A 252,058-nucleotide genomic window follows, 5' to 3' on the forward strand; every position below is an offset into this window, starting at 1 on the left:
CATATACCGAAACAAACTTGCAAGAATTTTCCTTTCCATTGGGCTCTCAAAACAGTTTACACAATTAGTGTTTAATTTACAAAGGATTCCAGCTTTCAAGAACATTTTGAACTAACTTTGAAATGTTTATATGAAAAAACTGACATATTTATATCTAAACTTACTATATATTATTCAGGCTGCCAGAATCAGTTTCTCTGCTTTCCTTCACATAGCACTCCAACACATAAAGCTAACAGGATGAAAGATTTTGCTTATCTGTTGAATGCATAGAAGTTCCTTACTTGCCTATACCTACTATTCTCACTATCCATCTGCTGCAGCATATTGGGTCAGACTTTGCTGGCGGGTCATCTCAGGGCACGCCACGTTAGTTACACTTGTTCATGCACGTTTAAGTTTTAAAGTTTTTTGCCCATAAAGTTGCTGAAGTGTGAGCTGATAATGGCGTGGCCAGGATAGCAGGGCGCCTGGGACCTTAGTGAACAACAGGACAAACAGTGTATTTCCTTAACCAATGAGATTTAAGGATTGAGAAATAAACAGAGGGAGGAGTGAGAAGGAGGGTGAATTAGAGTGGGTGAATTCAATGTCACATCAGGTGCAGAAAAAGAAATAAAGAGAGAAAAAGATAGACTGGATTTAGAGAGAGAGAAAAAAAACACAGAAAGGAAAAATTAGAAAAAACATTTTTAAGTTTAAAATTTGACATTTTTAAAATCTCATAAAACAATTCACAACCTGAAGGATGAGACTCCACACTTAGAGTTGTTCACTTTCTGGGCCACAGAGGTTGATTGGCAGGCATTAACAATTATCACATCGTTAGAAGGGTATTTACGCTGTTAATTGCTAGACTTAACTTTCCGTGGCACGTTTAATGGGCAATTAATGTGCAAATGCAGCAACTTCATGAAAATCACGGGGAGGTTAAGCACGAGATGTCGTTTTCACGAAACTAACGGCGGAGTGACACAAATCGGCCAGTAACTTGTACTCAGCAACTTCATGGCATATTTCTTCCTCACTATAAGTTGCTGGCCGATTTGTGCATTAATAATGGCGTGCATTGTTTAGACGCCGTTATTATTTCAGCAAAATCTGGCCCTTTGTTTTTACACTTTAAAAGTCAAATTTAAGAAGCCTAATAGATATTTTGTTTCATTCTTAGTATGTACATAATGTTACCTACATAAAAATGGTCATTGCACTTAAATAATAAGTAATTTGTTGTGTAAACTGCTTTGAGAAGTTTCAATGCAGAAGGTGCACTTTAATGCAATCATTTTTATTTTTTATTCTGAACTATTTCCTATGTGGAAAAAAGAAAAAAGAACTTTGATTTTTAAAGTGCCTTTCATGACCTCAGGACATCCCAAAGCGCTTTACAGCCGATGAAGCGTTTTTGACAGTAAGATTCCACAAACAGCAATGAGATAATGACCAGATAATCTTTGTTTTTAATACTGTTAGGCGAGTGATAAATATTGGCCAGGAAGAACTCCCCTGCTCTTCTTCGAATAGTGCCTTGGGATCTTTTACGTCCACCTGTGAGGGCAGACAGTGCCTCAGTGTAACGTCCCATCCGAAAGACAAGACTTATTACAATGCAGCAGAGGCTCCCTCAGTACTGCACTGAAGTGTCAGCCTGGATTATGTGCTCAGGTTTCTGGAGTGGGATTTGAACCCACAACCTTTTGGCTTAGAGGTGAGAGTGCTACCTGTGAGCCAAGTTCTTGAAATTTTGTAGGAGATACTGGAAACTGCCATAGTGCTTTTGTAGAAATGCTTGTACAATGTCCAAAGATACTTATGCGGTTTAAAGGGTTAACATTTTATATTACAAAATGAAATATATAAATTGAACGTTATCCATTTGTTGGGCTATTGATCTTGTGCAGTAAGCACATCTATTGGTTCAACACGGAACAGCACAGCTGTTGAAGGAAATTGCGTAAAAATTAAAAATGCATAATGATATCCAGTCATTTTATATAAATGATTTGTAAAATATAATTTGATATAAAAATGAAAATATAAGGTAGTGTATAGTAGAAATTTACTTTGTAATTTTAGAAATTTTTGTGGAATATTCACCCATTTTCTTTAAGATGTTTCAGTTAGTATATTGTAGATGAGATAGTCAGCAGATATGGCCAAAATTTCATTGTAGCACCAATGGGTATGAATAAAATATTTAGCTGTTTTTATTTACCAGAGTTAGTGATTGAAACAGACCATTTAAGAATAGGTGGTTGAAGAAAAGGGGAATAAAGGGATATGGAATCAGGGCAGGAATCTGGTATTAGGACTATTGCTCATGTGGAGGATAAATACCAACACTAACTGGTTGGACCAAACAGCCTGTAGTTTTTATATAATTCTACACATAAAATAATAAGCTGATAGTAAGTCTTCATTAATAACTAATTTTTTTTTGATGTGGAGATGCCGGTGATGGACTGGGGTTGACAAATGTAAAGAATCTTACAACACCAGGTTATTGTCCAACAATTTTATTTGAAAATCACAAGCTTTCGGAGGCTTTCTCCTTCGTCAGGTGAATATAATTTTAATTTTTTAATTTTTTAACTTTTAATTTTTTTTAACCTTTTTTACATTTTTAAAATATTTTGAAGAAAAATGTATAATCTCCGATCTTAAAATAGGTCTCTTTCCAACTCAAGAATATTGAACTGGCTAATAAGAATATAACAGAAGGTTTGTATGAATGTAAGATAAATATATATGCTGATCTGACCTGAAGTAATTTGAGAAGAGGCTGACAGAATGCTATCAAACCTATAAGTACAATACCCCCAATTTAAACAAGATTAATTATCGTTCTTTTGTTAACATTAAAGATGTAGGATGTGCAGTCTGTGTTGTTTCAATTGTTCAAGCTGCTTCATTTGAAAACCATCTTCTAATTCAAAAATATGGAGATGTAAAACATTTCAGATTGTTTAGAGTTTAAAATATGATGATATAAAGCTTTTAAAGTATTACTTTAACATGGTTTATATTTACATGAAGATGCCAAAATGCGACTAGTTTGTCACCTAATTTTCCTGGCCTGATGCCGAAATCACAATATTTCGCAATGTGTTAGAGAACAGAGTTAGAATGATTTCAAATGATAGTCTTCAAAAATGAAGAGTTACAAAGTGACAAAACCGAAAAACTAGGGCCAGGATTAACTGCCAGAAAAGAGATGTTCTTGCATTCATGAAAGGCATTTACCTGATTAGGGGCATAACAATTGCTAACCATGCATTTAACTTCAGGCTACAGCAGTTTTATCTGCTGCGTATAATTTTCTTTATAGTTCTTTCTTTGAATTTATAGGCCCTGAAATTCCTCGGGTATTCCGCCAATCTCACAATGCAACTCTGGCGAGAGATTGACAAGAATCCACAGGAAAAGGACGGAGACCCAGTTGCGCCAGGTCTCTGCCGTTTCACGAAGTTTCCTGATGGCTTTGTGAGGGGCCGGGGTAGAGCGAGGGGCAGACACACCAAAAGGTGGAAGGTCCTGCTCTTGAGAGCAGGTGGCCGGTACACCAAGTGATTAGATGCGCACCGACCACCACAAAAGAGTGCATTTATATAGTGCCTTTCATGACTTCAGGATGTCCCAAAGCACTTTGCAGCCGATGAAGTACTTTTGAAGTGTAGTCACTGTTGCAATGTAGGAAACATGGCTGCTAATTTGCACACAGCAAGGACCAATAAACAGCAACGTGATAATTACCAGATAATGTTTTAGTCGTGTTGGTTGAGGCATAAATATTGGCAAGGACACTGGGGAGAACTCCCTTGCACTTCTTCGAAATAGTGTCATGGGATCTTTTACATCCCCGAGAGGGCAGATGGGGCTTCGGTTTAACGTCTCATCTGAAAGATAGCACTTCTGACAGTGCTGCACTCCCTCGGTACTGCACTGAAGTGTCAGCCTAGATTTTGTGCTCAAGTCTCTGGAGTGTGACTTGAACCCACAGCCTCAGAGATGAGAGTACTAACATTGAGCCACGGCTGACAAAGGCAGATAGGACCATGGCTGGGGAGGAGGTGGGCCTGGGTAATCCCTCCCATGGGCAGGCAGGTGCTGGAGTTTCCAGCAGTAATGGGCAGGCGGGTGTCAGAAATCTATGCAAATGAGATGCCCTTCTGCTGACCATGCAAACTCCGGCAAGGACAGTGCTGGAGGGCACCATTTTGTGTAAACACCGGGATTGCAACCCAAGGAATTTTGGGGCCATATTTTTGGTGGATTTTTTTGTCAGAACATTGCAGGTTCAAATATTATCTAGACTGACACTTCAGTGTAGTACTGTGGGAGTACTGCATTGTCAAAGGTGCCATATTCTAATGAGACATTAAATGGATGTACCATCTAACTGCTCAGCTGGATGTAAAAGATCCCATGGCACTATTCGAAAAGGAACAGGTCAACATTCCTCCTTCAGCAAACACCACCAAAAACAAGCCATTATCTGGTCATTCAGGCATTTGCTGTTTGTAGGACCTTGCTGCGTGCAAATTGGTTGCCGTGTCTGCCTACATAACAACAGTGACTGCACTTCAAAATGAATCCATTGATTGTAAAGCTCTTTGGGATGTCCTGAAGATGTGATACAGCATGTTATATTTTCAGGTTACTTTTTTTCTTACTCTAGATATTTTTCGCTTCTGTGTTTCCCACTACTGTTGTAGGTGAGTTCTTTATGCTCCAGAGAGTGTTTTCACTTGCTCCAGATAATCTAGAGAACATTCAGAGCATGCGCAGGTGAACAGAGAACCCTTTCCATATTATTTTCAATCTCTTTTTCTATCCCGTGCCTTCACAAGATCCTCCTTGACTTTGGAAGACAGCAGAATAACATTACACTAGACTTTGACTAAGGCTTCAACTGCTGAACAAATCTAGGCAGAGGAGATAGAGAGAAACTGTTCCCATTGACGGAAGGGTCAAGGTCCAGAGGACATAGATTTAAGGTGATTGTCAAAAGAACCAAAGGTGACATGAGGAAAAACTTTTTTACACAGCGAGTGGTTAGGATCTGGAATGCACTGCCCGAGGGGGTGGTGGAGGCAGATTCAATCATGGCTTTCAAAAGGGAACTGGATAAGTACTTGAAAGAAAAAAATTTGCAGGGCTACGGAAAAAGGGCAGGGGAGTGGGACTAGCTGGACTGCTCTTGCATAGAGCCGGCATGGACTCGTTGGGCTGTATGGCCTCCTTCCATGCTGTAACCTTTCTATGATTCTATGATTTATTAAGCAGGAAAAGAACAAGCGAATAGTAACAGTAACACAACTTATATTTTTACAGTAGTTGTTAAGCTTAGCCAGCTCCATACACATAGTAAAAAATAACATAGTTCACAACTTCTGTGCTAAACCATGATATAGGCAATATCCTTTTAAGGCTTTTCTTTTCTTTTTCTTACCTCTATGGAAGCTCGCTGGTCTAACTAATTGGAATCGATTTTAACTGTGGTGTAAAAGGGGCAGTAGTAGCCTGAAAATGGTATTGGGTTACTGACTGCCCCGTTTACACTGCATCCCGGCTGCCACCAATTCGATAGGGGCCTTTAAATGGGCCACCAGAATGTCTGCCTATTTCAAAGTGGGAGGTCACTTTTAAAATGCAAATCGGGGTCCAATGAGGTACATAGGAGGCAGATAGCAATTTTGCGCACTCCTCCCATTTCTACTCATGTTAAGTGGTCTAACCAGCGGTGCTTAAAGAGACTGTTGGAGGACGCTCAAAAAATGGCCCAAAACAATTTTCAACTTTTATTGTTGTGGGGCCAGGAGGAGTCTCATGCCCCACAAAACTACTCTGGCTTGCTTTTGGTCAGTACATGGCCTCTCTGGCCATCCTCCCCTCCTCCTATTCAGGACTGGTTTGGTGAGTGCAGCTCGCCGGATCCATGCAAATGAGGCCCAGGTCTCAAAATGGCTCAGCCTCGTGACAGCAACAACGGGTAGGCAGTGCCCCTTTGTCTTCAAAGTCTGTAGTTTTTTCTTTTTGTCTCTGTAGTCCTTTTTATAACTTGGTTCCTGTAACATATCTTTCTATCCTTTTCTCTTTATTTCTGTATTTCTCTTTCTTCCACCTAGCTCAGGCATGTGCAAGTAGTTTCTTTCACTGGTGGCACAACCATGGGCAAAGAGTTTGGATGGGGGGGGCGGGCTTCAGGGGAATTGTGTTTTGCAGCTAGGAGGGAAGAATGGGACATAACTCATGCAGTGAAGTTTGAGGGTAAACGTCCCCTTCATCCCATCCATTGGTTGCGCCAATACACTTGTGAAAGTTCTCTATTAAGGCAATGAAGCTTACTGTTTTTCTTCCTTCTTTCTCCAACCTATTTTCTCTCTTCTTCTGGTGAAGATATTGAATCTTTGCTGGAGTACAGTTTCACAAGTGACTTTTGGTGCCTCGCTCAAATGATCATTCTTCACAGTGACTGTCAGCAGGCTATTCGATCTGGGGAAAGGTGGGACCATCACAGTTCAATTCTATCCTCATCCAATGACGACACATAAGCACTTCCAGATGGCATAGCTGCATAGGAATCAAGAGCAGGAACTCTGCCAAATTTTCCCCTCCTAACTGAGAGGCCCTGAGGCCAACTGTAGAGCGCTCACTGCTGTCCCAGCTAAGTTTGGCTCTATCAGCAAAGATTGGGGACTAAACCTCAATCTTCCTGCTCTTTATGACTCTGCCACTCACTATCATAACTAGCTGAACCTCAACAAAGGACTCCTGAGTTGATAGTTTTAATACAGGTTTTCACTACTGCTGGAAAAGTCTACCTCAATTGCATTTCTCTCTTTCTCTGGCTGCAGTGAGAGAAAACATTAAAATTGCCACGAGTTACCAACATCGTAAAAATAGGCAGAACACTGGAGATTGCAATCTCATTCATGATAGTCCCAAATGTAGTGGTATTGGTAAAACTGATGAAACTGCCAGTCATCTAGACTGGAGAAATTATTCTGTAATTTATCAACGAGTGCAGGGGATGTGAAAATGAATGAAATGATTTATTTAAGCCCAAGTCCCAAACCCAGCTATAATTCTATTAGTCTTTCTGTCAGTTGTTGGCAACAGAGATTCCATAACAGTTTTACCACCACAGACATCATCAACCAAACTCATAATCCTCCCACCGTTTGAATGAAATGATCACATTTGGCCAGATTTTGCTGCGAGCGGCAATCGAATGGTACCTGCCATTCATTAGACTTGCACTTGGCCATAGACTTTCTATGAGCTTTTGCACGGCAACTTCCTGTAAATTAGACAACCAAAAAGCACGGCGCCCTCTACAGGGCGTTAAGGACCTGTGTGAACAGGGCAAGCAGCTGTGTATCTCCTTAACCAATCAGATTGAAGCATGGTTAAATAGCCAGGTAGAGACTGAACCAGGAAGTGTAAGTTAGAATGGTGAATTCAATATCAAATCAAGTACAGAAAGAGAAATAAAGAAAGGGTAAGAAACATTGAATTAAGAGGCAGAGATAAAAGGGACAGAAAGAAAAAGTAAAAAAATAAAGATTTCTTTTTCTTTTTAAATGTCCAACAACAATTAAAATCTGAAGAAATAAAACTCCACGTTTGTTAAAGTTAATTTTCAGTGCCAGACGGGTTGTTTGGCAGTCATTAAGACTTACCATGCCATTAAAAGGATAAATGTAAGGAATCTTACAACACCAGGTTATAGTCCAACTGTTTTGAAAGGGTACTTACATCAGAATGGACAAGCCATTTGTGGCGAGATTAGTCTGTATCTACGATATCAGGCCATTTTCGCGGAGCATACGGAGGAGGCTCGCATCTGGTACAGCAACTTCCAGATTTCCACGTTTAACAGCGCATATGCGGTCACCGGAAGTTACTATCTGATTTGCACATGAATAACTGTGGGCGCTGTTAGCCTCACCGTTACTTTTAGAGAAAAATCCGGCCCAATATCTTTACTAAATATTTGCCTTCATACTGTCTTATTTGTTCAGCTACTTTACTCCTTTATTTTTTCGTCCTATTTTCTTGATGCATACCTAAACACTTCCCTCTTTGCTCATTACCATGTCTTCTGTCTACCCTATTTGTCAGCCTGTGTGTGTCATTGTTGCCTCCTCTGTCTCCTTTAACCCTTTAAGTACTTCATTATTCAGTCTATTTCACATTTTGCACTGTAGCCTTTCCTGCCACTCCTATAATCACTCTGTGCTCTGCTTCATATCCCTGTTCACTTTTCTGTTGATTATGTTGACTGTTTCATAAGTTTGACTGGAGGACTGTTAAGCAGGCGCTAACTTCAATGGCCAAACAGGGATCGTGAAACTTGTCTATAGCTTTTTTTTTAATGGAGCACAGTTTGTTTATTCTAGCTACTTATGAAATCAAACTCATGCTGCCTTGTTTACACTGCAGTCACAGCACAACATCTCAGATAAGGAGAGAACTGAACCATAAACTACTCAGTGACATTAGCCTCATGAAATTTCCATATAAGGATGAGCACTGATGAAACTTTCCATGTTGAATGGATTTGCGTTTATCCAAATTTGTCAAGTGCAGATTATTCTGGACTTTGGATGACACATGCTGGTTGGTTCAAGTAAATGCAGCCTCTGCTTTATTAAGTACAGATGCGTTTTTTGGTTTTCTCATAGTTTTTGATGACTGTATATACCGTTCTAAAATTGTAAGATTATTTTCTCCCTTTTTTTGGTTAAGTCTCACTGAGCACACACCACTTGTGGACAAGAGGATGGGCAGGAAACTGCTAATGCCATTCTTTGGCAACTCGCCAAGAATGCAATCCAGCAATGATTTGCCCTATATTCACCCTCCACTGTAAGGAAACATCTGGGGCTCAATTTTAAAACCGAGCGGGGAAGGGGATGGGCGGGGGTCAAACTGAGGTTGGAAAACCCATTAGTACGGTTTTCCCAGATGTCGTTACGATTTTGACGTAAGAACGTCTTTTTTTTGTCAGTTTCCCATCTGACTGATCGGCCTGAGTGACAGGCTGGTTGGGGGTTGGTGGGAGGATCGGGGTCGGGGGTGGGGGGGGGGGAGGATCGGAGTGGAGGGGGAGGATCGGGGTTGGGGGTCCGCGATGGGGGGGTTGTCTGCAATCGGGGGGAGGGGGTCCGCAATCGAGAGGGGGGTCCATGATTGGGAGTAGGGTGTCTGCGATTGTTGGGGGTTGGTGTAGGTAGGCTTGCTTGGCCTGAGGGAAGCAATCCTGCTTCTCCTGGCCCACAAGCTGTGCCTTTCTAGGCACCTAACTGTCAGCCTCGGGCCTTCTCACCTCCTTTCATGAGGTGTAAAACAGAAGGCCCGGGAATCCCGGGGCTGAGATCAGGAAGTCCAGAAAAATGAAAGCCTGAAGCCTTCTTGAAAGGTTTTAAGGCCCAACCCGCCTCCTCTTCCCACCCCGGTGAAAACCGGAATTGGGCGGGTTGGAGGCGGGTCTGAAATAGTGGCAATTTTCAATGCCCCCTGGCCCCCAACCCACCCGTTTTTCACTTTGAAAATTGAGTCGCTGGACTCTGTTCAGGTCTTGCTGCACAAAATAGCTGAAGGCAGACTGAACTTATCTTCCTTCACTTCATGAAGCTGTGACCCAGCGCACAAACTTTAAAAACTTGCAGATTAGTGTTAATGTAAAGATATGCAATAGAAAGATAGTGAAGGCACTTAATGACACGTTTAGACTGATTTTGGGATTTGGTGATCTGAAGCACATTTGAATTTGTTCCTGATCATCTAAAGCAATGTTCATAGATTGCCAGAATACTTAAGATTAAGTGATGAAATCACATGTCATGGTGTTATCATATCATATGTAGCCGACTAGTAATAAAACTAGCAAAACCTTGAATAATTTACAACATAATCCACATAATAATGTCTAACTGGCAGAATCGAGAATAAAGTGACATGTCTCTGACTCACACCATGTAGATATGAGCCAAGCAGTGTCCATTTTTCGGGTGTTAAACAGCCTTCAAAGCCTTCCATATGGCTGGGAGAAAGCGCACGCTCATTACAAGCCAGAAGTGCGCCGCCCACCATATTGGTAAAGGCCAAAAGATCAGCGTGTAGTGCTCAGGCCTGAAGCAGGCGTTAGTCCCTTTGCATATAAAAATAAGGCACTTAACACCCGTCTGAGGCCTGCGCTGCAAGATTAGTTTGATCTGACATTGGAAAACCAGGTCTACATGCGGCCTAACAGGTGCCCTTGAAGAGATCGCTGCAGGCCGCAACCAGCAAGGTAAAGTTTTAAAAAATACTTACCTGAACGTGGGCCTCCGCCAGCCACCACTATCCCTCCACCTACCATCACCGCTACCCCTCCCTCAACTCCCCGATCGGCACCATTATCCCCCCCGCTGATCGGCGCCTCTACCCGCCACCCCCCCCCCAACCCCGATTCGGTCTTCCTCACTTATCCGAGGAACGCTGCAACACCAGCATCAGCTCAATCTTCAAACAGGCCTTACCTGTTGCTCTTGGCAGCTTGCTGCCTCGATGTAAATGAAGCCCAAGGCCCAATCTCAGGGGCACCTCAGGCCTCACCATTTAGGCACAGGGATTGTTCCTTGCACCCCCTGCATGCCCAATAATGAGCGTCCAAATTTCTAGGTCATTGTGTACTAAATGTCGTCACTTCAGACTTAGGCACTTCTGTTCCTTACCAAAAAAGGGGATAAAACCAGCCTTCACATTTAATGGGTAGCAGACATAAACTAAAAATAGTCTCCAGATTTTTGCATGCTATGAAACTGAAACTATAACTGATTACTATTTTTAAAGTAATGTATATAGTATTTCATATGTATTAACATCTCTTTTAGTAACATCTACATCTACCTCTCCACCGCCTCCAAGCAGGGAATAATTGGACAGGGGCACGTAGATGTAATTCAGTCCCCAATTTAAAGTAATACATTTGTTTTTATATAATACTTCGATTTTGAGTTTCTCTGCAGTACAGGCTAAGGAGCTGGAAGGCAGAGTTGCAAATACAGCCTTCTTACTAATAAAACCAATGACAAGCCCTATATAAATCACAATCTAGCTTTGATATATAATAAAACAATGTGGCATGAAGTAGGTTCTGTAGTGGTATAAAATAGACTTTATGTAGATATTAAAAGGAACTGTTTTGCTGTTCTGTATCGCTTTGATGAGAAGCAGGTTTTGACAGAAGTGTAAGACTATGTGAGCTCCAATGTTATCATAAGCATACCAGTCTCCATTTTTTTCGTCGTGCCTGTTTCATTCCCTTAGATCTATTGTCAGAACATATATCATTGCTGCCCTCTAGTGAACTGCCAAACAACAACAGAATAGAGCATAACCTAACCCCTGTGAAATATACAAGGAGCATTTTTTAAAACCAGCAAATCTCATTCTTGTACACTGTTCCTTTTAACATTACCCATCACAAACAATGGGCTGGAACTTGCTGAAAAAATAACGGCATCTGAACGACACACACCGTTATTAATGTGCAAATCAACTAGCAAATTCAGGGGGTTAAGAGATACACCGTGAGGTGTGAATCTCCACAACGTGCTTCACACAAACAGCAACTCGCACTTAGCCTCCCCGTTATTTTTAAGAACTGCTGGATTTACACATTAATTGTCCATTACTCTCGCCACAGAAAGTTAAGCCTACTAATTAATAACGTAAGTGCCCGTTTAACTGCTAATCAATCTCTCTGGCCCAGAAGGTGAACAATTTAAACTGTTGAATCTCATTCCTTCAAGTAGTGAATTATTGTTGGAGATTTTAAAAATGTCAAATTTTTAATTTTTTTTCTTACTTTTCCTTTCTGTCTCTTTCTTCTCTTCATCCAATTTTTCATTCCCTCTCTTTATTTCTTTACCTTTACCTAATTTGACTCTAATTCACCCACTTTAATTCACACTCCTCAGTTGTTCCTCTTTTTTATTTCTCAATCCTTAAAAATCTCATTGGTTAAGGAGATAGACTGTTGGTCCCGGCATTCACTAAGATCCCAGATGCCCTGTTGCTCTCACCGCGTCATTATCGACTCATATTTCCAGCATGTTACGGTGCAAAAAATTTTTAAGCTGAAGGGTGCAGGAAAAAGTCTAACTAACGACATACGCCGTGAGATGCCCCACTCCAGGAAGTACTGGCCCAATAATTTTGATTGTTTTCAACCCCCTTCCCTTGCCCCTTCCACCCTCACCTCTAAAACTAGGTTTGAAAAACTTATGCATTTTTTTGTCTCCAAGATTGAGACCATCCATGCAGCTGTTTCAGCCACTGCCGCCCTCTCCCTGTCACCTGCTACCCCAGCCCCTTCATTAATCATGGCCCCAACCCCTTATCACCCTGTAGTTTCTTCCCATTTCCATCACTGCCATCTCCAAGGTTATTTCTTCCATGAGATCCACCTATTACTCCGTTGATTCCCTCTCCTCACAACTCTTGACCACGCAACTATATTTCCTTGCCCCCACATCTCTCCTACATCTCTCTGTGTAAATCCCTTCAGTCTGGATCCTGTCCCTCCCACAACAAGAAGGATTGGGTCAAAGTCACCAACGATAGTTTTTGTGTCTATGACCATGGTGAATTATCTCTCCTTGACCTCTCCGCAATGTTTAGCACAATTGATAACATCATCTTTCTCCACCACTTCTCCACTGGTGGTCCACCTCCATGGAAGTTCCCTTGTGTGGATCCACTCCTACCTGTCCAGATGCAGCCAGTGCATCTCCAGCAATGGCTTCTCTTCTCACTCCCACACAGTCACCTGAGAAATACATCAAGGTCCCATCCTTAGCCTCTCCCTTTCCTTACTGACATGTTGCTCCTCAGAGACATTCTCCATACATGTGGGGTTGGTTTCCAGATGTATGCTGACAATACTTGGCTCTACACACTTGTCTGACTCCAAAACTACCCTTGTGCTGTTAGACTGCCTGCTTGACATCAAGTACTAGATGATCAAGAATTTCTTTCAAATAAACACTGACTGAAGCCATTTTATTTGAACCCCATTAAAAAAAAATCATACCCTTGCCACTGATTCCATCTCCCTCAGTGACTGTTTGCTGAGGCTGTATTAGATAATGCACAATCTCAGTGTCCTACCTGGCTCACAGGTGAGCTTCAAACCCTATATCATAGCTACTATGAAGACTGTTTACTTCTATCTCCACAACATTGTCCACTTCTGCCCCCAACTCACCCCCAACTGCAGCTAAAACCCTTATCCATGCCTTTATCACCAGTGTTGATTTCTCAAGTATCCTGTTAGTTGGCCTCTCAAGCCCCATAAATTCCAAATCATCTAAAATTCTGTTTCTCTCTTCCTGTCCCGCACAAAGTCCTGTTTGCTCATCACCCCAATTCTAGCCAACCTATGTTGGCTCCCTGCCCCGCAAACACAATGGGCCTTAATTTGCTGTGGCAGGACATCTAATGGCCTCTGCCGTTAGTTAGACTGGCCCTTGCACGTTTAGGTTTTAAAATTTTTTGCGTGCCAAGTTGCTGAAAATGCGAGCTGATAACATCACAGCAAGGGAAACAGGGCATCTGAGACCTGAGTGAACAGGGCAAGCAACTGTGTATCTCCTTAACCAATCAGATTGAAGGATTGAGAAATAAACAGCGCAAGGACTGAGAAGGAAGTGTAAATTAGAGTGGGTGAATTCAATGTCAAATCAGGTTCAGAAAGAGAAATAGAGAGAGGGAACGAAAGATTGGACTAAGAGAGAGAGAATAAAAAGACAGAAAGGAATAGTAAAAAAACATTAAAAAAATCTCTAACAATTAAAACCTAAGGAATGAGACTCCACATTTGTAATAGTTAATTTTCAGTGCCAGAGAGGTTGATTGGCAGTAATTAACACTTAGCACATCGTTAAAAGGGTACTGACTGAAATGGACAAGACTTAACTTTCTGTGGCGAGTTTAGTTCATATCTACCGTGCAAATTTAGGAACTTTACACTGTTCAATGCATTCAATGGTGAGGCAGACACTGAGATAACGTTTTCGCGAAGCTAATGGCGGAGTGGTGCATCTCGGACAGCAACTTTTGGATTTCCGCGTTTAACTGTGCATCTGCCCTCGCCTGAAGTTGCTGTAGCATTTGCGCATAAATAACGGTGAGGCTAATGGCGCTCACCGTTATTTTGACAGCAAATTCTGGCCCATTCATTTCAAAATCATCATCCTCATTTACAAATCCCTCCATCTCTTCGCCCCACTCTATGACTTTCTCCATGCATATGTCCTGTCCCAAGCCTTTTGATCCTCCAACCCTAGTTTCCTTTGCATTCTCCTCCCTCCATTCCACTATCGGTAGCAATGCTTTCAGCTATCTTGGCCCTCCTCTCTGAAATTCTTTCCCTAATCTCCTCCGCCTCACTTCCACTCTGCTCACCTTTAAACACCTTCTCAACAGCTATAGCTACAGCAAAAACTGTAATAAAGTAGCATGAATTATGAATCTATAATTTAATTTTATTCAAATGCTAGGGCACTCAAGCCAAGTGCATTGTCCTTCTTTGGACACCATTTGAAATGAATAGAAATATAACAAATTCTGCTAAAAAGAAATTTGAATGTTGTAATATATTTTTTAAGTTTAGTATAAATGTTATTATTCCACACATTAAGATGGCAGATAATATATACTATAATATTAACTAATCTAAAATTGGGTTAGATCCTAGCCATTGACCTCTGGGATCTGATCCCTAGTAGGCAAAGGCCCAAAGAACAAAACTGTTTCTAATTCAAGAATAATTGGCAATTTTGCTCTGAGAGGCCGCAGGATGCCTAGTATAGGAAACTAAAAAATGTGCAGTGGGTTGCTTTTCTGAGTTTTGGATTGAACCATGTTGTTGGGGCAGAGTGAAGGGAGTTTATTCTTCAGCTCGATGTCCTACACCTGATCTGGGAGTGCTTGATGCTGTCACCGGGTGCCTGAAATTGGCATTCCACAGCACTAACATCCATCACATGGATGATCACAAAAACTGTTATTTCAAAAAATGTGCAATCCCTTTGATACAATGAATGAAACCTTTTTATTTTTCCACAGGGAACAAGGCAAGTGACAACTTGCAAAAGCCCAACTTGCAATGAAGATGAATGATGAAGTGCTTCCCTGAGGAAGTGTAGGAGGGAAATCAGAGGTTTTGTTACATATTGATGTTGAGTACTGATTATGAGCCATTCACAGCATTGTATTGGTGAGACCAGTAACTGCTCGCACCATGACTAGGTTATTTAATGCCATAGGAGGGAACGAGTTGGAGAGAAAATACCTCAATGTGATTGAAAGTCTATCAAGCTGCCTTTATGGATTTAGTTCTTGAAGCAAGGACAGATTGTTACTCCCATTCATATTGTAAATAAATTCAGGTCAATCTTTTTTTTTTGTTCAAGCAGTTGAGTCTCCAGAAACTGGGGGAAGTTATGGAATCCCCTTTGGCTTTCCTGGTGCATAGACACAGAATAAAAACAGCCAACATGTTCTGAATATTTTGGTATTAAAATAATGTATTCACCCAACTGGAGCTGAAAGTATCAATTTCAGATAAAGTCATGTATTTGTTTCTTTTGTATTGCTCTCTTTAATTTTGTTATGAAAAAAAGTTTTAAAGAGTATGAGGCCAAGCTGGCTCTGTCACATGGCATTATTCAATTGTTGCAGGTGATTTGCTTGATCCAAGTAACTGGACAGTTGCCCTTCTTTCCTCACAAAGCTATATGCATCCTCCCAGCACAGAGAACAATCTGCTTGAAAAGGATGGTTCTTTTGGTCTAGGATAGAAAAAGCTGTTGGACTTGGTTGAAGTATTCAAAAAGGAAATGACAATGTTGGTATGGTAATGTACTGGTTATGTTACTAGATTAGTAATCTAGAGGCCTGGACTAATAATCCAGAGGGCGTGAGTTCAAATCCCACAGTTTGGCAGTTTGAGAGTTTGAATGCAGTTTTTTTTAAAAATCTGGAAATAAAAAGCTGGTATCAGTAAAAGTGTCCATGAAGCTGTCAGATTGGCATAAAAAAACTGGTTCACTGATGATCTTTAGGGATGCCTGCTGTCCTTACCCCCATTGTGGTTGACCCTCAGCTGTCCTCTGAAATGACCTAGCAAGCCTCTCAGTAGTATCAAACTACTACCACCGTCTCAGGGTTTGGTAGTAAATGACAGCCTTGCCTGCGAAACCCACAGCCTGAGAACGAATAATGGTACAGGGAAGTTGGTACAGGAAATTATATTGGTATCCTGCTTAGTTGTATGGGAATAACAACCTTAGATGGCCTACTTTCAAAACAGTAGCTGGTACAGCAGCAGCTCTGTTTTGAGGACTCACTTGCCTTGTTGACATGACAGCAGAAGGTGGTGTAAGCAGCGTATGGACAGATTTCACACAAGTGATTGAGTGGAGCAACAAATTGTCTGCACCATAGAATGTTACAGCACACAAACAGGCCATTCGACTCACCAACTCTATTCGGACGTTTTTCTCCACATGAGCCATCTAGTCTAACCCTACTCTCCTGCTCATTCCCAAACCCGTTAATATTTCTCTTTACCAAGCCACTCGATAATTCCCTTTTAAAAGTGTTTCTGGACTCTGCTTTAACAAAAATTTGTAACAGAGAAATCCATATTCTAATCACCCTCAGTGCAAAGATTTTTTTTCTAGCCTCTAATTCTTTTTGTGATGATTTAAATTAATGTCCTCTTGTTACTGTCTCGCTGGCTAGTGGAAAAAATCCATCATCATTTACATTATCACTGTCTCCTAATCTTGAAGATCTCTTTCAGGCCACCCCTTAACCTTCTCAGTTCTAGCGAAAAAAAAGCACTAACTTCTCAAGTCTCTCTTCATAACAATAGCTCCTCACATCTGGTAATACTCTAGTGAATCTATGCTCCATGTTTTCCATTGATTTTATACCTTTTCTATAATGGATTGCCCAAAACTGTACACCATACTCAAACTACATCCTAACTAAGGTCTTGCACAAGTTCAACATTACCTCCTTACTTTTGCATTCTATGCCTCCAGATATAAAACCAATAATTCATGTTGCCTTTTCTACACCCTTATCAACTTTCACTGCTGCCTGTAATAACCTGTGTATCTGCACACCAAGATCTCTCTGCTCCTATACTCAATTTTAAATCTTGCTATTTAATGTATATTTCTTTTTCCTGTTCTTACTTCCAAAATGCATTACTTCAAAATTTTGTACACTGAACAGCATCTGACAACTTTGCTTTCCAAACCTCTCCTTTTTATGGCATGCCTATGTTCGTTATATTTGTCCTGGCTATCTTTTTTATTAGCTGCCTTGTAAGTGCTGAAAGCTTCTCTGTTTAGTTTGAAATTTGATCCGATCTCCCTATTCATCCATGGAACGTCAGCCTTTGATATAATTTCTTTTATGGAGAATCAAGAATCCTCAGTCCATTAGTGTTTTTTACCAACGTTGTGCCATTTTTATTCATGTAAACTTCTTTATTAAAATTAGTGAAGACAGGGATGTTGCAATCCCAAATCACTTGCAGCACATTTAAAAAAATTATCTCTAGTATTATCAAACCATTGAGATAATGGGGTCGATTTTCGGATGTCCAAGCGGGTGCGTTCGTGGCGGGGGGGGGGCTCCGAAATTTGGAGATTCCCAGGGCGGGTCCGGAGCCCGGCTCCAACCCGCTCACTTCCGGGTTCCCCAATGACGCGCTTAGATGCGCGCGAAGCCCCCAAATGCGGGTCACCCACCGGCAATTAAAACCGGCGGGATCCCACTTAAAGCAATTAATTACATAGTTCAGGTCGTTTGCAGACCTGATTGGGAAGATATTTTAGGAGGGGTGGGATTTTCACCTCAACTGAGTGTGTTTCCCATACTGGGGGAAACACTCCCAGTTAAAACAGGCGTGTTGCAGCCACCAGCCTGTGGCAGCTGCAAAGGTCCATTTGATAGGTGGGGAGGGGGAGACCCTCACTCATTGCAGGATTGTCACTTTGGACAAAGTTTGGCCTGCACCACCTTCCTCCTAACACTAAAATTCACAAACTTGGAACCTCAACTCCGGTGTGCAGACACATTTACTGACCTTGCGGACCCCCTCAAACGTACATCTTCTGGATGGGGGCCGCCATAGCTGCAGTCATGACCTCATTGGAGGACGAACAGCATCACCAGCCTCGCCGGCCACGCCGTCCACCTCTGACAAGTGGAGCTCCACAACACAGTGCTGTGACACATCCACCTGCACAGCAGGAGGGAGGGCAACTGCAAAGAGAGATGCGTTGCAGAAGGCACTATTCTCGCCACAGGGTCTGCAGACCACGGTTCAGCTTCCTGGACCTCTCTGAGGAGCAGTGCACACGGAGGCTCAGAGTCACTCGACATGTGGACATGGACATCTGCAGCATCCTTGATGCTGAGCTGCTCCCGGCTGGCCCTAGCACCATCTTCTTACCTGTCGCTGTCAAAGTCACCACCGCCCTCAAAAGCTTCTCCTCCGGATCCTTCCAGTGTACCACCGGGGATATCGCTGGCGTCTCTCAGTCGTCTGCACAAAAGAGCCCTGCAAATACACCTGCACCCACTCTGCAGTGACCCAATGGGTGGCATCAGGTGTGTGCCTTCATTGTGATCCTCAGGAAAGGGAATTATTGCACAAACCAGACAAGGTTTGCAAAGATGTGGCAGTAGTGGTGATAACAAATTTTAATGTGCTTGGCAAAACAAACAAAACTAAATCAAAAACATGATATTCTGTCATACACCCTTGTGCATCACCTTTGCGCTCACAAAACCTTAGCCTTACGTTTACGGGAACCCCTACGTGGTGCTACCCTTGCGGCTTCAGCAGAGGTAGTGGCAGGTTGCTATTGTCCATGCCGTGACCGATGAGATGCTTTGCGCGGACGCCCTCTGGGTTTCGGTGCCTGTGAGGGCCCTCCAAAGACTGCTCCACCTGTACCTGTGCGGGGGCAGACTCGGCCACCTGTAGAGGAGGCAGCATTGCGGGTATTGGTTGAGAGGGGGGCAACGGGTGAAACATGGAAGCGCTTTGAGTGGCGTCCCCACTTCCATGTTCCCTTTCACCATCATCCCTCTCTTGGCCCAGGCCCACATCACTCCTTCCACCCTGCTGGGCGACAATTTGGAGGACTTGTGTGAAGCCTTGGAAGGCCAGTTGTAATGTATCTGTCAGCCTGTTTAAGGCGGCAGAACGTTGCTCACTCTGAATCCAATCGGCCGTTGTCAGGGTCTGAATGGACTCATTGTTGAGCCATGCTTGAAGTTCGATGGAGGCTAGCCTTTCCTCCATCGCAGACATTCCCGCACCTACCTGCGACATTATCTCAGGGTTGCCTTCACGTCCCTGTGACAGTATTCCACTCATGCAGGAGTTGGACTCCTCCATTCTCTGCGCGATTGTGGAGAGTGCGCGTGGCAACTGTTTCAGTACCTCGGCAATGTGCTGCTGGCCCTCGATGACACTCCTTTTCATGGCTGGCCCCCAGGGTTCAGCATCTGGGTCCAGCTGAGCAGAGCCTGGAGAAGAGTGCTCCCGCTGACGCGGACTCTCCACGGCTGCCCCTGCCACCAGGGTCTGCTTGTGCTCACATGCGCGTGGTGACTCACCATGTGCAAGCCCAACTAACTGAGGACGGGGACCCACCGAGGTGTGTGTATGTGCACTGGTGGATGGCTGGCTCAGATGTGACCATGCACCCTCAGAGGCCGGCGGGTCCTCTGAGGAATTGCCCTCCGCAGTCACAACGGTCGCGGATGGCCCTGCAAGAGAACAGAAAGCAATATTAAGCATGTGGACAGATGTTGAGGTGCTGCAGATGCCAAGTGCTGTTAAGATCATTCGCTATCATTAGTGCTGAGTGTTAGATTTCTGTCGCCAGCCATTTGTCCACCACGGACAGGCACCCTAGCGTGCGGCTTAGTTCCACTGCCTGCTGCTCCGCGTCCCTTAGGACCACCTGGTGTGGCGGGCCCTTCCGGTCCTTGCCCTCTCCCGGGCATTCTGGCATCTCTTCTCCTATCAAGGCAAAACACAGAGAGGCGTGATTGAGTGATGGTTGCATGGTGACCCGCTGCATGCACTGGTGTGGGTGGGGGTGACCGTGAGGGAGATGCATGGGAGGGTGCGTTTGAGACACAGCCATGAGATTGTATGAGGATTGGGTTGCGTGGTAGTGTTCGAATGGGAATTGGGGCGGTGAGTAAGTGCAGGCAAGGTGAGGGTGATGGTTGAGTGGATGTGAGGAGTGATGCGAGAGTGTTGTGGTGGCTGTGCAGAAGGAGTTGTGTGGTGGTGGAGGTGATATGGAAGACAGATTGTGGGAGAATGTGTAAGTATACTCACTTTGGCTGACCTGGTTAGGTCATTAAAGCGCTTCCTGCACTAGACCCAAGTTCGGCAGACATTGCTACTGCTGCTGACCTCCTCGCTCACCTCGAGCCAGGCCTTCTTGGTGGCAGAGGGAGGCCACCTCCTCCCATCAGATGGGAGAAATGTTTCCCTTCTACTCCTCACCCCATCGAGCAGCACCTGGAGTGGGGCATCTGAGAACCTTGGAGCAGCCTTGCCTCTGGGCTGCTCCATGCTGCCAATTTGGTTCTTTGCTGCAGGAGGAGCATTGGAGGACTGCCCCTTTAAATAGGGCTCCTCCTGCTAACAGCCTGTGATGCGGGTGCGCAGTGCGCCCGCTGCGCAGGTCTGGAACGGGAAACCCAGAAGCATGCGTATGTACCTTCAATTAGGCTGCGATCGCGTGCGGAGCACCCCAATTTCACTGGGCACGTTACCCATGCGCCCAGTCAACCCCCCGCTGCCAAAATCGCCTCCCTCCTAATATCGGGCCCAATATTACAGAGGAAGAGGTTTGCAGTAATTTTTTTAGTAATTGATAATATTAGCTCCAGATATGTCAGCACTATAAAGAGGTTACAGAGCCTACAAATCAGAGCTGCAGTGTTTCACAAGTGTGCCTACCTCGTGCAAGTACAGCATTTCAACTTATTTAGTATTATTTTTAACACAAGGTGGTGCTCTCACCTGATTTTTGTCTTTGTTTTATTAGAAACAATTCCTGTATTGAATTACACTGAATTGCACATTGTGAAGATCTTTGAACTATTTGCAATTATCAGTCTATAAAATAGGTTGGGTTTTATATACTCAGTATAAAATTTAGTTCAGAGCAAAAATAATTTGGACTGATATTATTTATTTTTCTATATAAGAAATTATTCCTAATGCATCGTTTTTATAATATTTATTCAATAAATTAACAGCAACAACTTGTATTCATATAACATCTTTAATGTAGAAAATGTCCCGTTTCATTTCACAGAGGTATAAGGAAAAACAGCCAAAGAAGGAAAAAGGGATGACCAAAGTGCTTGGTCAGAGGAGGGTTTTAAGGAGGGTCGATAGGGAGGGTCGATAAGGAGGCGAGGGGGAGGTGAAGGGGTTTAAGGAGGGAATTGTAGAGCTCAGGGCCTAAGTGGCTGAAAGTACACCCACCAACAGTAGAGCAAAAGGAGGGGGTGATGTACAATAGGTGGGACTCAGAGAAACGGAAAGTTCAGGGGGAAGAAAATATAGGACTGGAGGGGGCTATGAAGGGATTTAAACCAAGGGTGAAAATTTAAAATTTGACTTGTGGGGGAATGGGAGGCCAACATAGGTCAGTGGGAACAGGCAAAATGGGCAAGCAGGGATTGGTGCAGGATAGAATACAAGCAGCAGAGTTTTAGATGAGCTGAAGTTTACAAAGGATGGAAGATGGGATGCTGGCTAGGAGAGCATTGAAATAATCGAATCAGGAGGTGACAAAGGCATGAATGAGGTTTTCAATGGCAGATAGACTGAGATTTTATGAAGGTGGAAATAGGCGGTCTTTGTGATATCGAAAATATAGGGTCCGAAACTCAGCTTGTGGTTGAGGTTGCAAACTGTCTGGTTCAGCCTGCAACAGTGGCTTGGAAGGAGGATGGAGTTGGTGACAAGGATATGGAGTTTGTAGCAGAGGCCAAAGATGATAGCTTCAGACTTCCCAACATTTAGCTGGAGGAAATTGCGGCTCATCCAAGGATGGACGCTGGACAAGCACCCTGACAGCACAAAGGTCGTGAAGCTGTCAGGAAAGGCAGTGGAGGTAGAACTAGGTGTCATCAGCATACAAGTGTCCATATCTGCTGATGATATCGTTAAAGGGCGTCATATAGATGAGGATGAGGAGGATGGATCCTTGGGGGACCCCGAGGTGTTGGTGCAGGGGTGGAAAAGGAAGCCATTACTAAAGAAGCTCTAGCTACCAATGAATATGTAAGAGTAGAATCAAACAAAGGCAGTCCCACCAAGCTGGACAATGCAGGAAACGTGTTGGAGGAAGATGGTGTGATTGACCGCTTTGAAGGTTGCAGTGGGGTCAAGGAGGATAAGGAGGGATAACGCACCATGGTCGCAGTCACAGACAATACTGTTCTTGACTTTGGTCAGTATCAGTAATACAATATCTGGGTGTCATTTTTGTTCTTATCTTGTTATTTTCTTACTATTTGAGTGTCTACCAGACTAAATACCTTTCATGGTCAAAAGGACAGGCAACAACCTTGTTTCTGAATCTTACTGCACAACCAGCCATTAGAAAGTGTGCGAACTGGTTTGAGTTAACTCCACTCTCTGTTAAATTTTCATTCTCAAGAACACCTTATCTGTATTTGTCACATTTTCAGCTGAAATTGGGAACTCATCACATGGGAAAGTGTGTTGTGTTAATGCTCCATTTGGCCACTGGGGCCATGCAACTATCATTTTGGTTTAGAATCAAACAATTTAAATACCAAATATAAGAAACCATTAAATTTCACATAGTGGGAAAGCTCAATGGTTTTCGGGATAGAATACAAAAGATCCAACCCACAGAATCACGATGTGGAGATGCCGGAGATGGACTGGGGTGGACAAATGTAAGGAATCTTACAACACCAGGTTACAGTCCAACAGTTTTATTTGAAAATCACACGCTTTTGGAGCTTACCTCCTTCGTCAGATGAGTGAGTGAAGGGTTTTAAAATCTCATAGCATATATTAGCCTGGGAGATGATCACAGCAATCAAAGGTGTCGTTGGTGTTCAGACAGGTTAGCCATGGAAAACATTACATCCCAGTATACTGAATACACAATGGGTCAGATTACAAAGCCAGAGAGAGAAAGAGACCGGAAAGGCCGAGAGAGAGAGAGAGAGAATGTCCAGTTGTATTAAAAACAGATAACTTTTTTTTCCCGCTGGTGGGGTTACGTGTAGCGTGACATGAACCCAAGATCCTGGTTGAGGCCATCCTCATGGGTGCGGAACTTGGCTATCAATTTCTGCTCAACGGTTTTGCGTTGTCGTGTGTCTCGAAGGCCGCCTTGGAGAACGCAGTCTGCATGGAGACAGTGTCTGCATGACCATGTAGACACTGCGACATCGGATGAACGGACACCGCACAACAATCGCCAGACAGGAGGGTTCCCTCCCAGTCGGGGAACACTTTAGCAGTCAAGGACATTCAGCCACCGATTTTCGGATAAGCGTTCTCCAAGGCGGCCTTCGAGACACACGACAACGCAAAATCGTTGAGCAGAAATTGATAGCCAAGTTCCGCACCCATGAGGACAGCCTCAACCGGGATTTGGGTTCATGTCATGCTACACGTAACCCCACCAGCGGAAAAAAAAGTTATCTGTTTTTAATACAACTGGACATTCTCTCTCTCTCTCTCTCTCTGCCTTTCGGGTCTCTTTCTCTCTCTGGCTTTGTAATCTGACCCATTGTGTATTCAGTATACTGGGATGTAATGTTTTCCATGGCTAACCTGTCTGAACACCAACGACACCTTTGATTGCTGTGATCGTCTCCCAGGCTAATATATGCTATGAGATTTTAGAACCCTTCACTCACTCACCTGACGAAGGAGGTAAGCTCCGAAAGCTTGTGATTTTCAAATAAAACTGTTGGACTATAACCTGGTGTTATAAGATTCCTTACACAGAATCACAGCTGCTCATGCCAACCTTACCCACGATGGACATTCAAACACACCTTTCTTAAATGGGCAAGTTTCACTAGTTCTAAGCTGGAATCTTAATGCAATGTTGCATGGTAACAAATTGGCTAGGGTAGGGTGATAAGCTTTGGTACTTCTTGTTGCCTGGTCACCATGGAGAAGACCGATTTTGATAACCATTCCACCCTCCCAGCTATAAGATGAGGCATGGCAGCAGAAGACAACAATGGCAATCACAAGATTAATCAAAAAATACATTTTCAAAAAGCTGAGGAGGAAAAAAAAAATTGGATAAGGCCTATTATTGGGCGTGGGTAGCATGATCTGCTATTAACCCATGCCCAATGGTCCCTGCGCAGACAGGACGAGAACTTTGTCCGGCCTCAGTATTCACCTTCAAGCAGCGTTGAAATCTAGGCCTTACACGTCGATTCAAGTAAATACGCACTTTCCACCAGCAGGGGGAGCCACAATCTCTTAAAGGGAGAGTGTCTCTTAAAATCTATTAAAGGTAGCCTGTACCTGTTATTTGCTAAAAAATAACAGTCTGCTGTCTGCACCCTGAACGGAGATCAGACATCGCACACATAAAATGCAGATGCAGGTGTTGTCCCTATGTTTACAAACTGATGAGTTATGTTAAAACACTGAATAAAGGTTGTGCACAACTAAATCCCACATCCTCCAATCTGCATGCCAGATCTCACCAATCTGCCGATCTGAGTTGGTACCAGGCCTGCGAGAGTGTGTGCACCAACGTCCTCTGCTGATGCACCAGAGGCCTTGGTGCAAGAGGTGGGCAGAAGGAGCGGGGTGGGGGCAAGAGGCCCTCCAGACATATGCCCAAAAAGCAGTGGGAGGCAGCGGGGAACAAAGTCAATGCCAAGTGCACAGCACCATAAACATGGATGCAGTGCAGGAAGAAGTTCAATGACATGAGTGGTCAAGGTGAGTGAGGTCAACTGTCAAGTGGCATCTCCTACCATCTGCACTATTAGCCGCATCCACTGCTCCACCCACTACACCCACCATCACCCACATACCAACAAATTCTTTCCATCAGTACTCAACTCTTCCAATCAGATGCTTCCTCTCACCCTTACACATTACCACTGTTGCAGGCCGCCCACCCACAACTCACAAGCCACACACACTGGCAGCTATTCAACCACGACAGGCACATCACCCTGACACACGTCCCGCTTTCTTGCAGGAGAAGATGGCGCATATCAGGAGGCAGCAAGTGGCAGTGGCGTTTAGCCCCTCGAGCCAGTTCCACCATTTAATGAAATCACAAGCTTTCGGAGGCTTCCTCCTTCGTCAGGTGTTGATAACCTGGTGTTGTAAGACTCCTTACATTTGTCCACCCCAGTCCATCACTGGCATCTCCACATCACCATTTAATGAGATCATGGTTAATCTGTGACCTAACTCCATATACCTGCCTTAGCCCCTTCTCCCTTAATACCCTTGGTTCACAGAAATCTATCAATCTCAGATTTAGAATTCACAAGCTAGCATCAGCTGCTGTTTGCAGACGAGCGTTCCAAACTTCTCCACCCTTTGTATGTTGAAGCATTTCCTAACTTCACTCCTGCACGTCCTGGCTCTAAATGTTAGGCTATGTCCCCTAGTCCTAGTATTCAAGTCTAGGAGACGTCCAAAAACAGTTACAAATGCATCAGCAGCCAGAAGCAATAATCCAGCCACTAACCTGTAAATCCTGCATGGTCCCTTTAAACAGCACTGGTGGGGGGTCTTCCAAGCACTCTAAGACATGTTCAGGTGGTTGTGAGTAAGACTGTGCGTTGAGTTGAGTTAAGTCCCAAAATGGTGCCTATCACTTTAAATCAGCGTTGCACACTGATTGTATCCATTTTCTCCTTACTTTACATGCTGCCGGCATTCGGTATTTGCAGATGCGCTAATACCTATACCAAGATGGCGTCCGACGAACGTCACACTGGAACCATGCGTGCGCAGCCAAGACGCCATCTTGGCACTTCAGGAGGCCGCGTGAACACCAGCAGTAGCAAGAGGACTACACGGCCCAATTTCTCGCTCAGAATGTTTTCACTTCATATACTTCATTAAGATGCTGTAACCATAATGTAAATAAGTATAGTTATTGTACCTTTCTATATGTTACTGCAAACATGTACACCTACAGAGTAATATGCTTGAAAAGACAATCATTTTTGATAGATTACTTGTAAGTAATTGTTACAATAAAGCTTTAATAAGACATGATGCAAGTTAAAAGCTAACTTCTTTTGCATGTGATTATGCATGAAAATACCCATCTTCCACCCTATTGAGTAGCAATTTTACTATCCCTTAACATCTTATTAATTTATTCTTAAGGGACCCGCAAACAGCAAGAGGTCATAATTTGAGCTAATAAAAAAAAGTTTTTTTTATGCCTATTTTTACTTTAATGTCATTTGTGCATTAAAAAGATATCTGATACCTTTAATGAAATAGAAATAGAAAGCTTTTTTAAATAACTTTTGACATGCTATAATCATGATATAGGATTGAGCTGAGAGTGCACCCAATGTTATTTTTATTATACATACCATAAACTGAAAACAAACGTGACCTTAGTCCCTAATATGGAGTTTTTTTTAGTAGGACTCAGCTTGTGTAAAATCTACATTTATGCTTTATATTTGCGATGATTATATTTTCTGCAAATTGTCCTCTTCGTTTTCCCTTTTATGGCCACTAAAAATTGTCAGTTCAGCTCATCTGATAGCACTTACCCCTGAGTCAGAAGGATGTGGATTCAAGCCCCAATCCAGGATTTAAATGTATAATCTAGACTGACACTCCAGTGCAGTATGGAGTGCTGCATTATTACAGGTGAGTATTATTGTTTAGGCTTTCTCCAACCCCCTTTGCTTGTGCGACATAACGGCAGTTTTCATAAACTGATGATGTCTCCTACAAACTGAAACCTGTACTTTTTATTCTATGTGCACCAAATTAGCATAGCCTAGGTCTAACAATTACCTTGATCATGTAAATTACTTACTAGAGAACATGTCTCTTGTCAATTTGGAAGGCAGAAAATGTTCAAAACACCAGACAACTTTGTCCAGGCTAAACCACTGCCTGAATGTATTTACAAATAAAGTGATTCACAGAAGCAAAAACATACGCAAAACATTATACAGCACAATCAGTAATTGACACTGCATACAACTGTGCTGGCATGTTTAAAAGAGCCTGTTGTTTGCCAGTATTGGCTCGATATTGGAGGCAAAAATGTCTTCTGATGAAGGTGAACACCAGCAGTAGCAAGAGAACAGGAAGTACAAGACAAAGAACAGAAACTATTACTTACAGTTCATATTGCAGTTTTTCATATTGTTATGAGTTACTAGATGTACTGAATTACTTGTGGTTATGTGCTCTCTACTTGTCTCCAAAGTAAGATTTTAATTTTACATTACAGCAAACAGATCTAAAGTTTAGCTGGCTCCACTCAACTGAGTTCCTGTATGTTTTCCTGACTGGCTGATGTGTTTGTTGTTTGCTGGTTAGAAAGTGCCAGGTAGTTTGTTAATGTATGAAGCAACTCTTGCTCTCTCAAGAATGTTAGTTCTATTCATTGCTTGCATCTTAATTGCATTACTATAATGTAAATTGTAGTGTCTGTGATTCTTGGTCACTTCAATAATAATTGTAAACAATTTTACAACACCAAGTTATAGTCCAGCAATTTTATTTTAAATTCACAAGCTTTCGGAGGCTTCCTCCTTCCTCAGGTAAACGTTGTCACAGTGGATTTAGCTAGGTAACTTCACTTTTTCCTGAAAATCACGATAGCATACGCTTGTGATGTTCAGCTATGTGCAATGGTGTGTATGTATTAAAACAATCTTCTCTCTCTTTTTTGGACTTAGCTGCATTTGAACCTAGGCTATAGGTTCTAGAGGTGAAACTCCCTGCACCACCCAGTCACCAACAGTTTTATTTCTAGATTGCTTATCAAGTTCAGGGTGCATTCACCACATTTCTTGTAAGGTTTTCACCTGTGTGTTACAAGTTCAGTGTAGCTTGTTAAGTAGAGCCCACTTAACTTCATATTACTTTGTTCACATTAGATTAAGATAAGGTTTGATTCTGCAATAGAATTCAGTGTCATTCAACCTATATTTATACTTATCTTCCACTTTCAGCTCTTTAAATAATTTGATACCCACATATGATTATAAGCATGAATGAAAAAAATATAACCAGCCTATAAGTAACCTTACTCATGTTCTGGTGTTGCTACATGATACAACTCACTGTAGCAACACAACTGGTTTCTGCTGGATAAGGTAATTTTATTTTCTCCTCATTTGGGCTCACTGAACTAGAACTGACAACCTTGGAAGTGCTACAGGACATTTGTTCGAAAAAAAAACTTCAATTCAAGAGCCCTTTTGACAGCTAATGATCACATAAATACTATTACTTTGTTACAAATTCAAGTCTGCCATAGATACCTTCTCAGGATCAGTGATGTCAATTAGTCCCGTTAGCAGACCCCAGAGTTGACTCACACTGCCCAATATACTTATATGATAGTGTAACCAAGGGGTGTAACAATACAACCCCTTGATCTATTAACTGTATATTGCACCATTTGTAAATGGCCTCACATGCACTCCTCCAAACTTTTCAAAAGCAGACGGAGAAAACACTTGGTAAGGTGAGGCCAGATACAAATTGTTTAGCTGCTTTACTTCATAGGCAGCAAATGGGCTTACAGGGCAACAGTTATGACCAAACTCATTTCAACCAGTACAACTTGACTTTGTATATCAATGTAAAATAATGAACACCATTACACTCAGCACATCAGTGGGTTGTCTTGCTTGGCTTAAACAAAATAACTTCTAACTGCTCTCAAGAATTCTACCCTTCTTGCAGGTTTTGTTGGACCTTACTACCCTCACAACTTTCCAATTTAAAAAAAATGACTGAATGCATGCATCTCTATCTATTGTTTTATCTCCGTATTCACATCCTGAGGGGAGCGCCTATACCAGACAAAACCCTGCCAAGCACCTGGAAGCAGGGATCTCTCAACACAATGGGTGTTTATCCATTACTGCGGCAGGCTAACAAGTTGCTTATTGGTTACAGTCTCTGGAGAAATAACTTCAATAACAAACCATTTGCATTTTAGCCACCTTTGACATCAGTACCTTTTTTAAAAACGTGTGTGAATACACTTTGCTTTAGAACACAATCTTCAGATGTTAAAATTAATTTGAAATTAATATTTGCATCTAGTTCTTTTCATTATTTGATTTGAATCACTAATTGTATAGAAAAAACAATGCAGAGGAGAGAGAGGGATCTGTGGAGATGCCCTTTGAGCTAACTGTAACTCGTAATTTAACAAAGTCATGACTTCAGCCCGCTGGTAGGATATGAATTATTTTCTACGGCTTTTCATCCTTCTACAAAAAGTAATTGCAGGGGAGAAACAGATGAACATGCAAAGTACAAATGAACAAACTCTCACCATCTCAGTTACTTGATTGAATTGGTCAGTACAGCAACCTTCAGGAGTCAGGGCACGAAACATTTCACAAGAAATTAAATTGGCATTTTAGCAGCCAATGATCACTTTGATGTAAAACAGATTATTTTATGGTCGGAGTACGACTTTTTAACTATTAAAGGTAACAAATAGTTGACTCAGATCTTGGAACAAGAATACAACCCATTTAAAATGCCTTGTTCCATCTTCATGCAGTCACAAAGTACAGAAATTACTATTTAACAGTTCCACACTTTCAACTGCGTATTCTGCAAGTAGGAAACGCACGGGCTTTTTTTTGTCTGTCACAATCATGTGAAATACACTGGAAATTTGAACGAGGACAAAAAGAGCTCCAACCACCAATTATCCTAAACTCTTGCACATCCACTGAACGGAAATAAACAGCTTTCATGATTGGTATAAACAGAAATAATCGGATGCCTGCTGTGTTCAGTCAAAAGAAAGGAACGCAGATTTTGCAGCGTAAGTATAAACCACTAAAATTTAGAAAAAATCTTGAACAAATCAGAGGACTTGGCAGGTTCACATTTTCCCAACTTTATTTTATATCGTGTTTATTGAGTGGGTTCTTTGCTGATTTGTCCAACATTTTTTTCTCTGATACAGAAATCTACAAGGTAATCTACAGTTCATTATTTTTTATTGGGGTGTTGAGTTGTCCCTATATTTTGCTGTTTTTTATTCTTTAATTTGTTGGTTGTGTCCCGGAGGCTGAACTTTCACAGCTGTAAGCAAAAGAGGTGTGTGGGGCTCGGTCGACCACAATTACCTCTGGGGGTTGTAGTTCTTCTCGGTGACCTGCAGAGGAGTTTGGGGTGGGGAGGGAGGGATCAGCAGCTGAAAGAGGACTACAATTCCCAGAGTGTCGCGCTCGTTGCTCCATTCTTCAGCGAGCGTGGTGTTGGCGGAGCGGAGTTGTCAGAAAGTGACGGACCGCCTGCAGTTTTCCTCAACTGGGGATCATGCCTCATAATCAAACAAAATTTTTCCACAGCATCTCATGATTTGGGTCCCAGGTCTGTGCTTTTACATTGAATTCGCCGTTGCTTCGTTTCAATCTATTTGGGTTTTGCTAATACTCCTGTTATCTTTGCATTTAATAATGTGAGGATTGTGCTTTCGATCTGCCATGCTTTGGGGATTATTTTGCACGGTAATGTTTTGTTGCTTCATATTTTACAGAAAAATCAATAAATAGTAAAAAGTATTCTCTCATTTTAGCCGGGCACCAGCTGCTGGGAAGTTCACCTGCTCAGTAGTCTGTGGGCAGGTAACTGCTGTTCACACTGGCTCACAAAAGCAATCATGGCTGCTCAGCCTTTCCCACAAGTCAAACCATACTGACTCCAGGCAACTCACCAATTTGCTTCTAATATCTGTTACTTGATTTATGCCAGTAAATGTATTTTAACGTTTTTATTTTATTTAACTACTTTGGAATGAGATGAGTTTTTTTCCACTTTATATGTATATGTTCCTGAATAAATGTTTAAATGTAAAGTTTTCCTATCAAACACAATATTTTAGAGTCCTTTTACTTTAGGATCCTATGTAAAATATACAATTAAATTTGTAAGTGGGAATGCCCAGGACTTTCATGTAAATAATTACTTAAAACCTCTAAATAAGAATGCCTGGAATCCCCATTTTAATTGGCAACCACTACTGAGTTTGAAAGCTCTCCCACCTTTCATCAGTTTCATTGAAGAATAGTGCTATAGGGAGGGAAATAATGAAATGATTCATCGGCAATGCTTTTTAAAAGCTCATTCAGACATTTCCGAATTCAAAATTTCATTATTTTTGTATAAATATGGATATGTTCAAAACATTTACCTAATCTAAACATTTACCTAATCTCAGTGCTTCCAAATTATTATTGAACATTTCTAGCAAATGCACATTTTCCAGTTTTCTCCAAGGCTTTCCTGTGGAAAGAGCCAAGTATGAACACACTAATAGAAGTACTGAAGCATGGAAACTAATAGATTTTGATCTAAGAATACAAATAATATTCACAACTTACTGCTGTTGCACCCTCTTTATCCCTTAGTCTTTGTTTTGGCTCTCTGTTTCTTGGATGTGTATTTTTCTGCTTCTCCCATTTTCCCTAATTCCTTCTCCTGAGTTTCTTGCCTTTGCTGCTCTACCTCTCTTTGTTTCTGTCTTTGCTTTCTTTCATTTTTCAGTCTCTTTGCTTCTCCCACTTGTAGCTCTTTTACTTTACTTAATTTTTCTCAGTCTGTTTCTGTCTGCTTGTCTCTCTCTCTTCCCTTCTCCTCTCTTTGGCCCAAAAGTTGTGTCACTCAAATATGAACATACTATCTTAAATAGGTTAATACCTCTGTTAAAATAGCAGACAAAGATATTTCACACACAAAGCTTCAGCTTTGTTGCAGTATAATGCCACAACATTTGTTTTTATGCCTCTTTTTTTCTCCTTTTGTTTTAAAAAAAATTCACTGTTGCTTTCTGATTTTCTTACTTGTATCTCACTACATTATCTCACTTCCTTCTCTCCCTCACATCCAACAGCTGCAAGGGTGAGACAGTTGAATTCATATTCACAAATGTTTTCTTTGGTCCCTGGGAGTCACATATGGGCTCTGAGGGGCCACACATTGATCCCTCAGTGTTGGGACATTTTAGCAGCTCCTCCTACCATTTGAAACAAAAATCTAAAGTCTCTGCTGAGATTTGTCCAAATAACAATTTGTGAATCTTGGATATCCTTAGTGTAGCACGTGCTAACACTGCCATGTTACAAATTTTTGTCAATTTGGATTATTGGAAGCCTTTGCTACTATGAAAAATGAGTAAACGATATGATTCCAGTAACAGCCAAGACTTTGGAAAATCATTCCTAGGGATATTGTATTTTGGATATGGTTTCCAGAGAGATGGAATGTAGCAGTGTTTAGTGAAACTAGCATTTTATTATTGTCATTTTTCATATTAATTTGGTTTATGACATTTACAATACCAAGAAAGATGATGATGTGGAGATGCCGGTGATGGACTGGGGTTGACAATTGTAAACAATTTTACAACACCAAGTTATAGTCCAGCAATTTTATTTTAAATTCACAAGCTTTCGGAGGCTTCCCCCTTCCTCAGGAGGCTTCCCCCTTCACATCGTTCACCTGAGGAAGGGGGAAGCCTCCGAAAGCTTGTGAATTTAAAATAAAATTGCTGGACTATAACTTGGTGTTGTAAAATTGTTTACAAGAAAGATGATAGAAGACATGTACCTTGATTACAAGAACTTTTGCTGACCAAGAAATTACCAATACTGTTTTTATCCGACAAGTGAACACCGTGCTGACATTATGGGTTCATTAATTTTTGCTCTAATTTAGTAGCTATGTAGCGGTAGTGCAAGGTTTTGGAACTGGGAGATAGCAAAATTTAAAGTATTATCTGCAACCACTGACTTTACCATAGAAATGAGAGGCTTCTGACTGTGGTACCATTTGGTAACCAGTAATTATAATAATTGTTGTTTTAATTAGCAGCTTGTACAGAAAAACTACTATATGTGTAACAGTACGTTATTTACCTGAAAATAAAGATCTGGAAAAAAATATCCACGGTTGCAAATGATAATTTAATTGCACCTCAGTGTAGTCAAATTAAAAACCATAATTAACTGTGTTGATCTATCTAATTTTAAAACAGATCTAACATTTAAAAATAATCATCCACAGCATAAATAGAGTAGCACATGATTGAAGGTGCATTACTCACTTTATTTTATTACTAACATAACTCATGAGCATCTATGGCATTTGTGACGAGCTATAGCCTATATTCCTTCATATTGATGACTTTTTTTGTAAAGCATAATCCATAGCATTATGCTTAACCACAGCATATTTGAAAATTAGTTATAATAACCACTAAAAATCATATACGAACTTTGGGTTGTATTTTGCTTTGTTCACTATTTTGTGTTAATAATTTTTAACGGAGAAAAGTATACACATTAGTTACACTATTGAGTGAACTATAAGCTTTTCACTACGTACAGGTAACTAGCAGTGCCCAGAGACAAAAGTCTCAGTTTACCTGTCAAAGACCATTTCCTCTCTCATCTTGTTGTGTGTGTTAATCTTTACAAAATACAAATTAATGTTGGACTTGTCAGCAACATTTCAAATGTTTCATATTTGAACATTTGATATTAGTCAGTAGACATTGATGTCAAAGGGTGTACCTTACAATGTCAGTCTGTATAACCCATGTGCTTTGTGAATAGCCCTTCTAGTATAATTTATCTTCCTTTTTAAAGTTACTTTCTGTTGATCAATATGTGTCAATCATAGGTTGAAGATTTTGTACGGTTCTTATTCAAAGACAATTCCCATGTGAATAGCTGTAGTGGTAAAACACCTGCCATTAAAAAATAAAGCCATCTTGGCCCTATCCTTCTACTTGCATTATTACGTGATGTAACCATTGTACTTTTTAATGTTCTGTGTTATGTGGATTGGACCGAACCAACAGGGTGATTTCTTCTTTGAAAATCTGCCTTCTACTTTGACAGCTATCACTCTGTCCTGTTATATGAACCTTTGATTCAGTGAACTTCTTTGTCCATCCTGATCTTCGGTCCAGTGTACTTCTTACAAAATTGGTTTGCGCACAAGCTAGTGTCATGCATGAATTCCTTAAAACTTGACAGGACCATTAACTTAGTAACCAGATCTTCTAGCTAAACTTTAACCAATTTTAGTGACTATCACTCTGATTTTTATTTTATGAGTGGTTGGTCATAGGTCATTTTCTTTTGTTTAAGATATTTAATCATAATAACTTGCCCTTTCAAGTGAACTACATCTGATAGGTCAATGGTGCATGAGACTTGTGGCTGATTCAATAACATAAAGCCTGTGGCATGGTCGCCTTGTCTAACCCTTATTACAGTTTCCAATTATATAAAAGAGATGTCCTGACTGGGGTCCCTTCCTCTGAAGTCTTCAAAACGGGAATAGTGGTAGAGGACTGGCGGACAGCCAATGTTATTCCTGTATTTAAAAAGGGAGCGAGAACATGTCCAGGGAACTATAGACCAGTTAGCTTAACGTTGGTGGTAGGAAAGATAATGGAATCTCTACTCAAAGGTGTAATAGAAAAACATCTGAAGAATGAAAATATAATGAAGAATAGTCAGCACGGATTTCTGAAGGGAAGGTCATACTTGACCAACCTTATTGAATTCTTTGAAGTAACAAAAAGAGTAGACAAGGGTAATGTAGTAGATGTAATATATTTGGATTTTTAAAAGGCCTTTGAAAAGGTACTGCATTGTAGACTCATGACTAAGGTCAAAGCATGTGGAGTACGGGGACAAGTAGCAGAATGGATAGCAAGTTGGCTATAAAACAGAAAACAGAGAGTAGAGGTTAAGGGTACCTACTCAGACTGGCAAAAGGTGGGAAGTGGTGTTCCACCGGGATTGTGCTGGGACCACTGTTGTTCACAATTTAGCTTAACAATTTGGATTCAGGAATTGGAAGTACAATTTCAAAATTTGCACCCAACACCAAATTGGGGTGTAGTTAATTCTAAGGAAGAATGTATCAAAATGCAAGAGGACATTAATAAACTTGCAGAATGGGCATTGTAAAAAATATGATTTCTAGACCAAATCATAGTCACGTATCCCATCCGGCAAAGCTTTAGGCGGTTGGCTAAAAAGCGAGGCTGTGGGCAGACCTTGTGTCTATGAGAATACAAAGGGAGCCAGCATCCCACAGGAAATGATATGCCAGACATCAGGCAAAGTGATTGGGAATATTGCAGAGACAATAAAAACTGTGAAACAGACACAATGAAGACCAATTGTCAGAAACAGATAACAAAACATCCCAAGGCATAATCAAAGACTCAGGACCTGGGCACAGACTAATCCTGTTACATTAATTGCAGAAGCTTTGTTCAGTTAATTAGGTAACCTTCATGATTGGCGTATACAGGATGAGACATCTTAAATGTCTGCATCTGAACAATCAAAATACACAGAAAGATAAGGATATGTCCTTCCTCCATAAGATAGATAGAATGGACAACAATTAACACCATAGAATGGATAAAGATATCTGGAACAATGGGCACCCTTGGGGGAGATGTCCGGGACAGATGATATCATGGAACTAATGTCATTAAGCTACCAGAAGCTACCAAAAGCAAATATGCTTCAGAAAGACATATGAACTGAGGCACTGTCCCACTACAGTTAGAAGCAGCTTCTGGGGCGATGGAGGCCCAAACATCCTACGATACCAGGCCTGATCAGCTTGAAACTTCCTAGGGACAGGTTGTACCATCCTTGTTGTTTGATATAATTGTATTAGAACATTGTTATATAATTGCTTGTTGTTTGGTATAACCGCATTAGAATGTTGTTCTTGTGTCTATAATAAAGCTTGCATGTTCGATCACACTCGGGCCCGAATGATTGTGGAAGTTGTTATTAAGAAAGACTAACAACCCTTGGTAGCATTAATAATAACATATTTCCAACAGGCGTGTAATTGGCAAATGAATTTCAATACAGATATGTGTGAGGTGGTGCATTTTGGTAGGAAGAATAAGGAGGCCACATACTGCTTAGATAATAAGAATCTAAATGGGATAGAGGAGCAAAGGGATGGAGGGGTACAAATACAACAATCATTAAAAGTAGGGACACAGGTTAATAAGACCATAAAAGACAAATCAAGCACTGGGGTTCATTTCTAGAGGGATAGAATTGAAAAGCAGAGAAGTTATGTTAAACTTGTATAGAACCTTGGTTAGACCATACTTGGGGTACTGTGCACTATTCTGGTCTCCACAATATAGAAAGGATGTAGAGGCATGGAAGAGGGTGCAAAAAAGATTCACAAGGATGATACCAGAACTTAGAGGATATCCTGATCAGGAAAGGCTGAACAGGCTGGGGTTCTTCTCTCTAGAAAAGAGAAGGCTGACTTGATAGAGGGGTGACTTGATAGAGGTCTTTAAGATAATGAAAGGGTTTGATAGGGTAGATGTAGAAAAATGTTTCCACTTGTGGGGGTGTCCAAAACTAGAAGTCATAAATATAAAATAGTCGCTAATAAATCCAATAGGGAATTCAGGATAAACTTCCTTACCCAAAGAGGAGTAAGAATGTGGAATGTGCTACCACAAGGAGTAGATGAGGTAAACAGCATAGATGCATTTAGGGGGAAGCTAGATAAGCACATGAGGGAGAAAGGAATTGAAGGGTATGCTGATAAGGTTAGATGAAGTAGGGAGTGAGGAGGCTTGTGTGGAGCATAAATGTTGCCTGGACCAATTGGGCCAAATGGCCTGTTTCTGTGCTGTAACTCGATGTAAATATTGGGAAGACCGAAGCCATTGTCTTTGGTCCCCAACACAAACTCCGTTCCCTAGCCACCGACTCTATGAAACTCCGTAACATTGCAAGTCTCAGCTCATCTGCTGCTGAAACCCTCATCCATGCTTTTGTTACCTCTAGACTCAACTATTCCAATCCACTCCTGGCTGGCCTCCATAAAGTTGAGCTCATCCAAAACTCTGCTGCTGGTCTCCTAACTCGTGCCGAGTCCCGTTCACCCATAAGCCCCGTGCTCGCTGACCTATACTGGCTCCCGGTCTGGGAACACCTCAATTTTAAAATTCTTTGTTTTCAAATTCCTCTTTGGCCTTGACCCTCCCTATCTCTGTAACCTCCTCCAGCCCTACAACCCTCCGAGATCTCTGTGCTCCTCCAATTCTTGCCCCTTGCGCAACCCCAATTTTAATCGCTCCACCATTGGCGGCCGTGCCTTCAGCTCCCTAGCCCTTAAGGTCTGGAATTCCCTCCCTAAATCTCTCCGCCTCTCTACCTCTCTTTCCTCCTTTAGGACACTCCTTAAAACCTACCTCTTTGACCAAGCTTTTGGTCACCTGCCCTAATATCTTCTTATGTGGCTCGGTGTCAAATTTTGTTTGATAATGTTGCTGTAAAATGCCTCGGGACGTAGTACCACATTAAAGGTGCTATATAAATGTAAGTTGTTGTTGTTGTTTGTAAACAAGTGAAAAAATGTGCCAAGACTTTCATAAATCTTGCAATATAAGTGGAATGCAAGGTTATTCTTAATACAGTGTTTGAAACATTTTAATAACAATGCAATATCAAAAATATTTTGTTACTCTTTATACTTGAGCTTGAATAGAATGAATCCTGTGCTTAGTCCTTAGCACAGCAGGATACACTACACCCCTGAAATCAAAGAAGTTATGTGCTCTGGCTTCATGTTTGTTTACAGTGGCTGATATATGGATTAATGCCAGAGTTAAAGTCACTTATCATTTCTGAGTGAAGAATTAGAGCCTTGCTTTGGATATTTAATCTTTTTTGAATCTAAGGAAATCAAGGGCAGGAAAGTGGAGTTGAGGTCGAAGATCAGCCATGATCTTATTGAATGGCGGAGCAGGCTCGAGGGGCCGTATGGCCTACTCCTGCATCTATTTCTTATGTTCTTATGTTCTCATGTTCTCAACAGAGGTACACATGAAGAAGCACAAGAAGCAATGGTTGGCACTCATGTTGGTGGCAGTTCTGTGTCATTATATACCCACATTCAGGTGGCTGCAGTCATCACTCAGAAAACAATAAACCAACAACAACCCCACCAAAGGGCACTGCAAGCACTAGTGCAGATACATCAGTTAGTTGCAGGTGCAGACAGTAGGATCTTCTGTATCACATGAGACTATCCAGTTAGTTCAGCAGCCACTCACTACGGCTGTTTCCTCAGCTAGATCACTTATGAACAAGGGAGATGTATAATACTTTCATTAATCAAAAAATATATATGCAACAACAAAACTCGTTGGAGACATACATCATATGTACAATGTATCACATGCATTCCATCACTAAAACAAATTATTTTCATACCTCTTGCAGTCTGTCATTCTTTTGTTGTACAAATAAGGACGCATCATTTTTTTCAAAAGTAATGCAGTTCTTAGCAAACAGAAAACAGGCAAAAAAATTAGGAATGCTGTGATTCTAAATGTACATGTCAACCCTTAGTGTTCCATTTTTTTACAGACAGTGTTCTGGGAGCCTGATCAGCATGTCAGTGTTTGCTGACAAAAGTCAACACAGCCTGGTCCCATCCTCCTTCTTTTCCCCCCCTCCCCGCCACCCAGTTGCATTCCCCCTCTTGTGTCCAGTGGCTAATGTACCAGAACAGCTTGCTATCTGCTCTCCATATTGCTGTTATTGCTAAGGGCTGGGATGCAGCATCTGCATATTGTAGGCGAGAACTTTTACAAAAACATCATTTACAATCCCGGCCATTAGCACTGTTAACAGCGTGGAGAGGAGAAGGAGATCTGTTCTGGTGAATTAGCCGTTGGACTCAAGTAGGAGCAAGTGGGGGAAAGGGGGTGGGGGATTGGATGTTAATGAGAGGGAGGAGGAAAATGATGGAAGTGGGGTGGAGGGTAGGTCGAAAGAATGGATGAAAGTTGGAGGAGAGAGAGAGAGAATGGTTGACATGAGGAAGGGTGGAGGTGAATGCAGTGAAAGGCGGGAGTGAATAATAGTGAACGGAGAGTCGATGGTAGTGGAAGAGGAAGGGAGAGGAGACTGGATGGCAGGGAGGGGCAAAGTAGGTAGCAGTGAAAGAGGCAAATACATGGCAATGAACGACAGGGAAATGGCTGCACTGGAGGAAGGAAAAAATGGATGATAATGAAGGGGAGAGGGAAGAGCGCAGAAGTTGGGAGTGGCACTTTGGGGGGTAAGAGGGGAGAAGCTGGGACTGGTGCTTTGGGGTGAAGGAGTGTGTCAGAACTAACAAAGAGGCAATAGAGCATGCTACCATCAACTCGGGGGGGGGGGGGGGGGGGCGGTAAGAGTTTACTCTGGGGAAAGAAGAGGAGTACTAGCTTAACTGGGCTGGAAGAGGAGAAGGGTTCAATCTCACTCATGAGGCCACAGGATGGCTGGAATGGGAAATGTAAAAAATGCCACATTGGTGCAATGGGTTTTTCTTTTCTGGGGTTGGGGCAGGGTAGAGGGAGCTTTACTCTGCATCTTTCTGTGTTATTCCTCATCTAGGTGCTTGATGCTGATACTGGGTGCCTGAAATTGAAAGACTTCCATTCCCCAGCACTAACATCCCTTAACTTGATGAGCACAAAAAGAAATAGAGAAAAGAAATGATAGCCACAAAAACAAGAAATTGTTTAGCACAATAGAACTGAGAGCGGCAGTAAAAGTGTACGGAAGTCTGTTACTGTGATTACAGTTCAGGCTTTCTCCCAACTCTCTTCATTTATGTTCACAGAAAATTACAGTTTCCATAGGGAGCCTCACATCACCTGTGGTCTGAAACTGACACTGCAGGCGATGATTAGGAGTCGTCTGCCACAGGATTAATTGAGATATCTTGTACTCAAAATTGCACAGGCTGTTCTTTCCAAAAGGTGGAAACCACCACACTATCAAACCGTATAGTTCAGGGTAAAATGAACAGAGTCCTTTTAAGAGTCTTTTAGCCAAGTTTTTGAAGATTGTAATGTATGCTTCCATCCATAGAGCCCCATCTCAACGTGTAAACAAACAATTGAACGAAGGGAACTGCAGAATAGGGAAAGGCAGCCACACATATTACCCAAACAGGCTTTCAGCTCCCCAGATCAAAGCAGTCCTTTAACACAAGGCATGTTTCTTTGAAGAAGACCCAGTTTCCTTCTCAACAGGCAGGTAATTAGAATATTAATTATTTCTATCACTCAAGAGGATGGGCTGTGAACAGCAGCCCTTTGCTGTCTGGAGAACTGTTTACCAAGCCAGGCCTGAAAACATGTCCTATTTGAAATTTTGGCTGACATGACAACCCTTAATGGTTGTGGCAATCACAGATGATGAGTTTTGTCTACTTACACAGTGTAAATCTGGAAATATTACCATTTCAACAACCTGATCTACTAGTCAAACAAACTTGACCCAATTAGATTCTGCTTACAAACAGTCCCGTCTCCCCTTGAAACTAACAGCTACCTCAGACAGCATTCATGCATTTGTCTCATTTTTCCCACACAAAGACAAGAGTTCCTTTCAGAAAGCAGCTAACACAGTTTCATTTTAAATTCACCATATAACATTTCATATATTTCATATAAAGAAGATATAATAGTGATTTTTATGTTTTGAAGCAAGATGGAGCTCTGCTTCCACCACAACTGCTGACTGACAGTTTTGTCCCCCATTTATGCATATTTACTTTTTGGTTATAATTAACACAGAAAGCAAAATATAGCCCTAAGGCGGTTTGTTAGCGCACACTGATTATTGAAAAAATAAATATGTAAATATTTGCTCGAAAAATATATGCAACAACCCACACAAGGTAATCTATTTAAAACAGTTAGATCAGCCTTGCTATGAATACTTGGCTAATCAGAAATTATAAGAGTATAGGTATGTAGTCAGGGAAGTTTCCAAGCAGCTAGAGCAACATATATCTTAATATAAAATGTATTTTACTTGCTTGGTTTAAATAAATTTTAGAAAACAATACATAGTGAGCAATGGTTTAACAATCAAGTGAACTCTGAATTAAAATGGAACTGGACTATGCAGTGGCACAATTCATCTCTATTTAGGTCATGAGTTGTTGCCTAGTTACAGGATACTTCAATTAAGTTTACAGGTGATTCTTTGCCTCAAATGTTAGTGCAGCATAGAACCCTTCAGATTACTGTAATAAAACTCATTCTAGATAAAGCAATTCAGCTACTGCTTTCAAATTAATATGAGTACTTACAGAATTTGTATGTACTGTATGTGTTCAGGCATATCAGATGAGGAAGTGTTGGAGAAGTGCAGAACAAGGGTTACCAAAACTGGAAACCAGAAAGGTATTCACAACAGGAAGAAATCATTCAATGATATCTTCTGTTCCTGGCTTCCCATCAGTCTATAGTTACATAGGGATTAACTATTTTTGTGGCAATTGTCATAATCACATCCAAAATATTCATAAGGTGATGTGGAGAGCTCCACTTTTTCATTATTGATGTTGGATCATGTAACGCAATCTAAAAAAAGCCTTTGAATCCTTGTTTCAAAAGAAGTGGATTTTAGAACAATATTAAAAGGAAAACATTTGAAGTGGAATCTCATTGATTTTTTCGCAGGATTAGGACAGGGCAGTTTAAAAAGACAATGAAACTATTTCATTTTTTAGAAGCTTTTAAATAATGAAATTTGCATCTGGCTTATTACACAATGCTGACATTTTTCATGAAAGTGTATTTGTAGTTAATTGCATTTCAGCAGCCAACGTGCAGTTTTCTAAAGGGGTTGTGGTTAATTGTTATCTCAACTTCGGTTATTATGGGAAAAAAGGAAAAAGCAAAATAAAGTGCATAACATTTTGCTAATGATTTCTGCACTTGAATAAAGGAAGAAGTTTCAAAAGGAAGAATCACTGATTAGCTGAACTGTATAATTTTAGTGGTTAGAAGAAAGAGAGGACTCAAGGCAATAATCAAATCATTTTTTCATGAAATTCAGGTATATTATTCAGATTTTGTGTGTGTGAACTTCAAAGTTGAACTAAACCATAATTCAAACTGTCATGAAATCTGCTGTTCCTATCTATAAAGGTAGAATATCTAGTTGTAGTTTGTAGAATTGTGTGCCTTATAGAAACAGCAAAAGGTACAATTGCCAATAATTTCTTCATGGCATAAAGAAACTTCTATTAAATGTTAATCGATGAGGAAGTTGTTTTTCAGTGGTAAATGTACAGAAAAATCAGCTGAGAGTGTAATTCCCTGCATTCTTCTAAGGCGTAAAGGGCTGAAAGGCAATTAACAAAGAAAGGGTTTGAAAGCTTGTTAATGACTGTAATGGTCGAGTTAAAGTGAAAAAGTGAGAAAGTTGTGCTGAGTTCTTCAGGGCAGAATGTTAACAAACCTTCATAACATCCCAAGAGCAGATGAGTTCGGTGCAACAGTTCAAGGGAGTTACCAACCACACTATGTATGTAGTCTGACCCTGTGCAGTTTTCAGAATTTCCCAGCATGTATCAGTAGGTTTGTCTCTAGATTTTGCAAGTGCAAGCTATATTTCCTCATTGTGCGACAGGATCCCTGTTTATTCCACATTTCTGAATGATTTGGAATCCACCTGAAGAATTTTAAACACTAAGTTCACATTGAAACTATTAACTATGCTTATGTTTTTACTTAGTCTGGATGGTCTGCTGAGGGACCACACCTGGAGTACTGAGTACAGTTTTGGTCTCCTTACCTAAGGAAGGATATACTTTAGAGGGGGTGCAATGAAGATTCACTAGATTGATTCCTGGGATGAGAGGGTTGTCCTATGAGTAAAATAGGCTTATAGTCTCTGGAGTTTAGAAGAATGAGAGGTGATCTCATTGAAACATATAAAATTCTTGTACTTTGACATTGAGAATTCATGCAGTTAAATGTCCACTGCTTGAAATGTAAACTGTTTTTATGCAGATGGTCCAGGATTGCATGATCCTTGTGAAAAAGATCTAACCGATGTGTTGATCTCGATGACTCCACAGGAAACGGACAACATTACTCATAGTGCCCAGGTATGGTTGATATTCAGGTAATTATCACTACCAATGAGTGTTTTCACTGCGGTGAGAACCCATCCTGAAACATTGACTTTTCAAAAATAGGTACATTCAGACCATCCATATATCTGTAAGAAGTGATATGGCACCATTGAGTAGAATGGGCCTATACTGTCTGGAGTTTAGAAGAACTAGAGGTGATCTCATTGAAGCATATAAGATTCTGAGAGGTCTTGACAGGATAGATGCTGAGAAGCTATTTCCCCTGGCTGGAGAGTCTATAACTAAGGGTCATAGTCTCAAGATAAGAGGTTGACCATTTAGGACTAAGATGAAGAAAACTTTCTTCATTCAGAGAGTTGTGAATCTTTGGAATTCTCTACCCCAGAGGGCTGTAGATGCTCAGTCATTGAGTATATTCAAGATTGAGATCGATAGATTTTTGGACACTAAGGGAATCAAGGGATATGGGGATAGGACAGGAAAGTGGAGTTGAGATAGAAAATCAGCCATGATCTTATTGGATGGCGGAGCAGGCTCGAGGGGCCATATGGCCTACTCATACTCCTATTTCTTATGTCCTTATGTAGAAAGGCAAGAAAGGTCTCGGCAGCTTATTAGAAAACTGGTGCTGATGAAGCCCATGTAAGCCTTGGTCTGTTTAAAAACAAGTGCATTTAGCACACTAAAAGGTTAAGGATTGTGGTGATTTATTATTTTCGTTCATCACAAGGAAGGGCTTTAAAGTTAAGTGAAAGAAATTAGTTTTGATTATAACTGTTACTGTTATTGCTGCCGGCAAAATAAAGCAGCTTATCAATTTGTGTCTAGCCTCATTTCACTAAACTGTTTTCAGTCTGTCTACTGGAAGATTGGAGAAGTACATGTGAGGACACATGTGAAAGACACACTATCTGATTCAGATTATAAGGGGGCTTTACTCTTATGTCCTTAGGCCATGTTATTATATGATTAGATATTGGGCATTTGGGGCACAAGCTTGAATGTAAGATGCTTGGACCACTTACAGCACAGTTGAACCTGAGGGAATATTTAAGGCAGACCTGAAATTTGTAACACACAATTTTGACTAGCAAAAGGTAAACACATATACAACATACACATATAATCATGATTATGCAAACAATGACGCTTCTTTGAAGTCAATAGTGAAGTCACTGAGAACATTAACTGATAGTATCAATTAGTATTGAGCTGCAATTTAACTTGCAAGGGTTTGAACTGCCTATGGATCATAACAGAGGATACTGTTATTCCATACATCAGAGACATATGAAAAGATCAAGAACATTTTGTATTGTACTAAATATGATTTCTGTCCCCTCAGGCTCCTTGTGTGCATTTTTAGCTGCCTCGGAAGGCTTCTTCAACAGATCTTCATTTGCACTCCTCAACAGCACATTGAGTATTTCATCTAACACCTCAATCAGTTTTCCAACATGAGGGAGGACAACTATTCCTTCAGACTGGAGTAACCAATGACAGCTTGAGTCTTAGTGCGGACAAAGGAGGAGTACTACACTTAATCTTTTCAGTTCAGTCCCAAAGAGATTCTGTGACACTTGGCCAAGGTCAAGCAGACAATAACTGGCAAACTGTAATTCTGCAAACATCTCAAGGATAAATTGTTTTGATGGTACTGAACTCTCCCTACAACACCATAGTTGCCAGTGACATGGTACATTTGTATTTATTTGATATTCAGCTGAGTGTCTCCAAGTTTAGTTGTTGGGAGAGGATTTCATGGGTGCATCAAGGGAGGATCTGTCCCAATGTTGACTAGATCTGCACAATGGGAGAATGTACTCTGGGGAGAGTGGCTAGTCAGTTCATTCAATGGTTGTAGTAAGTATTCAACATTATTTCTTTTTTAAATGTGTACTTATTAAAATGAGGGTTGATATTACAGCCAACTGGTCTTTTGGCATTTAGTACCTAATAACTATTAAATATTCCCAAGTTATGGATGCTAGGAGTCAAATGTCATGGAAAACTCTTCAATTGTGCCCCATTAATATAATTCAACTGCAACCTCAGAAAATCACTAATGTGACATTTCAATTGAATGCACACATTTTCATGCTCTCATAAAAAGAGAGCAAAAATTAAATTTATTTGAACTATGGCCACTTTTGTGTTGCAGACCAGTGATCGTGGAAATTTGATTGACACTGCTTATACTCGTTTTGTCTGCATGATTAATAGCTCTTAGAGACAATCTCCCATCGATCCATTCAGACCCATGTTCCAGTGGTAAAAGATCAGTCTAAGGATTTTGCTGCCTAGAGCTACTTCTTCTGGCTACTCCTCAAAATGGCACCTTCTGGAGTTAGGAAAGAAGATGAGGTAGAAGGGTCAGTTTTACTCCCTCCTCCTTCTCCTCTAATTTATGCCTGGGAACTGAGCATTCTCAAGGTGCATAGGAGACAAAAGTTGTCTCTAACATGTCTAATGGAGATCACAAGATAATTACCGATGAGGGAGGCCATTCACAGCTTATGCATCCAGAAAGACCTGACAGGACCCCCCCCACCACCTCCACCCACCCCATTGCAGCATCCAATTATTTCTTATACAATTCTATCTGTGAAGAGTCCCGTCCTCACACCACCTCGAAAGAGCAGCGCCCACACCAGGCCGCCCACCCCTCCCTGCACAAAGTAGTCCTGCAACTACACACACACCCACTGTAAAGTGACCCAATGCGTGGCATCAAGCGTCGCCATTCATGGTGAACCTCGTGAAAGGGCCCTATCACAAAAGCCAGTCAAGAATGGGCAAGACGTGGCAGCAGTGGTGACAATCATAAAATTTAATGCCACTTTAACAAAAACTAAATAAAAATCCAAAACATGACAGTCTGTCAAACAACCTTGTGCATACCCTTCGTGCGCATTAAACCTTCGCCTTTCAATTCTGACTACTTCGACATGGTGCATCCACTGTGGCTGCAGCAGAGGTAGTGGCAGGTTGCTCATGTTCATGCCCTGACTGCTTAGATGCTTTCGGCCAACGCCCTCTGGGTTTTGGAGCCCGTGAGGGCCCCTCCAAAGACTGCTCCACCTGCACCTGTGCAGGGGTAGACTCGGCCTCCTGGAGAGGAGGCAGCATTGGGGTACTGGTTGAGAGGGGGGCAACAGGTGAGAAGTGGGAGGGTTTTGAGTGGCATCCCCACTTTCATGTCCCTTTTCGCCATCATCCCTCTCCTGGACCAGACCCACATCACTCCTACAACCCTGCTGGAGAACAGTTTGGAGGACAGGTGTGAAGCCTTGGAAGCCCAGTTGTAAAGTTTCTATCTGCCTGTTTAAGGCGGCAGAATGTTGTTCACCCTAAGTCTGAACGGCCGTTGTCAGGGCCTGAATGGACTCATTTATGAGCCGTGCTTGAAGCTCAATGGAGGCTAGCCTTCTCTCCATCACAGACATTCCCACACTTACCTGCGACACTATCTCAGAGAGTTGCTCACGTCCCTGTGACAGAATCTCAGAGATTCCCTCACGTACCTGTGCCACCATTTCGCTCATGCAGGAGTTGAACTCCTCCATCCTCTGCGCTATTGTGGAGAGTGCACATGGCACCTATTCCAGTACCTCGCAAATGTGCTGCTGTCCCTCGATCATTCTCCTTTTAAAGGATGGCCCCTGGGGTTCAGCATCTGCGTCCAGCTGAGCAGAGCCTGGAGAGGAGTGTTCCCACTGACGTGGACTCTCCACAGCTGCCCCTGCCACCAGTGTCTGCTCGTGCTCACTTGTGTGTGGTGACTCACCAGGTGCCAACCCAACTAACTGAGGACTAGGACCCACCTGAGTATCTGCGCTGGTGGATGGCTTACTAAGATGTGACGGTGCACTCTCAGAGGCTGGCAGATCCTCTGAGGAATCGCCCTCTGCCATCACTGTGGTCGCTGAAGGCCCTGTAAGAGAACAGAAGGCAATATTAAGCATCATCACAGATGTGTCATGTTGCAATGAGCATACTGAGGTGTTGAAGATGGCAAGGCATGTTAACATCAATTCATATTGTGTGTGATGAATGTTAAAGTTGTGTCACCAGATGCTTGTCGGGTGCCAGTCTTGCCATCCTCGACAGACAGGCACTCGAGGGTGCGGCTCAGCTCCAGCGCCTCGTCCTCTGCGTCTGTAAGGACCAGTGTTTGTGGAGGCCCCCCACCAGTCCTTGCCCTCTCACGTGCATTTTGCGCACTCTTCTCCTAGAAGGGGGAAAGAACAGACATGTGAGTGAGTGATGGTGAAGTGGCCAACCAATGAATGCATTGCTTTGGGTGAGGCTGACCGTGAAAGAGATGCATCAGAGGGTGAGTATGAGACAGAGACATCACATTGGATGAGGATTGGAGTGAGTGGTAGTGGTGGGGTGACTAATGGGGAAGTGAGGATGTGCAAGTAAGTTGAGGATGAGTCTTAAGTGGGTGTGAAGAGTGATGTGGAGTAGTGTTGGCAGTGCAAGATGAGTTGGTGGGGGGGGTTGTTGATGTGCAACACGGAATGTAGGAGAATGAGTAAGTGTACTCACTTTGGCTGACCTAGTTAGGTCATTGAAACGCTTCCTGCACTGGATCCAGGTGCGGGATATGTTGCTGCTGCTGGTGACCTCCTCTGCCACCTTGAGTCAGGCCTTCTTGGTGGCAGAGGCAGGCCACTTCCTCCTGTCTGCCAGGTAAAACACATCCCTCCTCCTCATCTCATACAGTAGCACCTGGAGTGAGGCATCATTCAACCATGAAGCAGCCTTGCCCTTGTGCTGCTCCATTGTGGTGTGTGGGTGTTTGCTCAAGCAAAAACCTTTGGAGCAATAGCCCTTTAAATAGAGCTCCTCCAGCTGACAGCCTGTGTTGCGGGTGCGCAGTTCGCCCGCTGCGCAGCTTTGGGACAGCAAACCTGGAAGCCACGTGCCCAATCACCACCCCGCTGCCATCCCGCCTCCATTCTAATATCGGGGCCCAGATGTCTGAACGGTGGTACATGTTATGAACACGAACATTGAAATCGTATCAGATGTATGTGCAAATCTGGATTCGCAGGTGATCTCAGTACAGTGATCCATGCCAGAGTAACCCTTGACACCATGAGGGCACCTGCAACCCCAGTGAATATGGGGATCATTATGTCTGCACATGTGTGCCAGGTATGAAACTCAGATTTCTAAATCTTCCAGATGTTTACTCTGAAAAACGGTGACTGTAAACCAGAACAGTTAATTCTAAAGAATGTTGTCCTCAGTGAACCAAAGCTGAAATATGACACCTCATTCCATGCTCTGTTAGTCTACAGTTATGCAGTTTTCAGACATAATTCCGGTGTACCTAGTGTGGGAGTATTCTTTTTATCTTGTTATGAAACATTTCCTTTAAAAATTTGATTTTTAAGCTTTTGCGCCATACCTTCTCTGCTTAGATTCCCCCCTCCCCACCATCTCATACATTATTCCATGGTTGCTGAAGGGAGATTTTCCACTTTGGTGCTCCTGAGAGTGCACACCAGAGAAGTCCACACTGTCCATCAATGGATAGAAGATGATGGGCTGGAGATGTGCAATTTCTCGATATGTCCTCCTGTTACTTCTTGGGAATGCTGCAGCAGAAAATCTATTCTCAAGTGTCTGGCAACAACTGGCTCATGAGCTCTTGCCAATGTCACTCAGTTACCAGCTGCTGAGAACATGCTGGAGCAAGCCAAGTAACTCACACTTCAATTTTCACTCCCTTCATCTGAGAAAATAGTTCACTTTCACTTGACTCCTTCTAACTGGAATAGTCCAGTTCAGATTTGGAGCTCACTGCAAAGAATTACTGTCATAAATATATCATAACACTCCATGGAATAGTTTAATGGTTTACCAACATAATGCACCATTGGCAAACTACTATAAACTATTAATTCTTAAAAGGATATGAAATTCCCATTTGGCTTGAAAAAAATAAGTTTCAGATTAGTGATATTAACCTACAGCATCTTTCTCCTGTTTGTGCTTTTTGTCATATGATGCATTATTTGAAAATAGTTTGTGTATTTTAGTCTATTGAAATTTTCTATGAAGTACCACAAAAGATATTCTGAAATATTAATTAAAAACATGCAGCAATGTTCTCATTAAGTGATCAAAATTGCCTAAAACAGGCTTGAGAGCTGGAAAGCTTGATTTATGTTATGAGAACTTGATACACTCCTTGTACTTAGTTGTAGTCTTACAGGTCATCTACATTCGAGACAATGAGACTCTACCTATACAAATAATGTTTGTTCATAATGCCTCCTTTACTAACATTAATGAAAGCACCCAAATCACCTTTCTTGAAAGCTTCTTTCACAAGATGTCAAATCTCATCATATTGAATGATGTGTCTCTTTTAGGAACATAGGAACAGGAGTAGGCCATTCAGCCCCTCGTGCCTGCTCCGCCATTTGATAAGATCATGGCTGATCTGTGATCTAACTCCATATACCCGCCTTTGGCCCATATCCCTTAATACCTTTGGTTGCCAAAAAGCTATCTATCTCAGATTTAAATTTAGCAATTGAGCTAGTATCAATTGCCGTTTGCGGAAGAGAGTTCCAAACTTCTACCACCCTTTGTGTGTAGAAATGTTTTCTAATCTCGCTCCTGAAAGGTCTGGCTCTAATTTTTAGACTATGCCCCCTACTCCTAGAATCCCCAACCAGCGGAAATAGTTTCTCTCTATCCACCCTATCTGTTCCCCTTAACATCTTATAAACTTCGATCAGATCACCCCTTAACCTTCGAAACTCCAGAGAAAACAACCCCAATTTGTGTAATCTCTCCTCCTAACTTAACCCTTGAAGTCCGGGTATCATTCTAGTAAACCTACGCTGCCCTCCCTCCAAGGCCAATATGTCCTTCCGAAGGTGCGGTGCCCAGAACTGTTCACAGTATAGCTGCAGCATAACTTCTGCTCCCTCGCACTCTAGTCCTCTAGATATAAAGGCCAGCATTCCATTAGCCTTATTGATTATTTTCTGCACCTGTTCATGAAACTTCAATGATCTATGTACCTGAACCCCTAAGTCCCTTTGGACATCCACTGTTTTTAACTTTTTACCATTTAGAAAGTACCCTGTTCTATCCTTTTTTGATCCAAAGTGGATGACCTCACATTTGTCTACAATGAATTCCATTTTCCACAGTTTTGCCCATTCACCTAATCTATCAATATCTCTTTGTAATTTTATGTTTTCATCTACACTGCTTACAATGCCACCAATCTTTGTGTATTCGGCAAACTTAGATATGAGACTTTCTATGCCTTCATCTAAGTCGTTAATAAATATTGTGAATAATTGAGGCCCCAAGACACATCCCTGCGGGACTCCACTAGTCACTTCCTGCCAATGTGAGTACCTACCCATTATCCCTACTCTCTGTCGCCTTTCACTCAGCCAACTTCCTAACCAAGTCCGTACTTTTCCCTTGATTCCATGGGCTTCTATCTTAGCTAACAGTCTCTTATGTGGGACCTTATCAAATGCCTTCTGGAAGTCCATATAAATAACATCCATTGACATTACCCTGTCCATTACTTTAGTCACCTCTTCAAAAAATTCAATCAGGTTTGTCAGGCACGACCTACCTTTCACAAATCCATGCTGGCTCTCTCTGATTAACTGAAAATTCTCCAGGTGTTCAGTCACCCTATCCTTAATTATAGACTCCAGCACTTTCCCCACAACAGATGTTAGGCTAACTGGTCTATAATTCCATGGTTTCCCTCTCTCTCCTTTCTTAAAAAGCGGAGTGACGTGCAATTTTCCAGTCTAGAGGGACAGATCCTGAATCTAGAGAACTTTGAAAGATTATAGTTAGGGCATCTGCAATGTGCTCGCTTACTTCCTTTAAAACCCTGGGATGGAAACCATCTGGTCCTGGGGATTTGTCAGTCTTTAATGCTATTATTTTCTTCATTACTGTTGCTTTACTTATGTTAATTTTATCGAGTCCCTGTCCTCGATTCAATATTAGTTTTCTTGGGATTTCCGGCATGCTATCCTCTTTTTCTACTGTAAATACTGTCACAAAGTAATCGTTCAACATGTCCGCCATTTCCCCATTGTCAATGACAATATCCCCACTTTCAGTTTTTAAAGGGCCAACACTGCTCCTGACCACCCTCTTTTTCCTAATGTAACTATAAAAGTTCTTTGTATTGGTTTTGATATCCCTTGCCTTTTTGTATGCCCTTTCCTTCTGTCTTATACTGTCCTTCACCTCTTTAGTTGTCCATGGCTGTTTTTTTTGGCAAGTAGAGTTCTTGCCCCTCAGGGGTATAAACCGATTCTGTATCACGTTAAATGTTTCTTTAAACATTTCCCACTGATCATCAGTCGTTTTACCCATTAACAGATTTGCCCAGTTTACTGTGGACAGTCTCTGTCTCATCCCATTGAAGTCGGCCTTACCCAAGTCTAGAATCTTAGCAGCTGATTCACTTTTTTCCCTTTCAAACACTACATTGAACTTGATCATGTTATGATCGCTATTGGATAGATGTTCGCGTATAGTTAAGCCGTTAACTAAATCTGGTTCATTACTCATTACTAAATCTAGTACAGCTTGCCCCCTTGTTGCCTCTAGGACATACTGCTGTGGAAAACTATCCCGGACACACTCAAGAAATTCACTACCTTTCTAATAATTATATACTCCAGATTAGCAATGTTAAGAAGTATGCCAATCTGCTCTGTTCAATTATTTATTTTTCCAATGCTAAAGATTTTTTGGGCTTTGTTACTGGAATCAATATTGAAAGTATATGTATTCTAACAGATCAATTGATTCTCATTGCTACATCTCTTTGTAATGCTAATCTTGGCAGTTTAGGTATTTTACACACCTTATATTTTCCATTACCTGTAAAATGTTCTCCTGTGATGGAGTAATCATTGGAGAACAAGATTTCAATGTGGGCTCACCGCCGCGATGCTTCAATGGGTAAATACACATATGGTGTGGTGCTGAACCATACAGAACAGGAAGGTCCCACATTTGATAACTCTGTGCTACGTAAGCATACTGATTTCAGCTGGGGCAGCAGTGAGGCACTAAAATTTGCTTCAGTGTGCCTAAGCAATGGGAGCGGGGGAGGTGCTTGGGGGAACCACAGTTTCTGTTTTTGATCCTTAAACCAGTAAGCCCTGTTGAAAGTATGTATACATGGGTAAAAGGTGAATTTGAGATTGGGTTTCACTCTGATGTCCCTTCACGTCTGAATGGTTTGCTAACAGTCACTTGGATACTTGCATAATGTTTATTTTGATCTTCTTTATATGCCGCATAAGAATAATGGAATGGACTTAATTCTTAACCCAAGTTATTTTTTCCTGAATATTTTCGAAATTAATTAAGCAATATGTTCACATTTTCATGCAAAGCTATTCTCCAGATGTTTCATGCCTGAAGCTTTCCACAAGAATGCCGCTGGAATATTTGAAGCAACACTTAGACAAGGAAAGTGCCTCAAACTTCGACCAATTAACTTTATAGCCAAAAATATTTGCCAAGGTCTATTAAGGTAAGTTGATTTGCACTCTTTCTCTGGAGGTCATTTAGAATCAGCTAGGTGCCATCACTATATAGCCCAATGTTTGGTGCTCTAATCCACTAGTGCTTTTATGTCCTCCCCTGCACTGCTTACTGTGTTTTCTGACCACCGATCAAACTATCAATGATGATTATGATGAAAAAAAAATCACAATTATATAGAGCTACACAGTTGATGAAGTACTTCTGAAGTGTAGTCATTGTTGTAATGCAGGGAAACATGGCAGCAAATTTGCGCACAGCAAGGTCCCACAAACAGCATCGTGATAAATGACCAATCTGCGTTGGTGATATTGGTTGAGCGATAAATACGGCCAGGATACCAGAAGAACCCCCCCGCTCTTTGAATAGTGCCATGGGATCTTTTACGTTCATCTGAGAGGGCAGACGTCTCATCCAAAAGACAGCACCTTTGACAGTGCAGCATTCCCTCATGCCCTACATTGAAGTGTCAGCCTAGATTATGTGCTCAAGTCTTTGAAATGGGACTTGAATCCACAACCTTTTGAGTCAGAAGTGCAGTGCTACCACTGAGCCAAGGTTTAAAGTAAAGACTCGGAGCAGCAATTCTACTTGTCCTCATGTCCACAACCATTCTGAAATTCATTGTGATTGAAGCAGAGATGCTTCTTGTTTGATATTATAAAATTTCTCTGCAATATTATAGATAGGCCGATATATTGTGAATTGAAAGTGTAATTCTGTTAAATGCCTTCTGAAAGAATTGTTTTATCTTTGTACAGGGGAGGTGTGAAAATATACAAATCTGTTAGAGAGCTATGGGTTTTCATGAGGGGGATGTGACCAGCTGGTTCCCAAGGTGCGGTTGATTGCCTGCGCTTATAAATTAATTGCATTTGCAATTCTCTCATGTGCATGGTGGGCAGCTTGTGCAACATTTAGAGTGAAATATTGTGGTAAAAGTGTAATTATGAATCTTGTAGCACGCTATGTGTCATGCTTGTGTGTAAGTTTCAGATCATAACAGATATTTGTCTATGGAAACTGCACTTTATATGGATAAAGCGTGATGGGAAATAGCCCGAACTATAACAATGATGAGCAGCTATTATTAAGACTGTTGATTCCCACAAATGGTTTTAATTTTCAAACAACAAAAACAAAACATGGACAATTTATAAAACACATTTTTCTTTTCCACTTGTGGACAAGTTATTCTGCTTCCGTGGATACAGCTTCAACTGAAGTTTCTTGCCAGGAATTTCTCCAGGGCTTCCTCTGATTTGCCACCATAACTTTGGTGGAAGATTGGCAGAAACCCCGTTTACCCTGCATCCATCTGGGGTTTCCGCCAATCTTGCACCGTAGTTACGGCATTCGATCGGTAGAACCCCAAGGAAATTCCCAGCATCTTTATATTGTGTTCGTAGTCTGGCAGAAATATTTTCAACTGAAGAGAACTTATAATAACACCCAAGTGGTTCTCAACAATAGTGTTACTGACATATCCTTGTTGCCATCATCTTCTTCTTTACGATGTGGAGATGCCGGTGATGGACTGGGGTTGACAATTGTAAACAATTTTACAACACCAAGTTATAGTCCAGCAATTTTATTTTAAATTCACAAGCTTTCGGAGATTTCCTCCTTCCTCAGGCAAATGTTTGCCTGAGGAAGGAGGAAATCTCCGAAAGCTTGTGAATTTAAAATAAAATTGCTGGACTATAACTTGGTGTTGTAAAATTGTTTACTTCTTCTTTACAGCCTGCATTGAGAAGGGATATGGCTCTGTAGCTGGTATGTCTAATTGAATCCTTGTTTGGTTTTAATAGAACAGAGATTGTACTTGGTTCAGTGTTGTTGGTGAAACTTTTATGTATTTTCTTCAAGCACCTCTGAAAGTGAGGGGTCATCATAATGTTTTTAGTTTTACATGAACTCTTTACCTACCATTATGCAGCGTGTCAAGGGATATGTTGGAATAAATTGTGTCTACTCAGATTTAATTCCATCAAGAAGCAACTTAAAGGAGCATTATTTTAATGAGTTTTTTTGGTAAACTAACTTAAAAAGATTTGCAAAAAGAAAGTTTCACAGTGAAACAAATAGGGCGCGATTTTAACAGTGAAAAACGGGTGGGTTGGGGGCGGGGGGCATTCAAAATTGCAACTATTTCAGACCCGCCCCCAACCTGCCCATTTCCGGTTTTTACTGGGGCAGGACGAGGGCGGGTGACCAACCCGCTCCCAGGAAATGGGTCAGGCCTTAAAACCTTTCAAGGAGGCTACGGGCCGCCATTTTCCCAGAGTTTCCGATTTCAACGCGGGGTGCCGGGATTCCAGTGCCTTCTCTTTCACGCCTCGTGAAAGGAGGCGAGAAGGCCCGAAACTAACATGTAGGTACCTTTCTGGCACAGCCTGTGGGCCAAGAGGAGCAGGAGTGCTTCCTGCAGGCCCAACAAGCCTACCTGCAGCGACCCCCCATCGATCGCGGACCCCCAACCCCGATCGCGGACTCCCGACCCCAATCACGGGACTCCTGACCCCGATCCCCAATTGTGGACCCCAACTCTGATCCCCGATTGTGGACCCCCGACCCCAATCCCCCCCGTAACGATCGTGGACCCCCGCGATGACCCCTGATCCCGACACCCCCACCCGTGACTGACCCCCGATCCCTCCCCCCATGACTGACTACCCCGTGCCAATGTATGCCCCTGTGCCAATCTACACCCCGTGCCAACCCATACCCCCCTCTCGCCCCCCCCCTCCCCCTCCCACTGTCCCCCCACCCCCGCCATCCATACAAACAAAGACTTACCTGAACACGTCCTCTCCCTGGCTGCTCTCCCGACCGACTGAGACCAGCCTGTCAATCAGGCTGGTCAGTCGGACAGCAAGCCGACTCCTTATGTCAAAATCGTAAGGACGTCTGGGAAACCCATACTTCCAGGTTTCCCGTCAGCAATTTCCCCCTTCCCGGCTCGGGGTCAAAATCATGCCCATAATGCATCGTTTGCTTGTGATTTCATCAATGTGCTTTTCTGGCACAGGCATGATGGGCTGAATGGCCTCCTTCTGTGCTGTAACTTTCTATGATTCTGTGATCATATGAAATTCTGCTCTTCCTCCCAAAACAAAAAAAAGTATGACAAATTTTTAATCATAAAGACAGTGCTCCCTTAATTTAATCAGAAAGATTCAGTCGACAAATACAAATTACTTTGACCAGTTGTAAAGCACATTTTTTGAGTTCCCAGATTTTTAAGTTTGCTTGGAAGAGCCAAACCTTCTCAGATAATTAGGCGATGTCAAAATGCAGTAGAAACCGCTTCTGGCTGGATAACTGATGGACTACTGTGATCTCATATAAAAGCAGGTCAAAAGAACAGTCACCATATTGGCATGCAAGGAATAAATGCATCAATGTTGTAACAGTGAAATAGCACTATTACATTGTTTTAGTCATCAGTAAATGCCTCTTGCCACTTCTATCTTTCCTATCTTTTGTTTGCAGTGAAGGTTTTCCTTTTTTCAAGTTTTCTCATCACTCAGAATAGTGAGTATAACTCATGGCTGGGGTTTCTAAATTTCTAAACAGACAAGACTGCTAGAGCTTGGAGTAACCCAGACAAGGCAACTCTGAGGTAGACAAAGAATATTAGAGAATGATTATAAAGAGACTGTTGTGGAGAGAATTGGAGCAGAATGAGGATAAACAATGAAAGTTGTTTAGCTGCTTAACAGAGAAACTAATGAGAACAGGAACTAGTCAAGGGTAAAAATTCAGTGAAAAGGGCACACTAGGCCTTTATACACACCACTGCAATAAGAATATTTTATTCTTGTGGTTCTGATAGAACATTGTGTATTTGAAGAGATTTACTGCAATACATTGCTTCAACTGTTTTATTATAGGGCCTGTAAAATGTTATTGTCATGATATAAATACAATGAAAAACAAAAAAGCAGCATATAGCAACATTAAAAATAAATCAAAGTGTTGAATAAACTGCTCAAACTTCAATTTCTTACTTTATATGATCTGAAGTACTTAATTGCTTCAACTTAGTAGCACATTCCTGTCCCTCTGTTGTGCTCCAGATTTTATCTTCTGTGTCTACATGATGATTTTATTTTCACTGAATGTTAATTGTTTGATTTGCTTTTGCTGGAGATGGAGTGGCTGAATGGCTTTAGTAGGTTTCAAACTTTATGTACATAGTTGAAGATAACTATTTGCAAACTAACTGGCCATGTATAGTGACCATGTTAAAATGTTCCTTGCTTTGTTTTGATGAATAACATCTCATGATAAATGTGGTTAGTCCTGGAACAGTTTATGAGATCAAAAGAAGCTCATAACCATGGAAAATAGGAATGGTATTTACAGAGGAGTAGAGTATTTATTTCTGACAGTCAGCTGTATTTCTTGTCTAGGGAGTCTTTCCAGTCCAGTTTTTTTTTGTTTGTATTTGAATTCTTGCCAGAACTATTCACAATGGTTTCCACAAATACTGCTGATGCAGGTGAAAACAACTTAGATTTTGTAAGGTCCTGCACTGGTAACAGGGCCTAAGCAGGAGCCAGCAGATAATGAAAAATCACAGCACATGTGAGACCCCACCCTCCTGTGGTATTGCACATGGTAAGTTGGAAAAAATGCTTTGTCTCTCTTACATGTCCCTGTTGTCCTTATGTTGCTCTTTTTCCTTTCTCTGTCTCTTCTCTTCTGTGTCTCTCTTTCTAACTCCTTTTGCTTCAATGTGCCTTTTTCTTCTTTCCTCTTTGGTGGGAAGCTGTGAGTGGCGTGTCATGGTGTAGTGGGGAAAGGAGCCACTGACACCCGCAGGCCGCATTTGTTTTCATTCATTCATATTACATCCGCTTACTGTAAATCTCTCTAAATTGGCAACAAATCTCATTCTCAATTCGTTTCGCACCTCGTTCCCTGGCAGTGCATATCAGAGTTTTCCGTCCATTGATTTCATTGGATCAGGTTTGTATGTCTCCAGCCTTCTCAGTCCTGAGCCAGGGAGGATTGCCTTTCCAGTTGCAAACCCAAGTCTTTAAATTCTTTGTCTTCTAACCTTGCCCATAGTAAGCCCCTCCCTATTTCCATCAATAAACTCCTGAGGAGAAAGCTTTTGTGGTTGGCTTCTGCAGGACATCAGCTGAACTTTCAACTTTGGCAGGGGTGTAAAATGGGCAATATCGGATTAGTTGCCCCTCATACACATCACCTGACAGTGACTTCAATGGAAAGAAAGATTGGACGTGGTGTATAATGGGCAGTCGATCTGCTACCACCCGTTTTGTGACCCACCAAAGTTGAATTCCACTCCTCATATCTCATCCACAGCTTCTCTTATTTTTAGTATATGCAGTATACAATGTTATCTTTCAACTACGTCTGAGTTACTGCTTCCTAATAGAAGATTTTTCCTAACTTTCTTCAGTTGCATGACATGTCAAAGGAACAGGGGTCTTTTGCCTAAGTTTTTCTTCAGTGTCCAAATTTTCATGCATCGCTACTGGCAAAGCTGGTCTGTCTGTTGAATTCAATCTCATCAGTTATGTTGATGTCTTTCAAGTGTTTGTTATCTATCGACTTCAATAAAGTCAAAGGCAGCACAGATCTGTTCCTTTTTTCTAAGAACCTGCTGGCAATTTACAGCAGTACAAAAGCCTCTTCTACAATGCTTCTGATCAATCTACATTCCACTTGTTTGTCGAAAGTTGCTCAACTTCTTTGGCTTTAATCTTTTCCAGGTAATTTCCAGTGTTTCTTCAGTAATATGGCTAATTGATCTGATGGTATGGTAAGAGTTGTCACATTTCATTGTATCATCTAACTTAGACAAATAACTCAATCATTGATTAAATCCAAAGAGTCTTTCTTTCTTAAAAATGAATGTGCACATTCTAAATGTTCAATTTATGGTTGACTCAAATAGTTAATGAGCTCAGTATGTATTTCATCAAAGATAAGAGATTTTAAAACTTACTCATCTCTGGTGATATCTTGTTCCTCACTTTTTGTATTTTGAATCGTCCACAGTATAGTTTTGATTCAATCCTAGCTGGCTTACAGCTATAAAGTTCATTCCTGGACATTTAGTTGAGAAATGGTTTCTTCTCTACCTTTTGTTGCACCTGAGCTTACTGTATTAAATCTCTCGTGTTAGCCGTATGATTTAATGAAGTTTTATATTGTCCCTCTACTTGAATCTACGTAAGTGGTTTATGATTCTTTTGCCATTAATTCAATTTTTGGTTCTTTATCTCCCAAAAAAGGGTCCGAATTCTTACTTCATGTGTTCATATTCAAAAATTACACCTCCTAAAACTGCCTTGGAAATTGGATTACCTTGACCAATAGGAACTTTGTCCTCATTTACACCCCTCTTGTGTTCTGCGGTGATTGATGGCTGTTATGACTTGAGCTTACTCCAGATATTTTTCTTGTGACCAATAAAAAATGTCACATAGATGAGCACTTGCTCCTTATGAATTAAGATGCGACTTTATGCGTGAAGTAATCTGGAGTATCATGCACCGGCAAATAATTAACCCGTTTATTGTTGCTGGATCACATGTAGGACTTCAACTACGTATCACGTCATTTTAGAAAACATGCCAAATACTTTTGTAACAGGTTTATTCCTGTTACTGATAGACAGGAAGCAGGCAATAAAGGTTAGATATTGAAACCAATCCAACAAATCAGTAGTCTGGAACCAATTCATGAACAATTAAACAATCAGATAAGGTCCTTTGAGAACTTTGTTGCAGAGCTTGAAATGTTAACAAATGCTTTTAGTCTGATTCCTTATTGTACCAACTTTGCAGGATTTATGTAGGTGTATATTTACGGAATTTTACTTTATCTCCAAGACCCACCCCTAAACAAACCAAATTAATTAAAAGTTGTCAGTACTGAATTTTATGCTGAAGATTCCCACTTGATCTAAAAGCATTCTCAGTAGTTTGTCCTGCTGAGATTTAAGGGTCAATTTTAGGATGGCCGAGCGGGTGCGTTCATGGTGGGGGGCCTCCGAAAATTCGGGATTCCCGGGGCCAGTCCGGAGCCCGGCTCCAACCCGCCCACTTCCGGGTTCACCAATGACGCGCTTAGATGCGCGCGCAGCCCCCGCATGCGGGTCACCCACCGGCAATTAAAGCCGGCGGGATCCCACTTAAAGCAATTAATTTGATAGTTCAGGTCGTTAGCAGACCTGGTTGGGAGGATATTTTAGGAGGGGTGGGATTTTCATCTCAACTGAGTGTGTTTCCCATACTGGGGGAAACACTCCCAGTTGAAACAGACATGTTGCAGCCACCAGCCTGTGGGAGCTGGAAAGGTCCATTTGAGAGGGGGGGGGGGGGGGGGAGACCCTCACTCATTGCAGGAGGCCACTCTGTCACTTTGGATAAAGTTTGGCCTGCACCACCTTCCTCCTAACACTAAAATTCACAAACTTGGAACCTCAACCCGTGTGCAGACACATTTACCTACCTTGCGGACCCCGTCAAATGTACATCTTCTGGATGGGGGCCGCCATAGCTGCAGTCAGGACCTCCTCGGAGGACAAACAGCATCACCAGCCTCACCGTCCACCGCTGACACGTGTAGTCCACAACATAGTGCTGTGACACATCCACCTGCACAGCAGGAGGGAGGGCAACCACAGAGAGAGATGCATTGCAGAAGGCACTACCCTCGCCACAGGGTCCACAGACCAAGGCTCAGCTTCCTGGACCTCTTTGAGGAGCAGTGCACACGGAGGCTCAGAGTCACTCGACGTGTAGTTGTGGACATCTGCAGCCTCCTTCATGCCGAGCTGCTCCCGGCTGGCCCGAGCACCATTTTCTTACCTGTCGCTGTCAAAGTCACCACTGCCCTCAACAACTTCTCCTCCGCATCCTTCCAGGGTGCCACCGGGGACATCGCCGGCGTCTCTCAGTCGTCTGCACAAAAGAGCCCTGCAAATACACCTATACCCACTCTGCAATGACACAATGGGTGGCATCAGGTGTGGGTCTTCATGGTGATCCTCAGGAAAGGGAATTATTGCACAAACCAAACAAAATTTGCAAAGACGTGGCAGTAGTGGTGATAACAAATTTTAATGTGCTTAGCAAAACGAACAAAACTAAATCAAAAACATGACATTCTGTCATACACCCTTGTGCATCCCCTTTGTGCCCACAAAACCTTAGCCTTACGTTTACGGGAACCCCTACGTGGTGCTATCCCTGTGGCTTCAGCAGAGGTAGTGGCAGGTTGCGCTTGTTCATGCCCTGACCGATTAAATGCTTTGCGCGGACGCCCTCTGGGTTTCAGTGCCCGTGAGGACCTCTCTAAAGACTGCTCCACCTGCACCTGTGCAGGGGCAGACTCGGCCACCTGGAGAGGAGGCAGCATTGCGGGTACTGGTTGAGAGGGGGGCAACGGGTGAGACGTGAGCGCATTGAGTGGCGTCCCCACTTCCATGTCCCCTTTCGCCATCATCCCTCTCCTGGGCCTTTTGCCTTGATAAGAGAAGAGATGGCAGAACACAGAGAGGCGTGGTTGAGTGATGGTTGCATAGTGACCCGCTGCATGCATTGGTGTGGATGGGGGTGACTGGTGACCGCGAAGGAGATGCATGGTAAGGAGAGTTTGAGACACAGCCATGAGATTGTATGAGGATTGGTTGCATGGTAGTGTTCAAATGGGAACTGGGGTGGTGAGTAGGTGCAGGCAAGGTGAGGATGATGGTTGAGTGGATGTGAGGAGTGATGCGAGAGCGTTGTGGTGGTAGTGCAGAAAGTGTTGTGTGGTGGTGGAGGTGATGTGGAAGACGGAGTGTGGGAGAATGCGTAAATATACTCATTTTGGCTGACCTGGTTAGGTCATTAAAGCGCTTCCTGCACTGGACCCAGGTTCGGGAGATGTTACTGCTGCTGCTGACCTCCTCTGCTACCTCGAGCCAGACCTTCTTGATGGCAGAGGCAGGCCACTTCCTCCCGTCCGCTGGGAAAAACGTTTCCCTCCTCCTCCTGATTCTATCGTGCAGCACCTGGTGTGATGAGTCAGAGAACCTTGGAGCAGCCTTGCCTCTGGGCTGCTCCATGCTGCCAATTTGGTTCTTTGCTGCAGGAGAAGCATTGGAGGACTGCCCCTTTAAATAGGGCTCCTCCTGCTGACAGCCTGTGATGCGGGTGCGCAGTGCGCCCGCTGTGCAGGTCTGGAACTGGAAACCCAGAAGCACGCGTAAGTACCTTCAATTAGGCTGCAATTGCTTGCGGAGCACCCCGATTTCACTGGGCGCGTTACCCACGCGCCCAGTTGACCCCCCCGCTGCCAACCCGCCTCGCTCCTAATATCGGGCCCTTAGAATGTGAATACAATACTCACCAGAACAATCAGTCTACAGAAGATATGAATCATTTGAATAGTAAGCAGGAAGTGTTGTAAAAATAGTGCTGCTTAAAAACTTTGCAACTAAAACAGCATATTAAAGATTATGTCATGTAAGGCTAATGTTGACATTTTAAATGAATGCAAACTTCCATTTTGATTGTGGTATTTTAAACTAAATTACACATGAAAGAAGAAAAAACCATGGACAAAATATGCCACTTTTTGTCACACAATGATATAAAATACACCAATTTGACAATTGGGAGTAAAAAGAAATATTGTTAATGCTTGTTTAAATCCATATTGAGTGACCACAGTACATTTTTTTCAGGTCTCATTTGGCTAAGCACTGTATTTGGGAAAATATGCCATAATATCTCAAGCCAGAAGAGGGTGTAGGGCACCAAGAACCATTTGTTTTTTGCTTCCTAGTAGAGTAAACTGACAAAGCACATGGATGTAAGAGCGCTGCTGTTTCTAAAAGTTGTCTCCATTACTGTGCATATTAGGTTTCATCTGGGTGCCTATTATGAAATCCAACTGTTCACATGTGAATTGTATTCATTTTAAATCTGGTTGCATCATCTTGAAGTTTAATTGTGCTGAAGAAACATTTTAATTTCAGGAAATTAAATTATGTTTGTTGGACCTGGATCAGATGTATCCATTGAACAATAATCTGTTTCTCCATGATTGGCTACACTGATTTAAAGCACATTTTTTCTTGTTGATGACTATTTTTTCTGAAAATAAGCTTCTCTATCCTCATTCCAGATTTGAAACCTGAAAGAATCCAGGGCTCAGCCTCAAGAGTTCAGCATTAGCATGACTCAGTGATAAAAGCTTATTTATTGGGTTAATCTAATCAGTGTTCCACATATAGCCTAAAATTATCTAACACCACCAAGGGCAAAATAATCCTGGGACTGATACATTAACCCAATTAGTGAAAGCCCTAAGATGCATCTTTCGTGTTGGCCTATATATACACAGTAATTTAAATGAAAGACATTTTTAATATTAAAGTTTCTACAGTTTTTTAAAAAACGATTTAACTGTTAGCTTTTCCAAAACCTATTATTCAATTTCATGTCAATTTCTCACATTTAAAACTGACAAATAAGTGATTTTTGTTAACACAGGTTATCCTGGGAGGAGAAGATATTATCAGTAGGCAAAGAACTCTGAATATTACAGAGGTCTGAGGCCAAATTTAGTAGAGTAAATGTGGGGGCAACTTATATTCCACCTCATTACACTTTTCCACTACAGTCTGAAATGTGAAAATCTCAAAAATGCTAACATACAGAAAGAAATACCATTATCGATAGGTGAGGGCTGCAATTATAAACTATTGGTTCAAGGATTATGGAATTGACTGGACGTGCCCTACCTAAGCAAACTTGTGACAAGAATATTTTTAAAAATAGGAACTTTTTTTTTCATTTTGATGAGCTTTCATGTATGCCGCTGAGAAATAGTCTTTTCTCTAACTACTGATGGTATTCACTGAAGGCCATCGATTTGGATGGTGATCTAAATCAACAGCAACTAGCAAGCATATGGTGACTCTACATCTAATTACGTTCAGTTTTTTGATCCAGGATTATAGGGCTTTTCACTGTTGCTTGGTTACTCATGTTCATCAGACAGCATTTCTGAAAGGTATTAGTACAGAAGACTCCAGTTAAATACCTGACATTATAAAGGAGCTCACAGAATGGGTTGCCAGCATCTATTTAAGGCTGTAATTACTGGCGCTAAAAGTCTTGGACAAATATTACACAACCTACCTGATAAAAGGTGTAAATTCAATGTGCATATATATAGATTATCACTTGGACTGGTGTGATGCTGTTATACAAAAATTGACTGCTAAAGTGCTATGCCACATCAGTTCAGGTGAGATGCCTGAAGATTGGAGGGTAGCAAATGTTGTGCCTTTGTTTAAGAAGGGCGTCAGGGAAAAGCCTGGGAACTACAGACCAGTGAGCCTGACATCTGTAGTGGGTAAGTTGTTAGAGGGTATTCTGAGAGACAGGATCTACGGGCATTTGGAGAGGCAGGGACTGATTAGGAACAGTCAGCATGGTTTTGTGAGAGGAAAATCATGTCTCACAAATTTGATTGAGTTTTTTGAAGGGGTAACCAAGAAGATAGATGAGGGCTGTGCAGTAGACGTGGTCTACATGGACTTTAGCAAAGCCTTTGACAAGGTACCGCATGGTAGGTTGTTACATAAGGTTAGATCTCACGGGATCCAAGGTGAGGTAGCGAATTGGATACAAAATTGGATTGACGACAGAAGACAGAGGGTGGTTGTAGAGGGTTGTGTTTCAAATTGGAGGCCTGTGACCAGCGGTGTGCCTCAGGGATCGGTGCTGGGTCTGCTGTTATTTGTTATTTATATTAAAGATTTGGATGAGAATTTAGGAGGCATGGTTAGTAAGTTTGCAGATGACACCAAGATTGGGGCTGATGAATGGCAGATGGAGTTTAATTTAGATAAATGTGAGGTGATGCACTTTGGTAGATCGAATCGGGCAAGGACCTACTCTGTTAATGGTAGGGCGTTGGGGAGAGTTATAGAACAAAGAGATCTAGGAGTACAGGTTCATAGCTCCTTGAAAGTGGAGTCACAGGTGGATAGGGTGGTGAAGAAGGCATTCAGCATGCTTGGTTTCATTGGTCAGAACATTGAATACAGGAGTTGGGATGTCTTGTTGAAGTTGTACAAGACATTAGTTAGGCCACACTTGGAATACTGTGTACAGTTCTGGTCACCCTATTATAGAAAGGATATTATTAAACTAGAAAGAGTGCAGAAAATATTTACTAGGATGCTACCGGGACTTGATGGTTTGACTTATAGGGAGAGGTTGGATAGACTGAGACTTTTTTCCCTGGAGAGTAGGAGGTTTAGGGGTGATCTTATAGAAGTCTATAAAATAATGAGGGGCATAGATAAGGTAGATAGTCAAAATCTTTTCCCAAAGGTAGGGGAGTCTATAACGAGGGGGCATAGATTTAAGGTGAGAGGGGAGAGATACAAAAGGGTCCAGAGGGGCAATTTTTTCATTGAAAGGGTGGAGAGTGTTTGGAACGAGCTGCCAGAGGCAGTAGTAGAGGCAGGTAAAATTTTGTCTTTTAAAAAGCATTTGGACAGTTACATGGGTAAGATGGGTATAGAGGGATATGGGCCAAGTGCAGGCAATTGGGACTAGCTTAGTGGTATAAACTGGGCGACATGGACATGATGGGCTGAAGGGCCTGTTTCCATGTTGTAAACTTCTATGATTCTATGATTCTCCAAAGTGACCAGAATCTTCAATCTGATTGGTAAAAACTAGTTTACATCATATCATGTAGCCACATTGTGAGACCTTAAACTTATTCAAGGTGGTCATGCCTTGGCGAATCTGCTGAAGTCCCACCTCAACATTGTCACTGGAGCAGCAGATAATGGAAAAAGTTAATTGTTGTCAGTCAATCACATTCAAGACCCATCCCTCACTCTAAGTTGTGCCTCTTTAAAGCAAAGTTTCAAATAATTTTATTGTGACTGGGATCCAATTAAGCATTTAAAATGCTTTAATGAAGTAATCTGAAGGATGAGTATACCGAACTAAAAAGTTTGACCTGGCTGAGGCATCGGCCATTTCCATTTACTGATAAACAAATGTTTTTAAGTATTGTCTTCTGGTTGCCTGGTAACACACTTCAGATGACCACACTCTAGTGAGTGCACTCAAACAAGACTGCTGTCCTTTGAGTGTTATCTGATGCAACTCTGCTGAGACTTATATCATCAAAATGTTTACTAGATTGAGTGAATATAAACCTGCATTAACATGTGATATAGCAATAGCAGAATCAAAAGAAGAACATTTTGTGTCTTTTTCTGAGACATTCTAAATTCTTATTCTAAACATTCCGGGTATATTGTATGAAGCCTTTTACTAGGTAAAGTTAATACATGTGCATTAACAAGGTTACTCAAGTTCTGTAAACTTGTGCTGAGATACAGTTACATCTCCTTTCTTTTCACAGAACATTTTGGCATTTTATAACCATAATGTTCTTTGTAAGAAAAAATTACAGTACATTGCACTTTGTCATTCAGAATTCAGCAATAATTTATTAGTCAATATTAAAAATGTGACGTGGAGCAAAACCTGACAAAACACTAAAAGAAACATGATTGAAAAGGATGACTAGTCACACTGAAGTTCGTGCACCAAACGGTTAGTTCAGAAATAAGATCATTTATATTTATAAGATAGTCTATATTAGTAGCTGGGGGGGTAATTTTAGTCAATGGAAGGGAAAATCGGGCGAGGTATATAATGGGCTGGAACTTGCTCCGACCGGCGTGGCAAGGCTGTCCACACATCCTGTGGACAAAGATTACGAAAATACTTAACTCGTGGTCTCCGACATCCACTTGCTCCCTTTACAATTTTTTTTTCAGTTCAGCGCTTTGATTTCAGCGCAGATTCCTTCCTATCGATAGAGACTGTGGGAATAGAAGCCACGCCCACAGAATCTGTCAAGAGAAGTCCCGCCTACAAGCAGGCAAGTACAAATCATTCATTTAAAGTAAACTTCTGTACCTTAATTTAAATAAAAAATAAACATATCTTATAAAAAACCAAGCAAATGATTTAATTTAATGAAACTTACAGAAGTTAAAAGTAAAACATTTTTTCTAAATTAACATTTTTTTAATGATCAAAAAATATTAAAACAAGAGTAATTTGACAGTCCATATGTTTAAAATTTAATTTTTTGTTGTTTTGCAGTCATTAACAGTCACTGTGTTATTAAAAAGTAGTGTAGAGCTGGTATTTTCCAGCATACCTTTTGGTGGCGTAAAGTATCTTCGTTCCAGCTGGGCAGATGGGTAAGTTTACAAATGTTTAATGATTTTATGATTTTAGCGTACCATGTCCCTTTAATTCGGAACCGTCAAACTGCCGGAAAAACAATGGGAGCAAGTTCACGATTTTAGGGTTTTACTGCGCATGTGCACATTCGCGAACTTGCACAATCGATTTGCCAGCAGAGAGACAGAACACCATTCAGGAACGACGTCTGTGGGAGAGCAATTTCTGGGCCAATGTGCGGTCAATTCGATGTTGCCTATTTTACACCATTGCCCAAAGATAAAATTATCCCCTTTGTTTGTTGTGTGTCATGAGCAACACAACAAAGACAGGTGACAGGTAACAAATAAATTAACTAAGCATTAACTAAGGTGATGTGAGACCTATCCAAAGTGAATTCTGCAACCTCCAGACAGTACTTATTTATATTTTACTTTAAACATCACAAAAATAGCTATGAACAAAATCCTGCATTAACATTTGTGGTTCAGTGACTGTTTCACTTCACAAGTTACGAAAGCCTAGTCAAGTTGATAACTAGTTTCCTGCTTCTGCTTCACCAATTATTTTATGTATGTCCATTTCCACAGGTTAATAATTTAAACTCTTGTAATATTTTTAATTTATTGATTTCTACTTAAACTGTTCCATATAATTTATGTCAACTAATTTGTCCATAATGCAGATTGGAAGGAATGTATGTGACTAAAGGATGCAATTTTGTCATTTCATCCCAGTTTATCTCCCAAGTTACCTGTTTATCAATATTGGTGATTTAGGGAGGGAGATCAAGTCTAAAGACATACCATAACTGCAGTTAGTGTCACTCACTGGTTGACCAGGAAGTAGACATCCCTGTGGTGAAACAAGGCATCTCCTCCCCCAGGCTAGTTTCCCCACCTCATTTCAGATGATTGGGTCAAGTCAGCCCTGGAGGTGGTGATCCACCCCGATCAGACCTGCGCTGTACCCGGCGGGAAGATCTCTGATAGCCTGGCGCTACTCAGGGATACGATCGCCTACGTACAGGACAGGGGGGTGAACACCTGCCTCATCAGCCTGGGCCAGGAGAAGGCCTTTGACAGAATATCCCACACGTACATGATGGACATGCTCTCCAAAATGGGGTTTGGGGAGGGAATCCGCAATTGGATCCAACTGCTCTACACAGACATCAGCAGTGCAGTTTCAATCAACGGGTGGGAATCAGAAAGCTTTCCGATCAAATCTGGAGTCAGGCAGGGCTGTCCTCTCTCCTCCGTCTTGTTCGTGTGTTGCATTAAACCCTTTGCCGAGTCCATCAGCGGGGATGCGGGCATAAGAGGGGTGACGATCCCTGGCAGCGGAGGCACTCAGGTCAAGGCCTCCCTGTACATGGACGACGTCGCCGCCTTTTGCTCGGATCAGCTGTCGGTCCGCAGACTGATGAGCATCTGCGACCAGTTCGAACTAGCCTCAGGGGCCAGGGTAAATCGTACCAAGAGCGAGGCCATGTTCTTTGGGAACTGGACCGACCAATCCTTTGTCCCCTTCACTGTCAGGTCAGATTACCTGAAGGTGCTGGGAATCTGGTTCAGGGGGGCCGGGACGTGCACCAAGAACTGGGAGGAGCATATTGCCAAGGTGAAGCAGAAACTGGGCCTGTGGGATCGATGATCCCTCTCGATCGTGGGCAAGAACCTGGTCATCAGGTGCTCTCGGTGTTGCTGTACGTGGCGCAGGTCTGGCCCATACCTCGCTCCTGCGCCGCGACAGTCACCCGAGCCATCTTCCACTTTATCTGGAGATCAAAAATGGACCGTGTCCACAGGGACACGATGTACAAATCTCCGGAGAAAGGGGGGAAAGGCGTGCCCAACGTGGCCCTCATCCTGATGACCACCTTTGTGTGCGGCTGCATCAAGCTGTGCGTAGACCCTCGGTACACAAACACAAAGTATAACTACGTGCTGAGGTTCTATCTGTCCCCGGTGTTGAGAAGGATGGGCCTGGCCACGCTGCCACAGAACGCTCCATCCAGTTGGACCATTCTGCCCCACCTGTCCTTCATCGAAAAGTTTATGCAAAAAAACACCTTTGACCATAGGGTGATCAGCAAGTGGTCCGCACGTAACGTCCTCGAGCCCCTGCGGGAAAAGGAGATGGTGGATCCTGACGGTTGGTTCCCCGAACAGATTGTCAAAGTCATTTGGCAGAACACCTCATCGCCACAGCTTTCAAACAAGCACCAAGACCTAGCTTGGCTGGTGGTGAGAAGGGCCCTTTCAGTCAGACCCTTCATGCACTTCTGGAATGTGCCTTTGCAAAGAAGGTCTGGAGAGAGATGCAGTGGTATCTGTCCAGGTTCGTCCCGAGCAGTTCGGTAACACAGGACTCTGTGCTCTACGGGCTATTCCTGGGGACGCACACCGAGACGGACATCAACTGCTGCTGGAAGACCATCAACTCGGTGAAAGACACCTTCTGGTCTGCCCGAAACTTGCTGGTCTTCCAGTACAAGGAGCTGTCCTCAACCAAGTGTTGCAGACTGGCACATTCCAAGGTCCAGGACTACGTGCTCAGGGACGCACTGAGGATGGGTGCAGCCGCTGCAAAGGCTCTGTGGGGAAAGGCAACCGTTTAGAGCCTTATCGCCATTGTATACCGAGGGGATGCAATCAGGGAAAAAAAAACCTCGGGCAGAATGTAAAATTCAAACTGATGTACTGTACCTGTAATCAATAATCTGTATTGAGTGTAATGCAATGAGGCATCCTTGAGTGTCATGAACTGTAATTATGTACAATGAGTTCAGTGAACTGTACCTGATGTAACCTGTAAATTGTATAATCTGTATTGTGTACGTTTGGAATGTGATATAACAACTGTATTGTATGTATTGCTGCAAATTTTATGAATAAAGTATATTTTTTGAAAAAAAAAATTGTCTGAATCCAGTGAAACTTTCCCCTCTCCAGAAGCTCCAGTCTGTTGAGACCGAGATTCAAACTCTGGCCTCTTGGCTGGGAATCCAACATGTAGTGATGGAATAACAGGGCTACCTACCAGGATAATATTTTCATATTCTTGCTTTCATTAGAGCTTTAATTATTTTTCTGATCTCCCCAAAGTCTCTAGAGAATTGGGTAAAAGATTTACTAATACCAAATAGATTTGGGAGGAATTAGTTGTCCTACGAGAGCAGCTGTTAAAATGTCTTTATTTCACTCTGTATCTTCAGGTTATGCTGGTGTGAACTGTCACATCAATATAAATGAACACCAATCACAGCCCTGTCTTAACAATGGTCACTGCATCGATGGGATCAACAATTTTACTCGGAGTTGCACAGGTACAGGTAAGCTTAACTGCTTTTAAAACATGGCTATCCATAATGTTCAAATCCTGAATCAGCTTCAGTTCAACTGCTCAACAACTTTCCTTTTATTTTGAAATTCACTTTGAAAGCAATGCAGCAGCCAGCTTTCCATGCCAACAGCAGATGAAGATTTCCTCTGTGTGGTACGTATACAGAAATTGTAAGCTCATTCTCTATAAACATGTTTACGACTTCACATCTAGTGCAAACAGTAAATCCTCCCCAGTATTTGACACACAGAAAGTAAATAGATAAATCCAAGAAAAAGTGTTTTATCCCTATTGTGTCTTCACTTTGTCTGACCGAATGGATTGGCTACAGCAGGCATCTGCACTGCTTCTGCCAGTGCAGTTCTAGCTCCAGCTGGTGCTAGTTCCCTTCCTACCCAGTTAGGTGTCTGACCTTCAGTCAGTGTTGTACTCAACAACCCAACTGAGATCAGCAACTTATTATCTAAGGGAGGGAAGAAACCTGAATGCAACTCTCAGAGGTAGCTGAACCGTGAACAGATATCCCCACTTTGCACTAACCTCTAGTCTAGCATGCACAGCAATAACATGAGACAAGGTACACAGCACTAATTCCAGTTTAGGTGTACTGCATTAATTCCACTCTGGGGTATATATCACTAGCCCCAGACCAAATGCAGAGCACTAGTCTCAGTCTGGGATGTGCAGCACTAACCCCAGACCAAATGAAGTGCACTAGTCTCAGTCTTGGTTGTACAGCACTAACCCGACCAAATGCGGAGCACTAGTCCCAGTCTGGGATGTGCAGCACTAACCCCAGACCGAATGAAGTGCACTAGTCTCAGTCTTGGTTGTACAGCACTAACCCGACCAAATGCGGAGCACTAGTCCCAGTCTGGGATGTACAGCACTAACCCCAGACCAAATGAAAAGCACTAGCCTCAGTGGGGGTTGTATATCACTAATCCCAGTCTGACAAGTACATACAATACTAATCCAAGTCTATTATGTACAGTACTAAACCCAGTGTGCAGTGTATAGTAATAACCCCAGTCTGGGATACATAGTATTAATTCACTATGTTATAAGGCCACTCACCATGCTTTATTTTAAGGACCTCTGAGCATTTCCACTTGAAATTTACTGACTTTAATTCTGTGTGTGCTTGGACTAATGATTTTGTTGAACTACCATTGAATTTAAGTATTTATAACAATTACAAATTAGTTACTGGATTGCATCCACCAGTGCAATATTTACTGTTTTGTTTGACTTTTGATGTAGAGATCATGTAAAAAGCCCAAAAGAAGTAATAGCACAATGCACCTACACCCTTATATATTAGAATACCTGGATTGTGAATCAGATGATAAAGACAATGAAATAGGGTTTTTGAAAGTTTAAATTAACTCTCCAGTACATAAACTGTGCAATTTAGTTTAATGTTCTATTCAACAATTTATGTGCAATAGGTTTCGAAATGTTGGAAGTTCAAAGTGTCTCATTCTAATATTGCACATTAGTATCAAAATATGAATACGGTAAAGTTATGAGGGCAAACTGTTTCTGTCATTACAGAACTTTAACAGTTCACAGAAGTGACGTCTATACAGCATTCCTCTTGCAGTGTTATGGACAAAATTTCCAAATCTGTGATGGGTATAGTACCCATACAAGGTTATGATCATGGCTGTTTTAATTTAAGCCACATTCAACTCTTAATACACTTACAAAAATCTGGTTGTGCTGTACACAACGTACAACACCAGATGCCACTGTCATTGCTGTTAAGGTTATGAGCTCTTTCTATCCTGCCCACTTCCAGTCATTCCTGATAATTATATAATTCACAATGGCTGTCAATTCATTGTCCTAAATTTGCTGCCGTTCTGAATCAAAATGTACTGTCCGAACTGTGTGAATCAGGTTCTGCATAAGAATTCTTGCCTCCAACGGTGTTTAATTTTAAAGCATTTGTTTTATCCCTAAATTAACTAAAATTTAAGCATAAATTATTCCTTTAAGCATAAAAGATTCACAAGGGTGATACCAGAACTGAGAGGATATCCTTTTCAGGAAAGGCTGAACAGGCTGGGGCTAAGGCTGAGGGATAACCTGATAGAGGTCTTTAAGATAATGATAGGGTTTGACAAGATAGATGTAGAGAAAATGTTTCCACTTGTGCGGGAGTCCAAAATTATAGGTCATAAATATAAAATAGTTGCTAATAAATCCAATAGGGAATTGAGGAGAAACTTTTTTACCCAAAGAGTGGTAAGAATGTGGAACGTGCTACCACAAGGAATAGTTGAGGCAAATAGCACAGATGTGTTTAAGGGGAAGCTAGATAAGCACAAGGGAGAAAGGAATAAGAGAGTATCCTGATAGGGTTAGATGAAGTAGGTAGGGAGGAGGCTCGTGCAGAGCATAAACGCCATCATAGACCAGTTGGGCCAAATGGCCTGTTTCTGTGCTGTCGTTTCGATGTAACTTGATATAAAATCCTAAAAAAGGTTTTTAGAGAATTCAATTCAATACTTTACAAAATTAACTTCAGATTGTTATTTAAATGACACCAAACTGACACAGAGAAAGTGGGAAATTCTCTGGAGCTGCAGTGCTTAAGATTATTTGTAATTAGTACTTCAGGGGATCTTATTGACTGTCTTTTCTAATAAAGGCTCCAGCAAGTGCTTTACAATATTTTTGTGAAGCGATGATTAGAAAAATCCTGCAATCTAATTGAGCGAATGTGATGACTGATATTAACATCTGAATGTGTTATCTTAACAGATAATGGACAAAGAAATTTCATTCAATCATTAATATTGCTAAGAGCAATGTCACCTCGTGAGTGTTTTAAATGCATTTTAATGTTTACTTCAGTTTGATTAAAGTCTCTAAGTAGATTTTTAATGAGTTGTCTTGTCCATGCCAACTATCCACATTTTACACTGACAGTCAATATTTCAATTAACGTGATCATATTAACCCATAGTAGCCAATCAGATCGGTGGGAGTGGACTGTCAGAACAAATCAGATTTGGGTTTGGAGGCTGTCAGAAACATTGTTCTCAGTGTGCAATGTCTAAAATTGTGGTAAATATCAAAAACAGTGAAAAGAAATGATTTCATTTTTTTAAATGGAAAATTCAAAATGAAATTAATTTACATGTTTGATGCATGCATGCAATTGCAGAGCAACTTATATTGGGCTTGGCAAGTTCAAGTAGTTTTCAAAATAGATGTTAATTGTGCCTTAGATGATGTTGATAATGATATCAGCTGACTGTCACACAATGAGTTCTAGTTTAACATCATAGGGTAGAGTTTCCGCTAGATTGCGCTGGCCTTTTCAGCGCAACCCAGTCGAATCAGCTCAAAACACTGCGGAATTTCGATTTACACTGGGCTTAAATTTCAGCCAGTCCACGATCTTTTGCGCTGGCTCAAAAATCACTGCACTGAAGCCAGCCCCACCCACAAAACTGACCACGCCCCCGATCGAAATGACAAGGATTGCCGAGTTACAGCAGATTGCGCACGTCTGCGGCCGTTCGAGGAGGGTCTTAAAATTAATCTTTTTTTTAGGCACATAGGCATTAGTAGGCAGGTTTTAATTGTTTTTAAATGTTAAAAATATTTAATTTACTAAGAAACTGACTACTGTACACCAATGAAGGTAGTAAATGGTTCAGTATAGTTTTAAAGTAATTTTCAGTGATTTAAAATCAGGTGACTCACAGGTGGAGAACTGGACACTTATTAAAAATCCTTATTTTTTGTGATAAACCCATTTTCAGCTGTATTAATAAAACTGCACCAGGTTATCACTCTTAAATACATCAATTAATGTTTTTTATTGCAAAGAAAAATAAACAAACAATCACGCTTTGTTAAGCTGCTGGATTGCGCTGATCCATGGAAGATTTTACGTTTGTGATTATATTAATGCAGAAACTTGAACTGTAACCCAGCCGGCACAATTTTCAGGCGCACTTTATACCCAATTGCCGATTGTGTCCAAAGTGGAAACTCTACCCCCGTATAATTTTCGATTAAATGGCGTTTTTAACTATGGCTCAGAATTCAAAAATCAAACCTTGAAGTGATTTGAATCTGACTGGTGTCAATGACCTGATTTGGGTTTCTGTTCTTATTCTGCCCTACAGTATATTACAGTTACTGTCACAGCTCTTGCAGTGACTGTAATCTGATGCAAAGGCAAATGGGAAGGAAATCAAATGAAATTCACTTCAGACCATTGTAATCCAAACTAAGTTTGATCCCTAGAGTATTGTAAATGGGATACAACATTAAAGGGCACCAAATCTGCCTCTCCTCAGACACCTTAGACTCAAGGCATGTATGAACAATTAAAGAAGTCATATCACTCATTGGCTTTTGATAACCTAATAAATAACCAACCACCCTGATTATAAAAGCATAGCTGTAGGACATGCTGGTACAGTGTACTTAAATAGTGCTCGGAAGCACAGTTGCATCCTGAACCAATGAGGATAAAGATCTATTTGGGATTATTTCAACTGCTAGTCATTTGTTTCTCGCCTGAAAAACGGGTGACCAGCAGAGGAAAATCTGGTGGGCAGCTTGGATACCTATTTGCCCGCTTAATTCAATTTTCAGGCAGGTCTTTAAATGGACACCTAGCACTCCCGACCAAAACTGACAAGAGGCTCTTTAAATATGCAAATTGGGGTCCTATGCCGGTTGTAGGACCCCAATTGCAATTTTAAGGTACAAATGGGCAAAGCATGCATCATGCATGCTAGTCCCAGTTGTACCGAGTATTGAGTGGCCTAACCAGCCGTCCTTAAAGAGAATGCTGGAGGCCGGTCAGGAAAGGGTAAGTTTTTGGTGTTCAATGCTCCTCTTGGCCCCATGAAAATCTTCTGGCCAGTGTATTCTCATCCTCCACCCAGATTTGCAACCCCCAAACAGGCCCTAACTGCCGACCGGCCCCATGCAGAAGCCATCTGATTTACCGTCGTCCGTAACCAGCGGCCAGCAGCGGAGCGCCCGTTTGGCGCCCACAGCTCACCGGTAATATTCAAATGAGGTCCCAAACTTGAAAATGGTTCGGCCCGTCTGAAAGTGGCCTTGGGGCGGGAGCACCACCAACTTTGCACCCGTTTTGGGTCGAAGTTGAAAATCCCTCCCCCGTTCTCTCAGTTAATGATCAGCAGTTGATGGTGAAATAAAGCAGAAATTACTCTGAGTGTCACTGGTTGGCAGCCACTAGTTCACTTCTTAAATTTACAACTTCCCTGCTTTTTCTGCTCTCATTGTAAGATCCTCATTACTTCTTCTCACTGCTACACTTTCTTGCTTCCACCTCTGAGCTGGGCAGGTGAGTCAGCCTGAACCCCCAGAATTCTCTACAGATGTCAATATCATGCTGTAACTGGCTATGGGGTTCTCTCAGAGCCACTGAAAATACACAGACATCAATTCTAGATGAGCAGCCTTTTCTCATTACAATGGTAACAGATCAAGAAAATGAAAAATGCTGATGGCTAAAGAAGATTAATAAAGAAAACTGACTGTATTTTCTATTTTTCTAGGTTTTGAAGGAAAAAAATGTGGTTTTGACTTTGATGAATGCATTCACAGCAACCCTTGTCAGAATGATGCTATCCGTTATAACACATAAGGAGGCTACATATGTGACTGTGTGCCAGGGTAGGAGGGGTTTTTCTGTGAGGTAGATGTCAGTCAATGTTTGACTTATCCATGTCAAAATGGTGGCAGCTGCACAGAGGGGCCTGGCATCAATTGGTTTACCTGCCATTGCCTGTATGGGTTCACAGGCTTCACATGTGAGATTAACATTGATGATTGTGTGAACAACATTTGCAATCTGGACTGTCAAGTGTGTGAGGATCAGATTGGTGCTTATGTGTGTGTCTGCAAGCAAGGCATTGCTTGTAAGTTTTTATTCAATTTGTCTGAATTTAAGCGCATTGAGTGCATTAGGTGGTAGTAGTCAAATCACTGCTGAGAAGCTTTCGTACACAGAGCGATTGTCATTTGTGAGGCATCTCAGAAATGGCAAATGCTTATAACCGTGCCCCTATCGACAGTATTTTAAAGGGGTAGGTGCCATGTCTGTGTCAGCACTTTCATGGAAGTGGCAGGCATACAGGCTGTGGGTTCATTACATGCATTCCCAACACTGACAATCAGCGAACAGGGCTCCAGTTGTTCTGGGTGAATTTCTGTCCTGTTTCTCTGAGCTGTATTTGGTGCAAACTGTTATTTTAGTGGGAAAGTTAGTTTTATTAGAAGATACAATGCTTTATTTGGCATTTGTCAAAGTGTGTTATTAGGAGTTTCACTGGACAGTACTTGTTTGAAAGATCTGAACTATTCCATTCTGCAATTGCTGTGTGTGGCATATATAACCTGCTGCCATTCTGCCTACAATGAAATCTGCCTGCAGGGAAATCCTCAGTGAGACAACGTGAGGGACTTTCAACATTAAACCTCACACCTAGCTAGCCTGGGGGTTGATTCCCTCTGTCCACCATTTGTGGCTTTAAACACAGTGTAAAGAACACATTTACCACTTTGTTACAATTAACAAAGGGGAGGAAATCATCTCCCCTGGTGTCAGTCATTGGTCATTGCCTTTCATCTCTTGTCTACTGAATTTTTCTGCTGCAGCTTTAAAAATAAGCATATATTTCACGATCATGAAACATAAAAGCAATTTTTTGCATCGTTTCCAATGTTAACAGTTTTGTAGAATTGGAAGAATGTAAAGATTATATATGATTTTTTAAGAGTTGTCCAAAAGTTACGTGTTTTCTCAGTTTGTGGTACAATACAGACGTGGTGTTTTTTTTCAGATTACATAACACTTGCAGATATGTACTTCGAGGTATATTACTCATTGACAGGATGAGGCTACTTCTGTTGGGGAATTGGGTCGAACAGAGGTTGGGACAGAGACCCTATTGAACCCTGATTGCAATATTCTGTTAGTCTTATTTTCTTTTTGTGATGATGTGGAGATGCCGGTGATGGACTGGGGTTGACAATTGTAAACAAATTTTACAACACCAAGTTATAGTCCAGCAATTTTATTTTAAATTCACAAGCTTTCGGAGGCTTCCTCCTTCCTCAGGTGAACGTTGTTGGAAAAAATGCGTTCACCTGAGGAAGGAGGAAGCCTCCGAAAGCTTGTGAATTTAAAATAAAATTGCTGGACTATAACTTGGTGTTGTAAAATTGTTTACAAATGTACCTCCATGCATTGAGCCCAGGCATTTATTTACACCCAAACACAAAAGAGGAAATCTGTTCTCTGTCTACATAATTTCAAGTCGTAAAGGTTAAAATGGAGGCTGGTCTCTTTGCTAGATATAAAATAGAAGACATAAGACAGTCAAGTAGAAGAAATGATGCTTTAATGGTGAGGCAACATGTCTGTAATGTTAAATGAATGCGGCTTTGATAGACAAATATATAATTTCTAGCTGTGGTCAGAACTAAAAACAGTCTGAGGGAAATCCAAGACAAACACAAGTGGTTGCAGACCACTGTCACGTTGTTTACCAAGGTGTGAAAACTGTTAACATTTTGTTTGCTTGACCGCTTCAAAGAAATGGCTTCTCATCAAAGAGTTTCTACAGAACAAATATCCTTATTCTGCTAGCTACCTTTAGTTCACTTTCAAAAGTTGAGTTGCATTTTGATGAGATCAGCATGTAGTTTATCAAGGTGTGACCACTAATTTGACTGCCATTTGTCATTGTACAAAACATGAAAAGATATATTTCAATAGGGTTGTCCTTTTGATGGGCTGAATGGTCTTTTCTTGCCCTGGGCTTGCCGTTAATGCTCTTCTGCTATTACTAGTGAATGCTCCATGGTACTGCTCATGGTAAGTTGGAGGATATGCTATTTTATAAGAACAAGAGCATTATGCCATGTAACACAAATGTATATATTATACTGCTGAGGGGAAGCAGTGTGTTGTTGACCTGTGTCTATAAGGCCACAAGGTCTAATTGCTATAATGTTATGGTCAGTTAAAGACTAAATGGTCTTGTAAACATTTTAAATGGGCGGCCAGCGATTAAAAATTGGAGGGCACCTCGGCTGCTTCATTAATGCCCAAGGCCCGCCTGATGCAATTTTTAGGCAGGCCTCTAAATGGGCGAGAAGCCCGCCTGCCTGACAAAGGCGGGAGGCTCCTAAGAAATGGAAATTGGGGTCCTTCGCTGGTTGTAGGATCCTGATTTCAATTTTCAGGTATAAATGCGTATACTCCATCCATTTGTTCTTGACGTTATGCAGCCTAACTGGTGGTTCTTAAAGGGACCGCTGGTGGCCACTCAAAAAAATGGTCCAGCTGACTTTAAATTTTTATTGGTGGGGTAGGAGTAACAGGAGTGCTCCTCCTGGAGCTCCCTAACAAACTCCGGCCTGCTGTTAGTCTGTTTGAGTGCCAACCCCGGGATTGCCTCCTCCCCTCCCACGACCTGACCTGCTGGCTGATTTCCCATCCTCCCACAACTGGCGAGCTGTAGTTAGGCGCCCCACTTGACCCCTGCAGCTTGCTGGTGCATGTTAATATGGCCCGGGCCTCAAAATCGCTCAGGCCTCACATCGATGCCAGTAGGCAGGCAGCACAGCCACTCCATTGACTTTACACCCATTTGACAGTGTGATAGCTGTAGTATGACGGATGTGTCTCAAAAACCTATGCGTGTTAGCTTACACTACAAAGAAAAACATGTTTCTGCACATATTGTTAAACTAAAGCAGGTTTGTATCCCTGAAAAATTTAAAGGGCGTTTAGTAACAATAGAGATTTAAAATTGAGTCTGTGTGCCAATATGAAACTTGATTTTTAAACTGATTTTTTACAGGTGGTAAATGGGATTATATCATTTGAGTGATGTGAGAATTATAATGACCCGTGCTGCATTAATGGAATTAATAATTGAGCTGGGGCAAGCTACTGCTGTACTGAGATTGTTTAAAATTACTTCCAACTTTATTGAGACCTGAAACAGATACAGAATTATTTGAAATACAACAGATATATTTTGTTGCGCCAATTGAAAAAAACTTGGTGTATGATTTTCTAGCTGATGGCATTAGCAAGTTTTGTTCTGGAAACAATGCTACTGCCCCAAGTACAATAATCAGTGAAAAATGTGTAATACTGTTGAACATCTGGTGGCTGTTTCCTAAAGAGTAACCTTTATTCAAGCATATTAACAAAAAGTCAACTTTAACCATTTTCTGTTAATCTAATAACTATTTAGTCAATATGAGACTAAGGGAAAAAAAATCACAGCTTGAGGTAAACCCTTACATAAAATATACTAATAGCAACAGTTAAAAAGAGTCCATCAATTTCACAAATTATAAGGTACTAATTGTAAACTAGTCTATTATTTTTTTTGTCAGTTTCTTCAGCACTGTGTGTATTCATGATTTGGAGGTTTCAATTTCAGTACCAGTGGATATGTATTGGCTTCCTATGACTACTTCACAGTTCCTACAAATACTGGTAAAAACTTTCTAGCCTGTCTGCACATAAAACTCACATGCCAACCAAGATAGGTAAAACTCCCAAAGGGAGGGCAGCTTAAACAAGCAGCAGATAGAGAGGTCAGAGGAGACGGGACTGGGAATTGATGTAGGATGAAATGAATTCCAGATGTTAGCTGTGACTGACAGGGATCTAGTACTGGAGATAATTTAAATCAACATTAGCTGAGACATCAGACGGGGACAGGGTGGTCTAGATAGCTATCTTCTATCAGGAAAAACAGATAATATTCCATCCATTGAGAGTTACAGGATCAGCTGTTATGTGACATAATAAATGGCAACATAAAATGAGGCATACCTTAGAGGGGACCCACAAATGCACAGTGTATCAAGACCAATCGTTTTTCAACGTACAGACCTTCAGAGGTTTGAAACTTCTGCATGTGTGAACAAATGTTCCTAGAAACTCTAGCGATGAACAGCTTTCACTTCAGAACATCACAAGTATAGAATCAGAGAAATTGCAACTTAGAAGCAGCCCATTTTCCCCATTGTACCTGTGCCAGTAGTAGCTCTTCAACTGGAGCTGTCTACTCTAATCTAATCTCATTTCCCCGTATCCTTTCGCATTCTTCCTTTTCAAAAGCTTATCCAACTTTCTTTTAAATGATGTCTGCCTCAATAGCCACTTGTGGTAAAGCCTTCCACGTTCCAATAATCCTCTTTGTGAACCAAATTTCTTCTAACTTCCCTCTCCGTTCTTGTAGTAATCTTGAGTCAATGCTCCCTTGTTACCAATTCGCCAACCAGTAGAACTGATCTTTCACTATTTATCCTCTTAAAACTTTTCAGAATTTTGAAAACCTCTATTAGATCTCCCCCCTTAACCTTCTTTGTTGCATTGGGGAAAAAAAATTGTTCTAGCTTTTTTCATTACTATAACTGCTTATTCCTGGTATCATTCTAGTGAACATTTGCTGTACCCTTTGCACGAGTCCAGCATCCTTCCTATAATGGGATGCCCAGAACTGGATGCAATACTCCATCTGTGGCCTAACCAATTTCTTGTATAAGTTCAACATCATCTTCTTTCTTTAATATTCAATGCCCTAGATTATAAAACCCAGAATTGCATTTGCCTTTTTATGGCCTTTTCCACCTGTACTCCTATCTTTAATCATTAGCAGCAGAATCATTTTATTAATAGTTCCCATTTAAGGAACACTGCTCCTTTCTCAAAACTAAATACAAAATTGGGATTTGCAAATCAGAAGAGTGGAGTTTGATTACGGGTTCAGGCATTCCTTGGCGCATTCCTTGGCTGTTGAAGCCAAATGAACTATGATAGTGAACAGCTTAATATCAGTTCAATTCTCTGCCAAGCACCTGGTGGTAAACACCAATACATTATTTACCACAGAATGTATGTACAAGATTACAGATTGTGTAAGTACATTGTCTCTATGTACTCAAGTATTTAAACCCTGTAATCATGACAAAGAATCAACCAAAATGTTTGATTCTGTCACACTTATTTACTTAATAAACAGAGTATAACAGGGTATTGTTTCTAACCAGCCATTGACGTGAAGGAAATAACCACATTATCTCATGCTGTGTGCACATAGTAATTTAGTCTGGTAGTATGGAGTGGAAAAGTAATTGAACAGGTTAATGAGTAGTTTATGGACCTTTTAGAATGGATTCTCCTTTTCAAATTTAAAGTGTAGTCCTACAGAAAAAGAACTCTCTTGTTTTCATTTTGCTTCAGGATGTTAAAACACATGATTACCTGTCACAGAAGGACAGCAGATGATCTGCTCCAGGCTTCTGTCTGCCTATGCTGTTTTGAATTGGCTGTCAGGAGTCACAAGAACACAAGAAAGTACAAATGAGGAAGGCCATTCGGCCCATCTTAGATTAACTATCCAGAAAGGCCCAACAGGCCCTCCATCATGGCATCCAATTTTTTAAAAATTCTAAGGTTTTTACTACCACGACTGAACCTGGAAGCCTATTGTTCACTCTACCTGTGAGGAAAAACTAAGCTGTCATACTGTATCCTGTATCTGTACCATATTGGACCAACAGCTGGAATAGTTTGTCAGAAAGGTGGTTGAAGTCAACACATTGGGCTCATTTCAAACGAGAAGGCGGTATGGTTGGTAATCTAAGGGGGGACATTTCCTCTGTTACCATTTGTAGCAAAATCATAATCATCTATAAAGAACACCAAAAGCAGTGAACAGAGGAATGCATCCCTGTAAAAATATAATACTTCAGTTATGATAATTCCCTGTATCAGTCAATTAAGTAAACCTGATGTCACTACTCATTAAATCACACAGTAGGATTAGATGATTGATTTGGTCTCATCCTTCCAGAGTGCCAATACTACTGGCTTCTCATTGCAACATGCAGCTATTCTCTGAAATGAGTCCAGCGTCATAGACTCACCCACCCGTCCTGGCAATCCATTCCAGTTGTTCATCTATTATGATACAAATACGGGATGAGGCCTATAAGTGCGCCTGGCAAGGTCAATTGCCAGGGACGTGCGAAGCATTATTTTAAAAAGACAGACTGAATTCATGAGTGATGGACCACGGTCTAAGTTAATGGTTGCCTGATTATGAGAGACCAACGAGATGTCTTCAGACAGACACAATTTTTAAATTTAAATACAGGTCAGAAAATTGCTGATTTATCCCCTTGCCCGCAATATTATGATGATATTACTGCTCATTAGTCCACATTGTGCCAACAGTGAGAAAAACATAGTTGAAAAGCTGAGTTTAGTCACCAGATATCTGTTAATGAATGTTGCTTTATGGAAGAAAATTCATGCACAGTGTGTTATACTTTTGTTTCTTCTACTTCCAAGAGTCTCTAGTCAGCCCTAGTTCAAATTATATTAAGATAATGTAATTAACTTTTTCTCCGCTGAGTCTTCTGAACATAAAAGGCCGGTAGAACTATTGAACCTGTCCCCAAAGGCAATTGAAGCAATTGACAGGAATTAGTTTACAGATGCATAAATCTCTTTTTTAACTGTTCAAAAATTTAATTTGTGAGAAAAGAATGCTTCTTTAAATCTGTAAATGCTTTATCAAATCTATCATGGAGGAATTTAAAGATAGATGGAAAATATAAAAAAAGATTAGAACAGATTGAGGATTGGTTAACGGAGAAAACAGAGAGCAGGAATAAACTGGTCATTTTTGGGTTGGCAGGTTGTAACTAGTGGGGTGCCACAGGGATCGGTGCTTGGGCCTGAGCTATTTACAATCTATATTAACGACTTAGATGAAGGGATCGAGTCTAATGTATCCATATGTAATGACGATACAAAGCTTGGTGGAAAAGTAAGCTGTGAGGAGGACGCAAAGAGTCTGCAAAGGGATTATAGACAGGTGAAGTGAGTGGGCAAGAAGGTGGCAGATGGAGTATAATGTGGGGAAATGTGAGGTTATTCACTTTGGTAGGAAAAATAGAAAAACGGAATATTTTTTAAATGGTGAGAAACTATTAAATGTTGGTGTTCAGAGGGATTTGGGTGCCCTTGTACTCAAAACACAGAAAGTTAACATGCAGTTACAGCAAGCAATTAGGAAGGCAAATGGTATACTGGCTTTTATTGCAAGGGGGTACTTAGCCTGTACTTCAGGGCCTAATCTCAACAACTGTTACAGTGTATGTTGGATATAGCAGATTTACTGTGAAACAACTTTTTACACGTCTGGGTGAGATCATCATGATCTGCATGTACGTACCCCAGCACTCTGCACTTGCTACTTGGTCTTGTTTCTGAAATGAGTCTTGGTTTTTATTCCTTTAAGCTTTGCAGAAAAAACATCTTTAATTATAAATGAGATCGTTGTTCATTTTCACAGAAAGATAACATATATTTAATTGCAGTTTTGATTGAATGCACCTCAACCATTCAGGAAGAAATGCTTATCCAAAAATACAGTAACGAAAAAGAAACAACAACAGAGAACTCTTAGATCAGAAAACAAACTGATCACTCAGCTCCCTTTCTTCAATCTATGAGCCCATTTCATGCAAGCACAGTCAACATGTGACACACTGACATAACTGGACTCACTCTACTGTTTGGCCTCCCATGCTAAGCTAGTTGAATTCCCTCTTCTGTGCCAAACAGCTCCCAGTTTATTGTTGTTAAATGCCTAGACGACTGTTGGATATTGGTTCAGCTGGTAGCTTGTCATTATACTCCATTTTCCAGTGCTCATAGAATCAAAGAAAGTTTACAGCACAGGAGGCAGCAATTCTGCCCATCGAGTCTGCGCCGGCTCTATGCAAGAGCAATCCAGCTAGTCCCATTCCCCTGCCCTATCCCCATGGCCCTGCAATTTTTTTCCTTTCAAGTACTTATCCAGTTCCCTTTTGGAGGCCATGATTGAATCTGCCTCCACCACCTCTTTGGGCAGTGCATTTCAGATCCTAACCACTCACTGTGTAAAAAAGTTTTTCCTCATGTCACTTTTGGTTCTTCTGCCAATCACCTTAAATCTATGCCCTCTGGTTCTTGACACTTCCGCCAATGGGAACAGTTTCTCTCTATCTATTCTGTCTAGACCCTTCATGATTTTGAATACCTCTATCAAGTCTCCTCGCAACCTTCTCTGTTCCAAGGAGAACAACCCAGCTTCTCCAGTCTATCCATGTAACTGAAGTCCCTCATCCCTGGAATCATTCTAGTAAATCTCTTCTGCACCCTCTCTAAGGCCTTCACATCTTTCCTAAAATGCGGTGCCCAGAACTGGACACAATACTCCAGTTGTGGCCGAACCTGTGTTTTATAAAGGTTCATCATGACTTCCATTCTTTTGTACTCTATGTCTCTATTTATAAAGCCCAGGATCCCATATGCTTTTTTAACCGCTTTCCCAACCTGCTCTGCCACCTTCAACGATTTGTGAACATATACCCCCAGATCTCTCTGTTCCTGTACTCCTTTTAGAATTGTGCCCTCTCCTCGTTCTTCCTACCGAAATGTACCACTTCACATTTTCCTGCGTTAAATTTCATCTGCTACGTGTCCGCCCATGCCATCAGCCTGCCTATGTCCTCTTGAAGTCTATCACTATCCTCCTCACTGTTCACTACCCTTCCAAGTTTTGTGTCATCTGCAAATTTTGAAATTGTGCCCTGTACACCCAAGTCCAAGTCATTAATATATATCAAGAAAAGCAATGGTCCCAGCAATGACCCCTGGGGAACACCACTGTACACCTCCCTCCAGTCCGAAAAACAACCGTTCACCACTACTCTCTTAGCCAATACTGTATCCATGTTGCTACCGCCCCCTTTATTCCATGGGCCGCAATCTTGATGACAAGCCTACCATGCGGCACTTTATCAAATGCATTTTGAAAGTCTATATACACCACATCAACTGTATTGCCCTCATCTACCCTCTCTATTACCTCATCAAAAAACTCTATCGAGTTAGTTAAACACGATTTGCCTATAACAAATCCATGCTGGCTTTCCCTAATCAATCCACACTCGTCCAAGTGACTGCTAATTCTGTCCCAGATTATTGTTTCTAAAAGATTCCCCACCACCGAGGTCGAACTGACTGGCCTACAGTTGCTGGGTTTATCCTTGCACCCATTTTTGAACAAGGCAGTAACATTTGCAATTCTCCAGTTCTCTGGCGCCACCCCCATATCTAAGGACTTTTGGAAGATTATGGCCAGTATCTCCGCAATTTCCACCCTTACCTCCCTCAGCAACCTAGGATGCATCCCATCCGGACCGGGTGACTTATCTACTTTAAGTACTGCTTGCCTTTCTAGTACCTCTTCTTTATCAATTTTTAGCCCATCCAGTATCTCAACTATATCTTCGTTTACTGAGACTCTGGCAGCATTTTCTTCCTTGGTAAAGACAGATGCAAAGTATTCATTTAGTACCTTGGCCATGCCCTCTGCCTCCATGAGTAGATCTCCCTAAACAAATAAAATGTGTATATACAAGAGTGATGCTGACCTGGATGCCACAAGGTGGTAAGAAGAAGGCACTTGCCCTAGATTCCTCACACACCGAGTTCTTTATCTTTGTATGCTAGTTTATCTCCTTTGATGTCACTCATCAACACAAGAACGAATGTGCGTTTCTCTTCCCATAGCTATGTTTTCCTGGTGGCCTTCCATTCCTGAAATTTTTGTCTCCCTGTATGTTTTTCTGTTTGTTTTCCACTCTTTCTTTCTCTCATTGTTATCTATTTATCTGACTTTTATTCTTTCTCTTTTTTTATGTAAGCTTCTCCTTCCCTCTAGTTCCTCTCTCCTTGTAGGTACTTTCTCCGTATGCCTCTCACACATTTTCTCTTTCCTTCTGTATGTATTTGTATTGCTCCTTTTGAATGTTTCCTGTGCTCCTTTAGTTCTCAGCTCTGATGGATAATCTTGAGATGCAGGATTTGGACCCTCTAATAGCTGTGGGGATGATTTGATCTCTTCCTTAGTACCAAGGAAGGACCAGAGGATGTACAACGGAGAGATAGAGATAGAGATAGAGATGGTCCAGATAGTCTTCCTGGTGCTATCAAACTAGATCCAAAGCTGGAACCACAATCAACTGTGGTAAGAGAGAAACTGTCTGCTATGATTTCAGGCTTAGTGGTATTGTGGGGGTGAAGGATCAGGCTGGTAGGACCAAGTAGCTGAGGCAGGGAAAGGACTGGGGGGCTAAGGCTTAGGAAGAAGCTGGGTCCTGAGCTGAAAGGGAATGAGGGGCAAGGGCTGGGAGTAGGGCTGAGCCTGGGAGGAAAGCAATGGCCAGGCCTGGGTTGAGGGAGTGAGGGGCAGAGTCTAGGGATGGAAAGGAGTGGGGGTGCAGACTTGGCTCTGGGAGTTAAAAACTTTAAATTAACCAATAGGAGAACGATAACTAAATAAAATAAAATACATATAGGAAGAGTTGGATACTTCAGGATGTTTGATCTCCTAACGTTACTGTGGTTGCACCTACTCATTCTGATGCAGTTTTGTGCAGTCTATTTTTATGATTTTGCATTATTGACTGAGGCCATTAGGATCGGTTCTCCTGTCTTTTCTTCTCCAATCATGTGACCTGATTTCCAAGGTGTTACTTTCAGGGTCACTCATTATTTTAGTTACTTTATATGGGTGAGAAAGATACTGAGATCTGAGAGGGAGTAGGTGGTCAGGGCCTGGCACGGACTGTGAGCAGGTAATCAGAGCCTGGGAGAGAATTAAGTTTCAGGTGGTTAAGATGGAGCAGGTGGTGGGCTGTTATGCAGTAGGTGGCTGGCTGCAGGAAAAGAGGAACAGGATGGGAACGCAGAGGTTGGTCCCTGATAACCATGGGGTTAGTAGGAACCAATCAGGTATGTTTAGAATCCAAATCAAAACATGAACTGACGCTACAGTTTTGGTGATTTAAAAAATGCCCAATTAATAGTGTGAGGTTTGGAGGCATAGCCTGCTTTCCTACTTGGTAGGTTGGCACTGCTTTAGGCACATCTGGAGTCCTCTCATTGGACACGCATCTGGATATGTGCCTGTTAAGGGTCTGCAAATGATGAATAGGCAGGCAACATCTAGAAGAGGAGAAGGAGGCAGAAGAGAATGTTCATCTTTGCTGTACTTGCTCTCCTTGGCAGTGAGATGTGTAATCTATACCATCAGTTCAGGTCTGTCTATGTGCTGGAAGAGGGGAGGGCAGGTTGTTTTGTATAGTTGTAAACAATTTTACAACACCAAGTTATAGTCCAGCAATTTTATTTTAAATTCACAAGCTTTCGGAGGCTACCTCCTTCGTCAGGTGAACGATGTGAAAAAAAGCTTGTGAATTTAAAATAAAATTGCTGGACTATAACTTGGTGTTGTAAAATTGTTTACAATTGTCAACCCCAGTCCATCACCGGCATCTCCACATCATGTTTTGTATAGAGAAGAGAGTTTGAGTATTATTGTTAATCTTGAGAACTTAAAATTCTGTTTGAATTAAAGCCCATTTTCAACCTTGCAAAGAGGTAGGATTTCTGTATGTGGGACCTCTAGGCAAGCGATATGCTGCCTGTTTCAGAATAGTTGAGTCAGTAGCCTAAGAGCTGGTTGAATTCATTGATGGTGTGAAGGCGCTGGGGGGTAGGTGCTGGCAGTCATCACCCTCCTGAGCTGGAGACCTAAAGCAAAATTCTTGTTTGAATGAATCAGAAACCTTGCTTTCATTGCACTAGATGGTGCTTCATTCCACACATCTGTGACTCTAACAGATGCATTACAGATTTCTTGTCCTTAACCACAGTAAGAGTATTTTGGGTATTGTTTTAACTGTATTGTTTTAAACCATGCATCAGCAACAAACAAAAGTACAAATAGTGACTTGCTATGCATGTATTGCTCAGTTTAAAATGTCTTTTAGATTTATATTGCAAAAGGGCAATCTGACAAGCTATTTAGTTGTAATGTTTCACTGGTGTCAATTAAGAGTATTTGTGTTACAGTCAGTCAGTCATCGCTTATTTGCTTGTGTATTAATAGAAAAGTACCCGACAGTAAGGGTTGCTGACATGGAGTTTAATGCTTGATGCTAGGTGATTTATGAATAAGGATTGATCATTGTTTACTGCAGTTCTGAGGCAGTGATTGGGGAACCTAGCACTGTTCTGTATGTTGAAGTGTAGTCATGCATTTAATTCGTAGGCTGGAAAGGAACCTAGCAATTTAAAAGGGCAATAAAACACGTAATTAATTTTTAGATTAAAACCCCATTTACTCCCTGCTGTCTCTTCACACTTTGCCCTGATGGCTTCACTTCCTAATGCCATTTGCAGTTAGATTGACAAAATTCTGGCTGTGGGAACAGATTGGTAACTATTCCCAATGTCTCTCCTGTCTGACTGACAGATAGTAGCTGGCTATATGAAAAAAATACCAATTCCTGCCCTTACAAAGCTTAGTACAGTAGAAACCTTGGTTAAAGGCCATCTGCAAAACTAATTTTATTCCTTATAAAATTAATTGAGGTAAGTGGGAAGGAGTAATAGATCAAAACATAAAAGGGGGCTGTGAGAATGAGTCGACCACAGTCTTTAATAATCCCATTTTTACTGTGTTAGTAGTATGTCACCTAAAACTGTTTGTTTTTATATATTCACATCCCCCCCACCCAGTTTTATTTTGCCTTCAGCTGCCAAGATGGAGAATGAGGAGCTCTAAGCTGGGTGTCTGCCTAAATTGCTGTGAGCTGGTCAGCACAGGGTGAATGAAAGGAACAAAGATTAACTTGCTCTAAAATTTCTCCTTCAGTGGAAGAACTCACAGTCTGCTTAGCACCTCCCCAGAAGGCCCAGTCCGAGAACTGGAACTTCCTGTCCTAATATGCGGTAATGCAGCACGTCATCATAGGAAATAACTTTATGCAAAACAATTTATAACACTATCTCCTCACTTCTCCATACCCATGTGCTAACATATACTTAGCCCTTCCTGATATTTTCAATTGTTTTCCATTCCTTAACATTAATTTCCCTTTCATAAAACAAAAATTACTGATGATAGAGAGTCTTTAAGATGTTAGAGAGTAAATTAATTAATCCCGCACTCTGTGCAAAGAGTCATGCTCAAAGTGGGTAAGTCAGAGGGGGTCATTTTAACCTAACTCGCCCGGTGGGAATGGGGTGTCTTCGGGTCATTCGCCGGTTTTACACCCCGCCTGCTCCATTAACTTCAATTGAGTGTAAAAATGGGCGGGGTGTAGAACAGGTGTCCTCCCCAACCCCACCTCGTTCTCATGTGGTGGGTTAGATTAAAACTACCCCAAGAAAATCAGTGCACAGTGTTGTAGCCCTAGCTCCGACTCTCATTCCCTTTGAGCGTGGCTCCCTGCTGGAGGTGCTGAACTTACCGTTATTTCTTTACAGTCCGGAATATTCTTATATGTTACGTCATATGAGCGTCGGACATGAAAAACTAGCTCCTCCACCACATCGGGGAGACAACTACATGGAAAGTAACAAAAATATATTAAATTGCTTATTGCTTATTTTGTGCATCCCCTCTCTCTTTGCCCCAACTTTGGCGTCTGTGCCTGAGCCACCTAGGCCCCATTGTTCTGGAATTCCCTGTCTCAGCCCCTGCGCCTCTCCATCTATTTCTTCTCCTTTAAGATCCTCCTTAAAACCCATCTCTGTGACCAAGCTTTTTGGTCACCTCTCCTAAAAGCTTCTTCTTTGGCTCGGTGTTCATTTATTCTATTAGGCCACTGTGAAGCATTTTGGGATGTTTTTCTGTCTTAAAGACGTTATATAAATGCAAATCATTGTTGTTACAATCACATTGTACTCACATATGACAGGATTCGCTGTACCAGTACAAGCTAGTAATGAAAAATTGGACCTTGATAATAGTTTATGTATACCCAGAATATGTTGATTTCAAGATTGCATATATATGACTGGCAACCTTTGCACTATGAAGGATTGAAGACTGCCACTCAGATATATGCAATCTTGAAATAAATATATTCCAGGTATAAGTAAACTATTGGCAAGGTCCGCTTATCCTCGCCTTCCACAACATCACCCTCTGCATTTGGCAGATCATCTGCCATTTCCACCAACTAATAACATGATCCCACCACCAAACAAATTTTCCCCTCCAGTCCACTCTCCTCTTTCCACAGGGATCATTCCCTCCTTGATACCCTGGTTTACTCTTCCACCACCCCAACTTAGAGTTGCCTTCCTCCTGGCTCCTTCCCATACAAATGCAGGAGAAGCAACAACAATCACTCATCTCCTCCCACACCATTGTTTAGGCCCCCTAACTCTCCATACATGCAAGACAGCAATTTATGTGCAATTCCTTTAATCTAGTATATTGTATTTGCTGCTTATGGTGCAGTCTCTTCTACATTGGGGAAGCCAAATGTGGATTAGGTGACTGCTTTGCCAAACACCCCGTTCTGTCTGCAAATGTGACTCTGGCAAATCTGCTGTTGCAATGTGTGTTGTAGTGAGTTGCTGCCCCAAGAGATCTGGCAGTGTGATCACTGCTGCCGCATTCCCTGATGCACTTCTCATTGGGAATCCAACTCCTATAGAATCATAGAAGTTACAACATGGAAACAGGCCCTTCGGCCCAACATGTCCATGTCGCCCAGTTTATACCACTAAGCTAGTCCCAATTTCCTGCACTTGGCCCATATCCCTCTATACCCATCTTACCCATGTAACTGTCCAAATGCTTTTTAAAAGACAAAATTGTACCCGCCTCTACTACTGCCTCTGGCAGCTCGTTCCAGACACTCACCACCCTTTGAGTGAAAAAATTGCTCCTCTGGACCCTTTTGTATCTCTCCCCTCTCACCTTAAATCTATGCCCCCTCGTTATGTAATGGCTTTGTTTCACACCTGCAGTGGACTCTTTATCATTTGCTGCAACTCCAGAGCTAGCACTAGTGTTTGCAAAACTGTGATTTCCCATCTGCAATTCACTGCTCATAATTCACTCCTGGAGCAAAGCAACAGTGCCAGGTAGGAGCAGGGGCCAAGACCAGCAATGAATACAGCATCATCTGTGTAGAAGATCAGGGGAGGGCAGAGTGTCTGTGAATTGCAGGGGGAAGGTGGTGAAGAGAGCCTCTTAAATTGTTGGGGGGGGGGGGGTTTACAGGGGAACATTTGTTTCTAATCCCCCAACACTTCAAATTTAAAATGATTATCCTTGCCCCTCTATAACCTCCTCCAGCCTTACTTCCCCATATTATTCATTTTTCTGATTTTGGCCTCATGTGCACCCACCCTCCCTTCATTCCAACTTTGGCGACTGTGCCTTCAGCCACCTAGGTCCCACTCTCTGCAACTCTCTCCCTACACCCCACCACCTCCCCAACATTCTTTAGAGCCACTGACCAAGCTTTTGGTCACTCCTGCTAACCTCTCCCTTTTCCTTAAACCTCTATGAAACACCTTGGGATGTTTTTCTATGTTAAAGCTGCTACATAAATGTAAGTTGTTGAGCAGTGTCTCTAAGAACGGGAAGACTGGGGAAATTAAGGTCTGGTTGATCTGTTGAATATGGATAAACCCAAATGCCCTTTTTTATGTACGTTAACACGCATTTATTCTGCATTCAGACCATAGCCCATTTACACTGCCTGGCTGGAACTCCAATTCTCCTGCCAAGGAGAAAGCTCATGTGTTAAAATGTACATATTTAGAGATTGTGGGCAACAATGCCTACTAATTAATGCCAAGTAGGTTTTAAAAAAGTGTGCAGTAAATCCAAAGGATCACCTGAGTACTCATTAAACCCGAGCTGACATCCCAATCCAGGGGTGTCAAACCCCAGCATTATGAGATTATCTCCTCTAGGGAGCCTCACATTGCTATTCTCCAAATCCAGGTTGGCTCTTGACTCTGGATTTATACTACAACATTAGCATCACTGCAAAGTGGAAACCACTGAAGTTGTAGTGTAATTGCATCTTAAAAATCTGTCAATTGCAAAGTAAAATTGGGTTTTAAAATTAAACAGAATGCACCATCTCTTTCCAGTTGATCCATAGTGGCTGAATTTTACCTTATTTTTTCCTAATTCCCATAAACATTTCTTGCTGAAACAGCTTTTCCACATTAGCTTGTGCAAACTCCCTGCATCTGGTCCATGATCATGTCCTTGAATTTAGCCACTCAAAGAGCCTCTTACTGATTAGTCACTCGTTTTCATGTTTGGAAACATGACCCAGCTAACAAAGTAAGGAACGAGCCAGTTTGGGGGAGGGTGGGGGGAAAGAGAGAGGGAGACAGAGGGAGATACATCCTAATTCTCAAGAAATGAATCTTCAGATGCCTTCACCAAAAAAAAATGTAACTCTTTAGATACCGTATAATTATATAAAATGGGAAGTTTTTTTTTTAAGGTAACCTTTTCTTTCCATCCAGTTTCCTTCCTCTTCCACTGAAAGCATTCATGCCGGAGTGTGGTTTCGAAGTCACTGACAGCACTCCGTTAAACTCGCCTAAGTGGCCATTCATAAGATTTTCTAGTTGGCAGGTTTTCCTCCACCTTAACCCAGGAACACCAAATCAAATTGTAAAGCTGCTGCTGGTGCCCTAACTAAGATCAGCTAATTCAGCATAACATTGGAGGTTTAACTCGGGACCTTTCTGGTCTGTATGCTCATTACCACAGTATGAATAGTATTTAATCACTGAGCCAGCAAGGGAAATCAATCCCTCCTTTTATCTCATTTTGTTCCTCATTCTCTAATTGGCTCTTCCCGTGCTACACATCAAACGGAACAGAGATTGAGGGGGAAGAGATGACCTGCTCTGTGGCCCTCGTTAATGTTCTCCTGAAGATCTGTGCTTGGAGTTTTGTGCAGGAGGGACCCCAGCAATACGGCCTCCAATTTTCCACACTTCCTTTGATATTTTCATAGTATTGTGGGGATGTGCTACTGCTGTATTAATCTAGAGGTTATAGTAGTGCCTACAAGTATACTGTAATACTCATAATCTTCCCAATATTTTTGCTATAATTGTCAAGACAGTATTTTAACAAATAGAAACAAAATGCAATAGCCTGTATGTTATTCAAAGACCATAGGTCATTATGGTTCACATCATTTAGATGCTATGTAACTAAATGTCGTCCAATCAAATTGGAATGAAAATGCACAAGAGTACACGTTTTATTTAAACCCCCCTTTGAATTACCATGTATTTTACCTGGTTTATCCGGTTCAGTGTTATACCATATAATACATTTACCTACTGCACCATTGGACTTGCAGGAGGCTCCTTCTACCACATGAACCACTAGCAGGAGGCTCCTTGTACGTGAACCACTGGCAGGAGGCAGCTTCACCCACATCAACCATTGACAGGAGGCTGCTTGTACCACATGAACCACTGGCAGGAGGCTGCTTGTAGGTTTTAAACATCAACATTTTAAAACTGAGTAAAATTCTACATGAAAACCTCCTGAAGAGTTTCTACGGTTTTATATCTAAAATTTACCACTACAAAGTGTTATACCAGAAAGTGGAATTAATTCGGACATTACAATCTACCTCTTCAAACTAGTTTAAATTCATTGTGGCAAATGGTTTACAAAGTCAGCAATGCAGAGTAAATGAAAGGGCTCATTTCAGTCTCCTTGAGTTGGCTAGTATACGTAGCACAAAGGCCTCTTGATGTTATTGCTATCAGTTGTACCGCATTGATATTCGGGTTATTAAAATGCAATGTGGAATAAATAAGTCATAGCTGATTATTTTATAAAATAAATAGGTTGCTTTCATCAAACTTTATAAATTAGATTTTGCTATGGTCCATGTGATTTAATTTTAAATTTACATAACTTTGTGCCTACTCCTATGAAATGACCTACCTCAGCAAATCTCCTGTGGTTACTGAATGATGGAAGATGCTTCAATTCTGAATGTGCCATTCTCTCAGCTCAAGAATCTATCTGGTCCTTTGGGGAAAAATAATAATAAAAATTTAGAACAATTTGTCTTACTTGTATATGATTTCATTTAGAATAATATCTTGGGTGAATTTGGGCCGGAGTTTGTTCACTTACTGCTTCGCATTATTTTATTTTTAGGATCTCACTGAGTGGAAATTGATGAGTGTCGGAGATTTTCGAGTCTTCATAATGGGACCTGTCATAACCTTATTAATGGGTTTAGCTGCATTTGCCCAGTTGGATTCTCAGGCAGACACTATGAGGTGAATATCAATGACTGCGAGGAAAGCACCTGCCTTAACAATGGCACTTGTCTCATTGGCATCAACATGCATACTTGTCTCTGCGCTCTTGGGTTTATTGGGAACGACAGTGGCACTAATATCAATGAATGCCAGTCCGGACCATGTCAGAATGATGGCCAGTGTGTGGACGGAATAGATAGTTATGCATGTGAGTGTCCATCAGGATTCACTGGATGGGACTGTGGAATTGACATTGATGAGTGTGAATGGAACCTATGTCAGAACAACGCCTGGAATTGCAACATTCACGTGTTTCTGTACTCTTGGGTTTACAGATATGTATTGCACTTCCATTTCAGGGCCAGATTAGATTAAACAGGGCAGAGTAATGGATAAATGAGGTGGACAATGCAGCTATTCAATACCTGCCTCTACCAGACCAGAAAGTAGAGGTACTTAAATGAAAAGGGTTTCATAAACAAGCATAAGTTAAAGAGACACTCTAATTTGTAGGGAAAACTATTGACAATCCACTTGCTTGGTATCTGATAGCTTAGCAACATCAGGTTTATTCATACCCAAAATGTCATGGGTTCAAGTCTCAGCTGCTTGTCTGTCTGACAGACACAGTCCGAGTGGCCTTTATTGATGCTCCAGCCTCCAGCCATGATAGCAGAAATGCTACGTTACTCATGTCAGATGAAGATGGAGCAAGATTGGTATCAACTCTGGAGTCATTCACTCTCCAGATCATCCCATTCTCCTGGCCACAAGAACCCAGGAGAAAGGGAGAGGCTCATGTGAGGAACAAGTTAAAAAGATCCGCAAAGTTCAAGATTAATTTTTACTGTAATAAGAGCAAACATTAAACCTGATTTGGTATTCATTCCAGAGAATTCCAAAGCAGGTTATATGATTTTTTTTGGTGGGGGATGAGTTTGAATGTTTGATATAGCAGTACATGTCATTTTTTTTTGTTTATAAATTTTAAATCACAAAACGAATGCCCTCTTTGATGAAAATATAAGTTCAGTAGCAATTATTGTTGGAATGTTAACTGCAGTTGTTTTATCTCATCACTGATATAAGAGTTAAAGAATCTCAGGCCTTGTACTGGGCCTCTACTCGTAGCCTAGGGCTCTCAGGAATAGGTTTGCTTTAAGACTGCTGCATCTGTGACAAATGTCATGTCAGTCTTTTATGAATGCTGGTCACTCATTCGTCCTTATAAAGTGCAACAATGCCTAATCTGCTATACTTTGGCAGAACTGAAGCAAACCAGTAATTAAAGCAAAGCTTTGGATTTTCCATATCACCTGCTTGAATGTTATAGTGCAGGAGGTTAGCAGGTTGAACAAACTGATTACCATATCAGTTTTCGTATTCACATTATTGGTTAATTAATAATTAGTGAGGTTTGTAATCAAGTAAACTTTTTAACAAGATATCTCTAATAGATACTGTAGGCATACTTTAAAATCTACAAACAATAAACTACAATACTTTAATAACATAACAAAAGGTATGTGACCTTTTATTAAATATTAATAACCATTCTCCAGGGATGATGTCAGGGATGGGAAATTATGGGTATGAGGAGACTTGAAATACTGGGACTAATTCAACTGGAGCAGAGAAGGTTACGAGATTTAGTAGACATTTTAAAAATTATGAAAGGTTTTGATAGAACAGGGTGAATGGCAATAGGTATTTCCTCTGGCTGGGGAATCAGTGACAAGAGGACATCAACTTAAATTGTCACTAAGAGCAGCAGAGGATAGGAGAAATTTCTTTACACAGCAGGTTGTTGGAACATAAAGTGCTTTGCCACAGGAAATGGTTGAGGCAGAGGCAACCATTTGAAGGTGGGACCCACATTGAAAAAAATGGCCTGTGGTTGTTTAAAAAAGACTCCTTTTTCAGCCAGTCAAGACTGAGAAGTCTGAATATTGACATGATCATAGATGTGACACAAAAGAAAGACATGTATTAGTATAGTGCCTTATAATGCTTCTCCGAAGTGTCTCAAAGCATTTCACATACAATTACATGCTCTCTTAATGTAGGCAAGCATGGCAGATATTTTGCACACAGTAATGAAATGAATGACCAGTTAATCTGCTTTTGGGTGGTATTAGTTGAGGGAGGAATGTTGGTGAGGGCACCAAGAGAACTCCCTGCTCTTCCTCAAATGATGCATGAATCCCATCTAAACCACTGTAAGAGGCAGAGAAACGGGCCTTGGTTAATATCTCAGTTGAAGGATGGCACTTCCAGCAATGCGGCACTCTATCAGTACTGTTTTGAAGTGTCAATTTAGATTATGAGCTCAAACTCCTGATACCAGCCTCATATCACAGCTTTCTAACAGAGGTGAGATCTGAGGCAGACTGGCACATTGAAGCAGGTTTCAATGTGAGTTTCCAGTGTTTTGTCTGTGATACCAGCAGTTTAATCACATCTGGACAAGATAGATTGTCAGTGGCTAATAGTTGGAATCTTTTGTGATCATGGGGCCTATGAAATAAACTTTCCCACTGTACCAGCTAGTAAAAAATATTCTTAAGATTGTCTTTGACATGGATGGAGCTCGGGGTATGATTGCAACCAAATAAATTACTCAGCAAACAGCAGCAGTTTGATTTTTTTTAAATTAAAAAAAAATACTTCTGATCTGTACTTGCTGCTTGGGGGCTCTCATCTTCTCATTTGCCTGTGGTATTCCTAGTTTCAGGTGTTAAAATGGGTCACGTCTATTGCCACCAGTGGCAGTAATATAGGCCGCGTCTATTGCCACCACTATGGTCGCAGTACCATATTTTGCTGTTGCCACTGAAAGGATGTGGGAGGACAATACTCACCCAACCCTTTGTTTGGAATGTGTAATTTGATCCAGTCTGCTGCAGAGTACTGCGCGGCCCAACACACTCCGGACCTGAGTGCGCATGTGCATCATCGATAGCGGAAGCAGTTAGTCCCTGGCACTAGTCACAGCGGTTAAAATGCCTCATTACAGCTAGCAAGAAATCAAGATATTGAAACAGGTTCCTTACTGCCATGATTATACACTAGCTGCAGCATAGGCCATGACTACTTTTGGTGAGAGGTAGGTTCTACCATCTGGCTGACAGAGAATTCTTCTTTCTGATTTTTAAACCCTTTTTCCATACCCGTTGTCAGTTTGTGTAGTAAGTGTACTGTGTGGAATTGAAAATTGTCAATTTTCCTACAGTGGTGTGTTTACTTGCTTCAGAACTTGAGCTTCTAATTTAACTTTCTGATGATATTTTTGGTTGACTTAAAAATGAGTTAAAATTCTACACTATTTTTAACACGGAGTATTTCTTTAAACAAACGATTTGTAATATTCAATTTTTTTGTTATTTTCTCCCCCATTTGGTCCCCCCCGATCAAACAACATGCTACTTTCCAGCAGATGACCTGACCCCATTCTATAACATTGCAGCTCTATCCCTGGCTTCTGGGACATACACTGGGTCAGCCATTAGTTGACTTGCCTTCTGATTCCACCCCCTCCACCTTCTTTGTGTGAACACCTCTCACTGTTGCTCTCTTCTCCTTCTACAGCTGACTAAGATCAGGAGCTCACTGAGTGGGGTATCATGGCTGTGAATTTACTGCTTACCATCAGTTTTATCAACTCTGGCCCTTCAGTGCCAATGTAGGAGGCATGAAAAAAAAAAGATTTCTAAAACAAAAGTGACAGTGTGATCCTGGCACTCATGCTGATAGAGATCGACCTTTTCTTCAGTTTCCATTTGTACAACTAATACTAAATGAACCACAGCAGAAACGCATCAATAGAGCTGCTTTCAAACATGCTGTCAAATGCTGCTCTAACATTACAGCCTGCCTCCTCTGTTTTCTTTTAAAATTCTGATAACCCTGTGACCACATTACTGAGCTGCTACGTGCTGTGAAGAGATACGAATGGTGTTTGAGTGCACTGGAGTGGAAAGCAGAAGATGCAGGCCGGATTAGAGTGTCTAAATTATTAATTACTCAGGGGAAAAAAATTCATGTATCCTGATGTGAGAGATTGGTATCTGATGGGAAATGACTATCAATGGATGCAATGTTGTATTAATTAAACCCGTCAGCTGTTGATTTTGTTTGTTTTAAGCATATTGGGTCCTGAGCTATCCTCTATAGAAACATGGCCCCTGACTGTGAACTCTCCCCAGGTTGTGAAACTGCTGTTTGAAAAACAACAAAAAATACCCTCTGGCTTAATGGAAGTGTTCAACTTGTTTTTTTTAAAAAAAGAGTAATTTATTTCTCAGCTGTTTAAAATTATCTTTTCAAATAAGTTCGGAATATGTTAACCCGCTGCCATATCCTGACTACTTAGGCTAACTTAGAATCAACGATTTGGACCAAATGCTATTCATATTTGACAAGGAAGATTTTGACAGATAAGGAGAGATATTGCTGGTAGAACAAGTCAGATGCTACATTTGTGCACTGGAAGTCAAACTATGCCCCAACTAGTAAATTAGGTGCAAGGTAATGGGCTGTAACATAGTCTCAGGTTTTCAGTATGCTGCCAGAATACTGTTTTGTAAAACTGTTCCTCATTAAGATTTTTGCCATTGAATTAACCTTTAAAATCTAGTTTCAAAACATGACACAAATTCAGTTATCTTTTTATAATACAGAAAGTAAATTTTATCACGGTAAAATCCAGTAATTCTGGATTACTGGAATTCTGAACAACAATGGCATTGCAATTAATTGAATGTGTTGTTGCCACCCAAGTCCATGTTCCCCTCTCCCACTACTCCTGTTTAAATTGCTTAGTCTGGTTTCCATGTCACCCGTTATATTCAGGCAATCACAGTCCAAGTCACGAATGACGTAAGTGAGTACTCCTTATCCACCTCAACCTCTTTGTGGTCATCGACACCAGTCAATTATTCCATCAGCCTCCACCACTTCTATGGTTTTATACTTCCATCTCCTGCACAGTCACCTCTGGCTTGGCCCAAGGTTCCATCCTTGCTCTCCTCCTTTTCCTCATCTATGTGATGGTTTTCAGTGATATTCTATCTTAGCTTTGGGTCAGTTTCTATATGTATTCAAAAATACCCAGCTTTACTTCCCCACTATCATCCTCAAGTCCATGACTGTTGTGATGTCAGAATGCTTATCTGACATTAAGTTGTGGTTGAGCCAGAACTTTCTCCATATTAACATCCTTCCTGTTCGGTTCAACCAAATCAACCCCCTCCCGAGTGCTTGTTCAGGCTGAACCCAACAGTGCATCCTGTTTGACCCTGAGCTAAGGTTCAAATTTCATATTCTGTCCATCACCAAAACTGCCTATTTCCACCTCTGTAATCACATACCTCTGTCCTTATCTTATCCCAAGTTGCAGATACTAACAAGTGTTCTGATTTATAATTTATCCATCAATAAAACAACAACACTAAAAACAACTCTTTCCAAACCTCCAGGCCACAAAACTCAAATAGACAAACCAAATAAGAAATATGAGCACAAATAGGACTCAATCTTTGAAGGCTGAATTTGTAAGGCTCCAGGGCCATATATTGCTCTAGGGATCAGGTTGGACACCCCGTCATAACCTATCTCATCAGAGCAGGTCCAAGTGCAAAGAAGGAAAATGGTGGATCTCCATGAAGGAGAAATAACTGACTATATTGAACATGGTTCTAATAAGGTGGGAAAGACCTACATTATTTTCTTAAATTAGACATATGGGCAGAGATTTTGCACTCTGGCATGATCATTGGTGGAAGTGTGGTGGAGCAGGACTGACACTGCTGACCCAATGAAGCTTCCAAGATCAGATTCTTTGAATTTTTTTTTCAGTGGGTTCCCCTAGCTGTATAAAACACTGGTTAGGCCACAGCTGGAGTACTGTGTGCAGTTCTGGTCGCCACACTACAGGAAGGATGTGATCGCTTTGGAGAGGGTGCAGAGGAGATTCACCAGGATGTTACCAGGGCTGGAGCGCTTCAGCTATGAAGAGAGACTGGGAAGATTGGGTTTGTTTTCCTTGGAGCAGAGGAGGCTGAGGGGGGACATGATTGAGGTGTACAAAATTATGAGGGGCACAGATAGGATGGATACTAAGGAGCTTTTTCCCTTCGTTGAGGGTTCTATAACAAGGGGACATAGACTCAAGGTAAAAGGCGGGAGGTTTAGAGGGGATTTGAGAAAGAACTTTTTCACCCAGAGGGTGGTTGGAGTCTGGAACTCACTGCCTGAAAGGGTTGTGGAGGCAGGAACCCTCACAACATTCAAGAAGCATTTGGATGAGCACTTGAAATGCCATAGCATACAAGGCTACGGACCAAATGCTGGAATATGGGATTAGAGTAGACAGGGCTGATGGCCGGCGCGGACACGATGGGCCGAAGGGCCTCTATCCGTGCTGTATAACTCTATGACTCTATGACTCTAAATGTTGCTGCAAGCTTCGGACACCTGTAGCTGCTTAAAGGGCCAGGCGGCCTCAAGGAAAAAGCAGTTTCTGCTGCCTCCGATGCAGATCCAATAATAAAGTTATGGGGATCGTCACATCGATACTCCTGCTTCTGACTTGGTCATTTAAATTTTTTCTGTCATTACACCTCATTTAGCAATACTGGACACCTGATGTATACAGGCGTTCCTAATAAACAGTGTTTCCAAGGCAGTGTTTCCAAGTACTGATGGACAATAATGATGGAGGAAAATATTATGAGCACAAATATGGGCAGTGATCCTTCATAACAGGCCCCTGCCCAATTCTCCATGCTACTGGAGTATTTTATTCTATAAATACTCACCTCTAGGGTTTCTTTTTCCTTTAAGCATTACAGCAGAAGCAATCTAGTGAAACAAATAGAACTCATTTCATCATTGCCAGAATTGTTAGTTACGAATGTGTGGAACCAGTAAAAGGCCAAGTAATTATTAATAGATGGTTGAATAAAACCTAAGGCTCTGATTGGCTGGTCAACAGTGATTAAACCTGATAACAGCTATTTGCCTGAAGAATTAACTTAGGAACAGACAGAATAGAACAAAATAGTAACATTTGAAGGATCAATCCCATCTCCTGCCAACAGAAAGGGACAGAACAAAATGTTGCATTCAAAAAACAAACTCAAAATTCTTAAGTAGCAACAGAAACAATCATCAGTGTTGAGTGTCAGTAGGACAAAAATTGTTTCTGTTAAGATAACTAAAAATAAACCTGGGGGCTTGTACCACCACCCACAGTGAATGATCCAGCTTGCTTCATGATGCAATAAGGAGCCTCACAATAATTCACTGCTCCTCAGGCTTTAATTCAGTGGTTGCTGTCTACTCAAGTGTAAGACATGCTGGATCATCCACTGTAGCTTTATTAACAGCTCTTGTGATTGCCATCATAATCAGCATCTTCACCACAAAGCAGCTGAAAACTCTTACAATATCAGCTCATTTCATAAAGTTAAAGGTCACTTGTGACAAGGGTTTATGATATTTGTGCAATTTGGAGCTTTAAAAAATATCAGAACATAAAATGAAAAATAATACCCCCAACTAAACCAATTGCGAAACCCTGTTTATGAAGCTAGACCTATTTGGTTATTCAAGGATACAGGATGACCCTGTAGTGCAACATTGTATTAAAAGAGCGCTCTCAATAGTCCAGTATGTAATGTGCCCCAGTTGCAGTGCGAAGCAATAGACATCAGAAAGGTCCCAGGCTCAGTCCCTGGCCTGCAATCAGTTATCTTAGCTGGGTAGCCAGAGGAGCGCTAGAATTGGCTTCAGAGTTTCTCAGTTAGGAAAAGAAAAATCAGTCAGTGCTCCATTGGCCGCTGTAGGAAAGTAACCATATCTTTAATGGCATCTGTGGTTGAGTTGGCTGCTGGCACTCATTGTCTAGGCTCACACATCAAGAACATGGCTACTGGGGTGAGGCATTAGGGGGCTGCCAGTGTTCATGTAACCATATCCCAGAAGCAATCAGCACAGGGAGAAAAAGGGAAAAAACACGCTCGTAAAATGGGCGCAAGAATGTTGAATTTAGATCCCAAAGAAACTATACTAAATTCTGGACAAAGGGAAATAGATTATCAACTACCCTAGGGATTCACTTCTCATTGGTAACAAATGGAATGAATTTTCCAATGATCTTTTTTCTATGGCCTTGTTCTAAAAGCTATTCTTTGAGTTTTTGACTTGAACAGAGAAACCTGAGGGTGTATGTAAACAAATCTTTGAAGTTGGCAGGACAAGTTGAGAAGGCTGTTAAAAAAGCAAATGGGATCTTTGGCTTTATTAATAGAGGCATAGGGCTCTATTTTAGCACCCGCTATCGGGTGCGTTCCTGGCGGGGGGGCTCCGAAAATCGGAGAATCCCGGCGTGGTACTGGAGCCTGCCCCGAACCCGCGCACTTCCGGATTCCCCGCTGACGCGCCGGCGTGCGCGCGCAGCCCCCGCTGGTGGGAATCCCGCAGGCAATTAAAGCCAGCGGGGTTCCACTTGAAGGTATTTATGTAGGTATTTCAGGTCATTAACTGACCTGATTAAAGGATTATGTGGGATTTTAGAGCAAACTGGGACTGTTTCCCACACTGGGGGAAACACTCCCAGGTCAAATGGACGTGTTGCAGCTGTCAGCCTGTGGCAGCTGCAAAGGTCCATTTGACAGGGGGGGGGGGGGGAGACCCTCCCCCATTGCAGGAGGCCACTCTGTCACTTGGGACAAAGTTTGGCCTCCACCACCCTCCTCCTGACAGTCAAAGTCACCAACCTGCACACTTACCCCGGGGTCCGGACACATGTACCTACCTTGCGGACCCCCTCAGATGTACATCTTGTGGATGGGGGCCGCCGTAGCTGCAGTCATGGCCTCCTCGGAGGGCGAACAGCATCACCAGCCTCGCCGTCCACCTCTGACACGTGGAGCTCCACAACAGAGTGCTGTGACACATCCACCTGTACAGCAGGAGGGAGGGCGACCGCAGAGAGAGATGCGTCGCAGAGGGCACTACCCTCGCCACAGGTCCACAGACCGAGGCTCAGCTTCCTGGAACTCTCTGAGCAGCAGTGCACACGGAGGCTCAGAATCACTCGACATGTAGTCATGGACATCTGCAGCCTCTTTCATGCCGAGCTGCTCCTGGCTGGCCCGAGCACCATCTTCTTACCTGTCGCTGTCAAAGTCACCACTGCCCTCGACAACTTCTCCTCCGCATCCTTCCAGGGTGCAACCAGGAATATCACCGATGTCTCTCAGTCGTCTGCGCAAAAGAGCCCTGCAAATACACCTACACCCACTCTGCAGTGACACAATGGGTGGCATCAGTTGTGGGTCTTCATAGTGATCCTCAGGATAGGGCATTATTGCACAAACCAGACAGCATTCGCGAAGACATGGCAGTAGTGGTGCCAATATAATATGTAATGTGAGTTGGTCAGAAATTCAATATAAGTAACACCCATGACAAACCCTCACACACCCTTGTGCATCCCCTTCATGCTCACGACACGTTTGCCTTACGCTGCCTACTGCACATATGTGATGCATGCCCTGTGGCTGCAGCACAGGTAGTGGCAGGTTGAGTGAGGCTGGCCGTAAAAGAGATGCACGAGAGGGTGAGTATGAGAGAGAGCCATGAGATTGTATGAGGATTGGGTTGAGTGGTAGTGGCGGGATGAGTACTGGCAAGGTGAGTAGGTGCAGGTAAGATGAGGATGAGGTTTGAGTGGGTATGAGGGGTGACGTGACAGAGTTGTGTTGGCAGTGCTGAAGGAGATGTGGGGTGGGGGCAGTGATGTGGCAGACGGAGTGTAGGGGAAAGACTACGTGTACTCACTTTAGCTGACCTACTGAGGTCGTTGGAGCGCCTCCTGCACTGTATGCAGGTGGGCGATATGTTGGTTGCGCTGGTGACGTCCTCTGCCACCTCGAGCCAGGCCTTCCTGGTGGCGGAGGCAGGCCGCTTCCTCCCGCACGCCGGGAGGAAGATCTCTGTCCTCCCCCTCCTCCTCACCCCATGTATTGATACCTGGAGTGAGGCATCATTAAACTGGGAGCAGCCTTCCCCCTGGGCTGCTCCATGCTGTAATTTTTGCTATTTGTTGCAGCATCTCTCAGTGGAGGACTGCCCCTTTAAATAGAGCGCCTCCAGCTGACAGATCTTACTGCGCATGCGCAGCCCGCCCGACGCGCAGATCAGCAGTGGGGAACCCGGAGGAGCAGGTAAGTGGATCCAATTAGTGGATTGGATCCTACAATCGCGCGGGAAACTGACTAATTTCACCGGGCGCGTTACCCACACGCCCGATAGCCCCCCCCCCCTGCCGAGAACCCGCAGCCCTGCTAACATCGGGCCCATAGAGTACAAAAGCAAGGAAGTTATGGTAAACTTTTATAAATCACTGGTTAGGTCTCAGCTGGGGTATTGTGTTCAATTCTGGGCACCACACTTTAGGAAGGCTGTCAAGGCCTTAGAGAGGGTGCAGAAAACATTTACTAGAATGATACCAGGGATGAGGAACTTCAGTTATGTGGAGAGACAGTAGAACCTGTGATTGTTCTCCTTACAGCAGTGAAGGTTAAGAGGAGATTTGATAGAGGTGTTCAAAATCATGAACGGTTTTGATAGAGTAAATAAGGAAAAACTATTTCCAGTGGCAGAAAGAGGACACAGATTTAAGGTAATTGGCAAAAGAACCAGAAGCGACATGAGGACATTTTTTTTTACGAAGCGAGTTGTTGTGATCTGAAATGTATTGCCTGAGAGGATGATGGAAGCAGTTTCAATAGTAACTTTCAGAAGGGAATGGGATAAATACTTGAAGGGAGAAAAATTACAGGGCTATGGGGAAAGAGCAGGGCAGTGGGACTAATTGGATAGCTCTTTCAAAGAGCCGGCACAGGTCTCCTTCTGTGCTGTATTATTCTATGCAAAATACCCTTGATATCAAAATATTATTGAGTGACTGCAGGCATGTGAGGGTGAAGGGGACTGAGTCAGGTTTGAATCATTTGTGATTTGATTTTCAGTAAACCACAGAGCACTGTCATTTGAGAATGAGGGATGGTGGGTGGGACAAATTTGGAGACTGCAGAGGAGGAGGAGGACAGCAGGTGGGAAACTATTTGAGACTTTAAAGAAAATGAGGAAGGGCAAATGGAAGACTACTAGAGAATGAGCACTGGGACAAAACACTTGAGGGCTGGGAATACCCGAGGACCTACATTGCCAGCATGAGTCAGTGCCATCAGAAAAAAAGGGTTAAGCAGGAAAAAAAAGAGGAAAATTCAGAGCAGAGAATATAATAAAATGATTCACAACACTTACATATTGTTTTCATAGAACATACAAATGATTTTGTAGCTTCTGATTTGTTTGAAAGGTTCATTTCTCCTGTTAGCTTCTCTCCCTCCTCCATTCCCTATTCAGTATGACTTACAAGAAAATAAATGGGGATTTGTTCCCTCACCATTCAGTTTCTAAACCTATCCCCCATTTGAGAATCTGGTGTTGGTTTCTCTGCTGGAGGGATTGTAATTGCTTGTTGTCACAAGCATGTTAATGTATAGTTCTCATTGCTATTTCTGAAATCAGATCCCACAGATTATCCCAAATGTTTAACTTCCACTTCCACAGCGCAGAACCTCACTTTTCTTATTATTGTGTCCTGTACGTGAATGGAGTACAAGTTCAATAAAATCACCTTTTGGGAAAGACTTTAATAATATCTTTTAAAAAAAAATCATTTGTACATTCGGAACAACCAGAAGTCAATTCCTTATGATAAATGTTTTCAAGTAAACAGTTGGCCATCAGAGTACAAAATACCCAAATTTAAGCAGATTATTCAGATGTCAACTGTTTCACTAATTGGCAATTTACAGCATGATGTACTCCTGTGTTGAGTAATACTATTAGAAACTATTATTAGTACAATGTAGATTGGATCAAAGAAACCTCCTCTACAATAAGCTCATTTCCTCTGTGTGGGTGAAGAGATAACAAAAGTGCTTGTGGAAGCTGATGAAGCTCTTTTTAAAAGAACTTTATTCAAATTTGTTGTCATTCATGGCACACTTCAATAACTTCACATTCTTGTGGAGTGAGATAAAGGTTTCTTACTACTGTGGGGAGTCTGGGCAAGCCATTCACTTCTCATCAGTGTTATCAAACCTAAGCTGTTAGTCTGTGGAAGGAACCCTTTATTTCTTCACTGACAGATTTCAAGAGGCAGAATTTATCACACAACAATGCCAGGGATTGCAGAATTGCTGCATATCACTTTCATGGAATTTGTTGAAAACCAACAGGAAAGATGCAGCCATTTGGTAAAACTGAATAAAAAGGTATCTGACAAAAAGTTCCAATGCAGGATAACCCATTTCCACAAGTATCATTTATGCTCCACGTAAGTTTACTGTGGAAGATTTTGTCAGTGTAGTCTGCAAGCTACTGGTAATAATAGTCGCTAATAGTATTAGCTGTGGTTCACTTGAGCTGATTTGTTTTAATCAAGCACTATGTTTTGACCCCTGACGTATCAGCTGGGGCACGCACTCAGACATCAGCATAGAACAGACTTTGAACCTTAAGATGTTGAATGCAAGTAACCAAACTGATCTTTTGCTTCCCATCATTATAGCAGGTGACTGACATTCCAACATATTAATCCCCATGCTGTGAGTTTCTAATCCCAGTTGAGCCATTTATGGAAGATAATGAGCAATGGCAAGGCCTCCAACAAGTGATAGGTTAACCAGAGAGTGAGGCAGTCTGCACCTCCTCTAGCACATCCCAATGGTTGGTTTCAGACTCCTGTGAACGCTGACAAAAATCTGTGATGCAAAAGACAAGAGGAATTGGCCACCAGACCATTGGGGGCAGTTAGTGCCTTGGGTGACTGGACTAAAATAAAACTTCCGTAAAACATAACTTCCAACATTTCTATGACTATGTTCATTAGGATGTTAGTATGATGAATGGGGAACTTTATATTTTAGACATCCAGTATAAAAGTTAAGCACTCCCAGTTCAGGTACAGCATGATTAAACAAAACAACATAAGAAATAAAGGCAGGAGTAGGCCATACAGCCCCTCGAGCCTGCTCCAACATTCAATAAGATCATGGCTGATCTTCGACCTCAACTCCACTTTTCCATCCGATCCCCATATCCCTTGATTCCAAAACTCTATCTAACTCAGCCTTGAACATATTCAACGATTCAGCATCCACAGCCCTCTGGGATAGAGAATTCCAAAGATTCACAACCATCTGAGTGAAGAAATTCCTCCTCATCTCAGTTTTAAATGGCTGACTCCTTATCCTGAGACTATGACCCCTACTTCTAGACTCTCCAGCCAGGGGAAACAATCGCTCAGCATCTACCCTGTCAAGCCCTCTCAGAATCTTATTTTTCAATGAGATCACCTCTCATTCTTCTAAACTCCAGAGAGTATAGGCTCATTCTACTCAATCTCTCCTCATAGGACAACCCTCTCATCCCACAAATCAATCTAGTGAACCTTCATTGTATCGCCTCTAAAGCAAGTATATCCTTTCTTAGATAAGGAAACCAAAACTATACACAGTACTCAAGGTGAAGTCTCACCAAAGCCCTGTACAATTGTAATAAGACTTTCTTACTCTTGTACTCCATCCCCCTTGCAATAAAGGCCAATATGCCATTTGCCTTCCTAACTGCTTGCAAAATAGAGCTTCCCCAATGCCTGCAATAAGTGGAGGGCCCAAGAGCAAGCTGGAGGAGCCCAAAAGGTAAGTGAAAATTTCTTACAAATTACCCGTTAGATCTTCAGGAGCAGCCAGACAGCCTCGAGGCCGATTGGTAGAAACACAGATGCACTCGACTTTAACGGGATGAGATTTTAAACTGTGAGCCCCATCTGCCCTCTCAGGTGGACGTAAAAGATCCCATGGAACTTTTCGAAAAGCTGGGGAGCTCTCTCAGTGTATTAACCGACATTTATCCCTCAACCAACATCACTAAAAACAAATTATTTGGTCATTTATTTCATTGTTATTAATGGTTCTTGCTGTGTGCAAATTGGCTGCCGTGTTTCCCTATATTACAACAGTGACTGCACTTCAAAAAGTACTTTATTGGCTGTAAACCACTTTGGGATGTTCTGAGGTTGTGAAAGGCGCTATATAAATGCAAGTTCATTCTTTTCTCTCTTGTGAAATCCCCTATGAAGTTGTAAGTAATGTGAATTTATAATTGCATCATAACCAAGTGTTTGATTACCTCATTTTACTTATATCCTCACTTATTTCTTCTGCTGTGACTATACTGGAATTCAGTGCTGTAATCCTGGCTCAGTGTTTTCAGTCTCAGCAGTCAAGATTGGCCAAAGCTGCTCAGGTGTACTGGGTTCTCTCAGTAGGAATTTGTTTTTTTGTCTATGCAGATAGACAGAAATGTAATAGTTAAGAAAAAATTGGAGTGCACATCAGCTGATGGCAAGCAGACGGGGACGAGTGTGATGCATGGCATGAGGGGAGATGGTTGGTCTACTGAGCAATTCTCCATAAAGTTCACTGCTAGTTTATTCTGGCACAGACCTGATCCTGAATCAAAATCTGACCTCTGCAATGCAGTGTCGGCTTGGTATGTGAAACCATGTTCTTAAGGTCACACGTGAAATGTCAAAGACACACACAATGAGACGAGGTGAGCTGTGATTTGAATCAGACTTATTACCTTCATGTTAATTCATTACCTAAGAGTTTATTTGTCATTTTATTCCACATTCTCTAGTTATTTTCCCCTCTTTTAAATTCTCTCCTGCCTATACTATTAAATGGTTGAGAGGTTAGGCAGATAACCTAGTCCCAGGCTCTGTAACTGGCTTCAGTCATTAGTATTGTTCGTTCCAGTTAAAGTCAATCTGCTATGATCTGGCTTTAGCCAATGCAGTACCTAGATTTTCAATTGTTAAGTGATACCACTAACGATACCTGTAACTAACAAAATACTCAATAAGAAATGGATTCTTACCACGTTAGAACTTTCACAAATCAACAGGGTACTGCAAATCACCCATTGGTCAGGGCATTCAGGAATGCGAAACAATAATGGTGTGTCTCACTTAATCAGAAACAACTTACACACCCTCTCATTCCTCCCCACCCTCCCCCTGAAAAAGGGCAGTAATTTTGGAAAAAGAGAGGGTAGTTGCTTCCTCCCCACCAGAAATACCAAAGCTGCTAAAGTGCTAAATTCATTAGATGGTAATAACACACATTCACTGTAATATTGGTGTGATCCTTGAGCTAGAAACAGCTCACATACATACAAACGTAACATGACAGCGACATCACCTTACAGTTCACTTATCTTTCACCAGCCTAAGCCCTCGTAAAAATTGTACTGGTACATAAATCCTGTAGCAAGTATTACAAACACACAGCTTCACAGGGTTTATAATACAACAGTCAGCGAGATCTGGAATGGATTGAAACATTCTAAAATCTGACCTGACTGGGATTGTCTGTTTTGATCTGTATACCTCTTGTCTGAGGGTGAGAGAGCTTCATAACAGTAGCCAAAGATCAATTACGCTCCGGTATATTAAAAGATTTCCCATGACCTGAAACTGATGCTATGATTGATGATGCGGATATGGTTTACATTTTATTAGCGAGGGACTGAGCAGTACGATGGATAAGGGGTTGGTATCAGGTGTACTAACATTGTATCTTACATCCCTTCTGTCCAGAATTTACATTGCAGATCACAGACCTTGTAGGCTGTAAGTCTGTAAGTGCACAAAACAAAAGTCTCTGCTTTTCAGAAACAGAGGAGGAACTGTACAGTAGTGAACTAATGCCTTCCTTTACACCTGCCCTGGCAAATACAGGGGGGAAAAACCTGTACTGACATCTGAAGCATAGCAGGGATAGTATGGTGCTATCTGTGGTATTCCTAAAATTATTTCAAGTACCAAACACACAAAAAAATGAGTATTTGCTGAAATGAGACTCTCTCTCCTATCTGTTCCATACTTACTGATTTGTTGATGGATGTGTTTGTGTGTGCATGTGTGTAAACTGTACGATAACCTGCAGTTTCAACTTCAGAATGGCAAGGTTCAGTGAGAAGCACTCAAAAACTTTGCTATCGCAACTCATCTTGAACCTTAGTAACTCATAAAGGTACAGCCGAGATCCTAACTAATTTAATTTTAAATTCAGGAACCAGCTTGTAATTAAGTTTAACAAAAACTGAAATTCATAATTTTAAGAATTTTTAGCAAAAAAAATGAATCTGATCTTTTCGGTTGCTCTGTGTTTCACGTTCATGAGATCCTTTGAAAGTAATGTTAGATTTTAAAATGTGGTTTATTTTAGGGGAGAGAAAGAGAAAGCATTGGAATTTTGGAAGCTCAAGATATGAGCCTTGTACGAAATGGCAAAAGAGTACTAGTGAAAGAATTTGCTCTCAAAACCTGCAAACAATCCTAGCGATAGGATTGAAGCATACCACAGTCACAATGCTGCCCTTGTCTTAATGTGGTTTGTACCTGACTCCTAAACATCGCTTTGTAGCTATAGCATGTGCTACACTTGAGCAGAAACTGTCCAAAACAAATTCATTTAAAAGTTAAAATATTACTGATAATCAGTGATTCTTATTTGAGTGCTTCTGTAGGAAAGGCAAAAGTGAGAAAAATAAGAGAGAAATAGATATGCAGTTGTGAAAATACCGAATCATTTCCTATCCTATACAGAGCAGACAAGTGTTCCTGCATTTGCATTTGCAGCTGAAGATCTCCACAAAAAGTCTTCCTTATCTGGAAACCAACTTGTTCTGGCACAGCTAGAATAGTTGGATTGTGACCTGAAATGGATTTTAAAGTGGATTTTGGATTTACTATTAGTCTCAGGTGCTCGAAGAGAAAAGTTCACCAGCTAACCATTTCTAGAATTAGCTTGAATAAAAAAACTGAAAACTGTAAGTAGAAATACAGGAAAATCAAATATTCTTTTCAAATATTGTATTGAAAAAGTCAACCCTTTATATAATTGTTTAACATAATCGGCTCAACTTTACGAGATGTATTTTGATCTTAAAGGCAAATCTTTTCTTATTTGTTTATGAACACACAAGATGACACAAATGTATGTCAAGAATATCTTACATTCTTTTGTATTTTACATCATTATGACAAAAATGACTCACAGCTTTTCAGCTTTTCTCTTTACCCAAACGAAAAGACGTTTGCCTAGCACATTTTTCATGAAGGCAATGCTCCTTTAAATGGAAGCTGATCTAAAATTGTATTAAATATAATTGACTTGAGAATGTTAAAAATAAATAAAAGTTGCCTTGAAGAGGGAAGTATATACCTTCAAATGGCTTCACTTTACGAGATTGTGTATCCACAACACGTAGTCACAAGTCTAAGCTGAACTCTGTGGGAGCCAGTACACAAATGCAAGTAGTGTGTGAAGCTTGTCACCATGCTTGCTTACAGCTTTGAGCATCTAAGGGCTTTTGCACTCCTGAGATAAGACTTTCTCTTCCATGCAGCCTCTGTCAGGTTTTGCACAGCCTCAGCGGAGAGCATTCCGTGACCTGGAATGGATGCATACAGTTGGATTCTGGATCTGCAGCATCGCAGTTCAATCTCTTATCTTTATTTTTCAGTTCTCTTATCCTGTTATAAATAAAGAATGGCTGATGACATTTTCAGAAACCTGACGGGAAGGAGTAACAGAGCTGGACAGCTGAATTATCATCAACAGAAGTGCAGTTATTACTCAGCTGGGTTCAGTAACTCCTCTAAACCAGTTTCTTCTGATGATGTCATCTACCCTCACTGTTTGGACAAAAGTATATATTTCTACCAACAGTAGAAACCCACAGTAGGATGTTGAAGCCAATTCTAATTCTTTGTAATAGTTTGATGTTTAAATAGGTATCATTTCTGCTGGGATGATGTCATGCATGAATGACCCAAAGTGATAGTTCCACAGCAAACACACTTCAGTGTGATTTGTGCCATTTAGCATCACTTAATAAACATTAAAAAAAATCCCAAATATTTCATTTTTTAATGATGACACTGGGCCTATATATGAAGTTTAGAGGATAAGGCTCCCTCATTAATCATATCAACACAAGTAATTTGTCAATGAACTGCCCCCTATGGGTGCACGATAAAATGGAACACACATTGGGAGTAACTTTAACTTATGTTGCCGGGTGAAAAATGGGTGATAGCGATTCACCAGCTGGTTTTGCACCTTGCACAACTTTCTTTTCCATTGAAGGCATGTTAACAATTTATATAATCTGAATAATTGTAATATAACTTTATTAATAATACTGTAATCTGAATGAGTTTGTACCTGTTTCGTATCACAACATCAACTACAACTTGCATTTATGTAGAGCCTTTAACAAAGAAAAATGCCCCAAGGTGCTTCGCAAAGAATCAGACAAAAATGGACACCAAACTAAAGAACGAAGTATGAGGAGGATTGACCAAAAGCTTGGTCAAAAGGGACCTAAACCAGCAATAAAGTCAATCTTTTCATCTCTTCAAGGAACACTTCACTTTTTGTTATGTTTGTACTATCAGTACTGATCACCTCCCTATGGAAGAAGAGAGATTTATTAAAAGAATGGTTCTCTAATGTACAGGGAGAGATGCAAATACCGCAAACATAACTGAGATCATTTTTTATTATGTAAAAGAAATGTTGCACTTACTTCCGCAGAAATATTTTATCAATAAAACAAAGTTTGAATATCAAAAATTACAGATTGGAGATATCTAATGGCTACCACCAACATGGTTAGATCTGGGATTTTGAAACTAAGAGCCTGTTTGGATTCACATGGCCAACTTTCAGGCAGAGTATTGGATTCAGGGAATTGAACAATTGATACACGAATGGTATTTTCCTCTTTTCACGTTGGCATGGCTTTCTGAGTACGTCGCGATATTATGGAGATAATTTCTGCAGTAAGTAGCGAATGCAGCAACAGAGCTAGCAATACAACACTGTAGCCTGATTTTCCGGCCAGTGCTCACTACGAGCAAGGCGCCACATAGAGAGCCTCACTTCACAGGTTACCCCCCCCCCCGCCCCATAGTATTTGCTAAATATGCTAGCGACATCTCATGGCAGAACATTAGTATTGCACCAACTTCTATTTTTATTATATTGACAGGTTGCTGAGTTCAGATGGTTTATGTCTAGAGTTGTTTGTTTTGCACGAGCGCAACTTTTTTTCGCAAAGACCCCAAAGCTCTGCAGAGTTGGAGCGGCTGAATGTGATTCACATGAGATTATGTAGTGATGTACCTCACAATTCAATGCAAATGTACAGTTTTACTTATGTCCTTTCTACAGTGCAAAACTGAAATAACAGCTAATCATAGAACCATAGAAGATTATAGCACAAACTGAGGTAATTCAGCCCATTATGCCTGCACAGCTCTCTGCAACAGCAATCCAAAACTAATGCCACAGCCCTCTTCTCTCCCATTCCCCTCTATCTTCCTCAGTTTCAAATGTTTATCTTCACTTAAAAATGCAGTAGCCTTTGCCTCAACTATTCCCAATGGCAATGCATTCCATGCTCCAAGAACCCACTGCATAAAGAAATTTCTCCTAACCTCTGGAGAGAAGGTCATGCCTACATCAAACACATTTCCCCTCTTCACTTTTGCCTGGTGAAAGGTAGGATTCAACAAATAGTTCTTGAATTTAGTGCCAATTTAAATCAATGGTAACATTCTTGCCTCTGGCATCAAAAGTTGTGGGTTCAAGCCCAATTTCAGGATTTAAGCATGTAATCTAAGCTGACACTTCAGTGCAGTACTGAGGAAGTGCTGCATTGTCGGGAGTACTGTATTTTGGACGAGACATTAAACTGAAGCTCTGTCTGCCTATTCAGGTAGAAGTAAAAGATCCCCATGACACTATTTGAAGAAGAGCAAGGGATTTCTCTTGGCGGCCTCACCAACACTTATCCCACAACTAACAGCACCAAATCACATTGTTGTTTGTGGTACCTAGCTGTGTGCAAACTGGCTGCTGCGTTTGCCTAAATAGCAACAATGGATACACTTCAAAAAAGTAATTCATTGGCTGTGGAGTGTTTGTGACATCCTGACGATGTGAAAAGCACTATATAAATGAAAATTTTAATTTTCTTTGCTGCCAGGTTAGTGCAGGGCATGGAGTTACATAAAAGATCAGAAATAAAGTAATCTGATGCAATGATTGTTCTCCACAGATTATGATAAAATTTACTGAATTTGTAAGATCAGTACAAATGCTTTTCTTGACCATGATAGCATTTCTCTACATGGGGAATTTCACTTTATTAAGACTAATTTGACATAATTGATTAGCAGTTTATTAAATTAGCAAAAGCAAATTTAAATTTAACAGGAAAATAACTACCATTGCAGTTGAGATGGCCTCTGTGAGTAAGGGCAGAGTGTTGTGAGCACAGGGATGGTAAGCTTTCACCATCACTCAGTAGAGAGAAAAGTACATAATGTAGTGAAAATAATGACTTCTCCACTGGGGTTTAGCTCTCCTTTAACTTGTTATTGCACAACACATTAACACACCCATCACTAGGCAACACATTAACACACCCATCACTAGGCAACACATGAACACACCTGTCACTATGCAACACATTAACACACTGAAGTGAGACCACTGCCAATAATGAGTTTTCATGGGAAAACAGTTCAGAAATCTATCAGTACAAACTGCCTCCCCGGGCACAGCAACCCAACTACTAACCATTAAGGCAACAACCTCAACCAACGTGACCACTAGTAGGCAGGGCCTTCCCCCATTCCCAACTAATTCCATGACCAAACAAGTGGCCTTCACCCCTTGACCTGCACTGATCCCAGCGCATGCACAGTTATGACAAGAAACCTAGATGTATCAATGCATTCCTCGCACATGTACTGTGCAGTCAAAATGTGCAATGACGTCATAAAATATTTTTGAGAATTAAATAAGAAAAGAAATCCATCAAAATAAATAGAACTGCTTATTTTTTTAAAATAAAATCCATACATCCTGGTAATAAAAGAACATGTTGATAGTTTGAGCTGATTACAATCTTAAGCCTTGAACGACGTTTTGATTCACTTTCCTGTTATAGTATATTAAGCTATTAGCTATTTTAATAATCGGTATAATATTAAAAGATTAGCTGATACAACACTAAGCCTTAAGCCAATATCTTTCTGTAAAATATTCCTAGAAGCTTGCATTTTTGAAATGATATGAAAATCTTTCTGTAGCATAATAATCACACCTTTAGGTTATGAGTAAGCTGTTAAGTTAATTAATTTTGTAAAGAATCATGGACCAGCAGGCACATGGAAAACATGTGCTGAGAAAATGTCTTATTGCTAAAAGTTACAAGAGCACTTGTAAATTTAGCTGTTGGGCATCATTGACCCAGGCATGGTTAATCCACTCCCAGTCCAGTTCAGAACTCCAGACCATATATTACAAGGTGCTGTAACGGGTTGAGTAAAGCTTGTGGAACTGGACAGGGGCAAAGCATCATTGGTGTTCACAGAAGTGACAGAGCATGGAGTGCCTGTGATGTTCTTCTCATCAGTTCGTAGGCAGATTTCGAAGGACATGCTGGAGAGGCAGATGACCGTGGGAGCTGTTACAAACAGTTTCATACAGAATCTCTAGGCTGCCTGCTCCAGTAACCATGGAAGTAGAGAGAACTTCTTCCCACTTTCAGCTATCTGCTGTGCTGATTCTGCTGTTCCTCTTCGTTCGGGGTAGGTCAGCTGTCAGTCTTTTGTACTAAACTTTCTTCACTAACACTATGATCTAAAGTTTAGTTTTGATAATGTAACTGCTTACTGAGGGAGCCAGAAACCGACTGGCTTAACTCAATCAACATGGACTTTATTTCCAAAGCACTAAGCTGGATTGCTGGAGAGTTGTTAGTACTTTATTACTCATGTGGGCTGAATACTTTGTGCAGCACTGGTCTGTATGGGATGATATACAATACTTAAAAACTGCATTTGATCATTGAAAATGAACAATGCATTTTTTCTGATTAATTAGTTTTCAAACCAAATTACTGTCCTGTTTACCAATGACTTATATTTAGTGTTAATTGGATGTAAGCTGCTTAACTTTTGAAACTTTGAAACAAAAGTAGTACACCGTCATTTTCTTGCAGTAACCATAGTTACAACAGTTAGTGGTGCTTGGTAATTATACTACTAGAATCCACAGCACTTTTTGGAGGGGCTGCAAGTCCTTTACATTTATACTGAAAACTGCATAACAAAAGAAAATTATCCATACCTATACATACCTACTTTATGATTTCCTTCAATATTGAGGTTGAATAATGGTTATGGATCAGTCCATAAAAATGGTACACATTTGAATTGACACCTTCAGACAATCAGACTGATATGAAATACTTTTCACTTTGTGACAGAGTAGAAATTCATAATAAAGAAAAATGTGTAGCTTTAATATTTTAAAATGGAACAAACAAATAGTTGGTAAAGTCATTGTGGGTAGATGGTTCTGCCTGTGGGATAAACTTAACACATGGAGGAATTTCTAGTAAAAAGAATGTAAAAGAGTTCCGCTTTTTAAAACTTTTACTGGGCTTAAAGGTGGAATCTCATCTGTTACAATGCTTTAAGTAAGATAATCAATTATAGGGAAGCAGCCTAGCATGATGACATCAGTGCTGAGTGTAGATATTACACCAGTTTCGGTGCTTGTCCAGATGATATTGTTATTCAAACCTCTCCTGCCCTAAACAATTTCTTCACTGGCCCATTAGAATGAGTGTTCTTACAATGCTGAAATCTGGGTTTAATCATTTTAATTTGCTTAATCTCATTAGCATTTTGTAGGAAGTTAATAAATATCTTAAATAATAGGATAATCATACAATCCTGAATACATGTTGATGATGTCTGAAACCATTTTATTTAAATCTATGCATAAATTTTTAAGTGGAACAGTTTCAGAAACTGCAGATTATATTTGCAAGAATATAGCATTCTTGCTCAGCTTGAAAGGTTAGATGATGACGATTCTGAGGTTCTGAGTGGGACAGATGGTGGTGGCAGAAGAATGTCACCGTTAGAGCTGTTTCTTGCATGTGTAATCTCTGCCTGTGGTTTTAGTCAGCTTTATATGTTGGTGTCTCAAGTCCTGTAACAGTTCCACCCAGGTCAAGGCCTAGTGATATTTATAAATCACAGAATGGGATCATTGCCTTGGGTGGGGTTAGTAATCTGGCTAGTTATAGCTTAAGCCCATTGGTAAAATTTGTTCAACTTTGTTCAGTTTCAACAGCATTTAGAGTGTTCATTTTTGTGAAATTCACAAGTTGCAAGAGTTTGAATTTATTTGTCTATTGAATGGGCAGAGGCAGAGAATAGTCACTTAACAATGAAAATGCTGATAGTGTTGCATGCTTAGGTGCAAGCTACAGCCACATTTTGGCCCCTCTGAACTTGAGCTCTGGTGGTCTCTATAGCTACTTAACACAAATGTTTGTGTGCAAAAATAATACTTTTGTACTGTGGGGGGGGGGGGGGGGGGGAGGGAAATTGTTTGAAGATGCCATTGAATATTCTTAGTGGCTTCATTAGCCAAGAATGCAGTGGGGCTTTCCTATTCTTCCACATCAAAACACGTCACTGTTTTTTCAATTAACGGTTGCTATGGGAAACAGAAGAATTTATCAGCGCTGAATGCTCAAGACTTCAAACTGCTTTCAGGATAACTGTGGTGCTTTATATCTGACAGGTGATTGTTAGGTTTTAAATGCTGCTGTGTTTGGCTGGTTGTCCAAACTGATTTTCAATGTGTGTCACTGGATTCCAGCTTCTTGCACTGTACTGTCTTCAGAATTTATTAATTCCCCAGACACTGGAAGCAGCGTTGCCTACGGACCTAGCCAAGCCGTTACAACAATTCATCTGTTTGTGGAACGTTCCTTCAGAACCGCCTAGGGTTCTGGAAGCAATGTTCCAAATTTCTCAATATCATTTGCATTTAAAGTGTAACTCATTGGTGTGGAGCGAAGATGAGCTTATTTTCAAGATAATTGTCAGAGTTGTAAATGAATCCCCTTTTCATTATTTATCCAAGATAAATAATTCTGTTTCAGCTGACAATACTCAGTGCTGGTTGATTGACTTTTATACTTTTAAGTCTTTTAAAATTTGTTCCAATAATCCCTTTTTTGAATAAACCAAGAAGTGTTAAAATTACCTCATGGTTAGTAGCAAAGCAATATTCTCTCTTCTAAATATTAATTTTTCTCTGTGGGATATTATATAGGTTTACTACATTACATCTGTAACAGCATTTTGGAAGGCAGAGTCATTAATGGCCCTCAGGTACTTATTACCAACTCAAGTGAAGAGATTCTAATGAACACTACAACACCGGACTATAATAACAGCATAAAATTATCTTTTCACTGTTATCAATTTGAAATTTGCAAGCTGTGCTGCAGCATTATTTTTTTGTTATTTACAACTCTGTAATGGCTCTCGCTAGGAGCTTTTAGCACTCACTCAACACTGGCTTTGAACTTTTAAATGGTCCAGTGCCAAGGCACAGTGACATATAACACTCTCTGATTGGAAGTTGTTCAAGTTGTCTGAACAGCATTGGCAAGAGTCTTGGACCAGGTCAACTGCCTCTCCTCTGGGAATGGTCTGTGACAGAGGGGACCCAAAGATGGAGAAAATAACTGAAATTACATGAAATAATTTTATCTTATCAAATATTAGCACTGCTGTGCAAAGAAGTAGCAATGGCCAAATTTCCATTTTAATAAGTGATGAGATTCAATGCCAAAACCTCCTCACTACCCCATCTCTAAATCAAAAGTTAGTCCCTGGATTGGTGCTGTCCTAGGGCAGAAGGGGGAATGGCCCAGGCTGGAAACATATCATAAGATGTGCTCAATGGCACTATTTGATTTTTCTGCATGATGTGGCAAAGGACCCAGTATACTGCCTGGTTTTAATCTCTCTGACAGATGATCTAGCAAAAGCATCTGAACTCTGCCTGCATGGGACACCCTACATGTTAATAAGTCCTTACATCCTTACGTTGTTTAAGTATTATAAAAATCTTGTACAATTCGATGCTTTCAAACACAAAGAGTAAATATGAATCTCATTTCTCAAACAGGGCCAAAATTCATTGGGCAGTTGTCAATGAATATTAAATAGAAGAACAGATACTATGTAGAATGTGTTGAGAATAATGGAGCATTTGCAACTGTTATGTCAATTGGCAAGAGCAATAGGCATATATGAATTTTCTCATCTGTGTAGCTTCAGAGGGATGGTTCAGTACTACACAGGAATAGGAAACAGTAAGGCAGGAATAAAAGAAAGAATACGAAAAAAAACCAACATAGATTCACCATGCAAAGAGAGTCCAGGGAAATTACCCAATTTCCACTAAGTGTAATCGGTTAAGTACACTTAATTTGACACAATTTCAACCACTGGCCGTACCAATGGCCATTCACTCCTGTCATGAGGTTTTTGGGGGGTTTCCAAAACTCCTCTATGGTTAAGGATAATCTACAACTCTCCACTCAGAAGAGTCCAAGAAGGAATCCAGATACATAGCAATTTAACCTAATTAAACCAGAATGTAACATGTGTTTTTGCTTTGTAGATATTCACATTTTTATTAGCTCCCTCTATGTAAATTTATTTTTCTCTCCTTTGGTCCTAGTACTTGGACCATATGGAGTCGTACTGAGCCATTCAGAGCAGGAAGATCTCATATCTGGTCATCCTTCTGTGTGGAGTTAATTAATTTCAGTCAGGTGCGGCAGCAGGAGCTATATAATTTGCATCAATATCCCCGAGCTAAGAAGGGTTAACCCTTACTGGAGAGTGTATATGTGGTGGTTAGTTGAGGACATTAGCTGCAACGCTCCTGACTCCAGCAATCTCTCGGGCTTACACTTGAAGAATACACACTTGAGTTACCTAGGGGCTTCTGAAACTGTACCCCGCCATTAGTCACTCTTTTTAAAATAAAGTAGCCCGGTTAGGACAAGGACAATTAGTAATAATTCTTACTTAACTGAATATTGAAATAAATAAATGAATGAATAAATAACCAAATATTTATTTTCTATTCAAGCAAAATCAATATGGATATGTTATGCATTTACAATGTGATTGAGATACCTGCAATATGAAATAAGAAATTAAAGGCTGTGATGCTTCACTTCAGCATAGTGTAGAGGGACTGTGGGCAAATTTTATAGGGGGGTTTGTTTCACAATGATAAATCCAGATCAGTTTGTTTTTACTGGGTTTACAGTCTTCGAATACTGTGAAGATACACAGAATCCGATACCCTCCCTAACAGTTTTAGAACAATGTTTCTTGTACTGTATGATGGGTTGGTGCTGGAAGGTCACTCCAGGGCTGGGGACAGTGCAAAGCATGAATGTTCCGATGGTATGTTGACTTTTTTTTACAAAGAACAGCCTGTGCCACTCTTCTAATCCCAATACACTGACCAGCAAGATCAGGCCAGACCAGCAGGGAATTGCTAATGCAAGCACATTACTTTCTGTCGCCAAAACCATGTAACCTTTCAACTCTGGTTATTATTTCAATTGTTAGTAATAAAGAGCAATAAAAACAAGCATTTTGAAAAATTTAGACTTTCGATTTAAATGGTACAGTATGCAGTTTCCTAAACCAATGTTCACATTTTTAAAAACACAGGTGCATTAAAACCATCAGGGAACTGAAGATAAACTGAGTCCATCTTGTCATGGAATAAGATATATACCACCTCTAGATTTCAGGAATCAAACACATAAAGTCATGGAGTCAGACACAAACTGCCTTTAGATTTTCAGAAAGTCAGAATCACACCAGCTCTAAATTGTGACAAATTCAGACACATGGGGCTCGAATTTAGCAGGCCTGCGGGTTCCCAGCGGGTGGTCCTCCGGGAGCGTCGAAAACGCGGACGGGTAATTGTGTGCGTCCCCCACGCGATCGCGGGATAATTGGACCCATTAAGGCCTGCTTCCGGGTTCTGCGCTCCCCAGCTGCGAGCCGGCCGGCTGCGCATGCGCAGTACCGTCGACGCGATGTAGGAGCTCCAGTTAAAGGGGCAGTCTCCCAAAGCCCCTCCTGCTGCAAGCAAGAGGTCTGGGAGAATGGCTCAACCAAGGGGAAAGGCTGCGCCCCGTTTTTCAGATCTGGCACTGCAGCTGATGCTGGAGGGCGTGAGGAGGAGGAGGGAAACACTCTTCCCTGAGGATGGGCGCAAGTTCCCTGCCGCCGCAACCAGGAAGGCATGGGCAGAGGTGGCGGCGGAGGTGAGCAGCAGGGGCAACACCCCAAGGACTTGGGAGCAGTGCCGCAAGCGCTTCAATGACCTGACTAGGTCTGGCAAGGTGAGTACACCAACGCACCCTCCCACATCCCGTCCCCACCATCACGCCAAGCAGATCACAACCCCCTCCTGCACAGCCACCACTGCGCTCCATCAGCAATCATCACAGCCACTCATTCACCATCCTCGCCGTGCACGCAAGTACCCACCGTCCCTGACCCCACCCGAACACTACCACACACCCCAATCCCCATGCAATAGGATGGGCACGTGGCCCACACTTCCTCCCATCCGTTCCGCGCCACGCTCAACCCAACCACACCGATGCTCGATGCGTCTCACGATGCAAGACGCACCCACTCACACATCTGTGTTTTGCTTTCACAGGAGAAGAGGAGCAAGAACAACCGCGAAAGGGCACGCACCGGAGGTGGGCCGCCGCAAGTGGTGGAGCTCACCGACGCAGAGGTGGAGGCGCTCGACCTCGCCCGCACGCGACATTGCCTGTCGGTGGCCGATGGCGAGTGTGTCGCTGCCGAAACGGCCGGTAAGGGAAAGCTGACACTCAACACCCATGATCGCGAGTGACCGTATCATCACCTGCCATCAGGCGCACTGTCAAGTTGGTCCACATGCCTCAAAGTGCCCTCTGTTCTCTTGCAGGTGCGTCTTTGCATCAAGCGAGCATGGAGGGCGATTCCTCAGAGGACATGGCGGTCTCTGAGGGTGCATCGTCACATCAGAGCCAACCATCCACCAGCGCAGAGACACGCACCTCGGTGGGTCCCCCTCGCCAACTAGTTGGGGTAGCACTTGGTGAGTCACTGCGCACGAGTGAGCATGAGCAGACCCTGGTGGCAGGGGCAGCCGCGGAGGGTCCGCGACGGAGGGAGCACTCATCTCCAGGCTCTGCTCAGCCGGACCCAGATGCTGAACCCAGGGGGCCACCAGAGAAAAGGAGAGTCGTCGAGGGCCACCAGCTAATTGCTGAGGTGCTGGCAGAGGTGCCGCGCGCATTGTCCACAATAGCGCAGGCGATGGAGGAGTCCACCTCCTGCATGTGGGCATTGGTGGCGCAGGCACAGGAGGGTACCGGCGACACAGTGTCGCGGGTAGGTGCGGGACTGTCCGCGGTGGAGGACAGGCTGGCCTCCCTCGAGCGTCACGCACAGCTCCACTTCGAGTCCTTGCAGGCCCTCACAACGTCGGTACGGATTCAGGGTGAGCAACATTCCGACGCCACCAACAGGCTGAGGGATACACTAGGGGTGGCCTTGCAAGGCCTCACACATGCCATCCAAACTGCCGTCCAGCAGGGTGGAAGGGGTGATGTGGGCCGAGGCCAAGAGAGGGATGATGGTGACCGGGGACATGGAAGCGGGGACGCCTCTCAAGGCGTCCCCACGTCCCACCCGTCGCCCACCTCTCAACCACCACCCGCAATGGTGCCTCCTCTCCAGGTGGCCGAGTCTGCCCCTGCCCCGGTGCAGGAGGAGCAGTCTGTGGAGGTGCCCTCACGGGCACCGAAACCCAGGGGCCGTCCGCCAAAAGCATCTACCCGGTCAAGGCAAGAAGACGAGCAACCTGCCACTACCTCTGCTGGAGCCACAGGGGTAGCACCACGTAGGGGTTCCCGGAGAAGAATTCCAAAGGCCTTATAATCACAAAGGGAATACACCAGGGTGTTTATTATTTTGTACTTTGTTTCTTAAATGATGTCACATTCCACATATTAAATAGTCTATTCTCACCACTCCTGCCACCTCTCGTCCATTCTTCCGCGGCTTGTGCAGTAGTTGCGTTCCGTGGAGGCCATCATGACGGCAAACACCTGCTGCCACCCATTGGGCACACTGCTGTGGGTGCAGGATTACTGGCAGCACTCTTCAGTGGAGGGGGCTGGTATGGCCGCTCGCATGTGCAGGTGAGGAGATGCGAGCGCCTCGCAGTGTCTGACGCTAGGAGAACCGTTGACGTATGAGTGCGTCCCTGGCCCGGCGACCATCCCGGTGAGTCGCGGCTCGGCGCATGGGTCGTCCAACATCCTCGGGCGCGTCCTCCTCCTCCGCCTCCGCCTCCTCCTCCTCCTCCTCGCCCTCGCCTTCCTCAATGTGGGTGGCGGGTGTGGATGGGGCCTCCTCCAGCGGCACCCCTCTCTGTTGGGCCATGTTGTGCAGGGCACAGCAGACAACTATGATTCGTCCCACTCTGAATGGTGTGTATTGGAGCGCTCCCCCAGAACGATCAAGGCACCTGAAGCGCATCTTGAGAAGCCCTATGGTCTGCTCAATTGTAGACCTGGTAGCAGTGTGGCTGTCATTGTACCGACGCTCCGGCTCGGTGATGGGGTTCCTCAGAGGTGTCATGAGCCAAGTGTGGAGGGGATACCCCTTGTCGCCGAGGAGCCAGCCGTTGCCGGCGTTGGGTGCCTGCAGGATGGGCGGGACGGCGGACTCCCTGAGGACGAAGGCATCGTGGCAGCTGCCGGGGTATCTGGCGCACACGTGTAGGAATCTCTGGCGGTGGTCACAGATGAGCTGGGCGTTCATGGAGTGATACCCCTTCCTGTTGATGAACAGCCCTGGCTCATGCGGAGGTGCCCGTATTGCGATGTGGGTGCAGTCGATTACACCCTGCACCCGTGGGAAGCCGGCCATGGCATGGAATCCAACCGCCCTCTCCATCTGGCTGCGCTCGTCCATGGCGAAGTTGATGTAGTGGGAGGCCCTGCGGAACAACCCATCGGTGACCTGCCTTATGCACTTGTGTGCAGAGGACTGACAGACCCCGGTGATGTCCCCGGTGGCACCCTGGAAGGAACCGGATGCGAAGAAGTTGAGGGCAGTGGTGACTTTGACGGCGACAGGTAAGAAGATGCTGCTTGGTCCATCAGGGAGCAGCTCGTCGTTAAGGAGGCTGCAGATGTCGGCGACTACCTGGCGATTGACTCTGAGCCTCCGTATGCACTGCTCCTCGGAGAGGTCCATGAAGCTGAGCCTCGCTCTGTACACCCTGTGCGGAGGGTAGTGCCTCCTGCGACGCATCTCTCTCTGCGGTTGCCCTCCCTCCTGCTGTGCAGGTGGGTGTGCCGCAGCACCGTGTTGGGGGGCCCCACCTCTCCGAGGCGGACGGCGTGGACTGCGAGGCTGCTGGGGCTGGTCATCCTGTTCGTCCTCCGACGATGTCAACGCACCACCCATCTGGCAGGTGTTGGTGTGAGGGGTTGTGCAGGGTAGGTGGGTGGGTCCTCGGACTGGGGCTGCGGTTTCGTGTCGGTCTGTCCTCTGGCTTGGCGGGGGTTGGTGGAGGGCAGGGGTTGCCCTATGTGACGCGGTGGCCTCCTGCGTGGGTGAGGGCGCTCCCCCGTGGAGCGCACCTTGGCACCTGGCACAGGCTGCTGGCTGCAACACGCCTGGTTTGAAGGGTCCTGTTTCCCCCAGTGTGGGAAACTGACTGCTTTGACCGTAAAATCCCACACTTCCTCTTTTGACAGCTGCTTCAGCTCATTAACTGACCACAACGAGCAAGTTAAGTGATCTCAAGTGGAACCCCGCTGGCTTTAATTGCCTGCGGGATTCCCACCAGCGGGGCTTGCGCGCGCAGCCCCGCACGTCAGCGCGGTACCCGGAAGTGGCCGGGATTTCGTCCGAATCCGGTCACGTGATCGGAGATCGGGATTTTCGGGGCCCCCCCGCTGGAAACCCGCAGGTAACCCGACCCTAAAATCGAGCCCATAAAGTTTCAATTTTAAAATCAAATTGCGGGTGCGTTGGGGGCTGCGAAAATCAGGAAAATCCCGAGCGTGTTTGGAAGCTGGCCCCAACCCCCCGAATTCCGGGGTTGCCATAGACGCACCTGTGTGCGCGCGCACTTCACGAATCTGGAAGTCCCGCCGGCAATTAAAGGGTGCGGCTGATCTGCAGGGCCTACTGCTCCGCTTCTGTGAGGACCACTATTTGTTGTGGACCCCCTCCAGTTCTCGCTCTCTCGTGTGCATTTTGCACTCTCTTCTCTGAGAAGGGGAGAAAGTACAGACGTGTGAGTGAGTGATGGTGAAGTAGCCAGCCGATGAATGCATTGCTTTGGGTGAGGCTGACCGTAAAAGAGATGCATCAGAGGGTGAGTATGAGACAGAGCCATCACATTGGATGAGGAATGGGGTGAGTGGTAGGTGGGGTGACTCATGGGGAGGTGAGGAAGTGCTGAGGAAGTACAGGTAAGTTGTGGATGAGCCTTAAGTGGGTGTGAGGAGTGATGTGATGGAGTAGTCTTTCAGTGCAGAATAAGTTGTGGGGGGGTGGGGGGTGATGTGAAACACAGAATGTAGGAGAATCAATAATTGTACTCACTTTTGCTAACCTAGTTAAATCATTGAAGCTTCCTGCACTGGACCCAGATGCAAGAGTTGTTGCTGCTGCCGGTGACCTCCTCTGCCACCTCGAGCCAGGCCTTCTTGGTGGCAGAGGCAGGGCGCTTCCTCCCATCCGCTGGGTAAAACACTTCCCTCCTCTTCCTCACCCCGGCCCGTAGCTGCTGCAGAGAAGCATCACTGAACCGTGGAGCAGCTTTACCCCTGTGTTGCTCTATATTGTGTGTTCTTGGTGTTTGCTGCAGCAACAGCCATTGGAGTAATGGCCCTTTAAATAGAGCCGCTCCAGCTGACAGCCTGTCATGCAGGTGCGCAGTCCGCCCACTGCGCAGTTTTCAGACGGCGAACCTGGAAGCCATGTAAAAGGCCACCAATTAACTTGTGATCGCGTGGGAAACAGTAAGATTTTCGTCGTCAGGTTACCCGCATGCCCACTGACCCCCCCCACCCCCGCTGCCATCCTGCCGCCCTTTCAAAATCAAGCCCCTGCAGGCTCTAGATTACATGGGAATCAGGCACATACAGGGTCTAGATTGTCAGGGAGTCAGACACATATTGGCTTAGATTGTCAGGGAGTCAGACACATATTGGCACTAGACTGTGGAAGAGACAAGTTCATTTTCTGTAACATTTTTATTTTTAATAAAGATGGACCATTAAGCAGGAAAATAATAACCTTCATTCTACATGGTATTTGGGCTAAAAATATACTGCAGAGTTATGTTACAGGCTTGTATTTATTGTACGGCTGGTATTTTTTCAAAATTATCAGACTGATAGCTTAAGATAAAACACTATTCTGATGTAATGTGGCTAGCACCATACATGTTTTGCAGATACTGGAGAGTGAACCCAGTAGCATCCATCAGCTGTTCCTTTCCAGTTGCTTAAATCAGTAGTCATATCATTCTCTTCTACAATATTGGGCCGGAAATTGCTTTCAAAATAATGGTGAGCCTAACAGCGCTCACCATTATGAGTGGCGAAATCAAATAGCAAGTTCCGGCATTTGCACATGCGTGATCAAACGCAGAAATCCGGAACTTGCTCTTCCTGGTTCACCGGCGATGTGACAGCTTCGCCTTAAAGGGACATCGCCGGCTGCAATCAATGGACCAGCACCAACTTGCTCTCCTGCCCAGCTGGAAACTAACTAATCTCGCTACAAAACTGGTACGCTCAGTTTTTTAAGTCTAAACTAAGTTTTAACAGTGTGGTAAGTCTTAATGACTGCCAAACAACCTCTCTGGCACTAAAAATTAACTTTTAAAAATGTGGAGTCTCATTACTCCTGATTTTAATAGTTTTTGGACATTTAAAAAAAATTAAATTGAAAACATTTTTTAAAAAACTTTTTCCTTCTGTCTCTTTTATCCCAATCTTTAATTTTATCCTCTCTTTATTTCGCTTTCTTTATGTTATTTTATAAAACCTTATCGGGCATATCCAGGTTTTTAGTGTATGCTGTTTGTCTATGAACTGCACTTCCTGGTTCTCACAGCCTGGCTTGCTTGAAGCTGATTGGTTGAGGAGCCTAAGTGATCCTTTCACCAATCTCACTGCCCGGGAAAGAACACTGATGTTATTTGAACTCGCAGTTCAAGGAAGTTGCCGCCAAAAAAGAACGCGGTAACTTAGTGGGTGAATTTAAATCTAATGAGTGGCGACCACTGCTGGTTCACTGCTCAGAGCAATTTGTGGGCCAATAGGTTACAAGATCTTTTTGCATTGCTGCCCTTCAGAAGTCTTTGCAGAACAGTGGTGTACATTAGGCAACACAGAGAGATAGCAAAACAGCCTGAATGCAGTGGCTCCTCATTTAATGTTCTCTATAGAGGCATTATTGTGAGGGCGGTAATATAAGGAGGTTCTCATGGAAGTTTTCTATTACTTGATAACAAGTCATCAAAAAGTCTGTTTCTCCCAAGTCATCAAAAAGCCTTTTTTTTTAAACCCCCACCAATTCCCAAATAAGGTAGTGGATATCTAGATCCTAACTGGCGCAAGGATATTATAACATTGATCTATTCTCGCTATAGATAACACACTGCTTTCAGAGCAAGGGAGAGACTGGATACCCTGACCTGCAGGTAACTTTCCAGAACACTCTCTTGTGACAGCAGGTGTGAACAGACATCAGGAACTGGAAGGGGGCTCAGAGACACATTGGGAGGCCACGCCTGCAAGGATCTGAACACAGTGGTGGCAAATTATTCATTTGAATTTTATTAAAGTTTGGAAGGAAGTGGTAAAATAAGAATGGAGTCCATAAAATATTAGCCTAGAAATTACTGGGGTGATATTAATGGATGAACACATGCATGAAGATGTATGTATGACATTTGTCTGCCCTCTAAATTAACACCGGTTAATTAAAAAACATGTTTTAACAACTATGTTAAATTAGTGGACTGTCAAACACATTAAGCAATTGTCTGCTTTATAACTAACAGTCGATGTGAGGCTTTTGTGTTATTTCACTATAATCGTATTATAGCTTTAACTGTGAAAAGTTCTCAAATCTTACACTGGTGTGAGCCAATAAAGAGACAGGATGGTACCAGTGGTGTTGAAATGCTTTTTCAGAATATGAAAAATATTTTCAGTATCACAACTACTGTACCAAATAATCCTGTAGACTACCAATCTGCAGCAGAATTCTCCCCCTTTCATAGTCACAGGTAGAAAATTCCAACAACGAAGAATGTTGATCTGTCAAAAGTCCTTGGTGTTAAGACTTTCAGTAACTTCAATTTTGTTAAATGGAGTAATCAGGAGTTTTAGCTTTCACTGGTCTTTCCCACCATTAGGCTAAAGGTGCAGTGGAAGAATAGTCAGTCATCTTGAGACTGAAGCATTTCTGGATCTGCTATATTACAATTATGTGAGCAGTACAAAGTTTTTACCCATTAACAGGGTGAAATATACAGAGTTCTGAAGCTAACAGGACGCTGTGTTGATCTGTTCAAAATCTCACTTTCATTTGTGTTACAGATCCACTCAATGCAAGAGGCAGTCAAGAAATGGTTTACTTATGCATGATGCTTCAGTTACCAATAAGCCAAAAGTTCACTTATATATCAGTTTTGCTTTTTTAAATTTCAGCATATCTTGAAGAAAAAGAAAAATGTAATAGAAAATTACTAAGTGGACAAGAGTTAATCCTGTCAAGCGCTAAGGAATTTATTATATATCTTCTGTTCTTTATATGTTTCCTTGATTAGAATATCCACAAGCTAATGATGTAAAGTGAAATAATCCAACTATGGGCAAAGAGGGGTGGGAAAATGATAGTAGACACAAGTAGAATGAGCGGGCATACTAACTTCAACTATTACAGCGATTTGCTCTCGATATGTGCTGCTGAGAAAGGGGGGGGGGCTGCAAAGGTGTAAGCTGATGAATGTATGATAAGACATCATGGGTAACTGTATTGATAGGTTTTGTATTTGCTTTTTAGAATTCTTGAACAGTGTTTTTCTTTTTTTATGTTATAAATGTTATTTGTAGAGACATATGGTAGATTGGGTGAGAAAGCAACATGACCCCCCCGGTTGCTTTTTCTAACAATATATTTGAATGAATCACTTAGTATTCGAACCAGTCAGAAATGCACAACATATTTTTTGGGCTACAGACACTTTTAAAGTGTGACACGCTCTATATAAAACTTTTAATTATATAGTTAATACACAAGGAGAGCATGTACATGTCAGCACATTATTATTACTGCATCATCATCGTTAGTTGACAGTAGTGGTGATCCAGTACACCATGGTGCAAACATTACTTTCTCCTAAGTGTTGCAACTTGATATTATACCCCACTATCGGAATAATAGCCCATTCACACTTCTTGTGCTCTCCAGTGTCACCCTCCCTATATGGGCGCCCAGAGCTGGGGGGGGGGGGGGGGAGGGGTTAATGACCATACATGGGTTGATAAACGAATGGGTCAGTTTCCACCCCCCCCACCCCACCACCTTCACCACCCCCCCCCCCCCACCCTCACCCTGCCTTGCTTAAAAAATGTCACATCACACATTGTGCCAAGAATTATAGTTAGCAATATAGCACACTACTCAAATTGTGCCCTTAATCTCTGTGGGTAAATCGCTCTCACAGGAAGATTAAGAATCCTGGGTGTCACAGTCTGTTCTATGGTGAGAATATAAAGATGCTTTGTTTTGTCCGGGGCATAGATATTGCTGGCAAGAGGAAGACTTAAAAGAAATATTTCAAAATAAAAAGTGTAGGAGTGTAGTTGTTTATGTCCTTAATATACACAAGTGTTTAGATCATTGAATACCAATTTAATCAGAGAGGACATGCTGTGTTTTTGAATCTAGAGTACATTTTTACTAAATGTTGGTCTGATATGAGTAAAGCTGTTCCAGTCTTTGTCCATAATGGGACCTCAGTTTTGCTAAATAGAGAAAGTGGGCTGGGTATTGAAGTAGGCAGCATTGATTTGGCCGGCCATCTAATAGACTGGTGTACCACCAGCAGTGAAAATGGCTGAGGCAGATGCCATAATTGGTTTGCAACAGTTGTAAACTGATACTGCTGGCTATTGTAAAATCTCAGTCAGCAATAGATTCAGTGGTCCAGCAGATGGGGAAACTATCTGTTTCTTGGCCAAGTGGCAAATATAGACCCAATTTCCCTAGCAGGTCTAATGGGTCGTCGGTGGCATACAGGCAGAATATAATTCTGATTACTCCTGAGTTGATCTGAGGTGAAATGTCAATATACAGCCCCTGGTGGTATAGAGATGAATATGTGCCCATTTTTGCTAGCAGTATAATGAGGACATATGTCTGATCATCTATGTGAAACTGTTCAAAATACTCTTATTACAAAAATGACAGCAGGCTTCAAGATCACCGCCTTGTGGATTTGACATGAAATACTGAGAAATGAAGCAAGAGGAATTACAATGGGATGTACTGTTTAGGCAGTGCTGGACTCAGGGATTTTTAACCTGAGATTTTTACTTTAATTTTATTTGGTATTTTGGTATAATTTAGTACAGAAAATGTTAGTGAATTTCTATCTTTTAATGTACATCTCTGCTATAATCCTTATCAGAATATATACAGTAAAAGTGGTCTGTAGTGCTCTCTTTTTAAAACTGAGATTCAGGAATAATGTTTTAAATGAGAACAAATGCAAAAAGACTCAAGTCTAGGTCAGAAAAAAAGACACACTATATAGTTTGACAGTGGGTGCATACACACTAACTGTCAGCTTTGACAGCTCTGCAGCCCCATGTGTCAGCTTGTTAGTGGTCCACAAGCAAATCAAAATCAACATTTTTTTCACTGGGATAGAAGGTTGTCATTATCAACCAATTGGCTGGAAGAAAAAACTGGAGGTTTTCAGAAGCAATCAAATCAATTTGAGACTATGTCAGAGGCCATCAGAATTCTCCCCCACTGTTGGTTACATAAAAAAAGTGAGATATGGGGTAGAATTTCTGTAGGAGTTCCCCAATCTCCAGCCGTAACTTTGGCAGAAGATTGATGGAAACCCCAGAGAAACAATATTTCTCCAGGGTTTCCACTGAAGTACGGTCAGAGGTTGAGACAACCCCCTTGGAAATTACTGCCAATAAAGTTTAAAATGGGCTGATGGTTGAGAGTCACGGTTTCTGACAGTCACAGTTACAAGTGTGATTATTTCATGTTTGAAATTATATATAAATGCAGCTTTTTAAAATGTCTCATTTTTTGCAAAGGAACTTTCTAGGCCATGTCCAGCTGATATTTTAAGTGAAGGTTTATTTTCTTCAAGATTGGTTGCAGCTGGTTTTTTAAGATAAAGGGGTAGAAGTTTGTATTTGTTGCACCTGTTTTTCAGGCATGAAACAGGCACAAAGCATACCAATTTAGCAGTGGTACGGTTTGTGCCCAATCTGCCCTGGCGTCGGTTTCAAGGCTAAATTCATGGGGCCTATTTTTTAGGCCCTTTGAATATGTAACTTAGGGGCCCAACACTTATTGAGCATCCCTTTTCGAAATTTGTTGCCAATGTGGGGCAGACGGGAGGGCCCACCCGCTCAGGATTCTACAGTGGCCCCTGTGGCCACCAGCAACAGGTAGGTGGGATTTTAAAAAAAACCTTCCCGTGGAGCCAAAGAAGCAGGAGTGCTCCCCCCGACTCCATAGGAGTCGCGATCAGCTCCTCACCCCCATGGGCCTGCTCCAATCCCCCCTCCCTGGACTTGCCTGAGAGCCGCTACCGGCAAGTAGGCGGCCCGATATTGATGTCTTCCCTAGAGCAAGCTGCCTGTGGAGGTGCGACCAGCGCCGGCAGCTCACACTGAGTATGATGATGAGACCCAAGGAACAATTTCTGTCAATCCTCGGGCCTCTTGGTTCGGGCGCACGACTTGAATGGAAAAGAAAATCAGACAAGGTGAAAAGCAGGCTGCCAAATTGCTATCACCCCTTTCTCGCCCTGTAATAAAAGTTAAAATGATCCCCACTGAATGTTGGATACACCCATAACTTAAATTGTAATAAGCTCATGTCCCACTGCACTGAGTCTAAGTCCTGTCTTCAAAAGGCTTATATTCAGGTCTGTTTTTGAGCTGTCAACTTTTTTTGAGCCTGTATCAGCTTTTGCTAGTTTTCTAGGGTGGCATGTATGTGAGTCAGGAATAATACATTCTGATCCTGCCTTAAGACGAAATGGTAATAAGTATGTGGATTAGTTTGTGCAATGACATAGCATGTCTGAGCTAAGATCTTCAAAGGACTGAGCTGATTGTTTTATTCTGTTTGATTTCCTCCGATGGGGTTACACTTTCAAATATAAACTGAGTTGCTGGAACGATCAACATGTTTGATGAAAGTAACAGGTAAAGGGGAGTCATGCTGAATTCACTGGTGATTCACTGGTGTTAATGCATTAGTCACAGGCTGAGCAGTAGGATTTGGATCAGAGTTGAATAGTTCAAATGTGGCTGTTATAAAGAAAGGCTTTGTCATTGTTGATTATGCACATCACCTCATTTCAGTTTGTAAGTTTACAGTCTTGCCATCTCTGAAATGGAAACAACAGAAGACAATTGCAACAGAAGAATTAAGGTTCATAATAAACTATCACATATACCATATAATGTAGGCATAGACAAATTTGCACTCTCATTTTTAACTCCACTAAGGACTCTCATCTGCATCTAATGTTCTTCATGTGGTTAGATAGGCTGCAACCATATCCATATCTGGTGGCATGGTGCCATTTTACAGTCAGCCAAAAGGAGGCACATTTGGTACAGGGACAGTGCCCAGTATTGTTTCAAAACAATTGACAAATTCAGGTGCCCCTGAAGTGGGAAGCAAACATCTTAACTATTACATCACTGTACCTTTTAATTAAAATGTTCTATCAATAATATCAATTAATGTCCAACAAAGTTTACAAAGAGCTAACTAATTTTTTTAAACCTATGATTTTGATAAACATTAACTAGAAGACGGAATATTTTCCTCACAGGAATTTTAAGCTTGATACTTCCTCTAAGGTTATCAAATGAAGCGACTGATTTTTTGATTATGATAACTTAAAATTATCTTTTGCTCTATAGTGTGCTCTGACTAGGATCAGCTGTCATTTTCTGGTTAGAAATATGCGGGTCTTCGTTTCGACAGAACGCTGAGAGCATCTAGCTTAGAACAAGGCATTTTACCAAATGCTGGGACTTAATATTTTCTTAAAAGGGACCATGCCTCATAAAACACTTCAGATTTATAAATAGAAAACTACGCAAGATGTAGTTGCTGGCAGGATGGCCTTGTTGCACCTGCTATTACTGATTTTAAAACTATGTACACATTTCTTAACTACAAAGAAACCTGATTGCATATATCTGCATTCGGAGGCCAACATGGTAGCGTTTAGATGGGAGTTTTCAGAGCAAGTTCTGGATGTTCCAGGACAACTTGGCTGAAATCTTCCAGGGGCAATGACAACATAAGTTAAAAATGCAGCATCACCAAAAAATATACAGAGTAAAACTTTCCTATCTTTGCTGGTGTTACATTTTCTCTACAGCATGTTTTATTAATGTTTGTACAGATGCCTGGTATTTGTTAGCTTTAGGACAGCAATATTAGGCTTTTTTTGTGATTAGTGCAACAGATATAATTGTACACATTGATACAGTGCAGTAGAATTGCCATGACCTCCCGACGTAACTTCAGTAGAAGATCAGCAGGAACCCTGGAGAAACAGCATAAACAGCCGTTTACACCATTTTAGCCAAAGTTATGGCAGACAATCGGGAGAACTCCCACGAAAATTCCAGGCATAGGAGAAGCAAAAAAATGCATATATCAGGCTACTGTTAAATAAAAATAGGACTGTATCCAAAGAAAAATTGTTTTAAATTAATTCATGAAGGCACTGATGTTAAAGCCAATAACCTTAAGGCCTGGAAAGGCTGTTAGAATTTTCAAGTGTTTTATTGCAACAGTTTTAGATTAGAGAATTGTTTCATTTAAGGGTTTATTTTATGGCAGTAACATAAATGATTGCCATTCATATACAATAGGACTGTTACTGAATAATTTCCCTAAAATGTTTTGCGTTCTTGGTTAGTCATTTTAGGCACAACTTGACGGTGAGGAGGTATTAGGGTTAAGGTTGATCTGGGTACCGTTTAACTTCAATGTAATTTAATTTTGCTCTCTAATTAAGTTCAATTTCTGTGGAAACATTACATTGAAGGCAGTGATTATGATATAAAGATTTAAAACTAAATGAAAACAATCATGAATTCAGTAAGTCAGTAATTACCTCAGTAATAATGATCTACCGGAGGAGGAATTTATAAAAAATATAATTACTATACTGAAATAAAAAGACTTTGATATCATGAATGGTGGATGGATGTTTATATGATCTATTTTGCTAATTTAAACACTTTTCTAATTCTGTAATAGCCATTTTGTTGGACTGCCTATCAGTATGAAATGCTCATGTGGAACCTAAACGTGCCAAATTTCTTGATATTTCACGTGAAAGCTAACTGTAATTGAAGCACTTACAAGACTTAAGCAGAACATGAAGAGCTACAAAAAGATGGAACAATATAAACTTTTTATGGGAGTTCACAGGCTGACAAGGCATCTAATTGAAACGTCCTATAGCAATCCGCAAGTCAAGTTAAAATTAATGATTTTTAAGTGCCCCAGAAACAGCATTTCATGGTTGAAGTGGTAGAAGAGGAAAGAAGGTATGCTAGAGAGATCAATGGGCAGCAGCAACAGACTGCCTGCACCTGCCATTGTGCCACCACCCATATCTGCAGCCTTGGCATACCTACCCATACTGACTGGGGGAAATAAGCTCTGCCGACTCTGGCTCAGCATAGACCCAGATCATAGATCTGTGCGAAATGCTGTGGGGACAACCTGAACTAGAGGCGATGAAGGCCACTGCTCCCAGGCTAGCATTGGGATCATTTGCAGTATCAGCCGATGTGATGTCCACATATATATCAAGCAGGTAACGTAAGCACAGATCAGCATGGCCAGCACTTTCATTTCTTTTCCACCGAATAGCAATAGCAGCAGAACATGGCTGCTCAATCTCACTGCACTGTTGCATTTCCCAAAGTTGTCACATCACTGATGGGAGTCTTAGGGCCATCCTACAACCCACCCTATGTGTCAGTAAGTAAGCATGTATCATGCAGGTAGTGTTCCCAATGATTTTCTGTGTGAAGATGTGAGGGTGCAAAGTTGTAAGTTGCAGTTTAAATGTGTACACTGCAGGTGTATGGGAATTCATGGTAAGTAATGAAAGAGCTGGAAGGTTGGGTGATGCCATGACATGGGCCAGCAGTAATTATGGAATAATTTGACAGGTAACACTTTGTTTAATCTTCCTGGTGAATTAACCTTGACAGCTTCCTTTAGGTCCACCATTTTCTTCTACACCTGCTCCCAGGTTATGTGGATCCAATGATCCTGGCTGCCACCTCCTGCAAGGCACGCTGCACTGCTGTCCTGTGGGAGAGTGCCCCAGAATGCCAAACAAGAAAAACCTCCTTAAAAAGCAGCACCTCCACTTCACTAGCTATCAAATAGGGGTTTTGGATGCTGATTAATGCTGGTCATAGATTCAGCTTCCTGCTTTCACATTTATTCCACTTTCACAGGTTTTGCCAACCACTTCTTTTGCACCATACAGTCTTTGGAAAGGCTGCATTTATATTCCCCCTCTGAATGCAGCTACTTAGCTTTACATTTTGGCTGCAGCCCTTCAGGGACTGCTCCCATACAATCCTCCCTGCCCTTTGGCAAGCTCCCTGGGCCAGAATGTAGGAAATCCCACAAGTTGGCCAGTGCCAGGACTGAAAAATGTATCCCAATATCTGTAAAGATACCTCAGGATGCAATTCTACTGCCAATTTTGCTTCACAGCGATGCAAAAGTGATGAAGTAAGTCCAGTCAGGTCCTGATCTGACTTTGGAATGCAGTGGTGGCTTCAGTATGAAGTCAGGCAGGTTCTTGACCACTTTATAAACTTTCTGCAGAGTTTTCTTGAATTGCTTTTTGAGAAAGAGATGTTTCTTTCTACCTGTGTTCTTAATTTACAATTAGGCAATATAACAGGTCTTGCAAGCTGCCCTTCACACTCTGCAGCTATTGGTCTCAGGCGAGTACAACAGCATAACCACAACTTTAGAATTCCTCACGGTGTCTTTCCACACACATACAATGTCCTGATTCACTCGTAAGCCCTAACACACTCCTCTTCCATTCTAAGTTTGTGTAAATTAGAGTGGAGAAAATCGACAATTCAAATGCATTTTCATTTTACATGCGTCTTTTTAAAAACTACAAATGTAAAATAAGGATAGTCTTAAGAATTACTGATTATCAACTCTATATGTAAAGTATAGTAATTATAGTGGTAATTCGATGAATCTCTTGTGCTGACTATAATGCACATCAACTTGTGTAGGATATTACTCATCACATCTTGCAGCTTGCAGCCTGCTGAGATCAGCGCAGAGCACAGATACATATACACTAATATCTGTTACAATAGGACATTTTAGAATTTACTGCTGTATTTAATGATATGAACAGGATTCTTCCTTAATTGTTAAGACATCAAGGTAAAAACTGCTGAATGCCAGTCTGAGAGTTGAACTACTTGATCAGCAATATAGAAACACTATGGGGGTGATTTTAAACCCCAAGAACAGGTGGTTTGGGGATGGGTGGGAGTTGAAAATAGTTGTTTTTTGGGTCGTGACCGCAGCCCGGCTTTATTTCCAGGTTTAATGTCAACGCGTAAAAGTACAGGCTTCCCGCTGGGAATGCAAAGTCCAAAAACTTTGCGGTCGCGACCCAAAAAAATTATTTTCAACTCCCACTCGCCCCCAACCCACCCGTTCTTGGGGTTTAAAATCACCCCCCATAATTGTGTTTATCAGAATGCAAAGAAATGCATATAGTGTATGTTGCAAAATTATAATAATAGGCACATTATTTTTAAGCAAAAAGTTTGTGTCAGTTTGGCTCAATTGGTAGCACTTTTGCTTTTGAGTCAGAAGGCTGTGGGTTTAAGACCCACTCACATAATATCGCCTGATACTTCAGAGCAGTACTGAGAATGTTGCATTGTTGGAGGTGTCATCTTTCATTTGAAATGTTAAAATTGAGGTCTCTTCTGCCTATTCCAATGATTAAAGTGGATGTAAAAGTATGTGAAGAAGAGCAGAGAGTTCGCCCAGTATCCAGGACAAAATTCAACCCTCAATCAACACCAGCAGATCTGGTTAATTTAATTTGCTATTGTGGAATCTTGCTGTATGCAAATTGTTCATTAGATACATAACAACAATGGCTGCACTTCAAAAATAATTCATTGGCTATGAAGCACTTTGGGATGTGACAAGGTGCACTATAAATGCAAATTATTTCTTTCTTATATATTTAAAATTTGGAGGATTTTCAATGAGACTGTGAGAACTACCTAAATACAACTAGATTCATAAAAATCAGTAAGACTTTGCAAATGTGGGTATCTGAAAATAAAACGAGAGGAGAGATAAGGCAGCTGGATCAAATAATATTCCAGGGAAAATGACAGAAGGCGAGGACGAACCATAATGCAGATTGAGATTCTTTGGTGGAAAAGTTTTAATTAGCATTGGAATTCAAAGGAAGCAGGTACTGTGATTCAAAGAAGTTATTATAGTCCTTGAGTTATTAATAACCGGATCCTCTCTACTTCTCGTCCCTGCCTGCTGAGAACCTCAGCTAGTGCATTTGACCAGCTAGGTTTTGACAAACTGCACATTCAATGGTGAGGAGCTTTAACGTGCAGGTTGTAAATTATTAAACAGATTTGTTCACAAAAGTGTAAGGGCTGTTATGAAAAGAGTGCATTAGGAATTCAATAACCTGACTCTTTTTTCTCAACAATTTTCTCTATTCCATTCCTGAATCTTTGTTCTTAGCCAAGTGGTCAATATGTGAGACTTGACAGTAAGTGTTAGTGTCCCATTCGAACACAGTGGGTATAACCGCCAAGCCCAATCCTGTCTTACCAGATGTCCACACATGTATACAACATCCCAAAAGGGAATCTTTGGTGTACTATATAATCACAGAGGATAGCACCTAGTCATAAACAGTGAGGCAGGCAGTTTCATGAACAACACAGAATATTCTAAAACTGATTGTGACTGATAACAATTTTGCTTTTGATTTTGATATATTAACAACTCTAATTTTTGAAATACTGTATGTTGCAAACAAGATTTACCAATGCTCAGGACTCTCGTTTTTTTAATTGGAGACATTATATATACTAACCAGCACAAAATTCTGTTTGATATACCATATATCACCATCTCTCAAATGGTGACTTTTTTATTGATTATATTTATTTCCATAAGAGATCAAAAGAGATAGGAGCAGGAGTAGGCCATTCGGCCCCTTGAGCCTGCTCCACCATTCAATGAGATCATGGCTGATCTGATTTTTACCTCAACTCCACCTTCCCGCATTTTCCCCATACCCTTTGACTCCCTTGCTGATCAAAAATTTGTCTAACTCAGCCTTGAATGTATTCAATGACTCAGCCTCCACAGCTTTTTGGGGTAAAGAATTCCAAAGATTCACAACCCTCTGGGAGAAGAAATTCCTCCACATTTTCATCTTAAACTGGCGACCCTTATTCTGAGACTATGCCCCCTAGTTTTAGATTCCCCCATGAGGGGTAACATCCTTTCAGCATCTGCCCTATCGAGTCCCCTCAGAATCTTGTATGTTTCAAGACCTCCTCTCATTCTTCTAAACTCCAATGAGTATAGACCCAACCTGTTCAATCTTTCCTCATAAGACAACCCTTCCATACTCGGAATCAACCTAGTGAACCTTCTCTGAACTGCCTCCAATGCAAGTATGTCCTTCCTTAAATAAGGGCACCAGAACTGTACGCAGTACTCCAGGTGTGGTCTCACCAGCACCCTGTACAGTTGTAGCATGACTTCCCTGCTTTTATACTCCATCCCCCTAGAAATAAAGGCCAATATTCCGTTTGCCTTCCGGATTACTTGCTGCACCTGTATGTTGACTTTTTGTGTTTCATTTCAATTTGGAATTTTAAAAATTCTTAAGTAAAAAGGATGTTTGACAGTAATCTCCGACTGTCCTCTTAAACCATCTCTTCGCCCAATATTGTCCTCATGTGGTAGAGGATATCGAGGCCCTAAAGAAGGTCAAGAGGAGGGCATCTAGAATGGCACCTCCTAGGGGCTCTTAGCTATCAGGAGAGATTCAAAGAAGTCTTTTTTTTAAATTGAAGATTAGACTTTGAAGCGAAGTAATTATGGTTTTTAAAGTGATAAGAGGAACAGGCTCTGTGGATAAGTCCTTTGTGCTAAATAGGGATGGGAAAACTAGAGGTATCGGTATAAAATACAAAAGAAGAGTTAGGTTAGATGCTAGGAAATATATCTTTTGACAGAGAGTCATCAACCTCTGGAAAAGATTACCAAAACATGCTACCAAAGGGAGCTGGATGAGTTCTTCACGGTCAAGTGTAGCTATAGAGGGTAGGTGAGGGGCCGGTGTAATTATTGATATGAGCGTCCTGGAGCTTGCTTTATTGTCTTCAGAAGTCGGAGAGGAATTTACCAGAGTTTAATCCTAAATTCATTTACGGATTGCGTGACTGGGTAATCTGATTTTCCTGTGCTCTTAATTGAACAGGTTCTCTCCTACAGCTGTAGCAGCTGCGTCGTATTGAGTTACTCGTCCCAAAATTCTACGGGGTTCTGCCAGTCTCCTGCCTTAACTTCAGCAGAAGACTGGCGAAACCCCATGGGTAATAAGGAAAACCCTATTATGTCAGGACTCTGTTTTTTCTACCAGTTTCCGATATTTCTAAGGGGCGAAACTTCTGTCAGGCCAAGGGTGGAGCCTCCCTAAGCCAGGGGTTTCCATTTTTGACCATGGATGGGGACCCAGTATACCGAGAAAAGTGAGGTATCCAGCCTCCACAAGGGTGCACGTGGGCCCCACTGGCAAGCAGCCTAAAACCCGGTTGAAACAAGTGGTTAAAAATAAAAATTCCTAGATCAGCCCCTTGCTTAGTAGAACAGTTGCAGGTTTGGGGTGGGGGGTAGGTGCTGGGAACCCCCTTCCCATGGACGGGTGGTCATCCGCAGTCTCCAGGCACATGGGGCGGTTGGGTACCAAAGAAGTGCCCCAAGTGGCACCTGTATCCATATGTCCCATGCAAATGAGGTGCCCTTCTACTGACCCTACAAAACTCTGGGGGGGGGGGGGGGGGAGGTCATGTTGAGGGCACTGGTGGGTGTGATCCCAGTACAATCGCTGGGATTATAGCCCATAGAATTTCTGGGCCACTTTGTTTACTTCATTAACATTTAAAGAGGCAGCGCTTCTTGTCTTGTGTTCAATAAGTCTAATTCTTAGAATTCAGGGCACTTTATAAGGTATTTATTTGAACTATAGCTAAGGATTAGATATTCACTCATAGTTTGACAAACGTGCAAAGAGGTCAATTCAGCGGCGCTACTCCAAATAATGTCCTGGTCGCACACCAGTGGGATTATAATATATAAAAACTATTACCTCCCAAAAAAACATATTGTAACCCTTAATGACCTTCATCAAATGGCACTTACCAATTTTGGTTAACTTATTGCTGTTTTTAACACTGTACTTGAGTAAATCCATCATATGAGGAGTCTGTAACGAAACAGAATGAACTCAGGAACTATGTCACAACTTGTCCCAACTATCACTGCTATATTTAGTTTATTTAATTGGACAAGTCATAGAAACAAGACCTTATTGGGAAGGTACTGGGCCTCCTGAAATAATCCAAGAACTGAAAGAAAAACTGGGCTGTTGGCAGCTGAAGTCAATTCTATGAATTAGTTCCACCTCGAATTGGCAGAAAGCTCCTTGAAAACCTCCTACAGGAAACCATTGAGGGCTCCGTTGGGAACTACTTGATATATAAAGCAGTGATCTGAACAGTCAACATGAACATTTAACTTGGTGCTGATAGTTATAGTAGCATTGTATATTTTTTACCACTGACCACAATTTAAGTAGAATCCTCATTGATTAAAACTCAAGTTAGTTAATCATATGGGCCAAAAATTCCTGGTTGTTGAAAGGGGGAAATGTAACTTAACTTAAAGAGCAAGCTTCCCCCCCAGCACCTTTTGTAAATTATGCTGTTTAAAAAGTGCTACCATGAACTGTGACATCCTGTTAATTTTTTTTTCTTATCAAGTTTTCAGTATTTTTTGTCTAAACAATTAGTGCTGATAATCAATTGGATGAACTTGGAAGAGTTCTGACCCTTTACAATGGGTGGGAACTGAATAGAATTATTGGTACAGCTCCCTGGGTTCACCTCTGTTGCTATTTGAATGTCAGGCTCCATAATTCCTACAGTACACCTAACTATGTCATCATCGTGCCCTAATTGAAAAAAACTATTCACAACATCAATCAAAATAAACAGAAAACAAAAGATGTTGAAGTTAAGTATGGTTTCTAACTGTTTCTAATTTATGTTTTGATGATTTGTCTTCATCTAATTTCTTTTATTGTAATTGTAATCCATGAAATCTATTACTTTAATTGTAGGGTGAAAAGCTGCATTGCAACTGACTCATTGATTTGAAAAAAAATGGCGAAACAAGCATTTACACAGTTGGGGCTAAATATTGCAGTTTAACGGCAAAGTTGTTCAATTTCTGGTAGATATTTCCAAAAGTTCTAATATTCTATGTGCAGTAGATGCACATCAAAAAATGTCAGTAACAGTAGCTTCAGGATATTGAATATTGTTCTTCACATGTAGGTTTGTGAAACACACAACTTAGATTTCTACAGCACTCATTACATACAGAGATACATCTTACAAGGCCAGTGGATAGCATGTGGGTGCCAACTAGGGGAGGAAGGGAAAAGGAGGAGGAGGAAGGGTAGAAAAGGGCAAAAGTACAGTTGAAGAAAACAGTCTTAAGGAGATTTTTGAAGGCAAGGAGGGATGTAGCAAGATGGAGATGCTCAGGGAGAGAGTTCCAGAGGCTAGGGGCAAAGCCGCTGTAGGAACAACTGCCAATGGTGCAGCAGAGAAGTTGGCTGGTGAAGATGACTGCTGGGGCAGAGCTGTCAACGAGAGCCACAAAGGGCGTAACAAAGAATGCCTGATTATGCCAGAGGGAGGCAGTAACCCTGTTGAGAGGAGATGAAAGTCAGAGAATGTGGAGGAAAAGGAGTTTGATTTGGGAGTTGCAACAAGTGGAGCCAGGTAGTCAGCTAGGGAGATATCAGAGGCAGAGGAGAGGCATCTCCATCTTGCTAGGAGTAGAGAGAGGGCAGAAAGCAAGGCAATGGGGATGAAGGTGAAGAGGCAGAGAGCTTGGGCCTGGGTGGCAGACATTTTGCATGGTGCAGGGAGACGCAACAAAGATTTAGGCATTATTAGAAACATTAACACTAAACAGCAACATTAAAGGGGTGATTTTAACCCTGCTCACCTGGCGGAAACCAGGCGGGCGAGCAGTTAAAATCACTTGTGGGACTCACCTTCTGATGTCCCATACCGGGCCCACAAGCTATGATTTTAACCTGCTTTTTTAACGTGCTTTAGCACTGCACCTCTTAGCCCCATAGCCTCTATCACCAAGAAGTACAAGAACAGCAAGATCATAGGAACATCATCACTTCCAAGTTCCCCTTCAAGTCACACACTATCCTGATTTGGACACATGCCACCATTTCTTCATCAATATTGGGCCAAAATCATGGCATTCCCTAACCTATAACATCATGGGAGCACCATCAGCACAAGCACTGCAGCCGTACAAGGAGAAGGTCCACTATCACCTTCTCAGGGCAACTAGGGATGGAAAATAAATGTAGCATTACCAGCATAGTCCATATTCTGAGAACAAATATATATATAAAAATGTTCCAGCAGCAGAGGCGTCCTAAGTGGTCCGGTGGAAGAGCAGAGTACTGCAGCAGAGGAGTCCAGAAGATCAAGTGAGAGTAGAGTCCCTGTGGTAGAAACAGCATCCAGTTTAAGGGCAGTGCAACAGGGTTGGGGGTTGGGCATTGTGGTCTGAAGCTGGTAACTTTGACTTGAAAATTATGAAATACCTATTATTAGGAAGCAGTGGGCCTCAAGCAACAGGAGAAAGGAAACTGGGGTGAACGGGGACAAAGGTGGTGGTGGATTACCACCGATGGCATTGTAGAGGATAGCAGCTCAGCAGAAGCCCACATTTCATCTTGAAGAAAAAACATCCACCAAAAGTTGGATTTTAATCTCTCACAGCTTGATAATTTTTCATTTCTCTGTACAACATTTTATCTGCACCAAATTTTTATTTTTTAAAAAAAGCTGTCACTGTCAAGGATTCTTGCCTTCTCCTCTAATCTTGTGGTCAAGCAATAGGGTTTTAGCCCACAGCTCCCTCACACTCATTCTGTAGTCAGCTGGTAGAAGCCACACCTGCTTCAAGGATACAGATGTATTCCTTCCCGTTCCTCAAATACTCATTCCCCACACAGTGTCCCATCTAATGTCTCCGTTAATAACTGATTAAATTCATCGTACTTGCAACCTCAGTGTTGTCCTGTATCCTGTTCACCTGTGAACAAACTGTGTAATATTACTGCGTAGTCCATATTTCTACAGATTATTTTACAAAACAAAATATCTTACATATAGATACAAAAAAAATTGCAAGCAAACAATTTGCATTAATAATTTTAAGGTTCGCTGTTGTAATAAAACATCACAAAAAACAGCGCTACAGCCATTATTGGTCCATGATATTGCACGTAGTATGATGATTGGTCTCTCATTTCTCAGTTTTGACCTCCCATTGTTCAGCTAACTGATAAGCCATGTCAACAGTATATAATACCCAATGTTTTTGAAAAAAACGATAGATGTAGATACACCAGAATTTGTCAGAAAAAACTAATGAAACAAGAATGTTTTGTGTTGCCGTTGGTCTGCATCAGTCATTAGCCGGCCAATCTGAAGCAATATCTCCTACCGGGTGTCCAGTGCTCTAAACCTTATCGCTACATGGTGCCCTTCAGTGATACAGGTTGTTGAAAACATCACCTGGTGAGACACAGCTAGAACCACAAGCAAAAATGTAAGTGTCACACACTGTTCAGTTGACAGGAGGTGTGCTGTCTGAAAGGAGAGATGTAATTTCCTCCTCTGCAAGGTGTTTCACCACTTACCAAACAGCATGAGAACTGACAGAACTCATCACAGAGGTGCCTTCAACACACAAATGCTTCTCAATCTGCTTATCTATTTAAGTAGCTGGTACTAAGTTACATTTTCTTGTGTCAGGCCAGGACATGGTTGAGCAGTCAGCTCATACATTTGATGTAGTTATATTTCATTATTTTAAATATAAACAGAGTTATGAGAGTTTTTTTTAAAGAAGTTTATAATATCTTTACGAGTACTTCCGAATGTAAAAATAAACAAAATGGATTGTGGAGCTTCTTGAACTTTCAAAGCTGTACTGTCCCAATTCAACTACCAGCTTCAGAAATTGAAAAGCATCATGGAAATGCATTATCAGATTTATAAATTGGATCATCAATAACTAAATTACTTACAGTTAATGTTCGGAAGATGAAATAGCAGCTAAAATTCAAACAGACAGCAAAATATTAGATTAAAAAGGGTCTGAAAGTTTTTATTTAGGACACCAATAATTATTTAGGACATCAATGATGTGAGTTCACCTATTCTCAACCATAAACCTGTCAGTGAATTTAATAATTTATTAAAAGTTATTACATCCCTTGGATTGTTGATTTTAAAACACAGTGACTGAATCATGTGGTACATTTGCTGATTTTGTGGTATTAAAAGCTCAGAAGTGAAGACATCTGTTCATTATGAGAACAAGGGAGGTAATTTGCCGTAAAAATTAGTTGCATAGCAGAAAGGACTTCCTAGTCTCACTAGACTAATTGGTACAAATTCCAATTGTTTCTCTATGTTCTGCTTCAATTATGTTTTTCTCCCTGCATACAAATGAAGGGATAATGGGAGCGCTAACGGACTTGGAAATATGGGCTGATAGTACAACAGCATATTTAGTGCAGGATGCCAGATACGGAATTTCTTAGAAATAGACCTTTAGTGCAATACTGAGGGAGTGTTGCACTGTTGGAGGTGTCGTCTTTTGGATGAGGCCCCATCTGCCCTCTCAGGTGTACATGCAAGATCCCATGGCATTATTTGAAGATGACCAGAGCAGTTCCCCCATTGTCCTGTCCAACATTTATCCCTCACCCAACATCACTAACTAAACAGATTATCTGGTCAGTTATCTCATTGCTGTTTGCGAGACCTTGCTGTGCACAAATTGGCAGCTATGTTTGCCTACATTACAACAGTAGCTATATTTCAAAGTATTTCACTGACCGTGTAGCGCTTTGGGTCGTCCTGAAGATGTGAAAGATGCTGCGTAAATGCAAGTTCTTTTTCTTCCGCACTGAGATGAAATTGATGGAACCCTAGAATAAACAATCAATACAAAAAGAAATTTGCTCTAAAAGATATTAGTTGGTGAAATTTTCTTTATCTTTCTTTCCTGTTCTTCCTCTTTTTCCTGTCAATTTCTTCCCTCCCTATCTCCTCTTGTGAAGGCATCATCTCTCTGCTCGGCTACAGTTCCACAGCCACCCTCTGAAACCTCATCCTGCTAAGATATTGTTCGACAGGCATGCTTTAGTGCCTCACCCTGCTAGGGTATAGTTCCATAGCCATTCTCTGGTAACTTGCTTTTCCACAACCGCTCTCTGTACCTGGGCCTACCGGGGTATCGTTCCACAACTGTCCTCTGGTACCTTGCCCTGCTAGGGTATAGCTCTATAGCCACCCTCTGGTATCTTGTTCAAGTGGCCATTCTTCATATATGAGCCTTGGTAGGCTATTTCTTTGCAAGTAGGCACTTTCAACAGGCATCTTTGGCTAACAGATAGAAGCAATAACTCTGGCCAATTGTAATGCTCCTAAAGCCACCCCAGGTGAGATTAGTTAACCAAGTGCAGACCAGAACCAAACCTGATTCTTTCCTGGTCTGTTATCGTTCAGCTATTCACTAGCTTCAGCAGTTCAGCTATCGGGAAATCCAAGTTTAAATTCAAGCTATTTTTCTGCAGAATGGGCAGTCTCACAATCCACTCTATGTAATCAGCCAAAGGTGAAATGTATATTGGTTTTCCTATCCTTGCTGTGGAGAAGAGGCTGATCTTGGCTCAGCGCCTCTTTCTGACATTGGAAAAAACCTTCAGTACATTTAGGTTAGAACTGTCAGTAAAAAATGTCATACAAAATAGTTGCAATTAAATGAAGAGCTGAACTAGTAAGGAGAAACTTTAAATGTAACTTCGCAGTGGGAAATCCTGTGGTTTTGGAGACTCGGAAACCAAATTTTCCAAGAATCTGAACATCCTGAACTATATTTAGGCACTGCTATTTTCTACCAAAATAGTACATTGAAAACGTGCTTATCCCAGAGAGTATAGGGGTGATTTTTATCCCCAAGAACAGGTGGGTTGGGGGCAGGTGGGAGTTGAAAATAGTTGTTTTTTGGGTCGTCACCGCAACCAGGCTTTATTTCCGGGTTTAACGTCGGCGCGTAGAAGAACAGGCTTCCCACTGGGAATACAAAGTCTGAAAAATTTGCAGTAGTGACCCAAAAAAACAACTATTTTCAATTCCCACCCGCCCCCAACCCACCCGTTCTTGGGGGTTAAAATCACCCCCTATATCTTTACTTGTGATGTGAGTGAGGTGTAAGTCGTGAGCATATGGAGATCTGTGGAGACAACAGAGGTCAGATATCCTTGAAATAGCCAAGAAAATATTTATATTGCAATTTATGAGTTATATTTATGTTTTTATAGTTTCCAGACTTATTTGTCACTGATACATAAGGCTGCTCTATGCCAGCCCCTCCAGAGAAAGGCTGTGGGTCTGTCAATGGATTCATTCAGTATTGTTCCAATCCAACGTTTGATGCAGCCTTTCTTTTATTCATTGTTACATCCACTAGCAGATTAGAGTGTCAAAGTTGAATGGTTGGTTGATGCTGACTGATTAATGCAGAGACAAGAACTTAAACTAAAATTATCAAAAGAAACATACTGTTTGAGTTTTCAGATTTCCTGAGGAGATCAGTGTATAGGCAGGTTGTGCTACATTTCCTTTAACCAACTTCAATTCACATGATTTTCATCAGATTTTTGCTTCTTCACCTAAAGATCACTCTGATGTGAAGAAATTAAAATCATAAAAAGTACCATGCTAGTGTGTGGGAAATATAAAAAACTTATGAGCTAATTCCCTTTGAGTGGCCGTTGAACTAAAAGGAAGTGTCCACCTGATGAACTACTTTTAGGACCTTTCTTTGCTTGAGCTATACGCTCCGGATGGATTATATTGGGTAGATTTGATAATCCAACCACACTTGTCAAAGATGAATTCTACTGAATTAACAAGGACCAGTACATCAAACTGAGGAAATGGCATTTATACTGTGTAACTTGGTACTGGATTACAATTACCTGGATAATAAAAGGATTGGTTTCTAAATAGCACTACACTTTGTTAACTGGCCCAGTTTATCACAAATTCCTTTTTAAAGCACAATATCTGTTGAGATGAAGTCTAAAGAGTTGAGGACAGGATCCGGAACATGCTTTTGATGCTTAGCTTCAAACCTGGCCTGTGTCTTTATGCGCATATGCTCCCTGTGGGGAACTGTCTAAAAAAGGTCAGAGTTTCATCATTGTATGGTGAGGGAAGTTTGCAGAATGCCAGGTGCTTGTAAATTTCCAGTTGTGGGTTGGAAAAATAGCAAATGTGTTTTCCTATATATTTGATGTTTTGGAGTGTGACATCTGGAATATATAATATACTGTTTGATCTCTCATGGTGTTGCACATAGAGAGACGAGACCAAGTGTGGTCTTCAGGTGAAGCAGGTACAGATGGCAGAGATAACTGGACTAAGGCATGCAAATGTAATTTAATACCCCCTTTAAATTCATCCATTCTGCCCTTATTTTGATACAGTATTTATTATTTGTTGTAAAGAGGAAAACGTACAGCAGTTTGGGAAGCATAGAAATAAAGTTGGTTGGAACATAGGAATTTGTCTGCCATACAGGCTGAGGAACTAGGAGATAGAAAACTAAGGTGCTACAGCACCACAATTGGTGTGAGCATGTAGTTACAGCAAGATATGTTAACATAGCCCATTTCTATTGTAAATGTGGACAAATGAATTTATAATGGGAAAAGCTGACACAAAATTCTAACAAAAATGTAACAACAGGAAGTAAGATTTTTTAAAATAAGAAATAAGATGTTTAATTTATTATAGATATATTTTAATTCTACATAAAAATCTGCGTCCAATACCATCCATAGTGCATGGAAATTCAAAATGTCACAGGACACACTTGAAACATAGCAACCTGGAGAAAGCAAACCAATATTTTTTGAAAATATTGTATTTTCAGCTGCCATCTTGGTTTCCAAGTAAGCTGAGGTTAAGTTTCTAAGATAATAGACATATAAAAATGATATAACTCACAAGAAAATAGTTAAACTTATCCATGTGTGTTTGAAGTTTCTGCAATAACAACTTCCTGTAGAGTCCTGCTACTTTGGAAAGCTGGAGCTTGAGCTTTGGTTATTTGCTAAGTTCTGGTTTGTTCTGTTAGCTTTTCTGGCCCATATTTATCATTCAAACTTTTGTCTTTCACACGTGTGCAGCCTCTAGCCCCACAATCTGTGCATTTGCAATCACATCCTATTTTCCATTTCCCACTTTAATTGATGCAAGTCCTTGTCATTCTGTATGCCCTTGAATTCAAATTAGGCTTCACACCTACCTGAATTTTGGGGCTAAATCTTGAAAAATGTTCATTTCTAGTACTTATTAGCAATTACCTTAACTGACAATTGTGACCAGCTTTTCACAGTCGTCTGTTTCAAAACTCTGTTTCACCAGTGGTGTCCTGGTAGCTTTAATGGTAGAGCACTGAGCTGCTTTTTAAAGGGGGGGGGGGTGGGGAGAGGGGCTGTGTTTAAATCCCAGCCTCAGTTGACATTCAAGAATAGCCTTTTCTCCATGAATGGGTTTTGTCAGTTCCCAGAGGGAGACAAGTGTGTGAGGTGCTCCAGTTAACCATATAAAACACTAGCAGTGAGGTTATCCGGAACTGCTTCGATGACGGCCATGGAGAAATCCGTGGAGCACAGACCATCCAAGCTGGAGGAGTACAGGATGGAGATAGGAAGGGCTGAAAGTAATAATATAAAAGGGGAGCAAAACAAGACACCAGCACTATTCAACATTGTCAGATTAGATTCTGATGCTCCATTTCCAACTTTTCATTTCTGTCTTGGCAAGAGTGAGGACACAGTTGCTGTGTTTCTTGAATCATTAAAGACTTCAGGCAATTTCTTCCCAAGTGGCTTGGAGATTCCACTTCAGCTTCCTCTAAACAAATCCTTTAGGGGTGATTAAACAGCAAGTGGCAGAAATGACTTAAACACATGGATATGTGAAGTAGTGCCAGAAGGAAACAAGACTGGACAAGTGTGAGGTTAGCTTGTACAAACTGAATTACTGAATTGATAATGGACAACTCTCATTTAAAATTTGACTTTCAGTGTGTATAGGAACAGTTCACAGTTCTAAGTTAGATTCAATTGATAATAAAAGTAGTAATTGTGTGGTCTATTAATCTATTACATCTATTAATCCAGTACAGAAGATTCTGTGATGTGATATATAAAAGATTTTATTCTACACATCAGCAGTGGCAGAGGTATTGCAATCTCAACACTCCTAAATATTGACTGACACACTGAATATTTAAAATATTAATGAACAGAATAGGGAAAACAATTGTTTTTCTGGTGCTAGTTGGATTATGCAGGTTTGTAGCCAAAGGCAGTGCTGGAGCTAGAGCGAGAGGGAAGGGAAGGCTTACTAACCAATCTAAAGTGAGACACTGCCTCTCCTCTTCCAAAATTATTATTTACATTCTCTTGCTTGTACCTCATACACTGGGGGGGGGGGATCATATTGCTCAGAAGACCCAAGACCATTGTCAAACATTGTATAGCAACTTGAAAACCATCCAACCAATATGCCTAATGTGACAGATTTTTTTTGACCTGTTTCTTTGGGCTTCAGGCTCTAAAATGCATGGTGTAGATTTCATTTGGGCACTTGAAATAATTTCCTCAGTAACTACCTCTTTGGTTGTAGCTGCTTAGGGGTGATTTTCAAAGTGCTTCTAAGTTTCCAGTAAGGACTAGCACATTCCAGAACCAGCACTGACAGGGGTAGACTAGATTGGAAACAGCAGTTGAACCTGCACGACAATCTCCTGTACATGTACCTGTCTCATCACATTACTCCAACAAGAGGCATGGCAGCAAACTACCACCATCTTATTTATTTTTAATCTGTTTTAGCAATTGACAGCCACAACAGAGTAGTTGAGTAAAGAAGCCTGACTTAGCTGAAAGCTGACTTTCAATGGAGCCCCGCGGCAAGAATACAAAAAGGCAAAATAAAAATTTAAGCTAACTAATTAAAATACAATGAACCATTTCAGATAGTTTTTACAATTTACTATATCCAATTAAAATTTAACACTCCTCTACAGATACTCTTTTTAATGATGACACTCAGAATTTTTTAAAAACCTCTTGGCCAGCGCATGTCTGAAAGCCTGAGGAATTACAGCCAAGCTCTCGTTCAAAAGGTATGCTAATCCATTCTTTAACTAAACATAAGAGTTATGACGTAGCTCTGAACCAAGTGTAGGAAAGAGGACTATTTAAAAACAGAAAATGCTGGAAATACTCAGCAAGTCAGGCAGCATCTGTGGAGAAAGAAACAGAGTTAACATTTCAGGTCGATGGCCCTTTGTTAAAACTGGAAGAAGTTGAAGATTAAACAGTTTCTAAGCAAGTACAGAGCCAGGGAAGTTGGGCCGGGGTGGGGGGGCGGGGGTGGTAGGAAAGAACAAGAAGGAAGGTCTCTGATAGGGTGGAGGGCAGGAGTGATTAAATGACAAAAGGGATGATGGTGCAAGGCAAGGAGGGTGGTAGTGGGACAACAAAAGATGGGTTTAGAGGAGCTGTAAATGGCAACATCAGAACCATTGCCAGCACCTGCTGTCCGAAAAAATGGGAGCAGTGGTTATGATCTGAAGTTATTGAAATCAGTGTTGAGTCCAGAAGGTTGTAAAGTGCCTAATCGAAAGATGAGGTGTTGTTCCTCAAGCTTCTGTTGAGCTTCATTGGAACAGTGTAACAGGCCGAGGACAGAGAGGTGAGAGTGGGAATTAAAATGAGAGGAATTAAAATGGCAAGCGACCAGCAGGTCAGGGTCACGCTTGCGGACTGAGCGGAAGTGTTCAGCAAAGCAATCACCCAATCTGCGTTTGGTCCTCCCAATGTAGAGGAGACCATATTGTGAGCAGCGAATACAGTACACAAAATTGAAAGAAGTACAAGTGAATTTCACCTGGAATGAGTGTTTGGGGCTCTGGAGGGTTGGAAGGGAGGAGGTGAAAGGGTAGGCGTTGCATCTCCTGCGCTCACACGAGAAGGTGCCATGGGGAGGAGAGCGGGTGTTGGAAGAGTGGACCAGAGTGTTGCGGAGGGAGCAGTCCCTTCGGATTGCTGAAAGGGGAGGGGAGGGAAAGATGTGGCATCGCGCTGGAGATGGCAGAAATGGCAGAGGACGATACGTTGAATGTGGAGGCTGGTGGGGTGGAAGGTGAGGATGAAGGGGACCCTTTCGCGGTTCTGGGAATGAAGGGAAGGGGTGAGGGCAGAAGCGCAGGAAATGGGACGGACACAGTCGAGGGTCCTGTCAACTACAATGGAGGGGAATCCTCGGTTGAGGAAAAAGGATGAGATATCAGAAGCACTGGTGTGGAAGGTGGCATCGTCAGAACAGATGCGACGGAGACGGAGAAACTGGAAGAAGGGACTAGAGTCCTTAGAGGAAGCGAGGTGGGAGGAAGTGTAATCAGGGTAGCTGTGGGAGTCAGTGGGCTTGTAGTAGATATTGGTTGACAGTTTATCCCCAGAAATGGAGATAAAGAAGTTGAGGAAGGGAAGGGAAGAGTAGGAGATGGACCACATGAAGGCAAGGGAAGAGTGGAAATTGATAAAATTTTCCAGTTCAGGGCCAGAGCAGGAAACAGCACCGATACAGTCATCAATGTACTGGAAAAAAAGAGGTGAAGAAGGGGACCTGAGTAGGACTGGAACAAAGAATGTTCCACATATCCCACAAAAAGGCAAGCATAGCTAGGACCCATATGGGTTCCCACAGCGACATCTTTTATTTGGAGGAAGTGAGCGGAGTCAAAGGAGAAGTTGTTCAACGTAAGAACAAGTTCAGCCAGGCGGAAGAGGGTGGTGGTGGATGGGGACTGGTTGGGCCTACATTCAAGGAAGAAGCGGAGGGCCCGCAGGCCATCCTGGTGGGAAATGCAGGTGTAGAGGGACTGGACGTTCATGGCGAAAAGGAGATGGCTAGGGCCGAGGAACTGAAAACTGTTAAAGTGGCGGAGGGTGTCGGAAGAGTCGCGGATGTAGGTCGGAAGAGACTGGACAAGGGGAGAAAAAAAGAGTCGAGATAGGAAGAAATAAGTTCCGTGGGACAAGAACAGGCTGAAACGATGGGTCTACTGGGGCAGTCCTGTTTGTGGATCTTGAGAGGAGGTAGATACAGGCTGTGCGGGGTTGGGGGACTATGAGGTTGGAGGCCATGGGGGAAGATCTCCAGAGGAGATGAGGTCAGTGACGGTCTCAGAAACTATGGCGTGATTTTCAACGGTGGGGTCATGGTCCAGGGGGAGGTAGGAGGAGGCATTGGAAAGTTGGCATTCAGCCTCCATAAGGTAGAGATCTGTTCACCAAACAACAACAGCACCGCCCTTGTCAGCAGGTTTAATAACAATGTCAGGGTTGGACCTGAGAGAATAGAGGGAGGTAGGCTGGAGTGAGTGAGGAGTAGAGAAATTGAGACAGCCAATGTTAAGCCATCAGTTCCCAATGAAAAGATCAAGAGAGGGTAAGAGGCCAGAGGGAGGGGTCTAGGTGGAACGAGAATTCTTAAAGCAGGAGAAAGGGTCCGCTGTGCGGGGGGAGGGGGAGGGAGAAGACTCTTGGCCAAAGAAGTGGGCACGTAGGCAAAGGCAACGGAAGAAGAGCTCCATGTCATGTCGAACTCTAAAACAAAAGCAAAATACTGCGCAGGTTGGAAATCTGAACTAAAAACAGAAAATTCTGGAAATACTCAGCAAGTCAGGTTGCAGAAAGAAACAGAGTTAACGTTTCAGGTCGATGACCTTTCGTCTGAACTGTAAGAAGTTGACGATTAAACAGTTTTTAAGCAAGTACAGAGCCAGGGAAAGGAGTGGGGCGGGGTGGGGGGAGAACAAAAGGGAAGGTCTCTAATAGGGTGGAGGGCAGGAGTGATTAAATGACAAAAGGAATGATGGTGCAAGGCAAGCAGTGTGGTAATGGGACAAGTAAAGAAACGAAAGATGGGTCTAGAGAAGCTGTAAATGGCAACATCAGAACCGTTACCAGCACCTGCTGTCCAAAAAAACAGGAGCAGTGGTTATGATCTGAAGTTATTGAAATCAATGTTGAGTCCAGAAGGTTGTAAAATGCCTCATCAAAAGATGTGATGCTGTTCCTCCAGCTTCCGTTGAGCTTCATTGGAACAGTGTAAGAGGCCGAAGACAGAGGTCAGAGTGAGAATGGAAGGTGAGGACAAGGGAACCCTATCATGATTCTGGGAGGGAGGGGAAGGGGCGAGGGCAGAAGTGCAGGAAATGGGATGGACATGGTCAAGGGCCCTGTCAACTGCAGTGGAGGGGAATCCTCGGTTGAGGAAATAGGAAGACATGTCGGAAGCACTGGTGTGGTAGGTGGCATCGGCTTCAAACACTGCTTCCAGGTGAAATAATGATTTACTTGTACTTTTTCCAGTTAGTATACTGTGTTGGCTGCTCACAATGCAGTCTCCTCTACGTTGGGAAGACCAAAGCAGATTGGGTGATCGCTTTGCTGAACATCTCCACTCAGTCCACAAGCATGACTCTGACCTGCCATTTTAATTCTCTGCCCCACTCCCACTCTGACCTCTCTGTCCTCGGCCTCTTATACTGTTCCAATGAAGCACAGCGGAAGCTCGAGGAACAGCACCTCATCTTTCGATTAGGCACTTTACAACCTTTTGGACTCAACATTGATTTCAATAACTTCAGATCATAACCACTGCTCCCATTTTTTCAGACAGTAGGTGCCGGTAATGGTTTTGATGTTGCCATTTACAGCTCCTCTAGACCCATCTTTTGTTTCTCTACTTGTCCCATTACCACCTCCTTGCCTTGCAACATCATCCCTTTTGACATTTAATCACCCCTGCCCTTCACCTTATCAGAAACCTTCCCTCTTGTTCTTTCCCCCCTCCCCTTTCTTCCCCCATTCCCGAGCTCTTTTATTGCTTAAAAACTGTTTAATCTTCAACTATTTCCAGTTCTAGCGAAAGGTCATCGACCTGAAACGTTAACTCTGTTTCTTTCTTCACTGATGCTGCCTGACTTGCTGAGTATTTCCAACATTTTCTGTTTTTATTTCAGATTTCTAGCATCCGCAGTATTTTGCTTTTGAAAGAGCACAGTTTAACCTGGATCATCATCTACTGCAAACACCAATGTCACCATTTGGTTTAAGAATTTGAGTAGTAAAATATTTGAGTAGAAAAATAAACATTTTGGCCAGAGTCACAATAATTTGAATGAATCTGATCCCCAAGATAAATTAGCTTTTGTCCACGTTCCTGAAATACATTTACAGAAAGCTTAAGAAAATAGATTGGACAGGATTAGAAGTGTCATGAAATGAGTGACAAGGAGGTTTCAGACAGGTGAAGTTACAAAGGCTAAAGAGGAGGCATGTTTAAATGTCACACAACTCCAACACGACCATCTGGTTTATCAAGTCATACCTCTACACTAGTAGTTGAAGAACAAAGAAGTAGACCAGGTAGGAATGCCAACTGAATGATGTCTCACCTGGCGCAATTTTAAGTTGGGATCTCTTGCACCTTCTGTGAGGTGGGAAAGAACTTGCATTTATATAGCACCATTCACGATCTCAGGACATCCCAAAGCATTTCATAGCCAATTAAGTACTTGTGAAGTGTAGTCACTATTGTAATGTCGACAAACCCAGCAACCAATTTAGTTACAGCAAGGACCTACAATCAGCAAATGAAAAAAATGACCAGTTAATCTGTTTTAGTGGTACAGGTTGAGGGATAAATGCTGGTCTGGACACTGGAAGAACTCCCTGCTCTTCTTCGAAAAGTACCTTGGGATCTTTCATTACCTGAGATGGCAGACGAGGCCTTGGTTTAATGTCTCAACAAAAAGATTAAGTCTAGGAGCACGAAATTGGGCCGTGTAACGTCCGTTCTGTAGGAGCTACGCGGACACCTGAGCCCCGAAAATGGCGTCCGAGATGCGCGCGTACACTTCCGGCGTGACGTGCGCAGGATGCCATCTTGGTAAAGGCGTTTTCGCATGCGCATCAAATGAACACCGGCAGCATGTAGAGTAGGGAGATTATGACGTTAATCAGTGTGCAATGCTGATTTAAAGGGACTGCTGCTATTTTGGAACGCCATGCTCCTGCCAACACACTGTCTTAACCTCGCACAGCTGAACAGGTCTTAAATGGCATGGAGGGCTCCCCCACCAACACTATTTAAAGGGATCATGCAGGAGTTACAGATTAGTTGCTGGATTATTTGTTCTGGCTGCTGGTGCATTTGTAGCTGTTTTTGGAGGTTTCCTATACTTGAATAAAGTTGCAATACACTACGGGAGTGGACTGGCTAGCTGACAGGCAACAGCAGGGGTACTGGCGGAGAGGCATGTATGGGACAGGAATGCCATCATCCTGTGAGAGGACAGCAGGTTCATGTTCCAAGGAGCCACTGCCACTTGCTACCTCCTGTTATGTGCCATAATGGGGGGTGTAATGCGTGGAGCAGTGGATGCGGCTAGTGGTGCAGTTGGTAGGATATGCCACTTGACAGTTGAATTCACTCACCTTGACCAATCATTGTTCGTGGTGCTATGATCCTGGCACTGATCTTGTCTGCTACTGCCTCCCACTGCCTCGTGAGTATATGTTTGGAGGTCCTCTTGCCCTCCTTCTGTCCCCTTCTTCCACCAAGGCTTCCAGTGCATCATCCAAGAACCTTGGTGCACGCTCTCTCGCAGGCCCAGTACAAACTCAGATCAGCAGATTGGCCAGGTCTGGCGTACATATTGGGATGTAGTTTTGAGAAACCTTTATTCAATATTTTAAAATGCAACAACAGTTTTTAAACATAATGATGAGACCTGCAACTGTGTTTTACGTCTGCGATTTCTGATCTCCGCAAACTTTGAGCTGCCAAGTTGTTGCTCATTGAAAATTCCAGAGTTCCCATCATCACCATGCTTCACTATATTGCAGCACAGATTCACTTCACAACTGACTTCCACCACTTCCTGCAGCCACAATGCATCGCCCCTTTAAGAGGTGCAGGCTGCCTTTAAAGTGGTGCCAGCCACTCCCGATATCGGGGCCCCCTGCTGATGCATGCAGCCACTCAACAACTCAGTAGCGCTGGCTTCACGCAGCAATCATTGAAATCATCAGGTTACGTGCTGCCTGCATCGCAACGACTCGGCATGGGTTAATCGCGCACCGCAATCCCAGGGCCCATTTTCGGGGGTTAACCAATTTGACCCCCTAGGTCGTCTTGTAAAATAATTGCTTCCAGTTCCCCCAGTTTATTTCCCACACTCAGTGCATTCCAATATATGCATTTTAACTTTTCTTTTTAAACATTATGCTTTTTCTCACTATTTATTTTGTCTAAGCTACCCCGTATCTTTCCTTGAGTCTTTTCCCTGTTTATAAGAAGGCACCATCTAAAGTATTGCACACAATCAATGCTCTCTTTCAAACACATTTTCACTGTGCCAAAGCTGGATGGCACACTTTTCTTGCAGGTGGAAGCAGCAGCTGAGGGGCAGCTAACAGATGCTCAGGCTTCTAGCCCAAGGTGCTCCTCTGCTCTTAATGGTTCCCAGTGGGGTCAGTAGCCATGGATGCAGATGTAGCCCTGGTCTCCTAAGACCCACCCCCCAATGTTTCTTCTCTTTCCAAAAATATGGGCACTCTGGCCTGCTACATATTGAAGGCATCATGGCTACTTCCTGGATAATGGCCCTCGATGTGCTTGATGATGTTTCTGTGGCCGGATATCACCTGTACAATAATTGGGGGTATTTTTCAACTTCACTGCCTGAGTGGTAACCGAGTGAAGCAGATTGCCCGCCCGTTGTACAACCTATCTCATCTTTGTTCTATTGAAATCCATCAGGTCACCGCCCAGGAGGCGATGTTGAAAATGACCCCTATTGCAAACCCTTTGGGGGAAATTTGACTTTGGGTGATAGTGTAAAACGGATGATATCAATTCAGCCTCCCATTATACATCTCTCCCAATTTTCACTTCCAATGTCTTCAATGAAAATCAGGAGATATATATATAACAGGCCTTTTTGTCCATATAGGCTATCTGGTTGTTGTGAAGAGCCCTGATGGCCAGGGGGATTCCATCTATAATGCCCTGCACTCTTGGGAAGCATGCCAAGCGGTAAAGGTTCTCTGCCTTTTCCACTTAGTGTGTCCTTTCCTCAGGGAAAGTAATAAAGGTGTTAACCCCAGCAAACATGGCATCAGTCACCTTATTTATGCAGGAATGAACAATGTCTGGCCAATGTCTGCAATGGGATGAAATGATTCTATTGCTTAAAAGCTCAATGAGGTGGTGACTTTGACAATAATAAGAAGAGTGGTCCCAATCCTTGAGACCATCTGTAAGTCAGGCTGCAGCAGATGGCATAGCTTGGTATAGGCGATAAAGACAAATCACCTCTGACAAGCCTCGGTAGGAGTGAATGGTTTGTAAACACAGATCCTGGGATAATGGGAGAGCATACATAGTGCCTGAGGTGCCTTAGCATCTGCAGATGATGTTCTGTCGAGAAGCTTTCCTCTTCTCTAACAGTATGGGAGTTGGCATAGCCAGTCTCAACCACCCAATCTTCTTAAGTGCTACTTGTAGTGCTAAAGGAATTTGGCATTTTAAATGAAAGTATAGTACAGCAAAATGAAGTACTGTGCAAAAAAAAGGTTTCATTAAGGAATCAAGAACAACTTTGCGAAGTGTTGAATGCAGAAGCTGGAAAGTGGTCCCAATCAAAACAGCAAACTCCCTTTAAGGAGTACTGAGCAGACCTGGTCAGCTCAGCATCCATGCTTCTAGTTTTTATGGACAAGGCTAACATTTTGGGCAGAGCCTTGCACAAACATATGAATTATGGCACGGGACCTTCTTCAAATATTTTAACCATTTAGTTGAGACTTGTAAATGCCAGGAGCACAGTCTTCTCCCACCACCAAAAAATTGCCTTTTGGAAAATTATGTGCGTTAAGCAATGGCTGCATAAATCATGCACATGAACCCCACACCATCAGCAGTGCTTCCCAAAATCAGGTCTAATGTCCCATCCTCATCAGATCGACAATGAACTATCCACCCACCTGCTGACACAAGTTCAATCTCTCCACACTCACTGGCTGACAGAAATTCCTCTTTAGCTCAGCGCCACTGCATGTGCAAGCTTGCCAAATAAAATCAACTTTGGTGATTCTAGACTCCATTTGTGAAGGTTGCTGTTACATCAGGCAATGTAGCAGTGCTTTGCACTATGGTGTACTAGTTATCTTTCCTATAATTTACATTTTCAGTGTCCATGTGGTCATTACTGAATGTATGTATTTGTGTACTGGTCGCAGAATTATACAAATGATGTATTACTCCAATATTTCACATACCAAATAATAGATAAGAAAGGCCATCTGGCCCATCTTAGCTCATCCATTTAGAAAGAGTATACAGTGCCCCCTTCAACGTATCCAACTGTTTCTTAAATGATTCCAGGGTTTTTGCCTCCACCGCCCTACCTACAAGTGCATTCCATATCATAGAAAATTTACGGCACAGGAGGCCATTCGGCCCATCGTGTCCGCCCCAACCGAAAATGAGCCACCCAATGTGCATCACTCTGTGTGAAAAACTTCCTGACATCAATCCCAAATTTGCCACTTTCCAGTTTGAATCTGTGTCCCTTTATTCTACGATTATGGTTTAGTTTGTATTATGTTCTGAATTTAACTACTCTATCCCGTCTACCATTGTATGTAGCTCTATGCAGTTCCCCCTCCTTTTCAAGGTGTTCCTGCTACCATCAGGGTTTTGGAAAATATAACAGACTGTAAAAGAGGCAAAAAAAATCCTTCTTTATCTTTTGTATTTAAATAATTTTCCCATTTTCTTTCATTTCAAAATGATATATTATACCAGGCTGGTACATACATAAGGAAAATAATGCACAAGAAATCAATATGCAACATCATAACATAACTACATTGAACCCCCTTAATTTGCTGCCCCCACCTACGTAAAGGTTATCGGTCAGAAATAAAAGTAAACCAGCCTCTTGTGCCAGTGTACCATTTTGGTACAATTGCCAGGCAGACCCGTGGGAAAATACTGTGAAAATGGAGCACGAGAGGAAAGGTGTTCATTTTTTTTTAAAACACACTCCCACATAGGTTCTCAAGCACTCTGCAGAGATTTGTATTCTATCTAGGAGAATAAAGGCATTTTATTTGTGCAACATTTTCATTATCTTCTCTTATTAAAAGGTCATGACTGGTTCTTTCAGTTTTACTTAACATCATAAATGAATTGTGAAGACAGTATTTTCTGTGTGCAATGTATTCCTGGCAGTGGGATTTCCATCTCTTTTGTCATTTCCCCACTAAAATGGATTACAGTGCATTCCGACTGTATTATCTGGCAGTAATAGTGGAATAATCTTCCAAATAAAAGTGAAGCCCAAGGGGTTATTCTTAAAGTGTTAATATATTAAGCTGCGTTCAGATGCAAAGTCTAATAGCTTGGATAATAAAAGAACCCAAGAATTGACCACACAAGAGCAGAGTCTATTTTTCTCAGGAGGCCTTGCTGAACCTGCTCATCAACTGATAAACCGCGAGTGAGCGAGGGTTTACTTGAAGTTATACCACACTGGAGAGCAGAGAAGTGATAGTTCATTTTTAGTTTGGTTTGTATTGTGGAAGATACTAAGATATGCACAGCTGCTACCTCCTTTTGAATTATTTTGCTTTTTATTTCCATTTTCTACACCAAGCTAAAAACAATTTAAATCACATTTAAACCAATTCCCCAAAGTGTTCCTGTTACTCAAGCTTTCATTCATTTTCTCTCCATGCTGGGGATACATTTTGTAAAAATAGGCAGTTATACATCAGTGCACTATGAGTGAAGTGTTTGGAAGTGATGGTCTTGCACCAGTAAGGATGAGCTGTGACACAAAAGCCGTTGGAGTGAAGCCCCATCAAAGCAGTAAGTTTTTAAAGTCATTAAACTCCGGTGGCCCACTGCACTACCTCTCACATTTCATTGCCTTAACTCGTTAATTTTTTTTCAAATCACTAAAAACTGCAGGCTGTAGGAGAGCAGTGAGCAACACTCTGTGTTTGCCTTCAAGTGTGCAAACAAAAAGAAATGCTCTAGCAATACTGGAATCAGATCGCTCAGCCAAACTGGAACACCAGGTACTAGGTACACCAACACCAGCTCTTGCCAATATCGACAGCTGAAGTCGGACCTAATGGTCTGCATAACATGATGAATTGCTGCTCTCCCCAATTTCAAGCCCTTATTATTTTTTATATCGCCACAACTGAAAACATTGATTGAGAAGTAATTGTAGAAGTGGATATACTATACATCATGCATGGGATTTATTCTCCAGGGGAATCTGGGGCATGCTCCCCAGAATATTAGATTTTAGACACTTTATTTGGTGCGTTTTCCAACATCCAGGAGTAGACTTTTTATATATATTGGTCGATTTTCCATGGTATTGCTCATGGGGAATCAAGACCAAGTGTACTCTTCAGGTACAGCAGGGTTAAAGGTCAGGGGTACTGAACCTGGGTTCATGGACATCATTTAGTCCCTAATTAAAGTCGTACATTCTGTCCTTATTTGTTTATTTTCATTATAAATTCCTATGTTCACATTTATAATGGGAATTGCCCATATAAACGTATAAAGCTGTGATTACACTCTCCCGCCGGTGGCGGCATTGCAGTGCCTCCACTGGGTGGGGGGGAGAGGAGGGGGAAGGGAGCACTGTAATTATAGCACAAGTTTACATCGGCATTTCCATTAAAATAGAAAAAGTTGACAGGAACTGCACGCATTAGAATTTGTAATATAGCATATACAGATGTAAATACTTTCTGATTTGTATAGTATTTCATGAGAGGATATAGCCCACTAAACTAGACAAAGTAAATGGTTGATCATGTACGTTGTGGTAATTTATTATTAAGAAAATAATATACTTACTTGATTTACTAGGATGCTACCGGGACTTGATGGTTTGACTTATAGGGAGAGGTTGGATAGACTGAGACTTTTTTCCCTGGAGAGTAGGAGGTTTAGGGGTGATCTTATAGAAGTCTATAAAATAATGAGGGGCATAGATAAGGTAGATAGTCAAAATCTTTTCCCAAAGGTAGGGGAGTCTATAACGAGGGGGCATAGATATAAGGTGAGAGGGGAGAGATACAAAAGGGTCCAGAGGGGCAATTTTTTCACTCAAAGGGTGGTGAGTGTCTGGAACGAGCTGCCAGAGGCAGTAGTAGAGGCGGGTACAATTTTGTCTTTTAAAAAGCATTTGGACAGTTACATGGGTAAGATGGGTATAGAGGGATATGGGCCAAGTGCAGGCAATTGGGACTATCTTAGTGGTATAAACTGGGCGACATGGACATGTTGGGCCGAAGGGCCTGTTTCCATGTTGTAAACTTCTATGATTCTATTCTTTTTATTGCTATTCCACCATACTTTTTCAGCCTAGAAATTCTGTTGCTGGTATTAGTATGAAATTCCTCTGCCTGCTATTTGAACACAGTTGTTAAAACCTTTCTTAAAACAGCAGACTTAGGAGTGTCATAAGAATGCCTTGGAGATGTTCATCACTAATATCACCAACAGTAATTTCTAGCCATAAAAACTGAAAATGCTGGAAACACTCATGAGGTCAGGTAGCATCTATGGAGAGAGAAACAGTTAATGTTTCAGGTCGATGACCTTTCAACAGAACTGGTGAACGATCAACCTGAAATGTTAACTCTGTTGTATACTGATGCAGCCTGACCTGCTGTGTTTCCAGCATTTTCTGTTTTTATTTCAGATTTCCAGCATCCGCAATATTTTGTTTTAGTAATTTCTAGCCTTTGGTTTGAAAATTATAATATAAAAGCAGCTCCTCAGAAAGGTAAATTCCACAAAGATTTACAGTCTGGAAGATGGCTGCCTGTATCATCTGGACCCTGTGCGATTTGCTGTGGTGCTTTTGGAGCCAGAATCCAATGTACTTCTTAAGATATTCATAGTACACATAATGACGTGATAACGGGGATAAACAGTATAGAAGATGTGTTGATGAAGTCTAAGCAAACACGATAGGTCAATTTTAAAAACTTGCACTCCCGCCGTGGAGCTTTGCCCACCAACATGTGCATATTGCAAATTTCGGATGTGCACTTCCCATGATTTTCCTTCCATAGGGAGCACGTGCCCTAATTCCCGATATGTGCTCCTGGCCTGTGTAGCTTTGTGGTGGGATTGCAAATTTGTAACAATACCTCTTAAATGTTTAATCTTCATTCATACCATAGCCTCCAAAAATAATAAAGTGGATATACTCAGTATAGTCTTGATCACCTGCTGCCAAAAAGTGGGCATACTTTTGACTTCAAAGATATACCCCAATATAGCTTCCACTACACCCTTAGCCAACATAAATTTCCACAAAATAAGATAGATTTTCAATGGGAGCTGCAAGTAAAATTAACATTGGAAATTGATGGATTAAAGGCTATTTCATTTAATATTTTGATGCAGCTTCTGATAACGCAGTTCACACCTGGGCTGAGCGTGAAAAGATTTAAGTGGGTTTCAATGAACCATTACTAACTGGGCACTTTCATTTAGAAAAATGTATAGCATTAAACAGCTCCTATTATAAAATAAAGCAGGGTAAATGATATAAAAATGATTTAAATAAAATCACATTTATTGCATAATATAGAGCAGATAGTTCATGAGTAACTTTGGATCATGAGTACAAAACCCAGCTCCGAAAATTCTTCAGTATCACAGAAAAAAGAAATTCCATGGAAACAAAATGTCAGTGTGTCCAGGGTGCAGCTGAACAGGTTTCTGCTGATTGCTGGTTTTATCATCAACAGGGCCCTGACCTACTGACTATTCTGGACAAATAATTCTGTTCATCTGAGGCACAAAGGGATTAAGGAAAAACATGCCAGGAATCGGTTATCTTGCTTTGGACCTGATAATGATTCTGTGCCTGTTTGTTGTTCTGATAGAAGCCAGGGGACCAACAACAAGGTTTCAATACTTCTTTGGTATTCTTAGACCATTTTCTGTTTCTTTGGTGCAAACAGAATGGCACAAAATGTCAATTTGAAGCTGCACTGTAATTTTACAATTAACTACACAAGTATTTCCTCCCAATTAAGATTTGTGCTAGTTTTGAAATCCTCAAACTTAATACAAACCATTTTTCTGGTTACTAAAGGAGATTTTGAAAGTGTCATACAGTCATGCATTCTGTGCAGCTTAAAACTTGCAGCAAATATGGTTTTTTTAAACAAAAAAGCAGAGCATAAACAATTTTGCAAGCTGCAAAGTTTCAGCAAAATGAGACTCAAATCTCAAATGTATGAACACGTAGCAAATAGTTAGTTTGTGTGTGATGTCAGGAATGATCGCAAGTGAGTACGTGTTGGTGTAAAGTAGCAGGCAGCAGAGTGCAATGCAACGTAGCCACGGCACAAGGCACAGAGCAGTGGATATACAATATTTGTAAATATTTAATAATTTTCATCATATAGCTGAATCACCAAAATGCACATTCTAGTTAAATTACAACCAATTTTTATGTTGCAAGTCTTAAAAAGTGACATTGCATCTGTTGTTTCTCCCAGTGTTTGCTTTTCAAACAGTATCAGGCTGCTGCTGCAACAAAAACATTCTGAAACTTGAAGCTTATAAAACATAGCCTCCTATTGTATCTCCTTTAATTTCTCTGCTGGGACCGAACCACAGCATAAACTTCATCTTCATAGACTTAAACAGCGCTGTGGCTGTCAGGAGTTATGTTTACTGCAGCTGGACACAGCAGGCAACAGCCACTGAATACTGCGACGGCTTCCAGTGCAAGTGTCTCTATAAAATCATGATAATGGTAGAACCATAAAACTCTTAAACAACCACTGCACAATGCCCACAGCAGACAGTATTTCATGTGCAAAGTTATTAGAGAGAAAATGGCTTCCAGGCTAAATTGAACCATCACATAATGGGAGCCTGTGGGGACAATCACTTTAAATGGCTTGACTTACACACACCAGGTACCTTGTACTATAATTAACTTTGCGTTCTCAGGTGTTGCTTCCTTTATTTTGGGGGAGCATGAATAGATATTGAAATTAAAGTGATTATTTATTTCTTTAGTTCACATTAAGCCTGGAATTAATTTGAACTAAGCTTGTACGAACACTTGATCCAAATGTATTCCAGATTTGGCATTCTACTAATCACTCCCACTTAGAAAAACTCAACTGATAAATATATGGCCCGCTATGGTGTGGGCCCACACTGAGAAGATGATCTCAGATTCGTTAAGTGGTCGGTTATCTGTTCTCAGACCCATCAAATTAGAGACATTGCAATTAGCCATATCAACCTTGGACTAAGGAAGGGAAAAAAAAGTCAGGCCCAGAATTCTTGTCCTGATCACTTTCCAGTAATTCCTGCTGGAAATTTCTCATTTGTGGATATCTGGTGACGACCGTGAGGCAGTGACGTCCCCTCCATGGTCGAATAGACAGCCAACACTCAATGTCTACTTTTATACAATAATGGCCACCTGGGTGAGATAACAAATGGCTTCTGGCATCCATGGCATAAGTCACCTCAGGAAAGGAAGGGAGAAAAAGGCTGGGAGAAAGAGAATACAGCTTCCAACATTCATCAAAACTGTCAAAAATCAGATCTACGATACACAATCTCTTAAAACATACCCTTGTTAGTACAAAAGATAGCTTGATTATTTTGAAAAAGGATGCAAGCCCTTATTTTGACCAATACTTGTCTGGAGAAGACACTCTGATACAGTTGCTCGAAGTGCAGCTGTCCAAAGTGTCAAGGTGCTTTTCAGTCACACGCCTGCCACAGTTTGGCAGCGCAGAAAAGACAACACCAGCTGGGATGCCTGGGAGGATAGTAAAACCTACAGGACATGACACTTCTGTCATAATGCAAATGCACATTTGTCAGAAAACACCAGGGATGATCTGGGGTCACACTGAACAAAGACTGATCATGCCAGTTACACAGTATAAAATCCATCACAGAATATTTGGGATGGTTTTATTCATTCTCTATCAAGTATTTGCAAAAAGAAAATGAGATCTGCAATCATTCTAAAGAGACGAAACATACTCACTATCACCAACAACATTGCCAAACACAGATTGGTGCTGAACACTGATACTTATAGTGACTTTCTACTTCAACTTCACACTGCTATATGATACTAACTGTAAATGTAACGATATTTGTAAATGTTTAAATATTCTGCACGACATTTACAATCCATTTCAGAAACGCAGAAAAAAAACTATCGTCGTCCTCCATTTAGTAAGTGAAGCAGTTAATTTGGACAATTGTTTTCTTCTAAAAGCTCCCCTTTGAGTGCAGCTCCTTTGATGCCCATTCCCTGCATTTCTAACCAATCTCCTTTCATCTGCTCTATTCCTGCAGGGTGGCCTTCATAAAAGAAATACTTAAACTGACTCCTGGAAGTGGGAAAGTTTGCATGCTTGAAAAGGTCAAAATAACTTTTATTGACCCACAAAGCAGTTCTAAAGCACTTGTTGACAATATTAGGCTGCGTCACTCAGACAGTTCCTCCTAAAGTGGTTTGACTGTAAAATCAAGAAACTAATAAAAAAGTGTTTTGGCTTAATCTCCCATATTTCTAATGCAACAAAATACCTTTTTAATTAAATTAAAACTTAAGTGGTTTGAGCATTAAAGACATTTTCAGGAATAAATATTCGACTTGGAAATGTGTAATGTCTTTGAACATCTGTTTTTTAAAAATCTCCTGTAAGCAGAAACTAATTCTGCTCTGCTTTTAACATGCTGCACTTATTTTATTGGCTTCAGCAATCCTGTCTGTAAAGCCTTCCCAAACTGCTCCTTCAGGACAGGCCTTGGGTACAGCTCACGCTCCTTTTAATGATGTAAGCTGTTTTGGTTGATATTGGAACACTTCACTCTTGGGGCTCTGGAGAAAATTAATTAGTTTGTAATTCGTAATCAATTTTTCGTTACACAGTGTCAACATTCCATGCTTAAAATTTCATTCACATATATCTTCATATGTGGGAATGGGAAAGAAACCTGAGGCAGCGATGTTATTAAGGAGTCCAGGTGATATTGTGAACAAATCTCAACCTTAAGTTATTTATGGATGTCATCTGGACTCCGAGATAAATAGGCTGGTTATGTTACACTGTCACATCCACACAAGCTTTGCAGTGTAATTCGGGTATGAAAACACTCAAAGTCCACTTGATTAAGTATGAGACAAGCTCAGGAGGTAGTCTCACCCAACTTGAACTTCACACCTGCTGCAGTATTCTTTTTAAGGTTCAGCTTTTAAAATTTATTTTAATATCTGATGTGAGCAGAGAGCTGGCAAGACTCTCAGTTCTTTCTGTACATTAAAGCTTAACTGGCATTAAGATTTGTAAGCACACGTGAAGAGCTTCATAATCCCTGAGCAGAGAGCAACATAGGAAACGGCAGTGTAACTTGGGACTACTGGCTCTGCATTGCAGTCAACAAATATCAGTGTGGCCTGTTTTATACTCACTCATTTTGTTTTTTATCATGTTATTTTTTAATAATTTAAAACTAAATGTTAGTGTTGGTAGCTGCAAATAGTGGGTCTGTAGTCTGTGTTCTGTATTCATCACCGCTGCCGGGCAGGCTGATTTGGCTTCTCAGCATTTGACTGTGTTAGAGTAGAGCATCGTCAGAATACAATGGGATTGATTTTTATCCCCTCCGCCAGGCGGTAGAGCAATTAAAATAGCAGAGCAGCACTTACTACCCTGTTTCTGACGTCCTTCAGGTCTCCGCCATTTTGATTGGGGTTTTGAAATAGGCGGGAGCCTCATTAGCCCATGCAAATCAGGATCCAATGACGTCAATAGGACCCTGATGCACCACATCTCATATGGTACTTGGCATTGAGCTGCCTAACCGACAGTCCTTAAAGGGACCGTTGCAGGCCGCTTGGGAAAAATTAACAGGTTTGTAAATGATTTTTGAAAGGGTCAGGGGGGAATGTTAATATTCTTCCTGGCTCCACAAAAATGAATCCCCATTATGCTCGACGCTCCATGGCTCTTCCCAGGATCACCTTCCACTCCTCTTAACTTACCTGGATCAGCTGGGCTCTTTGGTGGAATATTTGGCCCCCTCTGATCTGTGAGCTGCTCCAAATTTGCAAGCAGCTCACTGACAGCATGGTAATCTGGCCCGAAAATTGGTCAGGCCTTGGACCACTTGCCAGATGGGCGGCAGATGAGCATAGCAGTCACACGAAAATCCACCCCAATTGCTCTAAAATGACTCAAATAAACAAATGGCTAGATCATACAAGTAAAATTGCTTCCCCTGTAAGTACTCCCTCTGGTAAATCAACTCAAGTGTTAAATGTTAATTATCAGAATATAAACTTCTAGTGACACTAATCCTTCAGTGTGAACAATATCACCCATCAATGGCACTGTGAGAATAGGCTGTTAATGCCAGCATCGACAGCCACTGTAAGCACAAGAACGGACCCAAACATTTTAACACCTCCCCAGATAGTTCAGAGCAAATAAATAATGTTTTTTTTAAATGCTATCTCAGAATGATTTCAAGGCTGTGAGATAATCTTGTCGCATTGTTTAAATAACAGCTGTATAGTGCTTGTGTTTGAGCCTGGAAATTATCCTATGATATATTATTCTATAAATGTTTAATATGTTTGTATCAAATTCCTCTCTGCTAATTTAATGGAAGTGTTAATCAATTTTGTTTTAAATGGGATAGTGCTTCAGTTAAAATAGCAGAGAATGGAATTTGACAAGAATTTGTGAAGAGTTTGCATGATAATATCACATAGTATAATTTCCAGGCTTTGCTGTCATGATTCAGAACATCGTTTGACCCTTCCTGTGAGATTACTACCTTGTAAGCAATCCCAGTTATGTATTATTGTACATGTTACCCTTTGAGCAGTGTATTTGTTCATCATTCCAGCCAAGGCAAGATGGAAATATGGAGAGGGGGTTTCTGTTTTCTGTTGCAAAACACATGCAAAATAATAATTTTAAAAGGTTTTCCATGAATGATCAAATAAATATCACCATTGTAGCATCCTGAGACCAAGAGCTAATTTTATGAAATTGCACTTCCGGAAGGGTGCCTGGCCCACTGGGAGCACATTATCAGAAAATCACAGGCACACTGCTCACCATTTTTTATGCATATTAAGTTTTTAAAAATCTGAAACACATTTGAGCAGCATTACCTTTATTGAGCAAGATGATGATTTTACACCAAAATGTAAGTCAAAAATTCCCATCCAACACTAGGCATCATTTTGTATACATTCCTAATATGGTGCTGAAGCTTAGTCGCTGAGGATTGTACTTTGCATCAAGGACAGAAGGTTCACAAAACGGGTAAGATCATGAAAGGAAAGCACATTCTATTGATGTCACATAATCCTATGCATTACAATAAAGAGTACTGCCCACAGCCCCCCATTCATGTTCATAGAATAGAACTTTACAATGGCACATCGGGGGGGGGGGGGCGGTTCTGTACAAAACATCAACTCAGGCTATATCCTACGAGTAGTTTTAAAGCATTCTGCATGCTAAAAAGGATCAACAGAGACACACAAAATAAATGCACATTTAGAATTATGTGACAATTTTCAAATTACACATGAATTATAGAATTGTACTGTACCATGTTATATTCATCTTTAAATGAAGAACAAGTCTCTATCAATTGTCCTTCAAGTAAGTGAGTAATATCATATATTACATTTATTATATTTGTCTGCACTTAATTATGTTGCCAGGAACAAATGGTGAAAGGTTTTTTTTCCCAATCTCAGTGTTCCCTGGATACATTTACAAATATAATTAATTTCAATGTGCATTTCTGCTACTATACTCCCTGAAGGGATAAATTTAATTTTCACTTATAATGGGTTCTTCCAAATTTAAAGAACAGCAAATTCTTCAGTTAATTAACCTTTGCTTAAAACTAAACACTTGTGGATATAAAGTGAAACTCCAGTTATTTGGCAGTTCTTTGTTTACAACTTTAGATCCATTCCACAAAGAAATTCAAACATTGAAGGTTAAGGGGTTAATTGTCTTTATTTAAATATCATTGTACGGCCAGAGAAAACTAATTTGCAGTTTGCTGAGGTGCATCCAGCTGAAGATACAGAAAGTGCAATTTTTAGCTAATATACTTGACTAATATGACCTGGTGATGGAGTGTGCATGAGATTAGAGACTTATTTTAACTAGTTTAGTTTCAGAGAACAGTTTATTTGCAAACCTCACATACTGCAGATCTCCTTTCCCCTGTGGTTGTAGTGCATACTGTTTTTGCTATTGGGCATTATTACTGAAGGGTTAATTAATACAATCAGGAGGATGATCTTTGGATTGACATTTCTATGCAATTTCCTCCTCCTTTCCACCCTCCCTTCTCTATTGTGGCCGCTTGCCCTGATGGCTCATCCATCTTCCCTTTGCCAGGAGGATGGGTGAATGCTACTTAGGGATAGACCTTAATGAATTCTAAGACCGTTACCATCCTTTGTTGCAATGTCAGGTGGTGGGTTTGGTGCAAGGTGAGATGGCAAGCATTTGTACTGAAATTATAATGGACAGAACCAGATATTCTGTTTTTGCTGGTTCTTAAAGTCATTGCATCAAAGCTATAGCTCTACACTGTGCATGAGGCAGGCGAGCAGAGATTTTTGAAGCTTGAGGGCAGAGGGCAAGCACTTTGGAATGCTCCCTGACACAGGGAGACTGAAAACAGGTCAGGAACAGATCTGAGTAGTGAATGGCATGGGTATAGGAAATTAACTGCTGTAGTCCAAATTGTGAATCATATCAGCTATGAGAAATTGTACTTGGATATCTCAGGATAACTAGGAACTCAACTAGAGCATATTTTATTTTGAGGAATCATGAGGCAATAAATGTATTAACTATTTTTAATATTTAAACTTATTTAACTTACCCTATTTGAAAGATATCACAAATGGATTTTTAAAAATTATTTACAAGAATGGCCTACTCCACTATGGAGAAAAAAGCCTGGCAGCAAGTTTTCTTTTGAGTACTGGCTCTTTATATTAAACATCTTTTGACATATCCATTTTCAGAGACAGACACAATTTTAAAAAAAACTCTTGTAAAAACAAAATTTCTGCTTATAAAATGTATTACAACCATTGTGCAAGGTTTTGATGTGGAAACTTTCATGTGCACTTTCACTTAATAAGAAAGTTTCTCATCAATTACAGCCCGAGTTCTGCTGTTCAACTTGGCCCATTAAATTATACAGCACAGGAGGCCATTCGGCCCATCATGTCTGTGCTGGCTCTTTGAAAGAGCTATCCAATTAGTTCCACTCCCCTGCTCTTTCCTCATAACCCTACAAATTTCTAATTTTCAAGTATATATCCAATTCCCTTTTGAAAGTTACTATTGAATCTGCTTCCACCACCTTTTAAGGTGGGCATTCCACATCATAACAACTCGCTGCATAAAAAAATTCTCCTAATTCCATCCTGGATTTTTTGGGAATTACTTTAATTCTGTGTTCTCTGGTTACTGACCCTCCTGCCAGTGGAAACCATTTCTCCCCATCTACTCTTATCAAAACCCCTCATAATTTTGAACACCTCTATCAAATCCCTCCTTAACTTTCTCTGCTCCAAGGAGAACAACCCCAGCTTCTCTAGTCTCTCCACATAACTGAAGTCTCTCCACATAACTGAAGTCTCTCATGCCTGGTACCATTCTGTTACCCAGAATTGGACATGATACTATAGCTGAAGCCTAACCAGTAATTTATTAAAGTTTACCATAACTTTCTTGTTTTTGTACTCTATGCCTCTACTGATAAAGCCAAGGATCCCGTATGGTTTTTTTTAAAAACAGCTTCAGCAACTTGTCCTGCCACCTTCAAAGATTTGTGTATGTGAACCCCCAGGTGTCTCTGTTCCTGCACCCCCTTTAAAATTGTATCACTTAATTTATATTGCCTCTCCTAATTTTTCCTTCCAAAATGCATCACTTCACACTTATCTGCATTAAATTTCATCTGCCATGTGTCTGCCCATTTCACCAGTCTGTCTATGTCCCTCTGAAGCCTGCTACTATCTTCCTCACTGTTTACAATGATTACATTAAATGATGCATAATAAAGCATCTGTTTGTATTGTGCATTGCTCCTCCCTGCATCCCACTATTGGTAGCAGCGCCTCCTCCTACCTCAACCCCACTCCCTGGACCTCCTGCCCAAACCTCTCTATCCCTCTACTTCTCACACCACCTTTAAAAACCTTTTTAAAACCCATTTTTTTGACCAACATTTCAGTCACATCTCTTAGCTCTCCCACCATTGTTCTCCTCTCGGTAAAGCACCTTGGGATATTTCTCATGTTGAAGGCGCTATATAAATGCAGGTTGTTGTTATTATATATTGACTTTTCTCCTGTTGCCCATTAACTAACAACAGATTGTGATTGAATACTAGAAAATTACTTAAATTATCTAAATAAAACCTGGCATGATCAGCCTATCAGTGACAAAGAGTCACAAGAAGTTTGGAATATTAACTACTGTATGCCTGAATTGGCATTTTTAAAATTAATAAATCAAACCTGCAATATTACATTACTTTAACACAGTAAACTGGAGATTAATTTGATCTGACCAAATATAATGAAGAAATATTATTTATCATTTTCTTTTTTCTCACACAGGTAATTTATGTTCTACAAATGTCAACGAGTGCGCATCACAGCCATGCCAGAACAATGGGATTTGCATTGATGGTCTAACTAACTACACCTGCCAGTGTCCACAGGAGCCTGTGCTCTACGTGGGAAAGAACTGTGAACTACTGTTTGATGCCTGTTATTTTCAGCTATGCATGAATAATAGCACTTGTAACACTGCAGCAGGAAGTCTGCAATACACTTGCTCCTGCTTACCTGGCTTTACAGGTACTCAGTGCAGCGTAAATATAAATGAATGTGAGAGCAATCCTTGCCAAGGGCTTCATGTTGATTGCATAGATAGGGTGAATGGATATAGCTGCCAGTGTTCTCCAGGGTATGAAGGGGAAAACTGCACAACAGAAATCGATGAATGCCTTATCAACTCATGCAAGAACAATGGAACTTGTTTGGATGGGATTGGGAATTATAGCTGTGATTGTCAATCTGGTTACACAGGGATTAACTGTGAAACCGATATTGACGACTGCGCATCAAATCCTTGTTTGAATGGGGCTCTATGTGTTGAAGGGCTAAATGAATATAAATGTTTCTGTGTCCCTGGATACCAAGGGCCTAACTGTGAAATTGACATCAACGAATGTGCATCCAGACCATGCAGAAATGGGGCTACGTGCGTACATGATGTGGATCGATACTTGTGTCTTTGTCTTCTTGGCTACAAAGGTAATTTATGTTTCCTCTGCAGGACATGCAGTAAATTAAAGTAGAACAGTCATGCTGCTAATTTAGACAGATTTGACACATGCAAATTCTGCAGAATAAATTTAGCAAGTCTGCATAGAAATTGTATAGCATCAAGATTGGGGAATTAACACAAATTGGAATTAGAAATCTTCAACTTGTGTTAATTTCCAATGTTTACAGTTCTACTTTGGAGCAATAATGGTGATGTCATTTCATTACAGATGCCTCTCCAACATGACCTTTAGTATTTTGTAACAATGGTTCTGGATCTAGGATTCGATAGTCATTAATGCTTTTGTACAATGATTGAAACTCAAAAAAGAAATCAAAATATTTACTACTACAGTGGAGTTCCCTTCAAGGAACATTTTGTTCAGATCAACTTGCTAAATTATACTATTCCAATGGAGGAAAAAATATTTTCTCTCATTTGGCCTCCTCCCTATTGGCTATGCGTACTGGTCTCCACCAGGATGGGCAGCTAGACAACTGAATTCATTCTCATAATTTTTGATCCTGTTGGTCTGTAGCCAGCCAGTAGCAGCTGGTGAAATGCAACCTGTAGTAGTACCCCTGACAATTTCTCTTAGCTGGGCATCTTCCCTCTGGTCAATGATATGTTTGGAAATCTACTTGATGTCATCAACTTTCATTTGGGGGAAACCCAAATACAAGTGACAGTTGAAACTAGGATTCAAACTCTGATCTGCCAGGAAAAATGTATCACCACCAACGTTGGTATTGTATCAATCCTAAACAATTGGCAACATTCAGTTTTTTCAAATTATTTCATGAGCTGATCGTTCACATGTTTACTTTCCATACTGTGATTGAAAGGTCAAATTGCAATCACTTGACTCTGTCAACCTATAGTGATTAAATTAGGACTAAATACATACAGTGGTAGCCCATTTTCCCTTTCCTCCTCTCAGAAATGCTTTCTGGGCTCTACATTTCAGTACAAGTTTTATCTAAAGGAGACCTCCACCTATTACAAACTCTCAACTTAGCCACTGCATATTCCGTCAGCACCCTGACAGACTCGCTACCATCCACACTCACTACTGGTGGACATCTTCTGCAAACAAAATACTTCACATCAGAAAGGAATACCGACAGGTATTCCAAATGCATCTTCTACAAGTTGGTGGTGGAGCGACACTAGTACCAGAAGCTGTGGGTCACAATGGCCTATTCGGAAAATGTGTGGGGCACCCATTTGCTCATAAGTACAGCTGAATCCTAAGAGACATATAACCAATTTATGTGTTGTTGACTCATTCATCCCACAACTAAATCTGAACTAAACAGCTAACAAAAACATCATAGAATTTTAAAGCACAGAAAGAGACCATTCAGCCCTTCAACTGAAGCTGTCTACTCTAATCCCATTTTCTGCTCTTTCTCCATAACCTTTTATATTCTTCCTAAAGAAATTTATCCAATTCCCTTTTAAAATTATGTTATAGTCTCTACCTCAATAGCCACTTGCAGTAAAGCATTTCATGTTCTAATAACCCTATGCATGAAAAAATTACTTCCAGCTTCCCCTTTTGTTGTTCTAGTGATAATCTTGAGTTTATGCTCCCTTGTTACCTACTCACAAACCAGTGGAAATAATCTTACAGAATTTACTCTCTCACAATCTTTCATAATTTAATAATTTTCTATTAGATCCCCATAACCTTCTCTATTTTGGTGAAGCGCCACAACTTATTGAGCCTTTTTTTTGGAACTAGCAAATCTTTGCCTTGTCCTTTCCATAGCCCTGATAACTTTCTTATAATGGAGTGTCCAGAATTGCATGCAATACTTTAATTGTCTTGTACAAACTGAACGTTTGTTGCTCCTTGCTTTTATATTCAGCGTTTCTATGTATAAAATCCAGAATCCCATGGCCTTTTCTACCTACAATCTCACCTGCATGTCGAGATCTTTCTGTTCTTCCACTCTTTGCCATTTAGGGCATATCTCTTTTCACTATTCTTTTTCCTGAACTACATAATACTAACATTTCCCTGCACTGAAGTGTATCTACCACCTATATGCCCATACTGCTAAACAATTTATGTTCTCTCGTAATCTCTTGCATTCCTCCTTACAGTTTGCCATGCTCTCTAATTTGGTATCAGCACTAAACTTCAATATCATTCTTCTTGTGCCTTTGTCCAAATCATTCATATAAATATTAAAACTTAAGAATTGTGCAGCTTCCTTCTGGTGATATTCAACAGTGAGTGACTTTTAGTGCACTGACTGTTAAAATCAAATAATTGGGAAACATTTTATTGAGTGGTATAGTGTCACCAAAGTGTACCTCTCCAATTACTAACCTGTAAAGAGTTTTGCATGAAAATATACTAAATAACAATTCCTGTATGAACTTATCCTCAGCCCCAGTTTACAGATGCTTTCAAGATTGAAGTGCTGCCTCTGTACTCTGGTTATTGAAATACTTTTAGAAAATGAGAACAGTGGGCTACATCTTTAATCCTGTTAAGGCTTCTTCTGTCAAACCTAAGTCTAAAGTGCCATTGTTAAAGAAAGTACCTGCTGGTTGAATGGTGTAAGAATCTAATCATGGAAAGTCAATGAAGGGGGAGAAGAGAAAGTGAGGAGAATGAGGCACTGGGGTAGTGGTGGATACTTATGGTCTTTATATTCCTAATAAAATTAAACTCATGGTGGGAGAAGAGGTAGAATAGCTAGTTTAAGTATGCCTAGTGATGTATCATAGATAACCATGGTTTCCTGGAGTTTGCTTGATTGCCATTGGAAGTAAAAAAGGAAATTCATAATGGTTTGCTCGAAGTTGGCTACAAGTTTTTTGTTTCCTCTAGGAGTTAGCATTATTAGCAGTTAGGGACGGTGGTGCATGAGGTAATATAAGGTGAGCATGATTGGGCCCAATGATTTTCTTCACCTTTATGTTCTTCGGTAGTGAGAGAATAGTTTGCAATTGAAAACCTCATGGTAGTGGTACATCCATCAGACTCATGTAACACAATTCAAAATGGCAGCAGACATAGAGCTCTTGGATTTGGCTAATACAAACATTTTCAATTCTAGACCTTCTAAAATGAGGTTGAAACCAAAGAAAATAAAATCACACCACTATTCCATGAGCAAAACAGTTCCAGAACATTTCATACAGCAATGTGGCAAAATACTGAGTTGTGAATACATCATATAATTTTGGTGCAGAACCAAGTTTGTTTGTGTTCTACATCAGTCTGTGGAATTGGATGTTCACACAATCTAAAGCCCCAGTTCATGACCTGACTGATTCCTTGTTAGATAATTATGAATTAACTTCATAGGATCAGAAGAGATTTCTTACTGACTTATTTGTTTCAATAAAATGAGCAATCCTTGGCCACTAAAGGTCACCCACCTTTTTTCTGTCTTCTGTCTAAGCCAGCTAGTACAATATGAATAATATAGTGTGCAGAAATTTACAGCTAACCTTCTTCAACAGTGTACTGGAGAAGGTTTCATATTCAATAAGCTAATTCTACAATCATGAAGTCCTGAATACACTTTCAGAAAATACGTATGTGCCCAACATATTTTTTAGAAAGACCATGAACTCTAATTCACCATAATGAGTCATATTAAATGATATGCTTAAACTGAAGGAATAAACACAAGACATATTCTAGCTAGCCTTGCAATTGGTTTGAAGATTACTGATTACCAGTTTTCTACTATCTTGTTCCTCTTATGACAAATACAAACATTTGTAAAGTAAAAAAATATTTTTTCCCACATGCCCCTGTTCAAGCTTCCTTCGTGTTATTCTAATTTTTATCTGATGAGTGGGCAGTGGCATCAACCACATTTTAAAAATGATGTACCTTAAAATGGAATTCTCCCTAGGCAACTTCAACATGTTCACATACTTAAAGAAAATGCTTCATCCTCAGATTTCAAGAGTGACCTCTAATGTGCAATAGTTTAGATGCTTGGTTGCACTTAAGAGTTCTGAGTGATGTCACTGCTCTCACTACCAATTCTAGTCTAAAGTTGTTTCTACATTCACCCAATAAACTGTATAAATGGGTTGAAACCCCATTGATACTGTAGTTGCCATTATTTGCCAATACCAGACTACCCAACACATATCTATCGCCTGCAGAAATACAATGACTAACCCTCAGTTAAATGGCTTTCCAAAAAGAAATGTAGAATATGTGGTGCTGGAAATTAACACTGTATTGTTGTATTTATATAACGTTAGGGGCGAAAGTGCTAAAATAACTTTGGAGTTACTTGTGAAATTACAGTTTTATTGCACATTTCTGTAACCTGCAGTTACTGTATAGTTAGTATAGTTTCAGGAAAACATTGTGGCATATCTTGAAACTCAGCCAGTTCTGAGAGCACACTTCTGTGTAACAGTATTTCTGGTAATGGATTATATAGGTACGGGCACATATCCAGGACTGGAGGAAAGCAGAGCTCAGCCAGGCTAACAGTTTAAGGATATCCTAAAACATATTTGTAACAATTTTGAAAGAAAAAAACCCAAAATAATACAGAACAGTTCTTTAAAGACTGTAACCACTGTCACAAATGTGACTCCAAAAAACTTACTATTTCAAGGTGGGAAGATCAGGAGCTATAACTTCCCACCAGTCTTCCTTCTCCTATTTCTCCTCACAACCCAGCATTTTTTCTTCAAGTGCCAATTTGGGTCAGTTGGTAGCACTCGTTTCTGAAGATTGTGGGTTCAAGCTCCTCTCCAAGACAAAATCTAGGCTGACACTTCATTGCAGTATTCAGATAGTGCTGCATTGTCAGAGGTGCTGCTCTGGTGGTTCAGGTGAATGCTAAATATCCCATTGCACTGTTTGGAGAGCAAGGAACTCTTCTGATGCCCTGGCCAGCATTCTTCCCTCAACTAATACCACCAAAAAATAAGATTAATTGGTCATTTCATTTCGTGGTTGTTTGCAGAACATTGATGTGTGTATGTGACCTACATAACAACAGCCACTGCACTTCAAAGTAATCCATTGTACATGAAGTGAATTTGGTGTTTCTAAGAGATGTGAAACACTATATAAATAGAACTTCTTTCTTTCTTTTCTACCTCCTTTGAACCAGATAAGGTTGTATGTACTGAGAACCCATCCCACGAATACACAGTGGAGCAGATCACATATCACTATGAGAAATCTCCATGATTTATTCTTTGACTAAAAAGGATTTTTGAATTTTATGAGTCTGTCACATGCTGGCTACTCTGTTACTGCCACCAGCCTCAGTGTCTTTCATGGTGCTATTCCTGCATTTCTTTTGCTGTGCTTTGACCTTTTAAAAACATAAGACACTGTATCATCAGGCTAATCATATGCAGTTCCCATCTATTTAGCAGTACAAGGATCAAAGCAACAAGTTCTAACCCATTTGTAAACTCAGCTATATTAAACATACACATACACAGGCACAAATACGCACACACACGTGATGCCTATACCTAAAATAAAATGGAATTTTAAAAATTCTTCTATATCATAATTGCATAGAAAATATAATGACAATTATTATAAAGAAATAGTTTAGACCCAAACTAATTTGTTTTAAAGCTTTTAGAAAGTATCTGGATAGTAGTTATTCATGTAGAGTGGGGCAAGTATTATAATGCAGTAGATGAACTCATATTTCCAAATGGGGTCATCTGGACAGTATATTAAAATTACATAATAAATTGACAATTTGGACCAGATCACAACCTGAATTCCTTTGTTTTCAAATTATTTGATTCCTTTTTCAAAATATATGTTCAACTTTAGAAGTAGCAGCACTTTTAAAAAAAACACACCTTTATTGCTCAAGGGGGCAAAGGCAGATGTGAATTCCCATTGAAATTTTATAGATTCCTAAAATTTTCAAGTGGAAAAGTGATAAACACAAAACCACAATATTTGGATATCGGAATTGCTTTCTGTTCTTTGTTGAGGGTCAGCCTAACAAACTGAATCACACATTTTTAAGTTTTTACGTTTTGAATCACAAAGAATTTTTTTTATGTATACAATGAACAGATTCACATTTGAGTGGAGTCTTCCTTAAGAAAAATATACTATTAAAGCGCATTCACCTTTTCCCACCCACCATACAGAACCAATATGTCCACTGAATTAACAGTGTCGCAATGGCCAATAATGTGACTATAAAATACATCAACCGGACTAACAAGCTGCAGGATTCCTGTGTTAACAGTTCAAGGGGATAAAAGGGCAAAATTTTTGTAAAAGTTATTCTAATGCTACCTGCCCCATAAAATCTGTTTTCATTACATAATTTTGGCTCACATTTTTCCTATTCTGAGAAAAAAATAATCACCCATCCCTAATCTTCCCTCAATATAGTGAGCTAAACAGCACTTAGATTGTGTCCTTGTCGATAAGATTTTAATTGTGTTTTTCAGAAACATGTCAAAAAGCATTTCTTTCAAACAGTTTCTATCATTGTATATTTATAAGTTCTTAATGTAATAGAGGTATAAAAATATTAATTTTCATAAAGCACAATTATTGCATGACAGCTTGAAGAGGTAAACTTGGTGGTACTGGTGATTAAATGGTACTGTATTTGTAAAATTATTCTTCCTTTATGACCTCAGCTGACCGGATTTTTTTTAAAAACTCATTTCAATCGCAACCAAAGTGTCATGACCTGCGACACAGCCTGGAACATTCTTGTCTGGTATCTGTACAGTCCATGAATCACACTGAATAGTAAAAGCAGCTTTAGGACAACCTGCAACATCTCAAGTGAGAGACCTTAAGCCCACTTAAGCCCCAGGTTCCACTCATACCCTGGTACCGTGCTGCTTTACAGAGGGCTGACGCCATGAGTTATGTCTGACAGATGAGGCGGTGAAGCTAAAGCAGTTAGAGTATTATCAGCAGCCAAGGTTCAAGCACTCAGTTCCATTAGATTCTGAAGGAGTTCAATTCCGTGTAATTACTTGCAGCCATAAATGAAAGTTAAAACACGGTTGTTGACACTCCACAAATTCCAAAGTCATTACATTATTGGTGTATGCGAAAAAGAAATGCTGCAGATTTACTTACGGCTACCTCTCAGTTACTTATGCAAGTCATACCTATTTTTAATCCGACATTTTTTCCATATCTGTCAAAATTCACTGAAGTACATTCAATTCCACTTTCATTACAAAACACGGTTGATGCACACACATTAAAAGTAGTTCTGAGTGGGCACAAGGGTGGTGAATGTCAGAATTAATGTGCAATACCATGGATGGTAAGCAGTAGTGTCCTGTGACACTCAGTTCTCGATCTGACCACATTCAAAGGATAGGCACCAATGGAAGCTGTGTTTTCTCCTTGGAGAGGTGAGAGGAGCCTCAGTGGTTCCTGGCAAGTGCCGACAGGTGGCACCAGTAATAGTCTGGAAGCATGCCCTATGGTATCAATCCATGCAGATGAAGGGAATAAAAAATACTAAGGGGGAAAATTCACCAAACTGTCCCCATAAAAAATGAATTTAAAATAAAATAGTCCGAATGGAGAGGCTCATGGTGCAGTACATAGAATCACCAATATGTTCCACCATGACATGATAAACACAGGTTCTTTCACTGATTGTGCACATGACAGGTTCCTGTTTTTAGCCAGGCCAGCTCAAAGAAGTATGAGGAGCTAATTCAGAGTAAGCGAACATGGTTACACTTTATGAAACTATATATATTTTTAAATGATTATTGTACCATTAATTTTAAGGCAGTTGAGTCATGGCTGTTTTCTAGTGACAAATCTTCTGTTCAAGGATGAAGAATAAATGCACTTTAGAAATTAGCACAAATTTACCAAAGACAAATCTTATTAAATTATCTCATCAGACTCAAAATGATAGAAAACTAAACAAGTTGCATTGTTAATTGATTAAGTCTCCCTACAAGCCTTTCCTTGCAGTCAGGTAAAAGATGGGACCTCATGGGATCACAGCTAAGTGTGTGCGCATGGAATGATTGTTAGTGAGGAATTCTGATGACCTTTAGCCATGGCTAGTCATCATTTTCCTTCCGACATGCAGCCCAGACAAGAACAAAAACAACTGACTCTTGAAAAGTTTGAGATTCTTTGGTGGGCCAAAAAATACACATAAAAGATGAAGACAGAACCATTCACATGCAATTCTAATATGGTCACAAAGCTGACACTTTTCTGCCTGGTCAATAACCCTATAGTTGGTTTGGCTATTTACAGGCCTGATGACATGGAACGTTCTTGGTCTGTCCTCACTGATTGTATTTCGCACAATTTTACTGGCCCAGTGTATTAATACAATTGTATTCCTGACCAACGTTCTTAATTTTTTTCTATTTCACACATCCGATAATGGACCAGATTTAACAGAGAAACAAATAAGACTCAATTATTTACTGTTTACCATTTAGTCACCACACTTTGTCTGTGAATCTTGTGAATATCCTGCTGAACCCCAGTCATTAGTGTACATAGGAAAAGTTAGTGTGGCTTATTGCAGCACTGGATGATGTGGTGAAACCATTATATTTCATGTTAAAGACTACTAGCTACAGTGAAAGTGATTATGTGCGATAACATACACTGTCAGTCACTATGAGTTGGTGAAGGTATACTATCAACAAAACTTCCCTGAATGGATAAACAGATGAGACTCATTGTCATATCGTATTTACCATGTCTTCTGAATCCTGAGTTATGCTGCATTTTCCATTAAATGCTGCCACCAGTGGCAGTCCTGATTGTGGTGCTACTGCCTCCTAAGAAGTGAAGAACCACCTGAACAGATGGTTTTCTCCTGCAGTGCCAGAGTCACAGCTGTACTACCTGCCATTTTTGTGGCCATGTGCAGGACCAACATTAGGTCCGCTCAAGGAGCAGCAGTGTGGCTTCAGTTTTGTGGCCTGTACAGTCTTTCCCCATTCATCAGGGAAAGTGCAGCAGCCAGAATTAAAAGTCATGATTTGCAGCTTCTAAACCCCACAACATAAATAGGTACAAATTGCACAGCATTAGGAGCCCTAGTATAATACAGAACTGCTTCAACTAGATGTAAGTTTGTGAGATGAAGATAAGTATCGGAAGAGTTTAAAATTTATAATAGATTTCAGACAAGCAAACACGATAGGAAATGCTGCATGGTGCAGGCACAAATAGAGCATTTTTCCAAATGTGAAGGATAATTTCATTGAAGTTTCTGAGTAATGACGGGCAACTTCTATGAGTAGACGTGGAAATGTCTCTGTTGATCTGTAATGAAGCCTTTCGAAGGTGTTTATGGGCTCATTAATCTGCTCAATCAACAATAATTTAAAATTTTGCAAAATTCACAAACACTGTCCATTTCCCTTGTTTCAGTCTTTTGCTGCGTTTCTTAAACCATTGAGGGTTGCTGTGGCATTTAGAGACTAAACTTAAAAAAGAAATCAGATTTAAATTAGAATTTATTCCAAAAATACAAATCAATGATACAGACTGTCACCATGGTAAACTGTTTGGATTCTGACTGCAGGAATAACATAAGCAGTGCAGGTTGAGGTTCAGCTGATACCTATATTAGCTAGTGCTGGAATTCTAGGCGACTCCCAAAGAAAATTCTTCACCTGTTCTTTTTTACTTACCTGTTTCCCTCTCATTATCTCATTTCCTTTCTTTCATTTTATTATAAAAGGACCTATTTTCCAAACCTTGGATTACTTTCTGTAAAGATATCCTCCTACTGAAAATCAAAAGTAGAAGTACAGGATTGTGTTTAAAATCTACATTTGTCTTTTAATTTCCTAAGGTCTGAACTGTGAAGTTGAAATAAATGAATGCGAGTCTAGCCCCTGTCAGAATGGTGCTACGTGTAATGACAACATTGCATTCCATGACTGTACCTGTGCTTCTGGTTTTGAGGGAGTTGACTGCGAGACAGATATCGATGAATGTGCCAGCAATCCATGTATCAACAGAGGAACATGCAAGGACATGATCAATAGGTAAGGAACACAGTGCATTGCTTCCTTATTACAACATTGGCACTAATGATTGTATTTTCTTACCAAAAGGTGGACTTCACAGGATGGTCATTCTAATGTGCATCAAGGTCATCACAGATCCATTACTGTATCACACCTGGAGCCATTTTTGAGTTGAAGGAAAGTCAATCAGTGACATAGATACAAACTTTGTAGAAGGGGGAAGTGAATCCTCTGAAGAAGAAAAAAAAGCAATAATTCTGAGGGGAACAGTTAAACATTTTTATTCATTCACAAACTATCTAGAAATATTTTTGACACCCTCAGTAATTGAGATGATTTTAGACCAATAATTTGCTTGCAGCATCTCATTACCTCTACTGGCAATTCAACCTCACATCTGGAATTAATGAGAAATGTTTATGTCCATGTTTTAATTTTTCAATTCTAATTTTTTGTCAAATTTGAAGTTTTGACTAAATAGTTAGAATTAAACAATATCTCAAAAGAAGTGAAGAAAAACTGAACTACTGAAACCCTTCTGAAAACTAAATGGGGTGGAGAGAAAAATAAATGAAATAAATAATTGATTACACACAATGCAAGGTAGGGAGATCAGTAAACACAAACCTAGTGTTTCAAGGGCAGAGTTTACAACACAGTGGGAGAGAGATAATGTTATGGTATGATCTTATTTTTGAAACAAAGATGGGATCATCTATTGTGTAACAATGGCTCTTGAAGATTCTTTTCTTTAAGACAGGATATGGGTATCAACGATAAGATGCTTTTAAAAAAAATTCTCATGCATAAAATCCCCAGAAATTAACTTTTAGTTATATCATAATTCTTAAGTGGATTGTTTCAAATTTTTGATTTAAATTACAATCTTATTGCATGGATTAATTACTTGAAGAATGCATCATGCCTGAACCTAGGTACAGTAAAAACTCCCTTGCCAAGAATGGTTTGGAAATTCACAAGAGCAGCATTGTTGGACTGTAATGTTTCCTCGTTCCCTCTAGAGCATGTCATCTCTGTCCACTCCTCCTCCTGAGGAACTACCTTGTGGGGAATTGTACGAGGGAACCTATGTCCCACCCACCTCATGGGGTTTGTACATCAGTCTGGCATGGTATCTTGCAACGGGTAATAAGGAGATGAGTGACTGCGGCAGCTACTTAAAACAGTTATCATTATCATTTCTTGTTGATCTTCAAGCTAGCAGAGAGTTATGCTGCATTTTTGAAAAGAATTCTATTTATGAAGAGTTGAATGTGGCGCAATCTTCTTGTATGGGAGGAAAAAAAAGTGAAAATTCCCACGTGTTTTTTGTTGCAGGGTCATACACGAGTAACGCAGTGACATGTTTCAATGCAATTTGCATCATCGCAATGTTGTGTTCGGAAAACAACAGCTTGCATTTGTACAGTGCTCATCACATATAAAGAAACACCTTGGAATTCTTCACCTGGAGGAAAAAGGTGTGCACTTGACAGAAAAAAGGAGGAAATGTAGGAGGGCATATCAAAAGTAGGATCAAACAAACTTCTAAAGGTAGCAAGTGAAAGTGGTGTTGGCAGCTTTCCGAGGACAGGGGTAAGGCAATGACCAGCCTCTGATTGTGCAGCAGAAAGCAACAGGTAATCTGGAAATGTGGGGAGGGACATACAGATAGAGAAAACCACTCAGGTAGAGTTGGTGAGGCCTAGGAAGATTTAAAAATGAGGACAAGGATCTTAAAATCAATTTTCTAGGTCATGATAGGTATGAGGTACTTTGTGCAGAGGGGGTCATGAATGTAGGCTGAGTGTTATAAAAGTCAATTCTAGAAATAAAGAGGATGTGGATTAGGGAGTCAGCACTGGTGGGAGAGATAGGAGTGTAAGCAGCAAAATTTCACTGGAACATTGCAGTCTGGGTGATTGATTATGGCAGCTATACAAGTTGATGGAGGCATGTAGGTATTGGTGGAAGTCACAAAAGATGGCTTCAGTTTTGCTGATGTTGAGCTGACAGATATTCTGATGACATCTCGTTTTCTAAATGCCATCAAATCCTGGACTGATGACTTTCTTCAGGCCTTGATGTCAGACAGGTGATCAGGAAGTATAATATCAGTCTTGGGGGTTGATGGTAGTGATAGAGAGTTAGAGTTCAGTGTTGTTTCATACCTGCTAACGTGTTGCTTACAGCTCCTGCCACCAACACGTTGAATAGGAAATGACAAAGGATGGAGCTCTGGGTACACCAGAAGTTACTGTATGGACATAATGGACTGCATAGTGATAGATATGAACGGAACCATGAGAGGGCAGTGACATACAGATGGACCACTGAAGAGAATAGAATGGTCAACAGCAAAGGCGGCAGGTGGCTCGTGGCTCATCAAGGACAAGGGGTGACTCAGAGCTATAGGCCCTATCACACAGGACATCTTTGGTGTCTTTGTCCAAGGTGGTCTTGATGCTGAGGGTAGAACGGAGAGAATCAAACAAGGGGCCATGAGAGAAGTGAACATGTAATTGGGTGGTAATGATGGGTTCAAAGACTTTTAAGAAAAAGGCTGGGTTAACGATAGGGTAATAGTCAGAAAAAAAAGTGTTTAGGGTGGACTTTTGAGGAGAGGTGATGATGCCATAAAAAAAAGTTTGCCACACACATTAATAAAGATAGTGCTCCTTTAATATTGCAAAAGTTCATACAGAAGATTCCTTGTGAACTCAGTTAAAACTTGTCAGACAACAACCTTATTGGAAACTGGCACTTTCTGGTTTGTAAGCTGGAAATTTCAGGTGAAACAGTCTCCTTAAAGTGCAATATTTGACAAGTATTTCCTAGTCCGGCTGTTGAGTTTGTAGTAATATAACATTTCCATTTTTGGGCCCCTAGAAATTTGGGATATTTGCTCCCAGATTTCTAGTTGTATATGCCTGTACAGACAGAAACTGAGACAATTATAGTACTGCACTCAATAGGAGGCAGCTGTGACTTGGCAGCAACATCTGATAGAATGCACAGGTGCTCCAGCCCTCTGTGCTATGGAGTGGTAGAACATGAGCCTGCACCTCTGATTCCCCACATAAGATCCAACTTCAGCCATGGCAACAGGAAAGTTGACAAACAGAGGCTGGTAGGTTCCCAACAGCAAGGAAGGGAAAGTTAGAAAGAGGGATCCTCTAATACTTCTCCTTGTGGTTGGCTGAAGAGGTATGGTTCAGGGAACAGGTTACCTACCTGCCCTCTTGGCTATTGGCATGTCCCCAGAATTAAGGGAAGAAAAATCAATTTAAAATGGGAAAGGAAAGGACAAGCCTGGTGATTTTTCACGTCTTACCTTTTCAACTGCTATTCTCATTTCCACCCCTAGGTGGTGGCACAGTTTGTAACTTAAAACATTTGTACCTTGGTACTAGTTCTTTCAACATACTCAGAGGCCTCCTTGTAAACAGGCAACAGAAGAATTTATTTTCTTTCTATTACACCAATAGATAGTTATTATTGTGAATTAATAAATTGCAGGCCTACATAACGACGACAGGGTGCTTCATGGAACTCCTCCGGATACTTTAAAATTTTCTCGGTGTTAAAATATATTGGAGTGCCTGAGTACTGATTAATATATATGGCAGAAAGATGGACTATATCATAGGCATCTGATATGCAAATCGAATAACATTGGGGAAAGGTTTTCCATGGTTGCTAGGTGCTAACAACATCATCAATATAGCAGGAAGACTTTCCACAGTCACTATTTCGAACAAAATCATAAAAGCAATCTAAAATAACACTAGAAATAGCAATTACAAGGAAATCTTCTCACCATGCTGATGATGTTAGCAACACATAGAACTACAGGAAATCTACCTCATTTCTTGCTTTGACAGGTTTTTAAATAATATTTAAAGGGTAGTCTTGATCAAAAATATTTAACCTTTTTTTGCTCATTTCCTAAACACTTGGATACGATGACGTATTTCATGTCAAAACATCTCCTCGCATCATTTTTGAGAAATCTCACCCTGAGAAAAATGATGGAAGGCTGTTTTCCATCCCCAAACTTAAAAGTAATATCTCATGCATTATATAGTTTAAAGTAAGCACAGTGATGTATATGCACCACATGAAGAAGAGCAACAAGAATATATATTGGTTGAATCATTCTTCATTAATGAGCCAAAATTTGGCTCCATCTGGAGTGTAAGTGTTAAAATGCCCATCTTAACAAATTTAAAAAGAGAATTTCTTAGGAGTTGCGCACAGGACAGTTTCCACAGCTCCCAAGTCCAGTATTGCTCATATCCAATTGGATAAGAAGGGGTGTGGATTGGCCAGAGGGCCAGTTGTTGCTGTTTTCACCTTGAATTACGAGGGTAAGGAATCAACATCAAGGTTCATCGATCAAGTGGACATTTCCTGAAGCTATGTCTGGTTGCTCCATTGGCAAGAATCACTAACTCCTCAATGAGTCAGCTGAGGTAAAGATTCCATTATAGTCTGAGGTCCTCAGAATGCATCAAGCGACATCTTTTAGCTCAGTTCATGAGTTTATAATCCCAATGGTTTATATGGCAACAGGGAACTGGAGTTCTGCATAAATTCTACTATGACAAAAAGGGAAAGAGATTATTTTCACTTCACAAAGTGAATTACTTTGAGTGCAGAGACTGCTACATAGGCAAATGTGGTTATCATTCTACACCACAACATCCTACAAATAGCAATGAGATGAATGGCCAATAAGCTTGTTTTTTGGTGATATTTGTTGAGGGTTGAATATTGCCAAAGATACCAGGAGAACTTTCTGCTCTTTGAAGACTGACAGCAATTGTATTTTTAATGCTGTCATAGATGCAATGTGGATCACAACAGTCGCACTATCACATTTGGGTAGGATAGTGCTTTATTAGTGAATTAGCCAGCTTTTGATCCAAATGGTAAGCACTGGGTAGTTCAGTGGGCTATGCTAGACTGAGGTGCAGGAGATCCTGAATTTGAAACTCAACAGGATAATATCCTAGGATATGGGGAGAAAGCAGGATGCTGCTCGCAGTGCTTACTATATGGTCATTGTATCAGTGCTTGGACATACCTGGCTGTTTAGCAATGGAACTTGGAATCAACTTCGCACTGAAAAGACATTGGTGTCTAACTGAGACTGATGTGGCTTTTCTCTATTTTGCCATATGGTCACACTTTTCAATCATTATTGTATAACATTCTTGATTGAACTCATATACTGCATCCCACATCTATCGGCACAGCTGCAGTAATATTGCAATCTGGGCAGCATTTTCCTTGGACTTGGAGCTGCAGGGCAATTGTTAATCCTCCAAATATCAATTTTTGTTTAAGTAATAGACTCTACTGTAGAACTAAATACAGTACCACAGACCATTTCTTAATTCAGAACAAACAATCTTTGAGAAAACAGAAGGATTGGAATTCCACTGTGCAATATTTGTAATGTATTAATTAACATGCTCATATTAGATACCTCTGGGTAACATGTAAGTGAGTTGAAACTTTGAAACAGTGACCAGAGGAATTTCACAAACATGTTAACTAATACATTACAAAAACTGCACACTGGAACTTCAATTCCAAAAAGACTAAGTTTCCTCTACCACACAGCGCATTATTCCTGAACCAAAAAGCCAATGAGTGAATCTGCTCTCAGGCATGTGACAATATGCTCCTAAGCAGCCAGTAAGTGGCACATGAAATTGGCTCAGCTAGCCTCTTCCCCTCCATCCCAAATTTTCCTTTATTGATGGGCCTGACAACATTTGGAAACTCAGTGTGGGGAACTGAATGCACAAATCTACATCTGTGATGTAGTACATGAGGATACTAGGATACTGTACCAAAGGATCAGCCATTCACTCATTACAAATAAAATAAAATGCTTAAAGCCTTAAAATCACCCCTAATCTTCATTTGAATTCTATGTCCCTTTCCTCTATTTGCTGAAATTGAGAATCAAAACTCACATGCTCCATTTTCTTTCTGTAGTTACATGTGTAACTGCACTGATACAGGATTTCTAGGCACTAACTGTGAGATAGACATCTTGGAGTGTGCGTCCGATCCCTGTGCTAACAACGCCACTTGTCTGGAAGGAGTGAAGGACTACACTTGCCGCTGCTGGGCTGGTGAGTATGCACCAGAGGAAGCAAAGGGCAGTAGGTGGGGAAAATCAAACCTACAGAAACACCGATTCTATCTACATCTTTTCCAGAAAGCTAGCAATCAAGTAACATTGTTGACTTTCCAATTATCTACAGAGGTTTTCCTGTAAAAATCACCGTCAAACCTTGTTGAATAACAACCTTCCTGTATACTGACAAGTAATCCGTTTGTTCGAGGATTTTCTCGTTTCAAACGTGCAAAGTGCTCCATCAAGCAGCGCAGTCAAAAACTAGTTTGTTTTTTGTATCTTCACACTCTTCCCCTGGATTGGAAGGATTCGCAGGCTGATTAACAGCCTGACAGGCTGCAACTTCCAGGGCCATAACCATCAATAGGGTGGTTAGTCCTATACGATGAGGGGGCCACCCACACCCAGCAGACATGAGTGTCGTGCTGAATGTCAACTCAGAATTCAGAGTCAGAACTCAGTCTCCACTTGTCGAGTCTGTCTGGAGTGGGTTTCGAAACCTGCACATTCTGACTCAGAGGCGGGAATGCTACTACTAAGCCAAAAGCTTGCTTCCTGTCAAGAATTGATAGAAGAGATCAAAAGTTAGTTGAGGGTAGTTTCTAATTCAATTCAAATACAAACAGAAAATGCTAAAAAAAAACACAACAGGCTCATCAACATCTGAAGAGAAAAGAGAGGGTGACATTTTAAGTAAAGGTAGTATTCACTCTTTATTTAAATTTCCAACATTTGTAGTGTTTTGGACTCTTCAGTCTTGAAAGGAAAAGAAAGCAATGAGAGAAAGAAAGAACTTGCATTTATATAGTGCCTTTCATGACCTCAAAACATCCCAAAGCAGTTCACAGCCAAAGAAGTATTTTTGAAATGAAGTCACTGTTGTCATGTAAGAAACCCAGCAACCAATTTTCTCAAAGCAAGGTCCCATGAACAGCAATGAGATAAATGACCAGATAATCTGTTCTAGTGATGTTGCCCGTGAAATCTTTTAGGTCCACATGAGAGAGCAGATAGGGCCTCAGTTCACAGAGGGGACCGTGTAGAGGTATATAAAATACTAAACGGTATAGAAAAGGTAAATCTGGAGAACAGTCCTAAGTTAAAACTTGTATACAAGACAAGGGGACAGATACAATCTGATTTAGAGATGGATAAGAAATTGACTGAAGGGTAGAAAACAATGGGTACTTAATGGGGGATTACTGATTGGTGTCCCAGAGCTCAGTGGGCTTGGGACCACTACTATTTCTAGTTTACATCAATGACTTGGATTTAGAAAAGCAATGTAAATTGGTCAAAGTTGCAGATGATACCAAACTAGGACACTCAACATGTTCAGCCAGTGCACAGCAGCAAACAACAGACTCAACAGAATGCTGAACTACCTAACCAAAATAATAGAAGTTATAGGCAGTCATAATAAAACTGTACAGTGCTCTAGTTAGACCACACTTTTAGCACTGTGTACAATTCTGGTTGTCCTGAAACAAGGGAGACATTTAAGTGCCGGAGCCAGTGCATAGAAGAACCATGATGCTGATGATTAATGTCAAAAAGCCCAAGTTATGAGGAAAGGCCGGAAAAATCTTCCACATAGAGTAGTGGAGGTGAAGACCCTGGAATCATTCAGAAAACAATTAGATGTAGCTATGGGGAAACTGTAGGGTCTTTCTGGATGAATGAAGTAAGATGGACAAATCATCCATAATTATCCTGTGATCTTGTAAAAGGCTGATCAGGCATCAGGAAGATTAATTAATACTAAAAATATCTTCTGGGTAGGGTAGTGGAGGCAAAGGTTCTATGAATCATTCAAGAGGTTGTTTTGTGCTGTCATGGATGGAAGGGAGAGAGCACCATAGGTTTCTATGATAAAGTTGAGCTGGAAAGGGCCACCTGGCTTCATCCTCCATACTCATCTTTATGATCTCTCGTTTCTCTCAATGTTAGTCTTGGAGTCGACCATGCTGCTAATGGCCCATACGGCCTTATTTATTTTAGTTCTGAACTGCTACTGTTAATTGCTGAGTAAATAATGTTGCTTTAGTACTAACTGTTTTCAGTACCATGTGATGAGCAACCAACAAAGCTGGCAGCGGTGCTTGGATTAGCCCTAGCAGGGTTGTAAGTCCACTAAATGTTATGAATTATTATAATATAAGCATCTAATGTTTGTGATTTGTATCCATTTCAACAGGTTATGCTGGACCACACTGTGAAGTTGATATCAATGAATGCATCATGGAGCCTTGTATGAATAATGGCACATGTGTGGAACGTTCCGATCAAGAATTTTATGGCAATCTCCCACAATTCAAGTCTACTTTCAGTTATGCTGATGCATCTGGCTACATTTGCATTTGTCAGATTGGTTTTACAGGTCAGCCAAAAATTGAACACTGAAAATCAAAAGTTCAGGTTTAGAAGTGCTGTGGAATAGAGCAAAAGCATACAGCTCCTTGTCTGCTCTCACTACATTGGGAGCTGCAAGTGAATTTGCTTGCAAATCTGAGGAGGGGCCTTATTTTAATGCTCAGCTCTCAAAACCTCCTCTTACAGGTAGAGGGAAAAATACCAAGCGGGGGCAGGGGGAATGCATTTCATTGCTATCTCTCCTAAACACCCTAGAAGAACTTGCAGTATGCAGACAAATTTATATGTGGTTTTATTTTTAAAGCCTGGTCGGAATAAAAAGGAGCTGGCCCATAGCAGTTTCTCTGTTACCAGCTATAAAACTAATATTTCAGGCTTTAAATGCCAGAACAGTTTCACCCCCTTAAAAATAATAAACCCTTGTAGTATCGATAGAATGAAGATCTTCCAAACTCATTCATGATTTCACCAGTGGTGAGTTATGCAGCCTCCTTACTCATGGGGAAAAATAAGTAATATTCAAATTGCCTGCTAATTAATCTCAATGAACATTAATTTAATCTATATATTTTACCAGAAGAATATTGCCTCTCTGTTATTTTGGGAAATTATCTTTACAAGTGGAGTCTGCAGAATTTTAGGGTAGGACAATGGTCTATTATTCTACCTTTTGCACTCACTGACAATACTACACCTTACTGCCTTTGTTACTATGCTGTAGTTGCCTTGTAAATTGTTTCACAGTGAGATCACTAAACCAGCACAGGGATCTACCTGACCCAGTGCTGAGGTTGCCAAAACGAAACACATTTATAGAGATAGGAAGGGTTCAGGTCTGAATAATGTTCTAATATAATCTATAAGCCAGGCTTAAATGGGAAATTTTTCTCAACAGTAAATATTTATTCGTATATTCACTTAAAATGCAGATTTCTTGGCCGATAGTGTCATTTCTCAGGGTTGGGCTCTCAGGTCAGTTTTAAATCACAGCTCCTGCCATTTCCTATTGAACCAGTTCAGAATGAATAGGCCAGTGCACTTTACTGACATCACTAGAGTAGCCCAGCAGCGAGACCCCACTCAAAAGATTTCTGTGTAGGTATGAAAACTGACATTTATACAAAACCATCAAGCAAAATTCTGGTGAAACTATTATTGGTGGGGTACACTGAACGAAAGGTACTGCTTTTGGATTTTCCTCCCCTTTAAGTGGGGGTCTTGGAAATTTCTGAAATAAAAGTGAGACACCAAGGGGTAAATTTTAACCCCCAAGAACAGGTGGGTCGGGGGCGGGTGGGCATTGAAAATTCCAAGTTTTCAGAGCGTGACCACATCCCGGTGCCAACTCGCCCACTTCTGGGTTTAACCCAGGCAGATGTGTCTGCGTGTGGAGGGCAGACACCAGGAAGTCCCACCCCCACTTAAAGCCGGTGGGATGATACTTAAAAGGGCATTGAGACACTTAATATTTTGTGTATTGGAATAATAAAATGAATTTAACTTTACCTCTTCAGGTTTCCCATCACTTCCCATTCACGTCACATGAAAGCAGGAGGGAAGAGCCGGATCCGTGAGGCGAGTGCCTTTATTGCACAGCTTGTGGGCCCAGAGGAGCAGGAGTGCTTCATCCAGGCCCATCAAGCTCACCTGGCTGTCAGGGCCCCCGCGACTGGCTGACCCCCAACCCCGCTCCCATGGTGGATCTCCAACTCTGCACCGAACCGCCAGCGACCTCCGATCTTCATGCTGCCCCACCCCCCCACTGATCTTCTTGCTGCCCCACCCCCCCCCGCCTCCGATCTTCTTGCTGGCGCCCCCTCCGATCTTCTTGCTGGCCACTCCCCCCCCCCACTCGATATTCTTGCTTGCCCCCCCGATCTCCTCCCTGGCCTACGATCCCTCCCTCCCTCCCTCTGATACCCGGCTGCGGCCTATTGCAGCAGGCCTTCCTGACCGACAGCCAGCCAGCCAGCCTGTCAATCGGGCTGGCTGCCGGGCGCAAAACCCAGAAGTGAAATTGATGGGCCTCATTAAGGTCGCGATCGCAAACCCGCTTACGTACCTTTTGGGTTTTGCACCTGGAAATCTTCTCCCCAATCCCTTCCCAGCTCTCAGTTAAAATTTACCCCCAAAAGTCTGGTTTTTAAATACGTTCATTTTTGCTTTTTTTAAAAATTAATTCATGGGATGTGGGCGTCGCTGGCAAGGCCAGCACCTATTGCCCATCCCTAATTGCCCTTGAGAAGGTGGTAGTGAGCCGCCTTCTTGAACCGCTGCAGTCCATGTGGTGAAGGTTCTCTGTGTACTTCTGTGTCTTATAATTTGGAGCCTTAATTATTAAGGTGTCTGATTTTCAATGAAAATTCATAATCAGCAAAGCAAATATCAGGACTTGAACCATATTCCTCCTGCCTTGTCTCTATTCTGTTCAAGTCCAGGATGGAACTTATCAAAAGGTGGCAACTTTACTCAATGGGGAAATAAAGGTATGGGAGGAAGGTGTTATAATCTGGTGCAACAAGGATTTACTGCCCTTTCTTAGTCTCCTTTGTGTTTGGCATTGTTCAACATTGTTCAACACGTGGCCTCTGACTATATGCACAATATGTTCAGGTCATGTGAAAGTACTGTTAAGGTTATTTTATGCGACTGGATTTTTAATTATTCATTTCGTTTTAAAAGGAGAAAACTGCTCAGTAAACATTGATGAATGTGACTCTGATCCTTGTATGAATGAAGGCACTTGTGAAGATCATATCAATGGATTCCAATGTCATTGTTCACATGGATTTACAGGTAATAAGTCCTAGTGTTTCTGATCATTTTCTCCCCATCCCTACTGAAGAAATCTATTCCTTGCCTGAGAATGCTTCCACAGGTGCGAGATGCCCTCCGCTTCTTTGGCCAAGTGACCATTATTGATGTGTGAGACTTGAGAGTCAGGTTCAGCAGAAATATAAGATTTTTAGCATATCAGTTTAGGCTCAGTTCCCAGAGGTGAGAGGACAGTAACTGACCTGTTAAAGTGCTCTCCCATCTGTATAAATTAAGTTGTCCTCTCCCAGTGTGTCCACTTGTACCCAGTTGCTCAAATGACATATGCTTTGGGGTGATCCACATGCAACCTTGAGAACAGCCATTCAGCAATTGATTTTTTAAATATACACATTGGGATTTTTTTTCTGTAATAAAGTACTATTAAGCTTTCATTCTTATCTATTTAGACTCTAGATTGGAAATTTCATCTCGGAACAAGCAGTAAAAAATAAGTGCACTGGGGGCACAGCGCTGTGACATCTCAAAATAACCTCATTCGACTTTTAATATTCAGCACCCCTCAGAAACATGATCAATTTGCGAATCAGTGCAAACTACAAGCACCAGCAGCTAGCTCTGTACCTGGTTTCATGGTAACACTGTCCTGTAAGAAAATCTAACCCCTAGAGATGGCAATTTCAGAAGACACAGATTATTTAACTAAAGGAATGACCCATTTCACACTAACTTGAGGTTTAAATAAAAGACCATCTACCTTTGACTTTAAAGCTGTCCTCACTGTCTGAAAGTGAATTCTGAGGGAATTATAGAATCTGGAGAAATGACTAAATTCAGCACAATTTTCAGTTTCAATATTGTAACTGGAGCAGAAGTATAGTACAAGAGCTGTGTACAGAGTACAAGCTATGAATTCAGGGTGGTAGCTGTGTTCCTTAACTAGGAGGCAAAAATAAATTAGCTTCGCTGACAAATAAATGTTGGAACAAGAGCACATCATGCAGACTTAGTCATCTTTCATTGTTACAGCTTGGAGGTGCCTGCATACCAAACATTTCTTTTGGGTAGGCTTAAATTATTAAACAGTTGAATACATAGTGAATTTTTTAGTACCAGAACATATATCCTGAAATGAAATTGGACAAATATGTACTACTCTGTAGGAACGAAGCCTGTTCATTTTATGCTCGGGACCACAGGCATCAAACCTCAGTAAAAATAATTATTGTGCAGACCTGTGTACCAAGCTTGTCTCTAAAAGTATAGAAAACCTCTTGTAACTGGCAGCCATTTGGTAAATTGTGTGGGACGCCCATTTCTACGTTCTACAATGTTGATCTTTTACTTGACTGCTTGCCAATTGGCAGAACTCAGCATAATTATTAACAGCAGGAATTTGGTTTAATGTTCACTTTTTAAAAAAAAGTCTCCCATTTTGTGAGTTTGCCATTCATCTTTCCCCATCAGAAAACGGGTAAAAGCAACTGCCCAGGTATCGCTCTGCAACTGTCCTGTGAGGTGCATGCGAGCAACTCAGGTGACTTTCTCCAATTCTTCTTTGGTTGCTGTGGGCAAGTAATATCCTACATCAGGTGCTTCCCTCGATGACCTATTACTTCATAGCACTGTGCATTGATACATCAAGACCCTAGGCTAGGCTGAACTGCCTTCAGCAGACACTTTTATTTATTGTGTAACCGGAAACTGAAGCTTAAAACTCACTGATCATTGTTGATTTAAAACTAGTATTGCAAGGAAATAACTTTCTTTCCTGTGCAATGGTGGACTGAGTGCCTTACGATTTTGTGCAGAAGGTATATTTCTGCTGTGGGTGCATTTTAGATATTTCTATTGGTGGGACTGAAAACAGCCCAGTTTGACCTGGATTACATGGAGTAAATTTTAACAGAGCGGGAAGGGAGCGGGCAGGGAGATTTACGGGTGCGAAACCTGGGAGGTAAGAGGGCGGGTCGCTATCGGCCCATCAATCCCTTCCGGGTTTCGCGCCCGGCAGCCAGCCTGATCAACAGGCTAGCTGGCTGTCGGCCAGGAAGGCCTGCCACAGCCGAGGATCAGAGGGAGAAAGGGAGGAATCATAGGCGGGGAGAAGATTGGGGGGAGGGCCAGGGAGAAGATCACGGTGGGGGGGGGGGCAATGAAGAGAGTGGGGGGCTGATGAAGAGATCGGAGGTCGCTGGAGGTTGGATGAAGAGCCAGAGGTGGGTGGGATCCACAATCGGGGGCGGGGGACATCATTGGGGAGGGTGGGGGTCGGCCGATCACAGGGATCCTGTCGGCCAGGTGAGGTTGTTGGGCCTGGATGAAGCATTCCTGCTCCTCCGAGCCCACAAGCAGTGTAATAAAGGCACTCACCTCATTGATCCGTCCCTTCCCTCCTGCTTTCACTTGGCGTGAATGGGAAGTGATGGGAAACCCGAACAGGCAAGGTTAAATTCATTTTATTATTCCAATACACAAAATATTAAGTACCTCAAGTATCTCAATGAGATACATTGCCCTTTTAAGTATCGGCTTTAAGTGGGGCAGGACTTCCTGGTGTCTGCTCTCCACACGCAGACAAACCTGCCTGAGTTAGACCCAGAAGCAGGCGTGTTGGAGCTGGGATGCTGTCCACTCTGAAAACCGAGTATTTTTACTCCCCACCCACCTCCAACCCACCAGTTCTTGGGGGTTAAAATTTACTCCCATGGGCTTTCACGCCGGCCACGTGAACTGAAGCTACACAAGCAGTTCATTGCTCTCATCACATACAAAGCCAACAATTCCTACAATATGTCCTATAATGTCAAGTAAAAATTTGGAAAATTCACTGCTTAACAAGCAGAACAATCTTCCATTCGCAGCACTGTGATGACTCACCTCACAAACACAAACACACATCATGCTCCAGCACCCATAATTTTCTGATGAATTGTATTTAAAGTCAGTGTAGCATATTATACATATAATGGAAGGGGATTAATGGTATCAATATGGTGACTAATTTGTCCAATCTCTAATTATGTAAAACTTTATAATTCCCTACTATGGACAGTTACCAATACTTCTTGCAGTATTAAATATTTTTGAGGGTTATATTGAGAAGCCTAGTTGCTCACTGCTGAGATTTCTAGTGCTACATTCCAGCAAAGGATGGTTGCTTACTGACCATTGACCCAAATATGACTTGCCTTTTAGAAAGTCATGATGGTTTTTACAGTTAGTCAAAGCCGGGCAAAATTTAGTATTGAAAAACACAAGACGCTACAATACAAGGTCATTTTTTTAGTTTTATAAAACAATTTTTGAAAAGAATTTAGAGGAACTGAGGAAACAGCAGCAGGTGGTTTAGTCACATTGACCCCTCTCGTAAATTCAGTGGGCTGAATGAACGTGTGTGGGAGTGGAGCTGACAGCAAAATAATAGAGGCTAATCTTCTCTGCTGTGTAAATTAGTCCAGCCACGGCCACACTGTTTAAACTTCTGGCTGCAGCTTATTACATCAAATTAGCGTCACGGAACAATCAGAAAAGTTCCAGAAACATTTCAGTTTAGAAACACAGCAAATCAAAGAGTAGGACCTCAGATCTCTAGTGAGTTAGAATTTGATCAGACTTGAAAGCTTTGACTGAACGCCCCATGCAGACCAATTTCAGATGGGACACATTGTGATTAAGTTAACCCCTGACCCATGTCAGTTGAGTCCATAGATTTAGGGAAGCTGATAATGACTACAAAATAAGGCATTGAATCACCATAAAATATCTTCAGCCAGAAATAAAATTGTTTTTTTCTCAATTTACCTTAAGAGTAATACTGCATTTTGAGGTTTTGTTTCCTTTTAAAATATTGAGCTTATTATGTATGGAAAATGAAAGCAAACAACATGCAGAGCATAGTAATATCTAGTGATGGTTTGGGCTCAGTTGAAATAACAGTGACTTAAATTTTAAGCAGTATTACAGCAACTATATTTGATATACACTACATGCAGGCCTGGCATCATTTACAATTTACTGCATGCAAGAATGATATCATTAACGATATATTGCGTGAGAGCATGGTGATAAAAACTGCATGGTGATAAATACTGGACAATTTTCTTCAAAAAAAGCCCTAAGGAAGTGAACAAGTAACTTAACTGGTTTCAGTACCTAACCTCCAAACAGGTTGCAAACTCAAGTTACAGGAAACCTAGGATGAATTTCATCTCTAAGACAGGCCAAAAGATGGCATACCATGTAGAAATAAGTGGGGTAATTTTAATTTTGGGCGATGATGTAACATGGGCGATAACAAATTAGCTTTCCATTATACACCACGCCCAAAGTTAAAATGACTCCCATGGTGTCTACTGGAGGAAAGGAGAAAATCGGGTATCATCCAACCCCATTTCACTTGAACAGTAGCTGTTCCTGGGCAGTCATGGACACCAAGGATTTTCTTTGTGAATTTATAGATCACTTTGCATATTCTTAACTTTGGTATTAAGACCAGTTCCTCTGCATACTTATTATTACAAAGCCGTACTGATATAACGCTTCATGAAGTAAAGTGTGCTGGGAGGCTTTAGTTAAGCATAAATTACAGCATATTTGATGCACAGAATCAATGTATCATGAAAATATATTTTCCCAGGGTATTAGATTTCTCCAAAATTCTGTTTTACGGCCCTTGCATTTGTAATAGTGTTTCACGCTGCTCTGGTATTGCTTACAGAGCAAAGAAGTGTCTTTAGTCATTTACGTCTATGAGTTTTGAAAATGAAGGTTTTGCCTATATAATTATGGTCTGCGGATCCTTCAGCCCTGCTAGTCTAGATTTAATTTTCCATTTATTGAGGATATTTAAATTCCTAGCCTGCTGCTGTTTCTGCTACTCATTTGTGTATAGTGTAAGAATATTTTGAATAATGTTCTGCAGGAATTAAACAAAATTGAAAATTCAGAATACACTTACATAAGGCTCTAATGCTTTTACCTTATAAACTTTAAACTTCAACACTTCAGAGAGTTTTCAGTCGCTGTTCACTGGAAGTGTTCACCTTCTTTGTGACTTCAAGAACTCTAGAATGTTGAACATTATAAAGGGAGTGAGGACAAAGAACTTGACTTGCGGGATAATATTTGTTTGAACAAATAATGGAACTGAAACTTACGCATTTTGAGAAAAGTTGCGAAAATGCAAACAAACACAACAAAAATGAAAAGATTCAGTCCTAATTACAGAGAAAACATTCCACAGTTTACAGAACTATATTTTACATTGATGTTACTTATGGTTTCCGTGAACTGATTTTTTGTTCTGCTTGTACAGCCTTGAGTGTAGAAATTGCAAAGAAGCCATTTGGCTCATTATGCACACTTTGAAGAAAACAGCTCATGTGTTGTAGTTAGCCATGCAATGCCTTTGTTTTTATTGGTCCTGTTTTCAGGATCTGAAGCACAGTTGGGCAGGAATTGGTGAGGGGGAAGGGAGCCAGACATGACAGCTCAATTAAAAATTGCTTAGGGAGTGAATTGTTGTGCTGCAGCTTTTCTAGTTGACATTTTGCGTGAGGTTTGGTTGCCAACTGATATGCACAGTGGATTGAGTTGTTTTATGAGAAAAAGGGGATTGTAAACAAAGGAAATTACAGAGCAACCTTTGAAAAGCATCATGAAAAATTCTCATCAATCCACAGATGCAGCTTAGAACAGTCCGCTGTAACGACTCCATAGTTCAAGCACTGCGTATAGAAGGCCATTTTCTCTGTGACTCACGTTAGTCTGCAAGTGGAGTCTATTAACTTCCTCACTGTACTAAACATGTAGAGCAGAACAAACCAATTAAAAGTAAAACACAAGCGAGTCCAGTGTGCAGTTAATTCTGTGATATGCCATGTATGTTGACTCCTCTACATTGTGGGCTTGAAGTTAGAACTGTACACTGAAATGTTCAAACCTAAAATTAGATAGGTGTAGCTGTCTAAAGTTCTGTTGTGGATCTCTAATTTATTTCCTCAGCATAGCAAGACCCTGTAGTTCAGAGAAATGTTACGTTAAATTGATGGTGATTGGCCTTTGTAGCAATCTATAACATGCAAGAAATGGAGAGGAGACAAGCATTCTTCACGTCAGTCCCGATAGGAGCCAGCTGGGAAGGGATAAAGAGGAGGCGGATTACTAGCGAGACCAACTTATATTAAAGTGCAGCCCTCTCTATATTGGTTGGTTTCATTACTAATCGCTTTTGCCTGACTGGCACCAGGATAGCACACACACTCACACACACACTCACACACACAATCAGTGTTTTGTTATAGTCGGACACTTGCACAAATGCAGACAGGAAAACCACAATGAAATCTTTCCTTTCTCAAGTGCTCTTTTGTGGACTTTATCTCATTACAGGTACTGGTGTCATCATTATTTGATTTTACGCTTAAGCTGCCTTTTTGTGAAATAGGAGCTTCATTTTAACCCGTTGTTACAGTTTAATGGAGTGTAGTGTTCCAGGAAAATATGTACTAAAGAGACTGTGCTGTTGTTTTTGTTTAAAACTTTTAAATCTGATCCATCCAATGTATTTTTATGTGCAGTTCAGCCTTTTGCTGAAAGCTCTATTTTGTTTCTTTCCAATCTGTGTTTAGAACAATATTGTGTAATTTTTGTGGATCTTCAAAAATAGGCCAGATGCCCTCAATCGTATTGTCATTATTTTGATACTTATTTTAAATGCAAATTAACCTAATAGAGAGCCAGTGAATTTTCTGCGGAGTACTGATTGATTCAGTTTTAATATTGAAGCTTATAGGAAAGTTTATAAAGGGATACTGTCTACCTAAACTCCATTGGTATTCAGCATAAAGTTATAACATTGTGTCCATGTTCCACTTTTTAAAATTTTAGATGCACTAACATTATTCCATGTGGGTAGAAGTATGAAAGACTGGTAATATTTTCTATGTGAACATTGAATTTCTTTTACAATTTGAAAATTTGGCTGATTTTCCAATCATTGTGTCCGCAGCTTATTTTTTGTGTTTATCTTATATGGGAAAGGGGGGCTTCCAGTAGGGAGGGGAGATTCTGATGGTATTGAATGTTGGCTCTCCTTTCAAAATTACAACATAGTATTGCAGAGATCTTGTGAAAATTTCCAAGTTTGAAATGCATACTTTTTAAGTTTTTCACACTGATGCTTGCCTCAGGCCACTGAAAACCTCATCAGAGGGAGAGCAGATAGAAAAAAAACTGAATTAGCGCAATATGTACACAGTTTGAAAATGTCAGAAGCAAATACAAACGCTTAGGAAGGAGGGAATCAGAAAGGGCTCTGCAAGAACCATATTTTGGGGGAGGGAATGGAGGATATACAAATTACACAAAGAGCCCCACGTAGTCACAAGTGCAATGAAATCTGGGCTCAGTGTCCTTTCGCTTCTAGGACCTGCCACCTTATGCTATCCCAATTTTCTCTTCTCTACAGTCTCATACTGGGATACTGGCTGCCCTCTGCCCTCCGTCCAAATGGTCTTTCATCATGTGCTAGACTAGATAGTACAAGCAGCCAGTCTGTTATTAAGATGGAGAGGGATGGACATCAGAGCCAAGGTCATCTATGTCCTCACCTGACATCCACACTCACATACTTTGCAGCAGGGGTCATTAGATAGCAAACAGCAACTGTGTTCGACTTTTTGCCTCTTTAGCCCAAGAAAATTAAACTCTTGTCACCCCAAGTAGAGTACCCCCACGAAAGTGCCACCTGAGATCAGCAAACTGAGCAAACAGCAAGGGACTGAACCTGGGACCTTTCCACTTGGAACAGTTCAGTAACAGTGTGTACTTATCCACTGAGCCATAAAGGAAGTTAAGGACCTTGTTTTAAACATAGCTCAGATGAATAGGGTGAAGGTTTCCTTTTACTTTTTTTGACAGTAAGTAAATCAATCACAGGCAATCATTCAAATCCCTGGGGGTACAAGTCACCAGCACAAAACTGACCTAACAAAAGAAATGTTAATGTAGAGTTTTCTACAGTATGAATGAAAGAGATGCATGGGGTGTTTATTGATGTGCATTAATTTCTGAATAAAAGGAATCATCTGAATGCTGTTATGTTTGTTCTACAAACAGAACTGTTCCCCTCTAAAGGGCCATCTGATGGCTGTAATACCAGGTTCTGGTGGGTTCCATTGGATAACACAATTTTTTTCAAATTGCAAGTGTGTAATGTTTTGACTGTGTAAAAAAAATGCTTCATATCATGCTCAATACTGCACTGAATTGTCAGTCCAACAGGGCTTGAACTCACAACCTTCGGACTCAGATACAAAAGTGCCACATTATACTCCAACTGCCACCTTCTTGCCCACTCACTTAACCTGTCTATTCCCTTTGCATACTCTTTGTGTCCTCCTCACAGCTTACTTTCCCACCTAGCTTTGTATCGTCAGCAAACTTGGATACATTATACTCGGTCCCTTCATCTAAGTCATTAATATAAATTGTAAATCTGAAGACAGATACAAAATATGTGTTTAACATCTCTGCCACTTCCTTTCTCCTGTCCCAGTCTCTAAAGGACCAACGTTTACTTTTGCTATTCTCTTCCTCACACAATAGGCTGTTTAACAACAGTTACTTTTATATTATATTTCTGTGCATAGTGTCTACTTTTCACATTCTGCACTATTACCATTGAAAATCCTGCTAATACTTCTTTAGAATTAAATAAAAATTATATGGAAATTTGAAAATGTACTATTACTTTGTACACAGTTACACAACTTTCTGAACCAAACCAACAAATCTAACTTTGGGCTTTTTTCCTTGTTTTTTCTCTCTTAACTGAGTCCCCCACATCTGTGTTATCATCATTCAAGTGTCCTTACAGAGCTATACATGATACTGTGCTCCTGGCATGGAGCCTCAACAGGATTGTGGGTCACAGAATCAGCTGTTATTCTTAAGTAACCTGTCTGTGATCTGTGCTCTCGTTAAGCAAGGCTCTGCTCCGGGAGTGCATCGTCAATTAATTTACTCTATTGTTAAATGGTATAGATAAGATTCCTGGTTCAATAAAAATTAGATAGGCAAAGATCTGAGTAGGAGAGAGATCAAAAAAAGGCAGTTACAGAGGGCAACAGCTGAAAGAGTGGACTGAAAAGGACAAGGAATGGTGAGCAGGTCAATGTCAGAGGAGCAAAGGTTATAAGCAGGGTTGAAGAAGGTCACTGAGATAGAGTGGTGCAAGGCATTTGGAGGTAAAGGTAAGGATCTTGAAATTGATTCATAGAGGCACAAAGAGCCAATGGGGCCTAGTAAGGATACAGAGCTTTGAGCAGGCAAGGATACAGCCAGCAACATTCTGAATGATTTGCAGTTCGTGTAGGATTAAAGTGGAGAGGCCAATAGAAACATCAAGCCTTGAGGTAACAAAGACATTGATTCGAATCTCAGGCAGCAGGAGAGCTTGGGCGAAGACACACAATGTTGGACGACAGTGGTCCTGGTGATGGAGCAGATATAGAGATGGAAACTCAGCATGGGATCAAGTAGCATCCCCATGTCTTTCACCTCCAGACTTAGCCTGAAGTTGCAGTCAGAAAAATTGATGGAGTTAAGGGCAGAGACTCATAGGAGTCAAAAAGGATGAGTTCAGTCTTGCTTATCAAATTTTGACTTAGTAAACACTTAAATGTTGGACAGTCAGTTGGAGAATCATGCAATAACCTTGGAATGATAAGAGGAAGTGGAATGGTTACTATGTATTATCAGCATACATTTATGACCTGATCCTGTGCTTCCAGATGATGTCACCAAGGGGTAGTAAACAGATAATATTGAGGAGAGACCAAAGACGGAGGCCTGGTATACTTCAGCAGTAACCATGCAGGGATAGGAGGAGATACCATGAGAGATATGCAGTGTTCTTGTTGGGACGAGTATGAATGAAACCAGGAGAGAGCAGTGCTACAAAGCTGGACTGTCAAGGAGAGACTTTGGAGGAGGATACAATGGTCAACAATGTCAAAAGCCACATCCAGCTATGAGGAGCAAGAATAGACTGCAGTCACTGTAACAGAGAATGGTGACTTGTACAAGAGCAGTTTCTGTGCTGGGTGGAAACCAGATTAAAAGGTTTCAAACAGGAAGTGCTAGGACCTATAGGGTGTAATTGCTGAGATTGGCCACTGGGGTTAAACAAAAAGCAAATGTTACCTGGTGGAATTAAAACAGACCTGACTGGGAAGCTCATCACAAAAAAAAGTGATCCACTGAAGAAAAACAATGATGTAAAACATGGAGCTAGACAAAAATAATCATTAGAAAAACACAACTAGTTGCAGGAAAACACCCTGCAATTTAAAATAAGTTACTGAAAGTTAAAATGTGATTAATATAGAAATATCAAAATGAGGGCAGGGCTGGTATTTTTCTGTTAAAGCAACTTGTACTTACATGCAGAAATATTGGCCCAATGGACAGATTTTAGTCGTTGCATTTTACAGGCTGAAGCAATTCCACAAGTGGCTATGTCCCCATCAGGGGATTTCCATATTAGAAACATAGTTCAAAAAACAGTTTGAGAACATAGGGTAACAAGCCAACCGGAAACAACTAAGATTTTCTTTTGATAGACTGTAGATCTCTTGACATATACAATATCAGAGGATTGTGAGAGAAATCATATAATGTCTCCAGACAATAATTTTGTACTGAATCTCTCCCTATGTTCTGATTGCTGATATTTTTGTTTACTATAAATTGTGGTCTTAAAAATCTATCCATAATTCCTATTCCAGTGGAGGGAGAGTTGTGCATAAAATTTTTTGAAGTGTAAATAAAAATAAAACTATTCAAAAGAAAAATAATTTAATAAATAAAATAACTAGACTAAGTAAATAAACAAATAAAAACTAGAAATGGCAGTGCAGGTTATGTGTCGGGATTGCAGTACAAATGCACTTGATGCCTGTGAGGATAAGGAAAAAGTCTGTAAGAAGCACAGCAAGAATGCTGACCAAGGCACCCTGAAGCAAGAGGCTGTACAGGGGGAGGAGGTGCAGGGTAGAAAGATGGTAGTTCCAGTAGATTCGATAATTAGAGGGATAGATACGATTCTTTGCAGTCAGGATCGAGAGTCCCGAAGGGTGTGTTGCCTACCAGGTGCCATAGTAAGAGACATCCCGAAATGGCTGGAAAAGAATCTGGAAAGGGAGGGGGAGGGTCCAGCAATTGTGATCCATGTTGGAACCAATGACATCGGAAAGAATTGGGAGGAGGTCCTGCTAAGGGAGTATTAGGAGTTAGGAACTAAACTGAAAAGCAGGACCTCCGGGATAGTAATCACAGGATTATTACCTCAGCCACGTGCGAACTGGCATAGGGACAAACAGATCAGGAAAGTAAACATGTTGCTGAAGGATTGGTGTGGGAAAGAGGGGTTCTATTTCATGGGACATTGGCACCAGTACTGGGAAGGGAAGGAACTGTACCATTGGGATGGGCTGCAACTGAACCAGGCTGGGACCAAGGACCTAGTGGAAAGGCTAAATAGGGTTGTTAATGAGATTTTAAACCAATAAAAGGTTGGGTGGGGGGGGGGGGGGGGGAGAGAGAGGGTTCAGGCAAAAATATTAGTAATAAGAAAAAGGGACCAGAGTAAAGTCCAGGCCAGTGTTGTAGAAACCATAAATACTCCAGGTCTGGGAAACAATAAAGTAACTGAAATAAACACAGTGGGAGTGATAAATAAGAAAAATGACAAAGGTAAAAGTGTAAGAGTAGAAGGAACAACTACTAAAGACGATTTAAACTGCCTGTACAACAATGTACACAGCGTCCAAAATAAGACGGGGGACTGGAGGCAATAATCTGAAGCGAGGAACCAGATGTAGTAGGGATAATTGAAACATGGCTACATAAAGAACAAACCTGGCAACTAAATATTGCAGGTTATAACTTAATCAGAAAGGATAGGGAAGGAAGGGGGTGGAGTAGCTGTACTAATTAGGGTTAACATATTGGCAGTAGAAAAAAGGGACATAACTAACAGAAGGATAGAACAAAATCCATATGGATTGAAATAAAAATAAGGGATCGATCACGCTAATAGTGGTATACTACAGATCACCTAATAGTGGAAAGGAGGTAGAGAAATATGTAAGCAAATATGTGAAATGAGTAAAGGGCATAGAATAATCATCATGGGAGATTTTAACTATCCCCAAATAAACTGGCAAGAAGAGGTAGGTAAAGGGGTACAGGGAATGGAGTTTTTACAATGTGTGCAGGACTCATTTCTCACCCAGTATGTAAAAAGCCCAACAAGAGAGGAAGAACTGCTGGATCTAGTAATGGGAAATGAACCAGAACAGATAAGAGAAGTAAGGGGAACATGTAGGCAATAGTGATCACAACATAATAAGGTTTAAGATAAAGATTAAGAAGGACGTAAGTAAGACAAAGACCAAAGTAATAAATTGGGAAAAAAGCTGATTTTGAGGGGATGAGAATGGAACTGGGAAAAATAAACTGGAAAAAATTACTGACAAACAAAGAAATAGAACAGCAATGAGAAACATTTAAAATGGTGCTCAATAGAGTCCAGGAGAAATATATCCCCCTAAAAAGCAAGAACAAACTAGCCAGTAATGAGACACCTTGAATGAATAAAGAAATAAGGGAAAAATTGAAACTAAAGAAAAAGGCATACACTATGTACGTAGACAACAAAGAAGAGGATGACAAAAGGGATAATGAAAAGGTTAGAAAAGTCAAAAAAAGTTAGGAAGGCAATAAGGAACCATGAAATTAAATTATCAAGGAATGCCAAAAAAAATTAAAGTATTCTACAGGCACATAAATAACAAAAGAAAACCAGGATAAGGATAGAACCACTAAGGGACACATTTAAAAACTCACAGGCAATGACTGCGAAATGGCAGAAATATTAAATAATTACTTTGCTTCAGTATTTACCAGGGAGACTAATATGATGGACATGACATTAGAAGAGGAGATCAAAAAAGATGTAAAGGCATTTAAGATAGAAAGGGGGGGGGAAAGATAATTGATAAACTAATCAAACTTAGAGAGGATAAAACCCCAGGTCTAGATGGATTGCATCCATGCATACGAAAAGAAGTTAGGGAAGAGATGGCAGAGGCACTATTACATATATATAAAAATTCATTAGAAAAGGCAGTGGAGGACTGGCGGACAGCTAATGTGATTCCTATATTTAAAAAGGGAGCTAGAACAAGTCCAGGGAACTATAGACCGATTAGCTTAATGTCAGTGGTAGGAAAGATAATGGAATCCATACTCAAAGATGTAATAGAGAAACATCTAGAAACCAAAAATACAATAAAGAATAGTCAGCACGGATTTGAAAAAGGAAGGTCATGCTTGACCAACCTTATTGAATTCTTTGAAGAAGTAACAGAAAGTGTAGACAGGGCAATGCAGTAGATGCAATATATTTGGATTTTCCAAAGGCCTTCGATAAGGTACCACATAGTAGACTCATGACTAAGGTCATAACATGTAGCAGAATGGATAGCAAGCAGGCTACAAAACAGAAAACAGACAGTAGGGGTTATAGGTAGTTACTCAAACTGGCAAAAGGTGGGAAGTGGTGTTCTACAAGGATCAGTGCTGGGACCACTGTTGTTCACCATTTACATCAACGATTTGGACACAGGAATCGGAAGTACAATTTCAAAATTTGCAGATGATGCCAAATTGGGGAGAGGATGTAGTTAATACAAAGGAAGAATGTGTCAAAATGTAAAAGGACATTAATAAACTTGCAGAATGGGCGTGTAATTGGCAAATGAGTTTCAATATAGATAAGTGTGAGGTGGTACATTTTGGTGGGAATAATAAGGAGGCCACATACTCCTTGGAAAATAAGAGTCTAAATGGGATAGAGGAGCAGAAGGATTTAGGGGTCCTTTAAATAAAAGAGTTCAAAACATATTTGTCTAAATCACAATGGAACAGTTCTGTTTGACTAGGTAGCTGTTATTATTCTATTCTTGATCAAGGAAAGAAACAATCAACAAGCACAATGCACTTCAAAATGGAATTGTGATGATGAATCTCACAGTGCTAAGGCAGGCACATTTTACAAATTCATAATTTAGTCATATTCAGAATATTAAAAAAACAGGAATGCATGTTATATTGTTTTGAAACTACAAGTATGCTGTTTTAATTTTTTTTTTCTCTCAGGAGTGATTTGTGAAATTGATATCAATGAATGTGAGAACAGTCCTTGTGAAAATGGAGGCACCTGTGAAGATGCTATTGCAGACTACACTTGCCATTGCCCTCCAATGGATGAAGATGGTGTCACGTGGGGAGGAAAGAACTGTTCAATTCAACTGGCTGGCTGTCTTAAGAACAGCTGTCACAATGGAGCAACGTGTATCCCAAACTTGGTGGATGACATTCACAGTTACATCTGCAGATGTCCTCCTGGTTTTTATGATGCTACTTGTTCAACATCAACAACTTTCTCCTTATTCAGTGGCTATGTGAGTGTACAAATGCCAGATAGTAATCAGAACAGAAGAGGTGCAGGTGATGAACCAGTTAGCATCAGTCTGCGCTTTAGGACAACCATACCAAATGTGCTATTAATCTATCGAGGAGATCTACCCAATGAATACATACATATTCAACTTTATAGTGGCCAGTTAATGTCCATAGCTGTGATAAATGGTCAGATAATTAGCATTTCATTCACTCAACAAGTTAATGATGGTCAGTGGCATCAGTTAACAGTTCTTCTGGGGAAAAACTTCCTGGTGAATTTATCACATCCTAGTTGTCCAAATTACACTTGCTCAGTCTCAAAGCCTATTAGTACGGCTATCCCTTCTTCACTGGATTCATTCAGGACAACGCACATTGGTGGCTACCCAGGAATGTACCTTTCAAGTCAGGATAATTTTACTGGTTGCTTGGAGGACTTGGAAATTGATAACAGACCTATATTGCCACAAACAATTTCAGAAAATATGGCATGGAGTTTGACACTTGGCTGTGAGAAGACAAACTGGTGCCACCAGAACCCATGTAACAGTAATGGGAAGTGTGTGGATCTGTGGACGAGCTATAAGTGCGATTGTTTCCGGCCGTATGCAGGTCCCACGTGCATTCACGGTAAGCATTTTGGAACACTTATTTTAATTTACTGTGGTTTTTTAGTTGAGGTATTAGGAGCCAATTAAAATCAGAGCTGCATTTATAATCAGGTGAAGCCAACTCTCAACCGTCATGGTTGTGATGAGTTTGGTAACTTCTTGCCCTAACCCCAACGTACTCCATGTGAAAAACACAAAAAGAAAATGCTCAAATAATTAATATTTATGATAATAAGCACTTCCCTCTGTAATACAGGCTTTACTTTCACCGTTGGAATTGATAGACAATTCACGAGTGTTGAGGATGAGGAGAAAGTCGTGTCAGGGTCATGAGTGGAAATAAAAAGCCACATTGCGTAAGAATATGGGGGGGGGGGGTGGTGGAATGGCAGGGGAACAGGGAAATGGCAGAGCAATTAAACAAATACTTTGGTTCTGTCTTCACGGAAGATGACACAAATAACTTCCCAGAAATGCTAGGGAACCAAAGGACTAGTGAGATGGAGCAATTAAAGGACATTAGTATTCGTAAAAAAAAGTGCTGGAGAAATTAATGGGATTTAAAGCCAATAAATCCCCAGGACCTGATAATCTGCATCCCAGAGTACTAAAAGAGGTAGCCATGGAAATAGTGGATGCATTAGTTGTCATCTTCCAAAATTCTATAGATTATGGAACAGTTCCTGCAGATTGGAGGGTGGAAAATATAACCCCACTATTTAAAAAAGGAGGGAGAGAAAACAGGGAACTACAGACCGGTTAGCCTAACATTAGTAGTAGGGAAAATGCTAGAGTCTATTATAAAGGATGTGATAACAGGACACTTAGAAAATATCAATGGGATTAGACAAAGTCAACATGGATTTATGAAAGGGAAATCATGTTTGACAAACCTACTGGAGTTTTTTGAGGATGTAACTGGTAGAATAGATAAGTGGATGTGGTTTATTTGGATTTTCAGAAGGCCTTTGATAAAGTCCCACATAAGAGGTGAGTGTGCAAAATTAAAGCACATGGGATTGGTGGTAATATACTGGCATGGATTGAAAATTGGTTAACAGACAGGAAACAGAGAGTAGGAATAAATGGGTCTTTTTTGGGGTGGCAGGCGGTGACTAGTGGGGTACTGCAGGGATCAGTGCTTGGGCCCCAGCTATTCACTATATCTATATCAATGATTTGGATGAGGGAACCAAATGTAATATTTCCAAGTTTGCTGACGACACAAAACTAGGTGGGATCATGAGTTGGGAGGAGGATGCAAAGAGGCTTCAAGGCAATATAGACAAGTTGAGTGAGTGGGCAAATACATGGCAGATGCATATAATGTGGATAAATGTGAAGTTATCCACTTCGGAAGGAAAAACAGAAAGGCAAAGTATTATTTAAATGGTGATAGATTGGGGAATGTTGATGTACAAAGGGACCTGGGTGTCCTTGTACACCAGTCACTGAAAGCAAACATTCAGGTGCAGCAAGCAGCTAGGAAGGCAAATGGTATGTTGGCCTTCATTGCAAGAGGATTTGAGTACAGGAGCAAGGATGTCTTACTGCAGTTATACAGGGCCTTGGTGAGACTACACCTAGAGTATTGTATGCAGTTCTGGTCTCCTTACCTAAGAGAGGATATACTTGCCATAGAGTGAGTGCAGCGAAGGTTCACCAGACTGATCCCTGGGATGGCAGGACTGTCACATGAGGAGAGATTGGGTCGACTCGGCCTGTATTCACTCGAGTTTAGAAGAATGAGAGGGGATCTCATTGAAACATATAAAATTCTGACAGGGCTAGACAGACTGGATGCAGGGAAGATGTTTCCCCTGGCTGGGGATCCAGTACGAGGGGTCACAGTCTCAGGATATGGGGTAGGACATTTAGGACTGAGGTAAGGAGAAATTTCTTCACTCAGAGGGTGGTGAACCTGTGGAATTCTCTAGCACAGAAGGCTGTGGAGGCCAAGTCACTGAATATATTGAAGAAGGTGCTAGATAGATTTCTAGACACAAAAGGCATTAAGGGGTATGGGGAGAGAGCGGGAATATGGTATTGAGATAAAGGATCAGCCACGATCATACTGAATGGCGGAGCAGGCTCGAAGGGCCGAATGGCCTAGTCATGCTCCTACTTTCTATGTTTCTATGAATACATTCATTACTTTATTGATAAATACAAAGGTTAACAAGTTTTCCTCCCAATTTTTTTTAAGTTAAACTACAACTGTCATAGCAATCATAATTAGAGAGCAGCTTCTAGACCTCATGTTAAGGATGAACCCAGTCTTGTATACCACACTGTGCCTTTAATCAGCTACTTAGAATTTAGATACGGATTTGAAAATGAAGGCACCATATATATTTCTAAGCACAAAAGTAAAACATTTTGAAATAAAACATATTAAAAATACACTTACAAAAAGTTGGACATAAATACTGCAATCAACTCTTGTTAATTCAAAGTCATTTTTCATACAAAAAGATTCAAATTATTTAGCAATTTAAATTAAGCAACATAATTAAAACAGCATTATTTTGTTCAAAAATTCAAACAGATAATTTGAATCAGGCAACTTCAAATTAAAAAGGAGTAGACTGTAGTTCTAAAAATCTTACATTTATTAACTGAATGGGTTACCATTAGAAAGTAATAAACCATGGGGACTGCTAGAATATTGATCTCCCTAAAGGCTGGAGTTTGAACAGTCTCAAACATTCAAACTATGTTCTCTCTCTTAGTCTTTCCTCCTCAGGATAAATAAACTATGAACACAAAGTGGATTCCCTGACCAGAGCCAAAAATAAAAACACCAGCATTGCTACAGCAACATCACTTGCCTATTACCGTGATTATGATAACTGACGGGAACTAAATTCATGTATTTGGCTTTGTTTTTTGGCTAGGCACAATTTAGCTTATTTGAATGGAGTAAATGTGGAGCTCCTACCAGCTACAGCGGTTAATATAAATCTGGTTCAGAGCCCAGTCACCCCACTTGCTCCAACAGAAGCCTCATCCTTCTTCGTGCTTTTAATTGTTCCCAATTTAAAGTGACCACCTATTTATGCACCAATATGCTGCACACATTTTTCTTTACTGCCACTCAGGAAGAGAGGACCTTTACAGGATAGTGAGAAGGTGAGCCAACAATGCCCATGTATTTTCACTACCATTAATTTGCTGGCAGGAGCTCCACATTTACTCCATTCAAATGAGCTTAATTGTGCCTAGCCAAAAAAACAAAGCCAAATTCAAGAATTTAGTTCCCGTTAGTTATTATAATCACAGTAATTGGCAAGTGATGTTGCTGATGCTTAGCCAGGCACTTGATGACATCCCTAGGTTCAGGGCTCTAAGTAATGAGGAAAGCCTGGAGAAACTTGAGCTTTTCAGCCCAGAAAGGAGCAGCTGAGGGTTGATCGTATACAGGTATAGAAGATTGTTAAGGGTATATGAAAAGTTAGCCCAGAATAGTACTTTAGATTAAACTGTGGGAGTAGAACTAAGGGATGCAAGTTCAAACTAGTAAAAGATAATTTTAGGACTGATTTCAGTAAATTATTCTTCACACAAAGAGTGATCAACATGTGGAATAGACCACCAGATAAAGTAATGGAAACCAAAATCCTGGAACTAGTTAAGAAACAATTGGATGCTACAATGGGGGGACAGTAGGATATTTCTGGATGGATGAATTAAGACAGGCCCAGTGACCTTCCTTATTTGTAATTATCTTGTGAAAGGAATTGCAGTGATAGAGCATTCTGTCTTGCATGTAGAAAAGGGAAAGTAAAGAGTGGGGGGAAAAAGGAGAGGTGCCAACTTGTTGCGTGCATCTCTCAAAACCTAAGGAAAAGCATTGATGTTGTCCATGGAGGAAACCAGCCCAGAATGTTCAAGCATCTTAGTCATGGGAGGCAAAGGATAAGGTTAAAAACAGAGGGGCCGATTTTCATCTCCCTACTGCCTGTTTTTCAGCGTGACCAGGGTGGCAGGGGATGAAAATCACAAAATAAAATTGTTGACTTCCTGCCTGAGGTCTGCCCATTACAATGGGTGGGCCTCAATTTAGGCAACCAACACTCCTGCCCAAAACCAATAGGGCCTAATTAATATATTAGCATGAGGGATCTATGACGTTGTCAGGATACAGACACCATCTTTGTGTCAATCAGCACCATCACTGCTGTTTCCTCAACCAGCCCACAGACCACGGACAGTCACAGGTTGGAAAGCGGCTATTTCCAGTGCTACTGAAAGGGATCATGCACTCGAGTAAAGCTGGAAGCAGGTCTGGCAATTACTTTTTGATTCATTATTTTGAGACTCTTAAGTCTTTTTAATTCTCCCTTAAGTTCAATTCCTTGCTCCTTGGTGTGCCCTATACATTTTTCCTTGCCACTAAGCTGCTGCTCTGTTGACCCCCCCCCCTTCCCCCAATCTTTTCTGCTCTCCCCTTTAAGGTGTTGTTGCAGGCCCACTTCAGTCTCTGCCCTGTCGTATTTTCCACATTCCCAAACAGCGAGCTCCCTACAAGCAGCACAATTAGCACTGGCAGCTCACCGTCTGTATTTAAATGAGGCCTGATCATAAAAATAGATCGCGGCTCCCATTGACGCATTGGGCGGACAGAGCAGATGCCCCGCCCGTCAGCTGCCCGAAGTTCATCAGAGATGAAAATCAATTCCAGGATGCTGTGCATCAATGTTGTGCATCTGCTGCTATGTCCTTTTCCAGTTTTCTCACAGCACCTCTAATTTCTAAGTTTCTTGAGAAGAACAGTAACTGTACAATAATAAAAAAAATGAGCAGATAAGTTGTTTACAGAGAACTATTCCCCAAATAAACTTTGTCCCCAAGAAAAAAAAATTCTGGAATTGCATAGCATATTCTTTGGCATCTGAAAAGCTGGATGAAGGCTCCCAACCAGCTCCTGAAGGAAATGAGTTTGGGTAATCGGAACTTGGTTCCACTACTGCACAGCTCATAATTGCTTATAATTTAGCATAAATTGGAGATTTCACTCAAAAATACCATCACGGTGGTTGGAGTGGGAAATTTCACATTGGTGCAGTAGATAAAACTATTGGGCATATTATTGAGGAAAAGAAAATAGAACCTCTATTTACATGGTAGTGCTTAATGCAGACTTCCAGTCCGAACAATGAGCATAAAATTCAACCAATCTCTTTTTTAAAAACATGATAAAACAATATGATAACAAGCTTATTAATGTAGGGTTATTCTACTTCAGTGTGTAACACCGAAGACATTATTATACTTCCACTTTAAATTCTCTGTCAGGATTTAGTTTGTAAGTATTAAGCTCTGGAAGGCAGCTTTTCAGACTGGAGTGGTGTGACTGGCCAGTACAGGTCTGGTCCTGGTACCTCTGATCCTTCAACTGGTGGAGGTCTGGCTAATCCTTAGTGAAAAAACACTAGGGTAATTAATATAAAAAGCAGTTTAAAAGGCAAAGGCATTTTTACAGTACAGTTCCCACCACTTATACTGTCCACGATTATGGCAGGCAACTGTCCTTACCAGGAAATTAACGATAACCATTTTCCATCACCATAGAAATCAATTACAAAGGTACCACTTACAACATATTAACCGCGCCGGCTATTTCAGGCAATTCAGTAAGCTTCATTGCTGATGGATAGCATTTGAAATCCTCTAAAGTACCCTGACATTTCAGTGGCAAAACAAATTAAACAAAAGAAACTGTATTTACTTATTTCGCACAAATCACAATAAGAGAGCGAAGCCGCCAGTGCTGCAGAGCGAACGGCAGCGGTGGTTTCTGAATACGGTTTCATTTCTACAACCTATGATGGTTTTACCATCCAACGCTTATAGTGGGCAAATCACGCTAACACCAACGCGCCAGTTATAAGCAGTGCCAATCAGCACCATGCCGACCCTATACCAACTACTGTACACATCCACTATCCTTCCACCCAGTTACATTACTTTCCTGGTGCCACACTCTGTCGGCTTGTAGGAGGGTAAATGGGAATCCAGAGACCCTTTTTATTGTGCATGTGTACAATGTGAGAACATCATTACAGGACTCCACTTCAACTGGAACATTCTTAATTGGGCAGCTTTGATGTGTTTGGCATCATGAAGATACCCTAAACTGGCACTGGATGCTTTGTGGGTCAGCTGCGGAGCCACTAAATCCAGCAGCAGCATACAAACCCATGATAAAAATGGTTTTAAATTTTTATAGGAAAAAAAACAAGAGAATGTTAATTAGTCGATTCCCTTTAGCTCTTATGCGATAGTAACATGGGTTTTTGTATTTAAAGCTTTTTCATCTTTTCCAGTCTTAATAAGCTGAAAACAATTATTTGAGTTCAAAGAATTAACTGCGAGATTCCCAAAACACTTCTGGGAATGGTTGTTTTCTTTATAAACTTCACAGTAGTTTTTGTTTGTACCAATCACCCAATGAGGATACATAATGGTATTTTTATTATTTATTTTCAGTGGTCACACCATCCTCATTATAGCAACAAAGAAAATATCAGGTTAAATATAATAGGCAAAATAACAGCAAATCTAAGTAATTTCTTTTATTCAAAGAAAACCTTTCTATTTTGCCATTTTTATCTACACAACAAATTGACAGATAACTGGCACTGTAAATCAACAGTGGTTTGCCAATCACTGAGGTTCTTAACCAACAGAAATTGAGAATATGAGAAACAGATATATATTGTGAATAGGCAAGCAGATTGTATTCTACAAGTGGCCTAAAACATGAGGCAAGAGAATGTTGTGAATAAAGAATAGTAATTTATCAGGGAAGTACCATGCACGTGGCTGCAGTTTTAATTTGTAGGAACATGAGACAAACATGAGTTCTGAGCTGAATTTAGGGCTTTTTTAAAAAAAGAGTTACAGGTAAAAATTTGGTTCATATTCAAGGAGTATTAAACTGATCTCGTCAACATTCAAAAGAAAATTACCATTGAATGCTGAATGAAGTTTTCCTTTAATCACCCATGAACTAATTCAGGAAATTAATCTGTTTCCCACCAGATATTATTGGGTACGCTCTATGTATTTTTAAATATTCGACAAACCCATTTTCTTCTCCTTTCTGCAGAATACATCTCTGCAACATTCAGCAATATGAATTCAAGCAGCTCTGCCTCTTTTATTATCACGGATGATCCTGGCACAAAATTTGTTATTTCTTTTTTCATTCGCACACTAAAGGCAGATGGCTTCATATTACAACTCAGAAATGGTATAACTCCTTATCTCACAATATATCTGAATAACAGCAGCATTTGTATCAAGACAAAAGCTATGATGGTAGACTCATCCATGAACCTTGCCGATGGCATTAAACGACTAATACAAATTCGCTTTGATGAAGCCTGGGTAACTGTTAGCGAATTAGATGTTATTTTGCTAGACTATCTATTGTCTTCTGTGAAGATTCAACCGTTGGACATTGTCCACATTGGCCAAGATCCTAATGAGGATCCTGCTGCATGGGGAGGACCTTTCAAGGGCTGCCTGCAGGATATAAGGCTCAACGACAACCAACTGGAGTTTTACCCACTGGAAATAGAGAATTACACCTCATCACTGGCTGTTTACAACAATAAAACATTTCTAAATGTGATCAAGGATTGCATCAGTGATAACTCATGTATGGTAAGAAAAGAACTTGTCTGTATGCTTTATGTGACCAATGGTTTTAGGTTTATGTATCATTATTTAAAATCAGAGATGCTGTGCTACTGCTCTACAAATGATTTCTGTTTGAATAAGAAAAAGTAGCACGTTAGTCATGTCTTTCACAAACATTGCAAAGTGTTTTACTTACAGTGAATTTTTTTTTGAAGTGCGATCACTGTTAAGTAGGGAAAGCCAATTTGGCACGACGAGATACCACAATGATGAATGAGTAATGAGATGAATAACTATTTAACCTTTTGGTGGTATTGGTTGGGAGGGAATGTTCCATAGGATCTTTAAAGTCAACCTGAACAAGAGAAACAGGCATACATGGCCTTGGTTTAATTCCTCATTTGAAGGACGGCACCTCTAACAATGCAGCACTCTTCCAAGCCTGGTTTTATGTATTCAAATCCTGGAATGGGGTTTAAACCCAAAACATTTTTGCTTAGAAACAAGAGTGCTGTCAACTGAGTCAATCTACTTAGTGAAAATTGGACTAGAAAACAAAAGGGAAGAAAATAAAAATTAAAAAGTTAAAGTAATGAAATATCACATTTAAAAGTATAAATGCAGATATAAACTAGAAAAAAACCTGATCCTAGTTGAAGAAGACTATGCCTTAACATGTACAATCCTATCTCTATTTGCGCTGTCAGACTGTGGAAAGTTGGCCAACTCTTCATTTTTATTTCCTTAGCATGGTGGGATAGTGCAACAGTTATGGGTAATTCAAAAGAGAGGGTGTTATCCAAAATATATGAATTTCTCAGCAAATTTTCATTTTATTTTTGATGTAATCTAGAACCTGAGAAATTTTAAGCTTTTACTAAGGTAGGTGCTTGTTTCAAAATGTTGGATCAATTTTCTATAGTAACAATGCTACAGCAAGTCCCCTCTAATTTTCCACACTTGTTCAGGTATTGCTGGTCTTAGATCCATGTTGTAGTTTGGAGGATTGCAACAAGTAAACATAATTAACTAGAAGTCTGGTTAAACTAACCCTGCCAGTTTTCAGCTGAAACTTTCTCCAAAAGCATGGTTGTGCATTTTGAAGAGATTCAATCTCTTTGCACTGGCATTTTCAAACACAGCAAGTAAAACTGACCCTTGTACAGTCTCATTAACAATCTACTAACAAAAGAAAGACTTGCATTTATATAGCGCCTGGAAGTTAGCAACAGCAACACCATTATTCAAGAAAGGAGGGAGAGAGAAAACAGTGAACTACAGGCCAGTTAGCCCGACATCGGTCGTCGGGAAAATGCTGGAATCCATTTTTAAGGAAATGGTAACAGGGCACTTAGAAAATCACAGCGTGATTAGGCAGAGTCAGCATGGTTTTATGAAAGGGAAATCAAGCTTGACAAATCTATTAGAGTTTTCTGAGGATGTAACTAGCAGGGTAGATAAAGGGGAGCCAGTGGATGTAATATATTTGGATTTTCAAAAGGCATTCGATAAGGTGCCATATAAAAGGTTATTACAAAAGATAAGGGCTCATGGGTTTAGGGGTAATATATTAGCATGGATAGAGGATTAGTTAACGGACAGAAAACAGAGAGTAGGGATAAATGGGTCATTTTCAGGTTGGCAGGCTGTAACTAGTGGGGTGCCACAAGGATCAGTGCTTGGGCCTCAGCTATTTACAATCTATATTAATGACTTAGATAAAAGGACAGAATGTAATGTACCCAAGTTTGCTGACGACACAAAGCTAGGTGGGAAAGTCAGTTGCGAGGATGACACAATGGGCCCGATGTTAGCAGGGCTGCGGGTTCTCGGCAGGGGGGCTATCGGGCGCGTGGGTAACGCGCCAGGTGAAATTAGTCAGCTCCCCGCGCGATTGTAGCAGACAATCCACTAATTGGATCCACTTACCTGCTCCTCTGGGTTTCCCACTGCTGATCTGCGCGTCGGGCGGACTGCCCATGCGCAGTAAGATTTGTCAGCTGGAGGAGCTCTATTTAAAGGGGCAGTCCTCCACTGACAGATGCTGCAACAAACAGAAAAAATCACAGCATGGAGCAGCCCAGGGGGAAGGCTGCTCCCAGTTTAATGATGCCTCACTCCAGGTATCAATACATGGGGTGAGGAGGAGGGGGAGGACAGAGATCTTCCGCCCGGCGGGCGGGAGGAAGCAGCCTGCCTCTGCCACCAGGAAGGCCTGGCTCGAGGTGGCAGAGGAGGTCACCAGCACCACCAACATATCGCCCACCTGCATACAGTGCAGGAGGCGCTCCAATGACCTCAGTAGGTCAGCCAAAGTGAGTACACTTACTCTTTCCCCTACACTCCGTCTGCCACATCACCGCCCCCAACCCACATCTCCTTCTGCACTGCCAACACTACTCTGTCACATCACCCCTCATACCCACTCAAACCTCATCCTCATCGTACCTGTACCTACTCACCTCGCCAGTACTCATCCCGCCACTACCACTCAACCCAATCCTCATACAATCTCATGGCTCTATCTCGTACTCACCCTTTCATGCATCTCTTTCACGGCCAGCCTCACTCAACCTGCCACTACCTGTGCTGCAGCCACAGGGCATGCATCACATATGTGCAGTAGGCAGCGTAAGGCAAACGTGTCGTGAGCATGAAGGGGATGCACAAGGGTGTTTGAGGGTTTGTCATGGTTGTTACTTATATTGAATTTCTGACCAACTCATATTACATCTTATATTGGCACCACTACTGCCATGTCTTCGCGAATCTTGTCTGGTCTGTGCAATAATGCCCTTTCCTGAGGATCACTATGAAGACCCACAACTGATGCCACCCATTGTGTCACTGCAGAGTGGGTGTAGGTGTATTTGCAGGGCTCTTTTGTGCAGACGGCTGAGAGACGTCGGCGATGTCCCCGGTTGCACCCTGGAAGGATGCAGAGGAGAGGTTGTTGAGGGCAGTGGTGACTTTGACAGCAACAGGTAAGAAGATGGTGCTCGGGCCAGCCAGGAGCAGCTTGGCATGAAGGAGGCTGCAGATGGTCACGACTACATGTCGAGTGACTCTGAGCCTCCGTGTGCACTGCTGCTCAGAGAGGTCCAGGAAGCTGAGCCTCGGTCTGTGGAACCTGTGGCGAGGGTAGTGCCCTCTGCAACGCATCTCTCTCTGCGGTAGCCCTCCCTCCTGCTGTGCAGGTGGATGTGTCACAGCACTCTGTTGTGGAGCTCCACGTGTCAGAGGTGGATGGCGTGGATGGCGAGGCTGGTGATGCTGTTCGCCCTCCGAGGAGGTCATGACTGCAGCTACGGCAGCCCCCATCCGGAAGATGTACATCTGAGGGGGTCCGCAAGGTAGGTACATGTGTCTGGACACCGGGGTAAGTGTGCAAATTGGTGAATTTGACTGTCAGGAGGAGGGTGGTGGAGGCCAAACTTTGTCCCAAGTGACAGAGTGGCCTCCTGCAATGAGTGAGGGTCTCCCCCCCCCCCCCACCTGTCAAATGGACCTTTGCAGCTGCCACAGGCTGATGGCTGCAACAGGTCCATTTGAACTGGGAGTGTTTCCCCCAGTGTGGGAAACAGTCCCAGGTTGCTCTAAAATCCCACCCCTCCTCACATAATCCCTTAATCAGGTCAGTTAATGACCTGAACAAGCCAAATAAATACTTTCAAGTGGCATCCCGCTGGCTTTAATTGCCTGCGGGATTCCCACCAGCGGGGGCTGCGTGCGCACGCCGGCGCGTCAGCGGGGAACCCGGAAGTGCGCGGGTTCGAGGCGGGCTCCGGTCCCCGGTCCCCCTCTGGGATTTCACGATCTTCGGGGCCCCCCCGCCAGGAACGCACCCAATAGCGGGTGCTAAAATGCTGCCCAATGAGTCTACAAAGGGATATAGACAGGTTAAGTGAATGGACAAGAAGGTGGCAGATGGAATATAATGTCGGTAAATGTGAGGTTATTCATTTTGGTAGGAAGAATAGAAAAACAGAATATTTTTTAAATGGTGAGAAACTATTAAATGTTGGTGTTCAGAGAGATTCGGGTGTCCTCGTACACGAAACACAGAAAGTTAACATGCAGGTACAGCAAGCAATTAGGAAGGCAAATGGTATGTTGGCCTTTATTGCAAGCGGGTTGGAGTACAAGATTAAGGAAATCTTACTACAATTGTACAGTGCTTTGGTGAGACCACGCCTGAAGCACTGTGTGCAGTTTTGGTCCCCTTATCTGAGGAAGGATATATTTGCCTTAGAGGCGGTGCAACAAAGGTTCACTAAATTGATTCCTGGGATGTCCTATGAGGAGAGATTGAGTACAATGGGCCTATACTCTCTGGAATTTAAAAGAATGAGAGGTGATCTCATTGAAACATATAAGATTCTGAGAGGGCTTGTCAGGGTAGATGCTGAGAGGATGTTTCCCCTGGCTGGAGAGTCTAGAACTAGGGGGCCATTTAAGACTGAGATGAGGAGGAATTTCTTCACTCAGAGGGTTGTGAATCTTTGGAATTCTCTTCCCCAGAGGGCTGTGGATATTCAGTCATTGAGTACGTTCAAGGCTGAGATCGATGGATTTTTGGAATTTAAAGGAATCAAGGGTTATGGGGATCCGGCGGGAAAGTGGAGTTCAGGTCGAAGATCAGCCATTATCTTATTGAATGGCAGAGTAGGCTCGAGGGGCTGTATGGGCTACTCCTACTCCTATTTCTTATTTTTTTTCATGACCTCATGATGTTCCAAAGCGCTTTACATCCAATTAACTACTTTTGAAGTACTAGCTGTTCTAATGTAGGAAACATAATCTAAGTTATATAATATTGTACTCAGATGGTGTAGTTATTACTGCCAGATGTGACAAAATGATATATAGTGAAAAAGAAATTGGTTTGTGTGACCGACATACTTATTGCTTTTATGCAGACAGTTCCTTGCCAAAATGGAGGCAACTGTACTGTGACATGGAACGATTTTGAATGTAAATGTCCACAGGCATTTACTGGAAGAACCTGTGAGGAGAAAGTGTGGTGTGAGACTGATCCTTGCCGTGCAGGATGTCACTGTCTGAACCTTCCAGGTGGATACGAATGTAAGAATTGCAAGCATTCATTTACTGTATAAGCAAATATTCAGAGACTAGGAAACATTAAAAAAATTGACCTTTTTACATCTTTTGCAAGTTCTGAAACCTAAAACTACAAAGTACATACTATTCTGAATTACCTTCTTTATTTTAAACCCCCTCCATTTTTCTTTCTCATCTCCCTTTACCATGCACTGACTGGATGAGGAGAAAATTGGAAGATCTGCAATCTGCAATTTTAGCTGTCTGCTAACATTATTTTGCCTTGGTTGGTAGGATTTGCAGAAGAGCAACTTAGGGCTAACTTTCCTTCTAATTTTCTTTCTCCCACTATGGAAATGTTACTGGGTTCTGCTCACTTCCCAACAGCTGACATCAGGAATTCAGTAATGGGATGAAATCACACCAGTGGCCCATCAGTGTGTGGCCTGTTCTCCGAGAGGTCAAACCCATCAGTGTGTGGCCTGTGCACTGAGAGGCCAGGGCCCATCAGTGTGTGGCCTGTGCACTGAGGTGCCAAGCCCATCAGTGTATGGCCTGTGCACTGAGAGGCCAGGGCCCATCACTGTGTCGCCTATGCACTGAGAGATCAAACCCATCAGTGTGTGGCCTGTGCACTGAGAGGTCAGACCCATCAGTGCGTGGCCTGTGCTCTGGAAGGCTAAAATAATGCATCATCTTCAAGAGAACTTCTTTTTAAAAAATGGACAAAATGTTATTTACATTTTTGACTTAAAAGCAAGTTGGGGTGGAATAATTAAGCATCATAGGGAAAAATTCTCATTTGCTATTTGTAACAGAATTGTAAATATGACTGTAAAGAATAGCAAACAGAGGAAAATCTTCCCCCACAGACAGTACCGTGAAATGTCTCCCATTTTAAGTTTTTTCCTTTTCTACAGATGTCCCATACCTTGCACCATTTTCCAGAGTAAGGGAGCATTATGCAACTGGCACATGATAACTCACCAACTGATTTTCTCTTCCTCCCTATGGGAAAGTACTAAGCCTACACTTGGGTGCTTCCCTTAACAGGAAGAATAGAAACTTGGCATGTGGAAAACTGCCAGTGATACTGAATCTCCAATATTAAAACTGAATGTGACCACATCAGGAATGCTGATTGACAGTCTGATGAACTGAAGAAAATTGACTTTTAACTAGAGTGGATTACCTTGAAATGACTAGATGGGGCATTCAAGGTTTCTCTGAGCCAAAGGATCAACTATATTCTCCATTTCTTCAAATTGTCAATCTGAACTAAAATGGACCATGTACCTTGAAAGAAAGATTGAAATCTTTGGACTGTTTCCAATAGCTGAACCAAAATGAAAAAATGTAGAGATTCAACCAGTGCACAAAGATTAAGTATTTTGTGACTGATTGCAAGGTACCACTTCTCAGCTCATCTACTACTGAAACTCTCATCCATGCCTTTGTTATCTCTAGACTTGACTATTCCAATGCTCGCCTGGCCAGCCTCCCATCTTCCACCCTCCATAAACTTCAGCTCATCCAAACCTCTGCTGCCTGTATCCTAACTCACACCAAGTCCTGTTCACCCATCACCCCTGTGCTCACTGACCTACAATGGCTCCTGGTCCAGCAACGCCTTGATTTAAAAATTCTCATCCTTGTTTTCAAATCCCTCCATGACCTCGCCCCTCCCTACCTCTGTAACCTCTTCCAGCCCTACAACCCTCCGAGATCTCTGCGTTCCTCCAATTGTGGCCTCTTGCGCATCCCAGATTTTAATCGCTTCACCACTGGTGGCTATGCCTTCAGCTGCCTAGGCCCTAAGCTCTGGAATTTCCCCCCTAAACCTCTCTGCCTCTCTCTCCTCCTTTAAGACACTCCTTAAAACCTACTCCTTTGACTTTTGGTAACCTGTCCTAATATCTCCTTATGTGGCTCGGTGTCAAAGTTTGTTTGATGACACTTCTGTGAAGCACCTTGGGACGTTTTACTACGTTAAAGGCGCAATATAAATGCAAGTTGTTGTTGTTGACCCCTGTGAGGCATTCTGCTATTCCTTATGGGCTAATCAGAGGCAATCCTTGTGTTTTCTATATGAATGGCTGGTGAATTCACTAGAACAGGAGTTTTCTTCCATTCAATGATGTATTAAATAAACCAGTGCATGGATTTGTCCCATCATAAACAGAATTTCATATCCAAGTTCCCCATATTTCCATACTTGTCTTTTTAAAATAAAATTGGACAAAAATCCCACCGAGCAGTGTAGCTTTATTAAAACCAAGGCTGCTTTTCACAAAACCTTGCAAAAAGATTTAGATGCCTTTAAAGAAACCTATTGGACTGCAGCTTTTTCTTCGCATCACTAGAATTTTGGGTTAAAATATAACAATTCAACCAATGTCATTTGGCAGTTCCTCATATGGGTGTGTATTTCCATCAAACAAAACGTTATCCAAACTGGAGGCAGTTAGTTCTAAATGTACCAACCATTAGTTGCACAGATCTTTGTTTCTTCAAAAGCAGATCAGTGTGTTGGAAAGGTGGGGTCATTGAAGGGATACAAAGGATGGGATGAGTCAGCAACACAGATTTCAATGAGCTAACTTAATGTGTCTGTTATTTTTGTGGATTTTCACAGGTCATGCTAATGCAACATTTCAAGGTGAAAATCCAACTGTGTACATTAGCAACAAGTTAATCACACGAGATCTCTTAAGCATTTCCATGGACTTCAAGACCAGAGATACAGATGCTGTTCTGCTACAGGCCAGCAATGGTGCTGATTCTGTTTGGTTTGGTTTCCACAATTCTCAGTTGCAGTTCAGGTTGTATAGTGGAAACAGTGTGGAAGGCCTCACTCTCTCTAGCAACATCAACATCTCAGATGGACAGTGGCATTCAGTGCTGATTGCTATGGTGGAGCCTTTTATGATGTCATCAAGGTGGATCATTATTGTTAATGGAAATTCCAATGTTACTAGCACAGTCACTGCTGGGAACTTAAATTTCCTTCAAGACAATGTGAATATAACACTAAGCAACAATTTTACAGGTTGTCTTGGAGTGGCTAAAATTGGTGGAATATACCTTCCTTACTTCAATCAACATTTTTTTACAAACACTGAACAGTTTGTTATAGTGAGTGGTCCCCCATCTCAAATTGGATGCTTTGGCACAGAAGTATGTTCCTCAAATCCATGCCAGAATAATGGAACATGTGAAGATCTCTTTGACCTTTTCCAGTGCAATTGCATTGCAGGGTGGGAAGGTACGAGGTGTGAACTCAACATTGATGACTGCGTGTCCAGTCTCTGTATTCATGGTAATTGCAGCGATTTGGTGGAAGGCTACAAGTGTAACTGTGATCAGGGTTACACTGGGATGAACTGTGAAAACGATATAGATGACTGCATGAACCACAAATGTAAAAATTACGCGACCTGTGTTGACAGTATCAATTTGTACTTCTGCAACTGTCCAAACCAGTTCACTGGGCAATACTGCGAGTAAGTGTACTGTTTTATATGTTGGAACTCCTCAAATTAAACAAGGCATTTAAAACAACTAGCACCAAAGTAGTAGAATTAAGAATAGGAGTTGCTGCCTGACTCCTCTGATATCTAATTTATCTTTGTTTGTGATTCCTACTACTTTAATGCTAGTTATTTTAAAGGCCTTGCTCACTTTAGTTGATCATTGTAAGTTCATGGTAAAGCAGACACATATATGCGCTTACCTGTCTTTGGCTGAGTACTTGCACTGTCAGTATGTACAACAAGCTGCTGTCCACGCTGTCCTCTGGCCAATGCATACAAATCTTTATGGTAGCAGATCTGACAGCATCTTTTTGATCTGATCTGTTCTCAGTTAGTGCTCCACCACAGGACTAACATTTTCTACTCCAGTCTTTCATCTGAACCCATGCCATGCCAATTCCTCCAGCAGTGCCATGAAACAGCCACAAAACTGCTCATCTAAACCCTAACTGGAGGTATTTGAAGATAGTGTTGTAAAGAATTAAACAGAACAAAAGCAGAATTTAAAAGAATGCATAATTAGTAACTGAATCTCAAATCTGTAAACAATCATTAACAATGGAAGAATCAGATAAAATCTTTATATTCTCAAAATCTTCAATGAAGGTGAGCTGTTTTGATTTAAATATAGCTAGTACTTGACTGATAAACTGTTTTATTTGTACCCTGATGTATGCGACAAATGGACTGGATATATACAAGTAAAAATCTAGGAAGGAAACAATTTCTTTACAATTTTAGTAAAGTAATCAATTTATAAAACACTGAAAAAATTCCCTTTCCAAGTTTGAGGTTTGGAATTACGCATTCTTCAGCACAAGTACCACCACTGTACACTATAAATCTGAGCTTCGGACATGGAATTCCTGATCAATATAAGTGATGCTGGGTTTAGCTTTTATCTTAAATTTGAGGTCTTTCCTCATCGAAAATTGAAGCATTTGAGGCACTGCAGAATATCAGAAGTTCTAAAATGTGCAACATCATGAAAATATTGCAGCATGCATTACATAGGAAGAGAGAAGAGTAATAGGATTAGAAAAATTCATTCACATTAAATGGATGGAAAATTTCAGCACCATATTGGCCAGGGTACCAGGGGGTGGATCATAAATTACTGCGTTTGGGGGGGGAGGGCGGGGAGGGGCGGGGTGGGGAAGAAGAGGTAAGGAGAAAATATCGGAGCGAAACAGTGCAGGAAAGAAAATAAATTGGACTCTGAACCTCTGTTGAAAGTTAAAACTAAACCATTGAAAGCAATATAAATTATAAAAGCACACAATGGGTGAATTCACCAATATCACATGTCTCCATGGTGAGCTGCACTAAACTGACAAGTTGTATGTCTATTATATAGAAAGGTTAATATTAGCAGGACGAGCTGATATTTAGCTTCCAGCATCTCAGACAGGGACAGAATCTGATTAAATGATGTGCTTCTCTCACAAAACTGGTGTTGTATGCCATAGCTGACATGAGACAAATGATACGAATATATGTACTAATTCCCACTTTTATACAGTGCATACTGAATGCTCAGAGCCTACTGTACTTATGTTTTTGTCCATGAAACATCCCTTGTAGTGACATTTAATGTGCTTATGAATGAAAATGATTCTTAATTTTTTCAGATGGCCCTACCCACCAGTCAAGTGTGGAGAGAATTTCACCTGTAACAATGGAGGACTTTGCACTGATGGATTTTGGGGCGCCAATTGTACCTGCAGACCAGGCTTTACTGGAGAAAGGTAATGACAGTCATTAAATCCCAACAAATCTATTACTCACTTGGTTTCTACTGATCGCATCAGCCCATATTTTGATAACTGAATTTGCTTCTTGTCTTGGTGTGGTGGCATAGTTCAGATCTTATTATTACTTATGGAACTCTATAGTACTTTGGTTTCTTACTACTACATGTGGTCTGTTGCACAAACGTGGCGATCCTATTCAGAAGGTAGAGTGGTATGGCTGGAGGGGAGGGGTTAATGTCAAGATAAAAGGCCACAATAGTGTAAAGACATTTCCCAGGGTGGGGAATAATTGGACTAAGACATGCAGACATAAGACTTTTTAAATACGGTAACAGACGTGGAATATAATTTCATTAAAGTTTGCTAATCCTTTATTGATTAAACCATTTAAAACATGGCTGTATGACCAATTCATTGTGAAAGGGGTGGAAAATTCTATGAGATAAATATAGCTATAGCCAAATGCTCTATATAGGACTGTGCCTTTAATCCTGTCCTGAACACAACAATATCATCTGTGGAATGCAACAGGTTGTAATTAAATAATGGTGTCCTGGAGTTTTTCACTTAATTGCTTCTGAGGTCAAGAAGAGGTTTTCTCTTGTTTTACCTACTGTTACGTGGTAAAATTAATAAATTTGGGGAGTCCAAGACAGTGGAAATTGTATCTGGTTGGTTGGAAGCAGGAGGTTCATTCGTCTGAAATACCTTTTCTTAATCCTTATTTTTAAATAATCAACTTTGCCATCAACTATGCATCTCAAACATCGTGCACCCTTTGCTGTGTAATTGCTAGGTATTATCAGAATGTTAATATCGAGGCAGTACTTAAAATGATTACAATAGTCACGTTAGATAACATCAACTTTTAAAAATTATAAATGATAGAAAATATAAAAATCAGATTTCCTCATTCACTGATGTAGTTTTAGGCCTTGGTCTTTCCTACTCAAATAATTAAATAAAAAGCAGCTAAGAATTTTAATTGAAAATAGCTCAGTAAGTAAATCCAGTGAGTATCTGAGCCATACACAACAGAGAGGTCTCAGATCAATCCTCAAAGTATGCTGTTAACCTTTCTCAGCCGAGATGTTGGTAGAGGCAGTTCAATTGGCATCTGTTCTCCTGGGTTAGGAAGGGAAAATTTAGCTAGTGTTTTCACTCCCAATTACCATCCAGCAACTCCTGCTGAAAGTATACATATGTGGATGCCCCCTGTGATGCTAGTATTAGAAACGGGCTTGCATGTGATGACTTTTCTTCCCTCCACCCACACTTGTGGCCAAATAGCCTGCTGACACTCACCACCGAGGCTTCCACCTGAATGATTGGCACTTGAATGGTGACTGCTGGTAGGACTTGCAGAACAGTGCAGAAAATTGGCAAAAAATAATTTATGAAAAGAAAATCTTGAAATCCTTCACACAGCATCACCTAGCATTCCTTAGAAGTGCACCAATGTGATTGGTCATCATATCTAAACCTTTCAACATCTCCTGGACAACTTCCATCTTGTACTTAGGGTGTTTATTCAGTCACTCCATTTTCACAGGAGACTGACTGTACTCTATTATCACATATGATTGAAAAGTAACATCATTCATCATGACAATAGATCTGAATAATTTCTGGATGCCATGAGCCTCTTATAGATTCTTTAGCTTTACAACTGGAAATGGGAGTTGTGTGCTCCAGAAAGTTTACATTTATCAATTTATTGCCATGGAAATTTTAAAAAATGGCACTACCTATTTTGTTAATTTAATGTATGCATATCATTACTTTGATATTAATTTCAATCCCTTAAAGTATCTTTAGAAGCCTGGAATGTAACCAGTTTTTCCTTACTAGGAGAAAAATGCAATAAAAAGCCACTGCCTTGAGTGGAAGGCTTCATATTAGTGGTGCTATAAGATGGCATTTCAAAACTAGGGTTTTGTACAGAAAGTACAGTGTTAATGAACAATGGTGTCAGTTACGTTTGTATGAATTCCAGACAGTAGGAAATGAACTGATACATATTACAAATGACTAGCAGTCTGAACCACACGATATCATTTTGGGAAAGGGACTGGTTTGTCAAATTAGTATGGTCTCTCTTTCTTTAGTGAATTTCCACCTTGTACTTTTTTAGATGTGAAGAAGAAGTCGATGAATGTGACCCAAATCCCTGCCAGAATGGAGGGACCTGCCAGAACCTGGTCAACAAGTTTGAGTGTATTTGTGGAGCCAGTTTTGCTGGCGAACAGTGCGAGGTTGATGTAAGCGATCTTTCTTTCTTCTGCTCAATGTTGCTTTGGCAAAATCTTTTTCAGTTCTTGTCCTATCTAATCCTGCATTTGGATACTAAAGAACCAGAAACAGCATTTGTCTGGCACTAGATTTGCTCAAGTTCTTCCAAATCTGATAAAGCCTGGGGATTTATTGTATACCAAGGAGGGATGTGCTGAGATAATATGTATGGCATACCAAACAAGCAAAAACAACACATTTTTCATCCTGTTGAAGTTTGTAAGCAAATCTTTGGTGGTCCTAATGCTTTACAAGTGATGATGTTCAGCAGTAGAATGGCTACAATACTTAGTTTGTCCCTCTGAGCACAGTCCTTTCTCTACATGTGTGGAGGCCCCCACTATTCTCAGTCAGGTTACTGTGCAAAGTATTTCATTGAGGCAGAGCACTCTCATTTTATCAGTCTTTTCTCTGCCAAGGTTGAGGATGAGAACAATGAATTGTGGGTCTCCCCTGCCAGTATTATGTCCCATTGTCTTTCTGCTCCGTGAGCCACTGCCATTTCACAAAGGAATAAGAAAAAATTGAAGTGCAGCCCTACTGCTAGATTGAAGTACAGTTTCACTGATGCTAAAGCCATTAGCACATAGAAGTAAAAACATGGAAACAGGCCATTCGGCCCAACCAGTCTGTGAGAGTGTTTACCCTCCATGCGAACAAACAGTTCTAATCATATTTACCTACCCTGTTCCCATATCCATTCAACTCCTTTTCTTTCATCCACCTAACCAATCTCATCTTGAATGTTGACACAGTTTCTGCTTCAACCACTAGCCCTAGAAGTGAATTTCACAACCTCACATCCCTGTGTGAAGAGGTTTCTCCTGCCCTCAGTTCCAAATCTCTTCCATTTAAGAGAGGCACCAGTTATCCCTTGTTCTTGACCCCATAACTACTGTCTTGATACCCCTCAACTTCATTAGTGTAGATGCATCTAGTGGAAGTTCCCAGTCTGGTTTGTGTACTTATGCTGTTGATTGCAAAGTCATCACACTGCGGTTTTCAGGAATCTAGGGATGTACTACAGTCATTAACAATTTACACAGACAAACCATACCTTCCCAAGATTGATTTCCACCATAAAAATTGACCATTTTCCTAACAAATGGTACTGGTAAGCATTTCTCTAATGGTTTCACTTCATAAATCATCTATCTGTACACATTGGGGAAAAATGTATTTTTAAAGCTGCAGTGTCCCATAGCTAGCACAGTCTGAGTTTAAAGGTGCAAGAGATTTATCCAAAACTATAAGATTAAAGTGATGATAAACCACAGGAGCACTCCGTAAGATTTCAATGGTCAATCTAAAGAATTGATTTTGGCTAAGCAAAAGCTCAGCCATTTTTCCCTAAAATAAGATGGTTGTAAAAGCAAACTAGCAGTAAATTAGAAACTCAAAACCTGTTGAAGAAAGGAGCCTCAGTACATTGTGCAATATAACTTACAGCACCAGCACTGATGCTGCAACTACTCTGTCTATTCTTAAAGTTTGTTACTAAATTATGCTATTTATCAAAAATCCTCTTTCAAATCTGATCCTTATTTTTTACATTTTTGGAGGGATCTAACTCAGCAACAGATAGCAACGATCTCAATGCAGTGCTCCTGGTTCTTGAAAAATTACAGACTACACCTATTAATAACTTATATTGGCTAGAAGAACCTTGTATATTGCACCAAGGTGGAACACTTTTGGCTTTGCATCAATACATACTGTGTAGTGTAATTTTCATGTGTAATCAAGGTGTAGAAAGGCAAGAAGTACAAGGCCATCTCTAACTGGGACTTCACACCACTGCAGTATAATGTCAGACTGCCCTAAATTATAAATTCATTTTAGTATTTTTAATGTCAATAAAGAGCTGTTGGCTCTCTCATATCATTGAAATCCAAACAAATTTGCATGCCAGCAAGTAATGTAAAGAGAGTATGTACCGAGCTCCATTACCTCCAGGCAGACAGCAACATGGAAGTCAACAATAGAATTCTGATTGCTCTGCAACATAATCTGGTCTGTGACTGTGACCCACAGCATAACTACCCAGTTAAGAGTGCATTTGCACTACAGTTGTAGCATTGGTGTGAGATGGTTTCATTTTGCACTGACGCTGCAGTTAAAGCATAAAGCTAGCTTGAATCTGGAGTTAAAGTTTGACTAGCATGAAGTGGAATGAGACTCCCTGGAGGAGTCATATTGGGTTGATTTACTTGACACAAGTTAGCTGAAACCACTTCATACTGATACTAAATTCATCTTTGGAGTCAAACTATGCAGTTAAATTGAATTTTGACTGTGACCAGATATTAAAAACTAAATTTTTAAATCGGATGACCAGACATGCAGTCACCTGTTCAGCTATAATAGGGTATAAAAATACACACACTAACCTGAAGTTCAATTAATAAAGCAGAATAAATGTAAAGATTTAGAAAATTTTCCCCTTGATATTCAGGTTGAATCATTGCATATACACTTTGCACCTTTTACAACTTTGACTCTTGCAGCTCCAGGACAGAACAATGTGTGCCCTACTTTAACTAGTAAAAGATTAGCACTAGGTAGAATGACTGGAAGCCGAGTGTGTGTTGCAAATATGGTTAACATTTACAGCAAGTGTTTGCTCAAATAAATACCTTTGATTAACCTGCTAGGATTTCATTGGTTGATGATTTTCAATGGAACTTAAATGTAATCATTTTACTAATTAGGCCAAGTAATAAGAAAACTTCAAAGTGGAATTATTTTGTTTATTAAAATAGAACATTATCTTAATTTAAAAATAAATGATTTATAAAACCATGAAAAAAACTGACAATTATGAGCTGTTTCAGCCAAATTTATTGCCATTTTTGACAAAACAGAAAAGTTATCAAGACTCCGGGGTTTCCTTTCAGTTTTATGTGCTGTTTAACCACAAACTAACCAGCTTGAATAAGAATATGCATGATGAAGAGCTGCATCAATCACTTTTACTTGATCATATTCAGTTTATATGAAGAACTTTTGCACGAGTTGTAATTAAATGTACATAACGGAGTTTGTATATGTAAATTAATTAAATGCTGCATTTTTTTTAGCTCTGCAGGAAACCATCAATACTTTCATTCTAGGGTTTAGTGCATGTTGGGCTGCTTGTTTAATCACATGGGAATGCTTGAATCTGCTATAATTCAAATAGCTCCTTCTTCCAGAATTCCCTGCTACTTCTACCCTGTTTTCACAGTATCCACTCATACTGTTGCTAATGTGTTCTTGGAATGGATACCTGCATGTACTGGGTTCTTTAGGGTGACACTGGATTTAGTTTACGAAAGAGCATGGTTTACCATGGAGAATGCTAGTGTGTACAATCAAGAGAAAACTATGAGAATGCCTTACTTTACTCCTAGCACGGCTTTCTTTATGACCTTGGAATTTCTTATTCCTCATTTGCTATTGCTTCTCACCTCAGAACTGTTATAATGTACAGCAAAAAACATTTTATCAGACTTGGGGAATGTTCAAAGCATAAAGTGATTTGCCTTATGTATTTGTTTTTGTGTCCTTTTGTCTGTCACCACTTTTTCTTCCACAAATATGTCATCTGACGTATTTTGTTATTTATTTGGAATGAGGAAGTCTTCCAATGTTCCCTTCCCCCAATAGATTTAGTGCCTCCAAAAAGACTAATCCTCTCTAGATCAGGATGGCTGACAGCAGCCATCACACAGCTCATCAAAAGATAGTTAGTCCAAGAATTTTTTTCTATGCAGTACATCTTTACCAGAATGTGTAATTTTACGAATTTTATTTATTTATTCTTTGCCGGCAGAGGTATGGAACTCCATGCTCAATGCCTTTTCAGGGAACTAGAGAATCCATTTTGGAACGTTAATAAATGGGAGAGGATTAATCTGCTGGTAATACCCAGCTGTTGTGCGCCTGTGTCCTTTTACAGGAGAGAAGTTGGTTCTCCCTTTAACACATTAACTGTTTCTCTTTAACAAACAGAGCTCTTTTTCCTATATGGTTTTTACTAAGGATTTGCTCTATGATTACTACAATCATTTTTGTCTACTAACATTTCCTGAATGTGACATGTTGTACACTGCATTGGAATAAACCATTTGTGTGTTTTCTGCTGGCTGTATTCCTTCATTTTCAATGTGCTTTTTCTGTTTTGAGTGTAATGCGCTTCACCAGGACATTTTTTCAGAATGCATAAAGAGTTGGATCTTGCTCATACCAGTGGCACTTTACATAATTATCCAACCAGTGACACCCTCACATGGTATTTCCTGCTGGGATGTTTATCTGAATAAGCATTGGTCCAGGTTTACAAACAGATGTGACTGACAGTTATTTCAGTAAGGATGGCATTAATCTTCTGTCACCGAAGGGATTGTGGCATTAATTGGTAATCTCAGAGACACATGGCTGTGTGTTTTATCACGCTGCTTCTGCGTGTGCAATTAGCATTAAGATTAAGATATAGTGAAGGAGCTTATTATTCATGTAGCTTCATTATGTTAACAGCTTGTTACTCATCAGAAATATTAAAAAAATGACACAAAGCAATATAGAAGTTACAAACATTTGTTGGATGTTTACATTATGACTATAAGTGCAACAATTAGAACAGTTCATGAATAATAGACTGCAGTTAGTTTGTCTAACTGCCATCTTTTCCTCACCTCAGTCTAGACCTACCAGACTTTTTTAAATCAGTCAATAAAATCAGACGTGGAGTGAAATTTAATAAAAGTTCATTGGTGATGAGCACTAAATTGAATTTGAAACCAGAAGTGATCTGCCCAATCATGGTTTCTTCATTTATCTCATCTCTTTGCAAACTTGCTGCTGCCCTGCAGTGTGAGCTTGGGCCCTTCACTTAGGTTTCTCAATTTAAAAAAATAATTCGCTATTTCTGTTTCTTACCCTTGTGCATTAAGGTGAATACCAATTTTTATATCTGTACAACAATTAAGCGTTCAGTATTTTGTTTTGAAAATAGGATTAGACATTAAATGATAAAATCAGTGTCAATTATTCTTTCATTATATTAATTTGAGATTAATGCTGCACTGGCTTATAGGGCTTCAGCTGTCTGTACTGCCATTTGTAAGTTGCTTCTATCAGTCAACTAGCCCAGAGTTTTGCTAGATTAATCAGAACTAATTTGTCCAGTGTTTTACTAGATTGCGTTCTTTGGTTAATGACTTACAATATGCAAGCAATTCTCAGCACCAGCTCATTCAATTGGAATGTTAAACATTTTGGATTTTGTATAGGTAAAGCTTACAATTAAATGTTACAAATGACATCTAAAGTCTGAAAGCAATTAATATTCAAATGACAACAAAACATTCCTAACCCACTAAAGTAATCGATACATCACACAGGAGGAAAAATAAAATCACAGTAAGGGACACATCACAATATTTGAATCTGAATAGTATGTAAAACAAACATTCTTCCATATAGATTAACAGAAATTAAGAATTTCCTATCGTTTGAACTTCAAGAATAAATTACATCATTTTTCTAACTTCCAGTTTTAATATATAATACAAGTGAAATTAAAAAACACTAACCATTGTGCTAGTTAACAATAGCCTCTACATTAGTATTGTGACCAAGACCCTATTGTAACATAATAAAAACATATTCTTTTGAAATTCAAAGGATGGATTAATACTGTAATGGTATTGCATTTTAATGGAATTATTTTGCAAAATTATGAGGTTATTGAGACAACAGTAGATATTATAAACCAATTACTGCTGATTGCCCCAATTAGTCCTATTTGTTAACCTTGTAAAGATGTTACTATTTCAGGATCAGCATTAAACAGAATACATCAGCAAACCAAATATCAAAGGCTTCTTTAAGAAATGTGTTAACAAAATGCAATATGCGTTGGTTTGGAGAAATTATTACTGTGTTGTTAATTTTAGTTACAATGAAGTTGCAGCTGGTTTGGTTAATTGAAATTGCCTCCTTATCAAGTACTTATTCCTCTGGCATTGACTAGTATCTCCAATTTGTCTATCAGCAGTAAAATGCTCTCACTTTGTTTGCAATGCACACCTTGCTTAAGCTTTAACTATATTAAGTATTAAATAGTAACTCTCACATTAGGTGAAGTAATTATGGTTTGTACATAAATTTGGTTCATAGTGCTGTGTATCTGAATGTATAATGTGGCCGTATGGCTGGATTTAGTGTTCTACAGATAATCTACAGGGTTTCAGTAGTCCTGTTGTGGAGTCCAACAGGAGACAATCAAACCCTGCTTCCAATCATTTATCAGATGGGACTTCATCTACAGCAAGCTGGAAACCTGCGACCTCAAAATCCTCAAAACAGTAAGTATCCAATCCAGAGCTCTACTTCTTGAATATTTTTAGAATGATCATTAACTTATCCCAGACAAGCTCATCAGGCGACAAAGAAAGCTGTACTGGCATCTCACCTGCCCACTCACTATCCAACGATATTAGGGTTAAAATTCCTCTGTACACTGGTTAGCACTTTTGTGTTGTATTCCTGTGTGCAATAATTTAACAAAGTCAGTTTATTTGTAAGAGTCCCATTGGAGATGTCTGCTTTCAAAGCCGAAAGCCCTAGCTTATCAAGTCATTCTTCATAGCTCTCCTCTGACACCAGGGATCAAGTTCATTACTATTTGCACCGTCTCCATGGCTTACTTAGCCCCCTTATGGTAAATGCCGAGTGGATCCTTCTCAGCCTTCTCCTGAGGTCCCCTACATTACAGATGCTAGTCTTCAGCCAAACTGATTCACTCCACGTGACATCGAGAAACAACTGAGTGCACTGGACACATCAAAGGCTATGGGCCCCAACAACATCCTGGCTGTACAGCTGGTCCTGTGCTCCAGAAATAGTCGTGCCCCTAGCCAAGCTGTTCCAGTGCAGCTACAACACTGGCATCCACCCAAAAATATGGAAAATTGCCCACTTATGATCCTGTCCACAAAAAGGACAAATCCAATGCCGTCAATTACCGCACTATCAGCCTACTCTCAATCATCAGCAGTGATAGAAGGGGTCGTCAACAATGTTATCAAGTAGCACTTACTCACCAATAGCCTGCTCACCGATGCTCAGTTTGGGCTCTGCCAGGACCATTCAGCTCCAGCCCCGGTTATTACAGCTTTGATCCAAACATGGACACAAGAACTGAATGCCAGAGGTGAGATGAGAGTGACTGCCCTTCATCAAGGCAGCATTTGATAGAGTGACACCAAAGAGCCTGAGTAAAACTGAAGTCAATGGGAATCAGGGGGAAAATTTCTCTACAAAATTAAACTTTGGTCGAGGAATTAAATTACCTAGAATAATGTTAATGATTCGTTCTTGATTTTAAATGCCCATAGCAAACTCCACAGAGAGAAAAGGAGATGTCAATCAGATTCATATTGTCAAAATCTGTGGAATAGCTCCAGTGAATTATAACCTTATTTGGTTGTGTTCATATGTGATTCAAATAGCACATTTAATAACTTGTCAACTTAAAAAGAGACACTTTTGCTACTTACAAAGGAACAGTTCCAGTCCTTGTCAAAAATGCACTGGTTGCAGGCTCTTAAAGAGCTTTTCAGCTGCAGTGGCCAGATCCATTGAGAATGGTGTCTGTTGCAAGCTGCAGGCTGGAAGATTAATGGTTAAAAATAACTGAATAAAAAGCAATAATATCTCTGCATGACACCAGGGATTAATGCTCTTTGACACAGATGCATTGTTGAAACTGTTGAATGGACAGAGAAAGTAACCCAAAGGCTCACTATGCAGAACAATAATAGATTGTCCTGCTTTAACTTAAACAGTTCTAACCTGGTCTGAAACTAAGCAATAAAAAGGCAAATGTTGCAGAAATTTAAATTAAATTGCAAGCGGGAACAGTTTATTGCAGTTAAAATACAAAAATGGGGTTTCCAGATCAAGGTTAATTAGTTGCTCTATTAGGCCTTTTGTAGCTTTAGATGTTATGCAAATGATTTCTGTTACAAATAAATCTGTGCACAAAGGCAATAACAGGAAACAATAGAGACACAAAACCAGTAGATTTCAGCTTTAATGGTGAGAGTACTCATGGGGTATTGCAGGGTATAGCACTAATTTTTGTGTACTTTGCTTCTGAGAGATTTATAATGAGGTGTTGGCCTAGCAAATTGAGTAATTGATCCCCTCAAAACTGTTTAATCAAGTGCAGCATTATATGAGGCAAAAAAAGCTAAATATAATGACTATTAAAACAAAGATGAACAAATGCATTGAAATCACCATGAACAGAAGTGATACAAGAACTGTTCCTACATGTGTTTATATATGATGTTCTCTGTGGTCGTCACATTAAAAAACTAGCATATTTTTCTGAAATTGTGGGTTTTGTAAGTTGCTATGTTAATTGAAGTGGGTGAAAGTCAACTTAAAGGATTAAAAATTTACTACTGCCAGGAGTGCCATGGTTATCAAAGACCATGTACTCCTTAGCCAAAAAGCTGTGGATGCTGGGTCAAATTTTCAAGACTGAGATCGATAGGTTTTTGTTAGGCAAGATTATCAAGAGATATAGAGCAAAGGCGGATAAATGGAGCTGTGGTGCACATCAGCCATGATCTAACAGGCTCAAGGAGCTGAATGGCCTACTCCTGTTTCTATGTTCCTATTACAAGTACATTCAGAATATCAAGAGTTTGGCAGCTAAATCTACTTATTGGCCATACTACAAACCCAACCCCCTTTGCATAATATTGTAATTCTATCAAGGCAAATTACAGGGAACTTATTTAAGTATGTCTGCGTGTGGTGGGGAGGGGAGGGAAGCATTTACAGTACCTTGGACAGCCAATTTAGTTGGCTCAGATTTTGTGGCGTTCCCAGGACTTTGCCCATTTCAGATCTAATATATTATATTACTAGTATATTAATCAACTGGAGTACAATAAACTGCTCAAGAAGGTCTTTACTAGAGAGTGCAATTCTCTGTTTTTCCTGCAATCCTGGTGGATTTATTTAACAGACAAATATCCACCGTGCAATTCAACCTCCTTCTCAAAGTGCAGAGGTGAGGTTTTAGAAATTAAGCATGCTGCTGAGGAGGTTGGTTCAATGGGCATCAGCAGCTCTCTCAAGTGGCCATTATTCCTGTGTACTTATAGTGTCAGCAGGCAATTTTACCATGGGGACATTACAGCCACACCAGATGTGCTTTCCAGCAGCATCATTGGGTCAAGAACATTAGCCAGAACCATGGCAGGTTATTTCAATCCAAAGACATAGAGACCAACTATGGCACCCATGAGCAGCTTAGATGTGATCAGCTAACTTTTAGCACATATTGGGGCCTTTCTGGTCCGTATGCCACAATTTGAGTTTCAATTACAGCTACTGGGGGACCCAGCCACCCCTCTTTTTGGGAGGAAGTAACCATTACTCTTGCCCTTCTTTAGATTATAATCTTCCCCTCGTGCACAACTCCAATACTGAGAGGACAGACAGATGACCCACTTCCAATATGTAACCACATGCTATCAATGGAGCATGAGAGCAGTACAGGTTGATACAGGATCTCAAATATTCACTCTGTTGAAAATTCACCCTCCCCAAAAAGCCTGGTGAAACTTGTGTGGAAAATCACAACACAATCCCATGTTCTACCACTTCACAGCGTCACATCTTGTTGCCTCAGCAAACTACATGTCAAGGATGTGCAAAAAACCTTTTTATTTCAACTGAAGTCACCAATTTACTTAAAGGGACACTTGCCATTTGAGAGAGATTTTCAGAACAGACTCGTGCTGGAATACCCAGGTCTAGGTACCAGAACTTCATTTGACCTTTTTAAGTTATTAGTCCCTTTGAATATTCATCATATGAAGAATAATTTAGTGGAATAGAAAAAGTGGCAGAATGATCTGAGATTTAATCATTCTGTAAGTACCTCAGAAATTTACAGACTTAATGCCAAAAGTTCTCGTTTTGTTCCAGATGATAAACCCACCCGTATATCAATAGGCTCAATCCTGTGCAAATCCACTGAAAGTGGGACATTCTGCTGTTTATTTGTGAGTATATCATTCAGGTATGTATCCGGGGAGGGTGGGGGACTGTTTTAATGGACACAAAATTCATTCCATTGATGAAGAACGAGGTTTCTCAAAAATACAAGCATTAGGTAAATCGGTGCTGCATTTTCTCTGAATAGATCTCACAAGTGCCACTGGCATGGGTCAATGATTGTTTACTTTAAGGTCATCCAAGCCACATTATTAATTTGGTGTATTTACACTATCTTTACTGTTTTATTAATGATGCTCAGTATGATTTCGCTGTCTGTACTGTTTCCTTGTCCAGTGCTTTGTCTGTTGCGCTTTTGCTTCTGGTATCTGCATCATGTAACTTGCATTTTAGTTGATTCCTATGGTGATGGAGAGGGTACCATGAACAATGCATTTAACAGAACTTGCAGCAGTTTGCGGCCCATTTATTGTCTTCCATTATCTTTACAGAGAGGGAAAAAGGCCGACCCTGTCCCGCTACTGGCAGTAGCTGTGCCGGTGGTGTGTGGGAGTGCGCTGCTGATTGTAATAGCTCTTAGTTTTGTGGTTCTTACTGCACGTAAAAAGCGCCAGACAGAAGGGACGTACAATCCAAGCCAACAGGAAGTGGCGGGGGCTCGACTGGAGATGGATAGTGTCCTTAAAGTGCCACCCGAAGAGCGCTTGATATGATTGCTTGATTGAACCCTTAGAGGAAAAGATGCTCTTGTTTTGAGTAGACCTCATTTCTGACATTACAGGTAGCATTTCTTCAGCAATATGCCTGCTCACGACTACTGATTCTGCTGATACAACGATCGAATTCTCTTATTCTAGGCATCTGCTTCATCGAGAGGTTGATGTAATCCAATTTATGTTGGCTATGCAATTTTCTCACAGTAACTGCAGCTAGTGAAACATCTAGTGGGGAAATTCACACTAAGTATGCTGCTCATTGCAATGTCACATGAATGACGTGTGACTTTTTAATCTACTGAAGTCAACTAAGACAGATTCAAGCATTCCCATTCATGTAACGATACAGTGCAACATCACCTCTTCTAAGATCACATCCGTCTCAGAAGTAGCTTTCGCGTGTGTTCCATTCAGTTATTCTAATCCTTCGCCAGCATGTTGTATTTTACTGAAAAGCTTTTAAATAAGCTTGTGTTCTGACGGTTGTGAAATTATGGTGGAAGTATTTTTTCATTTATTTAAATTAATTTTTAAAGTAATTTTGATTTAAGTCTTAAATGAACATTTGTTTTTTTAAAAAAAGATGGAATGCAATGTAGCCTTGAAATTTAAATTGATTTTATATATATATAAAACAAATCAGAACTATGTGTTAATGGAGGAGGCATTTGTCGAAATCTATATATAGATTTATGCTGAGAAGGGGATCCATATTAATATTAGGTGATAGTGTTCTTTACACAAATGGATAGAAGTAATCTTCTCTGTCTTCTGTTTTCCATGTCTAATTAAAGACATGTTCACTATGAGCAAGTGTGTACACAGCTTGAAAGCACTTATGTTGTTGCATCAACAGTTGTTACTGTCAGACTGTGTCCCTGTCTATTCTATTTACAAACTGCTGCTGGGTGAAAAATCTCCCAGTAAGGGCAGGATGAGGATTTGTTAATTGAGTCCAGATACTCATTGCTGAACCAGGACAATAAACAGTAATTATCTCACTTCCATTTTACTCAATGGTAATGTTCTACAACAGAAAGGAACCACCCAGAGAAATGATACTCCCATTATCGCTGGTTCTGTGACTGCAGCTGGAGGACTTGTCATCTTCATCATCGCCATCGTAGTTCTGGTGCTCACTATGAGAAAGAAGAGGGCAACTCAGGGGACCTATAGCCCCAGTCGGCAGGAAAAGGATGGAGCAAGGGTGGAGATGTGGAACATAATGAAGCCTCCACCAACAGAAAGGCTCATTTGACTTTCATTAAAAACAGGAGACAATTAAATAGAAGCTTATTAATCTGTACGGAGCTGAAGACGATACATGGGTTCAGGCAGTAGTGAGCAATCCAAAGTAGTTCAGTCAAGTTAAAACTAGACTTTGGCACTAAGTATGGCTTAGCTGGTAAAATCTAAGTTGGTAATGTGTGGAAATGGATTAATCTGAGAGGAATGTAATTGATTAGAGTCAAATCATTTGATGCTCACAAATGCAATGCATGGCATGATTTTACACTAGATATCGTAAGTGTACACTACAAAAAGTTTCAAGCACTTCCAAAATAAGTGTTGGCTCCAATGTCACTTATTGTCTTTTAGCACGGCATTTGTGCGCTGCTTCTAAGATTAACTACTGAAAAGATCAGTTTTACTTTTTCTGATTGATTACTTTCAAGGCAATCACAATTGTACAGGTTTTTAATCAAATGCTTTGCTTCCACTTTGTTTACAGTACAATCTCCACAGTGTCATTAATGGGACATGAAATGACTTAAATGTATTTTCAACATCATTGCTAAATTATGTAATGCGATGAATATGAACACAGAAGATAGAATAATCACATAAAACAGTGAGTTGTTGTCAGGTAAATTCTAGGTTAGGAAAGATAATGAGTTCCTGTACTCAGACTCAAGTTGTATCCATTTCAATTTAGGGGAATCTAAAACTAGAACACTAGGGGACTCAATGTGGATGCAACACCACTTCTAATCTTATACCATTTCAGATAGGGGTTCGAGCAAATTCTATAAAATTTCAAGAAATGTCAAATACAGCCATTTTTAAAAAAATGACATTTCTTCCTGGCAGAAACTTCATTTTATATTTTGTTAAATAGTTCTGAAATATTTAGTACAAATTGACCTTATAGCCAAAACTTCATGCAGTAAATCAAAATACCTGTATGTGATGGAACTAAACAGGTTCCTTTTGAGCTTTTTCCCCCCTCAGGAACTAACAACTTTGAGTAATTTTAAAAGCACAGACCACTATCCTTTTGCCCATCCAAAAATGTCCATTATTTTTTTTTAAGTGAGCGTCAGTTGGCCTTGCTTGGCCACTTTGGGTGAGAAAGGGTTAAGAAAATTTTTAAACCATCAGTGCCTTTCACTGAATTTTTGAAATCTCAGAATCAAGTGCAGTTAACTTTTAATACATTGGGAAATGGGTTATGACTTTGGAGTACCTTTATAATTACATTTTTGCAGCTGTTTCCAACAATCTGCTGTAATAAAATGGTAGTAGGGGATGGCTAACACATATCAAGTCTTGCTTTTAAAGTTCTACCCATGATGGCATTTGGTCATAGTTTTGCCAGTATTACTGTAATTCTTGATTTAGTGAATGACTGGAATAATTTATTGAGCTCCCGATGAGGCATTAAAACGATGACCTTTTTCTAAGCTGATTTCTCCCCCCGCAATTGATATAATGTAAGATTACATTTATATTCTTGAAAAAATCGTGCTCTATTTTGGCACAGTCATTCTGGAGAAACAATTTTACCAGAAATCCAGGACAGAGGAGCAACAAATATTCAAGTGCGAACAATGCTATAGATATTTATTTTGAACATGCAACCAGTGGCATGAAGAGCCCCAAAGCTAACTTTAATGTTAGCTGTTTCAAGTGCACAAGCTGTTAGACTAACGCTCCATTATTTGTAACTTTCCCTATAGCATTGTAATTGTTTCAAACTCCAGGGAATACATCACACAGCATAGTAATAGCAGGGAGACAAGGTAGTGACGAAGAGGTGCAGTGTATTACAACCAGACCTCAGAGCCATAATCGATACAAATGTTCATAATTACACCCAGTGCATGACTAAAATCTTTATTACTAACTAATCAGTCAGAAAACTAGAGAAAGTTCAGGAGCATTCAGCCTGCTCTGAAGTTAAAGCTCGTTTCTCCATACACAGGGCAACGTTTGGATGTCACCTCCTTAAAATGTGTTTCATCATAAAATTGTCGCAGTATTAGTTATGCCCTATGTTAATGAGAATCTCTCTGATGGTGATTGGGGACACATTTATTTGAAATGTTTTTTTTTAATGTGGACTCAGTACAGGGAAATGGAGGAAAAGTAGTGCAGACCGGGTAATCTAATACTTTTGAACTGTACAGACATTTCAAAATAGAAACATTAGTGTCATATTGTATTGTTTGATCAATAGACTGACTTGTCTATTGGAAATTTCCAATGTCTTTTTAAATATCCTATCAGTAAACTTTGCTAGTTGGTTCACAGCTCACAAGTGGTTAAACAAATGTATTAATTGTTTCTTCCCGTACTAGTTAGAACAACCATCACCTTTCATTGCCATTTTGCCCCTTGTGGCCTCTGATCTTGAGGTACTGGGAGGAGGGGCATGTGGGTGGAAAGACTCCCCTCCACCCTGCAGGGGAGTCAACTTAGGCCTAGGTTAACATTTTCATTCTGAGGAGAGATGTTTTGCTGCCTTGAGGTCTCCTACCCAATGGCCTGAATGAGATGCATAAAAGTCTCTGAAGTGTAATAGAAAAAAAAAGTGAAAAAAAACAAAAAGTAGGGAATATTAAAAAGTATACACTAAACCTAATGATGACCAGGGAAGTGTTCAGGTAAGCAGTACTTTTTGTATAATATACAATGACGATGGCCACTCTTATAGAGTTGCTCAGATTGCACTAGGAGCATTAATCAGTGATGGTATTAGTAGATAACTTTTATTTAACACTGGACAAAAGGGTATATTGTAGACTGTAGTGCCATTAGATTTTAGAAAGAGAGAATTAGATGCAATTTTATTTGCCAAGAAGTGTATTAATTCTTGTCCCACAATAACACTGCAAAATACTGATTTTAGTCATATATTTAAATTATTTGGTGATTGATCCTTTAATCTTGTTGTACAACAAAACAAAAGCAAATCTGGATTTAATGGGAATAAGAAATAAATAAAAAGGCAAAAACTGTTTCTCGACTTTGATTCCCTTACTCTGATTTAAGTAATTCTTTCACATTTGATTTTAAAGCAATACATTTCAAGTTACTGTGTTGAAGATCTTTTCTGTAATACTGTAGCACAAGTATATACAAATATTTCTCTGATGGCGAAACAGAAATTGTTAAAATAAATCTATTCTTTAATCCCGGGGAACTGAACAACTGTAACAAGTTTCCAAACAGTTCTATGTAAAATAATATTGCACATTAGGAGGCAGGCCTGAAGGAAGTGTGGGATTCTATTTTATTGCTTACAAGCAAGAAAATTACGGTGTAAAACATCCTGGGGTGATTTCATTGCTCCACACTGATGTGACCTTGCATACAGGCAAAGCTAGGCAACACTGGGCTGCACCTTATTCTGCAGGTGATGTCACAACAGTATAAAAACATTAACAAATTCACTGGGAAAGCATATGCTCGTTAAAGTAATGTACAAAAACCACTGAACAATGATAAATTAACAACATTCTCAATAAAAGTCTTTAAATAGTTATACCAACACACAAAATATAATCTAACATTGGGACTGGGTCTTCAACGGAAGATCATAACGCAAAATGGATTCATGAGTGAGAATCTCCAAAACTTTCAATCATTGCATGCATTGAAAAAAATACCATCAGGGGAATCAGATCATAGCTCATGCAAGTGACACATTTCAGATTCCAGGTGGATAAGAGGTGGTCTGATTGGATTCAGAATGGATTTTCTTGGCAAAATGACTTTTTTTGAAGCATTTTACATTGTAGAATATCTGTGTGCGTATATGACATCATCATACAAATTGTAAACATAACATTTCACTAGAGGATGCCACTTTAGATTAGCATCTATACAACAAAGGTACCAGGAAAAGGCAATCCTGAGTGTTCTTTGGTTTGCAGTTGGTTAGAAATAAGTGGCTCAAATTCATTGCAAGCATCTCTGCTGGTACCAAAGCACCAAAACATTGCATAATTTTTGATGAGTTCAGTTTACTACAAGAACTTTTAATATTTCCATTTTGTTCACACATCCAGACTCATCAGACTTATTTGTTCTGAGCAGCATAATGTTTTTGGTGATGGTGAAAAGTGGTAGTTATACCACCACCAATGAACGCAATCATACCAACCAAAAGGCTGTATCATTAAACTATGGCAAATTTAGAATGTTTCTGAAGGAAGCATCCCCAAAGCTAGGGTTAGCTACCAGCCCATGTGGCATTATTATATTTAATGAAGCACACTGATCTCTCCGTCAAGTTATGAACTGGGTTTGAACCAATTGAGTGTACAACTATAAACTATGTACTTTTTAAAACCTAAAAAGGTAAAAAGAAAATGGATCTGCAAATGCTTAAGCTCAGCATAGATGTGCCCTTATGAAATTGCATCTCAATGTTTGAGAGTCTGGTGTCCCTTCCAGAAGAACAAGACAAAACAGGTTCATAAGACACTCGGCCCGATTCTAACTCCGGACCAGTTTTTGTGCGGTCGGCAGTGGTTCCAAGCAAGAAATCGTTGGGAAGGGGAGGAAAATCATGCAACTCAGAGACTCTTCACCAACACCAGGTAAGTGGCAGGACCGGCTGCCAGGGCTGTTCCATTGGAATCCCATGATAGAGTTAAAATTCCCTTCAGTGTCCAACATTTTACTAACAAGTCTGCATGGTACAGTGTCATTGTTTATCCAAATGACTGGTTCTGGGATTACGAAAATGCACTGAATGGAGAAAAACCACCAACATGAACTCGACAAGAATAGACTCAGTGACCATGGATTAAATGTTTTTCTCCCTCACTTTTACAACACTTCAGATAAGAGCCACCAGTTATCCTAAGACATTAAGAGGGTTTTGTCTAAATATGATGCCATGTTAATTAATTTACTGTGATTGTTATCACAAGAATAGCTCCAGGATCTTGTGATAAAACACAGAAATCAAACACATCTTCATAAAGATAATTCTGAGTCCAGATTATTTTTGACAAACTAAAAAAGAGTTTATGAAAACGTGACAGCGCTATAGACCAAACACAACTGTTGTGAAAGTAATAATCGAACTAATCATCTAGACATCAGTATGGAGTGCGTTTTTCAGCAAAGTTATTATATGATTTCAGGTTATTAGATGATAAAGTTACCTCTTAATACTAAGCCTGGGAGAATTAAAGCATGCTCCAAAAAACACGGTTTGGATAGGTTGTTGATGCCAGTAATGAAACAAAGCACCAAGTACAGTGGCTTTACTGGTGACAAGAGTTCACATATAAAACTAATGACAATCAGCAGAAAGACATTCATCCACAAATTACTGAAGACGTGAATTGCAAAAACTGTAGCAACAATGAATGAAACATCTGGGGTCAAACTACAATTCTTTACCTGTTCATCAGTTTGAATAATAAGCACTACACCGATCCCCTCCAACTGAGTCTGCTTGATTTTGCTACGGCAACTTTACTTTGAAGGCACTGCGGTCATTAGCAGAGGTGTGATTTTGCCCCTGTTGATGACACTCTCGAACAAATAAAGGGAATAACCTCTGGAGTTCCAAAGGCCCAAATTTTCAGGAGTCTTGCATTCTGCCTTGGGAGTAATAAGAATTTCAGTAGTAATGGGGGATGAAGAACACAAAGAGAACATTGATGTTAAGCATACAAATGAAACTAATTGGTTAATGCCCAGATCAGTCATGGTGGACAACTTATTTCAAAGAAACATGGCCATTTATAGAGGTTTTCAATCCATCTTAAGCAAATCATTCAGAAATTGTAATGCAGCTTTGCATACAGCAGAATGGGCAGTATGTTCACAAGCTTGAGAGGAACCAAGTTAATTTGGGAAATAAACATAATGTTTATTATTTATCAGCCAATATCAAAGGAGACAAACCTTGAGGCTTGATAAACATGGTGCTTTGGTCATGGAGTTTACAGAATGAAATACGGGATTGGTGTAAGTAGTACAAGTTGTATCCATGTCTTGTTTCAGGAGTGCTGCTCAGCTCCAAAACAGGAGCAACGTCACTGTAAACGTCCAAAGGTGATACCATGACCTCACGGTCAACTACTTTAATGATTTTCTATACAGTTTCTCCTATCTTTTATAAAATTAGGTTATGTTAACAAAATAAGTGTTATGTATTTTGTATTTGCAAAATAATATTTTGTTGTAAATGTTATAGGCTTGTACATTTGAATACCCGTAACTGACAAAAGTTGTGTAAAATGAAGTGTGATTAAATGGTTATTTATTTAGATATTTAAAAAACAATGAAGATCCTAGCCCAGGATTTGTTGAATATGATCGGCCCCACTGGACCTACCCAAGGCCCAGTGACATTCCAAAGTGGTGTGCAGGTTTTCCTCTTCATTCTACATTTGTTTGTCTCTGTTGAGTGCCCATGCCAAAAATATTTTACATTTTCTTTTGGAGATCTTAAATTCCAGTCAAGATGAACCAAAAACACAAAACAGCCCATAATTTAAAGGTCTGCTCCAGAAAGGCGATGCAGATACATGGTTTATCAGACTGGTGCAGCACAAGAGGTTGGAGTAAATACATATAGTGAGATGACAATTCTGCACCTGATCTGGGAGTGCACAATACAGTGTTTAGAGGAAAATAAAGGACTCCCCAACTCTGCCATTCTCTCAACTCAAGAGAATAAATGTGGTCCACTATCAAATTATCAAAAGACAATTTTAAGCGGCATTCATGCTGATAGCATAAAAACAGAACACTGGTGGTGGTGGACGTTCTCCTTGATCCACTGCAATCCTTGTGGTGATGGTGCCCGGTAGGGAATTCCGGTATTTTGACCCAAAGACGATGAAGAACAGCAATGTATGTCCACGACAGGATGGTTTGTGTGACTTGGAGGGGAACGTGGAGGTGATGGTGTTCCCACAACACTGCTACTCTTACCCTCAGTGGCAGAGGTCGCAGGAGAGGGAGGGTCTGTCAAAGAAACCTTGGTGAGTTGCTGCAGTGCATCCTGTAGATTGTACTTACTGCAGCCAGTGATTAGAGGAAAATAAAGGACTCCCTAACTCTGCCATTCCCTCAACTCAAGAGAATAAACGTAGTCCACTATCAAATTACCAAACTACAATTTTAAGTGATGTTCATGCTGATAGCATAAAAATAGAACACTGATGGTGGAGGGGGTGGATACTGAGTTCAAGTAGACTGCATAATAACATTATCCTAAAATATTCCTCATAAAAACATAGCCACATTTTTTTCCCCATGTAAATATAAAATCGAATTCCAATTAAAAAAACAACACATTTTCTGAGTCATCTGATAACCTATTGATTTGGGGTATCATTTTTTGCTAGATATTGGGAGGAATCTTGACACCAAGCCCATACATGGCAACCTAGAAATCTTACAACAACTCCAAAAAAGCTGACAACTCAAAATAATAACCAACCAAAAAAAAAGCCTTAAATATAGGTCTATGACCAGGGCCATTGCTTTATGGTTACTCAATAAGTTAAACATTGTTTATTTACATGGCTTTCACCAGTGTTTTGCAATCATATTTCAGAATTTGTTCCCTTTTCCTATGAGAAACAAAATCTAACAGCTTACCTATGACATGAAAACAAATGGTAGGACATGAGCTTGCACATTTATATCCAATATATCCATCACTTGTATTGAAGAGAAAAACAAAACTATATTTTTTGCTATACTAGATCTATAAATTTGTAATGAGGGACGTGAACGCTGAAGATGCATGGGGGTGGGGAATGGGGGAACTCCCCAGGTTATCTTGATTGGACATTTTCTTGTGCATTTTCCAGGATTTTGAAATGTACTGTGATTTCGTCTTTGAAGCCAAAAATAATTAAAAGGTTACAGATATTTTAAATATTAAAATAAAGCAATTACTACACAGCCAGACACAACTATTCCAATGCTCTCCTGGCCAATCTCTCATCCTCCATAAACCAGCTCATCCAAAACTGTGCTGCCCATATACTAACCCACACCAAGTCTTGCTCACGCACTACCCCTGTGCTTGCTGATCTACACTGAGGCCTTGGGGACCGGGAGCCAATTAAAAAATCTCATCCACGTGTTCAGATCCCTTCATGGCCTCATCCCTCCCTTTCTCTGTAGCCTCCTCTGGCCCTACAACCCTCCTCAAACTCTGCATTCCTCCAACTCTAGCATCTTAAACATCCCTCATTCCCTTTGCCCCACTGCTTGCGGCCATAGTTTTAGCCACCGAGGCCCCAAGCTCTGGAATTCCCCCCCTAAATCTCTTCTCCTCTCATAGAATCATAGAATAATACAGCACAGAAGGAGACCTTTCAGCCCATTGTGCCAGCTCTTTGAAAGAGCTATCCAATTAGTCTCTCTCCCCTGTTCTTTCCCCATAGCACTCCAATTTTTTTTCCGTTCAACTATTTATCCAATTCCCTTTTGAAAGTAATTACTGAATCTGTTTCCACCACCCTTTCAGGCAGTGCACTCTAGAGCATAACAACTCACTGGGTAAGTTCAAGAACCTTCCTTAAAACCTACCTGTTGAACAAGCTTTAGTCACGCCTCCTAATATCTACTTCATTGGCTCAGTATCAATTTCTGTCCGCCATGGGACATTTTACTACATTAAAGCACTATATAAATGTATTATTGTTGTCTTTTGTATCATCAAAAGCTAACAAGTTAAGTACACAGTGAGTGTAGCCCAATGTATGCATGTACCATGGCTGCATGAGGTAATATTGTAAACAATGATGGGCTGTAGGCTCACTTTTAATATCATCAAATGATTGAAATAAACAAATAATATAGCATTTTAATACAAGGAATCTTACAACACCAGGTTATAGTCCAACAGTTTTATTTGAAAATCACAAGCTTTCAGAGGCTTTCTCCTTCGTCAGGTGAGTGTGGGATTCCATGAAGGTTACCGCATATATAGTCAGAGAACAATGCCTGGTGATTCCAGATAATCTTTCCA

The 252,058-nt window shown here is 41.0% G+C and overlaps 1 protein-coding gene across 1 annotated transcript; it reads left to right on the top strand.

The window, feature by feature from the left end:
* The first annotated feature begins 116,433 nt into the window (after nt 1–116,433).
* Nucleotides 116,434–242,885, top strand: LOC137300549 (protein crumbs homolog 1-like). The gene is made up of 13 exons (XM_067969685.1): nt 116,434–116,588; nt 173,625–174,326; nt 184,155–184,350; nt 190,345–190,484; nt 192,687–192,869; nt 195,545–195,658; nt 209,867–210,802; nt 217,898–218,457; nt 223,353–223,518; nt 226,130–226,997; nt 228,659–228,775; nt 230,916–231,042; nt 241,591–242,885. Exons 1-13 carry the CDS (start codon nt 116,516–116,518, stop codon nt 241,810–241,812), a joined length of 4,404 nt encoding a protein of 1,467 aa, XP_067825786.1. The 5' UTR covers nt 116,434–116,515; the 3' UTR covers nt 241,813–242,885.
* Nucleotides 242,886–252,058: the final 9,173 nt, after the last annotated feature.

The sequence above is a fragment of the Heptranchias perlo genome, chromosome 31 (genome assembly GCF_035084215.1).
Source record: "Heptranchias perlo isolate sHepPer1 chromosome 31, sHepPer1.hap1, whole genome shotgun sequence".
NCBI lineage: Eukaryota > Metazoa > Chordata > Chondrichthyes > Hexanchiformes > Hexanchidae > Heptranchias > Heptranchias perlo.

Bases quoted from the DNA above. Each gene is read 5' to 3' on its own strand.
- LOC137300549 (XM_067969685.1), top strand. From the start codon at position 116,516: ATGGAAGTAGAGAGAACTTCTTCCCACTTTCAGCTATCTGCTGTGCTG. The intron at 184,351-190,344 runs GTAAGGAACACA...TTCTTTCTGTAG, and splicing joins TGCAAGGACATGATCAATAG to TTACATGTGTAACTGCACTG. The intron at 190,485-192,686 runs GTGAGTATGCAC...CCATTTCAACAG, and splicing joins CACTTGCCGCTGCTGGGCTG to GTTATGCTGGACCACACTGT.